This window comes from Lepidochelys olivacea, assembly GCF_965140295.1.
Source record: "Lepidochelys olivacea isolate rLepOli2 genome assembly, chromosome: 2".
NCBI classification, from domain to species: Eukaryota; Metazoa; Chordata; order Testudines; family Cheloniidae; genus Lepidochelys; species Lepidochelys olivacea.
This window is the reverse complement of record NC_140412.1, coordinates 22,136,884-22,349,891: the sequence shown is the minus strand read 5'-3', so window position 1 is coordinate 22,349,891 and position 213,008 is coordinate 22,136,884. Positions and strand designations below refer to the sequence as shown.

General features: G+C 43.4%; 1 protein-coding gene across 1 annotated transcript; it reads left to right on the top strand.

The window, feature by feature from the left end:
• The first annotated feature begins 34,537 nt into the window (after positions 1-34,537).
• Positions 34,538-183,746, top strand: FER1L6 (fer-1 like family member 6). The gene is given in 42 exon segments (XM_084619142.1): positions 34,538-34,638; positions 73,404-73,486; positions 81,635-81,764; positions 82,961-83,015; positions 83,130-83,261; positions 83,879-83,941; positions 89,040-89,118; positions 91,513-91,669; positions 92,459-92,645; positions 95,711-95,903; positions 96,840-97,171; positions 101,514-101,622; positions 104,686-104,872; positions 108,535-108,655; positions 110,253-110,353; positions 111,002-111,092; positions 112,767-112,886; positions 114,668-114,820; positions 120,937-121,123; positions 121,830-121,954; positions 124,742-124,876; positions 125,516-125,665; positions 130,901-131,011; positions 138,327-138,488; positions 139,786-139,966; positions 140,233-140,453; positions 141,810-141,932; positions 142,063-142,102; positions 144,903-144,959; positions 144,962-145,050; positions 147,107-147,226; positions 148,360-148,485; positions 149,438-149,565; positions 151,346-151,516; positions 160,264-160,424; positions 162,050-162,192; positions 170,469-170,557; positions 173,183-173,281; positions 175,816-176,057; positions 180,003-180,166; positions 180,735-180,835; positions 183,355-183,746. Coding segments are annotated over 42 exon segments (5,622 nt in total). The 5' UTR covers positions 34,538-34,618; the 3' UTR covers positions 183,539-183,746.
• The last annotated feature ends 29,262 nt before the right edge of the window (positions 183,747-213,008 follow it).

Sequence of the window (213,008 nt, the reverse complement as noted above, 5' to 3'; positions counted from 1 at the left end):
TTTATACAATATACATCTTGTTAAACATATGCATTTGTTATTGTGCTTTTCAGAGCTACAAAGCACTTTGTGACAGCTGCAGTCTATATCCTTTCCTTTGTGCAGGAAAAAAAAAACCCACATCTTTGTGAAAGCTATCAAAGTATTAACATTAGAGTTTACAGATTTAAAAAAAGCTCTAGTCATTGTTTTAATCTCCTAAAGCCTTTCAACTACAGTGCTGTGTTTGTGCTACTAAAATGAAGGTGCTGCAAGCATTGCCTTTAAAAGCCTAATTTCTCAGGGTTTGTCTACATGGGGAAATTGACTAGCATTGCTACAGAGGAATAATTCTGGAATAGTGTGTCCACAAGGGGGAGTTATGCCCACATATCTTTATGGAATACTTATTCCACTGTAGCTCTGCCAGTCAATTTCCCCATGTAAACAAGCCCTTATGGATTCTTACAGTATCTCATCAGTTTAAAATTTGCTTTGGGCTAAAATGTTGGCCCGCAGAGTCCAAACAAAGGAATGTCATTTTAATAGCAAACTTTTTAAAATAGCGGATCAGATTTCATTGACATTTAGGGTGCAAGAAAACTTCAAATACTTTAAGATGGGTTTGGCTGCACTCGAATTACTCAAAAATGTGCTTGTATTTAAAGCTATAAATATGGCAAGAAACCAGGGCCTGGTCTTGCAAGCTTCTGGCTGGCTTGGTAAGGGTTACTCACCCAAGAGACAAGGAGTACTTGTGGCACCTTAGAGACTCACCAATTTATTTGAGCATGAGCTTTCGTGAGCTACAGCTCACTTCATCGGATGCATACCGTGGAAACTGCAGCAGACTTTATATACACACAGAGATCATGAAACAATACCTCCTCCCACCCCACTGTCCTGCTGGTAATAGCTTATCTAAAGTGATCATCAAGTTGGGCCATTTCCAGCACAAATCCAGGTTTTCTCACCCTCCACCCCCCCCCACACAAACTCACTCTCCTGCTGGTAATAGAGTTTGTGTGTGTGGGGGGTGGAGGGTGAGAAAACCTGGATTTGTGCTGGAAATGGCCCAACTTGATGATCACTTTAGATAAGCTATTACCAGCAGGACAGTGGGGTGGGAGGAGGTATTGTTTCATGATCTCTGTGTGTATATAAAGTCTGCTGCAGTTTCCACGGTATGCATCCGATGAAGTGAGCTGTAGCTCACGAAAGCTCATGCTCAAATAAATTGGTGAGTCTCTAAGGTGCCACAAGTACTCTTCTTTTTGCGAATACAGACTAACACGGCTGTTACTCTGTCACCCAAGAGAGCGTTTATGAGATTGGGATTCTAGACCCAGAGTCTCAAAGGTATTTAGGTGAAGTTCTATTTCCTACTTTTAAGCTTTCAATGGCAGCTTGCTGCTCACTTATGGGATGAATGAATGACTTGCTATACAGGAGCTGTTTTATGAGTGCTATAATAGAAGAATAGCCCAGAAGATTTAGGCCTGGTGATTTGTCTGTATTTGGGTGCTGCACTCACTTTTCTCAGTGTAAAACTCTCCTTCATATCTTGTTCTACGGTTACTAGGCAGCCACATTTTATTTAGTCTGAACACAGTAATTTATTTTCAAAATGCTTTTGAGAACTGAAATGTAATTCTTAAATTTGCATAACCAGATGAGAAGGCAATGATTTGGATATCATGGGCTACAAATTCACCTTTTCATCTTGTTGCACATCTCTTTCAGGTGTGTTCTGTCTGCTGTGCTTTTGTCAGCTTTTGCTTGGAATGAATATATGCAATAGAAGATAAGAGAAATAACAGGGCTGCATTATCTGGTGATCATAGTTCTCTAAAGATTTCACACTCACATTATTCGTATGTTGCAAGCCAGTTAGTAATCCCACTCTAGGAAAAACATAAAAAAGAATGGAAATATAAACTGCATAGTAACATAACACTAGTGACTGTTAAAGAAATCCATGCCTGTCCTAGGGTTTCCAACAGTTACATATTACAAGGGATGTCCCTTATTTAAGTGGAAAATTGCCTGTCCCATACTAAATCAGTACGGGATACCTTTTTATCCTGTATTTCAACAGCAGGGGGCCGGTACTCACAGGTGCATCTTTCCACTCCCCTCCTGATCCTGGCCCTTCTGTGCTGTGCAGGGAAAGCAGACTGGGCAGCGATCAAGGGCCAGGATTGGGAGGGGAGTGGAAAGATACACCCATGAGTACTGGCCCCCTGCTGACTTCGGTCCTTGAGTGAAGCCCCATGTACTTTCCCTACTCTGTCTGGCAGGGCAAGTGGATGGGGCTGTGTGCCCTGGAGTTGCACAGAATGGCCAGGGTCAGAAAGGGGCTCTGTCTGGCAGGTGAGTCAGTACTCCTGGGGTGTCCCCTCCCCACTTGCAGTCTCTGCCAATGTCCGTAGCAGGGTGCACAGCACTGCAGCAGGCAAAGACCAGCAACTGCAGCCTCCAACTCCGCTCCCGGCACCTGAGCAGAACATGAACAGGACTTGCAGTGGCTGCTGGCCTAGCATCTGAGGCCCTGGGATCTCTGCAGCATCCAGAACTGGGTAGAGAGAAACCCTAGGAAGCATGGGGGGGTGGGGGGGAGGAAAGGGACGTGCCCTTAGAGGTTCAAGTCAAGAATGGGGACAGCTGAGGTCTGTCCCGGACTTTTTAAATAGAACGTTGGCAACCCTCGCCTGTACTAAAGTCTAATTTGTTCTGTTCAGTTTTTTTGTTCACTTCAAGGAGTGTAGATAAGAGGGATTTTCCACTGTGACAGAGTCCATCTATTTCAAAGCAAAACTTGTAATTTAATTGAAAAAAAAACAGAAAATTGTTTAGGCACTTTTAACAACAGAAAGGGAAGATTGGGCTTGTCCTAATGGCTTGGTGTTCATAGAATCATAGAATATCAGGGTTGGAAGGGATCTCAGGAGGTCATCTAGTCCAACCCCTGCTCAAAGGTCAAGCCTAACCTTAAAAACTCCTAAGGAAGGAGATTCCACCGCCTCCCTAGGTAACGCATTCCAGTGTTTCACCACCCTCCTAGTGAAAAAGTTTTTCCTAATATCCAATATCTTCCTGTTTACATAGATATGGTTTATTATTATGGTTATACATAAATTCAGACTGGAGAGTAACCACATTTATTTTCTCAAGCTCACCAAAAAAACAAAGCAAGATAGCGAGGTGAAGAAAGAGGGTGAGGCCTGGAGCCAAGCCTGAATGACACAGGGCAGAGACATGTTTCTGCTAGCTGTTAGAAAGCCAGTGCTCAGTACCAGCACAGCAGTATTGCCCAGTGTGAATGCTCTCTGGACGAGTGGCAGGTGGAATAACCAGCTCCAGCCGGCTGCCAGCTCTCAAACTCCTATGGAAATTTTTTCGGCCTCCTTTTACTTTTTAACTGCATCCTTCTATGGGCCAGCAGAGTCTCTATGGGCCACCAGAGGCCTAACTATAGGGGAGGGATGTGGGTGAAGGGGGGTTTCCCTCCAGTTTTCAGGTAGATGGGGACAAGAGTGTATTTTCCCTCTTTGCTTTGAGTCTGTGGGAGAGGGGAGAGGAGGGGAGGGCAAGGGAGGTCAATCCTAGCCCCCAAAAGGCTGCTACGGTGCAGTAGTAGCTGCAGAGCTCTCAGCCCTCACTCCTGTGGGACTGTGGTGAGTAGCAGAAAGAACTCCCTGCATCAGCTGACAGGCACAGGAGCACCAGGAGGGGCCAGAGGGAAGAGTCCAGCCTCCCTTCTTGCTAGCTGCATACACAAGAAGGGGGAGGAAGAGCCAATGTGGAAGGGGGGCAGAAAGTACAGGTGCCAACCTGCTTCCTGACAGGGAGGAGGAAGTTACTGCTCTGGGAGGGGGGCAGGCATCCCTATATGAGAGACTGGACTCAAAGAGGGGGAGACCGAGAGAATGGATGGGGGATAGTGTGTGAGGGGACACAGATCATGGTGGGTGAAGGAGGTAACTCAGTGGGTGACAGGGGTACAACAGTGCTGAAAGGAACAGAGAGGGACCCAGGCAGTGATAGGACAGGGTACTGGTGCATATGCAACATGCAGAACACTGGGGGGATGGAGAGCTGGGGGACGCAGGGTGCTGTATGTGTTGGCACAAGTGAGGGGGAGAGGAAGGATGATCCAGTGATTAGGATGCTAGCCTGCAATTTGGGAGACCTAGGTTTAATTCCCTGCTCCGCCCAAGATGTCCTATGTGACCTTCGGCAAGTTACTTAGTTTCCTTTCAGTTCCCTGTCTGTACAATGGAAGAAAAACACTGCCTTACCTCACAGGGGTGTTGTGAGGGTAAATACATTAAAGACACTAGAGTCATTGGGCTCATATAACTACTTAATGGAGCTAGAGACACATACTTAGGGTATGTCTACACCCAAAATGTAGTCATGTGTTAACACAATTGTAAATTCTAGTGTAGACAGGACACTAATGCTTGTTGCTAGAATAGAAATGGGCTCTTCAGTCCAGCAGACAATGGCATAACAAGATCCAATAGCTGGAAGTTAAAGCTCAACAAATTCACCCTAGAAATAAGGTGCAATTTTTTAACAGTGAGGGTAATTGACCATCAATACAATTGACCAAGGGCTGTGGTGGATTCCCCATCACTGGCAATTTTTAACGTAAGATCAGATGTTTTCCTAAAAGATACGCTTCAGTTCAAACAGAAATTTATTCAAATAAGTTCCATGGCCTGTGTTACACAGGAGGTCAGATTAGATGATCACTGTGGTCTCTTCTGCCTTTATAATCTATTAATTGTATAGAGTCTGTGCTAGAATTTACAGTTGTGATGGGTAACTTGTTAAATCTCAGCTAACAATTCCAGTGGAGATGCACAGACATGCTTTTGCGGTAGAAATGTAAGATTTGATGCTAGTGGGGAGCTTTCAGATGAGAGGCACTGACTTAATTTGCAGAACGAGTTCTTTTGTGTCAAAAGTGTTCCCTGGTGGGCCACTGTCCTTCCAGGAGAGAAGGTTTGGCACTGTGCTGACTCTCCATACCAGTTGGGCCATGCAATGTTTAATAACCAATCATAATTAACCAGCATGGCATTGAGCTTGGAGGCAGACTAACAAGGCAGCAAAATATGTAGCAAGTAGATTTGGTGAGATTTAAGGCTATCAGCATGGTGATAACAAGGACTCGAAAGTCTAAATCATACTCTGGATAATTACTGGACTATCCTGGCATGCTAACACTTAGTGTTGTCTCTGTGTGATCACCTGGCTGTATTTATTTGGAGCAGTGACTTTCTCTTGATTAAAGAGCAGGTCTCTGCTGAAAATTAGAGGGTGGAAAATTGGGGGGTGAATTCTGGCAAACGGTTTCCCTGATTAGAGAAATCTTCTCTGTTGTTAATTTGCTCTAGCCATAATAGGGCAAGATAATTTATCAGAACACATTTTCCTTCAGTAATGTCTGCATTACACATGGATTTACATTAGCTAGATGTATCCAGCAATCTATTGCTCTTTCAAGTGAAAGGCTGAGACATACAGCTGTGTAGAGATGTAGAAGTTCATATTTTCTAAGTATGTTGAATGCAAGATTGCGGTAAATGCCCTCAGTCCTACATGATAAGTATGATAGCAAACACACCAAGGACAATCCACTATTAGGCAACCCATAGAGAACTGAAAGATTTTAATGTATCTGCTTAAGTTTTAATTGCTTTATTTTCCTATAGGTCTGCCTACAACAAATGGAGGGAAGCTCTGAAACCCATTTAGATGCTCACCAAATTGTACAGAGAAAACAGAGTCTCACCACCAGAATCCATTACTTTTTTCCCAGATTGCACAAAATAAAAGAGGGAAATCTCTGGGTCCATGCTACTCTACAACAGGCTAACTATCAGGAGACTCTCGTGGATGGATTGGACTGGTACATTCAGACACAACGCTGACTTCAGCGCGAAGAAGTTTATTTTCAGTGTTTTCATTTTTCCGATTAGTATAGCTCCATTTTTATTTACTTCTTTATCAGAGAAGGTGTATTTTTCAGTAGAAAGAGTTCTAGAGTGGAATCCAATTTCAGTGGTCACTGGTTATTTCAACCTGGATCAAATCTTATTTTCCAAAAGCCATTTCCTGTTGGTGCTGATGTTGTACTCTTATTGCCATCACAGGGATTTCATTTTAAAGGGTAGATTAGAAATCATTTCTTTGTTTTCAAATGTAGGAAAGAATTGCACCCCTTCCCTTGAGTGTCAGATGGCTCCAAGGGAAAGATACTGTGGTTTAAGAATGCATTTTATCCCAGTGCCAGGAAAGGTGTAGAATTTTGTCCTGTCACGTACCTGATTTAGGGGTAGAAATGTCACTGTTTTATTGATACAGATGTTGCAATCATTCCAGTATGATGATCAGAATGGCAATTACCCAGAATGATCCCTACCATATTGTGTTTATATAGAATCATAGAACTGGAAGGGACCTCGAGAGGTCATCTAGTCCAGTCCCCTGCACTCATGGCAGGACCGATTGTCTATGATGTTACTTATGTAAAAACACAGGATGTGTAATCTCAGGCTCTGGGTTCTCTTATTATTTTATCAGAGTTTCTGTCAGCCAGTCAGTTAGATGGATAGGTGACTCTTTGTGCCTGACAAAGGTACAGATGAGGCTGGAAGGTGGTGCCTGGATGTGATGTTGAGTTAAGTTTAGGCTGGGGCTGAGGCTGAGTTGCGGGGGGTGGGGATGGGGGGGTTCAGATTCAGATTAACTGGTACCAACATCTTCCAACTATTGCTGTTATATTTTAGCCACAAATGTCAGAAAATCTCAAACGGTCATTGGCTCTCCTGTGATTTCCATCATCTTGGGCTTGTGTGTCTTTGGAATGGTGCTCTGTGTGTGTGTGTGTGTGTGTAAAAAAACTATTCTGTAAGGTGGTGTTAGCAGCAAAAAGGCTCAGGTTCAAATATCCAGGGGTTCCTTTTGAAATTAACAAACACACTGGCTTGAACCCCCACCCAGAAACCTAGGAAAATTAAATGCCTTCCCTGAGCGCCCTTATTGGGCGATACTTCCCCCTTCGCTAGCACTGAGTCTGCACAAAACAGGAAAAACCTATACTCAGGGGAAAAGGAACCAGGATTAATTTAAGAACACACAACAAATCAACCACATGTTTATATGAATAATAAGTAAACACCTACCCCCACTGTATCTTTGGCAGTAGTCCTTTGCCTCAGTTTCCTCAGTGTTTCTGTCACACACCACTTCCCTCCTTCCCCCTAGCGTGTACCCCACTCATGGTTTGGTGTCAGTGGCTAGTGAAGTCCATGAGTGCTCAGGCAAGTCCATCTCCAGCCCCGGGAGGAAGTGCTGCCTGGCCTTTGTGAAGAGAGGCCTTGCCACCTATCTGGTTGTGCTGCTGTCTCTTGCTGCGCTGTAAACTCCAGCAGCAATGCCAAGCCCAACTTCTCAGGCATTACCCATAGCCCAGCCATAGTGATTACAGCTGTACTGATACTGTGTAGGGGCTCCTTGCCCCCTCCTCTGCAAAGCCGGATCCAGGTCCTTCTCAGAGTTCACTCGGTTCTGTCATTATAATGTGGTCGGGGTTCAGTGGTATATAGGACCCCTGAGTAGAGGGATTCACTCCTCAACACAAGGTAGGAGGCCTTTTCCCCTCTCTCTGTCTTGCTAGACTGAGGATTTGGTTATGGCAACTCCTCATTCAGGGCATATTCAATATAGATACTTTGCTCTTGTGTCATATAATAACTTTTCATTACTCCTTGTGACAAGACTGAAAGCCAGTGGCTGATCCAGGACTTTGCTCATCTAAGCATTAATTAGCTCCCCCAGAGAAGGCCTGTTGGAAGAGTGGAGCACTTGATTACCTGATCAGACTAGTACGGGGCTGATGAGCTAAGGAGCTACCTATCCCGTTAGCTGAGAGGGTAGCTAAAAAGCACTGGAAGGAGATACAAGGGGGGAAGGCTAGCAGAGCCCAGAGGAAGAAAGATCTCAGGATGGTGAGATATTTCTTTCTCTCTCCCTGCAGAAAGGGCTGAGGACTAGGGGAAACTGTAGACAGATTTGCTGCATGGGATCATGGAGGTGCAAACAAACAGAAGGCATCCACAGCTGTTCGTGTGGGATCGTAGGACAGGAGGGGAGCCTGCCCTGTTACACCCCTACACCCAAAACTGATTATTATTAATTGTGTGTATTGTTGTAGCTCCTAAAAGCTCTAGTAATGGACCAGGAACCCATTGTAGTCAGCACTATGCAAACAGAATAAAAAGACAGCCCCTGCTCCAAAGTGTATACAATCTAATATTTAGCACAATGACAAAAGTGGTCACGATGGAATGATGGGTAACAAAAATACAAATGAGGTCCAGCTCATTTAATCTTTCCCTCCAATTCACCATTAGATGGCAGCAGAGAGCTCCTTCCCTAGAGTTCCAGACCTGACACTGGCTTGCATATGTATGCTCTGTTGGGTTGTAATGGCTTTCAATATCTAATCAAGATCATTACAATTCCTAGTAAGAACAGGCTATAGTAGGGCACAGTGCATGGGGTTGGCCTTGGCCAGAATGCTGGAGTAGGGAGTAATCTGGGATAACTGTGGACAGCAACTCCGAAATGAGTTTGCAATGAGACATAGCTGGGAAAAAAGACATGCAATTCTGGGCTGCGTTTGCAGAGGCATCTTGTTACAGAGCAAAGAGATCATTATCTCTGCATCACTCTGGTGCGACCATACCTGGAGGATTGCATTCATTTTGGGGCATGTCTATACTGAAATATATTGACGGAGCAGAGGGGTCCAAATATGAGCCAGGGGCTTGAGGGACTGATTGGTGAGGGAAGGTTAACAGAGCTAAATAGGTACAAATTGGCTAAGAAATTACCATGGGAGGGCAAAAGAGCTGATAAATATTTAAAGGGTGGACAGCAAACCCCAAGGGGACAGAGGAATTATTTAGCAAAATAAAAGGGGGTGTAACTAGAATCAATGGGAAGAAATTGAGAGTGGGAAAATTCAGGCTGAATACTGGGAAAACTTGCTGGCAGTGAATTCTATTAATTTGTGGAATAATCTTCCTAGGAAAGCAGGTTCAAAATTAGAATGGACAAAACACTGTACTGGACTATATACTACAGGAAAAATTTTGTACATGCAGGAGATTGAATGGATGATTTAATGTTGTCTCTTCCACCCCTAGCTTCTGTGCTTTCACAACATGTGTAAAGCATGTTGGAGGCAACTGTCTTGTTTCCTGAAGACTTCTGGTATTTGGCCCTAAAGCTACTCACTGTCTTTAATCAAGCTGAACCTTTATAAATACAGTAGTTTTCCAAATTTTTTCTGGTCTATTTAAATAAACTTACTGCAGTGTTCACTGATGTGTGTAATTTTCCTGATGATTTTCACTGAGATCCTCTCTAATTTAATAACATTATCATAATCTTGTTTTTAGCCTTGACGGATTTCTCCTGAACTGGGCAAGTTTAAGATTAGTGGGTTTAAAGCAGGGTACCAAATGCCCCTATTTTATAGGGACAGTCCTGATTTTTGGGTCTTTTTCTTACATAGGCTCCTATTATCCTCCAGCCCCCTGTTCCGATTTTTCACATTTGCTGTCTGGTCACTCTCTAGTTTAAAGTGTCTTCAAACTCTGTCCTATTGGCTTGATCACCCTGGGACATTTATTGTTTGGTGTTGATCTCTGATCAGTATGAACAACTCTGAACTTTTAAATCATTATTTGGCCCTTTGAATGTACCTCTGTCAATTGCTTATGTCTAGTAACAGCAAATTAGGTTTTTATTTTAGGTAAATGTTTGCAATCTATTAATAGTTTAATGTTTCTTAGAGTTTATTCACTGTCACTAATTTCACATACTTAAGTCTTTTCCGTTCACGTTTCTTGGCTGTCTACAGTCTATTTCTCTCTACAGAATTCCTGGCCCTATTGACGTCAAAGGGAGTTTTGTCTTCGGAAACTAATAACCTTGCAGCTTTCTGGAGCTGCAAACTTGTCAATGCTGAAGGGAGTTGGCCTTTTATTTTTTAATTAAAATGACCTGTGCTTAGCTGAACTCTTAAATCTTGTCTATCTACCATTAGCCCAGGATTGGATGGGCATATGAAGACTGATTTACTTCTCTCCCCTAGTGGTGGTCCGTCCGGATCAAGGTTAATGAGTATTAGTGGGGTGGAGTGTGGAAGTTTACATTTCTGCTGGGAAACAGGAAATACTCCAAGAGGCCTCAGCGCAGCAGGGTATCTTAGATAAAAGGGGCTCTAGTTAGGTGGCAGGAGGCTTCTAAGGAGAGCCTGAGCAGCAGGACTCAATCCAGCACAAATTAAAAAAACCCAACAATGTTTGGGCTGAGTGGCTGAGCAAAAACAGAAGCGTGGCCTCTTAAAAGGTGACTGACCAGCAGTGATCACCAGGCACAGTCTTTACAGACAGGCACTGAATTTTTTCCGTGTTTTGCAATCTTACAAACAAGTGTTAAATATTCAGCTAAACCTTTGCAGCTCACCTTAAAATAGGAGATAGGATACACAATCATCTAGAAAGTATTACTCTGACATCACCCAGCTGTGTTCCATACTTTCGTCATTTTTAGAGTCCACTACTACTCCCTCTGCCTTGGGCTCTCAATCGAGGCCAACCAGAAACACCAGCTTGTTCAATGTGCACCAGAACATGTCCTGACATAGGCGCTGACTCTGTGCGTGCCCCAGCCCTGGAGCACCCATGGAAAAAAATTAGCGGGTGCTTAGCACCCACCTGCAGCCAGCTCCTCTCTGTTCCCCCCAGTACCCACCCCTCGCCCACCAGCAGCCCCACTGATCAACTTCTCCCCCTCCCTCCCAGTGCTTCCTACCCACTGCGGATCAGCAGTTCCAGGCATGCAGGAGGCGCTGGGAGGGAGGGGGAGGAACAGGGACAGGGTGCCCCCAGGGCATGGGGCAGAAAGAGGTGGGGTAGGGGTGGGAAGAGGCATAGTGGGAGTGCAGCCTTGGGGGAAGGGGTGGAGTGGGCGTGGGCCTGGGGTGGAGCGAGGGCGGGAAGAGGTGGGTTGGAGTGGGGGCTTGGGACAAGGGGTGGAGTGGGGGAGGGATCTGGGGCAGGGGGTGGGGGGGCGAGCACCGTGCAGGTAGAGAGGAAGTTGGCGCCTATGCGTCCTGATTAATGCGAGCTGGCAACACATCATCACAGGAGTGAGGAGAAAAATCACACCAGGGCTCTCATCTGATACAGGCCCCTGGCCTGTATCAGAGTCCTGATCTTAGTTTCTAAAGGCCTTAATGATCTGGGGTCAGATTATCTGAGAGACCGCCTCATTATCTGCAACCATGCCCAAAGAAAAGCTCAGACTGTGATCTTGTCTGGCTAGCTTCAGAGATGCAAATGGCAAAGCCAACCTTCCAGGAAAGGAACTGTGCTGATTACATTCAAAAGAAAAGACAAGTAACCAATCTTCAGCCAGCCAAGAAGGAAGCTTACTCTAGTATTAAGTCTTTTTACTTTGCCCATCACCTTCAGATCTGAGTGCAAAATACAAGGGTGATTGGCACTCAGTACACATGCATGAGTGATTGGTATAATCGAGAATCATAGTGTGGCCCCCTCAGACTAGACTGAATCACTTCATCCTAAGCCCTGCTCTACACTAGGACTTTAGGTCGAATTTAGCAGCGTTAAATCGATTTAAACCTGCACCCGTCCACACAGTGAAGCCCTTTATTTCGACTTAAAGGGCTCTTAAAATCGATTTCCTTACTCCACCCCTGACAAGTGGATTAGCGCTTAAATCGACGTTCCCGGCTCGAATTTGGGGTACTGTGGACACACTTCGATGGTATTGGCCTCCGGGAGCTATCCCAGAGTGCTCCATTCTGACCGCTCTGGACAGCACTCTCAACTCAGATGCACTGGCCAGGTATACAGGAAAAGAACCGCAAACTTTTGAATCTCATTTCCTGTTTGGCCAGCGTGGCAAGCTGCAGGTGACCATGCAGAGCTCATCAGCACAGGTGACCATGATGGAGTCCCAGAATCGCAAAAGAGCTCCACCATGGACCGAACGGGAGGTACGGGATCTGATCGCTGTTTGGGGAGAGGAATCCGTGCTATCAGAACTCCGTTCCAGTTTTCGAAATACCAAAACCTTTGTCAAAATCTCCCAGGGCATGAAGGACAGAGGCCATAACAGGGACCCGAAGCAGTGCCGCGTGAAACTGAAGGAGCTGAGGCAAGCCTACCAGAAAACCAGAGAGGCGAACAACCGCTCTGGGTCAGAGCCCCAAACATGCCGCTTCTATGATGAGCTGCATGCCATTTTAGGGAGTTCAGCCACCACTACCCCAGCCGTGTTGTTTGACTCCTTCAATGGAGATGGAGGCAATACGGAAGCAGGTTTTGGGGACGAAGAAGATGATGATGAGGAGGAGGTTGTAGATAGCTCACTGCAAGCAAGTGGAGAAACCGGTTTTCCCGACAGCCAGGAACTGTTTCTCACCCTAGACCTGGAGCCAGTACCCCCCGAACCCACCCAAGGCTGCCTCCTGGACCCAGCAGGCGGAGAAGGGACCTCTGGTGAGTGTACCTTTTAAAATGCTATACATGGTTTAAAAGCAAGCATGTGAAAGGATTACTTTGCCCTGGCATTTGCGGTTCTCCTAGATGTAGTCCTAAAGCCTTTGCAAAAGGTTTCTGGGGAGGGCAGCCTTATTTCGTCCTTCATGGTAGGACACTTTACCACTCCAGGCCAGTAACACGTACTCGGGAATCACTGTAGAACAAAGCATTGCAGTGTATGTTTGCTGGCATTCAACCAAAATCCGTTCTTTATCTCTCTGTGTTATCCTCAGGAGAGTGAGATATAATTCATGGTCACCTGGTTGAAATAGAGTGCTTTTCTTCAGGGGACAGTCAGAGGAGCCCATTCCTGCTGGGCTGTTTGCCTGTGGCTAAACAGAAATGTTCCCCGCTGTTAGCCACAGGGAGGGGGGAAGGTTGAGGGGGTAGTCACGCGGTGGGAGGAGGCAAAATGCGACCTTGTAACGAAAGCACATGTGCTATGTATGTAATGTTAACAGCAAGGTTTACCCTGAAAGAGTGTAGCGACTGTTTTATAAAATGTGTCTTTTTAAATACCGCTGTCCCTTTTTTTCTCTCCACCAGCTGCATGTGTTTCAATGATCACAGGATCTTCTCCTTCCCAGAGGCTAGTGAAGCTTAGAAAGAAAAAAAAACGCACTCGCGATGAAATGTTCTCCGAGCTCATGCTGTCCTCCCCCACTGACAGAGCACAGACGAATGCGTGGAGGCAAATAATGTCAGAGTGCAGGAAAGCACAAAATGACCGGGAGGAGAGGTGGCGGGCTGAAGAGAGTAAGTGGCGGGCTGAAGAGAGTAAGTGGCGGGCTGAAGACAGGGCTGAAGCTCAAATGTGGCGGCAGCGTGATGAGAGGAGGCAGGATTCAATGCTGAGGCTGCTGCAGGACCAAACCAGTATGATCCAGTGTATGGTTGAGCTGCAGCAAAGGCAGCTGGAGCACAGACTGCCACTGCAGCCCCTGAGTAACCAACCGCCCTCCTCCCCAAGTTCCATAGCCTCCACACCCAGACGCCCAAGAACGCGGTGGAGGGGCCTCCGGCCAACCAGCCACTCCACCACAAAGGATTGCCCAAAAAAAAGAAGGCTGTCATTCAATAAATTTTAAAGTTGTAAACTTTTAAAGTGCTGTGCTTAAAGTGCTGTGTGGCATTTTCCTTCCCTCCTCCACCACCCCTCCTGGGATACCTTGGTAGTCATCTCCCTATTTGTGTGATGAATGAATAACGAATGCATGACTGTGAAGCAGCAATGACTTTATTGCCTCTGCAAGCGGTGATTAAAGGGAGGAGGGGAGGGTGGTTAGCTTACAGGGAAGTAGAGTGAACCAAGGGGCGGGGGGTTTCATCAAGGAGAAACAAACAGAACTTTCACACCGTAGCCTGGCCAGTCATGAAACTGGTTTTCAAAGCTTCTCTGATGCGTACCGTGCCCTCCTGTGCTCTTCTAACCGCCCTGGTGTCTGGCTGCGCGTAACCAGCAGCTAGGCGATTTGCCTCAGCCTCCCACCCCGTCATAAACGTCTCCCCCTTACTCTCACAGATATTGTGGAGCGCACAGCAAGCAGTAATAACAGTGGGAATATTGGTTTCGCTGAGGTCTAAGCGAGTCAGTAAACTACGCCAGCGCGCCTTTAAACGTCCAAATGCACATTCTACCACCATTCTGCACTTGCTCAGCCTGTAGTTGAACAGCTCCTGACTACTGTCCAGGCTGCCTGTATATGGCTTCATAAGCCATGGCATTAAGGGGTAGGCTGGGTCCCCAAGGATACATATAGACATTTCAACATCCCCAACAGTTATTTTCTGGTCTGGGAATAAAGTCCCTTCCTGCAGCTTTTGAAACAGACCAGAGTTCCTGAAGATGCGAGCATCATGGACCTTTCCCAGCCATCCCACGTTGATGTTGGTGAAACGTCCCTCGTAATCCACCAGAGCTTGCAGCACTATCGAAAAGTACCCCTTGCGGTTTATGTATTTGGTGCTCCGGTGCCAAGATAGGGATATGGGTTCCGTCTATGGCCCCACCACAGTTAGGGAATCCCATTGCAGCAAAGCCATCCACTATGACCTGCACATTTCCCAGGGTCACTACCCTTGATATCAGCAGATCTTTGATTGCGTGAGCTACTTGCATCACAGCAGCCCCCACAGTAGATTTGCCCACTCCAAATCGATTCCCAACTGACCGGTAGCTGTCTGGCGTTGCAAGCTTCCACAGGGCTATCGCCACTCGCTTCTCAACTGTGAGGGCTGCTCTCATCCTGGTATTCATGCGCTTCAGGGCAGGGGAAAGCAAGTCACAAAGTTCCATGAAAGTGCCCTTACGCATGCGAAAGTTTCGCAGCCACTGGGAATCGTCCCAGACCAGCAACACTATGCGGTCCCACCAGTCTGTGCTTGTTTCCCGAGCCCAGAATTGGCATTCCACAGCATGAACCTGCCCCATTAGCACCATGATGCATGCATTGTCAGGGCCCATGCTTTCAGAGAAATCTGTGTCCATGTCCTGATCACTCACGGGACCGCGCTGACGTCGCCTCCTCGCCCGGTATCGCGTTGCCATGTTCTGGTGCTGCATATACTGCTGGATAATGCGTGTGGTGTTTAATGTGCTCCTAATTGCCAAAATGAGCTCAGCGGCCTCCATGCTTGCCTTGGTATGGCGTCCGCACAGAAAAAAGGCGCGGAACGATTGTCTGCCGTTGCTCTGACGGAGGGAGGGGCGACTGACGACACGGCTTACAGGGTTGGCTTCAGAGAGCTAAAATCAACAAAGGGTGTGCCTGTACATCAAGGAGTATTTCAGGCAGGACTGCACGGAGGGTTCCAATAAGAAATGGTGCACCTAAGTTATCGTTGTTATTGGAACAAGGAGGTTAGCCTGGCCTCTGATTGATACATGGCTAGATTTACCTCGCTGCACCTTCTCTGTGAGTGACTGCAGTGTGATCTAGACAGGGGAGGAGGCAAATGAGTACAAAACAAATCTGGTCTATTTCTTGTTCTGACCCACTCCATCTATCTTTTACATCTTTGGCTGGCAGCAGACGGTGCAGAAGGACTGCATGCCATCCACATCTCATGGCTGCTTGGCAGAAGATGGTACAGTACGACTGCTAGCAATCCTCATCTCTTGCCTGCCTGGCAGAAGATGGCGCAGTAGGACTGCTAGCAGTCCGTATCGCCTGCCCGCTCACCATAAGACGGTTCAATAGGACTGCAGGACTAAAGAGAATGACCTGGTCAAGTCACTCCAAATTTAGTCCCTGCGCCCATGTCTGCCCAGGCGCTCCCAGCCGATGTGGCCAGGAGCACCTCGGACACGACGAGGACGACTACCAGTCATATTGCACCGTCTGCTGCCAGAAGGCAATGGGTTGCTGCTACTGTGCAGCAAAGCCGTACCGCGTCTGCCAGCACCCAGGAGACATAGGGTGACGGTTACCTGAGCGGGCTCCATGCTTGCCGTGGTATGGCGTCTGCACAGGTAACTCAGGAAAAAAGGCGCGAAATGATTGTCTGCCCTTGCTTTCACGGGGGGAGGGAGGGAACGGGGGCCTGACGATATGTACCCAGAACCACCCGCGACAATGTTTTAGCCCCATCAGGCATTGGGATCTCAACCCAGAATTCCAATGGGCAGCGGAGACTGCGGGAACTGTGGGATAGCTACCCACAGTGCAATGCTCCGGAAGTTGACGCTTGCCTCGGTACTGTGGAAGCGCTCCGCCGAGTTAATGCACTTAATGCACTTAGAGCATTTTCTGTGGGGACACACACACTCGAATATATAAAACCGATTTCTAAAAAACCGACTTCTATAAATTCGACCTAATTTCGTAGTGTAGACATACCCTAAGAAAACTATAAGGGAGATATTAAAAAGGGACCACATGCCTATCTTTCCAGATACACAACAAGGCAAAGGGAAATGTAAGGCAATATAATACTCTTCAGCTGAGTGAAGACTAGTGCTATCATGTGAGCTGAGACAAGGGTGAGGATAATTGGATTTCAGGCTTCTTGCATTTACTGATCTCGTGAGGGTTCCAGTGTTTTCTTCCAGAAACTTGCTAGTTCCTCAAAGCCTGTTTTATTTAAGTCTGGGAGAGAGAGGGTGAAGACATGAGAATCGTGCTGTCTGATGATTTAAAAAGGGATCCCTGGGACAAAATCCTGCATCTGGTGTGAAGCTGGAGTAACTGCGACGACTTCACTGGAGTTACTCTGTTTTCACCCCAGGGTAGTAGAATTTTGTCCAGGCTCTCTACAGAAGTACGAGTGGTTTGAGATAAAGAAATGATCAGGAAAAGCTAGCCCTGGCAGCACTCCACAATGGGCACACACTCTGTGCTGTGGGTTGTGGAGGATAGTAAAGTACCACCCCCACTTTCCCCTTCTCCCCCCAAAAGCAGGGGGGGGGAAGGGTGTAGAGGGGAGGAAGCATAACAGCTCCCTTGTATTCTCCCTCATCCTTTCCAGCTAGCGCAGAAGGGAGAGGGGCTCTGCAGAGCCCGAGGGCAGTGTTGGGGCAGAGCTGGGGAGGATGCTGCAGCTCCTTAGACCTAGTCAGGTTTCCAGGCAGAAACCTGCTGGGAACACAGAGTAACTCCTGCAAACTGCCTCTTGGGGTAGGGATTTCTGAGCAGCCACTGGTGAGGGGCTGCCAGGCAGCCTAGATCATGGTGGCGTCACTCAGTCAATGGGAAGGGATGGGAGCCCAGGGAGCAGTGCAGGGGAATTGAATCTGCATAGATGCCCAGTCCCATCAGGTGTCCTCTGATCCATGCAGATCTCAGACCATTGATAGGTTCAGAGTAGCCTGCTGCAAGGGGAAAGCCCACCTCGGGTAGGATATAGACTCCAGGCTGCAGATGTGTTCCCAGCCAAGTTGGAAACAAGGCCACAGAGAAGAGATGCAGAAAGACAAACTTGATTCACCCCCCACTGGTAACAGAAGTGCAAATAGCACCTATTGCTCCACAGGGAATCCTGTGGCCTGAGGGTAAGAGAGGAATTCACTCCGGGGGAGGCAGGGCTGTACCTTGGGGATTCTGTCAGTTGAGGGCAGCCTTAAACTGAATCAATGTGTCCTCCACTATCATGCGCCATTAGTTACCGCCTCCCATTCTGAGAGCTGCGCTGGCAGCCTGGTGGTCTTGCAGGAGAACTGAAGTGGCAAGTACCTTATGCTGCTTTAATTCCCCACCCTGGGGGTAACCTTACACTATTGGTGGCCCTATGACCTGAGTTACTCTGGCAGAAGCTAGCATTACCCAAGCCTAAATTTAACCCACGGTCCTTAAGGTGGGATAAATCCACTGGGAGCTCTAAAAACAAGAGGGCTAAGATAAATTATAATAAAAAAACCTAGCCCTTATATAGTGCTTTTCATTCATAGATATCAAGGTGCTTTACAAAGGAGGTGACTATCAATATCCCCATTTTACAGATGGGGAAACTGAGACACAGGGAGGGAAGTGAGTTGCTCAAGGTGCCTTTGCAAAGCTGTGGCAGAATCCAAGCCTCCGGAGTCCTAGTGCATTGCACGATCCACTAGGCCATGCTGCCTCCCCCGTGGTTCAATAAATTAATTAATCTGGACAACTGTGCTAGAGGAGTTGCAAGTTACAGTTGAAAAAGAGCCAAGGAGGAAACTTGTAATAGGAAACTTTCAGAATTCTAACAAGTGTTCACCTTTGGGAGAAGGCAAATCGCTTTTGCATGCAAATTACTTCTGAACAGTAGTTAATCAGGAAATAGTACAGCAATGAGGATGTTTATCCTCTGACAAAACAAAATATTACATGCGCACTTACATTTTGCTTTTACCACCCAACAGCTGCTGCAATGCACACGTGCTGCTGGATATATGGCCTACTACACTGCCCTAACTTTCTACTGCTGTCAAGATAATGATGCTGCATGACAACGTAGCAGCTCTAGGGCTGGATCTGCAGCTAGTATTTATTACTGTTGTAACTATTACATTTTGTCTGCTTTTCGTAACTTAAGAAAATATTTTTTAAAAACAAGATTTCTTACCTTCCCTGAGACTTTCTAACAATAGACTCGTTCAGTTATCCAGTGATGTGCAGAAGAATCCATGTGCTGCAATCGAAGGTATAACTGCTACACATTTGTCCTTCAGCTCCAGGAACACAGCCTCACCCACTTGCGCTAAAGGAGCCTTTCTACAGCTGCCAGTAATAGTATGTCTCTTGACCTCCTTGTTGACCAGCCCCTAGACTGCCACCTCTCTGACTCACTCATACACTCACAGCCCGCACACAATGGGTATTTAGTAATGTGTGTAATCACAATACTTGGGACCAGATACAATCTGAAAAAAATAAACTCCATCAACCCCACAACACCAGGCAAAAGATCATGACGTTCCTGGGAAAAAACAACGATTTGTCAGTCTGGTGTGGACGCCCGAGAGAGTGTTTTAAACTGACATCTACCTTTTCATGTCATTGCAGAAAGTGCCCTGATTTAACGTTGAAAGACAAAAGACCTGGACCCCCCCAAACCCTTTTCACCTGGGTTAAATCCAGAAAACTCACCACAGCTCTTGTAAGTTTGAAGTCCCCACCCTGCCCCATAACCTGTTCCACAAACTGAGTCACTGAAAATAGCAGCACCCGGGGGATGATAACCCCAACCCTCTGTGTGCTAAATTCTTCCCATTTGTCTTCACTCCAAAAATAAATTCACCTCATCCACTGCATTGAGCCCCCACATGTACAGTTTTAAAGCATACTCCAGCAGTCTCTATAGTTCTAAGGGGGGCGTTAGTGACTGCTCTTAGGTCGATTGCTAGTGCCAGGCAGGATAGCTCCTTCCAAAAGGGAGCTCCAGGTACGGGTGTTCTTCACAGTGGTGGCCTTGGTGCTCCTTCCTCTTCCTAACGGATGAGCTGTTGAACCAGGAGTGACGGTGACGTTTCTTTGGGATATTATCATGGGATACTGCAGTGCTTTCTATATGAGAACGTATTGTTATCCCGCAGTGACTCTAGGATTGATGCATGTGGCTTCTTGAAACTCTACAGATGCAACTGCTTCAGAATCTAGTCTTTAAACATCTCTAACCAGCTGCTAAGACTGCCTATGATATTTGTTTCCTCACCATGTACAGTATAATTTTGGGTTCACGCATCTCAATTCTTTGCATTTGCAGCAGCTGGTACATAAATAACACCCTTTCTGTTCTAAGTTTCTTTTGTTATAGATGAGATTTCTGCTTTGAATGTAAGCTGCTGGTGAATGTAATGGAAGTGAAGCCCAGAGAAATTGGATCACTGTTTTACCACTGTTTCAATGGGAAAAACCAGAAGGTTCAGGTTCTCTTGCCATTTCCAATATGCTGTTCTCAGCTGCTCCTTTAACAGGCATGGGTTTGTGATTGTCCTGTTCTTTAAAACATAAATCCATTGCATTTGTTATACCGCTGCAAAACCGGTGTGCTGCTTTGCTTGTATGAAAAGAATCCTGTTGGGTGATTCACAGAAGAAATATTCCATGTTAAGTGTCCTTGTTAAATGTTTCATAAAATATATTCTATATGTGGAAGGATGGGGCTTCCAAGGGATTTTGAAATTTCCTCTGCAGACTTTGCCGGGGCAGCTGTGTGTTTGCAGAGAGAGCTCTATTTACTCGTAGACAATTTGTACATACAGCGGCCCACACTTTTATGCACCAACATTACGGGCACATTTTAAGAGGCTCTTTGAAAATGTGTCCTGCGCCCAATGAAATGAACAGGAGTTTTCCCACTTAATTCCTTGGGAGCATAATTTGGCACCAAAGTGTGTAAAATACACGTGGCATTTTATGAATTAGTATTTCCAAATATACTGATTTTCTTCACATGTACAACTAGTTACTTACTTTAAATATATCCATATAGAGAGTGGGGAGAAGGGGGTCCGGCTATGCCAAACTTTGGGGAGTTTGAATCCAAACTTTGTCGGTCTCCTCTATCACTGTCTGCAAATGATTTGATAAGCAGCCCCCTGGATCAGAAACTCCATTTCTCTGAAGGCGGGGGGGGGGGGGGGCGGGATGGGGAAGGGAAGGGAAGGCCATGTATGAGTTTCACAGCTAAGGAGAGAGGGCTTCCCAGAATGGTGAAGTGGTGCTTTTTTTCAGCTGGCTGGCAGGCAATGTTCCAGTTTGAATGGTTATTTTAATGCTCTTGGGGTTTTGTTGTAGTACCAATGATATATTAGAGTGCTTAGAAAAGCAGACAGGTGTTTCTTTTTTTAAATGACTATTTAAATAAAAATGCAGCTCCAGGGCATGGCTAGTGCAGTATAGATAAAATTTGCCAAACCAATAAAAACACTTTGGAAGAACAGTTCAATTTACTTTTAACTCAAAAACTGACACATAAGATCAACTAGCTATTTATTTTTGCACGTTTGCCATTCCCAGATGCCCATTTTTAGGTGGCTTTCAAACACCCGAATGCAGTGTGTTTTTGTTGCTTAACAGAACACCCTCCTCATGACACGTGGCTTCTGTGCTTCACTAAACTACAGTAATATTGTGAGGGAGTGAACTGATTTTGCATTGATTCTGGCATTGATGTGTTTAAATAATTAAATTCACATCTCCATTGTGTCTTGTGCTCGCTTAAAATGGACTGTGCAGACGTATATATTTCATTGTGTGCGGTATAACTGATAGGAACAGGTACAGCTTTTTGTGCTCCTCTCTGTTTAATAAGGACTGTAATTGAGCGTGTGTTTAGTGTGGGAAGACAATTTAGCACAGGCACATTTCCTCCCATTTATAAATCAAACCCTTCTGCTAAACAATGAGTCAGATTAAAAGCTTCTCTTGGAAAACCTCTGCCCTCCCTATGCTGTTTTTTTCTTAGCTTGGAAGTGCTTTGCGGCAGGGACTGTGTCTTTGTGTACGTGGACAGTGCCTATGAGGTTGGGGGCATGCACGCTAAGAGCAGCATGGATGTGACCTTAATAAGCACATTCTCCCATCTCTCTTACCTTTACACTTTGTGATTCCTGGATTAGGTGTAGCTTGAACATGGCACCCTTGATTAAAGCATTTGGGCCCAATGGCTCCCCTCTGCACTTCTGAATTACAACAAAAAAAGAAAAGGAGTACTTGTGGCACCTTAGAGACTAACCAGCTGTAGCTCACGAAAGCTTATGCTCAAATAAATTGGTTAGTCTCTAAGGTGCCACAAGTACTCCTTTTCTTTTTGTGAATACAGACTAACACGGCTGTTACTCTGAAACAAAAAAAGGATGAAAAAACGGATGTATTTTTCGGCCAGCTCTATTCAGACCCTCACAGGGTCACATGGCTGGTAAATCAACCAGGTGACATTCCAGTATGGAACTGAATTGTGGGTCCCTCCCAGCACAAACAGGAATGTTGCTTTTATTTGTATGTGCCTAGTGCCCGGAGGACAAGATCCCATTGGTCTAGGCACTGTGACTGTACAAACATAAAACCAAAACACTGTCCTGGCTCCGAAGAGTTTACAGTCTGAGGAACAGAACACAGATCAAAGGACGCTTCCCAGTGTCAGCATTTCAAGGCCCCTTGGCTGTGGCTGGTACCACTGGTGTTTCTGCTCTTTGCTCAGTTGGGGTGTCAAGGCTGGTGAGTCTGTCTGTTAGGTCTGGTCAGATGCACTAGATATTACCTGAGGAAGAAGCAGGATGATCTTGCGGTTATTGCAGTGGCCTGGAACCCTGGAGATCTGGGTTCAGGTTTTGGTTCTGCCACAGATTTCCTGCATTACCTTGCCCAAGTCACTTAAACTTTCTTTGCTTGTCTTCATCAATAAAATAGGGATAATATTTCCTTTCTTCCACCTTCTGTGTTGTTTATTTAGATTATAAATGGCATTGGGACAGGCCATCTCTTACCATGGGTTACCTCTTACCTGGCACACTGGGGCCCCAGTCTTGGCCAGCCCCTTTAAGTGCTACCATAACACTATCACCACTGGCTAATATAGATACACTCACAAGCACTAAAATATAGTTCACAAAGTCCAGTTAGACAGCCAGGGCCACATATTCAGACCAGCAGGGTGGTCTGCCTTGCTTACTTGGGAAGAAGTGTATGAGTGACAGAAAAGGGGTATAAAGAACAAAGATAGAATTTGGAAAGCCACATTAGGGAACAGTGACTGAAGAACGCAAGCCCCCTTCATGCATTTATAGAAATAGTGAATTAACCCTGTTGGTTACAAAACATCTGGATATGCACATTCAAGCCTGAATTTGCAAATCAGAGCATTGCTGTTTGCATAAACAATTATCAACAGCACAAGGAGAAGTCTCATGACTGTGATTCTGAGACAACAAAACCTCCAGCAAATTAAACCGGTTGTTTTAAAACTTGGTTAAACTGGTCAAAATGCGTGAAACACAGGGCCGGGGACACTCCAGCCCACATGGCACAAAGCACTGCAGTGTTTGGCACCATTATAGATTTATATAAGACCTGCCACTTAATGCTTGCTACCAGAACCAAACAAATACAATGATTAATTGACAAACTTTGCTAAAAAGAGGCCCAAATGGGAATAACAGAATTACTGCAGGTGAAACCTGAAGTGCATCCTGAGTGCTGTATGAGGAAGGTTGCACAACACATACACCCAGTTATGGCTGGATCAAATTACTCATTTTCATAAGAATTGACTGAAAAACATTGAGTCAGATTCTTTGATCTGATAAGGCTGAGTTACACAGTGCAAACCACCTTAAAAACAGCATAGTCAGCCAGACATAGATATTTCCTACATATGGGGACCCACAAGTTATTTTCTTGTTTATCAACCGTTAGGTTACAGTTGCTTAATATTTGCAGACTTTCCTCTGCAACCACAAGGGCTAGAAACTTTATTTTAAAGAAAGCTGAAATCTCATGATTCCAACAGGTAAAGCTGTACAAATTACACCCAAATATTGGAAAACTTGCCATAAAATCATGAGTTAGCAACTCCTGGCCATGATAATACCAGTGGAAAAACCTTTAGCAAAACCTGTCACAGCACCAAATTTCTCTGCTACTGGGTCAGAGCAAATACCTATCAGTTCTTGCTGGTCTGATTTTCGGTAAACTAATAGCCTCTCCAACTTTTTATTTGAGCTGATTTAATAGAAGGGAAAAATACTTTGCAAATATTTCCATTAATTAAACCGCCAAGTTTGGACTATTGTGAACTGTAGGGCCATATTATTAGTTATTTATGAATATTTTTATGACCATGACACAATTGGGGTAGGGGTGCAGGAGGAGGTGAAGGGCTCCAGAAGGGGGTGCGGGCTCTGGGGTGGGGCCAGAAATGAGGAGTTCAGGGTGTGGGAGGGAGCTCCGGGCTGGGGTGCGGGCTCTGGGGTGGGGCTGGGAATGAGGGGGTTTGGTGTGCAGGAGGCGGATCCAGGCTGGGACCAATGGGTTCAGAGGATGGGAGGGGGATCAGGGCTGTGGCAGGGGGATTGGGGCATGGGCGGGGGCTCCGGGGTGCAGGCTCTGGGCGGTGCTTTCCGCAAGCAGCTCCCGGAAGCATGTCCTCCCTCTGGCTCCGAGGCGTGGCCAGGCGGCTCTGCGTGCTGCCCCATCTGCTAGCGCCACCCCTGCAGCTCCCATTGGCTGGGAACCGTGGCCAATGGGCAGCAGGGGTGGCGCCTGCAGATGGGGCAGTGCGCAGAGCTGCCTGGCTACGCCTCCACATACTACATAGGAGCCAGAGTGGGGGGGTCATACTGGCTGTTTCCTGGGAGCTGTGTGCAGCGGGGTAAGCCTCTGACCCCGCTCCCCGGCTAGAGTGGGGCAAACCCACAATCCCACTCCCTGACGGGAGCTGAGGGCCAGATCAAAAGGTCTGATGGGCTGGATGTGGCCCACACACCATAGTTTGCCCACCCCTGCCTTAGGCAAAGATAACCTTGCATGCAAATGACCTGCTTGATAGTGGAGTTGTTTAAAATAATAATAATAAAATAAAAACAAGCCCCACCCTTCTGATACCCGCTCCTAAAGTTTTCAATTGAGTTGTCTTATAATCAGAGGAAAAGGTAATCTTAGTAGCCAAACACCTGTGCGTCACTGATATTTGCAGAACAGTCCTGCTTTGTAATCCCTTACTTGTAATCCCTTACTCACATGAGCAGCTCTTACTAACTGGCATAGTCCCACTGAATTTAGAGTTTTCACAGACAGACCCAACACTGATTTCTTGTTCTCTTCACCCCTTTTATATACACATTCACAAGCACTCTGCTTTGCATGAATGTATATTTCTTATAAAAAGAAAAGGTTTCTCTCAAACAAGAGCTGTACATTGTTATTTATTATTATTGAATTTTATTAGCAGGCACCCACCCAATAAGAAGCAGAAACCCCACTATTTGAAGCCAGCAGAGACCCCTCTATGGAATTACATTAGACTAGTTTAATAATTCTCTTTGTGTAAAATCTCTCTATTTATACAGGTTTCAGAGTAGCAGCTGTGTTAGTCTGTATTTGCTAAAAGAAAAGGAGTATTTGTCGCACCTTAGAGACTAACTGTCTCATCAGCATCCGATGAAGTGAGCTGTAGCTCACGAAAGCTTATGCTCAAATAAATTGGTTAGGCTCTAAGGTGCCACAAGTCCTCCTTTTCTATTTATACAGTAAGTGATAATTCTTTGCATTTACATGTGAGATTCTTACAAGTCTCTCTTAATTCTTAGAACCCTGTAGAAGGAATTTGTCCTTTAAAATTTCATGTTGAGCAATAGGAGGCTGACATAACTAAAGTTTCATCAACCTAACTCTGTAAGTCTACATTAAAATGTAGCTCCTATCGATATAACTTGCCCACTACACAAACTTAATAACTCCGTCTCCGCAAGAGGTGTAGCACTTAAGTCGATGTAGTTAGATTGACACATTGTCAGCATAGACACTGTGTTGCTTACATAAACTGTTGCTGCTTTGAGAAATCATCCCACAATGCCCCAGACTGGGAGTTAAATCGGTGTAATTGCGCCTGGTGAGCATGCGCACTGCTGACACAAGGAGTGTAGTGTGGACGTGTAAAACCAATTCAATTACTGCAGTGGCTGGTATGTTGATGTAATTTAGGTTGACTTAATTTTGTAGTGTAGACTTGCCCTGGTTGAGGACCATGAAGTCACTTTGTTGCTGAAACCAGACCCAGAGCAGATTGTGGAATAGGATCAGTAGCAAATTCTGAGTCCACATAAACAGAGCTGTTTGATGCCCCCTCCCCAGATCAACAGCTTGCTGCTGAGCCTGCAGCAAACCTGGAGGAAACAGAAGCTGCCGTTGAGCCAGGTAAGTTTCTGACTCCATTGTGAAGTTTATTACTACAGTAATGGGAGGGACTTACACTCTACGAACCAATGCAGAAGTTAGGAGAAGACCCAACTACCAGCGTGTAGCCGCTAAAGGCAGATTGTATATCAGCGCCGTGGCATCCCCCTTCTCAGTCCCCGTCACCATGGGGAGTTCAAAATGTCAACCAGGAAATGCAAATAGTAAAGAAAAGCTTTAGAGAGTATTTTTACTGGACAGGCACTGATTTTTTTCCTATGGTCATTCAAGTTTTCCTTAAAGTAATAATGGCTTTAAGATTGTTTCTCTGTAGTCACTCAACAGTCTATGGAGCCATCAGGAAACACTGATCTCTGTGTATGTGTTCTATTTCCAAATTTCAGTTAGAGGTGGTCCATGCAGTCCACAGGTGACAAAATCATGTGTCCCAGTTATGACTGGGTTGCCAATTTTTGTCTAGAAATGTGCTGGGGGCGAGGTTGAGGAAGGCTGAGGAGTCCTGCATGTTTGCATACAGCCATAACAGTGTAAGCTATGTGAAAGCTAAAGCAGGATCTTGTTAATTCCCTCATGGATTCTGACCCCATCCCAGGGCTGTAGCTGCAACCTTTTCCTGAAGCAAGAACTCCAGATAGGGAGTCATGTTGCAGGGAAGGGCATATTTTCAGGGCAACCTCGATAGCTGACTAGCCCATTCCACTCACAGATGTGCTCTTCAGTCACTTATACGTTGGAATACTTTGGCTGCAACATCGCAGGGGTGGTGTGGCCCAGACCCAGGGGCGATGCGGCTGGGGCGGCCCAGACCCTGGTCCGGACTGAGGCACGGCAGGGGCGGCATGACCAGGGTGGGGCGGCCCAGCCCCAGGCGCGGCGCAGCCTGGCCCGGACCTAGGCGTGGCCAGAGTGGCCCGGACCCAGGTGCAGCCAGGGTGGCCTGGCCAGGCCTGGACCCAGGCACAGATGATGGAGGGACACCTATCCTGCAGCCCCAGAGCTGCCGCAGCAGGGAGAAATGCCTCTCCCCTGCAGCCCAGGTGCTGCTGAGGGGAGAGAGAGCTGCGGGGAGTCCTCTCTCCCCTTCTTAGCCCTGGAACACCCTCCTTCCCCCCAAACCCCTCATCCCTGACCCCACCCCAGAGCCTGCACCCCCAGCCAAAGTCCTCACACCCCTGCGCTCCAACCCTCTGCCCCAGCCCTGAGCCCCTCATCTCTGGCCCCACCCCAGAGCCCGCACCCCCAGCCAGAGTCCTCACACCCCTGTGCTCCAACCCTCTGCCCCAGCCCTGATCCCCTCATCTCTGGCCCCTTCCCAGAGCCCGCACCCCCAGCCGGAGTCCTCACACCCCTGCACCCCAACCCTCTGCCCCAGCTCAGAGCCCTCTCCCACACTCCGAGCCCCTCGGCCTCACCCCCACCACATGAATTTTGTTATGTGCACCAATATGGAGGTGATGTGTCTGAAGAGCTGAAATCACGAGTGTTGCGTTAAGTAGTGGGGGAGCCTGAAGATATATGGCGGAACAGTTTGCGGGACAGCTGGCAGAGCAGAGCAGAGCGGCTGGCAGAGCAGAGCGGCAGGCGGAGCAGAGCAATTTGTGGGACGGCTGGCAGGGCAGAGCAGTTTGTCGGATGCCTAGAGCAGCTCATGGGGGCGGCTGGCAGAGTAGAGCCCCATGGAGAGCCGGGGCAATCAGCTTTGGACCACGTAAGGTGCCCCTTAGCCCCCCCCCCAGGTTGGGAGGTAAAACTCTGCAGGTAAACTTTTGAACTCTGGGGCTGCCCTGACCAGGGACAGAGACTTTTGGGTTGTTGGACTTTTGGGACTTTGGGTGATTTTGGGTTGCTGGACTCAAGAACCAAAGGGAAAGGACATGCCCCAATTTGCTTGGGGTGGGTTTTTTGCTCATGGGTTGTGTTATAAATCCTGTTGATGGTGTTTCCCCAACATAATGCCAAATTGTTTCTCTCTGTTATTAAAAGGCTTTTTGCTACACTCAGACTCTGTGCTTGCGAGAGGGGAAGTCTTGCCTCCTGGAGGCGCCCAGTGGGGGTGGTATATATTTGTCCCAGGTCACTGGGTGGGGGCTCAACCCGGGTTTGCATTGTGTTATTGGAATGGAACCCCTAGATGCTGAACCTGGCCCTTGTTGCTGCCAACTCTGATGGGCAGAAGGGTTACATGACAATGTCATTTAGTGGGAACAGTGCCCCAGTCTGCCCATGAATGTAGACTCCCGATAGGTGAAAAACTCTTCATCATGAACTTTCCCAGTACAGCCTACCCTGACATTCATAAATTGGCCTGTGTGGCCCCTGTGGGACTGCATACTAGTGGAGTAGTCTATTTATGGTTTATGTACTCATACTCCTGGAGGAGAGCAAACTGTGGGTACGTGAGTCCTATCAATGGACCTGGCACAGTTCAGAAACCCCATTTTCTCAATGCCAGCAATTACCTCAGGGATATCTTTAATTCTCGCTACCTGGGGGTAAACCATAAACCTGAGTTCCTCAAATACCTCAGCCACCCATTTACTCACAGTCCATCCAACATCAAACTGGTTGGCAACAGATCTGTAGCACTCCAGGGTAGCCAGCTTCTGGATGGGCATAGCAACCTGCTTCTGGATTGACAAGGGTGACGTCATGCATGTGTCTTTATGCTGGACGGTTGGGGCAAGCTGCTCACAAAGCTCCAGAAATGTAGCGTTTGGTATGTGAAAGTTCAGGACCCGCTGCTGGTCATCCCAGCTCTGAATGATGATGTGATCCCACCAGTCTGTGCCAGAAGCACTGTCTATGGGAGATAGAATCAGCTGCTATGCTGAGCAGCACTTTCCAATGCAAGTCTGCCAGGCCAGGGTATTCTTCCTCCTCTGCAACCTCCTCCACCATGAAATCTGTCAGGCACCTTTCAGGGGGTGGGGGGATCAGAAAATGCCACTGAAATATCCAGCAGCATCTCACGGAAGCTCTGGGCATTTCCTGACACAGGAGTGAAAGAGAAAGTTCTTTAAAAGGTGCCTCCCCCTTGTTGCTGGCTCTGGCAGCCGGGAGCGCACAGTCTGAAATGACTCATTGGCTGACTGTGCTGGTGGGCTGTTCAAAGATCTTGTAATGTGCAGGGTGGGCAGTAAAGTTTTCCCACCATGCATCACAGTCAAAGGACTAGAGCAACCGCATTTCAGGAGGGCATTAGAGCCTCTAGAATACTTTGAGTCTGCATACTGCAGTGTGGAGACCAGAGCCCCAGGGTTGAGCCTGGGTTAGAAAAGTAGAGTTAGGAATCATAGACTATTAAGGTTGGAAGAGACCTCAGGAGGTCATCTAGTCCAGTGGTTCTCAAAGCTGGTCCACCGCTTGTGCTGGGAAAGCCCCTGCCGGGCCAGACTGGTTTGTTTACCTGCCGCATCCGCAGGTTCGGCTGATCACGGCTCCCACTGGCTGCAGTTCGCCACTCCAGGCCAATGGGGGCTGCGGGAAGCGGCACGGGCCAAGGGCCGTGCTGGCTGCCCTTCCCGCAGCCCCCATTGGCCTGGAGCAGTGAACCGCGGCCAGTGGGAGATGCAAATGGCCTAACCTGTGGACGCGGCAGGTAAACAAACCGGTCCGGCCCGCCAGGAGCTTTCCCTGAACAAGCGGCGGAACAAGTTTGGGAACCACTGGTCTAGTCCAATCCCCTGCTCAAAGCAGGACCAACACTAACTAAATCAGTGTAGATGCTCAAGCCCAGGGTCTCTAACATGGGTCAGCTGACTCGCATCCCACTAAACGTGGGCTTACATTGCAGCGTAGATATACCTTTAATGGCCTCCACACAGAGCCAGGAAGCTAGGCATTTTTGAGGTGTAAAAAAATAAACACATACAGTGTCCTAATATTAATTAAGCTGTACCATATCGCTGTGAGGTAGGTACTATCCCAACAAAAATAACCAGAGTGCTGATGGGTAAACTGAGCCATAAAGTGTGATTTATTCAAAGTAACACAGCAAATCAGAGGCAGGGCTGGAAATTGAACCTGAGAATCCTGATAGTCTCTTTCACTAATCAGTTGACTGACCACCACCCCTATTACACAATGTAAGATAATGAGTCTAGCACAGTGAAGGACAAACACAAGAGACAAGACCTTTCTTTCATCTATAAGAAAACATAACAGCTTGACCATAATAATATCCTCTTCTGATCTGATTTTTACACAGATAATTATCCTTGTTTAGAAGATCAAGTTTAATTAAAATGTTGACAAGCCAAACCAACAAACTGCAGTTGACTGCTGTATATTGTGAAGTCTGAGGTGCTACCGATGTGGTAAAAGCCCTTTCTAGCCTTGTGAATTCTGGGATAAAAGTTTTAATTTACTGGGATAACATTTCATATGGTGAGTGTCACATTTTCACTGGGTCTTTATTAACCTGCTCGTACATATCTGGATCTGAACGGCATTCATTCTACCAATGATCGTGTTATCTGCTGTGCTATTTCTAAGTGAAGAGTAAAATGTAGATGAGCTAATGAATCAGCTGTCATGTGTATAGCTACAAGCCTGTGCCTCCTAAGTGTTCAGGTATCTGAATATCACTTAGTAGGCTAGAGAAGCCATCACTGCTAGCAATTTGTAGAATTATTTTTCCACTGTGAAATAGAAGAAAGAAGGTGGCATGCAAAAAATAGCTGAATTTGAGGTATTAATTTATTTATGGTAGAGCCATGATGTGCTAGGTGCTTCTCTAATGCTCAAGCAAGCTCCAAGGAGCTCATGTTCTAAGGGCAGTCAGAAATTTGGGGAAGGGAACAAGAAGTAATGTATATACAAGTCAGCTCAATTCGCTGGAAGCAATGTGGCTGTGACATACATAGCTAATAAGGGTGGGGAGGTAGCGGGAATGGAGACCACACCAGAACTGTTGCTAATCACGCTTTGTTTACTGGGAAGTCATTCTGCTCGAGCAGATGGTGCCATGCCCAGGGAGCCACGTGGAAAAAGGCACGGATGTGATTGTGTGAGAAGCTGACAAATGGGTGGACAAGGCTGGGTACACTGAGCCAATTTAATGAGAGCCTGCATGAGAGATTTGGTTGTGGGGTTTGTTTTTTGACTGAGTATGAATGACAGCTTCCCTGACTCCATTTGGGGGAAAACTCTGTCCTCAGATACACATGGACATTACTGGGCCAAATGCAAAGGGCAGATGCAAGATGGCGTGTCTTAAGCTCCCTTACATTCTTTTAGGCTCCCTGGGCCTGATTATACATTCATTTATACTGGTGTAGATCAAGAGTGACACCATAGAGGTCAATGGAGTTACACTGGTATAAGAATTGGGACCTCTTGCACTAATTTAGACTCCCTTACAGTCAGCTGGTGGTGAAAATGTCAGTTAGAGTAGTCCTCACTGTACATTAACTTCCAGACTTGCCAAATGTTCACCTTCCTGTTAGTTTTTTTTCTCCTCTGAGTCCTCCTCCATCCTCATTCGTAGTGCTTGTTACACTGCACTTGTCTTCTAAGAGTGTTGTCTGTGCAGCCCCTAGTGACTTTGTTGGTACTGTATAAATAATAATAAAACATCATACGATGTATAATATAAAACCCAAATCCAGCAGGCACCCCTGACAAGTGCTGAGATCTGTTACTGGAGCTCTCTGAAACAGCACAATTTTAACCAAGTCAGGATGTTAGTTTATATTTTGAAGGGCCAGAATTCAATGTAAAGAAATAAGATACTCCTTTTATCCAAAAACAAGTGCCAGAGGTTTCATTGCTCTTTCATATCCAAGCCGCAAGAAAGATCCTGTGTGGCTTTTCTTCCTTGTTTCCTCGTACGTGTGACCCTTTTGGCAACACTTGCAGAGTGTGCTTTGCCAGGAGGGAGAACTGAATTGAACGGACTGGCAAAATTATTGTGCGCCCAATTATTTGTATTGTCTGGTGACCTGAATCTGCCCTCTGAGTGATAATGGGTATTATTTGTGTTCGTCTGTTGATCCTTTTCTCCAAGCATCATTTCTCAATAAGTGGTGTTGGGTTTCTTCCGAAGAATTTTATATTGAAATGAAAGATGTGTGTGTTTGTTCTCACTGAGGAGACAGCTGGGTAATTGCAGTCCTCTCCTCCCACTGTGTTCAATATATCTGTCTTTGTGTTTGATCAGCAGATTGAGGCCAAATTGCTCTAGTTAAAGTAAGCAAGATAATTCCTCGTTTCTTCAAATATGTCTACACTTTGTTATGGGAGCCTGAATTTCTTAGGTCTAAGGACTAATACAAACATATTCATAATAATACTTTGGAATTCTATAGCATCATTTGTTGAATGAATTGTCTGAGGATTTCAAATTGTGTTTACAAATGACCCTGGGAAGTAGGTAACTAGAATCATTCCTATATTCCAGATGGATAAACTATGGGCACAGAAAGGCCATGTAATTTGTGAGGTCACAGTGAGCCAATGGCGAAGCTAGGAGTAGAAACCAAGATACCTATATTCTCTTCATTCCATGCTCTGAATACTACAACACTTTTATTTGAGAAATCGTTGGGGAAATTGAATTCTTCGCATCTTCAGGTTTATTTACTGTGCCAGTTTCAAGTATTCTGGATAAACTCCTATTGACTTTAATGGGATGTTGACATGAGTAAGGGTGGCATGATTTGTTTCTTAGTTTGGCTAAACAAGGATGGAACAAATATGTATGTTTGGGGGTGGAGAGAGATGGTAGGAACCTAACAAATATCTGAATGGTGTAACTACTAAGGAAGGGGAAAGTTGCTGAGTTTTTTTGGTTTGGTTACAAATTCACAATTTAGGTTAATCCAAAGATGCATTTTGGAACCTTTCATGTGAACCTGGACCCAGCTTAGACCAAAACGAACCCTACTAGTCAGGGGTGGTAGAATTGGGAGGGCAAGGGTAGGGGCTAGTGCCCCACAATGGAAATATGTTTCCACCCCCACCCCAGTGTTTTCTGCTCCCACAGCATCTTGCCAAGGTGAGAGCAGACTCAGAGCAGGATCCGGCTACGTTCTGCCCCTGCACACATTCATGTGTGTGTGTAGATGGAGGGCAGAGACGAGAGCAGGATGCCAAGGAGAGGCTGGAGTGTCTGCTAACCTATGGTGCATGAGATTGGACCAGCTGGCAGGACTCCTCAGTCCACCGTGGTCCTGCCTTCCAGCCACCTAGAGTCCCTGTGGAGACACCCGGCCTGAGAGAGGGGCAGAAGAACATGTACCAGCCACTGAGGTAGGGTGGGGGATGGGACAGGGCACTGACACCTGGGAAGGGGATCAGAGGATGCACAGCATGACAGCCACTGGGATGGGGTGTGTGGGGGATGGGGAAGGGCACCCTTACTGGTACCTGGGCAGGGGGCACACAGGGCACCAGCCACTGAGGGATCAGGGTGGGGGCAGGATGGAACAGGGCACCTGGGCTGCAGATAGGTATGAATCAGTGGACAGGGCTCCAGCTGCCAAGGAACTGCCATAGGAAGGAATGGCAGTAGGAACTACCAGGATGCCCCTTCCCAACCTGGAGCTACTACCCCTTCCCTTACAATCTCTAGCACCCCTTGCTCCCCCTCCTATCCCTCCACCCCCTCGTATCCCTCCGTCTCCCCTCTGCTACTGATTGCTCCACACCAAAACCATGTGAGATTCCTAAAAATTTCAAATGGAATTAGCTTTATTTTATTTGGGTTTGTTTGCACTTGAAATTCTGATACTTATAGTGGGAATAAGAAAAGGAGTACTGGTGGCACCTTAGAGACTAACCAATTTATTTGAGCATGAGCTTTCGTGAGTTACAGCTCACTTCATCGGATGCATACCGTGGAAACTGCAGCAGACTTTATATACACACAGAGAATATGAAACAATACCTCCTCCCACCCCACTGTCCTGCTGGTAATAGCTTATCTAAAGTGATCATCAAGTTGGGCCATTTCCAGCACAAATCCAGGTTTTCTCACCCTCCACCCCCCCACACTCTACTACATATGGGCTATCACCAGCAGGAGAGTGAATTTGTGTGGGGGGGTGGAGGGTGAGAAAACCTGGATTTGTGCTGGAAATGGCCCAACTTGATGATCACTTTAGATAAGCTATTACCAGCAGGACAGTGGGGTGGGAGGAGGTATTGTTTCATATTCTCTGTGTGTATATAAAGTCTGCTGCAGTTTCCACGGTATGCATCCGATGAAGTGAGCTGTAGCTCATGAAAGCTCATGCTCAAATAAATTGGCTAGTGTCTAAGGTGCCACCAGTACTCCTTTTCTTTTTGCGAATACAGACTAACACGGCTGTTACTCTGAAACTTATAGTGGGAATGTCAACCCACATTAAGAAAAAGTTTGTATGGTGGAGTCCTTGAGCCAAACACACTGAGTTTAGCATGGCTTCACTAAATAGTTAACTTCACTTGGACACTACCAATCTGGGAAATGTGCTCTAGAATAAGAAAAGAGTAGTGAATGCCATTAAGTGTTTAAACAGCCCCACCCTGCAATGTCAGATATCTCAGTGCGTTAATCATGAACACAGACAGACTCCAGTGCCAGCTGTGAAAAGAGACATCCTGCCTCAGGACTAGTCACTGAAGACAAAGTCGGTAATGGATTATTGACACTGTATTGCAGTGCGAATAAGGAGAATGGAGAAACTAAAAGCAAAGTAATGTGCCTTCTATATTTTCATGTTTGACTCTGAGAATGAGAGACAGACCAGAAGAGAGGCAAATGAGATCTAGGAGTGTTTTAAGTACATAGAATTGCTACTTATTGGTCAGGTGGTTCAGTGAAGGGTTTCATTTATGTTGGTAATTTTTTTGGTAGACCTTGTTTAATGTTTTAAAATGTCTTTATTTAAGGAAGAGTCATTAATTCCACTAAACTGTAAATGGGGGAAATGGTCACCTCTTTTAGGCATATTTTATTCTGCTTTAAAGATTTTTCCCCCTGTCTACAGTTATTTAAATATGTGAGATATTTAAGGCCAGGATGGGATCCCTTACCACGCTGGCAGTTATTCACTCAAGTAGTCCTGTTAAAGTAAGTCATGAGACTGTCTATGTAACTGCTCACTAGTGAGAGTAAGAGATCATAATCTAGTCCTTAGGGATGTCTCCTCCACTCTCATTGCTGTCAGTGATGTTAATGAGAGTTCTGTTCACAGATCAAGAGGATAATACAGAACAAGTTAATACTTAGAAAAGTGCATAAAAACCCCAGAACTGTATTCTTCATTTGGATGCTCATATACAGCTGTGAATGGGATGACTCCTATAGCAATTCCTTGATTTCAATGGGATGCATCCAAGGGCAAAGTGTGTCCTTTAATTTTTTTACTGACCAAGTAGCATGCAGCAGATCATCAGTTGGTGGAAATTGCCAAAATTCCAGCCCACCAGCTGAGGATTTGCACTTGTGTGTGATGTGGAAAGGATGCAAGTCTTTTGCTGGGAGACAGAGGTTTGGGGTTATTTTTCATACCTGATAACTAGACTTAGATGCAGTATCTGGGTTTTAGCATATTTCTTTGCTTTTACCTAGTTTAAAAGCAGAACTGACTGGGATGTGAGGGACCAAATTCTGCTCTCAGTTATAATGGTGTAAATCTAGAATAACTCCACTGACTTCAATAAAGTTACTTGGGATTTACACCAGTGTAAGTGTGAGCAAAATCTGGTCCAAGACATTCAGATGATTTGCCTGGCTATAGACTATTGGCTGGCTTTGTTTTGTTTATGAAGAAAGGAAAGCTGTATTAAATTTGCTTGGTCTGCTTTTCTAACTGAAGCATTATAGGCAGATGTAAGTTAAAACAGGGATTGTACTAGCCTAGATGAGTTTTAGAACAACTGAGTAATTTTTTTTTAATTGTTATGGTATTAAATTTGTTTTTAAAACTGAGAGAGGCACCCAGTATTCGAGTCTGAGTCATCTCTTGCTTAATGGGACTGGTCGAAGCCCAGTGAAGTCAATGAGAATATTTCCATTGATTTCACTGAGCTGTGTATCAGGCCACATATTAAAGAACGTACAATATTAGAGTAGAGCAGATTTTGAGAGACTCTGAACTGTCTAGTTGTTTTGGGATTATTGCAGAAGAAGGTGATAGTAGTTTGTTTTCATGTATTTCATGATGATGATGAGCAAGTGGTAGCCGATTTATAGGAAACGATGCCTGTAGGGCTCTCCATGTCATCTGTCTCAAATAACTATGTGTCATAGTTCAGGGCAACTGTCCCTGTGGTCCCTCGAGGGCACCTCTGTGTCTCCTGGCTCGTCGGTGTTGAGCTGCCTTTCTCTGCAAACCTCAAGCAGTGAACTTTCTTTAGCTGTTGATAATTTATTTTCCCATTTCTTTTTTTTGCTAGTCTTTTCCTGAAAAGACTGAGACATCTGTTTTTCTTTGTGCTTTTTCCTTCTACAGTATTTGCTTTCACTGCTGTTGGCACTTACTGCAAATCACAATCATAGACCCCACCACTGCCACCATGTATGTCACAGTTCGGGGCAATTGCACCTGTATTCCCACCCCCTCCCTTAAAGGTCCACGCTAAGCTCCCCAGTTGTCACCTCTCTTGTGCAGACACCCACAGTTTTCTCCTTTGTGACTGGGGTTTTTCCTGGCTGACAATTCCTTGCTTATGTAACCCACACACCTCATGGGTGTGGTGCACTAAGCTCCAGAGGTCCCAGGTTTGATTCCGCCTGCCGATGACTGGGGTCTGTTGGTGTTACAAGTGGGGACTTGTCCTGGATTTCAACTGGGAAGTCTCTGAAGCTTAGGACACGCTTCCTCAGCTAGGGGAAGTATGTAATCCACACACCTCCTGTAATGGCACCAAGATCACATAGAGAGAGCGATTAAGGAGTCTGTTCTACAGCCTTAGCTAAGAGCCATATGGCTTTTAGCTCATGCAGTAGATGCTCATGCACTAAGCTCCAGAGGTACCAGGTTCGATTCTGCCCACTGACGACCAGGGTCTGTTGGTCTAACACTGTGATACCCCCAGCAAATCAGACTGTCTAAAAGGTGAGTGTCTGTACTTTGCTTTCTCTCCAGAGGCTATGAACAGCTGTAATTGCCAGCAGTTACAAGTTACCACACAGCCTTTTATAAGCAAGCACATTTATTCTTAAGGTGAAAGCATTGCAGAGAAAACGTATTAAAACAATAAGAACCTGCACACCTGCTAAAAAGCTTACCAGAGATCACCTCCTATCTCCAACAAGGGCTCTGGTACAGTCAGTCCTTCAGACCCCACAAAGGGATGTTTCTGTGGTTACAAGTTCATAAGAGCCTTAGCTCAGAATTAGCACACCCATGAATAGTTCAGTCTCTCTTTATACAGCTTGAGCCTTTGATCTTGAGTGTCCGGGAACATGTAATCATGGTCCCCTCCTCCGAGTGAAGCTTCAAAAGGCTGCAATTTTGCATCACCAAAGTGGGGAATTAGCAATCACTTCCCCCTAGAGTTTCTCCAGACAAACCATTTGACAATGTTTGTCCCAAAAATCCATTCTTCTTTTACACATTGTTCAGTACAGTCTTTCGAAGTTCAGAACAGTTCCCAGGATTCACATCCCATTTCTCCACAAGAGAGAAGTTACATTCAATCTTGGCCCACAGTAATATATAAACCATTCATTTAATTCAATGGACTTAAAACAAACTGAATTCAATAAGGTGTCCCAAAGATATTACTGGGAATTACCGTATCTGTCACACTAGAAACAGACAGAGTTACTGCACTTGGTAGTTTTCTTATGACTTCCTAGAAACTTCCAACATGATGGAAGATGGGAATCCAGTTAAAAACATATTAGAGCCAAATACTAACATCCTTGCTCCAAGACAATGTCAACTTTGCTTGCATCAAGGCCTCAGGATCTGACCCTCAGGTTGTAACTCCTGACATGTCAGCATAATTTTATACACAAAATAATACCTAGGGGCTGCTTTATGAGTCACTATAGCAAGATGAATCAGAAGTAAAGAAGAAATCAACTTCTTTGACCAAGTTCTGCCTTCAGTTTTGACACCAGCTGAGGGGAGACTTTGACCCTTTGAGGTTTGGGGATTCAGATGCATCCTGTCTATTTGGAATTTTATTGACATACACATTCTGGCTGTCTTGCATGGTGGTATTTTCACTCTGCAAGCAAATGCAAATGCTGGAGATATTTGTGAGATGTTGGTCATAATTAACCAGAGCTGACCAACACATTCTGAGCCCATTTGTACCCCTGCACGTCTGGAGTAATTCCACTGAAATTTGTAGTTACTCCAGATTTACACCAATGTAGCAGACAGCAGAAGTTGGTCCAATAAAAATAAGTGATGCAATTTATGTTTAGTAATAGGCAATGACTAATCTTTCTTTAGCTTGAAATGTTAAACTTTCTAACTAAAAATTGTATAGAATTAAAACAAACAGATACAACCACTGCCATCCCTATATCTTGAAGATTGTAAGCCCTTCAGGGCAAAGATTCCCTGTATTTCACATATAGAAACAAACACAGAACAGTGGGGAGGGAGCAGGAACTTCCTGAATCCCCCTCAGCTAGTTCTGTGACCTCACCAGGAAATGTTTGGCTAACTTGGCATTAGCACTAAACTGGGCAAGGTTTCAGGTTTCGTTTTGTCAACATTCAGTGAAGTGAGAAACCCCACACGAGTCTCAAGTCAGTTCTAGTTATTCAAAGGGGTAAGGAAATAGACACGGGCTATTAACACTAAACTGGGTGACCGTTTCAGGGGTCTGAAGTCTCCACATCAGTGTAAGTTACATTGTTATTTAGCTACTTACACCCACTTATACTCAGCTGACACATGACATGTAACTTGTGTAACATTTATGTCTATACTGCATTTGGCCTATTTCTTGTCTCGCAGACATTCATAGAAAGTACAAAGCTCCAGTTCTTGGTGAGATCCTTAAGTGGCACAATGTGATGAGTAGCAGATAATTAGGGTGAGGGAATTCTAGTTACAATGAGTGCAACAGGGAAGTTGCTGTAAAGAAGTATTAGAAGGGATCCATTGCTATCTTTCCTTGTATTGTCAATCCGCATACCACTCATTGCTGTGGGAGTTTGGGATATAACAGCCTTACGGTGAAAGCTCTCAAAGGTTAGTTTTCATGCACACCTCTCATTTCCGCTAGATGGTGCTGCAGAATAATTTTGCTGTGGGATTGTGAAAATGTAAGCTGTTCCAATAGTTGGTGGTTGTTACATTTGTGGCGTAATGGTTTGATGTGGTTATAGTAACCGATGCTGTTGAGATTTACTCCTTTCCATTTACAAGCTTGTATAAATGAGACAGAGTGAAATTCACCCCTGTGGAAAGGCTTGCATCACTTAAGCCCTCAACATAGGGCTTCAATAATGTGTAGCAAGCATCTGCTGCTGGCCCTCTCCACAAGAGGGAATTTCATCTGTCGAGAGCACTTTTTGTGCACACTGAGCATGAAAAAAACACGGCACAAACTGAAAGAGTGCTTTTCAGCGTGAGCAGCCAGTCTTAATCACCAAATGAGCGACCCTTGTAGACAAGTATTCATAGAGTAGGGCACCATCATTATATTCAGCACTTACTAGCGCACTTGTCTCAACAGAGAGCCCAAAGGCTGAGTGAATATGGAGGTAAAAGTACTTCTACACCCACAAATATGGCCCCACTTGCATGAAATAGAGGCTCATTGGTGGGGTACTGTGAAGAAGCGTGCGGTGCTGCTGCCCTTGGCATACACGTATATGTAGGGAAATCTGCCTGGATCAACTTCTTATGCTGGTTTTCTTTTCCCTGTCCTGGTCTCTGCTGCTTTGTTTTGAATTTTGTTTCTCTCATAAACAGTTGAAGAAAAAAAATCAAACTAGTGTTTTCAGCATTAACCTGGATTCCCTCCAACAGACAGTTAGTGACGGAATGTTACTCAAACCCACATGTTCCCAAACTGACACCTTGAACCACATGACATGTCCAAGCTGATCACAGAACCACAAGGTGGCATTTCCGGGCTCAAGCATTGGGAACACGAGCAGGGTTTAACTTGTCAGTGACTCCATTGTGAGTGGAGAAGGATTCATAATCCTGAACACCATGCTGGAGCCTGGCGATTTTCCTTATAATGACCCTGGAGCCGGAGCTCAAGTTACATGGTTCTTTGGAATTTAGCAGGGGACTTTCCCATTTATCCACTTGAAGTAAAACTGCCACAAAGTCACATAATACTGAGAATCTAGGTGGCTAGGCAGATTATGTTCAGAGCTGGTAGATTTCACCCACCTGTGCAGGGGTCAGAGGAACACCTATACACCTCTGAAGTCCTTTTTTTTTTCCCTTTCAAGAAAAACCCCCAAGATTTCATTCAAAGATCAGTATCAGTATAAAAAAGAGTTTTCTCTCTCTCTCTCTCTCTCTCTCTCTGTGTATGTATATATTTGCAAAGTTTCTTGCACACTTGTCATTTTTGCACACCAGTAATCATGATGCATTTGTCACATGATGTATTTCTGTTGCAACAGGCTGTGATGCAATAAATCCCATGTTATGACTTCATTCAGGATCGAGCAGAAGGGCAAGGTGGATGAGAGGGAAAAAGCCCTAACAAACACCAAAAAAAAAAAAAGTGCAATAATTGTAAGGTGAAAACATTGGCCAAATCAAGGACCTGATTCTCAACTGGTGTCAGTTGGGGAGGGATAATTGCATTGAGTTCAATGGAGCTACACTGATTTTCATCAGCTGGGGATCTAGCCTAAATTACTTATTCAGTTTATGTTCTCAGTTCCAATTTGACTTCTGTGTGAAAGTCACCCTTTCAGACTGGCCTTTTCAAGCCGCACCTTTGTAAATGTCAAATATGAAGCCAAATACATTTTTCCTGCTAAGTCACTGTCATTGCTGCTTTCAGAGGACAAGGGACAGCATCTCTAGGGGCACTAGACTCTCTGAAATGTTTGATCTTTTCAGTGAGTTCCTTCCTGATTGTTTATTTGTTTTTATTTTGAATGAACGTAGCAGCCCTATTGGAGGCTGCCTGCTCTTACTCTGCGGACAGAACTCCTGTGACAATGGCATTTTCCCACTAATGTGCCTGAACCCTGACTTGGAGGGTTGCTAGAAGATCCTAGTTTCCTTTCCATGGCCCATTCCTATCTGCACCCCACTTCAGAGGCTGCCAACCAAGGCACCCGTTGTGGTGGTAGTTTCCATGAAGTGGACACTTGTCCACTAGGAACTGGAATGAGGCCATCACACCCATTTTACCAAAGGCCACCTAACTGTCATTAGGCGGTAACAAACATCAGTCACTACTGACCTGAGCTGGGTTTGAAATGGTAGTCTGCTGGAGAAAGGCAGCTCTCGATCTCATTTTTAGTTCCATAGTCCATCCAGGATCCTTGCGTACCTTTGTGGCTGTTTTTGAGGTAATGTTGAGATACTGTTCAAAATATGTCATTCAAATTATTGTAGTGAAGCTGGGCCATTTAGAAGTAGAAGCTGAAGGTGTCTGTGTCTATATCCAGATCTATCACAATTGATGGTCAAAGATTTATAATACAGAGAGTTTGGAAGAATATAGAAGTAGAAGTGGAAGATGGCACAGTGCGTTAACTGTGTGGAGATGGTGCAAGCCTACTGGAGTCTTGGTTTTTTGATTGCCCATGCTGAAACTATGCAGGCAAGGGCTATGCAAATATCTTTTTATCAAATTTGCCCATATAGCTCAATGTTCTTGTCGACTATGTCCCCTCCCAACTACCTAGTCCTTTACAGCTCAGGGTTTCTGATAGCACTAACTTAACGACTCCAGAATGTCACTGTCTGCAATAATACATAACTGAACAAGCATTATTGGAAACCCTAGACTGTGGGAGAAGTGGTCAGCAAAAGCATCCCTCTCTCTGACAAAGTGGCCCGTAGAATGAAAATGTTGAAGATACCATTAAATTAGGCTTGTCCATGTTGCATCTTAAGGTGAAGAACTTTTGGATTCTGATGCACATTGTGGCATTGTCTAAGATACATGCTTTTAGAGTGATGTCAGTCTCAGAGCAAATGGCTGTAATGATTGCAGATACCACACCCCCTGCAGCTGATGTTAGTTTATTTTAGGAGATCATTTCTTCAGGAATTATCAGAGACCAGGAAGAGAGTTGCTATGTGCATTCTTCATGACAAAAAAGTAAAATAACCCTTTCTAAAGTGAAAATTAGCATCCATTCCTCACCTCTCTGTCACGTCATCCTTTTTACTGTCTCATAATATGGTCGTTTGAGCAGGGCAGGTGGGAAGCACTATGTTTATTACTTATATTTTTGACTGTGTCACTGACTAATTGTGTGACTATTCAGTTAGCCTCTCTGTTCCTCACTTTTGCCATCTGTAAAGAGCTGTTAATATCTACTCTTGTAAAGTACTATGAAATCCTCAGGAAAGAAGCACAATGTAAGTTGGTGTAATATGAGAACAAGGGGTCACTCAATGATTTAAAGAGAATACATATGGAACAAACTAAAGGAAATCTCTCTTCCTGCAGAGCATGGTGAATATGTGGAATTCTATTCACTGCTCTAGGAGATCAATGAGTCACATATTGTGGATGGATTGTTTTTAAAGGTCTGGGTGATTTCATGACATCATTTGTAACTGTGCATGCTGAAGAATGCTTTAGGATATAAATATAACTGTTGACATCTGGAAGGGATTTAAATCCTACCCTCACTGATGCCATTAATCCCCATTAAATCCTACCCTCACTGATGCCCATACAAGTATTTTAATGGACTTTAGTGGGAGTTGGTTAATGTCTATACACACACTGCAGAATTGCTAGGTGGATGGGTTCTTTCACTCTTTCTAAAGCATTATGTACTGGTCATTGCTGAAGGGATGATACAAGGTTGGATGAACCAATAGTCATATTTATTCAGTCCACAAATCCCATATGTATATTTTAGGGATTGCAGTGTGGGGAAGAGGGAACTAACTCTTCAAAAATATCTTTTTGAGTTGCTGGATAAACTAGGTGGCTTGAATTATATATTGTCTGTCTTTCTTGATTTATAGGGCTAGGATATGAATTATTTTACTGTATGTTTGTATACAGGAGACACATTATTCATTTCTCCACTTATCTTTTTCATATAACATGTTATATCCTGTTTAGAGTTGCTTCATTTTTGCATCTTATTTAACCCCTTCTCCCCCCAATAAAACACACATTGAATTCCAAAAGACAATGTTTTGGTACTGATCCTTTGCAAGTAGGATCATTCAGGATTTTTCTCTTTGAACTGGTAAATGTAGCTGAGCAAAAAGTGGAATTTCCATCCTGTGGGAAATTCCAATATTTCAACATTTCTTTTTGTCCCGAATTGGATTGAAAAATTGAAAAGTTTGTGGAACAAAAAGTTCTGAAATAGACATTCCTGAATTGAAACGTTTAGTTTTGGTTTGAACTGAATTGATACGATTTGCTTTGAGTCAGTTGAGGTTTGACATTAGACTGCATGTGCCTTCAGAGGCACAATGCTTCGTAGAAATTGTCGTTTGGATGCCTCTGGCACCCATGTGCCCCTGTAAGCCGGGCTTCCTGGCTGTTTTTCATCTACAGTGGTTTTTAAACTAGTTTTGATTCCAGCCATACTGCTAACAAATATCTGAATGTCCCTGCCTCAGAACAGCTGTTGATAAATGCCATGGAAACAGTGTTTGTTTGGTTCACTATCCTGTTTCCATCATTTACACAGGCTGATTCATTCTTGAGAACAGCAAATTCTTTTGAGTTTGACCCCTGCAAAGCAGGTTGTTTTTAAAAGGAGGTTGTTAGGTGATGATTACCAATGCAGAAAGACGTAGGTTTGGGGCTGTGGTTTTACAATGCTCATTTTATAAAGCCTTTGTTTGAACAGCTTTTTTTAGCAGTGTAGTATGGAGGTGACAGCTTTGAATAATGGCACGTGGTTGTCTATGATAGAATGGGGAGATGGGAAAAGCTTCTTTCCAGAATCTTCAGGTGACCTGGAGCATTTAGGGTTTCAGTCTGCTTTGAAACTGCTTTGGGCAGCTTGCAACAATTTTTTTCCTCTTATGAGTGTTTGTATTTCCTTTCTCTGTCAGTAACTGGAAGCAGAATGGCTGCATTTCCACAAAAGAGGCTGATTTCAAGCCAAATTTAATAGGCTTCTGAGAGTTGGATAAGTTCTGGATGAAGTACCTTAACTTTTGACTGCTTATCAGCATCTAACTGCAGAACTTACTGGTTTTCTTTCTACTTTAACTCTGACATGATTGTGGCACCAGCTATTTATCTATGCTGAGGGGAGAGAGCTCTCCCACCACACAATTAAACCACTCCAATGAGAGGCGGTAGCTATGTCAGTAGGAGATGCTCTCCCGCCGACATAGCGCTATCCACACCGGTGTTCCTGTTGGTGAAACAGGGTGTTTTTTCACACCCCTGACCCACAAAATTTTGCTGACAAAAGTGTTAGCGTAGACAAAGCCTGAGAGATCAGGCATGCTTCCTGTGAGACTGAGCTGTGCAGGGGAGAGAGAAGGGCTCCATCAACCCAGTGGAGGTAGGTGGGAGTATTTGAAAGGCACCAGTTTCTCATACACTTCACTCATTACCATAGTATTGTGAACACTTTCATAATGCACAACGCCTCCTGAGCTCTGGGCAGTGTCATTTACTCCACCTTTAAATCTCTCTGCCTTAAGAACTTATGGACCTCAACACCATAGAATCTGGGAACCTCACAAACCTGAATGAATTCATTCTCACTACACCCCTGTGAGGTGGGGACATTGTATTATCCCCCATTTTACAGATGGAGAACTGGGGCATGGAGAGACTAAGGCCAAGATCTTTGAAAGATATTTAGGCACCTCACTTCCTTTGATTTGAATGGGAGGGCCTGGGTCTAAGTGGCTTGCCCAAAGTCACAAAGGCTGTGTGCAGCAGAGCTCAGACGAAAACCCAGCTTATATCTACTGAGTCTCAGGCCAGCCACTTAACCACTAGGCCATTCTTCCTCCTAAGTCTTTGCATCCTACCTGGAAAGATTTAATAGTTGCTGCACTTAGTACAGCTATCCTGGTGCACAAGAGGGCAGGGCCCACACTCCCACCCAGATACTAGCCACTAAAGGTTCATCTACACAGCAAGTGGCAGCCCATGGCAGCAAGATTCAGGACTTGGGTCGGCAGACTCAGGATCACACTATGGCATTAAAACTGGCTGTGCAGATGTTGTGACTCAGCCTGGAGCTGGGGCTCTGAAGCTCACGCTGTGACATTCCCCAGGGTGCAAACTGGACCGTTGTGTCCACTCAGTTCTCCAACCTGGAGTGCATTTTACACTACTTTGCCATGAGAGTAACCGTTCCTGGTCTGCTCTCACACAGCCTCCTGCAGGTAATTACTCCCAGCTCTGCTGTATGAGTGCTACTGCCAGTCACTCATAAATCACACTGCAGAGTAACACCAGCAAATTCCCAGTCCGAGACTTTCCCCTGAAATGTGTGTTTTGTACTGCCCAGCCCTTTCCTGGACAACACAAGCTCATATAAAGTCTGTCATTTTATTAATAGGAAACGATATGCACAAATCCTGTTATCTCAAATGGAGTTTCCCTAATGCTTTAATCCAAGCACACTGGTTTAGATAAAACAATGAAATAAATTTATTAACTATAGAATGATAGATTTTAAGTGATTACAAGTAATGAGGCATACAAGTCAGAATTGGTTACAAAGAAACAAAAGGTAAAACGCAACTAAAACCTAAATTAACAAGCTAAGTGATTTCAAAGAAAAAGTCTCTCACCATGTGTTCTAGCAGTCTTACTGGCTGAATTCCTTTCTGGCAGGATCCCTCCCCCAGTCCAATGATGCTTCCTTTGTTCTTCAAGTGTTGTTGATGCTGTGAGTAGAGATGAAGGGAGAGATCTTTTGGGGCATCTGTTCCCCTTTATTATAGTTCTTTTTTTCTTTGAAAATCATCTCCAGCTGAGGTTCAGGAGACAAGAAGTCTGTGGGGATAGGAATCTCCAGCTGTTTCTGTGCCAAAATATACATTTCTTGCTCACAACCTTTTTCCTGCCAAAGAACAGCTGCTTAACCAGTTGACAGGCCATTTGATTTTGTTGACACCTGGCCGAGGTGTCAGTTTGCCTTTTCTCTTTGAGGAACTGGTTTGTGCCTGCTTTTCTAAACTTGGAACGTGTCTCAGTAACATTATACAGTAGAATATTATAACTTTAGATACAATGTTGCCACACATTTTACTGGGACAATAATGACCAGCAAATTATGAGTTTTCAAACGATACCTCACAAGGCATACTTTGTACAAAATTTATCATAGTCTTTTAAAAGGGGTGAACATAAGGATACAGACTGTCACATGCCCTCTCCTACCCCCGCCTCCCCCCCGAGGCTTCAGAGCCAGGGGTCCAGTCTGAGCTGCAACATCTACACAACTATTTTTAGTGCAGCAGCACAGGCCCGAGTCCATCAACCTGGGCTCTGAGCCTCACTGCTGCTCCCAATGTAGACATACCCTAACATGACACCACCCAGGTGCCCGATTCAAGCCTGCAGCTCAGGCTGTGTCTTCACTGACACAAGGGTGGGTTTTTTACAGCAAGGTAACAAACACCCAATAAGAAAAGGAGTACTTGTGGCACCTTAGAGACTAACCAATTTATTAGAGCATAAGCTTTTGTGAGCTACAGCTCACTTCATCAGATGCATATCGTGGAAACTGCAGCAGACTTTATATATACACAGAGAATATGAAACAATACCTCTTCCCACCCCACTGTCCTGCTGGTAATAGCTTATCTAAAGTGATCATCAGGTGGGCCATTTCCAGCACAAATCCAGGTTTTCTCACCCTCCACCCCCCCACACAAATTCACTCTCCTGCTGGTGATAGCCCATCCAAAGTGACAACTCTTTACACAATGTGCATGACAATCAAGTTGGGCTATTTCCTGCACAAATCCAGGTTTTCTCACATCCCCCCCACCCCCATACACACACAAACTCACTCTCCTGCTGGTAATAGCTCATCCAAACTGACCACTCTTCAAGTTTAAATCCAAGTTAAACCAGAACATCTGGGGGGGGGGTAGGAAAAAACAAGAGGAAACAGGCTACCTTGCATAATGACTTAGTCACTCCCAGTCTCTATTTAAGCCTAAATTAATAGTATCCAATTTGCAAATGAATTCAAATTCAGCAGTTTCTCGCTGGAGTCTGGATTTGAAGTTTTTTTGTTTTAAGATAGCGACCTTCATGTCTGTGATTGCGTGACCAGAGAGATTGAAGTGTTCTCCGACTGGTTTATGAATGTTATAATTCTTGACATCTGATTTGTGTCCATTTATTCTTTTACGTAGAGACTGTCCAGTTTGACCAATGTACATGGCAGAGGGGCATTGCTGGCACATGATGGCATATATCACATTGGTGGATGTGCAGGTGAACGAGCCTCTGATAGTGTGGCTGATGTTATTAGGCCCTGTGATGGTGTCCCCTGAATAGATATGTGGGCACAATTGGCAACGGGCTTTGTTGCAAGGATAAGTTCCTGGGTTAGTGGTTCTGTTGTGTGGTATGTGGTTGTTGGTGAGTATTTGCTTCAGGTTGCGGGGCTGTCTGTAGGCAAGGACTGGCCTGTCTCCCAAGATTTGTGAGAGTGTTGGGTCATCCTTTAGGATAGGTTGTAGATCCTTAATGCGTTGGAGGGGTTTTAGTTGGGGGCTGAAGGTGACGGCTAGTGGCGTTCTGTTATTTTCTTTGTTAGGCCTGTCCTGTAGTAGGTAACTTCTGGGAACTCTTCTGGCTCCATCAATCTGTTTCTTTACTTCTGCAGGTGGGTATTGTAGTTGTAAGAAAGCTTGACAGAGATCTTGTAGGTGTTTGTCTCTGTCTGAGGGGTTGGAGTAAATGCGGTTGTATCGCAGAGCTTGGCTGTAGACGATGGATCGTGTGGTGTGGTCAGGGTGAAAGCTGGAGGCATGCAGGTAGGAATAGCGGTCAGTAGGTTTCCGGTATAGGGTGGTGTTTATGTGACCATTGTTTATTAGCACTGTAGTGTCCAGGAAGTGGATCTCTTGTGTGGACTGGACCAGGCTGAGGTTGGTGGTGGGATGGAAATTGTTGAAATCATGGTGGAATTCCTCAAGGGCTTCTTTTCCATGGGTCCAGATGATGAAGATGTCATCAATATAGCGCAAGTAGAGTAGGGGCTTTAGGGGACGAGAGCTGAGGAAGCGTTGTTCTAAATCAGCCATAAAAATGTTGGCATACTGTGGGGCCATGCGGGTACCCATAGCAGTGCCGCTGATCTGAAGGTATACATTGTCCCCAAATGTGAAATAGTTATGGGTAAGGACAAAGTCACAAAGTTCAGCCACCAGGTTAGCCGTGACATTATCGGGGATAGTGTTCTTGACGGCTTGTAGTCCATCTTTGTGTGGAATGTTGGTGTAGAGGGCTTCTACAGCCATAGTGGCCAGGATGGTGTTATCAGGAAGATCACCGATGGATTGAAGTTTCCTCAGGAAGTCAGTGGTGTCTCGAAGGTAGCTGGGAGTGCTGGTAGCGTAGGGCCTGAGGAGGGAGTCTACATAGCCAGACAATCCTGCTGTCAGGGTGCCAATGCCTGAGATGATGGGGCGCCCAGGATTTCCAGGTTTATGGATCTTGGGTAGTAGATAGAATATCCCAGGTCGGGGTTCCAGGGGTGTGTCTGTGCGGATTTGATCTTGTGCTTTTTCAGGAAGTTTCTTGAGCAAATGCTGTAGTTGCTTTTGGTAACTCTCAGTGGGATCAGAGGGTAATGGCTTGTAGAAACTCGTGTTGGAGAGCTGCCGAGCAGCCTCTTGTTCATATTCCGACCTATTCATGATGACAACAGCACCTCCTTTGTCAGCCTTTTTGATTATGATGTCAGAGTTGTTTCTGAGGCTGTGGATGGCATTGCGTTCCGCATGGCTGAGGTTATGGGGCAAGTGATGCTGCTTTTCCACAATTTCAGCCCGTGCACGTCGGCGGAAGCACTCTATGTAGAAGTCCAGTCTGCTGTTTCGACCTTCAGGAGGAGTCCACCTAGAATCCCTCTTTCTGTAGTGTTGGTAGGGAGACCTCTGTGGATTAGTATGCTGTTCAGAGGTATTTTGGAAATATTCCTTGAGTTGGAGACGTCGAAAATAGGATTCTAGGTCACCACAGAACTGTATCATGTTCGTGGGGGTGGAGGGACAGAAGGAGAGGCCCCGAGATAGAACAGCAGACTCCCTCCTCAGGCCCTACGCTACCAGCACTCCCAGCTACCTTCGAGACACCACTGACTTCCTGAGGAAACTTCAATCCATCGGTGATCTTCCTGATAACACCATCCTGGCCACTATGGCTGTAGAAGCCCTCTACACCAACATTCCACACAAAGATGGACTACAAGCCGTCAAGAACACTATCCCCGATAATGTCACGGCTAACCTGGTGGCTGAACTTTGTGACTTTGTCCTTACCCATAACTATTTCACATTTGGGGACAATGTATACCTTCAGATCAGCGGCACTGCTATGGGTACCCGCATGGCCCCACAGTATGCCAACATTTTTATGGCTGATTTAGAACAACGCTTCCTCAGCTCTCGTCCCCTAAAGCCCCTACTCTACTTGCGCTATATTGATGACATCTTCATCATCTGGACCCATGGAAAAGAAGCCCTTGAGGAATTCCACCATGATTTCAACAATTTCCATCCCACCACCAACCTCAGCCTGGTCCAGTCCACACAAGAGATCCACTTCCTGGACACTACAGTGCTAATAAACAATGGTCACATAAACACCACCCTATACCGGAAACCTACTGACCGCTATTCCTACCTGCATGCCTCCAGCTTTCACCCTGACCACACCACACGATCCATCGTCTACAGCCAAGCTCTGCGATACAACGCATTTACTCCAACCCCTCAGACAGAGACAAACACCTACAAGATCTCTGTCAAGCTTTCTTACAACTACAATACCCACCTGCAGAAGTAAAGAAACAGATTGATGGAGCCAGAAGAGTTCCCAGAAGTTACCTACTACAGGACAGGCCTAACAAAGAAAATAACAGAACGCCACTAGCCGTCACCTTCAGCCCCCAACTAAAACCCCTCCAACGCATTAAGGATCTACAACCTATCCTAAAGGATGACCCAACACTCTCACAAATCTTGGGAGACAGGCCAGTCCTTGCCTACAGACAGCCCCGCAACCTGAAGCAAATACTCACCAACAACCACATACCACACAACAGAACCACTAACCCAGGAACTTATCCTTGCAACAAAGCCCGTTGCCAATTGTGCCCACATATCTATTCAGGGGACACCATCACAGGGCCTAATAACATCAGCCACACTATCAGAGGCTCGTTCACCTGCACATCCACCAATGTGATATATGCCATCATGTGCCAGCAATGCCCCTCTGCCATGTACATTGGTCAAACTGGACAGTCTCTACGTAAAAGAATAAATGGACACAAATCAGATGTCAAGAATTATAACATTCATAAACCAGTCGGAGAACACTTCAATCTCTCTGGTCACGCAATCACAGACATGAAGGTCGCTATCTTAAAACAAAAAAACTTCAAATCCAGACTCCAGCGAGAAACTGCTGAATTTGAATTCATTTGCAAATTGGATACTATTAATTTAGGCTTAAATAGAGACTGGGAGTGACTAAGTCATTATGCAAGGTAGCCTGTTTCCTCTTGTTTTTTCCTACCCCCCCCCCCCCCAGATGTTCTGGTTTAACTTGGATTTAAACTTGAAGAGTGGTCAGTTTGGATGAGCTATTACCAGCAGGAGAGTGAGTTTGTGTGTGTATGGGGGTGGGGGGGATGTGAGAAAACCTGGATTTGTGCAGGAAATAGCCCAACTTGATTGTCATGCACATTGTGTAAAGAGTTGTCACTTTGGATGGGCTATCACCAGCAGGAGAGTGAATTTGTGTGGGGGGGTGGAGGGTGAGAAAACCTGGATTTGTGCTGGAAATGGCCCACCTGATGATCACTTTAGATAAGCTATTACCAGCAGGACAGTGGGGTGGGAGGAGGTATTGTTTCATATTCTCTGTGTATATATAAAGCCTACTGCAGTTTCCACGATATGCATCTGAGGAAGTGAGCTGTAGCTCACGAAAGCTTATGCTCTAATAAATTGGTTCGTCTCTAAGGTGCCACAAGTACTCCTTTTCTTTTTGCGAATACAGACTAACACGGCTGTTACTCTGAAACACCCAATAGTTATCTTGCTGTAAAATCCTAAATGGAGACCAGGCCCTTGCAGGTAGCTAGGTGTGGTCAGCACTACACTCTTATCTGTGGCTGATCTTGCCACGTTTACCTCACAGTAAAACTAGCGTGCCTTGTCTCCATTGTGCTTTTGTGTTTGGATAATGAATGCACATTAGTTATTCCCTGGTAAAAACACACCTTTTCCCCCTCAGTGAAGACATAGCCTCAGAGAAAGACAGTGCCGCAGCCATAGCCTCAGTTGCATCTCATTCCCTGCTCCGGCACTCTCCAGTTCCAAGACCAGAATATGCCGGCTCCACGCATGGCTGGGCTGTAGTTGGAATGGTTCCCTACTCGCTCTCCCCTTATAACACATCTCTTCAGAAGAAGGTTGCAGTTAGTTCTTCATTTAGGGACTAATGTCATTCTTAATAAGTGAAGAATATACTAGCATTAACCAACCCTCTCCTATCCTGGCCTCCCAGAATAAAACACATGAATTCACACCATAGACTTTAGATCTGGGTTCTCAAACTGGGGGTTGGGACCCCTCAGGGGTCGCAAGGTTATTACATGGGGGGTCACGAACTGTCAGCCTCCACCCCAAACCCCGCTTTGCATCCAGCATTTATAATGGTGTTAAATATATTAAAAAGTGTTTTTAATTTACAAGGGGGATCGCACTCAGAGGTTTGCTATGCGAAAGGCGTCACCAGTACAAAAGATTGAGAACTACTACTTTAGATACTGAAGCTGCAGACAGAAATTCCTGTGCATTTTACATGCACTACATTAGACAGAGGAAGAGATAGAGGGAAGATGTGATACAGACCAGTGTGCTTCAGTTTGAGCAATAGTTTCAGATTAAGTCTATATTGGCTCATTGTTTCCTTGTGCTCCCCCCTCTGCCTCTCTCTATACACTTAGATTGTAAGATTTTAGGGGCAAGGGCTGTCTTTTTGTTCTGTTTGTACAGTGTATGGCACAATGGGGCCCTGGTTTGTATAGCGGCTCCTAGGCACTAACACAATGCAAGTAATAATAATAATTAAAAGTAGTGTCATATGAAAGTAAAACTAAAGGCACCATCTGAGATTGGGGCCCTATTGTTCTAGGCACTATACAAACACAGAACAAAGAGCTCACACTCTAAATAGACAGGACGAGGGGTGGGAGGCACAGAGAAGTGAACTGACTTGCCCAGTGCCAGCCAGCAGATCAGTGGCAGAGCCAGGACTAGAACTCAGGTCTCCTTAGTCCCAGCCCAGTCCCTTGTGCACTGCAATGTTTTACTCTGATCATAAAACACACATGACTAGTAAAACAATTGTAAAAAGAGCTAGGTCCATCTTGTCCTCTTGCGATCAGGTGGACGTTACTTGGGGTAGCACTCAGCCAAGTTTCCACTGGGTGGAAAATTTAATGCAGTTCTTCACTTTCACAAAGGCTTTATTTGTGAAGCATCCAGCAGTTCAAGACACTTCTAAAAAATCAATGTGCTATAAGAGTGGCGTTCATACTGATGCAGCCTTTCCCCTGCTCCCAACCAGACCCTGTCATCGTCAGCAGATCTTGGCTCTGCAACAAACTGATTGCTAAATTAAAAAAAATAAAAATCACCAATGCTGCTGTAAGTATTTTGTATGTGTGTCTCATATGCTTTAGATGACTTAGTTAGGCATGGATGCTCGCAGTGCCTGAGTCTCCCTTGTCTCTGCCCCCCAGTCAGCTCTGCAGTATGATTTATAAAGGTCAGTCTGCTCAGCTTCCTTAAAGGGTCTATTTAAAAAATATTAAATGATGATCCACCATATCTTTGTGGAGCTTTCCACTCAGACTGTTAGCTGGATGCCTCTACTCTGATTACAAACAGATTATTTCTCTTCCTCCATATGATCTCGTTTTTAGGGCTTGACCCTCATCTACTGCCAGTTAGTGTCACTCCATTGAAGTGTATTGAAATATACCAGTTTATACCAGCTGAAAATGTGGCCCATTTAAGGTTCTCATTTATTTACCAAGTGTCACTTACCCTCTGCTAACATAGTTTTAGTGCTTTCAAGAGACCTGGGAGAAGCTGTGTGTGAAGGTTCCGTTCCTCTGACATAATGAGAATGAACTAGACAAGATGGGTGAGGTATGAACTCAAATGAACTCCAACAGAAAAAGATGAAAGATAAAAACACCCTCTCACTCGTGGATGAACACTTTTCACAAAGCAATCACTCCTCATCTGTCCTCATCCTCAAAGGAGACCTGCACAACACCTTCAAAAGATGAGCTTTGGAACTCTGCTGGACACTAAAAACCATGGACTTAACAGAGACACTGGTTTCATGGCTTATTACAATAATTTATAATGCATCCTACTGCCTGCTAACCCTTCATTTGAAATGGTCTCCTACAGCATATATGAACCTCTGATGCTTAACAATCTGGTCCACCTTGTATTTAGCTTGGACACTCTGGTTACCTTCTCCAGATCCATCAAAGATTGAAAAGCTTGTCCTTTCCACCAAAAGAAGTGGGTCCAATAACAGATATTACCTCGCCTACCTTGTCTTTCTCATATCCCAGAACCAACATGGCTTCAACCAGAATTAGCGTTACAGTTGCACATGGATAGAATGGAGAGGGCATTTCGCTTGTTCTAAATTCCACAGAGCAAAAGGCAGTGGAGTTCTGTGGAGCTGAAACACAACTAGTAATAATACTTTGCAGCCAAATTTTCCAAACCCAGGTGCCTAAAGTTAGGTTCCTAAATCCATATGGAGGCTCCTAGAAAACACTTTTATTTACAAGCCTAACTATGGATTTAAGAGCTTAGCTTTAGGACCTAAGTTTGAAAATGCAGGCTTGTGGTTTTACATAGTGCCTTTCATCTGAGGATCTCAAAGCATTTTACAAACATTGCTTACGTCTCTCCACACTCTTCCTGTCAGATAGGTAAATAATTTATAACCACTAAAAGGGGGAGCCACCCAAAAGGTTACGTAACTTTTCTGAAAGGATCAGTGACAGAGCTAGGAATAGAATCCTGAAGCTCTGCTTTTGTCTTCTCACTTCCAACCACTGGGCCACCTGCCCTCCCAATAAAATCATGAGTTAGCGCTAAGTCAGGAATGTTTTATGATCGAGGCCTAAGCTGAATCATATTTTTTAATTAAACGACCCAGGAAAAACCTCTCCTTTTATAAGCTGTTTAGTTCCATTATGCTGACGATATATTATGACTTGTTGCTTGATACAGCCCCACCTAAATTTATCATAGTGCCCAAAGAAACACCTCCTTTGTAAATACGAAAGAGTTTTCTCATCTCCATTGTATGCATACAAGAAAAAAAAGCACCAGCACACTCTGGCTGCTTTGCGCTGCTCTAGACACAAAGCAACCATCAACTTGGTTTAACTGATCACTCAAGCGAGGCTAGGTTTCAGAGTAACAGCCATGTTAGTCTGTATTCGCAAAAAGAAAAGGAGGACTTGTGGCACCTTAGAGACTAACCAATTTATTTGAGCATAAGCTTTCGTGAGCTACAGCTCACTTCATTGGATGGCTGCTTTGCATCTCTGGAGAGGTGCAAAATAGCCTGAGAGGACAGGTGAATCTGGCCTAATCGTGCCAACAATTTCACACTGATTGACTTGGTGCTGCTCCAGTGAAGTTGATGAATATTTTCCCTTTGACAACAGTGGGAGCTGAAGGGGAGGGTTGGATTCTGAGCACTGGGAAAAAAATGACTTTATTAGACTTTATTTGATATATTTTAAATGTTATATACAGTGTGATGATTTCAATCTACATTTTAAACATTTCTGTTCAAATTTAACAAGTCATTTGAGGACTGTTCACCTGAAACTTAAATGTGAACAATAACTAGCAAGGTATGCTTGCTTTGTGCAGACAGCAATTCAGAATTATTCTGGTGTTATTTATTACTTATATTAGAGTGGTGACCAGAGGCACAAATGAGATCAGAGCCTCGCTATGCCAGGCGCTGTCTATACGCATAGTAAGATACAGTCCCTGTCCGAAACAGTTTATAGCCTAAGTAGACAAGACAGGCAAAGGTTAAGAGAAAGGAAGCGTGTCATAAATATAAAGGGAAAGGTAAGCCCCTTTAAAATCCCTCCTAGCCAGAGGAAAAATCCTCTCACCTGTAAAGGGTTAAGAAGCTAGGATAACCTCGCTGGCACCTGACCAAAATGACCAATGAGGAGACAAGATACTTTCAAAAGCTGGGGGGAGGGAAAAACAAAAAGTCTGTCTGTGTCATGCTTTTGCCGGGGACAGAACAGGAATGGAGTCTTAGAATTTAGTAAGTAATCTAGTTAGATATGTGTTAGATTATGATTTCTTTAAATGGCTGAGAAAATAGCTGTGCTGAATAGAATGAATATTCCTGTCTCTGTGTCTTTTTTGTAACTTAAGGTTTTGCCTAGAGGGATTCTCTATGTTTTGAATCTTATTACCCTGTAAGGTATTTACCATCCTGATTTTACTGAGGTGATTCTTTTTTACTTCTATTAAAAGTCTTCTTGTAAGAAAACTGAATGCTATTTCATTGTTCTAAAATCCAAGGGTTTGGGTCTGTGGTCACCTATGCAAATTGGTGAGCATTTTTACCAAACCTTCCCCAGGAAGTGGGGTGCAAGGGTTGGGAGGATTTTCGGGGGAAAGACGTTTCCAAACAACGCTTTCTCAGGAACCCAGATAAAGTTTGGTGGTGGCAGTGGAAGTCCAAGGGCAAAGGATAAAATAGTTTGTACCTTGGGGAAGTTTTAACCTAAGCTGTTAAAAGTAAGCTTAGGAAGTTTTCATGCAGGTCCCCACATCTGTACCCTAGAGTTCAGAGTGGGGAAGGAACCTTGACAAAGCGTTATCACCATTTTACAGGGGAGGACGTACAGAGAGATTAAGTGATTTGGTTTTGTTTTCTTAAAAATATCTAATTTGTTATTATTTTATTTATGTAATTGTATTGCAGTAGCACTGAGGAGCCTTAGTCATGGACTAGGACCCCGTTGTGCTTGGTGCTGTCCAAACACAGAACAAAAAGAGAGTCACTGCCCCAAACAGTTGACATTCAATGTATAAGACAAGTTAAGGCAGATACAAGCAGACAGGGAGAGCAGGAGAAAAAAATTAAACAATCTTATAACTTACAGTTTATATGTCAGTGGCATCCTGTCTACTGGATGTTTATATAATGAAGATGCAAACAGGAGGGCTGTGTAATTGCACTTGTTTATTATTAGCTGATATTCCAGATGTCATTGCCACTCATTTAGGTTGCTCAGCTGGTGAAGAAGGTTAAAGCTGTACTGAGAGAACAGCCCCAGAGAAGCAGAAGAGAGATTATTATATCTTGATTATTGTGTAATGAATAAAGATGGTTAAACTGGTTTGCATAAAAACAAACATCTTTTTGAGATTCACCAAAGTCTGGTTTACTTAAAAAAACATATACCTATGCACTTCATATTGCCTGCTATACCTGGATATGCAAACACTGACGTTAGTAATAGAAGATGCTGTCCTGTCCCATTTCAGTGAAGTAAGAGCATAGATTCACAGAGTCCAAGGCCAGAAGGGACCATTGTGATCAGCTAGTCTGACCTCCTACATAACACAGGGCATAGAACTTCCCCCCCAAATAATTCCTAGAGCAGATCTTTTAGAAAAACATCCAATCTTGGTTTTTAAAAGTGTGAGTAATGGAGAATCCAACACGACTCCTTGGTAAATTGTTCCAATGGATAATTACTCTCACTCTCAACAATGTATGTCGTATTTCCAGTCTGCAATAGCATACTAAAGGCCACATCAGATCCAGGTTCATCTAGTCTAATATCCTTCCTTCAGAAGTGAAGGGTGCTTCAGAGAGAGAGAAAGGTGTGACCCCAGCAAAAATTCATCTTAATGTGAGTTACTGTACAATGAGGTTGGCCGTGGGATTTCTTCCTCACCCCAGCTAGTGATCAGTGTACACCCCAAAGCCTAGGGACTGATGACGCTTATAATTTTTACATCTATCTCTCCCAACGTTCAGCCTTCTCTTTTTAATGTAAGTGGGCAGCTCACTCATGAGATAAATAAGTGAAATAGATGACTGGATGACTTAGGCACTGATTTTACAATGTGCTGCACATGGATGGATCCCAGTTAACTCAGTGGCACTCTACCTGTACACATCACATTGCAGGACATTAAATTGCAGAGATTGCTGTTTATGGTTTTCCCTGTGACTATAGGGCAGGGCCCCTTTTTCCTTTAACCTTTTCCATTTTTCTCATATTTTTCTTACAGTTGCTGTTTAAGCAATTGTATTTGGTTTAAACTTAATGTAGTGATCAGTGGATCAGGGAAGTGGCTGGTGAGGATAGAGTATCCTGGATTGGGGACACCCTAGTCCCTGTCCTAAATTACCATGATAAAAGTGGGGTTTAAGCCTCCCAGGAATCCTGGGCCCAGCCTTGTCAGGGTTACAAGGACTCTGATACATGGGAAATTGGAAGAGGAGTCCTCGAGGTCAGGCAGGCATCTGGGTAAAAGAAGTTAGGGTGAGGACTCAGATCCTTTTGCTATCCAATTCTACTGGGGTAGTGCAGAAGCCAGGGAAGTTCCCCACAATAGCGGGACCATTCCTGGCCTTACACCAGTAAACTCTTCCTCTTTAGCATCATTTTGTTGATTGGTTGGGAATGCTGTGGAAACAACTTTGAGGGAAGAGCAGGAGAAAATGGGGCCCTCTTTTTCAATGCCTTCTGAGTGATGCTTGAAGAAGCATCAACCAGATCCTCAGTCAGGGAATGGTGGGCATGTCATGGGTGTCATGATGATAGTGATGGAATACAAGGTGGGGAAAACCAAAGGATGTTTTTGTTATGTAAATAATTAGATGTGCGTGCACCACTGACTATATTCCAATACTTCATTGAAATTAATATTGCACATTGAGTTTTGATTTATCAAGTTTATATTGCAGAAAGACACAACACAGGCCAACATTTTAAAAAGGGACTAGTGATTTGGGATGCCTCCATTCTTGGATACCTAATTTAAGAATTTTTAGAGGCCTCTTACAAAAAGATATGGGAAGAAGAATAAATAACAAATGAGTGGAAAAATGGTTTTATAGTGAAGCTGCACTGGAGGAGCATTCAACTGCTGTCCATCCCAAATAAAGTACTTACTATGCATTATCCTGGGCAGAATAAAGAAAGCAGTAGATTCAAGGCTACAACACTGATGGGGAGGAGAAATCCTGCACAGATCAGACAGTAACCTTATGTATCACCATAGACCTATTAATCAAATGTCAGTCACCATTTTAGATGAATTTCATAGATTTCCAAAAATCATTTAATGCAGTGGATAGAAAGGTCTTGTGCAAGCTGCTATGCCACTGTGGGATCCCCCAGAAATTTGTTAACATCATCCATAGTTTCTATAAAAATATGACATGACAAGTAATACATAATAGCCAATTGACTAAGCCATTCGAGAAAGCTTCCAGCATCAGACAAAGATGTTTTCTGTCACCCACGATTTTCTTATTGGTAATGAGAGACACCACCGAGTGACCAACGGGTATACAGTGGACTCTCACACATACACTCAGAGGACCTTGACTTTGCAGACATCAATCTTCTGTCTCATACCCACAGAGACATTCAACCAAAACAAATGATTTTCAGATCTATGTGCAATTAGTAAGGTTGAAAATTAACACCAACAATATGAAAACCATGAAAATCAACACACAACAAGAAACACCCATAACACTTTCTGGGACTGACATAGAAGAGGTTTCACAAGTCACATCTCTTGGCAGCATCGTAAGTGAAAAGGGTGGAATTGATGAAGATGTTAAAGCCAAAATAGCAAAAGCCAGACATACCTTTGTAACTTTGAAGCCAATCTGGCAAAATAGAAGCCTTGTTCACCAAACCAAACTTTGAATATTTAACACCATTGTAAAGTCTGTCTTACTGTATGGCAATGAAATTGGAGACTTATTAACACTTTACTATCTAAACTCAAAGTTTTCATAAATGGCTGCCTGAGACAAATTCTTAGTATTAGTTGTGCAGAAAAAAAATCACAGAGAGCTTTGGAGCAGGACAAAACAGAAACAAGTAGGACAGGAAATTATAGAATGAAAATGGAGATGGCTAGGACACTCATGCATGAAAGACACGAGCAACATGACAAGAAAGGCATTGCATTGGAATCCCCAGGGAGAGAGGCGAAGAAGTAGACCAAGGACAACATGGAAATGCACAGTCAAAGCAGAACTGAAAGCTATCAAAATGACATGGGAAGAAGCCAAGACTGCCATAAGAGATCATCAAAGATGGAAGGTGGTAGTGAAGGCCCTATGTTCTGTCTGTAATAAAAAGGCATAACCCAAGCCATGGTAAGACACCTTAAAGGGACCTCATTTTCAGAGGGCAGGTGCTCAGCCAGGGGCAGATTTACACCTTACGCACCCATAGGCACAGGATCTTCAGCGCTCCCCCTGCCTACAGCTGACCTTCATGTTGCACACAGTTTCAGAGAGGTAAGGCGCTCCTAGAATGCCGGCGCCCCTAGGCATGTGCCTACTGTGCCTAATTGGAAATCCGGCCCTGTGCTCAGCACTTCCTGAAATTCAGGCCCCCTTAAGGAGTCTCAAAGTGGGCATCCAAAACCACTAGTCACTTGTAAATCTTGGCTATAATAGCCTGGGCAATTTTTACTATCCTTTTGGCTCAGAAATGTTATTAGAAAACATTAGGTGGCGGGCTCTTTCTTTTCTTTTCTTTTCTTTTCTTTTCTTTTCTTTTCTTTTTCTTCAGTAGCATTTGGTGAACAAAGATTTCAGTAGACTAAAGGAGAGTTAATGTTTACACGATCACAGAGTTCTTAGTCCTGGTGCAGTGTTTACCAATCTGACTAACCTGTCACTGCATTTTATACATGCAAGTAGATGAAACATAAATACAGATATGAAGTGGGGAGTATGTTCAGAATGTAACAGGCAATCACTGCAAGCAAAACATTCTCTAACAGGATGGAGCCCTCAGAAAGCCCACAGTCCCACAGGTATGTCTAAAAGCCTCAAGGTTTTCTTCCAAGGCTTGATTTTTATTCAGCTAGTTAAATCTTTCTTGAAGGAAAAGAAAACTATCAAACCCCTTAATGTTGTTTAATTGGCTATGTGCAATTAGTAAGGTTAAAAATTAATACCAAATAGTAGTAATTGCCATTGCTGTTTTATATGTTCATGTTCCCCAGTTCTTGGCACTTTATCCAGTCATTTACACCTGTGCAAAGTCAGTGTAAAATTTGTTGAGGTTGGGATGGTGAAGGCTTACACTTACATCAGATGTAAATGACTACATAAGGTGCAAGGAAGTGGAGATACAGGCTCTGTGTGTATAATCTGTCTCTCTGTGAATTTGTGTGTATGTGTCTATATAATGTACCAGAGCCTCAGATGGTGTAAATTGATATAGCTGCATTCAATGGAGTAACACCGCTCTATCCCAGTTGAGGATCTGGCCCATTTTATAATATAACTTGTAACATAATATATTAGAAATATTGCATTCCTGTAAAAGTTGCTGCCTTCCTACAGGACAGGAAGAATTTTAGAGAGCCAGGATTGTGAATACAGGGGTAAATCTTGTCTCTTTGTGGCATCAGAGGGCTATAGCTGCAATAAGATTGGTGAGGTCCACTGCATGGAGGGCCAGTGTGAAGGGCTTGGTGGTTAGGGATTACCTAGATCTACTGGCCTCATGTCTGTGCATTTGGGAAGGTGCTAATGTTATTCAGTGGCCTGGGCCCTAAGTCTCAGCCAAGACTGGATACTCTGGCTTGGCAGCAGGCAGGGGGAAGAATTCCTCCATCATATAGCACAGATAACTCTGAGGTCTTTTCAGTGTTGTCATATTTTTAGGCTTTAAATCATCTGTGATAGTTTGACACCTGTTCAAAGCATGTAGATTAGCCAGAGTGTGTTTTTATGGTTGTCAAAGGAAGCAAATAATGATCCATTTAGCAAGGTTGCTTTGAATAAACCTGATAGTTCAACTGTCAAATCTGTCAGTTATTAAAATACGTAAATGTTTAGACAAATAGCACTGATGAAATCAGATGATCATAGTGGCTGACCTGTACGACATCATTCATGGTATTATATTGATTGATTAGATATTAAAGGTTCAAATGCAGTATATAGGGACATATTACTGTGTATCTAATAAAAATTAGTTCCAGTACTGCTGCATGCACATGGGCAGCAGTTAATTTTACACAATAAGCTGTCAAATAGGATCACGTATCCAAGGCATTAATCCAGCTACAAGAGGTGCAGGCAAACTTTGGGGATCGGAAGACCTCCATTTAGAAGTGGTCTTGGCACCTGCCCAAAATGATCTTCAGTGATTCCCTTTGATATGTATCTGGTTGAGTCATATGGGTTTGGTGTGTTGTGTTGTGAATAAACTAAATCTTTAATATGACAAATCCTTTGACCCTTCAAAATGCAAAAATGGTGTAGAATTAGGAGAGATGAAAATGAGCAAAGGAAGATGGCTACATCTGTGAGACTGTGCAATAGATTCCAGTGGAAAGTGGTGTGGGAATAATGGAAATCCCATTATTGAATCATAGTAGGACAAAACATTTTAAAATATACTGTATGGGTGAACAGGTAATGTCTCTTTCTAACCTCTATGATTCTATGAAAAAGAAGCATGAAATAAACTCTTCATTATATGCTCTGTTAAGATGCATCCTGGATTCCATTTGGCAGAATAGAATGGATGAATTTGATACAGTGAATTTCTTTCCTTGGACTTTCTCTAGCGGTATGAATGGAATACTAGTTTGTTGAAAATTGTTACTGAATTAACCAATAATGTTTACATTATATTTTCTAGCTGATTACTTTTTATATTCAAGTTCCTTTTTACATAGTAAGTAGGTTTTACTCTTAGAAATGATCCATTTAAATTAGGGAGATAATTTACTTTCCCTTCTAATTTCCCTCCTGTTGAGAGCACTATGTATTGGGAAATGATTAAGGAAACTAGGAGCCTTCGTTTAAAAAAATATTTTTTAGGAAATGTGTATAGATGCAAGAGAATTACATTCCCTTCATTTGCATTTGTTCAGCGCAGACAGAGATTAATGATTATTCCCCTAATAAAATGTTGTTTGATTTATTGGAAAATTCCATGGAAAGTTAAGCTTTTATTGAAAGAGTCAGAATTTAAAACAGCCAAAAAAAACCTATGCACAAAACCAGACTCACCTATTGAATTTCACATAAATGTGTGTGTCAAAAGTGATTTTTTTTTCTTTTTTACATTTTTTTAGGCAAATCTAGTGGAGGTCATTGGGACCATGGCAGTTAGGACAGGTTAATATATGAGCGTCACCAAAACTTTTGCTCATCTCGTGAACTACATTTTTTTTTGATGGTTCAAAAATGTTTTTTAAGGGCCACCTCACCAACAGCTACTTCTGATAAGAAAGGGCCTCAGGAGAGTAGCCAAACAGTCCTGCTTAATCCCTCAAAATTAAGCATAAGTAGGATGTAAGTAGTGCATATACCTAATGCTGACTATGCACAAGAGTGAATTCCACCCAAGCCAGCCAGCTGGTGGAAAGCACATGCAGAAAAGGACTTTAGGGAGGGAAGAAACAATCTTGTGCACTTGGTATTGGGTATTACATTCTGTGTAAATCCTGAATGAATTTGCAAAGACATAAAGAAAATCCATCTGTTTATATCAAGTTATGGCAAACATACAGGACTGCTATAGGATCTGTACTATGTATGGGCTTCACAGAGCTCACGCACAGCCTTGAGCTTCTCGAATTCTTTTGTTTTACACTCTCCAAAGGGTCAATTATAGTGGCAGTAATAGTGGAACATACAGTACAATGCGCTCATGAAGCCTCTGAGCCACTACTGGGTAGACCATACATCCTTACAGAGTCAAATTTCAGATTTCAGGAAAATAAACCTAAATTAACCCATTTGAATACGTTAGTGATTTATAAATACATCAAAATGTCTGTGTTCCCATCATGGTAAGATTATCTCAGTTGACGCTGGACACACATGTACCCCGTTGGCTGTTCAGTGCATGCTTGACTGCATCCTATTCACTGGTCATCCTACTTTATGACAACACATTATGTTAAATAATAAAGTGTGATCAAGATCAAGCTGTTCTCAAGGGTGGCCAAGATCTGCTTGGAGCAGAGTCTGAGGGTGTGGGGAAAGGTGGCTTTTCTGGGACCAGCCAGGTCAGCCCCTGGCACTACTAATAGAAGTCTCAGGACTGCCCTGCCTGTGGGCCTCAAAGAGCTGTTCCAGCAGTCATGAACAGGGGGAGCACAGCAATACTCTAGCCATGCCCCCTACATGCTTCCTAAACGGGGGATTGACAAAGTGATGAGGTGATGGCAGAGTCTCTGTGCTGGCTGTAGGTCAGTGAGGGTCTTCTCTATGCCAGCGGATTTCCTCAGTGGCCAGAACCCCTGGGTGTGCAGACCTTTCGTTCCAGTAGAGCCAACAGCAAGAAGCTGCAGCAAGAAGCTACTGTCCTTGCATATTAATTTGTCTAAGGCATAAACTCATAAAGCAATTTGATGAGAAGGGGAAATTAAGTTTAACAAGTAGGTGATAGGAAAAACTCCAAATAATTTCAATTTTTAGAAAGGCTTACTGTCTTACCCTCCTCTTAACAAGATTGAAACAAATTTTTCCAGCTGTCTTCTAACATGAAATGCAAATTGTAATTATCGGGTTTCTGAGAGAATATCATACAGTGCCAGATGTAATCAGAAAGCATCTGTGAAAGGTAAGGCTTAAATGAAAAAGAAAAGGCATAATATATTGTTTTGGAAAGTTTGCAAGACAATGTGAAACTAGCATGGAAAAAGCTAATGGGGAAGCATTACAGTATATAGTTTGTGTGTACATTTCAAGGAAAGGGAGTAGTGAAAGCTTCTAATCTGGAGGATTGGTTGATTTAGGGCTTTGGTAATGGCATCTGGAACCTCCCTTTTCTAGGTCACTGGCCCAAATCCAACCCAGGAGGGTAATGATCAGAAGATTTGACAAGGGAAGGAAACTGTTTCCGTGCTTGTTTCATTTAAATTAAGATGGTTAAAAACAGCATTTTTCTTCTGCATAGTACATTTTCAAAGCTGTATTAAGTCAATGTTCGGTTGTAAACCTTTGAAAGAACGACCATAACATTTTGTTTAGAGTTATGAACAACCTCCATTCCCCAGGTGTCCGTAACACTGAAGTTGTACTGTATATTATTGCCATTGTCCTTCCTTTCCCCCACCCCTTCTTTGTTTTGTTACTCTCACTTGTTTTATCTGGTCTTAAATGAGCTTGTAAGAACCATGTCTTCCTCAGTATTTGTACAGCACTTACCACAAAGGGTCAAAATCTTGAGCCCTTGGTGTACTACCACAATACAAATAATAAATAATATCATATGATAAAATCACCATCCTAGGGGTCACACAATGTCATGCTTGCTGATAAGCTCAGCAGAGGCCAAGGACTGGAACGGCATGGAGAATGAACTAATTACCTTTTCATCCCAGAAGGTGATCCCTCCAGGTTCCTTGTAGTTTCCCAGTACAGTGTACCTTATTTGCCACCAAAAGATCCTATGAGCTTGCTGCTTTGCTTTTCATTACTGCTTAGGTATTTTTTCATGGCATGTACTGTGTCCACAGGTATGATGAATTATAACAAGGCATGAGCATTAAATGCTTTAGTTGCCATTGTGAGAGAGTTATTTTCCTGGACAGGAGAAGACATTGGTACAGCTCTTGTGCCCTCGTCAGAAAGGTCTGACAATTTGCAATGCCATCCTAACAGTGGGCATGACTGTACGTGTGCCGACTGTGAGTGCACCAGTTCGGAAATGTGCTAGCAGCTCTGTCTACTCAGTCTGTGCTTAAGGGGATGTGCCACCCCTGGCTGAGCTCTGGAAAGGTGTGCATTAACTTTCTGAAAATGAGTGCCTGTGGTCGCCACCATCAAAAAGGCTTGTCAATGCTCTTTGATGAAGAGTACTAATATGTAAAGAGGAAGGTGCCTCCAGTGACTCCTCTATCTCCAGAGTGTCCATTCAGTGCCCTGGCTGGTTACAAGCTGAATAGATCAGCTGTAGAAGGAAAATACATCCCTTAGTTTATGTTTAGTAATTAACAAGTCCCTGAAGTGTCAGATAGTCTCATTTTGCAACCTCTTTTCTGTCTTTGCCTCTTTTCCATGTTGGTCACCTCTCCCCAGAGCAAACAGATTATTTAAAAGAACAAACATGGCGCCATTTTTTTGTTCTGGTGTTCTTTCACCAGAATAGGAGAGATTGTTGGGAAATTGGAGATTTTGCAAGGATATTGGTGACAATCATATAAGGACCCCTAGAATTTTAAGCTGTTCTTATCTGAACAGATTGTGGTCTTTTTTTAGTTTTCTTTTAAAAAATCTTCTTAAGAGGTGGCAAACACACCCACATGCCCTGTGTTGGTGGCAACAGATGGGAGTGAATAACTGATGGGACAAACCATAATGTTATGAAACTTTGTGTAAGAGGAGACAAACTTCTGAGTGGTCACACGGAACAAGTCAATAACATTTTTTCTTATATACAGTTTATAAATCTGATCTCCTCCCCCCTGATTCTGCTTTTGCCACATCTACCTTCCTTGGGATCTGAGAAAACCTGTAAAAAGATTAAAGGTCATGACTAGGGCCCTATCCAATTAATGGTCCATTTTGGTCAATTTCATGGTCATAAGATTTTAAAAATCACACATTTCATGATTTCAGCTATTTAAATCTGAAATTTCACAGTGTTGTAATTGTAGATGTCCTGACCCAAAAAGGAGTTGTGTGTGTGTGGGGGGTGGGGTCTCAAGGTTATTGTTGGGGGTGGGCGGGGTTGCGGTATTGCTACTCTTATTTCTGTACTGCTCCTGACTGCGGTGCTGCCTTCAGAGCTGGGCGGCCGGAGAGTGGCGGCTGCTGGCCGGGAGCCCAGCTCTGAAGGCAGAGCCGCCGCCAGCAGCAGCGCAGAAGGAAGGACGGCCTGGTGTGGTATTGCCACCCTTCCTTCTGCGCTGCTGCCTGCAGAGCTGGGCCCTCAATCAGCAGCCGCCGCTCTCTGGCCGCCCAGCTCTGAAGGCAGCAGTGCAGAAATAAGGGTGGCACGGCATGGTATTGCAACCCTCACTTCTGTGCTGCTGCTGGCAGGGTGCCACTTTCAGAGCAGGGCACCCGGCCAACAGCCTCCAGTCACCGCTCTGTGGCCACCCAGCTCTGAAGGCAGTGCAGAAGTAAGGGTGGCAGTACCATGGCCCCCCCTAAAATAACCTTGCAACCCCCCTGCAACTTCCTTTTGTGTCAGAACCCCCAATTTGAGAAACGCTGGTCTCCCCCGTGAAATCTGTATATTATAGGGTTAAAGCACACAAAAGACCAGATTTCAAGGTCTGTGATGCGTTTTTCATGGCTGTGAATTTGGTAGGGCCTTAGTCATGAGCATAAACTGAATTACAGAAACTTTTAATTGCTCTAGATGTCTGCACCTGGCATATCTAAATCCAGTGGTCTTGCCCAAACAACTAACTCCTGAATCGTTAAAACGGCTGGTACCAAATTAGGCTATTATAATCTACTCAGGAGTAATTGATACAGTTTTGGAATGACTTTACTCCGATACATCATCATCTCTGCCAGTCTTTGAAGTGTACCTTTTTCTTGCTGTGTTCCATTTAAAAAAAAAAAGCATTAGCTATTTTGGCTCAGGACTGATGATGTTCACATAGTATATGGCTGACACAGGTGATTTCCCTAAACCTAATTTGAATTCCTTTCCCCCAGACATGCTCTAACACTTGCAATCTGCTTTGTGCCATTCTTTCCCCATATTAGTAAGTTATATAGAGCCACTTTAACACCCTCTGAGTTAATGAATATCTGAGAGATATTTTGATTTTATATATGAAGAAGGTGGGTAAATGATTTTTTTTCTGTATGAAAAATGTAGATGAAAATGAAAGAAAATGAAAAATGTCAGTGTTCTTCCCTTTTCAGTTTGATCAGATGCTTGCTAATGTACATTGCTTGCTCCCTCAGTTCTGTATCTCAGTTGCTTGTGGAAGATTTAAAATCAAGGGGTGAAATCCTGGTCCACTGAAGTCAAATCTGAACTTCAGTGGAGCCAGAAGTTCATCACACATCTTTATCATTGTTCTTTCTGTTATGTCTCCTTCAGTTCTATCATTAATTGGTCTGAGAACCATACAAAAAAATGGCAAAGGGCTGCTTTGTGTCTTAGCTGAGTTTTATAGTGGCTGTCTGGTTTGTTCATCTTCTGATTTCTCCTGGCACTATACTTTTGCTGATACTGTTCAAATTTTAGCATTTAATTAGTTTTCACTAGGTCCACGTAGAAGGAACCATACATCTGTAGTGCATTATCTCTGTAAGATGCAGTACTGCTGAGATTCCTGCTGTGTCTGGTTATTGGACTGAATCCACTAGCTCAGATAAATACATTTCAGCCTGATCAGGCAGCCTTTCCACTTTTCAGTAACATTGCCCCCATAATTAGGTGCACTTGGAGGCTCCCGGAAATTCATTTTCGCTTGTTTAAGCAACTATCACTTCCACTTACCTCTTAGATGTCTGTGTCTTTTCCCTAGCTGCTTCAGACTGTACATTTTATGAAAATTTTTTTTGTTCCTATAGCAATTTGCATACTTGCCTACACTTACCAGGGGATCGACACATGGCAATTGATGCATCGGTGGTCGATTTAGCGGGTCTAGATCAATACTCCTGGCCCCTGACCACCCCCCGAACTTCCCTGCCCTCTATCCAACCCCCCCTGCTCCCTGCCCCCTTACTGTGCTGCCTGGAGCACTGGTGGCTAGCAGCGTGGCTGCACCAGGACAGGCAGCTGCGCCGCACAGAGCACCGGGTCAGGCCGGGATCTGCAGCTGTGCTGCCCCAGGAGTTTGCAGCACCCCCGCCCAGAGCATTGCTCCGGCGGTGCAGTGAGCTGAGGCTCCGGGGGAGGGGGAACAGCAGAGGAGGGGCCGAAGGCAGCATCCTGGGCCAGGAGCTCAGGGGCCGGGCAGGACGGTCCTGCGGGCTGGAGTTTGCCCACCTCTGCATTATTAGCAACAAGCAGTACATAAGAGCCTCCTCCTGGATCCATCTATTTATCCATCTCTCTCTCCTTTCCTCCCTCCCATTGAGAGGAGTTTTATTACTCATTCCATATATTATAATAGAATGCATCAGTCTATGCCAAGTGTCAGGTATTTTCAAATTACCTCTCTAACTAATCCTGAAAGGTCTTTGCTCCCTCCAACACCCGTGCACCCCATTTCAGATCAACTAGGTTGAACGCTGGGCTATATTCAGAGTATATGCAGTATATTTTTTTCAGGAACAAAGTATAAAGATTTCTTGCAAAGTGCAGCTTGGGATCAATCTGTTTGGCCAGCTGTTTCTAGCTTCCACCTTGGTTATGGTTTTGAAGAAAGGAATTTTTGTTTCAATTGGAAAACCACTGAACAGATTCCTCATCCCACCACCCTTCTCTCTACAGTGCATGTACTCCTGGGACACAATATTTAGCACACACTAAGGAGGAAAATGTTTGCAGGTACCACTTGCTAAAATTGTCACTGATATACCTCCCCAGCCCTAATCTCGCTTCTTGAAACAGAGATCACGCTCACACGCTGAGCTAGGTATAATTTCCAGCAATTCCACTCGGCCGTATATTCTAAAGAAATTAACTAGTTTTTATGTAAAAGACATCAGTGTGTGATCGGCATATTCACAGATTCTGAGGCCACAAGAGACCACTATGATCATCTGGTCTGACACGTGTTTCCTAGAAAAAATGGATAGGTCAGTTCCTCACGGTGGCTGGTTTGTTTTCTTGGCCTCTCAACTGCATTGGGAAATAGCTTTCCTCTGAGCTGGTCAACACAGACGAAACTTTTGGAAACTGTGAAACCCTATCTGATTGCTCGGTCTGCACCAAGGTGCTCCATTGTCTTCCAGCTGGCTGTGTCCCAGTCTGGCTGCTCACCCCTTCTGGGTTGGTGAAATGTTAGTGAACATGTGTGCCTCCATACTCACACTTTTAGCCTTTACACACCCCTGAGCTTTCCGTTCAGGATCCATTTAAGGCGCTCGGTTTCTCTGTAGGTTACTAGCAAAGGATGCATCTGGGTGACTCTCTGTAGTGTGACTGGTGGTGCAGTTATTGTTAATGTTAGAGCAGTGTCTTCATTGTTTTCATTCTGAAGGAGTTCAAGGGTCACAAGTCAGGAGGTGAAGGCTTTGGCAGCGATCCAACATTTGGACCACGAGTCCACTCATCCTTACTCCATCCATTCACAGTTTGGCACCAGTGATGTTACACCGCAGTGTGTTCCAAAGATGCTGCAGCTGTCTCATCAGCTGGTGGACACAAACTTTCCTTGGAAACTGCTTTTTGGTGCAAATGGGTTTTTTTTGCAAAAAGCATCTGGTCAAACCTTGCATGATGATGCATAATGGGGAGGTTGCTACAGTTGTCCATATTAGAATTTAAAAAATCTTTTTCCTTTAAAAAATATCTAGTAAAGTACATAAAAACGACGTTAAAAGAATATTATTTGGGTTGCCAAGTCAAGCACTTAAAAGCTAGGACACACCAGACATACAGTTGCCCATGCAACATTAATTTGGCACCCTTGTGCATGCACATTATAATATTTAACAACTTAATTGCATAGTTTCTTTTCCACAGGACATTTGCCTCATTTATTGCACAAGTTTGACGCCCAAGGGGGGGGTGAATGAAAATTGTACAGACATCTGTAAATCTGGCACTTCTTAATTTTCAAGTGCTTGACTTTGCAACCTAAATAACATTTTTTAAAATATATTTTTGTATGTAATTATCTGTATACTTCTGCAATTCAGATAGCAGAGGATGGGAGAAAATGGGCCATCCTTAACCACTGCCCTTGGAACAGAAGTATAGCAAAGGTATCAAGTTAGTAACATGGGAGTGATTATGCAGATGAGCTGACATCATGTATATGGGCATGTTATAAATTCCTAGATATATAGTATGGGAGCACTATGTGAATGCCCATCGTAAGGCTTGGAGCATGCCCACTGTGAATGAGATTTTTCCAGAAGCCTGTGCAGACTTAGACTGAGCAGAGTGCTTCTACAGTTAATAAAATGTTCTGGACCTGACAAGACTGATTTCTGAGTATTTATTATATGTTATAAGGACACCAATGCTGCACTGGGACAGAGAAGTCTTGGAGTCAGCATCTAGCTATGATAAAACAGTATCACGCAGGGTCCCGAGTCAGCATTTAAAAAATAAGCTCAGGAAGAGATAGGATTTTGAAGCAGGCCACCATAAACTCACAGAGCCATGCAAAAATCTGTCTATACTCCTTTGACACCTATTTTATCTGTAGGGCAGATGTTCAGAAAATTGTGCATGCAATTATGAATGCAAATATGCACATGCATTTGCACTCTGATTTTGTACATGTGCTCACTGCAACTGCATAAACAATTGCTACAGTTGTGTCCACAAATTAGGTTTGCAAAGTTCGTACATTTTTGCATTTGCGGTCACATGTACACTTTTCTGAAATTCTGGCCCATGTGGTACACACCACTCCCCTAGATAGACGGCTTTGATGAGAAGAGGACTAAATGAGACATTTGACAAAGAACTAGTGATAGATGCTTTGTCCCAGGAAAATCAGTGTCTGACTGCAGTAGAAAAGTGGTTAGAGGTTGTCAGTGCAGCTCAGGATGAAAACATCTCCAAAGTTTGTAATGTTTGGACCTATTTTTCATGGCTCACTATAGAGATTAGCCCTAGCAAGCTGAAACACGAGACTGGACAACACCAGGATTACTTAGATTGTAAGCTTTTGGGGGGCACTGGGAGGAGGGGGGGTTGCCTGTGTGCCCCAGGCCAGCGGTACTGCAATGGTGATACTCCAGGGCATAACACCTAATGGCAAGAGTTCAAGGGTTGATTTCACTGGCAGTTTCAGTTTGGGATAACATCACCCAATCACAAGAGCTAAAAGGCTGCTTTGCCTAGTGGCAATAGCTCAGGGTAGCGTCGCCCACTGGCAAGAGTCCAATGGCCACTTTGCCTAGCAGCTGTTGTTCCAGGGTAGTGTCGCCCACTGGTGAGATGGGGGAACCCACGCCCACCCTACTCCACTGGGTTCCAACCCATGGCCCTTCAAAACAGTGGCCCTTGGACAGGGTTCAGGGCTTGGTACCCTTAAGCACATGTAACGCCGACAGACCCCAGTGGTTGTTGGCTGGGATCAAACCTGGGATCTCTGGAGCTTAATGCATGAACCAAAAGACACATCTTTTAGCCAAGGTTGTAGCAGACTCATCAATTTCTAGCTCTTGTAGCTGTCACTAGAGGGGAACAGAGTGCCACACCAAGTAGGCATGGTTTACACAAGCTCCCTGGGTCACTTTCTACCCTTGTTCCAGACCCTCCAATGTCATCCTGGGTTGGACTTAGGGTGCCCTCTGATCCGTCTCTGGAGTCTCTTCCACTGGCAACAGCAAGTCATCGCCCTCAGCTCCTACAGTCAATGGATTTCTAGCTGCTCAGCAATGGGGCTTAGTCCTTATTTATTTATTTGGCATATGCAGGGATTGGCCCTGGCAACGCTGAGTCCTGGAGGCTTCCCAGCAGGAGGCTGCTGCACCCAATTGGTCTCCTCCTTGGTCAGCCCAGACTGAGCTGTCACTTCCTTGTAATTGCTCCCTCCACTGGTAGCATGCCCAGCAGAGGTGAGGGGATGTGGCCTCTTGGGCCCAGAGCAGTCCTTTAATCCTCACCCAATCAGTGTGGGGCTGGTACACCCTGTTAAAGGCAAGGACTGTCTTTGTTCTGTGTTTGTACAGCATCAAGTACAATGGTTCCAGGCTGGAGCTCCTAGGAGCTACTGCAATACAAATAATTAATAATAATAAATGGGACAGGGTATTGGGGAGTCATGTAACCAAAAATGGGTGGATGGATGGTTTATGTTTCTCCTCACCCTTGTTGAATCTTGCTAGGGGAGAAAATGCTGTAATATTCTTTCAGCAGAAAGCATTTTCTATTACATTTGAGGAGCTTTCGGCTTTCTTTTCCATGTTTAAAAACAGTTCAACACACATTTTAAATGGCTGTGGGGCCATGAAAAAGGAAACACAAAAGAAAAAGGGGAAACAGAACAAAACTCTGAAAGCCCAACCCGGGTCTGTTCCAGAGCTGTGAGAATGGGGTTTAGCACTTTTGCTTTAACTGTTTCCCCCTGGGGACCTGAACCTGCTCTTCCTGAGGTCAGTGGGAGTTTTGCCATTGACTTCATCAGAAGCAGAATTGAGCCCTGGGTCCCCTCCATGCAGATTGCCTTTTCTGTCTTGCATTTCATAATGTCACCAAAGGCCATTGTAGCAAGAGATGTGGCAACAGGGCAGCAGACAAGATGGTGGTTAAAGTATGCCTAAACAAACATTGTATTTTTATTGCAATTCACTGAAAAGCTGCTTTTGACTTGGAACCTATAAACTTAATCTGCTGAGAAGCTTTCAAACTAGCAAATACATCTTTGGTCTCATCATGCTCAGTAATTACGTTGTGTGGGAAGTCAACAGAAATAGACATTTAGCTTGGCTTTCCTTTCTTGACCTCTTGACCTCCTTGGTTGCCTTTGTTTGAAATAAAGTTACCAGTATGTTCTATAAGAAGTAAATAAATCAATATATTGCTCTGTATGTTCGTAAGTTCAAAAATAGAATAAAGCACAAAAACACGATAGAAAAAGTTTCCTTGTTTGCTTTTATTACTTTTGTAGCAGGGGAAATGGAATATAAACAATCTTACTTGGATATTAACATTCCTTTTGGACAGCTGCTTAAATGAAATTGGACGTCTGTGTAGAACAAAACTTGAAGCTATCATTGCTATGATTTTTTTTAACTTCTTTTTCAGAAAGGGGCTGTTTGCTGGCATAAAGCTGAAGAAGAAGAAAAAAGGCGAGAAGGGGTTAACTATTGAAAACAGAGGTGCAGTGGGTAAGGCCTAGTAAATCAATATTACACCTGGTTAGAAAAGAGAACAAGGGTGAGATTATTTTATCCCTAACTTCCCCTGTAAAATCATGTGAATTGAGCCTTACAACTATTGGTTTAAGAAATGATAAAATGGACAGTAAATTCCTTATCAATCCTAACTAAATATAAACACAGCCTACTCCTACAGGATTAGCTGTTTGGTCAAAGGCACTCAGAGATCATATGAGTGCAGATTATAGCATCTGAAATTAGTCTAATGTTATAGAAGTAAATGGTCAAAACCATTTTTCCTTTAGGGAAGCACTGAGTATTGCACAATTCAATCTGTTCTAGATACATATTGATTAAGTTACAGGAAATTTTGAATTCCATCCAGGTCACTGTGATTCCATCCAGAAGTTGTAAATCACAAGAGAAAAAACATAGTGGTTTGTGTGATTGTCGGAAGCCTGAGTTAGAATTACAGTCCAGTCATTTTAAATATTTTTTAAAATTTTATCTAATACATGGATCTTGCATCCATAATTTACACAGGTTCCTATTTCTCCTTTTCCTACTGCACTTCTCTCTTCCAAACCCACATGAAATTCTCCTAGGTGTCTTCCCCCACTACTTTACCCTCCTATTCCTATAGCCCTCCCTTTCACCTCCACCACATCAGCTATCTCATACAGAAGGGGTTAGTTGAGTCTCATAAATCCTAGGTGTGAGGTCATGCCTTGAATTCTGTGGGGTCTTTTAAAATGTGGATTTTAGTGTGTTTACTGCACTCTATGAATTATTACACAGTAAAAAACTGGCTGGTACATATGCATATACCATGACCTTCTATTGTACAGAAACAGAAGTACTTAACTGTGACTCATAGACACTATATTGCTAACAGCTGCTACACCAAAGGCGATTCTCCTTTCACTCACATGGCAAGGGCTTGAGCTAGTGAAGCAGGAAGATCTGACTTCTGTCCACACTACTGCCATGTAGTTCTGAAGGAGCACAGTGTGCAGCACAGCAATAACCACTAAGTTCCTAGGTGGTCCTGTTTTTTTACAATATGTTACATTGCGGTCAGTGACATCTGCTGCACTTTTCCATGCAAACACTCATATTGCAGCAACTGCTTAATACAGCCGATTCTGCCATTAGACATCTACATCACTGTTTTGCATCTTCATACGCATCATTAGTGCCTTTGATTACTAAACTACGGGAGAAATCTTTTAACATGACAGCAGGTTCCTTCTTGGTTCTGACTGAGGATAAGAGAAACTGAAGATTTCCTGGACGGACGTCAGGATATGATTCTACAGGCACAATGTTCTGAAGATTCAAAGCAGGCTGCGCAGCAGGGACAGGAGGACGGTGAAGAAATTTGGCAGCATGTGACCTCCAGAAGAAGAAAGGGGAGCATCCATGTACCAGCAACGCAGAGACAGGTAAGTACCGTTTTCATGTTCTCTCCACAGGTACTAATGCGGAGAGTGGACTAGATGATGCATCTGAGGGAAGGGAACAGAAGGAGACTCCGCCGATTGGAAGGCATGAGATGCACTGTCCTAGGGTTGGGGGTTCCACGACCACCGCTCCCAAGAGAAGGAGCTGGGTGGTGGTGGTCGGGGACTCTGTCCTCAGGGGGACTGAGTCATCTATCTGCTGCCCCGACCGGGAAAACCGAGAAGTCTGCTGCTTGCCAGGAGCTAGGATTCATGATGTGACGGAGAGACTGCCGAGACTCATCAAGCCCTCGGACCGCTACCCCTTCCTGCTTCTCCATGTGGGCACCAATGATACTGCCAAGAATGACCTTGAGCGGATCACTGCAGACTACGTGGCTCTGGGAAGAAGGATAAAGGAGTTTGAGGCACAAGTGGTCTTCTCGTCCATCCTCCCCATGGAAGGAAAAGGCCGGGGTAGGGATCGTCGAATCGTGGAAGTCAATGAATGGCTACACAGGTGGTGTCGGAGAGAAGGCTTTGGATTCTTTGACCATGGGATGGTGTTCCAAGAATGAGGAGTGCTAGGCAGAGACGGGCTCCACCTAACGAAGAGAGGGAAGAGCATCTTCGCAAGCAGGCTGGCTAACCTAGTGAGGAGGGCTTTAAACTAGGTTCACCGGGGGAAGGAGACCAAAGCCCTGAGGTAAGTGGGGAAGTGGGATACCAGGAGGAAGCATGAGCAGAAGCACGTGAGAGGGCAGGGCTCCTGCCTCATACTGAGAAAGAGGGACGATCAGTGAGTTATCTCAAGTGCCTATACACAAATGCAAGAAGCCTGGGAAACAAGCAGGGAGAACTGGAAGTCCTGGCACAGTCAAGGAATTATGATGCAATTGGAATAACAGGGACTTGGTGGGATAACTCCCATGACTGGAGTACTGTCATGGATGGGTATAAACTGTTCAGGAAGGACAGGCAAGGCAGAAAAGGTGGGGGAGTTGCACTGTATGTGAGGGAGCAGTATGACTGCTCAGAGCTCAAGTATGAAACTGCAGAAAAACCTGAGAGTCTCTGGATTAAGTTTAGAAGTGTGAGCAACAAGGGTGATGTCGTGGTGGGAGTCTGCCATAGACCACTGGACCAGGGGGATGAGGTGGACGAGGCTTTTTCCCGGCAACTCACAGAAGTTACTAGATTGCAGGCCCTGGTTCTTATGGGAGACTTCAATCACCCTGATATCTGCTGGGAGAGCAATACAGCGGTGCACAGACAATCCAGGAAGTTTTTGGAAAGTGAAGGGGACAATTTTCTGGTGCAAGTGCTGGAGAAACCAACTAGGAGCAGAGCTCTTCTTCACCTGCTGCTCACAAACCAGGAAGAATTAGTAGGGGAAGCAAAAGTGGATGGGAACTTGGGAGGCAGTGACCATGAGATGGTCGAGTTCAGGATCCTGACACAAGGAAGAAAGGAGATCAGTAGCATACGGACCCTGGACTTCAGAAAAGCAGACTTTGACAACCTCAGGGAACTGATGGGCAGGATCCCCTGAGAGAAGAACATGAGGGGGAAAGGAGTCCAGGAGAGCTGGCTGTATTTTAAAGAATCCTTATTGAGGTTACAGGGACAAACCATCCCAATATGTAGAAAGAATAGTAAATATGGCAGACGACCAGCTTGGCTTAACAGTGAAATCCTTGCTGATCTTGAACACAAAAAAGAAGCTTACAAGAAGTGGAAGATTGGACAAATGACCAGGGAAGAGTATAAAAATATTGCTCGGGCATGCAGGAGTTAAATCAGGAAGGCCAAATCACACTTGGAGTTGCAGCTAGCAAGAGATGTTAAGAGTAATAAGAAGGGTTTCTTCAGGGATGTTGGCAACAAGAAGAAAGTCAAGGAAAGTGTGGGCCCCTTACTGAATGAGGGAGGCAACCTAGTGACAGAGGATGTGGAAAAAGCTAATGTATTCAATGATTTTTTTGCCTCTGTCTTCACGAACAAGGTCAGCTCCCAGACTTCTGCACTGGGCAGCACAGCATGGGGAGGAGGTGACCAGCCCTCTGTGGAGAAAGAAGTGGTTCAGGACTATTTAGAAAAGCTGGACGAGCACAAGTCCATGGGGCCGGATGCGCTGCATCCGAGAGTGCTAAAGGAGTTGGCAGATGTGATTGCAGAGCCATTGGCCATTATCTTTGAAAACTCATGGCGATCGGGGAAGTCCCGGACGACTGGAAAAAGGCTAATGTAGTGCCCATCTTTAAAAAAGGGAAGAAGGAGGATCCTGGGAACTACAGGCCAGCCAGCCTCACCTCAGTCCCTGGAAAAATCATGGAGCAGGTCCTCAAGGAATCAATTCTGAAGCACTTAGAGGAGAGGAAAGTGATCAGGAACAGTCAGCATGGATTCACCAAGGGCAAGTCATGACTGACTAATCTGATTGCCTTCTATGATGAGATAACTGGCTCTGTGGATGAGGGGAAAGCGGTGGACGTGTTGTTCCTTGACTTTGGCAAAGCTTTTGACATGGTCTCCCACAGTATTCTTGCCAGCAAGTTAAAGAAGTATGGGATGGATGAATGGACTATAAGGTGGATAGAAAGCTGGCTAGAGTGTCAGGCTCAACGGGTAGTGATCAATGGCTCCATGTCTAGTTGGCAGCCGGTATCAAGTGGAGTGCCCCAAGGGTCAGTCCTCGGCCCAGTTTTGTTCAATATCTTCATTAATGATCTGGAGGATGGTGTGGATTGCACCCCTCAGCAAGTTTGCAGATGACACTAAACTGGGAGAAGAGGTAGATACGCTGGAGGGTAGGGATAGGATACAGAGGGCCCTAGACAAATTAGAGGATTGGGCCAAAAGTAATCTGATGAGGTTCAACAAGGACAAGTGGAGAGTCCTGCACTTAGGATGGAAGAATCCCATGTACCGCTACAGACTAGGGACCGAATGGCTAGGCAGCAGTTCTGCAGAAAAGGACCTAGGGGTTACAGTGGACAAATAGCTGGATATGAGTCATCAGTGTGCCCTTGTTGCCAAGAAGGCCAATGGCATTTTGGGCTGTATAAGTAGGGGCATTGCCAGTAGATCGAGGGACGTGATCGTTCCCCTCTATTTGACATTGGTGAGGCCTCATCTGGAGTACTGTGTCCAGTTTTGGGCCCCACACTAGAAGAAGGATGTGGAAAAATTGGAAAGAGTCCAGCAGAGGGCAACAAAAATGATTAGTGGACTGGAACACATGACTTATGAGGAGAGGCTGAGGGAACTGGGATTGTTTAGTCTGTGGAAGAGAAAAATGAGGGGGGATTTGATAGCTGCTTTCAACTACCTGAAAGGGGGTTCCAAAGAGGATGGATCTAGACTGTTCTCAGTGGTAGCTGATGACAGAACAAGGAGTAATGGTCTCAAGTTGCAGTGGGAGAGGTTTAGGTTGGATATTAGGAAAAACTTTTTCACTAGGAGGGCAGTGAAACACTGGAATGCATTACCTAGGGAAATGGTGGAATCTCCTTCCCTGGAAGTTTTTAAGGTCAGGCTTGACAAAGTCCTGGCTGGGATGATTTAGTTGGGGATTGGTCCTGCTTTGAGCAGGGGTTGGACTAGATGACCTCCTGAGGTCCCTTCCAACCCTGATATTCTATGATTCTATGATTTTGTCTCCTGCTGGGGCTCACAAGATGTATCAAAGAAAGAGTACACCGAGGGATTATGTTCCACTGGCTGAATCATTTTCATTTTCTATCAGTGAATTCACACAAGGCAATATTTGTGGCTGAGTAGTAATGGAAAGGAGTTCTCAGTTATTGCAGGAACTGGGTAGAAGTATCAAAAACATCTGCTCAGATATCAAGATGACAGATAGCATAAGGAAATTTTAAAGGAAAACCATTACAAAATTATTTTAAGTTTCAGAGTAACAGCCGTGTTAGTTTGTATTCGCAAAAAGAAAAGGAGTACTTGCGGCACCTTAGAGACTAACCAATTTATTTGAGCATAAGCTTTCGTGAGCTACAGCTCACTTAAATTGAAACTGAAAAGATTTTTCTTGACAGAATATAATTCTGGCACATGGCCCTTCCCAGCTGGAAGAGAATTCTGAGTGTTTCAGCCTGCAAAGTAAACGAAGTAAAGCAATAAAGTGCAGTAATCAAACACCACATGCTAGAGTAAATAGGATAGGGGCAATTGATCATGAGACTGCAGCAATGCAGAAGCAAAACAAAAGAAAAAATGTACAGAGGGACCCTTAGGGCTAAATCAGTGCAGTTGGTCCTAATGGGAGCAATACCAATTTATGCCAGTTGAGGTTAAAGCCCTTGGATTCAGTCAGAACCACACCAATGTTTATGCAGATGCCTCCATGTCCTCTGCTTTTGGGTGCATCAGTTTTACTCTTAAAGTGTTTCCAGTTGGACAGCCAACTTCAGTGGCCTTAATGTTTTGGATACTTGCCGTAACTGTTGCTGAACTGCAATATTTACCATGTTTGCATAAAAATCCTTCAAAGTCACCCCAAATTAAAACTATCCCCACAACTCACTCACCCCTTCTTAACTCCCCCCAGCTGGGGGCAGCCTGCACAAACCGAAAAGCTTTGTGATGTGCCACAAAGAATAGCAGATTTGGGTTGTGTCAGGCCACGCATGCAGAGGCAGGGAGTGAGTTTCAGAGCTGATGTCTCTTCACGGTAAATGACTCACTTCCCACCTCTTCCCATTTATATCTGGGAGTTGTTAGCCTGAGTTCTCTGGCTGATCTTAACGGCAGGATACAGCAGAGATGTAGTCTCTAAGCTAGCCTGCATTGATTTAGAGCTTGAATTGGAAGTCAGTGCAGGCTATAGAGCACAGGTGGGATATACTCCCTGCTGGAAACACTGCCTTGTTCATTATTATCTTTAATGGAAGAAGGAGTCCGGCATCTTCAAGAAAGGGATCAAGGAAAATGTAGGTCCACCACTTAGCTGGGAAGGAGAGCTAATAACGGATGACACCAAGAAGGCTTAAGTGTTTAACTCCTATTTTGCTTCAGCCTTCACTAAAAAAAGTTAATTGTGACCAGATGCTAAACACAATTAATATTAACAACAAGGGTGAAGAAACAAAAGCCAGAATAGGGAAAGAGCAGGTTAAAGAATATTTAGATAAATTAGATGTATTCAAGTCAGCAGGGCCTGATGAAGTTCACCCTAAGGTACTTAAGGAACTAGCTGAAGCAATCTTGGAACTGTTAATGATTATCTTTGAGAAGTCATGGAAGATGGGTAAGGGCTCAGAGGACTGGAGAAGGGTAAGCATAGTACTTATCTTTAAAAAGGAGAACAAAGAGGACCTGGGGATTTATAGACCAGTCAGCCTGACTTTGATACTTAGAAAGATACTGGAATGAATTATTACACAATCAATTTGTAATCCCTAGAGGACAACAGGGTGATAACTAATAGCCAACATGGATTTGTTAAGAACAAACTAACCTAATTTCCTTCTTTTGATAAAATTACTGGCTTAGTGAATAGGGGGGAAGCAGTAGGTGAAATATACCTTAATTTTAGTAAAGCTTTGACAGAGTCCCACGTGACATTCTCATAAACAAACTAATGAAATGTGGTCTAGATGAGATTACTGTTAGATGGGTGCACAGCTGATTGAGCAACCACGATCAAGGAGTAGTTATCAATAGTTCACTGTCAAATTAAGAGGACATATCTAGTGGGGTCCTGCAGGGACCAGTCCTGGGTCCAGGACTATTCAATATTTTCATTAATGACTCAGTTAAAGGAGTGAGGGCCTGTTTATAAACTTTGCAGCTGACACCAAGCTGGGAAGAGTTGCAAGCAATGTGGGAGACAGGATTAGAATTCTTGATAAATTGGAGAATTGTTTTGAAATCAACAAGATGAAATTCAGTAAAGACAAGTGCAAAGTACTACTCTTAGGAAGGAAAAATCTAATGCACAACTAGAAAATGGAGAATAACTGGCTAGGTAATAGTACTGTTGAAAAGGATCTAGGAGTTATAATGAGCCAAAAACGTGATGCAGTTGACAACCCCTACCCTCCCCCACAAAAACTAATATAATTCTGGGGTGTATTAACAGGTGTGTTGTATGTAAGACACAGGAAGTAATTGTTCCACTCTATTTGGCACTGGTGAGGCCTCAGCAGAGTACTGTGTCCAACATTGGGCACCAAACTTGAAAAAGATGATCATGTGGACAAACTGGAGAGTCCAGAGAAGAGCAACATTAATGATAAAAGATTAAGAAAACCTGACCTGTGAGGAAGGTTAAAAAACCTGTGTATGTTTAATCTTGAGAAAAGACTGCAAGGGAACCTGGTAACAGTCTTCAAATAGATTAAGGGCTGTTAGAAAGGGGATGGTGATCAGTTGATCTTCATGTCCATTTAAGATAGGACAAGATGTAATTGGCTTAATCTGAAACAAGGGAGATTTAGGTTAGATATGAGGAAAAATTTGTAACTATAAGGATAGTTAAGCACTGGAATTGATTACCAAACGGGGTTGTGGAATCCCCTTCATTGGAGGAGTTAAAGAACAGTTTAAACACCTGTCAGAGATGGTCTAGTTATACTTGGTACTACATCAGTGTAGAAGAATGGATAAGAGGACCTCTCAGGATCCCTTCCAGCCCTACCTTTCTATGATTCTGTGATAGAAGGGGATACATTTTCTTTATTTTTTTGTTAATCAGGTGAGCACGATGAAAGTGAGAGTCTTCACCATGAGATGTCTGGAGGACAAGAAGGGGGAGATAGTGATTTCATGTATGATGACACTGCATCTTACAGTGGCTTTGCACCCGCAGGGCCGCAGAGGAAAAGGTACTTGGCTAAATCACTAATATTTCCAGTTATTCCCCATCCTGTTCTTCTTGGTGACAGCACTGCCATTGGCAGCACTTCCCATGGCTAGAATATCAACTTGCTGAAAGTACTGATCTCTCACCAGCTGTACTTCTACATGGTATATGGTGATTGTCACCAAATGCAGGGCACTGCAGAGTGTGAGTAAAGGAAGGAGAACCAGGATTAAGCTGCTAATGAAAGTGAGTTAGAGAAAGAAGACAGAAATCTTCAGAGTTGTCGTGGTTGATAATCTGGGGAAAAATGTGAGTCTGATCCAAGTCCCACAGTAGTCAGCAGGAATTCTTTCATTTACTTTGGTGAGCATTGTATCAGACCCTGTATTTATATCTGCTATATATCTATAGCTATATAATATTCTGCATGTGCAGAGTTACTTCATATATATGTAACCCCTACTTGCTCACAGTGGCATCGTGTCCCCCTCTAGTGCTGTTTAGGTCCCCTAGAGATTGATGAGCCTGCTACAACCTTGGCTAAGAGACATGCGTCTGTTACGAAATGCTGACCCACATGGGGCATCGGCAGTGGGGATCAAACCTGCGATCTCTGGAACTTAATGCATAAGCCTCTACTGCCTGAGCTAAAAGACATCTTTCTATTAGCCGAGCCTGTAGCAGGCTTATTAATCTCCCCTGGGCCTAGACACCACTAGAGGGGGACAGAGTGCCACTCCAAGCAAGCAGGGGTTACATATATCAGTGTGTAGAGAGAGATGTCTGATGAACTTAGAAATATAATGTCCTGTGTTATGCAGAAGATCAGGCTAAATGATCATAATGGTCCCTTCCAATCTTAAAATCTACGAATCTATGAACTGGATAAGAATCAGACAGAGACCTTCAGTTCCTGGCATTAATTCCCTCTTTGCATTTTCATACTAAGCATTAAGATAAAATGTGAAGACACACAAAGCTGTTTTTGGGAGATATGAAAATACATGGTATCATTATCCCCAAGAAAGATCCTAGGGCTCACATATGAAGTGACTGCCGGTGATATAAAACCAAGTAGCCTATCTCAAAACGAGCCACTAAAAATAGTCGTTTCAAGGAAAATGGTATTAAACACATCTCTTGAGCATGTGTCAAAGAACTAAGAATGTAATGTTTTTGATGGGTGATGCATAATATTCTGTTCCATAATTTAAACAGAGCAAAACTGGAGACCAAAATTCATGCTGGCGATATAAAATCCCAGAATTATCAGGTGAGTAGACTGCAGTGCACACATTTATAATAACACTACTTATGTTTATTAAAATAACTGATGAGATTGAATCTGAGACTGCTTTCGTGCATGTGTTGTATTTGTGCCCTGCAGATTGCAATAACAATAATTGAAGCCCGGCAATTAGTTGGCGAGAATATTGATCCAGTGGTGATCATAGAGATTGGAGATGAAAAGAAGCAAACGACAGTCAAAGAAGGCACAAATGCCCCATTTTACAATGAAGTAAGTACCTTGCAGTTGGGAAGATGCTGTTTGAAATGGTTGCAGAATGGTGACTGTTCATATTACAGTAACTAGAGATTAATGACTAAAGCAATCTAATCTCTCTGACAAGGAAAGTGTGTCAGCAAGCTGTTTAAATTTAAAGTATGGAAGAGCAAAAGTGACAACTGTTCCATCTTGCATCTCTCAACCTCTCTCTTTTCACTTTCCCTCCAATCTCATCCGCTGAGGACGTGATTCGCCGTGTCTCATTCCTCCTCTACCACTCCCATCCCTCATTCATGAGCTCTTCCCAGACTAGTTCCCCCCAACCCACCATCACTCTCTTCAAGTTCAAATTGCTCCGACACTTGCTTTTGCAAGTTACACAAGGAGTTTGATAAAATAACTTCCAAAGCAAACCAAATTATTTCTTCTTCTGGGCTTCCCATCTTCTCTGCCTCTAGCTTTTAGATTTAGAGCTCTTAAATAAATGTAGTGTGTGTTTAAAAATAGTCTGATAGAAGCATATGTGGAAGTATATTAGATTAGACCATAACTTCAAACTGTGTGGCAAATAGTGCTTGCTAATGACAGCATTAAGAACAATACTAATCTGCAATTTTGTTTTTCCACAGTATTTTGTGTTTGACTTCATTGGCCCTCAAGTGCATTTATTTGACAAAATTATCAAAATCTCTGTAAGTATTTTGGGAAGTTTTATGTTGTTTTATTAAACAAGGATCAAATATTTGGCTGTGTGTGTTATACTAGGTCTAACAGTGATGTTCATAAAAAGAGAAACCATTATATTTTAAATGCCAATGGTAACACGAGGTTGAAAGTGTGTGCACTAAGGTGAAGTTAGGGATGGGGAAAGGGAGAAGTGTCAACTGGTAATGACTTAAAGAGACTTAAAACAACCGAACAGCAAGATCCAGTGTGAATTTTCATGGACATCTTTTTGAAAGTAAATTATAAACTAGTGAACAGTGTGTTACTTGATTGGATATTTGAGTGGTGCATTGGCCTCACATTGGCCCTCTGTAGAGGATGAATTTCACCCAATATTAGTGGAGTCCTCAGCATTGTCTTCATCCCTTTAATTTTCAACCTTCACATTAGTTTTTCTCAGTTTACTGAGCTGAAACTTTTTTCGGGGGGGGGGGGGGGCTTATCTCAATTCTTCCGATGCAACCCAAGTTCAAATTTGAAAGCTGCATTCCAGCTCTTTAGGCATGAGCAACACCAGTGCTCAAATAATCCTAGCATTTTAATTGTTGCTTGTTATTCAGGAGGAAAAGGAACTTAACTGTAAGTTAAATTGCTATGCTCAGCACTGCATTGACTCTGGTGCGGTGAAACCCCAAGGAGCAAATCCAACTATCCCAATCAGTCTTGCTTTGAATACTGAAATGAACAAACATACAGCTACTCATTTTGTTAAAGATGGTTTCATGCACCTGGGGAAAGCTGAATTAACTGCTAATCTCTGCCAGGAATATATTCCTAAAATAGTTGATTCTAGGAATGAAGAAGCATTTAAAGTATGCTGTGGGGAATGTGTGTGTTTCGCATAGCACTGAGAGGTTTAATATGTAAAACAAATATAGATCTAATTAGCACTTTCCCTGGAGAGAAATCAGTAGTTGAATGTTGCACAGATGCAAATGGAATGATACTGAGGAAGTACACATTTGTTTCCCATTGAAGCCCAAGATGATGAGTATCAAAGCAGGTGTTGGTTTGGGGGTTTGGACAAACATCTAGAGTTTAAGGATGAATCTTCAGACTTCTGTGGAGCTACATTGATTTACACCAGTGGAGCATCTGGTCCTATATATGCATCCCAAGCCTTTTCAAACCTAAAACTGGGCTAGAACTTGAGCAAGAGATATGGGCCAGTGCCACTTGCATTTGTAGCTAGAAATACCACAAGTCTGGCCTCTCATGTAGTATTTCAGCATTTCTGCTTCCAGTCACAGCCTCATATCCAAAAATTTCCAAACCATTAAAAATGGTTCAGTTTGAATTTGGTCAGAGAAATGAACAATGGTTCCAGGTATTGGGAAAGGTTGTTTTTTATTTTTTTTTATGAAGTACGTCACCCATTTATAACAAACACACCAGGCCTATATCAGAACAGGGCCCACATTTGAGTGGCAGAACCAGATGGCTGTCTAAGAGTCACATGGATCCATGCATACAAAACCTGTTGTTGTAAGATTCAGAGATGTTCACTATGTATTTGAAGAGCCAGGATCCAGTCTCAGTTTTCATACCATCAGAAGTGCAGCACTTCAAGTGCAGTTATCTTGGTTGGGTACACAAAGTGGGTATTTTCATGTACGAATGGCCAATTTGAGGCCGAGCAAGTCAGCTGTGTTAGCAAATTTCTAATTTGTATTCCAAATTCCAAACTAATTTTGTGGTGTTTGCCTCTTTAGCTTGGGCATATAAAGGTGAAATTCACCCTATGCAGAGCAGCAGCACAAGGTCTTTTGACCAGTTAAACTCTGCTTACCCCCTTAATATAAAGCTTCAGTGGGGCTCAACTAGTGCGTCGGCCCCCTTGTTGGCCTTTCGCACAGATGTGTATTTCAGCCCCAATTGCATGCACGTTTTGGTGCCTGGTGCTGTCCAGCAGGATCAAACCCATAGGGCATGGAATTAGTTCTTTGTAAAATACTTGCTGCATGTGAAGAGTAGATATCTTCCCAAGAGAAACAGTTCTTCCATTTGAATTCTATACGTTTATCTACATATGTTTAAAAGATACAAAAGTAAGTAGAGCATATTAAATCAATATCTTGCTTATTCATTTTTTCTTCACACTACATCCCTTTCTTTGAATTATACTATAATTACAAGAAGCCTTCACCTGGTAAATGTCTGTTATTTTTACTTCCACGTCTAATCTTACTGATTAAGTTTTTCTTCGGTAGCTTAGCCATCTGTCAACATCTGGGTTGAGGGCCTGAATGCCAAGTTTCAATAGAGAAAGTGGGCCAGTGCCTCAGCTGGTGTAAGTTGGCCTAGTTGCATTGAATTCAATGGAGAAACCAGGAGAGGATTTGGCCCCAAGGTTGTAATGATTAGGCCATAAACAAAATATGGCCAATCTAATACAATGCTAATGTATGCTATTATAATCAGGAATTCATTTCAGTTATCTTGGAACATGGCTTTAGAAATAAACAGCATGTCAAGGGAATAAAATTGAACGAGCGAGCAAATACGTGTCCTGGCAAGAAACAGCACCACAGGAGATGGAAAACTTCCTACATTTGCTTGGTTTGAAGCTAGCCTGAGGAGAAGCAAAGTTTAACAGCCTTCGGGACTACTAATCCCTCACACACTGAATCCGTATTATCATGGAAATGTACAGACCTGTGTTTAGAAGCCTCAGGAAAGCAAATAATGTAGCAGCACTACCATGTATCAGCCCAGCGGTTAGTCTAACTGCCATTCGATTCATGTTCTTGGGGGAGAACAGGGCCCTTTTCTGTCTCCCAAGCCCTTAAAAATGAATAGATTTCCTTCTCATTAACCTCTTCAGACACATTATGGCAACATCCTTTCAATGCTGTAGGCATGATTGATATTGTACTTTCACTCTAAGCCCTTATCCTCAGTACTCAGTTACATTCTAGACTGATATTTCTCCTGCTCCTTCTCAGCTGGAAAGTTTGAAGAAAATCCCTTCAGTTATTTTTTGAGTTTATTGATTGTGAAAAAACCCACCATGGGTTTTTAGCTGTTCAGCTGGTTATTGTGCTTGCTTCTGCCTTCCTCCCCCTCCCCCATGGAGAAAAGAAAAAGAGTTTGATTTGAAACGTCAAACTTGCCTGCTTTACTACATCTGGGTGGAGAGCGGGGAGGGTTGGACAGTGGGGGAAGCTTGAGAAATAAGAGTGAAAAAAATATATACAGAGCACTGCACACAAGAGCTGTTAGTTACTTATTTTCCTTGTCAATTTAAGAGCCTCATCCTGCAAGGGGTGGAGCCCTGTGGGACTTCAGTGGGAATAGAGAACACTCAGAATCTCACAGGGGCATGGGTGCTGCCAGACCCCCTGGCTTGAAGTGGTTTCCATCATATACAGGGTTTACAGTTTGATTCAATGGCTGTCAGCATCCCCACTATACAAATTGTTCCAGCACCACTGCACAGGGGTTCAACACTCTTCACACTGGAAGGCCCCTACGTGCCCACAAAGTGTAGTTTTCACATGGGATTGTCCCTGAATATCCACTCAGACTCTGGAGAGGGGAGAGAAAATAAAAGGAGAGCAATGAGAGAACTGGACCCTAGCCTTGACTTTCACTCCAATAGATCCCTTTCTTGCCCTGACTAAAGCTTTATGAAACGTTGTGGTTTTGGTTGCGCAGGACTTGTGAACGTTTTTTATGTGGAGTGGGGCTGCCACTTTGGTTTCCATGGGTTCACGCTCCTATTGCAGCCACAAAGTCAAAGTGAAATTCATCCAAAGCTGTTGTTTTCCCTGGCTTCAAGGTGAAACCACTGAGTTTTCACGGTTTCTTGAACCCCAAAGCCTATTTTAACTTAGGTTCCTTGAAAATTAGATGGATGCTATATTAATGATTTAACTGGTCTGGCATTAGGTTGGCTGCTGCTTCAGTTTCCCAGAAGGCCTTGCTGAAGGCTACAGTCTCATGATCCTTGGGCTACAAGTCCTATGATTTGAGAGGAGACTCAAGATCTATCTCCCCCATGACAGATCCATACCAAAAGCTGAATCCAAGTCTGTATCTGGAATATATAGAATTGAAGCCCTGGATATGTGTGCTTCCAAATTTGGGGGCTCAAAATCCAGATCCAAATTTGAATTCTTCCCAAGTTTGGGGTGTGTCGATTTGGTTGTTCTAGAAACATGAACTACGAACTCAGAACCTAGCCCAGATCTAGGATTTTAGTTTCAGAGCTATCTTTCCTTCCAGTTTGGCCAAAGATTGTCTGAAAGATGTGCTAGCTCTTGTGAATCTTTTTCTCAAACATGGTTGAGTTCCAGATTTTTAATTAAACCCGAAACCAGTAAGATTTGTTTCATAACAAAAGGTTCACACAGCTCTTCTTCCAACCCCACCACAAGGAAATGCTGCTGTCCTGCAGCCTGCTTGTCACCAGTGGTACACACACAGGGATTTGAAAACCAAATCCAGATGTGAGGGGGAATGATCTGACCAGGAGTAGCTGGTGTTGAATCCCTAATCTGGAAGGATGGAGCAAGTGTCCCATGGACCTGATCTTCCTCTCATTTGCACCACTTTACATCTGTGTCACCCACTGACTTCAATAGAATAACATTTTGTGAGCTCAGAATTGGGCCCATTGAGTAAAATACATATTGAAACTTTGGAAAGTGACAATGTAATTCCTTCTCCTCTGTCTACAAACAGTTTTTGTACCAATTTAACTATTGGTTTAGAAACCAATATAGTTAAACAGGCGCAACCCTTAGTATGGATGCAGTTATTCCGGGATAAAACTGCTTATATCCCTCTTGCCTGTTTAAATGGACATATATAAGTAGTTTTATATTGTTATAACTGCGTCCAAGTTAGAGGGTTCCACTGATTTAACTATATTGGTTTCTAAACTCATACAATTAAGGCAGCACAAAAACTGACCAGCCCTAAGGTGTCTATGTCTGTTGTTGCATATGATCCCCACTGGTTGCTGTGGCTGCTTTTGTCATCTATATCAAGTATCTTTGCTTGGAATTCTGTTTCATATATTGAGTGGAAGGGAATCTCTAATGTGCCTTTCTTCAACAGGTTATGCACAACAAGCTGATCGGGAGCTTATTGATTGGCTCCTTTAAAGTAGATGTGGGAACAGTGTATAATCAGCCAGGTAGGAGATGCATTTTCTAAGTTCTCTTTTGTTACATGTGTGTTTTTTCTGCTGTTTGTCTTCTTCAGTCACTGGACCACCCTTCCTCTTCAGTTACCCCCACAAAGGGCATTGCCAAGGGTGTTTTGTAAATATGTAAATAAATATCCAGGCATTGAAGTGGTAGGAAAACGGAGCTGTAAATGCAAATGAGAAGGCACAGAAAGGAAGGCCATAGTGCTGCATTTCCTCCATTTCACTCATCACTCTAGCTACTCAGAATATGGAAGACACTGGCCCCGTCTGCAGTCTGTTTACCAGGCTAGACAGGGCAGTGGGTTTACCCCTTATAACTGTCCTACAATATGAAGCCATTCAACAGAACTGCCCCAGTGGCTCCCTCTTTCTTATATTCCTCTGAGGTAGTCAACACAGAGGGAATTATTTCTGTCTACGTTGATCAAGAAACCCTGGTTCAAACCTGTCTGAGAGCAACCTTGCTTAAACAGGACACCCGCCATCGTTTGGAGAGCGCTGCACTGGGCCATAAACTTTGACACTGAAAGCCTCTAATAGATTTGGCTTTCAGCCTCTTCCCTTGGGGCTTCTCTTTCCCATCCTCCCACTGTTTTCTTCTGAATCAGCTGCTGTACTTGTGCCTTGCCTGTAGTTCCCAGCTAGGGCTTCACTGAGCAGCACTTCACACTGCTCCTCTGAGCGTGTTTATTTCCACTCAGCTCTGGCCTGTGCCTCTCACTCTCCGTCATCCACCGCTCACCATTATTATCACTTGCAAATGTTCTTGCTGAGTAGGAGTGTTATTCTCAGGAAAGTACAAACATTGTTTGCAGCTTTCTGACTGCTGACATGCATACTGCGGTGGGCGCGTTTGTGACAGCTGCATGCCCAGCGTCACAGCCCTCAGAAACTGTACTGAATGGTGTTCCATAGAACCACAGAATCATAGAACTGGACGGGACCTCGGGAGGTCATCTAGTCCAGTCCCCTGCACTCAAGGCAGGACTAAGTATTATCTAGACCATCCCTGACAGGTGTTTGTCCAACCTGCTCTTAAAAATCCCCAGTGATGGAGATTCCACCACCTCCCAAGGCAATTTATTCCAGTTCTTAACCACTCTGACAGTTAGGAAGTTTTTCCTAATGTCCAACCTAAACCACCCTTGATGCAATTTAAACCCATTGCTTCTTGTCCTATCTTCAGAGCTTAAGAAGAACAATTTTTCTCCCTCCTCCTTGTAACAACCTTTTATGTACTTGAAAACTGTTATGTCCCCTCACTCTTCTCTTCTCCAGACTAAACAAACCCAATTTTTTCAATCTTCCCTCACAGGTCATGTTTTCTATACCTTTAATCATTTTTGTTGCTCTTCTCTGGACTTTGTCCAATTTGTCCACATCTTTCCTGAAATGTGGCACCCAGAACTGGACACAATACTCTAGTTGAGGCCTAATCAGCATGGAGTAGAGCAGAAGAATTACTTCTTGTGTCTTCCTTACAACACTCCTGCTAATACATCCCAGAATGATGTTTGCTTTTTTTGCAATAGTGTTACACTGTTGACTTATATTTAGCTTGTGATCCACTATGACCCCCAGATCCCTTTCTGCAATACTCCTTCCTAGGCAGTAATTTCCCATTTTGTATGTGTGCAACTGATTGTTCCTTCCTAAGTGGAGTACTTTGCATTTGTCCTTATTGAATTTCATCCTATTTACTTCAAACCATTTCTCCAGTGTGTCTACATCATTTTGAATTTTAATCCTATCCTCCAAAGCACTTGCAACCCCTCCAAGCTTGGTATCGTCTGCAAACTTTATAAGTGTACTCTCTATACCATTTTCTAAATCATTGATGAAGATATTGAACAGAACTGGACCCAGAACTGATTTCTGTGGGACCCCACTTGTTATGCCCTTCCAACATAACTGTGAACCACTCATAACTACTCTCTGGGAACGATTTTCCAACTAGTTATGCACCCACCTTGTACTGGCTCCATCTAGGTTGTATTTCCCTAGTTTGTTTATGAGAGGGTCATGCGAGACAGTATCAAAAGCCTTACTAAAGTCAAGATATACCACATCTACCACTTCTTCCCATCCACAAGGCTTGTTATCCTGTCAAAGAAGGCTACCAGGTTGGTTTGACAAGATTTGTTCTTGACAAATCCATGCTGTTATTTATCACATTATTATCTTCTAGGTGTTTGCAAATTGATTGCTTAATTATTTGCTCCATTATCTTTCTGGGTACAGACGTTAAGCTGATTGGTCTGTAATTCCCCGTGTTGTCCATATTTCCCTTTTTATAGATGGGCACTATACTTGCCCTTTTCCAGTCTTCTGGAATGTCTCCCGTCTTCCATGACTTGTATAAACTTGTATGTTTTACAGGTCATCAGTTTTGTGACAAGTGGGCACTTCTCACAGACCCTGCTGACATTAGGACAGGAGCCAAGGGATACCTGAAGTGTGATATCAGTGTTGCTGGGAAAGGGGACACGATACAAGCCATTCAGAAAGAAAGTGATGCTGAAGAGCAAATTGAAAAGTACTGTAAAAATTTCCTTACTTTGCATCTGTCAAAGAGAAAAAAAAATCCATGAAAAGTCCTTTTCTCCTGTTTATAGAATACATGCCTTGCTTGTGTAATCTGGCATTATTTTAACAAAAGTCTCTGTATGTTCTGCTTTGATGTGCTGGGAGCGGAGTGGGGGGCAGGAGAGTAGTTCTAATTCCACCACCAAATGAAAGGGAGGGATTATTGTCAGTTCCCTGCCTCAGAGGGAGTTCATTCTCATCTCAGGATACTGCTAACTGCTTAACCATCCCTGCCTGAATGACTTTACTCTGGGGCCATTTGAAATATTTCTGAATAGCAATTTTTTGCCTGGAAAATGCACCAGATTGCAGCAAACTTCAGGTGTTTAAAAAACCTCCCACCCCAAAAACAATATGACAGGAAGATATTTCTTATCCTCCTATTGTGTGTGTGTGTATTCTTTATATACATGTACAAACACTGCCCCCATTACAAGTTACACACACTGTACAAAGTGTAAACATTTCTAGCAGGGGCACTTCATAGACACCTGCTTGCCAAGTGGTGTTGCCACGTACTGCAGTTATGGGTCACTAGAAAATGCTTTTATTTAGTTGGAAAAACAAATGCACACTCCATGTCCCCCATTCCCATCCCCCGCCTCTGAGACACAGTATTTATCACAGGTTATGCTGTAAAATAATGGTGCGACCCCTTTGGTAAAAACATTGTCTTGGAATCACTTCATTGTCTAGCTGAGTTTTCATTCTGAGGGAAATGGCTTTTTTTTTCTTGTAGGAACCTCTTGATCCCCAAAGGATTTCCATCTGAAAGACCTTGGGCCAGATTTTATGTGAGAATCTATAAAGCAGAAGGGCTTCCAAAGATGAACTCCAGCATCATGGCTAATGTCACCAAAGCGTTCATGGGCGATAGTAAGGACCTTGTGGATCCGTATGTGGTGGTCATGTTTGCAGGTCAAATGGTAAATTGGGACTGTATTGCTCACAAATGTAGGCCTTGTTTCCTGTCAGTTAAGTTATGTGCAAACATTAAAGCTGACGCACTTTTACATAGGGCAGGTCTACACTTAAAACACTGCATCAGCACAGCTGCACTGTGGTATTATAATACCACAGTGTGTAATGTCTAATTCTCTTACAGTCAAGAAAGGCTAAAATTCCCAAGGTGGAACAAGCTGGATTCTAAGGCTGCATCTTTACCAATGAATTTCATAGCTCTCATTCTGTACTCTCTTCTGACGGTAGCTGTGGTGGAAGCTGTACTGCAGACACAGGGCCCTAGCGGTGCTGCTGTTTTTATTATTGTCCCTACAGATGAGGCCTGTTTGTACTGTAATTTCCAGCATTGCTACCACTGGTGGAAATTCACTCATGCTTCATTCAGGCTAGGAAGTTTGCTAGTGCAGACAAGGCCCAAGGGCCTAGTTCTTGCCTTATGTAACTTTTGGGTGAGCTCGAGTTCACTTCGCTGCCCTTCTCCAGTGCCTAAAAATACCCAACTCCCATAGAAAAATAGCTGGAGACCCAGAGTTCAGTCTCTAAGGATTTTCAGGAAGGATTGCACAGGGTCAGCCTCCGCACATTCAAGTCCCAAAAGGAACTAAAGAAATAAATTTAATTAAAATAACTTTATAAAATCATATGATACAGAAACAAATAATAATCTAATTTTTACAGCATAACACGGCTATTTTATAATCCATGGACATTATCTTCACAGTTATACATACACATAAATGAAGAAAACAAATTAAAATCCAAACAGGTCAGTCCCCACAGAAACACAGTGAAAAGAAACTGAGAGTTGACAAAAGCTTAGGTTTAGTTCACCTAAGTCTCAGCTAGAGTCTTTGATCACCAGATCTAGGCAGTCGGCTGAGTCTAAAACAACATCTTCCCTCCACGTGCTTGCAGGAATCTTCAGTTGGGATCCAGGCAGACTCTGTCTCTGCTGAAATCACTGCTAGCCAGTCAGCTGACTGATTAACCAACCACTCAGTTAAGTCACAAGTGTATAGATTTAAAGAAAACCCTGTTACAAGAAAAAACAAAACAGAGAATAGAAAAATAGACATGACTCTTTCCCCATTAGTTGGTGACTCAGACTAATTGAGACAATTTAACTAAAACAGTTTGGCTAAAATCGAAACAACATTCAAAGCATACAATTAAACTAGAATACGTTATTTCCCCCTCCCAGTTTCCCCTTGCTATAATTAGCGTTGCCCATGCTGCCCTGTTAAAGGGTTAACAATATCACTAACCTGCTGCAAAATGCCTGCGAGTTAGGGATGACAGCCTGCTTCCTGCTCCTGGGCCCAGCTTCTCCCAACCTACACAGGGCACAGGGCCTTCTGCAAAGCAGCTGCCCTGACTGCTTGCCCTCATGGAGTCTGACCCCAGCCACGGGGAACCTGTTGGAGCAGACCCAAAACTACCACACCCAATTCCAGAAGCTTCTGGGTGTGGAGTGCTATATCTGACGAGCAACAATGACCCAGAGACAATTCACTCCTATCTCCCCTCACTGGGTCTCTTAAAGAGATAGCTCACTGCGAGGCACATGGGTTACAATTACACCAGTTTTACTTTGGTGTAACTTAATCGACTGGCATGGAGTTTGTCTTCATTACACTGGTGTAACTGAGATCAGAATCAGGCTGAGTAATTACAGCCATATTTTTTCATTAACTTTTCATATACCTGTTCATATGGAGGCTTTTTTTGCAGAAACTCATATTTGTGATGACAAATGCATTGCGACTGCAAATGCCATTATTGCAGACTTCTAGCTTCCTAATTTGAACCCATGCTTTCAGTTCGTGTGCACAAATCTGACTTTCTGAATATGTAAAATTTTACATCTGAAAAAAGATGTGGGTGCAAATATCTGACCTATTTGTGGGTTTGTGAAAGTCTTTGTGCACTTTGTTTTCTGTGGAACCTGGTTCTAATTATAGGGGTAGAACTTATCCAGTGGTGTTTACTATGGGATTTGGGGTTTAGGATTAGGGCAGACCTCCCATGAGTCCCAGGTTTTCTAGAACTGTCCCATTTTAACCCCCAGGTGAAGTGAATATTTCCTGCATTCAGGGCCATCCAGAAAGGAGCAGTTTGCCCTTGGCCTCTTGTTTGAGAGGGCCCCCAAACTGAGTGGTGTTGCAACCTGGTGCACAGAGTTGCAGCACCTCTCAGATTTGGCCCATCCTCCCATCTGGAGCAGACAGGCTAGTCCTGAGTAATGCTGCATCCTGCTTTAGTCACTTGAAACGTCAGGAGGGATGAGTTAGGGATGGATCCAGGACAGCATGCTGTCACTTTCAGGCCTAGGGGGAGGATTCTTGCCCCTTTGGGTCCTCCCTGACATGCCCAGTCACATGGGGTGCACACTGCAGCCAGAACTTGCCCCATTCTAATTTAATTCCTCCTTTTAAAGGTAAACTAAAATGATCCTGCAAATAAATAAGTCGAAATGGGTTACAAGTGATGCAGAAAGCCTTGTCCTGGCCTTCTACACAGGAATGGATTTCACCTGACAGGAGACAACTGCACTAAAGTACCACTGGTTCCTTAGAACCAGAGTTATAATTAAAAAGGCCATCTCCATGTGTGCAGTTTTGCATAGCAGAAATATCACTCTAAGTGCACAGAGAGGAATTGAACTGGGACATTGAAGAGTTATACATCACATTAAACTCTACTAGTTCTGCATGAGAATTCCAAGGCCAGGATGTGGCCCTTCATTAAATACTTAGGAGAAAACAAACAAGGAAACTCCCACGGTAGTTATTGCAATGTATCATTATGCTGTGTGTTAACACTGACTAATAGAAAAGCAGAGATGCTTTCAAGTTTCAGGAAATATACTAGACTGGAAAACTGTGCTTAAAAATTATTTTTATTTAGACCACATGCTTTCTCTGTGATAGAAAAGACAGGGCTTGCTAGAGGACTTTGTTACTCTCAGCATTGTTCTCCAGAATCTGGTCTAGCCTCAAGGTCTAGAGCTGCTGGTCTTTCATTTCAGGGACGAACAACAGTGCAAAAAAGCTGTGCTGATCCTGTGTGGCATGAACAGATTGTCTTCAAGGAAATGTTCCCCCCACTGTGTCGAAGAGTCAAAATCCAGGTGTGGGATGAAGGCAGCATGAATGATGTGGCCTTAGCCACACACTTCATAGACCTGAAAAAAATCTCAAATGAACAAGATGGAGATAAAGGTAAAGGGGAAAATGTGTTAGTTATAAAAACTCTCCCCTGCCCGTAGGATAAAATTCACTAGCATGATGACTGGACCCTAGTTAAGACCCAGTTAAAGGCTTCAAAGGGTTTTAGTGAGGGGTAGGCCTTTTGTTGGTTGTATGAAAAATCCTCCTACCTTATACAGAGCTGAGTCTTTTTGTGTGTTTAATGGAATGGTGTTGTGCCCTTTGTTACAAATACTCCTAAATAGCATCATGTTGATCAGTAATGAAAAGGATTCTTACCCTCTCTGGGAACGTGGCAATGAGCTGTTACTATGTGGCATTTCTAATTCAGTTAGGGTCAAGTGATGTGAATTCAGGGCTAATGCCACTGGCACCTGAATTGCCAGGCAAACAAGTATGGATCACTTTTCTGGGGCAGACCGGCCTTCTATTTCTGATAGACTCAATGGCAACTATTTGTTCCTAGTTACTCAAAAAGAGAAAAATAAACCATTTTAAAATGTCCTAGAGCTAAATCCTCTCCCCAGTTCCCAGTCCAAGTAACAGGATGGGCATTGGAACTCTTTGGTCCAAGGATAGGGATCTTCCCTCCACATCCCAATCTCAATCTGCAGAGCATGAACGGAGCCGCTCCAGGGCTCTGGCACCATAGAGGGAATTGCTGGAGGAGGCTCATTGTGGTAGATACTATTTCATGCTGCACCACCCCAGTCCCTAGTGACAGTACACAGGTTTCCCCTGTCGAGCAGTGCTATGTACTGGGGTATGCACACAAGTACAGCCTCCTCAAATCACATTCTGCAGCTGGAGGGACACCAGCACCCATAGAAGTAGGGCCACATTGAGCCCCTTTATGAGTAAAACTCTCAGAGAACCGAGTTCTGCAAACAGTGTGTGAGAGAGCGAGAGCTTGTAATGCAAATGTTGTAAAATATGCATCATCTCCAGGGTTCTTGCCTACCTTTGGACCAGCTTGGATCAATCTCTATGGCTCACCTAGGAACCACTCCCTAATGGACGACCACCATGAGCTCAATGAAGGTTTTGGGGAAGGTGTCTCCTTTAGAGGCCGCCTCCTAATTGAAATTGCAGTGGAGATACTTTCAGGGGGAGCACAAGAGTCTAAATTTTCAAAGATCATCAAAGAGATAAAGTTACCTTCCAAAGCAACTAAAGGAAAAGAGAAAACAGACAAAGCAGAGGATGGGAAATCATCTTCTCCTTCAGACAAGGCAAACTCCACCGAGGCGGAAGTTGAGTCTTTTGATGTGCCTGCTGAGGTTAGTTTAAAATTTATTTTATATATCTATATATAAAAGAGATTGATTGATGCTTGGTTCAAAGTATGTAGCTAGTTGACAAACTAAGGCCCCAGTCATGCAGTCAGGTCTGTAACCTGGATGTGAATCACCACAGATGCAGTGGGGTCATGCGCTCACATCCAGTTACAGGGTTTGCCATGCAAACGGATCATAAATTCATATATTTCATTATCATATGCTGAATAGGATGGAAATCATTATTTACTATATGTACTGTACAAGCACCCACATATAGGCTTTGCACACATATAGGACGACTCAGTCCCATATCTTCCTATTGTGGGGTTTCTTGTACCTTCTTCTCAGGCATCTGGTGCTGGCAACTGTCAGAGACAGGATACTGTTCTAGTTGGACCATTGGTCTGACCCAATACGGCAATTCCCATGTTCCTAAATCTTAGACCTGAAGTGTTCACAATCTAATGTTGAGTAGCTTTATTTAAGCTTAGTTTTTGGGTATCAGAATAGGACACCCACATTTAAAAATTAGGTTCCTCATTCTCTCTTGGAAATAAACTGTTTCTGAAACAATGGGTGGACACCAGCAGTGGCTTTACTGTGCATTCATGGGTTCAAGTGCACCTACAGAAATAATAAAACCAAGGGTGCGAAAATACTGAATGTTTTTGATACACTATTGATAGATGTGCGTGGCTTCACGTTAATCATATTTGGGTATAGACCCCAAGAGCAGAACTGCATTGATAAATGTACATTTTCACAGGCAAATATACACTCCTTCTGGCCCAGTGCAGAGGGGAGGCCCATGGGCAGGGGTGAGAGCGAGTCTTCCCCACACTCCCCCTGCAGCAGCAGATCCTGGCTCCCCACTCTGGGCTTGGTGCATGGAATTGCAGCACCACTCATGAAGATGGAGGGACAGCCAGGCCAAACATGAGGGGCGCTGCAACCCTGTGTGCAGGTCGCAATGCTCAGAGTGGGGAACTGGGCCCTGATCTGCAGGACAGGAACTACTGCTCCGGGGTGAGTGTGGGGCAGGCTTGCTCTCCAGCCATCCCCTTACCCGTGGCTTCTCCTCCACACCAGGCTGGGATTAGGGTTGTGGTGCTGGGGCAGAGGGTGCTGCTGCAGGTGGCTGGTGCCCCCTCAGCAGTTTACTGTAGTGCACTCATTGAATTGGGAGGCTCCATCCACCCTCAGTGGGTACCTTTAATGGGCATCTGAGCATGGTGGACAAGAGGCTCTACGGTGTTAGAAAACTTTGTGATATGAAGGGGCAGAACCTAGCCTCTCTCAGGTCTATGGCCATCAGCATTTCCTTTCTTTAGGTCATTCAGGATGGAGAATGCTGCTTGCAGACTGCCACCACGGTAGCGAGGGCCACCTTCTCTGAACTAGGGCCAAATTGTGTGCTGGGTAAATGGACATAGCTCCATTGCCTTCAGTAGAATTTCACCTATTTACACCAGCAGAGAATTTGGCTCATAGTCATTAAGGCCACTAGCCTCTCCTCCTTTAACTCCCTCCTCGAGGCCCACTTCTGCTGCAATACCTACAAGAAACTGGCAACTAATAATAGCCAGGTATAGAGCCAGCGGGGATAGTTGGGATTGATAGGCACTGGGTCTGATTGTCTTCCTTTATTTATGCTAATCAGAAGTAGTGCCATTAAAGTCACTCGTGTGAAACTGGTGGAAGTGTGAGGAGAAGCAGCCCAATTGCATGGTTTCTCCCCCTCTCTCTTATCCTTCATAGGGCTTCTCTTCTGGAATTGCGAGCTCTTTGGAGCAGGGATCACAATTTATGGGCAAGATCTTCAGCTGCTGTAAATTGGTGTAGCTCCATTAACTTCATGCAAATTGAGTTAGGCTGATTTACATCGCCTGGGGCTCAGTCCCTTTCTGTGTTAAAAGGGCCTAGCGCACTGTGAGAGGAAGTGGGGTCCAGTGGCTAGGGTTCTAGACTGGACTTGGAAATTCAGGTTCAAATTTCCTGCTCTACTATCGTGACCTTAGCCAAGTCACTTAAGTCAAGTCCTCAAAGGTATCTAGCTCCCATTGATTTTAATGGAAGTTAGGAACTTAAATACCTTTGAGTGTCTATAACTCAGTTCTCCATCTGTTAATGAGGATAATGGGGTGTTCTGAGGATAAAATACATTAAAGATTGTGAAGTGCTCAGATAAAGTAATAGGGGCTATAGAAGTATCTCACGTGGATGAATAGACACTACTGTAATGCCAATTAATAGTAACAATAAGGATTTATTACAATCAAGATAATTGTTAGCAACTGGTGTCTGACTCAAATTCAGAATGAATAAAATGCAATAACACATCTCCATACTGTTTGATATTCTTTCCTTGTTGACATTCAAATATATTTCCTGCTGCTGTAGACAGAATCATTGTGTTACAGACATGTAAAAGGAAAGTCAAGAATGCTGGAGATTACAAATAAACTGAAAAGTGATAAAATTTGCAACATTTTTATGAGGTCTCTCTGCAGATTAGGGTAAATCACCGTGCCTCGTAATCTGACATTATTGACTGAGCACAACACCAAGAACATAAAGAGCATTCAAAATTAATTACTTTTTGTAAATGGGAATAGAAGAGTGTGGCACAGATTTGAGTCCTGGTTTCACTCATTGCCATACGCTTCATGGTAATGTTAAAAAATCATGTAACAGGGAAATCAAAACTGAACTTCAACTGCAATGCATTGTCTTTGATAGTTTTACTATGACATGCTGATGTTTCTTTCAGCTTAGAGCTATCCCCTGCAGCTGTACAGTGCATACTTATATTTCAAGACATATATATGTTGGGCTATACCAAGAGCGGCTTGTTCCTTTGAGAAAGGCAGGCAAACAAGTATTAAAATACACACGGTTTCTTTTATTCATTGCCCCGTTATGCTGTCTTTTAGGAGACTCACTGGGCCAACTTGTGCTCGGATTTACACTCAGTAAATCAGCATGCACACAGTGAAAGAAAATGTCAGAGAACCATCCATACCATCACTGTGCTTACAGTGTTTGAACAACTAACAGTGTACCTGGGGTCTGATCCAAAGCCAATTGAATGACAAGACTCCCGTTGATTGCAATGGGCTTTGGACTGGGACTCTAATACTGTGAGGTGCTGAGTGCTTCCTGAGATTTAAAGGTGCTCAGCATCTTCTCATCTCATTGACTTGAGAATGCTCAGCATCTCCCAGGCTAATATCATTCTGGAGTGCACTATCAGGAATGTTGTAAGATGAGGGAGGTAATTGTCCTGCTCTGCTCAGCACTGGTGAGGTCTCAGCTGGAGTACTGTGTCCAATTTTGGGCACCATATCTAGGAAAGATGTAGACAAATTGGAGAGAGACCGGAGGAGAGCCATAAAACTAATAAAAGGTTTAGAAAACCTGACCTGTGAGGAAAGGTTAAAAAAACTGGGTATGTTTAGTCTTGGGAAAAGAAGACAAAGGCAGAACCTGATAAGTCTTCAAATATGTTGAGGGCTGTTATAAAGAGGACAATGATCAATTATTATCATGCCCACAGAAAGTAGGAACTAGAAGTAATGGGCTTAATCTTCAGTAAGAGTAATTTAGGTTAGATCTGAGAAAAAAATTGTAACTATAAAGATAGTTAAGCAATGGAATAGGCTTCCAAGGGAAGTTGTGGAATCCCCCTCACTGGAAGTTTAAGAATAACTTGGACAAACACCTGCCAGGGATGGTCTGGGAGGTTTACTTGGTCCTGCTACAGCACAGGGGGCTGGACTAGATGGCTTTTTTCCAGCCCTACATTTTCCAGCTTTACATTTCTATGATTTTATGAAGTGACTCTGAGGAGCCACAAGGGGGCAGCACAGATGTGAAAACTCTAGGGTCGGAATTCATTAGAATGCTATATACTGTAGTTTACTACATCATTGCTTGGAAGTTATATTGCCACACGAAGTTTAATACGACTTATTTCAAGAGAGTGAAATTTCACTGTAGCACTGAAACAAAAATAGTGCCCAGGAATTCTTAGAGACAGATCATTTGAATGATTGTATGACGGTAGGTGAACATGCTGAAACCATTCATAGAGAGTTCTGTGCAGTGCTTAAATTTGTAATGAAAGAGGTGCCGGGGATCAAGCAATTAGATGCTGAGGCTCAAACAAATTTTTTATTTTCATAACTGATGTGAAAAACTCAGAGGCATCGGGGCTATGAACTCTCAAGCCTAGAGGTGCTGGGGGATCAGCCCTGGCAAGCCCTGACACAAATTAAGCACTGGTTCTGTGTGCTAAGAAAATAGTAAAAGGTAAAACCTCAATGTCATTTTCCCCCCACAGATCCACAAAGAGGACTCTGAGGAATTCCTTCTCTTTGGGGCATTTTTTGAAGCCACGATGATTGACAGGAAAGTTGGAGATAAACCAATAAGCTTTGAGGTTTCTGTTGGTAAGGATATGTAAAACGCTTCTCCAATGAAGGAGTTAATTCTCAGTGCACCAAGGTGACTATGTCATTGAAGGGGCTGACTGCAGAGAAATACCTATACATTTCAATTAATCTCTGAACATCATGGCACTGGGTGTCAATTTTCCTGGTGTTTCCTTCTTCCACTCAACCTGGAAGACCAAGCCTTTGTTGTTTTCAGTTGCAGTTGGATTCCATAGGTCCAAATCCTTTCATCTAGTGCCATCTAGCATAGTAGACGGTGTCCTGGGTATCTCTGTGAGAGGCATGATCCCCTGCAGCTCCTGTGGCTCTAATGGATCCTCGCTGCAGGGGATCTGGCCAAACCCTACTGACACCCTGGCCCTTCCTGCATGCTGGTGTAGAGGAAGTCAGTGCAGAGCTGAGTCCCACACCACACCCACAGGTGCATCTCCTCTTAGAAGCCTGGCTATATCCTGCCCTCTACTGGTTCTGCTGCACAAGGGCTCCTCTGCAGCTGTGGTGGTGGGGCCAGGAACTGCCCTAAGTGCAGCATAAAGAGAAAATAAAAGATCTTTTTATAAATGTTAGCTGAACATTTCCAAACCTCAGAAAGATCAGCTCCAGGCGAAAGCCTGGATTGAACCTGATTTCACCTGAAGGACTTTGCGCATCTGTTTTTGGTTTACCACCCTAATGAGGTCTCTGTGCACAGTGACAGTCCCACATTTTCCTTATGTTCACTCACGTGTCTGGATAGGTGTTCCTTCTGAAGGAGAGTGCAGGGAGGGACCTCACAGGCAAACAAAGCAATGTGTAATATTGACTTATGCTGACATTCAGTGGGAAAATAAGCCAAAATTAACAGCAAGCTCGTTTGTGTACTTGTGCAATAAAGGCCAAAGACCAGTTCACGTTAGAAATTAAAATTGGCAGTGGCGTCTGGATCTGAAAAATGGTTCTGGCACGCTCCAGCTTTGTGCGTGTTTGGAACTGGGATCCAAACGTGGCTAATAGCCATTGGACTGAACCAAAATCTAGGTCGGAACATGGTAGCATCTGAGATTCAGATCCCAGTTTCAGTGCCCATCTCTAATCAAAATTTTAATAGCCAGTTTAATACATACCCTCCTCATGTCACTGATAACTGCCCTCTCTGGTACATGTCTATAGGTATGATACTAATGAAATTTGTGCATCATGAGTGCATGTTCCCCACAGTACTGCTGTCAATAAGGCCCCTTCCGAACCCATACAATACTAAATTAGCTTGAATGAAAACAGACTTTAACACTTCTGAGAACAGCTTTTGTAATTAGGACCCATGTGTTGCAAACAGATACAGTCACCATTGAAATCTCATGCACACGCTGGGAGCTGGGGCTACAACTCTGTACTATCCACTCCAAAAATTCAGGCACCGTTTAGAATTCTGTTAGCTAACGTAGGTTCCATATTCTCTCTGTGGGCCAGCTACTAGAGGGCAGCATCACCCATTCAAAGGCACCACATTGCTATACCTTATATAGCAGTCCTGTATTACCAGTTAAAGGAAGTAACCACCTTATTAATCTTGTTGAGGTGGAGCCTAGACAGGTAATGTGGCTAACCCTTGCTGCCATAACCAATAGAAACAGGGCATTGTCAGAATAGTCAGCTAAGAGATGGGGGCAGAAAGGTTCAGTTGGAATCATTTTGGTTTTTTGTACACAGGGTTTGTCCACTTCGTACTTCACTCCAGCAATTCTACAAAAGAATCCTGTGGCTCCTTTAACTTTGTAATGAAATCTGTAAAAATATCACAAACTCTGCTGAGCTTTTAACTAAATGCATACTGTCTGGATCCCAGACATTCACCAGTCTCTGCACTCCTTGATTATCATACACATTGTAAGGAGAGTGGTCACTTTAGATAAGCTATTACCAGGAGGAGAGTGGGGTGGGAGGAGGTATTTTTCATGCTTTGTGTGTATATAATAAGATCTTCTACACTTTCCACAGTATGCATCCGATGAAGTGAACTGTAGCTCACGAAAGCTTATGCTCAAATAAATTGGTTAGTCTCTAAGGTGCCACAAGTACTCCTTTTCTTTTTGCGAATACAGACTAACACGGCTGTTACTCTGAAAATTATCAGGACATGCTCCCTCCTATCCCCGAATTTGTCAGAGCCTAATGTTTCCATTTGACAGTCTCTTGGACAACACGGATGTCTGTTATGAGCACTAAGGCTTCACACCATTGTAAAGCTCCTCAGTGTAAAACCATTGCAAGAGGACAATCCAGCTCCTAGATTCATAGATATTTAGGTCAGAAGGGACCATTATGATCTAGTCTGACCTCCTGCACAACGCAGGCCACAGAATTTCACCCACCACTCCTACAAAAAAACCTCACACCTATATCTGTGCTATTGAAGTCCTCAAATCGTAGTTTAAAGACTTCAAGGAGCAGAAAATCCTCCAGCAAATTTCTTCCTGACCCCAAATATGGCAATCAGCTAAACCCTGAGCATATGGGCAAGATTCATCAGCCAGATACTACAGAAAATTTTTTCCTGGGTAACTCGGATCTCACCCCATCTAATAGCCCATCACAGGCCATTGGGCCTATTTACCATGAATGTGACCTCTATACCATCATACAGTGGTTAAACCAGTGATTCTCAAACTGTAGACTAGGGACTATTGGGAACAGATTATTCAGAGAGCTGGTCAGTGGAGACCTGGCAGGTCACTTGGTGATTGCAGCTCTTTCTACAGCTGTCCAGGCTCTTCACTACAAAGAAAAGCCCCTGTAACGCTGTAAAGAGAGCTAGCAACAAGGAGCAGGAGTTAGCCTAGTATCTCTGCTAGGGGCAGCTCCTGCACAAGAGTAGGAAAGAAGGAAATGGGAGCTGCCCTCAAGGAGCGGAACAATTGAAAATATCTACATTCCTATATCACTTTTTTAAAATAGGCAAATGCCATTTTGGAGTGCCTTAACAATAAAGCAAAGAACTACAGTTCACTCAGGTTTATCACCCTATCTCCTATGTAGCATGACTCCATTCCCTGCCCTTACAACCTTGTTTTGTATCTCTAGGTAACTTTGGAAATGTTATTGATGGAGTGTCACTGGAAGCTGGTGGTAAAAAGAAGGGACATGAGGGAGAAGAGGAAGAAAGTGCCCCATTGCTGCATGAAGGGGAGAGTGAAGCGTCACATGACATTGGAATACCAATGATATCCACCACCCACCCTGAGAAGCCACTCCTCACAGACGGAAACCGGTAGAATGTTTGAACTTCATGACATTAATGTATAGTTTTCTGGCTTTTGCCCTGTAACACTAGGATGTAGGTTTTTGATTTAACAATTGCTAGCAGCATTGAACAGCCTGTTGTAGAACATGCTAAAACATAATTGGCCAGTGTAAATCAGGAAAGCCCTATGCAAGTCAAATGGATCTGTGCTGGGTTCACCAGCGTAGAATCTTGGCTCAAATGAGGGTTGGCCTTAGAACTTTTGGTGCCTTTAACAAGACTATATTACAGTGCCACATAATAGAGTCAGAGAAGGGAGAGTAGCTTTTTCAAGTCTGTTCAGTACAAATTTAGGTCCAGAGTCCAATACCCTTAATGACAGTGATTAGTCACTTACTCTGTAAGTAGCTCCGCTGAAATCAGAGAGACTACATGAAGAGTAGGTAGAATTCAAATGAACAAGGGTATCAGAATCGGTTCCTTATTTTGTAGATAATCAGATTAATTTCCAAAACATTTCAAGATTTGGAAAATAAGAGTGAAATAACAAATAGCAGCACAGGTGGGGGGGAAACAGAAGAACAGACCATGGAGAAGATGGAGAGTTGATGGAGCAAATACAAAAAGAAGTTTGCAGATGGACTTGTTAAAGTACAGGGGTGATTTTTTCTCTCTCACACTCACACATTTCATTTCATGTCAAAGGTATCAATAAAACACAGTAGTAGATAGAACTATTCCTGACATTACTGAGTGCCAAGCAGAGGAAGTTCTAGAATACAGGAGGTCCAAAACTTGACAGTACCTCTTCCTGTAGGCTTCAAGGCACTGCCAGCAGGAGTTAAACACAGGGACCATCTCGAAATTTTGGATCTGGATCTCTGTTTTGGTTTCTGAACCTGCACAAAGTTCAGAAGTGTTTGGACTGGATCCTTCCTGACAGTAAATCATGCAATTAAATTAAATAATGGTCAATGAAATTAAGGAAGAATGAAAGACTTTGTAAGGCTTTTTTTGCTTTTTCTTTTTTCTCGTTTTCTTTTTTTTTTTTTTGGCACTACAGAGATGAAAATCATTGCTGTCAAGAATATAGTTGCCCCTCTTGTCTCATAATAGGGCTACAGAATGAGCTCCTGCTAGGTTATTATCCTATAAAGCAGATTGCAGGATTTTTAGTTTTTCCCCTGACAGGAATTCAGGTTTAAACAGCTGCAGTAAAAGAATTCCATATTTCTGCAATTCCATATTTAGCTTGCTCAGATATTTATAAAGCTCTCTCTCATTAAGGATCCATTTCCCTCAAATCTGTGTGGATATAAATTGTTTTGTTTTTTTTATTTTTCTCTTCTTATGGTGTCTGTAGCCACTTGACCTGCTCGGGCCATCAGACAGCAGGAATGTTATTGGTAATTGTATTCACTGTCACTGAAAGGATATTCCTAATATTAATCAGTCCTTCAGTAGGACATTCAACTTGTCAAATAAATATTGTGCTAAAGCCCATAAATTAACAGTAAAAACAGAAACAAAAAAATCCCATTTGGCATTTCACACTGCTAGCAGATTAACAAAAGTATAGAAAATGGCTTTGCCAACCAGTTATACGCAGCCCCTCCCACCCGTGCAAACAGACACCAGTAAATTGCCAGGATTTTTCATGTTTATGTATAACAAGGACAAACTAACCATGAAAAAATGACTGTTCGGTTCCTCATAGCGAGATTAATGGTAGGATGTCAAGTCTCATTCTTTTAAGAGTACAGTGTTTTCTATCACAATAGGGCCAAATCGTCCCCTCTGCAAATACAAAAACACCACCAACCCTTGAAAGTGTCAAGAAGTTCTGGGAATCGTAATTCAGTGACAGGTTTCAGAGTAGCAGCCATGTTAGTCTGTATCTGTAAGAAGAAAAGGAGTACTTCTGGCACCTTAGAGACTAACAAATTTATTTGAGCATAAGCTTTCATGGGCTAAAACCCACTTCATCGGATGCATGCAGTGGAAAATACAGTAGGAAGATCTAGATATACACACAGAGAACATGAAACAATGGGTGTTACCATACACACTATAATGAGAGTGATCAGTTAAGGTGAGCTATTACCAGCAGAAGAGAAAAAACCTTTTGTAGTGATAATCAAGATGGGCCATTTCCAGCAGTTGACAAGAATGTGTGAGGAACAGTAGGGGTGGGGGGGAAATAAACATGGGGAAATAGTTTTACTTTGTGTAATTACACAGAGGACAGGACAAGGAGTAATGGTCTCAAGTTGCAGTGGGGGAGGTTTAGGTTGGATATTAGGAAAAAAACTTTTTCACTAGGAGGGTGGTGAAACACTGGAATGCGTTACCTAGGGAGGTGGTAGAATCTCCTTCCTTAGAAGTTTAAGGTCAGGCTTGACAAAGCCCTGGCTGGGATGATTTAATTGGGGATTGGTCCTGCTTTGAGCAGGGGGTTGGACTAGATGACCTCCTGCGGTCCCTTCCAACCCTGATATTCTATGATTCTATGATCCACTCCCAGTCTTTATTCAAGCCTAATTTAATGGTGTCCAGTTTGCAAATTAATTCCAATTCAGCAGTCTCTCATTGGAGTCTGTTTTTGAAGTTTTTTTGTAGTAATATTGTGACTTTTAGGTCTGTAATCAAGTGACCAGAGAGATTGAAGTGTTCTCCGACTGGTTTTTGAATGTTATAATTCTTGATGTCAGATTTGTGTCCATTTATTCTTTTATGTAGAGACTGTCCAGTTTGGCCAATGTACATGGCAGAGGGGCATTGCTGGCACATGATGGCATATATCACATTGGTAGATGTGCAGGTGAACGAGCCTCTGATAGCATGGCTGATGTGATTAGGCCCTATGATGGTGTCCCCTGAATAGATATGTGGGCACAGTTGGCAACGGGCTTTGTTGCAAGGATAGGTTCCTGGGTTAGAGTTTTTGTTGTGTGGTTGCTGGTGAGTATTTGCTTCAGGTTGGGGGCGCTGTCTGTAAGCAAGGTCTGGCCTGTCTCCCAAGATCTGTGAGAGTGATGGGTTGTTCTTCAGGATAGGTTGTAGATCCTTGATGATGTGCTGGAGAGTTTTTAGTTGGGGGCTGAAGGTGATGGCTAGTGGCGTTCTGTTACTTTGTTAGGCCTGTCCTGTAGTAGGTGACTTCTGGGTCTCTTCTGGCTCTGTCAATCTGTTTCTTCACTCCTGTTAGTAATTCAATGAGTTTGCATCATTGAATTCTCGGGGGGGGGGGGGGGGGGAATAAGTGTGGATGGATTTTTTCTTTTTCCCCCAATAGCGTGGCCTTGTGACTTTATTATGTTGAAATGTTCCCAATTAATATGATGTTGTTAAAGATAACGGTGCAATAAAAGCCCAGCTTAGTTTTCAGGAGCAAGTCTCTAGGTTGGTTACAGAAAATGTATTTAGTATCAAACCACTAGGTGACACTCTGAATGATACAACCCAACTTTATTAAAAAGAAAAATGATTAGTTAAGCCAACAGTTGTGCAATTACTACTTACACAAACACTACTTTTATACTCTCACTCAGAGATTAAAATGGTGTATCAATGGGTGGTCAGTCCATTGACAGAGTGAAGTACACCCATATAATCCTGGAAACCAAGGATTTGGCCTGTTATTTACATCTGATTCCAGACTTTTCACAGCATTTAATGTATTTTCACAGGAACTATCACTGCTTGCCATATGATGAGAAGAAGCCCTGTGTCTATATAAAGAGCTATTGGGGAGATCAGACCTTCCGACTGTACTTGTCCAATGTCCTAGAGAAAATCGCAGATCTGCTGGTAAGCCTTGTGCTACATATTGTCAGGATTTGTTGGAAAATCTGTCAAAACCTTTTTTGATGCAAAATTTGTTTTTTGACAAATAAAAACCTCTGTGGAAAGTGTCTGTTCCTCACAAATTTTCAATTTCCGCCCCCTCAGAATACTGAAAATTTAGTCAAAGACCAAAAGCATTTCAAGTGTTCTGTTTTCCACTGAAAATTTTGACAAAAGCTATATTTTGTTGTTTTTGTCTAAATTTCTATAGGAAAATTTTTTTTCCCCCACCAACTCTGGTGTCTATCCTGTCCAAATAAGCCTATGTAGCTCCTGGCCTGTGGAGACCCCAGCACGTTCCTGGGCTACCACAGGCAGCTTCACCCTGTCTCCCTGAGGAAGCAGTTATGTAAAGCCAGTCTTGGCATTATGCAGCAGCCTAAACTTGCTCACTTGCCAGGGATGAGTCCCAGACTCTCCCCCAATCCTTTTGCTATATATACACACACACACTACAGTACAGCCATTCTGGCTGATATTCCAGATCACACTGAGTGTGTAGAGGGCAAAGGATTTCTTCTGGGTTGGCTAATTGACTGGGGTGGCATATTCTGAAGCACCCCCCACCCACCCCCAGTCCGTAGCTCTAAACCGACCTTATCCCTGGAGATGAAGAGGGGTTGTATGACCTGAAGAGCACTACTTACCCCAGAAACATCTCCAATAAGAGTACATTAGGGAAAGGGACCCTTCCCACAGTCCTTCATTCAGGGGGCTCCACCAGCATATCTGATAAGCAGGCCCCCACTGAGACTCAATGAAGGACAGATTCCCTCCTCCCTACTTGCAGGTAAATGAAGGGAGTAGATGGCTCTCTTCACTGCAGCTGAAGCAAGGGAGTTATTCCAGCTCACAGGTTGTGCAGGCACAGCAGGAGAGAAGAAACCCATGCAGGGAGCTGTGCAGCACTGGGAGTAGAGGGTCTTAGAAACACAGCAGATTACTTTGCCTTTTGCTTTAACCCTTGTGCAGTGGCACAGCCTGTCTCCTGAATGGGATAGTTCATGGCAGTCAGCATATGCCTCTCTTCAGAGTGTCTAAGCACCTACAGCTCTCAGGGAGGTCATCTCTGACAATCAAGCCACTTAATTAAACACCTGAGGGCTCAATCCAATCCCTATTGATGCCACTGGGCATCGCATTGGGCCTTATGTATGAACGTAAGTGTGTTATTTTAGGCACCCAAAATTTAACAATTATGACCTAGATGACTTGCCTAAGACAAACACCTAGCTAATGGCAAAGCTATATATAGAATCCAGGAAGCCACACGTCTTGTAATCTAACCACTAAAGAATACTCCCCACTCACTTACATTTATAAATTAGGTAAAGAAGCTGGCTCCTAAATCAATACTTTAGGCATAGAAAGGCTGTAGGAAGGCCCAAACAGAGTGGTCCTTCCTTTGCATGCTCCAAGCTTAGCGGTATGTCAAAGCTCAGACTTTTCAAGATACAAGTCTTCCTCTTACTGGCTAGACTCAATAACCGTAGTACAAATTATTACACTGACAGCTCTTCTTTCTACAATGTTTTTCCCCCCCCCCACATCTTGTTCTTAGGAAGATGGGTTAGAGGAAGTAAAAGATTTGATCAAGGTTTCAGAGACTGCGTCAGAAGAGAAAATGAACACCATTCTAAATGCCTTTATCAGTCAATGCAGGTAACCTAATTTATTATTGGAGCATAAAGTTACTTTATACATTGGTAGCAATTTCCAGGCTATGGACCCATAAATTGGCAAGATGCATGAAAAATACAATGAACTTAATTTGCTGTACTTTGTAGTCTGCTGTAAAAGAATTTTACAGCCTCTGGCTCCTATTTTGTGCAATTTTATTTAATTTCCAGGACTTGTTTTCCATTTGTCAATTACTGGATTTGATCTTAAGCTTTCTGGACTCTAAAAATAAAACAGTTATGAGAATAATTGAGAAGCAATAAGGTGCAAGACAGACATTATAAAAATCATGCAAAATTAAAATGAATACAGAGGGCCTCCTTGCACAAGCAGAACTCCCATTGTGCCCTGAGTAAGATGGACAGGATTGGATCCAAAACAGAGGCAAAGCCCAAGAGTGAATTAATTTATATCTAAACATTACAGTACAGATTGTATGTACTTCTTAACTCTCTCCAATATAGGTGGTGCCTTCAACATTTATATTAGTCTGGCAATTCCAGCATCACCATCTTCTGCTCCACGCACTGTGCCAGATAATAATTCACTTGCAGTCTATTTTATCAGCCATCATAATAAGGTAATCTCTCTCATAACAAATGCTTCTGTATTACTATTCCCTGATCTCAGAGCCTTCATTGCTCATGCCGAAAAGAAGCCCCAAGGGATGAACCAGACTGCTTTGGACAAAAAAAGACTTATGATGTGCAGGCAAGAACTGGTATGAAAGGCTCCCTCTTATATATATATAATGAGTTAATCTTATATAATATATAAGATGAGTTATATATAATGAGTTAATCTTAATCAGACGCAGTGTGTGTGTAGTAATTTGGATTTGGTTTTTCGGTGCCAGGGTGTTTCATAATGAATGTGAAAATTACATCCAAGAGCTTTTTTTTTTTAAAAAAAGGCTACTGCGCTAAGCAAAAGGTTTTAAGATTTTTCATGTTGAACTTTAAAGCAAGCAATTACAGCAAAAAGCTTTGTTCTTCGTACCTATCCTGATTTTACAGTAGTGCAACTCCTGACAGTTCAGTAGAGTTAGTCCTGATTTACACGAGTTGTAAAGCACGGATTTAGCCCATGCCTGATTGCTTTGATGGATCTGGGCCTAAGTGATAGAAGAATCAGGCCCATCATATTTTTGCTGTTTTTACATATATCTCGATATAGCAAGAGCTATAGATAGACATAAATAAATGTGTGTATATTTAAAAATATTTTTTGTTTCTTGATTTTTCAAAGTTAATACTGCTAATTTGATTTTGATTTACACTAAGCCTCATTTACACTCTGTCAAATTTGCATCCATAGTAAGGCCCTTTTACACTGCCAGAGTGGCATAAAAAGATCTTACTATAAATGAGACTCTGGCACAGAACATCTAAAGAGAATTAAATATCCATACATTTTTTCATCTCTCCCTAGATTATATGTATATACATCTGTGTTCTAGCTCTCCTGTATGGCTCCCAGTACTGTAGCATCTGAGTTGCCACACAATCTTTATGTATGTCTCTTTGCAACAACCCTGTGAGGTAGGGAAATACTCTTACCCCCATATTACAGATGGGGAACTGAGGCACCGATCCATTGAGAAGCTGAGACAGAGGGACTAAGTGACTTGCCCAAGGTTACACAAAAAAGCCAGTGGCAGAGCAGGACATCGACCCTAAGTCTTCTGAGGCCTCAGTTACCAACCTACCCAGTGGACCATCTTTTCTCAGTATCAGAGGATCCATTTTTAATATATACACATAGGGGGACTGATCCAGAGGGTTGATGAGTACTAGCAACTCAGTGAAATTAACACCATCTTTCAGGAGCAGGATCATGTTAGTATCATAAAATATCATTATAATGCAGTATAATGCAGAGGGATCTTTACATATCCTAATAGATAGGGTGACCAGATGTCCCGATTTTTTAGGGACAATCCTGATTTTGGGGCTATTACCCCTGACCCCGTCCCGATTTTTTACACTTGCTATTTGGTCACCCTACTAATAGGCCTGCATTTTCTACTATACCTTGTGGTTGCACAGTAAATGTATGTATTATTTTTATGCCATTGTTTGCAGTACAGTATTGATCAAAGCCCTCCATCAGGATCAGGGCCCTATTATGCTGTGAGCAGTAAATACAAATTTCTGGGGACCTTCACTGCATAAACACACATACACACAGTGGAGAAAATGCACATTTTGTATAACTGGAATCATTTCCTGAAAGTTCATTTGCCCTCTGCTTTGAAATTTTGAAAAAAAAAATATTTCATAGTGAACCTGGGTAGCTATTTCCCCTTACATGCCCAGTTGGATAGTCTGAAATAAGTTTTTCATGAACTCACCGTGTATATGAAATACTTACCTATTGTCCACTCCTGTTCCAGGAAGCAATGTCCTCGGATGCCAATGGCATTGTTCAGCAGCAGAAAAAAAAGATGTCAGTAGATGAACTGATGCGTGAAACACAGAACTTCATAGAGAAAATTCGATTCTTGGTTGATGAGGTAATTCACCATTGACACAGGATTTTACCTAGGTCACAATGTCGAATGTTTTAACGAAGATGACACAAGTCTTTATAATACAGTACAATCAGTAAAACCTTGAGCTAGATCTTGACTAGATTGATTAGCTGGTGATCCCCACTACTCTATATCTCCTCATAGGCACTGACTCCATGGGTGCTCTGGGGCTGGAGCATCCACGGGGAAAAAAAAAAAGTGTGTGCTCAGCCCTGCCAATCAGCTCCTTCCCCTCCTCTCCACACCTCCTGCCCCGGCAATCAGCTCCTCCCACTCCCCCAGCGCCTCCCACCCACCAGAGATCAGCTGTTCAGCACAGTGCAGGAGGCGTTGTGGGGGTAGGGGGAGGAGCAGGGCAGGAAGGGGCAGGGCACGCTTGTGGGGAGGATCAGAACTGGGTGGGAAGAGGTGGGGCAGAGGTGGAGCAGGGGCAGGAAGAAGTGGGGTGGGGGTGGGGCCTTAAGGCAAGGGGTGGAGTGGGGGCGTGGCCTAGCCTGGAGTGGGGGTCAAGCAGCCCCAGGATAATCAGAAAGTTGGCACCTCTGCCTCATGTACAGCCCTTGGCATGGGGAATGTCCTGGAAAATGGGGTTGTGGCCAGGGCACTGTGACAGGGGCAAACTGGATACACTGTACATGCATTTGCCCAATGAAGAATGGCCTCCCTGGTGAGATTTCATCTGAAAGTAAAAATCTAGGGCACAAGAAGCACCTAAAGGAAAGGTGCAGGATGGAGGAGTGGTATACAGGGTATCCCACAGGGGATCTACACCCTCTGCCTGCCACACAGCTGTGCCTGTACAGGCTTCACTTGCACTAGCGTGAGGGGCTGTGGAAGAGGGGGATTGTGACCAGTGGATCTGTGATTACACGGAGGATCCATGGCGAATCTCTCACTCACACAAAAGAGGGTAGTGCAGGAGCCCTGTTGTAGTCTCAGCCAGAAAGTGTCTCTGCTGCTCTTCCATGTGTTGGGAGAGCTTATTCAACCAGGACCTCATAGAAAGTAGAATGGTGGGTCCTAATTCTCATTTTCCTTAAGGCCTTTGGGTAAATGAGTATCAAGCCCATAGATTTTAAGATCAGAAGGAGCTATTTTGAGTATCCAGTCTGCCTTCCTGCATAGCATGGGCCATATATTTTTTATCCAGTGATTTTTGCATCGAGTCCCATAACTTCTGGTTGAGCTAAAGCATCTGTTAGAATTGCAGGCAGTCTGATTTAAAGACCTCAAGTGATGGTGTATGCACCATGTCCCTCGGTGAGATTCTCTGTTCAAAATTTACATCTTATTTCTGGTTTGAATTTCCGTAGCTTCAACTTCCATCCACTGCAGCTTGTTATGCCTTTATCTGCTACATTAAAGATCCTTTAGTATGTGATACTTTTCCCCTGTGTAGGCCCATGATCAAGTCACCTACTAACCCTCTTTGATATTTGAACAGAGTTTAAGGTCCTTAAAAGCTTAAAACCTTAAAAGGAACAAACTCTGACTGTGCTCAGGAACTGAGGTTTGGGCAGATACTATGTATCACAGTCCGGCATATGGATTTTTAGGTGTGAATTGATAGATTTTCTAGATTATGATGCTGGCTGTCTCTTCTCAGTAAAGGCTGGCTTTGTCTTGTCAAATTGTTGAAAAGAGTTAGGTCTTGTTAGTTCATGTTTAACAAAAAGTAACGATTGTTGCTCATAAAAAGAATATTTGTTAATGTAGCTCCAGTGTTCAAAGCATACAAGTTCTGTTCCATGTCATTTTAATAGCCGCAGCATACGGTGCCTGATGTGTTCATCTGGATGCTCAGCAACAACAAAAGAGTTGCATATGCAAGAATCCCAGCAAAAGACGTGTTCTATTCCCCAGTGAATGAACAGAGAGGGAAAAACTGTGGGAAGATTAAAACCCATTTCCTGAAAGTAAGTCTGAGACATTTTGATCTTTTACAAAGATGTTTTGAGCAGATAACTCCATGAACACCATTTTTATCCATAAAAAGAAAAGGAGTACTTGTGACACTGCTCAAATAAATTGGTTAGTCTCCAAGGTGCCACAAGTACTCCTTTTCTTTTTGTGAATACAGACTAACACAGCTGCTACTCTGAAACCATTTTTATCCATGTTTCACTCAGCCCACATGCATCTACCTTAAATATATGCAGAGTGAAATTATGCAGGAGAGCATTTCATTTGAGATACCAAAAATCTGAAATCTGATCTGCAAGGAATCTGTGGGTTTATCTGTATGATTTAGATCCATATTTGTCAACCAGTGAGTCACAAAAGGCAATTTGGAGGGCAAAAGTGTTGAAACCATTATTGCAATCTAAAGCAAATGAAATCTCACTCCCCAACTTCACCTCACAGCCTCACTCTACAAGGTTAAGTATGCTCTGTCAAATTCTCAAAATACACACAAATAAATTCTATTGGCTTATCATTGTTGTCATGGATACATTTTTACTCTTATAGAAAAATTTTGTCTTAAAAAGGGGTCACCAACCTGAAAAGGTAGAGAAACACTGATCTATTTTATCTATATTCTCTACTTTTCTGTTTTGCTTTTAATACCATGCTCATCATCATGGTGTCTAAGTAATTCATCCCCTGGCTTCCTGCTTCTGCCAAGTGTACCATTAATCCAAATATGCACAAATAGATGTAAATTGGTAGATCACTAAACCTTTCTTCTCTGATGAATACATTAAGCAGCATTTGAAAACTCCAAGGGAAACTCCAACAGATTGACATTCACCACACTCAGACAATGAGGAAGTGCAGAGATTCAGACATAATATAAACATTTCTGTTTATAACTCCAATTTAAAATGTGCATGTGAGATATATGTTGGTACTCCATCGCTGACAATGATGACAATATTGTAGCAATTCTCAGCTCTGGCTACACACGACTCCAAAGTCTGAACCATGATGCATAGAGTTGGCTACACTAAGGCCATGGGAAGTCTGTAAATATTATGTTTGACAATGCAGTTCTGTGGCGCTTTTCACGTGCAGCCTGGAGATGATTTCGTCAATCCTACTCAAACCTGTTACATCCTGATCTTGTCAAGAGACTACCAGTGTGTCCTGTCCTGAGCCATTTGCTCAAGTTCTTTGAGGTTGATAGTCTCCAGTGGGCTGCACTTTAGGTTAACTTTAAGCGCTTATACGGACGACGCTTCCTTCTTTTGCTCCCCATGCAAGATCTGTTTTGGGAGACAGATCTTCCATTCTGATGACATGTCCAGTCTACCTAAATTGTGTTCTCAATAGCATTTCCTCACTGCTTTGTTGTGTTTGCTCTTTCAGGGACCTTAATATTGGTCACTCTGTCCTGCCAGCGAATGCTCATTATTAAGGCTACGTTTTAGTCACGGGTATTTAGTCATGGGTATGGACAGGTCACGAGCAATAAACAGAAAGTCATGGTCCTGGACCTGTCCATGACTTTTATTAAAAATACCTGTGACTAAATCTTACCTGCTGGGAGGGGGGCACTCCTGAAGACTGCTGCTGGGGGTGGGGGCAGAGCTGGGCGATGTGTCTGCTGGGTGGGGCAGCCCAGGCCCCTGCTGCAGCTGGGGGCAGCCTGTGTCCCCCTGTTACTGGAGGAGGGGCAGCCCGGGGCCCCTGTTGCTGCTGCTGGGGGCAGCCCTGCCACCAGTCCAGGTGGGGGGGGAAGCCCGTGGCCCTGCTGCCACTGGTGCACGGGGGGCAGCCCGGGGCCCCGGCGCCACCTCCGCTGGTCCGGGCCAGGGGCAGCCCGGGGCCCCACTGCCACCTCCGCTGGTCCGGGCCAGGGGCAGCCCGGGGCCCCACTGCCACCTCCGCTGGTCCGGGCCAGGGGCAGCCCGGGGCCCCACTGCCACCTCCGCTGGTCCGGGCCAGGGGCAGCCCGGGGCCCCACTGCCACCTCCGCTGGTCCGGGCCAGGGGCAGCCCGGGGCCCCACTGCCACCTCCGCTGGTCCGGGTGGTGCGGCTGGCCCCAGGGCTTCCCAGATGCTGTGGTGGTCCTGGGGTCAGCTGCACCAGCCCTGCAAAATTCACAGAGGTCACGGAAGCCATGACGCCTGTGAATGATTCACAGCCTTACTCATTATCGAGCGGAGGGAACGCTTGTGAAATTGCTCAAGCTGTTAAATGTGCCATCTATAAAGAGTCCATGTCTGAGATCCATACAGGAAAGATGTTAGATATATAAAATATTGAATAATATACTTATCTGACAAGACCATTTTAGCAGTGTTATACAAAGAGAGGTAACATGCACAGTAACAGTATGCAACAATGGAATGTAGTCACTGTCCATCAGCAACAGCTGGAAGGAAAAGCCTGGACACTCTGGAATAATAAGCAAAGCTAACATTGCTTATTACGTGTATAGAAACTCATCACCTAAGATGGTTGTTGTTGGAACCAGGCAAATAAAACGTGGCTCGTCAGCAGATAGAGGTATCCAGACTTCTGCTAATTATCAAGAGTAATTTATTGTGCATACTACTTACTGCATAGAATAACATTTCAGTGCATTTCTACTTACAGTTTTTAAAGCGGCTTCTTGAATCTTTTTAGAGCTTTCTTATGAGAAATCTCTCCCAGGTCTATCAAAATGTTCTATTTTATTTGAATGAAGTAAAACTAATTTTAGAAGTAGTCATTTCAAACAAAATGAAACGGTCATTAAGATACTCTGGTGTAGCAATTCTATTTATCCATCAGATTAAACCTCAGAGGCACAGTACAAGTAGTTGTATTTTCACTTGAAAGAAAGTTACAACTAGGAAGCACTATGGATAACCCAGAAGGTGGGATGTTTCCCCCCTGTTTAAAATACAAAGGTTGTTGCTTACAAGACACACTGTTACACCAAGTGAAACAAAAAGGCACCAGTTAAGACATCATCAATTGTTAGGGTCTGTCAGGAAAACATTGCAATGTAGTGACTGTCTAGTCATTTTATGTCATGAATTGCTTTAGGAATAAGCAGTATAAAAAAACTGAATTAAGCAGAGCTTGATAGAAAAAAAATATTGTTGAAAGTATTGTCAAAAAATGTAACATTTTATGTTGGAAAAAGTTTCATCAAAAGTTTTCTGACTTGCCCTATGAAGTAATAACTTATTTAGGAGCAGCCATAATACAGTCAGAAAGCAGCATGAGGTGGACAGTGCGCCATAGGCTCGGAAATTTAACATAGCAAACACCAGAGGCAAATTTACAGCTGTTATTTAGCAAGAAAAGGCTTGTACACCATCCCACTGAAAGCAGACTTTTACAACTAGGTTTGTTATCAATCCCTTCCTTTGAATCTTGAAATACATTGTACCAAGTAGGTCACATGGCCATCCTCCCCATTATGACTTCAGGTCAGCAGGGTCTGACAAAACACATTCTGGAATACTTAAGGAACTGGCTGAAGAGATCTCTGAGTCATCACCTATTATCTTTGAGAAATCGTGAAAAAAAGGACAAATATAACACAGAATGGGAAATGACTGCCTAGGAAGAGTACTGCAGAAAAGTGTCTGGGGATTATAATGCATCACAAACTAAATATGAGTCAACAATGTAATTCTGTTGAAAAAAACAAACATCATTATTAGATTTATTAGTAGAAGTGTTGTAAGCAAGAGCGGAGATGTAATTCTTCCACTCTACTAAGCACTGATAAATCCTTATATGGAGTGCTGTGTCCAGTTATGGGCGCCACACTTTGGGAAAGATGTGGACAAATTGGAGAAAGTCCAGAGGAGAACAGCAAAAATTATTCAAAGTCTAGAAAACATGACCTATGAGGAAAGATTGAAACAATTGGGGTTTGTTAAGTCTGGAGAAGAGAAGATTGGGGTGAGGGGGAAGGGAAGACATGATAAGTCTTCAAGTTCATAAAAAGTTGTTATAAAGAGGAGGGTCATATATTGTTCTCCTTATCTACTGAGGACAGGAAAAGAAATAATGGGCTTAAATTGCAGTAAGGGAGATTTAGGTTAGACAACAGGAAAAACTTCATAATGGTAAAGATAGTTAAGCACTGGAACAAATTACCTAGGGAGGTTGTGGAATCTCCATCACTGGAGGTTTTAAGGACAGGTTAGACAAACACCTATCAGGGATGGTGTAATGGGGTTTGACTCACCACTGCAGTGCCTCCTGCTGGCCGCCCTGGGAATTAGCTCTGGTTCACCAGTGCGCATTCATCTAGTGATGTCTCGCCACCATCACTTCTGCCATCAGGACCCGTGTTGCTCTCAGGACCATGGTATCCTCTTCTGGACACAACTCTTTGGCTGTGCCCCACTCTGTTCTCTCCCTCCCGCCCCATTCTGGGAGGCCAGCAGTCCTCTGTCCAGCCATTTGCCTCAGTGGTAGGCTGCAGGCCAGGGTTTAGCCACCTGCATCAGTAGCAACTGGGGCCAAAGGGGGAGAGGACTAGCAGTCATACGCTGTGTCACCTCCAACCCCTGGCATCTGTTTCCCTGGGCCACTTCCCCGTAGCCCTAGCACCTTCTCTGCCCCTGTATCATGGCCTCAGTCTGGCAGCAGTCAGCCGGGAGCTCACTCATGCTCCCCTGACCCTGTCCAGCACTGCCTGGACCATGGTGCTGTCTCTTCTCCCTCCTTCAGGGCAGCCAGTCCTCACTCCTCAAACTCCAGGGAATGACTGAAGCTGCTCTGTTCAGCATCCCTTCCTATATGACCCAACCTGGCCCTAATTGGCTGTCTCTCTAAACCTCCTGATTGGCTGTCTCTACAAACCCTTTCCTAATTGGCTGCCTCTTACACAGCCTCCCTGGGCTACTTTAACCCCTCTTCTGCCAGTGTGGGGCTGAAGCCCCACCACAGATGGTTTAGATAATACATAGTCCTGCCTCAGAGCCTATCAAGGTCCCTTCCAGTCCTACATTTCTATGATCCTGTGATTAAATAGGCAAGTCATTTATCAGCATATCATAGAATCATAGAATATCAGGGTTGGAAGGGACCTCAGTCCAACCCCTGCTCAAAACAGGACCAATCCCCAACCAAATCATCCCAGACAGGGCTTTGTCAAGCCTGGCCTTAAAAACATCTACGGAAGGAGTTTTCACCACCTCCCTAGATAACTCATACCAGTGCTTCACCACCCTCCTAGTGAAAAGGTTTTTCCTAATATCCAACCTAGACCTCCCCCCACTGCAACTTGAGACCATTGCTCCTTGTTCTGTCATCTGGTACCACTGAGAACAATCTAGATCCATCCTCTTTGGAACCCCCTTTCAGGTAGATGAAAGCAGCTATCAAATCCCCCCTCATTCTTCTCTTCTGCAGACTAAATAATCTTAGTTCCCTCAGCCTCTCCTCATAAATCATGTGCTCCAGCCCCCTAATTATTTTTGTTGCCATCTGCTGGACTCTTTCCAATTTTTCCACATCCTTCTTGTAGTGTGGGGCCCAAAACTGGACACAATACTCCATATGAGGCCTCACCAATGCCGAATAGAGGGGAATGATCACATCCCTCAATCTGCTGGCAATGCTCCTACTTATACAGCCCAAAATGCCATTAGCCTTCTTGGCAACAACTGTTGCCTCATATCCAGCTTCTTGTCCACTGTAACCCCTAGGTCCTTTTCTGCAGAACTGCTGCCTAGCCACTCAATCCCTAGTCTGTAGCAGTGCATGGGATTCTTCCATCCTAAGAAGATGCACTTGTCCTTGTTGAACCTCATCAGATTTCTTTTGGCCCAATCCTCTAATTTGTCTAGGGCCCTCTGTATCCTATCCCTACCCTCCAGCGTATCTACCTCTCCTCCCAGTTTAGTGTCATCTGCAAACTTTCTGAGGGTGCAATCCAAACCATCCTCCAGATCATTAATAAAGATATTGAACAAAACTGGTCCCAGGACCGACACTTGGGGCACTTCACTTGATACCGGCTTGATAGCAACTGAGTGGATGCTCCTCTGTTCAGCAGTGCAGCTTGCCCAAACTATAAATAACATTCAGTGATCTCTCTTACTTTGTATTGGTTGATGACCTATGTTTCTTCAGTTACCAGGAAAACGCCTGTCGGGTTGGAATGTACCTGCAAAAGTAGACACCTATCTGTGGCTTGGTTCCATCAAGTATGCCCATACCATTATGGAGAACTTACCTTTAGGACATGAGACTGAAGTGCCCTCCGCAGATGGTACAGGACATCCTCCTCCTCCTTCACCTGCCAGTCTGGTGTACAAAAGTAAGACAATACTTCTGCATACAGTAGCAAGGATACTTAGCGGTAGTATGGAACGTTGGACATATGGTGCTCTAAATTAGGAGGATAGCAAAACATCTACTTGATGTATTTGCATTTTTCCCCAAAAATGCTTAAATTAACATTTTAGCACATTGTTTAATCAGAGACACTGACTAGTTGCTGAATGCCACCTTGGCAGCTACTGAATGCTTAAAACCTCCATTGATGCTTCATGGAATCATAGACATTAGAGATGGAAAAGACACACTACATTACGCCCTTCCCTCCATATCCCTCTCAATGCAAGGTTGTTGCCCTTAGCACATGTTGAACTGTTTTTGCTCCCTAGTTTAAATGTCCCAAATGAGGAGTCTTCCACTGGATCTTTTGATAAAAGCATATGTGCTTGAATTCATCGTAGGTGATAAATATACATAGGGAGATACTATGGTCAAGTGATGAGAGAAAAGACTGGAAATTAGCAGAGCTGGTTTATAACCCTGGCTCTGACACTGTGTGAATTGTGTGTGAATTTAATCTTTCTGTCGCTCCGATACCCCATCTTTAAAATGGTGATCGCACTTTCCTATCTCATTGGAGTGCTGTGAGGGTCAAGGTTTTGGAATTTGTGGGTGGTCCTCTTTCCATGTATTCATGGCATCATTTCCCCAAAACTGATAACATTGTATTCATTGTCCTGACACAGCCAAGCACCTCTTCCAGTTAAGAGCCCACATGTATCAGGCCAGGGGGCTCATTGCGGCAGATAGCTCTGGACTTTCTGATCCCTTTGCCAAAGTAACATTTGTTTCGCACTGCCAGACCACCAAGGTAAGTTGCAAAGTCTTCCTTCTCCTTGTGTAAATAAGGAGCTGAGATGTCTCATTAAAGTGGTGAAAATGGGAAAAAATATTGATTCTCAAAGGCAATTGGGAATTACCTTACCAGATCAGATCAGTGGTTTATCTAGTGCAGTCTTCTGTCACTCTCAGTGGCCAATATTAGATGTTTGAGTTTCCTTTTCTGTAAAATGAGGATAATGCTTAATGAAAAACTACTTAACTACCATAATGAGGTGTTGTGAGGCTTAATTCATTAGTTTGTAAAGCACTTTGAGATTCTTAGACGCAAGGGGCTCCAGAAATGTAAAGGATTATAGTGTATTATTGAGACGAGTGGTTACTTATTTGCAGTATCTCTTAGAGCCAGTCACAGTGTATATTATATCATAGCACTAATATCCAGCCATATGAATACCAAGTGTGGTTGAAAACAGAAGTCCTAGCGCGGCTGTCTGTTTTGAGGACATGTGCCTGTCATTAAAGAAACACCACTGCCATTCTAGCTCTTGGTATGATTAAATTAACAAATATACCATCAGGGACAGCTGCTCTGATGGCATAGCATATATAGAATGAGTCACCAGATGCAGCCTTGTATCTGCTCTCCAAGTGTAATTGGTCTGCAATTAGACTAGTGCCAATCTGTTTTGACTCCTTTGGATGTTAGATTCTCTGAGATTATTGGACCGAAACAGCAAGTGTGGGCTGGGTTGTATCTTTCTGAAATTCTCCCTCTTTAGACTTTAAGATTAGGCCATTTCCATTGGCAGGGGGACAGATGCTGTGTCCTGCATCCCCGCCACTATTTTTGTGTGTGTTAAGAGCAAGGCTGCGTCACTTTTTAAAAAAGCCCAAAGTGCTGCTGTGGCCATGTGAGTCAGTTTGGCCCTTTGGAATGGAGTTTAGTAGAGCACAAGGATGGTTTCAGAGAGGCATTACCAGGTAAAATGCACACCAGGTGCAGAGACTCTCTGCACTACTTAAGTCCTGAAAAATAGTTGCTCATTGAGAGGCCTCCTTAGGGCTGCCTTTGAACTGGAGAAATGGTCTCCAGACCAGCCGCACAGAGATTGGCATGAAAGGCCATTTTGGAATGAGCAAGGAGTTTCCTGGGGACAAGAGAGGGGCTTCTGCCCAGATCCTGTGGTTTCAGTATGCTGTGCAACTGGTACAAGGGACAGCTGATTTATTACCCATAGGGAAGGTGGGAGGGTTCTGCATGGCAACCCTGCAACCTGGCCCGGGCTTGGGTGGGAGAGTTGGATTTCACTTTCACTCACCCAGCTTGATGGGAAAAACTCAGCTTGACTCTCAGAGCCCATCTTAATTTTGCAAGGGTGGAAGTTCAGTAACCCACTATTTCACTTGTAAATAGAGCACATTTGACACAGAAATCATCAAGGATCAATAAATGTGGAACCCAAATCAACTATTTTTATAGTCACTTTTCACAGGGTAACAAAGCTTTAAGAAAAATAATGTTTATCCCCTTCTGGCTCTCTGAAGGAAGTTTCTATAGCAGCAGATTCTGGGGGCCAGGGCAAGGAAAAGGTTTCTCTATCCAGGTGGCTCTCTAGAGTCATAGGGCCTGATTCTGCTCTCACTTATGCCTGTTTTACCCTCATGGTTAAGATCAATTGAGTTAATCTTGGTTTACCCCCATTGTAGCTCTCTGGATATCAACGGAGTTGATCCTGGTATAAGCTAGCATACCTGAGAGTAGAATCAGACCTACGTATGACAGCATTTTGTACACACATAAGTGCGAAGTAACATATTGTCTGAATAAAATACTGCATGCAATCATTTGAATTGTTTTTAGAATGGTGTCCACCAAGCTCCAATAAACCACAGTGAAAGAAGACATTTCCATTTAACAGAACAACAGCAGATGATGAGAGTCAGATTTTGCAGCGGATATTTTTTTCTTTAAAATTTAACATTGGTAGATACATTTCCTGCCAAAGCAGCTAAGCTGTTGTCTTTGAGGAAGTGCCTTGACCAGCCCAGCATGTCTGAAGTGCAGCAGCAAATTGCAAGGAAAAAATAAAAAAAAATTGATTTGTTATGAATTAATCAATAAATTACCTTGTTCAATAAGAACATTGTGAGTTATTATTGGCATCTGTATTTGAAGAAAAATTACTTGGAAAATGTTTACCCCACAGAATGAAAAAGTGGAATACATTTTGCTCAAAGTTCTTCTTTAACTATACATGGCCTGATCCTGCAGTCTCCAAACAGGCAGCCTTCCCATAGATTGCAGTATGAGTTTTGCATGCACAAGGACTGCAAGATATAAAGTCAGATATCTGGTTATTTGTTCAGGAAGAGCCTGTAAGGCAAGGAGGGGGGAACATTTACAGCTCAGAATGAACAGGGGTGGTATTCATCTGTGTGGGAAAGACTTTCAATGCACTTATGAAGGCCCATGTTAAGGTTTTTAGGCCCCAGTCCAGCAAACTATTTAAGCACATGCATAACTTTAGGTAAATGAGTACCCTCACTGAAGTTAATGGGATCATAGTTACACATGCGGTTTAAGTGCTTTGCTGGACTGGGCACTAAATGAGGCTTGCATGGGTTCTGATGCAGGACCTCTGCAGAGGTGAGTGACATTTAAAATAGGCCTTGTGCTGATTCTGTATTTCACCCTCTCTTAATAGTTTAGTTTAGTCCACTGGAAAAGATTTCATCACGGTGCAGCCACTTTCTGCTGGAGCACACCAGTCAGTCTTTTACCAGCCTTCTTAAAATGCTGTTTGTTTTTCACTAGATCATTTCTCAGACATTATCCCCTACGTGGAATCAGATGCTGCTGTTCAATAACATTGTGCTCCATGGTGAAGGGAAGGAAATTGCTGAATTCCCACCAGTGATTGTCATAGAGCTGTACGATGATGATGCAGTGGTAAAGATGAAATGCCTCTTATTAAAAAATCTGAATTGTTGCAGTGTAATGTATTATCTATGTAAAAATCAAAGCTATGTCATTTAACAGACATTTAAAAGTAGTTTCTCTGGCCATGTAAATCAGTTTCTGGCCCTTTAAAATGGAGATTAATATTGTGATGGGACGTAGTCTGAGAACCAGATTTATATCCAGTCCTCAGTTACGTCTTTGTAACCTCCTGGTCTTGTTGTTCCAGTTTGACTCTCAGATCCAAAAAGGGGTTTGCAGTAGAAACATCCTTTTACTTGTACGCAGTTGTAATTATTGTATTTATGTATGTTCAGAGACCCGAATTTACCTCCAGCTCACAGAAATCTAGTGCCATCTCACTGCTTATTAGGATACTGCCTTCAGAATTGCTGAAATGTGAAATCAAGGCATTGGTAAACTTCAGATGAGTTTAAAGAACACCCTCTATCATTTCAATAGTTGCCATCCATTGTATTTTGCTGTGCACCTGACTGGGTAGTTTTGTCAGATATATTAAAAGCCCATTTCCCACATTTGGATTGAGGGTGGGAGGAGCAGTTCCTAAGGCTGCTGCTATGTTTAGACTACTTACAAAATAACCCGAAGTATGTATCCTTATTTATCTAGGGTAAATCAGACTATATTGGCTCAACAGTAGCTGCCCCTGTGGTGAGACTCGCTGATCAGAAATACGAGCCACCTAAACTATCTTATCACGCAGTGCATTGTGGAAATCTGTCTGGAGGAGACCTTCTTGCTGCATTCGAGCTGCTACAGGTGAGGGATTGAGTATTAACATTTACCTTTGGGGCATGTAAAAGCATTTAGGGTACAAAGAGACACCGTGGTCCTAGTCTTGTCCTCACTTATACAGGTGCATCCCTTGTTAAAATCAGAAGGAGTTGCACCCAGGAGAGAGCAGGATTGGATCCTTTCTCCTTTACATCTCATATGCCTAGAACATGATGCAGTTGTCATTCCTGTTCATCCTGCAGTTGGAACAATAAACACTGTCCCTACTTCCACTGCTGCTGGCCCTCTGAATCCTCTAGCTTGGCTTACCTCGCATTTCCACTGGTTTTACCCTGCTCTAATTCTATTGACTGCAAGGTAAAGTGTCGTTTTGTTCTGGGAAGTGACTGTGTAAAAATGGCATCTTCTTACTGCTCCCTATGTCTGTTTAGAGGTCTATGTCTTTAACAACACTAATAAATTGTTACTACTACTTACTCTTATTACCAGTATGGAGGCAATGTATAGAAGGGAGAGTTAACTGGGTTCTGTTCTGGCTGTAGCACATAAACAGAATTGTTAACCAGTTTCCAGTTGCAGGGCTGAATTCTGCCCTCACATCTGGGCATGGCTTTGCAAATGCACAAACAAGACAGCTTGACTTTCAGACCCAAAGCAGAATTTGTAGGGCTGACAGGTAGAAGAAACTTCTTTTTACTTGTAAACTGAACAAATTTGTTCTGGAATGAGTGAGACATAACATGTAAAACACACAACCCCCATGATGGCATTTTAATAATCACTTGCCAGAGTAAAATTGCATTTTAAAGTATGTGGGGCTAATTGTTTCCCCAATTAAACCTAAATAACATCAAGGAGGGGAACGCACCAACTTAGTGGGGTGTAATTAAGGACAGAATCTAGCTCCATAATCAATATGTTTCTCAATTTTTAATCTAGTCCATGTTTCTAGTGAACAGAGTGAACATTTAGTTTTATTTCACTTCTATCTGGGTGAAGGGAAACAGCACAACATACCAGACTGATCTGAAAATATCTAAGGCCTGAATAAAGAGCTGAAAATAAATGTAAAAATAACCCAGCGCTGGCATTCAGCATTCTCAGACCCTTCACTGTTTGTCTTGGTGATTACATCCTAAAGAATGCTTGTTTTCATCACAGATAATGCTCAAGAGCATGGACTTTAAAGAACCATTCAAGAAAAGATGTGTTAAAACACTATGAGAGGCTTTAAAGCATTCTCAGAGGCCTGATGTGCTGGCAGTTTCTTTCTGGTATCAAAGGATTCCTGCTGATGCTCAGTGAGAAGAAACTCTACAATCTCTAATTCGCTCTGTACTTCGGAGACAATAACGCTTTTGGCCACATATACCACATTAGGTAGTTCCGATCTACAAATTGTTGTTTGTTTCAATTCAGGCTATTTTATAATTGGAGTAACAATATGTATGAGAGAAGATCCCTTTTTGAAATTACTGAGGTAGTTCTAGGTCACTGCAAAAGGGTTAAAGTTGATTTCAGTGTAACAGAACAGTTGAGGCACTTAGACAAATAGGAGATTAGAGAAACAATGACTAATAGTGGACACTTGCTAGTCTTAATATGTATGCAGTGCACATATCTCCACTGCTACAATGATCAACACCCTGGCACAAGACACCTTTCAAGATCCATGAATCCTACGCTTGCCTATCACAACATGTGGTATACCTCATCCGGGGCACTAAATACCCCAGTAAAAATTATGTGGGTGAAACCAGACAATCATTACGCTCTGCAATGCACTCACACAGGAAAATGATAAAAGACAAAAACACCCTACCACCTGTGGGTGAACACTTTTCACAAAGTGATCATTCTGTATATAACCTATCAGTCCTCATCCTGAAAGGAAACGTGCATAACACATTCAAAAGACGGTCCTGGGAGCTTAAATTCATGACTCTACTAGATACTAATAATCTTGGATGGAACAAAGACTCTGGATTTATGGTTTATTACAACAATCTGTAACCCACTGACCCCCTCTTTGTGTCTTATGACTGCAGAGGTGGTAATAGGCCACTCTACCTTGAATGGTCCCTTACAATATGTGCTAACTACTTATGCTGGACAATCTGTTCCATCTTGCATTTAGCTGTGATTTGCCTTTCCCAGACCTGAAGAAGAGCACTGTGTGGCTGGAAAGCTTGTCTCTCTCACCAACACAAGTTGTTTCAATAACAGATATTACCTCACTTGCTAGTGTTGATCATTTGAAGTCATTAACGCTCACAGGGCACCTTTCTTGAGAGCTAGGAATGCTGGCCTAGATATCTTGGAATGGTTCCCATCTGTGTAGTTACTAGAATTGTCTGGAAATGTTCCCCCTGAAATGTCAGACTAAAATTTAAACCATTTCAGTTTATTTCACTCATCACATTTTGTTTTGATTCAATGACTATGTACACATCAAAAACATGTGACAATTCCAATGTTAACTTTTGAATTTTGGCTTTAGAGTCTCACAGCCACCTTTTACTCTGAATGGGCCCACCACCTGTTGAAAATGGCCTTATTTTCACGAGAAAAAAAGCTCCTTTTTAAAGAAAAATTTGGCCAGCTTTTTAACAACATTTTTGCAAAAAGGTTGTAACAAGATGAAAAGAATCAGTTTTTGAATAGTTTCATCTTCTGCTGAAAAGAGTTTTAACCCTCTAGTAATTACATTTCTCCTGACCCCTAAAATTCCCCATACAATTTCAGCTAACTACAGTGTAATTCTTCACTTTCTATCCTAAACTGTGGCATGCTGGCACTGGACCAAAATCTCCTCTTCGTTATACCAGTGCAATTCCTCTGAAGTTGATGGAGTTTCATGATGGAATAGAGAAGATTCAGCCCAGTGTTTGTGATTAAACAGCTGCTGTGTTTCACCACTTTAGGGAAGGACTGGGGATAGATCCCACTTTTCAGTTTATAAAGTGCTTTGGGATTGCTTTGGATCAGAGGTGCTTCTGTATATAAATATGAGTTACTGTTTTAGTTTATTATCATTATCACCACTGTACTGTGTAATGCTGTCACTCTGAGATGTTTTACACCTTTCTGTTTTCTGCGCCTACAACGTGGTAAGGAAAATATCTCCTTTTCCTTATACTAAATGAACTTTCCACACAGCAGCACATATCAGGACACAGAAGACAGATGACTCCTATTTAAAAGAAACAAAAGATGTGAACTTTACAGGTTCCCTGGTGACTCTCTCATAGCCTTAACATTTCAGTGGCAATAATTATAAAGCACTCTAGACACTACATTACTATGACTATTTCCCAGAATCCTTACTCTTTCACTTGTGTGTGATCATTATCGCACCATGGCGCATCTAATTGATCTAATTTTGTTTGCCCTTAGTTAACCAGAAGACATTTCACATCCTTCCTCTCTAATCCTGTCCCATAGTCACCTCTTTATGTGTTGTGTTTCATAATGAAGCCAAACAGAATTTTCTGAGCAAAAGGCGGTAATCTGTGAAATAGCAATTCATAGTTTTGTCAGCGTTAGAAATTGAGTTTCTGGTAGAAGAGATCAGTGCCCCTTTGGCTCAGCCTGGAGTACTAGAGGAAGAAAAGGCATACCAAACCAGGAAGGGGCATAGATCTACTGTAGAGAGATTGTGGGGGAGTGCAGAAAAGAGGAGACTGAGAGAAGACGTAATAACAGTTTTCAAGTACAGTAACTCCTCACTTAAAGTTGTCCCGGTTAACGTTGTTTCATTGTTACATTGCTGATCAATTAGGAAACATGCTCATTTAAAGTTGCACAGTGCTCCCTTATAACGTTGTTTGGCAGCCACCTGCTTTGTCCACTGCTTGCAGGAAGAGCAGCCCGTTGGCGCTAGCTGGTGGGGGCTTGGAACCAGGGTGGGCCAGCAGCCCCCCTAAGTTCCCTGTGCAGCAGCTGCCCACCAGGCTATCAGTTGCTGGCCAGTTCAGGTATCCCTCCCCCCACTGCCATGTGCTGCTCCTGCCCTCTGCCTTGGAGCTGCTCCCAGGAGCCTCCTGCTTGCTGTGCGGGGGGAGGAAGAGAGGGGCTAATGTCAGGGTGCCCCCCTCCCCCCTACTCCTGCCCCCTGCTTACCCCTTCTCCATATAGAGCAGGGCGGGCACAGGACAGGGCTCAGGAGGAGAGAGCTGGCCGCAGCTGCTGTCTCAACTTCCTGATCTTTTTAAAGGCAATGTACCTAGAGTGGGGTCAGTGTACTTAAAGTGGCAATGCGCCTCTCTCTCTCTCCCACACACAGGGTGTGTGTCTCTGTCTCTGTCTGCCGTGCTGTCTCCCCTCCCTCCATTCGTGCTGCCTTGTAGAGTGTGAGGCTACATTAACAACAATGGGTTAACCCTTGAGGGCTCAGCCGAATGCTAGTTCATCATTTAGCAGTAAGGCATTCCCTGGGAAATATCCCACCCTCAGACTTCACCACCTCAACCAAGCTTCACAATCATCATCGCTGTGTACTGTATTAAATTGCTTGTTTAAAACTTATACTATGTGTATATATATATATATATATATAATATAGTTTTTTGTCTGGTGAAAAAAATTTCCCTGGAACCTGACCCCTCCACTTACATTAATTCTTATGGGGAAATTGGATTCACTTAATATCGTTTTGCTTAAAGTCGCATTTTTCAGGAACATAACTGCAATGTTAAGGAGGAGTTACTGTACATAAAGGGTTGTTACAAGGAGCAGGGAGAAAAATTGTTTTTCTAAACCTCTGAGGATGGGACAAGAAGCAATGGGCTTAAATTGCAGCAAGGGAGGTTTAGGTTGGACATTAGGAAAAACTTCCTAACTGTCAAGGTGGTTAAGCACTGGAATAAATTGCTTAGGGAGGTTGTGGAATCTCCATCATTGGAGATTTTTAAGAGCAGGTTAGACAAACACCTGTTGGGGATGGTCTAGATAATATTTAGTCCTGCCATGAGTGCAGGGGACTGCATTAGATGACCTCTTGAGGTCCCTTCCAGTCCTATGATTCCATGATTCAGTCTATTGAATTTAAAATAACCTGTTCCCATGAAGTGCTTTGGCCTCATGGCAAAGCAGAGAGCATTCCAAAGCATGTCTTTCTCACAATGCCGAGCATGTATTCTGTCTGCATGATGGCCCTAGTTGCTGTAAAGTACTGTATGCAATGGACAACTTACAGGGGGACCTGAGACTATATTTCACAGAGCAGTGACAAAGAGTTATGACTATTTCATTTTTCAGATTCCAGATTCTGGTCCAGTGAGCCTTCCACCAGTGGATCCACCTGACGTAAGCCAGATCTACCCAGTTCCAGCCAACATCCGGCCTGTTTTAAGCAAATACAGAGTGGAGGTAAGTTACAAAGAATAACATTTTTGACTTTTTCAGACTCCCAGACATTCTACATTTTTGCAGTGGAGCACAGGGTTTAGCAATGTGATTTTTGACATTCAAATCAGTGGGAATTACACAAATGTAACTGTTCAACTGACTGTTCAAATGTAACTAAAAGGGCCAGATCAGGTGCAATTCCTGAACACAACACATATAAGGCAGTAACTCCAACCATTGAATTAGATCTTGAAAACAACTAGGGCCAGACTTTTCTTCAAAGGACGGTCCCTATACATATTTGCTCAAATGCACATGCACTCCATGCACCCGAGACTGGAAGACTTTTCACTAGCAGTGTCCATTGGTCTATGTGTGTACCCTTCTCCTCGTGCTCTGAACCGAGGACATAAGGGATGGTGCGGACCAACAGCCTCTCCAGTTCCTTTCTACCACCTGTGACTGGAGAGCAAACTTCTCCAGTGTCCGCAGCATTAGCTTGCAGTCTTTGTTTTCTAGTGTAAATATTGTAAATAGTTCTACCTGTTCTGATTTCTTTTCTAGTGTTAGTGTGAGTCTCAGTGAGCTGTAGGGTGTCAGCTGTGAGTGTGGGCTGTAATGAAAGGAACAAGCAAGACTAACCCAGATCTGAATCCACAGACAAGGAGGCCAAACATTTAGATCTCTTTGGGGAAAAAAACTTCACTTCTGTTTTCAGTTCTACACAGCAAACTAGTAGGCTTTAATGGAAAAGGATGATTGTATGAATTATAATAACTTTTCTGTCAACAAGCTGCCTCAGGGGTGTAGACTTCAGTTCTGAGCAACCCTTGAGGAAGGTAAATTGCTAGCAAGTTCTGCCTCCCAGGCTTTGGTACACACACCAGATACAGCCTCCCACTCCCTGGCAACATTTATAGTCGTGAAACAGACTTCATAGCTCCAGGCCTCTGGATTCTCCAAGGAAATCCGATCTGCCCTTCGAAGGAAAGAACCCACTCAGTGAGAAAACAGATGTTTGTTACATAACCTCAAGGGCTTGAGCGCAACACTCCATTCTCTGGGTATCAATATCCCAGAACCACAAAGAAAATATCCTAAGTCTCAGTTTTCCCATCAACAACAGCCCACTCCACAATTCTTCACCCTCAGAGGACTTCTGAGCCCCCAAGAAATCATCAAAGAAAGCAGCACCGAAAGCAGAACATTCCTTCTTCATTGTCCTCCCAGGCCCAGCCTCCCACTAAGCAGTCCTTTTGATGGGACCTTTCAGAGTTGCAAACCAATCCTCCCACCAACTCTACTGGGCTCAGATTTCCCCACCCCTTTTGGGAGCCATTTACTTTACTTTTCCTTGGCATGGCACCATATAGCATCAGACAAATGGGTTATGGAACTCATCATCACCAAATATACAAAGTTCGAATCCATCCACCCTCTCAAAATCCCTCCCTACTGCTGACAGGAAGTACACTCCTTGCTCCAAATGGGAGTTATAGAGCCAGTATACCCCAACATGGGGGGAAATGATTTTACTTAAGATATTTCTTCATCCCCAAGAAGAAAGGAGGCTGGAGGCTCATACTAGATCTCAGACTGCTGACCCAGGGCAAAGACAAGATCTTCCATCCCAACCCAGTATCTCTTCATCTGGCAACTTGGTATTTTGATGGATGACAAACTTAGAGGGATCGTGCTCAGTAGCTACACAATCCATTCTTGGCAATAGCAGAAAAGACTCTGTGAAAAAGTGCTATACAGCAAAATGGAGGAGATTCTCTATATGACATCAGCATCATTGACTGTTCCCAGTCTGAGATTCTACTATTCTGGACAACCTCCTCTCGCTCTGAAAAGGTTGGGGTTGTCTCTCAACTCCTTACAAGTGCACTTGACAGCTATTAGCGCTTTTCATCCTCCTGTGGACATCCATTCAGTCTTTGCTTGTCTGACTACAGTAAGGTTTCTGAAGGGTCTTGTCAGAATCTTTCCTCCAGTGCTAAAATTTACTCCAATCTGGGGCCTCAATCCAGTCCTACCTCCATTAATAAATTCACCATTCAAGCTTTTAGCCTCATGTTTATTTACCCCTCTGTCTATGAAGGTTGACTTCCTGGTTGCCATCACTTCAGCCAGAAGAGGAGGAGAACTGGGGGTCCTTATCGCAGACCCTCCTTATATGGTATTCCATAAGGATAAAGTTTCCCTGAGGTTATATCGTAAATTCATTCTGAAAGTAATCTTGGAATTCCAACTGAACCAGGTCATGCACTTACCTGTCTTCTACCTGAAGCCCCACGCCACCAGAGAAGACTGGAAATTCCGCTCTCTGTATATCTCACCAGCCTTGGCATTAGTAAATTCCCTTTGAGATGTCCCTCTTCTGCAGATCCATAGAGAAGCAACGTGGGTCTCTGTGCATAGATTTGAAAGATATTATGCCTTGGTACAGGCGTCTACAGCAGATGCATCCTTCAACACAGCAGTCTTCCAATCTGTGGTACAGCAGGGTTCCTCACCCCTCCTCCCCAAAGAATACTGCCTGAGAGTCATCTCAAATAGAACCATAGAATCATAGAATATCAGGATTGGAAGGGACCTCAGGAGGTCATCTAGTCCAACCCCCTGCTCAAAGCAGGACCGATCCCCAATTAAATCATCCCAGCCAGGGCTTTGTCAAGCCTGACCTTAAAAACTTCTAAGGAAGGAGATTCCACCACCTCCCTAGGTAATGCATTCCAGTGTTTCACCACCCTCCTAGTGAAAAAGTTTTTCCTAATATCCAACCTAAATCTCCCCTACTGCAACTTGAGACCATTACTCCTCATTCTGTCATCTGCTACCACTGAGAACAGTCTAGAGCCATCCTCTTTGGAACCCCCTTTCAGGTAGTTGAAAGCAGCTATCAAATCCTCCCTCATTCTTCTCTTCCATAGACTAAACATCCCCAGTTCCCTCAGCCTCTCCTCATAAGTCATGTGTTCCAGTCCCCTAATCATTTTTGTTGCCCTATGCTGGACTCTTTCCAATTTTTCCACATCCTTCTTCTAGTGTGGGGCCCAAAACTGGACACAATACTCCAGATGAGGCCTCACCAGTGTCGAATAGAGGGGAACGATCACGTCCCTCGATCTGCTGGCAATGTCCCTACGTATACATCCCAAAATGCCATTGGCCTTCTTGGCAACAAGGGCACACTGTTGACTCATATCCAGCTTCTCGTCCACTGTAACCCCTAGGTCCTTTTCTGCAGAACTGCTGCTGAGCCATTCGGTCCCTACTCTGTAGCGGTGCATGGGATTCTTCCGTCCTAAGTGCAGGACTCTGCACTTGTCCTTGTTGAACCTCATCAGATTTCTTTTGGCCCAGTCCTCCAATTTGTCTAGGTCCCTCTGTATCCTATCCCTACCCTCCAGCGTATTTACCTCTCCTCCCAGTTTAGTGTCATCTGCAAACTTGCTCAGGGTGCAATCCACACCATCCTCCAGATCATTTATGAAGATATTGAACAAAACCGGCCTGAGGACTGACCCTTGGGGCACTCCACTTGATACCGGCTGCCAACTAGACATTGAGCCATTGATCACTACCTGTTGAGCCCGACACTCTAGCCAGCTTTCTACCCACCTTATAGTGCATTCATCCAGCCCATACTTCTTTAACTTGCTGACAAGAATACTGTGGGAGACCGTGTCAAAAGCTTAGCTAAAGTCAAGGAACACATCCACTGCTTTCCCTTCATCCACAAAACCAGTTATCTCATCATAGAAGGCAATGAGATTAGTCAGGCATGACTTGCCCTTGGTGAATCCATGCTGACTGTTCCTGATCACTTTCCTCTCATCTAAGTGCTTCAGAATTGATTTCTTGAGGACCTGCTCCATGATTTTTCCAGGGACTGAGGTGAGGCTGACTGGCCTGTAGTTCCCCGGATCCTCCTCCTTCTCTTTTTTAAAGATGGGCACTACATTAGCCTTTTTCCAGTCGTCCGGGACCTCCCCCGATCGCCATGAGTTTTCAAAGATAATGGCCAATGGCTCTGCAATCACATCCGCCAACTCCTTCAGCACTCTCGGATGCAACGCATCTGGCCCCATAGCCTTGTGCATGTCCAGCTTTTCCAAATAGTCCCGAACCACTTCTTTCTCCACAGAGGGCTGATCACCTCCTCCCCATGCTGTGCTGCCCAGTGCAGTAGTCTGGGAGCTGACCTTGTTCGTGAAGACAGAGGCAAAGAAAGCATTGAGTACATTAGCTTTTTCCACATCCTCTGTCACTAGGTTGCCTCCCTCATTCAGTAAGGGGCCCACACTTTCCTTGACTTTCTTCTTGTTGCCAACATCCCTGAAGAAACCCTTCTTGTTACTCTTAACATCTCTTGCTAGCTGCACCTCCAGGTGTGATTTGGCCTTCCTGATTTCACTACTGCATGCCCGAGCAATATTTTTATACTCATCACTGGTCATTTGTCCAATCTTCCACTTCTTGTAAGCTTCTTTTTTGTGTTTAAGATCAGCCAGGATTTCACTGTTAAGCCAAGCTGGTCGCCTGCCATATTTACGATTCTTTCTACACATGGGGATGGTTTGTCCCTGTAACCTCAATAAGGATTCTTTAAAATACAGTCAGCTCTCCTGGACTCCTTTCCCCCTCATGTTATTCTCCCGGGGATCTTGCCCATCAGTTCCCTGAGGGAGTCAAAGTCTGCTTTTCTGAAGTCCAGGGTCCGTATTCTGCTGCTTTCCTTTCTTCCTTGTGTCAGGATCCTGAACTCGACCATCTCATGGTCACTGCCTCCCAGGTTCCCATCCACTTTAGCTTCCCCTACTAATTCTTCCCGGTTTGTGAGCAGCAGGTGAAGAAGAGCTCTGTCCCTAGTTGGTTCCTCCAGCACTTGCACCAGGAAATTGTCCCCTACATTTTCCAAAAACTTCCTGGATTGTCTGTGCACCGCTGAATTGCTCTCCCAGCAGATATCAGGGTGATTGAAGTCTCCCATGAGAACTAGGGTGTGCAATCTAGTAACTTCTGCGAGTTGCCGGAAGAAAGCCTCGTCCACCTCTTCCCCCTGGTCCAGTGGTCTATAGTAGACTCCCACCATGACATCACCCTTGAATAAATGGAATAAACCTAGGGACCATCACTCGAAGAAGAACAACTGGTTACTTATGTTGTATAGTAACTGGAGTTTAAATAAAAGGAAGTTCTTCTTCACACAGCGCACAGTCAACCTGTGGAACTCCTTGCCTGAGGAGGTTGTGAAGGCTAGGACTATAATAGGGTTTAAAAGAGAACTGGATAAATTCATGGAGGTTAAGTCCATTAATGGCTATAAGCCAGGATGGGTAAGGAATGGTGTCCCTAGCCTCTCTTTGTCAGAGGGTGGGGATGGATGGCAGGAGAGAGATCACTGATCGTTACCTGGTAGGTTCACTCCCTGTGGGGCCCCTGGCATTGGCCACTGTCAGAGGACAGGATACGGGGCTGGATGGACCTTTGGTCTGACCCAGTGTGGCCATTCTTATGTTTTGTTCTTATGAGTTCTTCGAGATGTGTGGTTCCGCGACCTGCCCTCCTCCTCTTCTGCTTTGGATCTTTGTCCTAAGGTTATTCATGCTAAGGAAGGAGCTGGAGATGTGGTCAGTGCGCACCGTCCCTTCCACCCTTGGTTCAGAGCATGAGGAGGAGAGGGGCACAGGCGAGGACAAACAGACACTGCTAATGGAAAATCTTCTGGTCCCAGGTGTGTGGAGCACATGCGCACCTTGAGCAGAATACACATAGAACTGCAGTTACTGTACAACATAAGTAACCAGTCTTTCTAGCTATGGTACATGAGTATGGAAGATGCTTGTGTAAAATGGCTGGACAATTGGGAAGTGTCGCCTGCTCTCAATCCCACCTTCAACCCTTGATGGGCAGGCCGGTATGGTCCTGCCCCGCTGCACCAAGACACCCTCTTTGGGTTATTTAGTGTTGCTAGTGGCTAAGTGTTAGCCACTCCTCCTCTGCTCCCAAAACTTGCAGCCAAATGATGGCTGCCTCCTGTGTGCATGTGTTTGTGCTTTCTCCCCAACCCCTCTAATGCCCCTGTGAACAGTCAGCTACAATTTGGGCCTAAAGTCACTTTATTATACAGAATGTAAGGGAAATTTGGCAACTCCTCATTTGTCAGAATAATGACCAAATTCTAACCAGTCCTGTTGTGTCACTTCCTGTCGTTGGTCCTATAACTACACATAATGTGTTTAATTGCCTGTCTTTGAAGATTTCTAAATCAAGTCAGATTTTAATCATATGAACTGTGCTGAGACTGATGAGCCAGTCACTAGAAATGCTTGTGTGTGAACTCAACCACAGGAGCAATTCTTGCTGTGACTTTTTCTGCGCAGGGGATCAAACAGTCAAATTGTTGCAAAGGGAAGTAGGAAGAGAAATGACAACCATCCACTGGACAAAGGGAAAAAAATCTCTTTTTCAGATGTGTTTTCTGCCTGAGGCCCGACTCCGTGAGTTAATTAAGCACATACTTAGACTTTAAGCACATGAATTCCATTTATGTCAATGGGACAAATCATGTGCTTATAGTTAGGTATGTGCTTAAATAGTGCTCAGTCAGGGCATTACCCACAGTCTACTCCTGAATGATATGGCCGTGGTTTGGCATTCGAAGAATTTTATTTTGGATTTTCTAATTCCTAATTTATATTGTTGTAATTATGGTCATTTTAATGCTATTTTCTATACTTAGAGCTTAAATAATTGTTTTGCTAATAAGTACCGGTGTGTAAGAAAACTTGGAATTCCATGAGAGTTCTAGAGGGTATGCAGTGAATCAATGCATAAAGCATCTAAAGGTGATAAAACTATTCCTGACAAAATACCATGGGCTATATTCTCAGCTGGTATAAACTGATGTAGCTCTGTTGTAGGCAATAGCTGAGGATCTGACTTGTCAGATTAATAGGGACTGAGCATGTTTGTCCTGAAGAGGAGGGGACTGTTAGAAATAAAATTATTATTAACTGATTATGTTTTGTTAACAGTTTAACATTGTTAGTTGGCTTAACTTTCAGTTCAAAGACATGAAGTCTTCTTTTTAATTTCAGACTCTGACAGGTGTTTAGAACAATTTCTTACAGATAACTGGGGCCAGATTCAGCAGCGCTTTCTGGCAGCTATGAGTTGTCTGAGTGGCACAAAGTGGCAGGAGCATACTGGTGAACCTGGTCCATGATTCCCAGTGTTACCTGTGTACTCCTGTCAGGAGCATCCCAGTGAGTCTGGCCCACTATAACCTATGTTTTGCTGACCACTTTTCTTCCACTTGCCATAGGTTCTGTTCTGGGGCGTTCGTGAGCTGAAGAAGGTACAGCTCCTCTCCGTGGACCGCCCACAGGTTCTCATAGAATGCGCAGGGAAAGGAGTTAAATCTTCCGTCATCCAGAGTGTCAAGAACAATCCCAACTTCAGTGTCCAAGCAGACAGGTTTGAAGTGGTATGTACCATGCACTGCCCTCTCTCTCTGATTGTCTTTTCTTTACTCAGTGGAAGACACAAGCTATAGCACTGTTCGATTTTCTTTACTTTTTAAGCCCTTTGTGCTGTTGCCAGACTGGACAGTTAAGTAATTGACTGGTTATGACTAAGGCTACGAGTCTGTCATGGAGGTCACAGATTCCATGATTTTTCATGACCTGTGTGACTTCAGGGCTTTGGCTGTCAGCCTCAGGCAGCGGGGGTCAGGCTGTCAGGACACCCCGGGTGGTGTGGTGAGCCCCATATGGCAGGACTCTGGCAGTGAGCCCTGTGTGGTGGGGCTCGGGCTGTCAGCCTGCCCCCTTCCCTGAGCATCAGGGTGAGCCCTGTGTAGTGGGACTCTGGCAGTGAACCCCATATGGTGGGGTTCAGGCTTTCAGTCCCCTCCCCTTGGGTGGGCAGCATGGCTCTGGCTGTCAGCCCCCCGCATAGTGGGTAGGGCAGCGGGACTCGGTCTGTCAGCCCCCTTGCTCCGGGAATTACCCTTCTGTGAATTCTTGTTTATTGCCCGTGACCTGTCTGTGACTTCTATTAAAAATAACCCTGATAAAATCTTAACCTTAGTTACGATCCATGAGCTTTGAACCTTTTACCTCTAGGTTGTTGACTTGAATTTGACCTTGGCCAGTAGTGCCTTGAAGTTTCCTAGCTGTCCATTGGCATGTGCGAAATGAACTGGTGGTTTCACTTCAGGTCTTAGTGGACAAGGATTTACGCTAGCTGGCGACACCAACAGAGATGAAAGTCTATCTAAGTGTTTATAAGGCACAATGGTATCTAAGCACCAATAATAATATCTAAGTACCTGTGATACCTTTAATTTTTATTGCACTTTACGCATTCAAACTGATATCCAGACATTACCTAGTTAATCAGCACAATATCCCTGTAAACTAGGGCAATATATGTTATCCCCTTTTACAGCTAGGAAACTGAGGCAGTGAAGTGAAATTACTTTGGCCAAGTCAGTGGCTGGATTAGAACTCACAAATTCCTGACTCCCAACACTGTGTTGATTCCTCTAGGCTTTATTGTTTTCCCTGACACATTTTTAGCAGCCCACCCACGAGCCAGGGTGCTTTTCTAGGTAGGGTTGGCAGGGTAGTGGACAGAACTACACTGCCCATGCTGTACCTGTTTAATGGATCAAGAACATCAATAGTCAGGGTTCTCAATCCAGCACTTTTCAGGACACTTTTCTGGACACTAGTAAGGAAAACAAATCTCTCATGCTGTTGTCTGTTCTTTTCTGCCAGGAATTGCCTGAAAACGAGCTTTTGCACCCACCACTCAGTATCTGTGTGGTTGACTGGAGAGCTTTTGGTCGTAGCACTTTTGTTGGAACACACACCATCAATTGCCTTAAGCAATATTTATATAAACCCAAGGAGCTTCCTGCACCTACAGCAAAAGTGGACGTTATAGAAACTGACAAAGGTAAATGCACAATATAACTCTTGTCCCCAAATAAAAAGACAAGGTGATATTTGTTAAAATAGTAAATAATAATAGTTTACTGCACTGGGAGTAAGCACATGCTTAAGGGATCTGCTGGACTGGGGCTGGAGTGCTCAGCACCTTGCAGGATCAAGGCCTGTGCGACTTTTAAGAGATATCATTATTCATATTTTCTTGAGACCCAATACGATGACTGTCTCTTTTTTTGGCATAATCTTGCCAATTTGCTGTGTTTCTAATTTCAGCTGCTCCGGAGTCACCACAGCTGCCTGCATCACCCCAACCACAATCACGTCCAGCGGATCACATTTATGTTGATGTGGAGCATGGTTCAGCTGCATTAGGAATGCAAGAACCAGATCCAGCAAAATCTGCTGCTGCAGCAGCTGTACCTGCTTCTTCACTGCCATCTGCACTTAAATCTACATCCCCATCCTCTGAACCAGCAGAAGATGGAAAGCAGAAGGTGGACTTGGCTGAACCATCAGATAGCAAGCTATTTTAAAATAATAAAATAATAATAATAATAATAACTTTATTATGATGGTAATGTGTAGGAGCCCAGTTATAGGCCAGGACCCCATTGTGCTAGGTGCTGTAGAAACACAGAACAAAAAGACAGTCCCTGTGCTAAAGAGGTTACAATTGAAGTATAAGACAATGGGTGCATACAGTCAGAGAGGGAAGAACAACGAAACAATGAGACAATATTGGTCAGCATGACAGGGCAAATGCATTCTAGTTCATACAGCTGATCAGAAGAACATTTCCAGACTGCAGAAACCTTTTTCTGATCAGCCCTATAAACTATCACTTTTTGGATGGGGAAATAACCAATCTTTCTTTCTTTCTTTCTTTTGCAAAAATGAAATGGAAGGAGTGACAAAACTATTTGACATTGTGTTCCATTTGAGCTACACTTTTTGGAGTGGGATAAAGTAGCCACTTCTTACCTGTAGCACCTAGATGCACTGGTAATTAGTTACACATTGCCAATGTTCTGCATAGTTTGAAGGACAAGGAAAGGCAGTGATGTCTCAACTCCACATGTACACACCCCTGTGTGTCTATCGTCTGTAACAACACAATTTATAGATACAAGAGTGAGTGAAATATAGTAAAGTATTCATCCAAATATAGAGCCTAGTATTGTAACTCTGTGTCTAATACAGCTCACCATTGCCACCCTTCTGTTTGTAGCTGCACTGCTAAATACATGATAGCTGCAAGTGGCAACTCTTTATTCGTGTGAAAGGCCGAATGCGCAATTTAACAGGGTCCAGTCGTTATTCACATGAGCAATCCCATTGATGTCAGTGGGCCTACTTGCAGAAGCAGTTGGTTTGTGGAATCAGGCTCTTTATCTTTTCGAAGGGAAGATGGCTGAATTCTCAATGGCTATTCAGAATCCTAGTTGTCTTCAAAACTCAAGTGTTGATCATATTGAAAGTTCTGAATGTATCTGCAAATGCAGTGATATTGGAGGGAACCAGGGGATGTCAGGAGGTCTGTATCCTTCCAAATATAATTCTTCTTCTTTCTAAGGTAGATCTTCCCTTTAAATAGTTTGCTTTTGTTGCAATGCCCCAAATTTTAAAAGTATAATATTTGATACCAGCTGAAGGTATTAGAGAAACTGTACTAATAACATGATGATCACAATGGATTCTTTTAGTGGGATGCAAAGATAGAAACACAAAATAATGTAGGTCTTACAGACTGAAATCCACCCCACCTACATCTGTTCCACTCGATAGCTCAGCTGGTTTTTAATAGCTGACATAAGCCTAGAGGTGAACGGCATTTCCTTATACCTTGCTAGGTCTCAAGAAAATACTCCCAACGATCCACAAAAAGAAAAAAGAGAACAATAGCAGACGAATCTGCCGAAAATGTTATTGATTGGTGGTCAAAGTACGATGCTTCTGTGGAAAAAATGAAAAAGGTAAGGGCCCCAGTAGCCCCATACTTGAATGGAGGTATGGTATTTTAAAGCTAGATTTATGCAAAATGGCTTCCTCTTTAATGTTCCATTTGTATTTAGGAGTCTGACTATTCTATTTTTATTTTGAAAGGTAAAATCAATCTATCCCAGCAAGGGGAAACCAGGCAACAGTGAGTAAAATATTTGTATATGTACTTTTTTACTTACTATAATAATTTATTTCTGTGCTAATTTAAGAACATTTTTACCCTGTTCTTATTGAATGTCTGTTCTTCCTAGAGTTGTGAGAGGGGCAGCGTTTAGGTCCTAATCCATATCTGGATTAGACTATGGGTAGTTTAGATGCTGAGATACAAAACTGGGTTGAGGATTGGGTTTAACGATGTTCAAATCGCACAAGCAATTCTTTGCAGAATTCAGCCTCAAAATGATGGAAATCTTACAATGTTAGATGTTCTAGAAAGATTACCACAGTATTGGTCTGCATCTGTATCAGGTCCAAAAAATGAGCCTCTTTTAATTTTGATCCAACTGAGAACCCAAACCGGGTTCAGTTCCAGGAATCTGAATTTGAAAATAGAGTCCAGAATGATAGGCATCACAATAGCAGCTAATTCTTGTGTCAAACTCAGTCAACTCAAGAATTTTCAGCAGAAGAGCCTGATGGGATTGGACAAGAATAGATCATTAAATACACTAATGGAAGAGAATCTTCTACTGCTTTACATATCCCTGTGACAGTGAACCATGCCGTTAGCAAATTATTTTCCTAACCTGACTATTTAAATAGGCAGAGAAAGAAAACTAATATTTGTACTTTCTGTGTAGATTTGCTCCTCAGAATAAAATGGCTGGCTCTTCCCATCCTAGAGATGGATATATTTTATTAGTGGTGGAAATGATTTCTAGTTTGCAAAGCATTTTGCAATCATTCTGGATGAAAGGTACTACATAAATGTCAGTCATTATCATTTTGAACGTGGCAGCTGACCAAAATTTCAATTATCAGATTATCAGTGCTGAAAAGCTATCAGTCAAAATTCTAATTATGCATGGACCATACCTAGCCGCCTGAAAGAAATGCTATACAAAGTTCTGATGCCGCACCCATGTACAGCAATATTGTTAACTGACACCTTAACATAGATAAAAAGAACAGGAGTACTTGTGGCACCTTAGAGACTAACAAATTTATTTGAGCATGAGCTTTCGTGGGCTAAAACCCACTTCATCGCATGCATGCAGTGGAAAATACAGAAGGAAGATCTATATATATATATACACAGAGAACATGAAACAATGGGTGTTACCATACACACTATAACAAAAGTGATCAGTTAAGGTGAGCTATTAGCAGCAGGACAGGGAAAAAAAACATTTTGTAGTGATAATCAAGATGGGCCATTTCCAGCAGTTGACAAGAGGAACAGTACGGGGGAAAAATAAACATGGGGAAATAGTCGGAGAACACTTCAATCTCTCTGGTCGCTCGATTACAGACCTAAAAGTCGCAATATTACAACAAAAAAACTTCAGAAACAGACTCCAGTGAGAGACTGCTGAATTGGAATTAATTTGCAAACTGGACACCATTAAATTAGGCTTGAATAAAGACTGGGAGTGGATGTGTCATTACACAAAGTAAAACTATTTCCCCATGTTTATTTCCCCCCCACCCCTACTGTTCCTCACACATTCTTGTCAACTGCTGGAAATGGCCCATTTTGATTATCACTACAAAAGGTTGTTTTCGCTCCTGCTGGTAATAGCTCACCTTAACTGATCACTCTTGTTATAGTGTGTATGGTAACACCCATTGTTTCATGTGTATATATATATCTGTGTTTCTCTGTGTGTATATATATCTTCCTACTGTATTTTCCACTGCATGCATCCGATGAATGGGTTTTAGCCCATGAAAGCTTATGCTCAAATAAATTTGTTAGTCTCTAAGGTGCCACAAGTACTCCTGTTCTTTTTGCGAATACAGACTAACACAGCTGCTACTGAAACTTAACATAGATAGAATTCTACCATCCACAAACTTTAGTGGTGACAGTTATGCCAGGGTTTTCCATTGTTTTTGACCAGGCTGGTGACTTGAGAACTGAAAAAGACTTTCCTACTTACTTGCACAACATATGTTTTATATCATTGCCGAGATACTATGGTGACTGGCACCATATAAATGCCAGAGAGAGAGAATAAGAGAGAGATAGTATTAATAGATATTTATATCACAGATAGATGAATTAGTTTAACAAAATTAACAGGACTGATCCAAACCTCAACCCAAACACTAAACCTGAATAAGGTTTGGATAGTTAGATCCAACAAGCTCCTCCTGCCTTTGTTGATAGCTGTCAAAATCAGTGGTGGGATGTCAACCGGGTAGGCAGTTTCTGCTGAGCAGCTGCCATATTTACATCTATCTCCACTCTCTCCATGGCTTTCCTAAGGTCAGAGGCACACTGGCATGCATTTTTGGTGCCTTTGACCTGAGGAAGGCCTGAAGCATATGAGATCTGAAGGCAGTTTGCATCTTGGCAATGGCATTCCATCTTGGTAAGACCTCAGCTTAAATTTTTCTCAACATTTGGAAAGGTAGTAGGGTCTGTTGGAGTAGATTTGACCTTGGGATGATTGAGGAAGAAGGAGAAAGAAAAGGTGTGTATGTGTGTGTGTGTGTGTAAGCAGGGGAGTAAGAATAGAAGTCACAGGGAAGGGGATAAGTCAGACAACGATTGTATTTAGTGATAGAGAGGAGTAAAAAACGGTGTATCAGGTAGAGAGGAGTTGTAGGAAAAGAATCTCTGACTGGTTTGACAGGAGAAATTGCAAGAGAGGTATAGAGGAGAGGGAATGGAGTAAGATCCCCCAAGATTTATGTTAAGGACTTATCTAAGCCATTAGAGGTTTATCCATTACTGCAGCTGCTATAAACCTAAATTATGTCATCAATCTCTGTAGCTAGGTCGACATCTGGCCACGTAGCATTAAGCATTGAAGATGAGCCAGACAAAAAAAAGCGAAAAAAGTTGTTGAAACAGGAAAAAAAGGAAGAAGACCCAAATCTAGCAACTCTGAAGGTAAAAAATGTGTTGTTGTTGTAATTCAGGTTATTTGGGACAGACAAAATTCACTGCTGGGCAGAGGGCTAGTCTGAAGTGAGACTGGAGGGGAGTTTAGCTCTTATGCTGACCATCTTCACATGGTTGAATTTCACCCTTATGGAATACACTGTAAATATTAGAGTTACATTCCCCTTTTCTTTCCCTTTGTTCTCGTTGCACCTTGTCTATAGTTCATCACATACATGTGTACACTTTATCATGCCAAAGTGCGCTTAACTTATGCACTTAATAATAGAATCATAGGACTGGAAGGGACCTCAAGAGGTTGTCTAGTCCAGTCCCCTGTGCTCATGGCAGGACTAAGCATTATCTAGACCATTCCTGGAAAGTGTTTGTCTAACCTGCTCTTAAAAATCTACAATGACAGAGATTCCACAACTTCCCTAGGCAATTTATTCCAGTGCTTAACCACCCTGACAGTTAGGAAGTTTTTCCTTATATTCAAGCTAAACCTTCCTTGCTGCAATTTAAGTCCATTACTTCTTGTCCTAGCCTCAGAATTTAAGAAGAACAATTCTTCTCCTTCCTCCTTGTGACAACCTTTTATGTACTTGAAAATGTATCATGTCTGCCCCCTTCTCCCCCCTGCCCCCAGTCTTCTCTTCTCCAGACTAAACAAACTCAATTTTTTTCAATCTTTCCTCCTAGGTCATGTTTTCTAGACCTTTAATCATTTTTGTTGCTCTTCTCTGGACTTTCTCCAGTTTGTCCACATCTTTCCTGAAATGCCCAGAACTGGACACAATACTCCAGCTGAGGCCTAATCAGCGCAGAGTAGAGCAGAAGAATTGCTTCTCGTGTCTTGCTTACAACACTCCTGCTAATACATCCCAGAACGATGTTCTCTTTTTTTGCAACAGTGTTACACTGTTGACTCATATTTAGCTTGTGGTCCACTATGACCCCCCAGATCCCTCTCCGCAATACTCCTTCCCAGGCACCTGAATTCATCTGAATGTGTGAGCCTAAAATATCTTTTTATATTGATGAAAGCACAGAAATGTGGATATTAGGGGAATAAATGACAAGGCATTTCAGAAATATTAGGGTGTATAAAGAATGGGATAGAAACTAATGTTGAAAGGATTAGATACAATGATAGTAGACCCTCACTGGGAATATAAATTAGATTCTGGTCATTGTATCTTATCAAAGGTAGAACTGCACCTTGACTTGCTGGAAAAGCTTGTGTGCTCCAATGACCCTGAGAGCTATTCCAGTGGAAGTTTTTATTCCTGGTACCCAAGCAGGACACGTTAAAAGGCAGGGATCAGATGCAAAGCAGTCCATTGGCTCCTCCAGGTTAGGAGTTGAGTGATAGATCAACAACCTATCCTCAAAAAAAGTTAAGTTATAGAAACACAGCCAGGTAGCCATACCAGCAATCAGCATTATAGACAGGGATAGTGGGGCCTTGTTCATGCCCCAAGCACTAGTGGCATGGGAAGGATTCAGATCCAGAAAGTCAAAGTCAAAGAAAAGATTATGACATGGAAAATGAGTAGAGACATGTGGAGGGATTGAAAAGATTAGGGCTGTTTAGAGAGGGATTGAATAAAAAGGGACATGAAACCAGTATACAGGTCAATGAAACTGTTTCCATTTTTAAATGGAAAGGTCTCCACTTGGAGAGCACATTTACACAGCCTTTTTCACTTTTATTTTTTATTTCACATAGAAACATGCTGTAGGAGTTAGAGATGGGAAAGACCTTTATTAGGCAATCCAATCTCTACCTATCTAGGCAAGATTGTCTCCAGAATACCTTTTCTTATCCGTCTTGCTTTCAGGTTCTTATGCATTAATACAGTACTAGAGTATTTGGATTGCTACTCCAGAGGTGAATTTGTTAAAAGTTTCCAACACTGGTGGGGAACGGGATATTTTTCTGTTGGTTACTAAAAGGTTTTACAGGTGCTTGATTTTATAAAACCTAAACACTGAGCTAGAGCTGAACTTTAAGTCACCAGTTAATACAACAGTTGCTGTGTTTTTACTTGCTATGTCTTGTGAAATGAGCATTATCACATTTTTTCAAAGATCTATGATGGAGACCTGGAGAGTGAATTTAATAACTTTGAAGACTGGGTGAAAACGTTTGAACTCTTCAGAGGCAAAGATCACAGTGACCATGAGGACAGAATAATAGGAAAATTTAAGGTGAGTTTAAATGCTGATTGGATACATTGTAATTTAGAGAAATGCATGTTTTCAGTGATATTCTAGGTGTACAGAAAATGCATTTCAATTACATTGCCCATCTGCTATTGACATAGTTAATTCTCTTATTAGATCCAAAGACACAATGTGTTACATATGAGGATTGCTATTTATTCTCTTTTATTGTCTGACTGATGGAGGCAGTTTCCAACCCACAATGTTTACTGTCGTTTTGAGTCAGGACTTTTATTTAAAGCTGAGTTAAATCACAGATTCATAGTAAGTAGAGCCAGAATTGACCTATTACTTTATGCAGTCCAGCCTCTGCTCATGCAAGTTTATTTCTTCAGTATAATTTCTGGTACTTTATCTTATCTAGCTTAAATGATTGGCCTTCTACTTAGTTCTCTTACCCAACCTAATACAACTTACCATATGGAAATCTGCAAGTATACTTCAAAGCACAATTAATATAATAGTTGTGTGATCTAAAACTGATGTATTTTATACTTCAGAGGAATCAGTGCCTTAAAGGAGCCTGTGGATTCTTCTTTCTCTATCGGGGAAATCTCTGTTAAAATGACTTGATAATTGCTTTTAGGTAATAATGGTTATTTAAGTAAGATGAGTTAATACTGTGATGTGCATGGGGGCTGAAGTTTTTACTACATAGCTAAAGGCAAATTGTGTTCTTAGTCACAGTGTTGTAAGTAGAGTTCCATTTAAGTCAATGGAATTTCTTCTAATTTACACGAGTGTGATTCAGAGCAAAATGGTGACCCTTAGAATATTGGTGTCTGGAAGATGGGAATAGCCACAACTGTTGCATTCATTTATTTAATACTGCTGTGACTAGGAGCTTGCAGGTATCTCTGGGAATGTCTTGACAAAGTTAAATACAGTTATTGAAAGGAAGTACTTTGGAAGGTTAACAAAACAAAACAGAAATATTTTCAGAAACATGGTTTAGTGCATTTATTACACTTTTTTTCCTTTGTGCAAAATGTGGATGGGCACACATGAATATGTGTCTATGCAAACTGCATTCATTAAGTTTTGTCTGCACACCAGGATTTTGTTTTGGATTGGGTCTGTTGTTTTTTCCAGGGAAATAAAACATTGTATATCCACAGGGCTCTTTCTGCATATACAAAAGTCCTGAAGATTCCAGCTCAATGGAAGGAGGACAGCCTAAAGTTCTGCAAGGGATACCACCGAATAACTCAGTCAAAGTTCTGGTTCGGGTGTATATCGTGAGAGTAAGTGTACAGCTTCTATTTCTGCCTTGAAATAATGGGGCGGGGGGGGGGGGGTTAGAGTACAACAGAGTAGCATCTGCAGCCAGTCAGGACTTCTCATAGTAAATCACAAAGACGCCCAGTTGACTGGAGAAGAGGAATTCTAGGGGCTGTTTTGGGAGGATCATAGCAAAAAAGGGACAAACAAAGCAGGAAGCATGCAGGAGAAGGAGAGAATGGAAGAATATATCTTTAAGAGAAAGCAAAGGGGTAGGAGTCTGAATGATGAACTTGAAGGAACAATGGTAGAAATTAGGAAGGTCAAATACTGAGGAAACGTGGTGGGATATGGAGAAGTCAGAGGAGAGAGACAGCCATTAGTGAGCTGTATTAGTGAGAAACAAAAGAGAAGCAGAAAAGAAAATCAGTTGATATAAGGTAGAAAAAACCTGGAGTTAGGGAGAGGAAATTAAATTAAAAGACAAAAGAGAAGCAGAGAAAGAAGACACTTTTTTTTCTGTGTTTAAATGCTTTCAGATCACATCCATCACAGACAATGGGCCAGTCAATGGAGCTATGACTTACACCAGCTGAGGATCTGGCCCATTGTTTATGGGAAAATCCCCTTGAATCCCACATAGATTTGGACTTGAAAACCTCCAGCAAAGTCAGCTTCTTCCTTTGGCTCTTTCTCTTCCTCTCACCTCACCCATTCCATTCTGATCAGCAACAGTGCCCGGGACCGTTCTAGTTGCTCTCTTCGGCTTTGCACTTGGGCCCTAAGCAGTCTCCAAACACTCTCTCCCGAGTGGAGCTCTCTCTATTTTAGTAGGCAGGACTAGCTTAGCATTTGTGTTTCCAGAACATCCCATGTGCCAGTGGAAAAACAGCTCCATTAGAAAACAACCACATTTAATGATTACCTTTAATGAAGCATTTGGATTTTGATGAAAGAGTATTTTCTTTTTGTCAGGCATATAATCTTAGCCCAGCTGATCCAGATGGCACCTCAGATCCCTATATTGTGCTCAGACTAGGCAAAACTGAAATTAAAGACCAGGCCAATTACATCCCCAAACAACTAAACCCAGTTTTTGGAAGGTGAGTGATGGCTTTATTTAAATGTCCGTCGTGATTTCTGCCTTAGGATTTTGCTACAGTTATTTCTGCTTGTTTTCAAGAGCAGAGTGCATTTATTATGCAATGATATGTGTGTGTTTGGAGGTTTCGTAATTAAAATCTCAAGAATTTGTGTCACATTGTATGATTACAAATTATTCAATTTTTATGCTAGTCAAACACCTCCTGAAATTCAATCTGCAGAAGGCTTTTTATTTCACAACAAGAAACGAAGCAGCAAATGATCTTGTCAGCTCAGATTAATGAGGTGATTAGTTATCTTAAAGTGAAATAGATACAGTGACAGTTAAATTTAAGAACATAACAATGGCCATACTGGGTCAGACCAAAGGTCCATCCAGCCCAGTATCCTGTCTACTGACAGTGGCCTATGCCAGGTGCCCCGGAGGGAGTGAACCTAACAGGTAATGATCAAATGATCTCTCTGCTATTATCCATCTCCACCCTCTGACAAACAGAGGCTAGGGACACCATTCCTCACCCATCCTGGCTAATAGCCATTAATGGACTTAACCTCCATGAATTTATCTAGTTCTCTTTTAAACCCTGTTATAATCCTAGCCTTTACAACCTCCTCAGGCAAGGAGTTCCACAGGTTGACTGTGCGCTGTGTGAAGAAGAACTTCCTTTTATTTGTTTTAAACCTGCTGCCCATTAATTTCATTTGGTGGCCCCTAGTTTTTATATTATGGGAACAAGTAAATAACTTTTCCTTATTCACTTTCTCCACACCATTCATGATTTTATATACCTCTATCATATCCCCCCCTTAGTCTCCTCTTTTCCAAGCTGAAAAGTCCTAGCCCCTTTAATCTCTCCTCATATGGGACCTGTTCCAACCCCCTAATCATTTTAGTTGCCCTTCTCTGAACCTTTTCTAATGTCAGTATATCTTTTTTGAGACACATCTGTACGCAGTATTCAAGATGTGGGCGTATTATGGATTTATATAAGGGCAATAAGATATTCTCCGCATCCCGTTTGCTTTTTTGACTGCCATTGCACACTGCGTGGACGTCTTCAAAGAACTATTCATGATGACTCCAAGTTCTCTTTCCTGATTAGTTAATTCCAAATTTAATTTCCAAAATTTAATTTCCAAATTTTGTGGTGGTGTTTTTAAATCTGAATATTACTATAAAACAATCTCAGACTTTTAGGACCAAACCAGAGCCCAGTTTTCAAAGGTAGCCTTTGATTTTGGGCCAGTCAATTTCTGAGTGCCTTGCTTTAGCCACAGAGGGCCAGATTTTCAAAAGAGTTCCACACCCACAGTTGGGGCCAGGTTTGAAAATCTAAGCCACTATGGTGTACTTTGCAGAAGTGCTTAGCATGAACAGCTCCTATTGACTTCCTCAGGTTCAAAGGGTCAGTTCAGTTTGTAATCAGAGTTTATCTGAACTTAGCCACTTTTCTTTGGTCTGGGAATTCGGCAAGAAATCTCATGGAAATGGGTTCTCTCTTCAGAGTTTTAGTACTTCCTGTTTCAAGAATACAAACCATTCAGAAACAAAATGCAGATGCATAACCTCAGTTGGAACTGATTAGGTAGGGCACTATACTCCTTTTATTCAGCATGTTTTCAGTGTGTTCAGGTATTCAGTAAAAATACCTAACTGAAGAAACTATTCATGCCTGCGGGCATACTGTGCACTTGTAGCATCCACTATACCTTTTATGACTGATACTTGTAGCTTTAAAAATGATTTGTCTTATAAAATCCTATCTATTTTTGCCTCAGATCATTTGAAATTCAGGCCACTTTCCCTAAGGAATCTGTGCTCTCCATCCTGATCTATGACCATGATATGGTTGGAGCGGATGACCTCATTGGAGAAACTAAAATTGATTTGGAAAATCGTTTCTACAGCAGGCACCGGGCTACCTGTGGTCTACAAAGTCAATATGAAAAGTAAGATCCTCTTCAGTCACTTGGTTTGTGCATATACGAGAAATGAGTGACCTGCAAGGAAGCTTCTTGATGAAAACTGATCTAGCCAAACATTGTACATTTTTCAGCCTTTGAGTTTTGTAGGTTTTGTTAAACTGAATTGTTTCAGAGAAGCAGCCGTGTTAGTCTGTATTCGCAAAAAGAAAAGGAGTACTTGTGGCACCTTAGAGACTAACCAATTTATTTGAGCATAAGCTTTCGTGAGCTACAGCTCACTTCATTGGATGCATAAAGCGGAAAATACAGTGAGGAGATTTATATACACACAGACCAGGCAAAAATGGATATTTACCATACACATTGTAAGGAGAGTGATCACTTAAGATGAGCTATTACCAGCAGGAGAGTGGGGTGGAAGAAAACCTTTTGAAGTGATAATCAAGGTGGGCCATTTCCAGGAGTTAACAAAAATGTCTGAGGAACAGTGGGAGGGGGAGGAATAAACAAGGGGAAATAGAAAAGGAGTACTTGTGGCACCTTAGAGACTAATCAATTTATTTGAGCATGAGCTTTCGTGAGCTACAGCTCACTTCATCAGGGGAAATAGTTTTACTTTGTATAATGACTCAGCCACTCCCAGTCTCTATTCAAGCCTAAGTTAATTGTTTCCAATTTGCAAATTAATTCCAATTCAGCAGTCTCTCGTTGGAGTTTGTTTTCGAAGTTTTTTTGTTGAAGAATAGTCACTTTTAGATCAGAAATCGAGTGACCAGAGAGATTGAAGTGTTCTCCGACTGGTTTATGAATGTTATAATTCTTGACATCTGATTTGTGTCCATTTATTCTTTTACGTAGAGACTGTCCAGTTTGACCAATGTACATGGCAGAGGGGCATTGCTGGCACATGATGGCGTATATCACATTGGTAGATGTGCAGGTGAACGAGTCTCTGATAGTGTGGCTGATGTGATTAGGCCCTATGATGGTGTCCCCTGAATAGATATGTGGGCACAGTAGGCAACGGGCTTTGTTGCAAGGATAGGTTCCTGGGTTAGTGGTTCTGTTGTGTGGTATGTGGTTGCTGGTGAGTATTTGCTTCAGGTTGGGGGGCTGTCTGTAGGCAAGGACTGGCCTGTCTCCCAAGATTTGTGAAAGTGATGGGTCGTCCTTCAGGATAGGTTGTAGATCCTTGATAATGCGTTGGAGAGGTTTTAGTTGGGGGCTGAAGGTGATGGCTAGTGGCGTTCTGTTATATTCTTTGTTGGGCCTGTCCTGTAGTAGGTGACTTCTGGGTACTCTTCTGGCTCTGTCAATCTGTTTCTTCACTTCCGCAGGTGGGTATTGTAGTTATAAGAATGCTTGATAGAGATCTTGTAGGTGTTTGTCTCTCTCTGAGGGGTTGGAGCAAATGCGGTTGTACCATAGAGCTTGGCTGTAGACAATGGATCGTGTGGTGTGGTCTGGGTGAAAGCTGGAGGCATGTAGGTAGGAATAGCGGTCAGTAGGTTTCCGGTATAGGGTGGTGTTTATGTGACCATCACTTATTAGCACTAAGAGATCCAGATAAGAGATATTAGAGATCCAGGAAGTGGATCTCTTGTGTTGAGTGGTCCAGGCTGAGGTTGATGGTGGAATGGAAATTGTTGAAAGCATGGTGGAATTCCTCAAGGGCTTCTTTTCCATGGGTCCAGATGATGAAGATGTCATCAATATAGCGCAAGTAGAGTAGGGGCATTAGGGGACAAGAGCTGAGGGAGCATTGTTCTAAGTCAGCCATAAAAATGTTGGCATACTGTGGGGCCATGCGGGTACCCATAGCAGTGCCGCTGATTTGAAGGTATACATTGTCCCCAAATGTAAAATAGTTATGGGTGAGGACAAAGTCACAAAGTTCAGCCACCAGGTTTGCCGTGACATTATCGGGGATACTGTTCCTGACGACTTGTAGTCCGTCTTGGTGTGGAATGTTGGTGTAGAGGGCTTCTACATCCATAGTGGCCAGGATGGTGTTTTCAGGAAGATCACCGATGGATTGTAGTTTCCTCAGGAAGTCAGTGGTGTCTCGAAGGTAGCTGGGAGTGCTGGTAGTGTAGCCTGAGGAGGGAGTCTACATAGCCAGACAATCCTGCTGTCAGGGTGCCAATGCCTGAGATGATGGGGCGCACAGGATTTCCAGGTTTATGGATCTTGGTTAGCAGATATAATACCCCAGGTCGGGGTTCCAGGGGTGTGTCTGTGAATTGTGTCACAAGGCATTAGAAGTAGAAAGTGAGTATTTTTAAAACCAACAGTCCTACTTACTCACAATTAGTTCCAGATAGCAAACTGTCTATATTTAAGTGTCTTTGTTTGATAAACATAAGGTGGAGATTTTACTGAATCAAAGGGTGAATAAAAATCTCTGTCTGAGGTGGCTGTGCAATAGTGGTAAGGCCAAATTCTGGTCTCAGTTACACTTGTAAAAATCCAAAGTAACTGCCTTGAAGCCACTGGAGTTTCTCTGGATTTTCGTGTGTCAATGAGAACAGAATTTGGCTGTAGATTCTGGAGATAGTGGGTAGTAAAGGCGTGTCACAAGGAGTATTGATCAGAGACTGAATTTTATTTCCTGACCCCAGTCACCTGATCTGGGCCAGGGTTTAAAGTATAATATCCCTGTCCCACGAGTAGGGGCTTGTTTACACAGCGGGGTAATGTGCTCTACAAGGGTGTGATTTCTAAAGTGCACTAATGGGTTGTGCATTAATTGGTCCATGTAGACCTTGCTGGTGCAATTTAATGTAGTGCTGTTTAAAACAGTACTATGTTAAAGCACACTAGGGAACTACACACAGGTGCTGGAACTAAGGGTGCTGCTGCACCCCCTGACTTGAAGTGGTTTCCATCATATACAGGGTTTACAGTTTGGTTCAATGGCTCTCAGCACCTCCACTGTACAAATTGTTCCAGCACCCCTGGGTCTACATATATCAGGTAATGCACACCAACATTAGTCTGCCTTAGAAACCACACCCCTGTAGACTCCATTACCCACTGCGTAGGCAAGCCCAGGGTTTTGGTGTCCATTGACTCCAATGATTACCGTCACATAGTTTGTGATCACAGATCGATTGGTTTCTAGATTCAACCACCTGAAGAGAGAAATCCTCACTGGCTTTAGCTTGGTCTATGTCTGTACTTAATAAACGCATCTCTGTAGCCACATGCCAGTGCTTCCCCATGTCTATTCCTCTGTGAATTTTGCCTTTTTTCCCCCTTACAATGATAAGAAGCGTGAAATGTTGGGACTGCATTAACACTAACGGTCATATTTTCAGCTAGTTTAAATTGATTTTAATGCATTTACACCAGCTGAGGATCTATCCCTAGATGTGCCTGATTGCAGTACTTCAGTTGATATGCTAAAAATGTGGGGAGTGATTTTAAACTGCATAATAAATTGGTAAGCAGAGTTCTTGACATTTTACCTTGTTATTGCAACTTGACTCCAAAAGACCATTTTTTCTGTTGCCTATTCAGTTTTTTTTATAACCAGAAGTGCCTCAGTTCTAGCTTCCAGCTGCCTTGTTATTTTAGCAGGCATGTTATGCAGTGCTTAGAATTTGTTATTTTGTTCTTAATAATGGAGTCTCAAGTACAGCATCTGAAATTAACTAATCAAAAGAAACTGGAATACTGCTTGGCTGCAGAACTTCCATGACCTCTAAAAACTGGGGGGGGGGGGGGAGGGGCAGCAGATTCCCTGCTATGTCACACCTGCGTGACTCCATATAAATCAATTGAATTACACCAGGGAAAATCCAATGTCACAGAGTAGTGACTCAGGCCCTAGTAAGAATCATTGTGGCAATCCTAGTATTTCAATACACTTATTGAGATATAGGGCACAATTTTAAAAAGTGTCTAAGTCCCATTTTCAAAAGTTACTTAGGAGCCAAAGGGTACATCTGCACTTGGAGCTGGAAATGTAAATTCCAGCTCTAGAAGCCATACCTGCACTAGCTCTGATCAAGCTAGCATCCTAAAAATACTGTCACTGTAGTAGTGCAAGCGGTGGGAGGGACTAGTCTCCTGAGCACATACCTAGCATCTCGGACAGGATGGTGTATGGGGCAGCTAGCCCCGCCTGCCGCTCACATTAGTGTGGCTACACTTTTGTTTTTAGTAGAATCATAGAATATCAGGGTTGGAAGGGACCTCAGGAGGTCATTTAGTCCAACGCCCTGCTCAAAGCAGGACCGATACCCAATTAAATCATCCCAGCCAGGGCTTTGTCAAGCCTGACCTTAAAAACTTCTAAGGAAGGAGATTCCACCACCTCCCTAGGTAACGCATTCCAGTGTTTCACCACCCTCCTAGTGAAAAAGTTTTTTCCTAATATCCAACCTAAATCTCCCCCACTGCAACTTGAGACCATTACTCCTTGTCCTGTCATCTGCTACCACTGAGAATAGTCTAGATCCATCCTCTTTGGAACCCCCTTTCAGGTAGTTGAAAGCAGCTATCAAATCCCCCCTCATTCTTCTCTTCCACTGACTAAACAATCCCAGTTCCCTCAGCCTCTCCTCATAAGTCATGTGTTCCAGTCCCCTAATCATTTTTGTTGCCCTACGCTGGACTCTTTCCAATTTTTCCACATCCTTCTTCTAGTGTGGGGCCCAAAACTGGACACAGTACTCCAGCTGAGGCCTCACCAATGTCGAATAGAGGGGAACAATCACATCCCTCGATCTGCTGGCAATGCCCCTACATATACATCCCAAAATGCCATTGGCCTTCTTGGCAACAAGGGCACACTGTTGACTCATATCCAGCTTCTCATCCACTGTAACCCCTAGGTCCTTTTCTGCAGAACTGCTGCCGAGCCTTTCGGTCCCTACTCTGTAGTGGTGCACTGGATTCTTCCGTCCTAAATGCAGGACTCTGCACTTGTCCTTGTTGAACCTCATCAAATTTCTTTTGGCCCATTCCTCCAATTTGTCTAGGTCCTTCTGAATCCTATCCCTACCCTCCAGCGTATCTACCACTCCTCCCAGTTTAGTGTTGTCTGCAGATTTGCTTAGGGTGCAATCCACACCATCCTCCAGATCATTTATGAAGATATTGAACCAAACCGGTCCCAGGACCGACCCTTGGGGCACTCTGCTTGATACTGGCTGCCAACTAGAAATGGAGCCATTGATCACTACCTGTTGAGTCCGACAATCTAGCCAACTTTCTACCCACCTTATAGTGGATTCATCCAGCCCATACTTCTTTAACTTGCTGACAAGAATACTGTGGGAGACAGTGTCAAAAGCTTTGCTAAAGTCAAGGAACAGGACATCCACTGCTTTCCCTTCATCCACAGAACCAGTTATCTCATCATAGAAGGCAATTAGATTAGTCAGGCATGACTTGCCCTTGGTGAATCCATGCTGACTGTTCCTGATCACTTTCCTCTCATCTAAGTGCTTCAGAATTGATTTCTTGAGGACCTGCTCCATGATTTTTCTGGGGACTGAGGTGAGGCTGACTGGCCTGTTGTTCCCAGGATCATCCTCCTTCCCTTTTGTAAAGATGGGCACTACATTAGCCTTATTCCAGTCGTCCGGGACTTCCCCGGATCGCCATGAGTTTTCAAAGATAATGGCCAATGGCTCTGCAATCACATCCGCCAGCTCCTTTAGCACTCTCGGATGCAACGCATCTGGCCCCATGGACTTGTGCACGTCCAACTTTTCTAAATAGTCCCGAACCACTGTCTTTCTCCACAGAGGGCTGATCACCTCCTCCCCATGCTGTGCTGCCCAGTGCAGTAGTCTGGGAACTGACCTTGTTCGTGAAGGAAGAGGCAAAAAAAGTATTGAGTACATTAGCTTTTTCCACATCCTCTGTCACTAGGTTGCCTCCCTCATTCAGTAAGGGGCCCACACTTTCCTTGACTTTCTTCTTGTTGCCAACATCCCTGAAGAAACCCTTCTTGTTACTCTTAACATCTCTTGCTAGCTGCAACTCCAGATGTGATTTGGCCTTCCTGATTTCACTCCTGCATGCCCAAGCAATATTTTTATACTCATCCCTGGTCATTTGTCCAATCTTCCACTTCTTGTAAGCTTCTTTTTCGTGTTTAAGATCAGCAAGAATTTCACTGTTAAGCCAAGCTGGTCGCCTGCCATATTTACTATTCTTTCTACACATGGGGATGGTTTGTCCCTGTAACCTCAATAAGGATTCTTTAAAATACAGCCAGCTCTCCTGGACTCCTTTCCCTCTCATGTTATTCTCCCAGGGGATCTTGCCCATCAGTTCCCTGAGGGAGTCAAAGTCTGCTTTTCTGAAGTCCAGGGTCCGTATGCTAGCTCGATCGGAGTGAGCACTGGTCTGTTTCCTTAAGCTGGGATTTATACTTCCAGCTCAAAGTGTAGACATAACTAGGGTTACCAGACAGCATATATGTGAAAAAACAGGACAGGGGGTGGGTGGTAATAAACGCCTAAATAAGAAAAAGTCTCAAAAAACGGGACTGTCCCTTTAAAAATGGGACATCTGGTCACCCTAGAAATAACCTAAGGGCTGCATTTATTATAAATAGCAGTATAGCCGGGAGGGAGCGGGGGGAAGGGGGGGTAGAATGGGCGGCAGCTTGGGCTACCCAGAGCTAACGCGCAGCCTGGGAGTCTGGGCAAGTTTGTACTCAGGCAGCTAGCTCGAGCTGCCGCCCATGCTACCCTCAGCTGCGTTGCTATTTTTAGTGAGCTATCCTGAGCAGAGCTAGTGTGTGCCTGTATACTCGACCTGGGAAGCATGCTGCCAGCTGCAGTGTAGACATACCCTTGGTGTCACTGCAAGTTTGATTTCCCTTATAGGGTCAAATTCGGACGTTGGTGTAAGTAACATCAACCCCACAGAAGCCAACGGAGTTACATCGGCTTATACTAGAGCCATGTAACATCCATCATGTATGACCTCCGTGATCTATGCCTGTGGCCCAGACCCCATCGCCACACTATTCAAAATAATAGCTATGGGGCCTGTCTGGTGCCCTAGTGTTAGCAACGGCATGGAGGAGACCCGGACTCTCTTCCTGTCCCAGGTACTAGTCCCAGCTCTTCAAGCTGGCTGGGGCGGAGAATGTGATGGAGGGAGTGCACTAAGTTCCCATTGATGAGAGAGAACCTCTTGTTCTGTTACAAAGAGGACTGTGATCAGTTGTTCTCCATGTCCATTGAAGGTAGGACAAGAAGTAATGGGCTCAATCTACAAAGGAGATTTTGATTAGATATTAGAAAAAATTTCTAATTATAAGGGTGGGTAAGTTCTGGAATAGGTTACTAAGGGAGGTTGTGGAATCCCTGTCATTGGTGGCTTTTAAGGAGAGGTTAGACGAGAGGTGGGCAAACTACGGCCTGTGGGCTGGACCGTCCTGCCTGGCCCCTGAGCTCCCAGCTGGGGAGGCTAGCTCCTGGCCCCTCCCCTGCTGTTCCCCCACCCCTGTAGTTATGCTGCCGTGCGGATAGCGTGGCTTGCACCCCCCCACCTCCCAGGCTTTCCAATAAGTCTGTCCTGCCGCTCTGAGTGGCATGGTAAGGGGGCAGGGGGAGAGGGGGATTGGATAAGGGGCAGGAGGTCCCAGGGGGGGCAGTCAGGGAACAGGGGGCAGTTGGATGGGGCAGAGGTTGGTGGGAGGGCGGGGACGGTCAGGAGACAGGGAGCGGGGGTTGGATAGGGGGCGGGGTCCTGGGGGTTGGAGGGTTCCAGGGGAGATGGGCAGGGAGCAGGGGGGGTTGGATAGGGGGTGGGGTCCTGCGGGGGCAGTTAGGAACGGGGGTCCCAGGAGGGGGTGGTCAGGGGACAAGGAGTGGGGGGGTGGTTGGATGGGTCGGGGGTCCTGGGGGCCCTGTCAGGGGGTGAGGGGGTGGATAGGGGTCGGGGCAGTCAGGGGATAGGAAGCAAAGGGGGTTGGATAGGGGGTGGGGTCTCAGGGGGGGCGGTTAGGGGCGGGGGTTCCCAAGAGGGGGCGGTCAGAGGACAAGGAGCAGGGGGGGTTGGATGGGTCGGGGATTCTGAGGGGGGCAGTCAGGGGGCGGGAAGTGGGAGGGAGTGGATAGGGGGCGGGGGCCAGGCTGTTTGTGGAGGCACAGCCTTCCCTATCTGGCCCTCCGTACAGTTTTGCAACCTTGATGTGGCCCTCGGGCCAAAAAGTTTGCCCACCCCTGGGTTAGACACACATGTGTCAGGAATGATCTAGGTTTACTTGGTCCTGCCTCAAAGCAGGGGCCTGGACTTGATTGTCCCTTTCAACCCTACATTTCTATTATTTCTAAAATTCTATGTCAACCTGACAGCCTGATCCAATGCCCACTGAAGTCAGTGGAAGGACTTCCATTCACTTTAGTTAGTGTTGGACCAGGTCCTGAATGATCAAGGACTAGCACTGGCCAGCTCCAAAAGGAGTCCTGCCCTGACTTTCTTGACCAAACAGTTGGTGGCTGATGTGATGTCAGACCTTGATAATGAGGGTATACGTATACAATGTGGGGAACATTTGCTGGGATGGCTCTAAGGGACTATGAAAGGAGAAGCAGAGGACGTGTGAAGCTCTGGCTCCATTTCACTTGTGTAAAATTAATTCTGTTCACTTTCACCCAGTCGGGTTTAAACTCCCTTAAAGTAAATGCGTCTGCTAGGGCATCTGACCGTTGGATCGGCGCTCCTGAATAGGTACAGCCTTTAACCGAATGGAAAACCTTCTCCATTCCTCTCTTTGCTTTGTCCCCTCATTGCAGAGAAGGGTACAATGCCTGGCGAGATGCAGTTCAGCCAACTGAGATCCTCAACAAGTTATGCAAGGACAACAAACTGCCTGAGCCCCACAAGCGACCTGGGGCAATACAAATAGGAACCAAAGTATTCACTGGGAAGACAAGCTTTAATGGAGAAGAGAATGGTAATTATGCCATTTATTGTTATTTAGTCCCATTACAGTAGCCCCTAGAGGTCCCACCTTTGATTGGGGTCCTATTGTGCTAGGCACTGGACAAGCAGATAGCAAGAGACAGTCTCTGCCCTGAGGAGCTCACCATCTAAATAGACAAGGCAGACAAAGAGTGGGAAGGGAAATAGGAGCACAAAGGTTAAGGGACTTGTATAAGGTCACACAGCTGGCCAATAGTCAATTCATGAACAGGACTCAGGCCTCCTAATTCCCAGTCCAGTGCCTTATCCACTAGACCAGGCTGCCTCTCTTCATTGTTACACTTCTTGTTTATTATTAACTATTACCACTATCATCATTAGTTCTGCGAGGGCATTGGTATAAAACCTACTCCCTGCAGTCCTGTTGAGCTTGGGGATCCATGAGTCTAGAGGTCTTTGCAGGGAGTTGCTGCTTCCACCAGGGGAAGAGTCAAGTTCCAAGAGGAGTAGATGGGCAAAGCTACCAGGGGGTTGGGTTTGTAGATGTGGGTGGTGAGGGGTGGGACAGAGTCACCAGTGGCTAGGTTGCGTATTTGAGGGAAGGAGATGGTAAGGGGCAGATGAGATGCATTAGGATGGATGCTTTGACTGGGTAACCCAAGAGAGGGAAGCAGCACAAGGACTGTGCTTTCCCTCTTCGTCAGTGTCTAGTCTATTTTCAGAGTTTGATCTTTGTCTTAGCTCATATATCTTGCTCCCGTTTCTCCTGTGGACAAGCAGACCAGGGAAGATAGGGCTCAGCATGCTTCAGTATAAGGATAGGGCCAAACTATGGCTGTTCCCGAAAGGATACATTGGGTAAAAGAATGCTAGACAAACAAATGACTCCAGAGGGGCCTAGGCAGAGCAGGACTAGACCTGACCCTCTGCTTACCAACAGGTGTATACTAGGAGAAGTGGCTGCAATAGTTGCTTCCCAGTATTCTTGCCCCAGTGCCAGTGGAGCCATTATGCTTTTCAGAGGCACAGTGTCACCAGGGGACTGCAGGTTGGCCCTCCCTTTCCCCTGCTTAGCACAACACTGCCCAGAACAAGGCATAATTTTATCCATGGATACCTTTGGCATCTTTCTGCTCCCTACACGCAGCATGTGAATTTGGCACTCAAGGGGTCTTCCTTGTTGCCATCACAAGGCAAAAATAAAATTAATGTACAATCCCTAGCACCTATTACTGGCACTTCCTGGCAGCTCAAGGAAATGCCAAATCCCCTGTTCTTTGATTGGCTACAATTTTTTAAAGAAAAAGACTTAATTATTTAGAAGAAGAAGAAGAAAGAAAGCCAGTAAGTCTTTACCATCCTACTGTTAGAGACAGCACTAAAATAGGCCTGTTTAATTTTGTAATGATTCATGGTATTTTGTAATTAGGTTCCTTCTCAGCACTAAACTTTCAGTTACTCCTGTGGGTGCTCTAACTTAAAGGAATAAATGTGTTTGATTACATCTCTGTTCTTCCTTGGGATGCATTAAATGCTGCTCTAAACTCGAGCAGATTTTTAACATGTGTCTTTCACAACTGACAGACCATATTAATCAGAGGCTTAATATGCTAATTCTGCTCTGGTTGTTCTTTTTTTAATTACTCTTTCCTATAGAAGAGCCAGTTGAATCCTATGAACAACTTGCCCTCAAGGTTTTACATTCCTGGGATGAAATCCCAGGGATTGGATGTAAGCTGGTTCCAGAACACATTGAGACCCGGCCTCTCTATCACAAGGATAAACCAGGCATGGAACAGGTAGATAAGCCTACGGTGAAAGCACGAAACACGGAAGAGGTTTTCCATTTCTCCTACCACCGTTGTTTCTGTTACTATCTCCGAGCTAACAGAGAAATCTCACAAGTGCTCCTGTTTCCGTTATAGTTTGCACAAAATCATAAGTACATAGTTCAAAATTGTCAAATATGCATATGTACAGTGAAGCACCTAAATTCATATTTAGGCACCTAAGCAAGAGTGATGCTATTTAATTACAAATTTTCATACTTTCAAATTTTGGGGTATCTTGTCAATTTAATGTTAACTCTGCATTTCATTGCATTTTAATGACTGTTGCTTTCCCTCTCCCACTATCTGCAAAGTTCTTGTAGGGGTGCTCTCAGCTTTAACTTCGCCACACAATTTTTTTTTCAGGGAATCTAATCAAGTGTCCCTTTGCTCATATCTGAAAATAACTACTTAGGAATTTGGCTGCAGTAAAGCATTTAAGCACATGTTTAAGTTACACTGACTTCATGAAGACACATTGAAGCTAATGCAATTTCAGCATATGCTAAAATGAATATATATAATATTGATTAATCACAGTTAATTCACGCAATTAACTCAAAAAATTAATCACAATTAAAAAAAGTAATCTCAATGAATTGCCATTTTAATTACACTGTTAAACAATAGAATACCAACTGAAATTTATTAAATATTTTGGATGTTTTTGTACATGTTCATATATATTGTATTCTGTGTTGTAATTGAACTCAAAGTGTATATTATTTTTAGTACAAATATTTGCACTGTAAAAATCATAAACAAAAGAAATAATATTTTTCAGTTCACCTCATACAAGTACCATCATGCAATCTCTTTGTCATGAAAGTGCAACTTACAAATGTAGATTTTTTTGTTACTTAACTGCACTCAAACAAAACAATGTAAAACTTCAGTACCTACAAGTCCACTCAGTCCTACTTCTTGTCCAGCCAATCTCTAAAACAAACAAGTTTGTTTACATTTACAGGAGATAATGCTGCCCTCTTCTTATTTACAGTGTCACCAGAAAGTGAGAACAGGCATTCACATGGCACTTTTGTAGCTGGCATTGCAAGGTATTTACGTGCCAGATATACTCAACATTCGTATGCCCTTCATGCTTCGGCCACCATTCCAGAGGACATGCTTCCATCTAATGATGCTTGTTAAAAAAATAATGTGTTAATTAAATTTGTGACTGAACTCCTTGGGGGAGAATTGTATATCTATTTTACCCACATTCTGCCATATACACCTCTACCCCGATATAATGTGGTCCTCAGGAGACAAAACATCTCACCGCATTATAGGTGAGACTGCATTATATCGAACTTGCTTTGGCCCCCCCGTTCCTTGTTCCCTGACCGCCCCCTCCAGAGACCCCCATCCCTAATCATCCCCAGGACCCCACCCCCTACTCAGTCCCCCTGCTCCCTGTCCCCTGACTGCTCCGACCCCTATCTACACCCCCCGCCTTCTAACAGGCACTCACTGGCAGCGGCAGGAAGCGGAGCAACACGGCCCCAGCCCGCTCCACTCCGCCACCTCCACCACCGCTCCGTTTCCCGCTGCCGGTGAGTGCGGGGAGGTTGGGGAAAGGACGCCCTCCGCACTCACTGGTGGCGGGAAACAGAGCGACGTGGCCCAGCCAACTCTGCTTTTCTTGCCCCGGCCCCAGCTGTGTCACGGGGGGGTGGTGGTTGGGGAAAGGTCCCACACTCACCTGCGGCGGGAAGCAGAGCGCTGCAGCTGGGAGCTGGTGGAATGGAGTGGAGTGGGCTGGGGCTGGGCTGCTCCGCTTCCACCACTGCCAGGGAGTGCGGGGGGGATCCCTTCCCCCAAGCCCCCTCCCCTGAGCAACACAGCTGGGGAAGGGGAGAGGGAAGCTGAGCGGGCTGCTCCCATCCCCCCACTAATCCCCTGGGCCACTCTGGGACTGCAGGCCCCCCGAAAGTGCCCCCCACAGCTCCTGCCTCCCAGACCCTGGGTGGGGGAGGGAGCACCTGATCACGCCCGAGACCCTCTGCCCCTTATCCAACCCCTCAGCCCCAGCCCGGCACCCTTAATACACTTCTCAGAGCAGCATGTCAGAGCTTTACCACGTTGTATGTGAACCTGCATTATATCGGGTCGCGTTATATTGGGGTAGAGGTGTATTTCATGTTATAGCAGTCTCGGATGATGACCCAGCACATGTTGTTCATTTTAAGAACACTTTCACTGCAGATTTGACAAAACTCCAAGAAGGTGAGATTTCTAAAGATAGCTACATTGCTCAACCCAAGGTTTAAGAATCTGAAGTGCCTTCCAAAATCTGAGAGGGACGAGATGTGGAGCATGCTTTCAGAATTCTTAAAAGAGCAACACACCGACGCGGAAACTACAGAACCCGAACCACGAAAAAAAAAATCAACCTTCTGCTGGTGGCATCTGACTCAGATAATGAAAATGAACATGCATCAGTCTGCACTGCTTTGGCTTGTTATCAAGCAGAACCCAGCATCAGCATGGACGCATGTCCCCTGGAATGGTGGTTGAAGCATGAAGGAACACACAAATATCTTGCGACACCGGCTACAACAGTGCCATGAGAGTGCCTGTTCTCACTTTCAGGTGACATTTTAAACAGGAAGCGAGTAGCATTATCTCCTGCGAATGTAAACAAACTTGTTTGTCTGAGCGATTGACTGAACAAGAAGTAGGACTGAGTGGACTTGCAGGCTCTAAAATTTACATTGTTTTATTTTTGAATGAAGTTTTTTTGTACATAATTCTACATTTGTAAGTTCAACTTTCACAATAAAGGGATTGCACTACAATACTTGTATTAGGTGAATTGAAAAATACTATTTCTTTTGGTTTTTTACAGTGCAAATACATGTAATCAAAAATAAATATGAACTGAACATTGTACACTTTGTATTCTGTGATGTAACTGAAAGCAATATATTTGAAAATGTAGAAAACATCCAAAATATTTAAGTAAATGGTATTCTATTATTAACAGTGCGATTAATCACAATTAATTTTTTTAATCGCTTGAAAGCCCTAATATAATATATATGCATGTATTTCATTGGGAAAATATAGTTAACTATTCAATATATGTTCTGAGATCTCTCCAGACCATCTATGGAGAGGAATCAGAATTGCTCAAGAGGCGTGTCTGGATAAGTATTATTGTTATAGTGTGAACAGCTAACCGTGATTCTTCTTTGGACTTCAACTTTAAGGGCTTAAGAGTCTGCCCTCATTATTGTGCAGTTCTGATAATGTGTATCACAATGACAGTGATGAAAATTCTAGATAGTCACTGATTTGTTACAAGATGTTCTTATTTGTGATGGCCAAACTGAAAACAACTCAGAATCTGAGTTAGGTTCAATTAAGGATCCAAATAATTATCCAACCCTCTTGAGTCTCCAAAATTGGGCTGGAAGTCTCATAAGAATAGGCTTTCTTGAAAGATTTCAATTGCTACCGCCTCTGGCCTGAGTTGAAAATACCACGAGAAACACCTCTCTTCTTCAAGTGCTTGTTCACGTTGATTCCAATCAGGTGTGCGCACGCCGCGTGCATGGTCGTCGGAAACATTTTCCCTGATCAGCTCCCATTGGGTCAGCTGTGGAGCCCCCTGGAGTGGTGCCTTCATGGCGCTCAATATATGACCCTGCCGATCTGACCCCCTTTCAGTTCCTTCTTACTGTTGTGATGGCCATTGGAACTGCATTTGCTTGCCTAGCAAGGGCTTCCCTTAGCTTTCTTCTTTAGTCTGTAGTTTCAGTCTAGGTTTCAGTTAGTAGTTAGTTTTAGTTTGTGTACATACTGTATATAGTGTTCGGGTTAGTGTGCAGGGTCCTCCCTTATACCTTACCTTCCCTCGGCTCCTGGGCATGCCTCAGGGCCAAGGGTTTAAACCTTGCGGGACCTGTGGGAAGCCCATGCCAACTGGCTACCCCCACGATGCGTGTCTGGGGGAAGAGCACCAAACACACAGGTGCAAAATCTGCAGGTCTTTCCACCCTCGGATGAAGAAAGAGCAGGATTTCTGGCTGAAACAACTTCTGACGGGGTCCACTCTCCATCTGCAGCCTGCCACGGAGTGCCCCAGCCTCGGTGTGCAACATGGCGCCGAGCAAAGACTCTGACTCAAGAGACCCTCGGCACCAACGCTTCCTGGCACTGCAAGTGGTGCATTCAACCAGGCACCGTTCGCACTCACCAGTGCCACACAAGTGACACAATAAGATGGACTGGGGTCATTCCCCGGTGCCGAAGGCAGTGCCAGTCACAACAGCAATGTGTCCCATGAAGGAGCACCCAGTGCCCAAGGACCAGCAGTCGGTCCCGTTGACTTTGGTTCCCCGGAGGGGACCATTGAGTCCAGTGACTCCCTGGACAGACAGCGCCAAATGGAGGAATTGGAGTCTCCCTCCACCCCAGGCACTTTTGAAGCCATGAGGGACCTAATAGCAATGATGGCCCTGCAACCTCTGGCTATCAGGGACAAGCCTCCGGTGCTGCTGCATCCGGCGCCGTGTAGAGGCAAGCTGGCCATGATGCAGCGATCACCCTCTCCGACATGGCAACATTCACTTCGGCACCACTTGGGTTCACCATCGCTGAGTCACCGTTCCCCAGCTCGGGATCCTGTTTGTGGTTTCCCGGCTTAGTCTCCAGCATGGGCTAAGTGGCACTGGTCTCCAGCACCATCGTAGCAACATTGGTCTCTGGCATCTTCAAGGACTCAACCAGTTTTTGGTTGAGCTGAAGTTCCTCATGGTCTCCCTGAGCACGATCATCCCCTGCTTGGAATCGGGAGACTGGTATGCCGCCCTCGACATGAAGGACATATATTTTCACATATCCATTCGGCCGGTGCACAGATGATTTCTGCGGTTTGTAGTCAACCACAAACATTATCAGTACACGGTCCTCCCATTCGGCCTGTCGATGACCCCCCGAGTCTTCACCAAGTGCATGTCGGTGATCGCAGCCTTTCTTCGCAGGAGGCAGGTTCAGGTGTATCCCTACCTTGACGATTGGCTCTCCAGGGAACAGGCGGAGTCTCAAGTCGAACTAGTCAGAGCTACTTTCGAGAGGCTGGGACTCCTCAACGTGAACAAGTCGACTTTGTCACTGACCCAAAGAACAGAATTCATTGGGGTGGTGCTTGACTCAGGGCAAACAAGGGCAGTCCTGCCAGAGGCATCATTCCAAGTGATGACAGACGTGATCCAAAGCCTCAGCTGATACCCCAAGGTGATGACCACAAGGGGATGCCTGAGTCTCCTCGGCCACATGGCAGCCTGCACTTACGTGGTCAGATATGCCAGACAGAGGCTTAGACCACTCCAGGCATGGCTCGCTTCAACCTGTCGTCCAGCATGGACAGCCTGGACTCAGTGGTGTCGGTGCCAGAACATGTTCTCAAGTCCCTCTGTTGGTGGCTCGACCCTTGGACTGTCTGCGAAGGCCTTCGCGTCAACAGCCCACGGCCTTCTCTGTTCCTAGTAATGGATGTGTCAGCTCTGGGTTGGGGCACTCACGAGGGAGATCTCCGAACGCAGGGCCTATGGTCGCAGGACGACCTCTCACTCCGTATCAATATCAAGGAACTCAGAGCAGTGCAGCTAGCCGGCCACACCTTCCTGTCCTGACTACAAGGCCAGTGTGTGGCAGTGGTGACTGACAACACAAATGCCATGTTTTCCCTGTGCCAGGAAGCCGTCCAGCTATGGGAGTTCTGCATAGCCCATTCCATTCACCTGGAGGTGTCATATCTCCTGGGGGTGCAGAACGAACTAGCAGACCACCTCAGCAGGCTGTTCCGCAACCACGAGTGGACCATGCATCCAGATGTCATACATTCCATCTTCCAAGGGGGGAGCGGGGTTTCCCCAGGTCAATGTGTTTGCCACCTGGAGCAACAGAAAGTGCCCAACGTTCTACTTCTTCAAGCAGCACAGCCTGGGTTCAATCTCAGATGTGTTCCTGCTACCCTGGGGAGAACGCCTCATGAATGTCTTTCCACTGATTCCACTTGTGCACAAGGTGCTGCTCAAGATCCACAGAGACAAGGCAAAAGTAATCCTGCTGGCCCCAGGTGGCACCGCCAACATTGGTACACCACGCTTCCGCAGCTGTCAGTGGACACCCCGATCATGTGACCACTTTTCCCCAATCTGATCACACAGGACCATGGTTGCCTTCACCACCCAGACCTCCAGTCCCTCCATCTCATGGCTTGGAAGCTTCATGGTTAAATCCAATGGAGCTCCGGTGCTCGGAACCTGTAAGAAAGGTTCTGCTTGGCAGCAGAAAACCATCCACCAGGGTCACTTATCTAGCTAAGTGGAAAAGGTTCACTTGCTGGTGTGCCCAACATCACATGTCTCCACTCCAGCTGCTTATACCACTCGTCCTGGATTACCTCCTGCACCTGAAACAACAGGGCCTGGCAGGGTCATCCATCAGGGTACACCTCGCTGCTATCTCTGCCTTCCACCCAGGAGAGTTGGGGCATACCGTGTTCACCAACCCCATGGTAGGGCGTTTCCTCAAGGGCCTGGAAAGATTATATTCACAGGCTTAACAACCTGTGCCTGCATGGGACCTTAATCTGGTCCTCTCAAGACTAATGGGGCCCCCTTTCAAACTGCTGGCTACCTGCTCCCTTCTCTATTTGTTGTGGAAGGTGGCATTCCTGGTCGCCATTACATCAGCTAGGGGGTGTCTGAGTTAAAAGCACTAACCTCCAACCCATCCTACACTGTCTTCCACAAGGACAAGGATCAACTCAGGCCTCACCCAGTCATCCTTCCCAAGGTGGTGTCCCAATTTCATACTAGCCAAATGCACCAGTCTTTACCAGTCTTTTGTCCCAAGCTTCATACTGGCGCATGGGAACAGAGGCTTCACTCACTGGATGTCCGGCTTGCACTAGCATTCTACATCGAGCACACTAAGCCTTTCAGGAAATAGAACCAACTATTCGTGGTGGTGGCAGACCAGATGAAAGGGCTCCCAAACTCTTCCTAATGCAGTTCTTCCTGGATTACGGACTGCATCCTCACATGCTACGAGCTGGCTAAGGCCCCAGCCCCGGATATTACAGCACACTCTACAAGGGCACAAGCCTCATCAGCTGCTTTCCTGGCCTGGACCCCATTCAAGAGATCTGCAGAGCTGCAACCTGGTCATCGGTGCATACATTTGCCACTCACTATGTTTTCACCTGGCATGACAGAGATGATTCAGCATTTGGCAGAGTGGTGTTCCAATCAGAGATTCCTTAACTCCGACCCCACCTCTGGGGGAGAGCTTGGGAGTCACCTGATTGGAATCGATGTGAACAAACATTCGAAGAAGAAAAAATGGTTACTCACCTTCTCATAACTGTTGTTCTTCGAGATGTATTGTTCATGTCTATTCCAATACCCACCCTCCTTCCCCTCTGTTGGAGTAGCTGGCAAGAAGGAACTGAAGGCGGGTTGGGTCAGCAGGATCATATATTGAGTGCCATGAAGGCGCCACTCCAGGGGACTCCACAGTTGACCCAAAGGGAGCTGCTAAGGGAAAAACTTTCCGACGACCGTGCATGTGGTGCACACGCACCAGATTGGAATGGACGTGAACAACACATCTCGAAGAACAATAGTTACAAAAAGGTGAGTAACCGTTTTTTGTAGTGTTTCACCATGTCCTGTGCTGGTAGGAACCCAAGAGTGGAAAGCAAGTGAAAATGTTAAACTTCTGAACATATCAGAATCCTACAGCAGGATCAAGTTTGAGTTTGGCTATAGAAATAGAAACATGGTTCTGGTTTAGCCTCCGATAAACATCTGGCCCCGTATAAACACATGTAATAAAATAAGTAGAAATAGAAGTGAAGCGGTATCAGCATTGAGGTTTCCCCATTGTCAATATGAGTTACGGCACAATCACAAGACTGGGGTTTGGAGCAACCCAATTCTATGGAGGTTACAGCACACAGTGCAGGATGGGAGGCAGACAGCAGTGATGCACCAGGCCCCCCACACAGATGAATAACTTTAGTGTAGGGAGGGGAAGTCCAAAGAACCAAGCACAAAATCCTGAAATATAGGCGTTGCTCTGGGACTACTGGCTGAAATGTTGATTCTTGGTGTGATCACATACACTAATATAGATTCTGTATATGAAAAAATTAGCACTAATTTTTAGTGCTATTTAAAATTCTCACTAAAGAAGGGTGACAATATTGCTCGTTTCTTTTCTTAAAGGGTCGTGTGCAGATGTGGGTGGACATGTTTCCCAAAGACATGCCTCCGCCAGGACCACCTGTTGATATTTCACCAAGGAAACCCAAAGGGTAATTCAGAGCGCATTCCTGTTGTGCTGTCAATGTACTGGCATCATCCCGCAAATCTTGAATCTTTCGAAAGGGCTTTTCTACATGACCCTACAGTGTGGAAGATCGGGGTGTGAATTTCACCACGCACTGAAGTGGTGTGCTGTAACTGCCCCATGTACATCCTGCCGAACTAGTATCAGGTAAAAGGTATCGAGTTCATGTTAGTTCATAGTCTCATTTCAGACAGGACTGCAGTAACATGAAGTAGGTGCCTTTTGGTTCGTGCTAGCAGAGACTGTATGGGGCAGGTACAGCACAGCACTTCGGCGCATGCTGCAGTTCACTCCTCTGTAGTCCGCACTGCAAGGCCGTATAAAAGAGACCCAATTTCTGGTAAGAAATATTATTTAATATTTATTTTAATATTATAAAATATTATTTAAACTGAGAAACAATGCCATAGAGTCATAGATTTTAAAGCCAGAAAGGACCATTATGATCATTTAGTCTGAGCTCCTGCATAATACATGTAACCCACACACCTCTTGGGTGTTCTGTCTAGTGGCACCAAGACCACTTAGAAATTAATGACTCTACTACAGCCTTAACTGAGGGCCATGTGGCTTTTAGCTCATGCAGTAGCAGCTCATACACTAAGTTCCAGAAATCCCAGGTTCAGTCCCACCCACTGATGACTGGGGCCTGTTGGTGTTACAAGTGGGGGCTCGTCTGGGATTTCAACTGGGAAGTCTTTGAAGCTCAGGACGCGCTTCCTCACCTAGGGGAAGTATGTAACCCACATATCTCCAGAGTTTGGTGCTCTGTCCCCTCTAGTGGCACCGAGACCACTTAGAGATTAATGAGTCTGCTACAGCCTTAGCTAAGGGCTATGTGGCTTTTAACTCATAGCATAGAGACTCATACACTAAGCTCCAGAGGTCCCAGGTTTGATCCCGCCCACCAACGACTGGGGTCTGTCGGTGTTACACACAGGACTTAGAACCTTACCGGTAGTTTCTGCATCAATCCATAACTTCTGTTTGAGCTATAGCATATCTTTTATAAAAGCATCCAATCTTGATTTAAAGACTTCACGTGATTCATTCAACAGTGGTAAAAAGATGAAAGTACAAGAGGCAGCTGCAGTGAGTCTTAAAGTTATTATCCCTCCACTGAACTCTAACTCCAAAGTTCTAATTTAGTCTCTATGTCACTTTAGCTCTCTCAAATACATAACGTACTTGACCGTTGGTCAAGATCTTCTATCTCGTATTATTGTACCTGAGGGATTTTCACTACTTTGGGCAAGAATGAGGACAAGAAGCACAAAAGGAGGCCGTAGAGAGAGATTTGTTTGGAAGAGTAAGCGTCTCTGTAATTTCAAGCAGATGTATATCCTACTCTGACATTGCATTAGATGAGTCAACCTCGCTGCTAGTGTTTGATAGATAATAAATGACAAATGACTAGGAGAATTCATAGCTCATCCCAAATAAATGTTAATGAGATATTTTAATAAGGGCTTTGTTAGGTCATCTTTATGTCTGGAACAGTTTCACAGAAGCAGTGTCTTCATTATTTATGTTCAAACAAAAGACGATGCAATAACAAAATAACGATTTGCTCCTGTCTATGCCGAATTAAGTAAGGTCCATAATTTGACCAAAAAGGAGGCTGTCTAACAAGTGCTTTCTTTACACAAGGATTTTATATGAGGCTATTTATCAGCTGTGAATTTTTCAAACCAGAAAGATTTGCACCTAATTATATTGGCAAGAACAAAACGTTGCTACCATGCTGCAGTCTGTGGAAACATAGACAAATGTTGTTGAAATGTTAATCATCAGAGGGGTTTAGATTTCTGCAAGAAACCTTGACATTGGACGATGCTGTTTGCCAGTTAGCCTGAAGAAACGTGCACAGAAATAGTGCAAGACAAACAGGTAGATATACATGTTCTAAGGCTCCCAACAACTACTGCGTACAAGAGCACAGAGGAGTTCATTCCCTTTCCTGGGTGGTGCTATAAAATGTCTTTCCTGGAGATTACATTTATCCGTGCTTCTTAAAGGTGTTTCTGAACAGCATTTTTCCTCCTTTTTCATGTACTAGATTACACAAAATATCATATATTGTCAACAACAAAATCTCTGAAAAGGAGACCTCCCCCCCCCCCCGTCTGCCAAATGGGTTTTGCCCTCATTGGCAAGTTCCTCAGTATTTTGTGGGTGCTCAGATGATGTTGCTCAGTCCAATAGCCCTGTTTCATTGCAGTATTTTTGTGATCAGAATTAAAAAAAGAACACAGGCAAACAACCAGCAAGGAATTTTCCACTGTTCTGAGGCTGCCAGTGACACCTACTGTCCCTCTGCAGTCTCATGAGCTAAGAGAACAGCCCCTAATTCTATTATATCACAGGAGACTCCAATAGACACAAGGAGTCTGATGCTGATCCCATTCTTCAAACCAGTTTTACATCAACATAACACTCTTTATGTTATGGAAATTGCTAATGATTCATACCAGGGTCTGATTAGACCCAGGCCATATGTGTACTCAGGAAGGATGAAATGAAATCAACTAGAAGGCCTTTTGCTACTGTGAATTGAAATATGCAAAATGTTGGTTTCTTTCTTTTTCAGTTATGAATTGAGAGTAATCATCTGGAATACAGAAGATGTAATTTTAGAGGATGAGAATATCTTCACAGGACAAAAATCAAGTGACATCTATGTAAAAGGGTGTGTTCATCTGGATATCACCTTTTGCGTCTCTTCATTTATTCCTTGAGAGGACAATTAACATCTGGTTCAAGCCATCCATTAAAGACCAGAGTCACAGAACTTATGGCTTGTATTAACAAGGCTGTGTCTCCTTGTGAGACATTTTTGGGATCTTGATAATTTGTTGTGAGTGTGTGCCAAAAATAGCCAGCCATTCTGGAAACTAGTTAGTCCTCTCATCTTTAAATATAGCCTCATTCGACCTAATTCACGACTCACACAGAATAAAATTAGGAGTAGTGCCATTCACTTGGTGTGAGTACAGAATCGAGTCCTAAACTTCATGGGTTAAATGCAAATGCCTACGGTATTTTAAACTTGAAGGGCTTATAGCATACGTGTTGGAACTAGGGGTGCTGCTGCACCCCTGGGCTTGAAGTGGTTCCATCAGATACAGGGTTTACAGTTTGCTTCAATGGCTCTCAGCACCCCCACTATACAAATTGTTCCAGCACCCCTGGCTTATAGGGATACAGAGTGCTGTTACATAATGAGTTGAGAAGAATTATAGCCACCTTAGTGAAGTTAGTAATAAAAGAAAATGAGAAGTATCTTCAGAGATTCCTGTGAGAAATCAATTCTAACCAGCTGTTTTTTGACTGGAGTATGTGTGTGAGTGAATGGCAGGGAAGAGTGTGCGTGAAGAATTTTTCATTAGCATTTTATAGCTTATCTTTCCTGTTGCTATTACACTGGTGCAAAATTACTCACGATAGTGAAGTCCAAAGCAGACTGTGAGGAGTTACAAAGGGATCTCACAAAACTGAGTGATCGGGCAACAAAATGGCAGATGAGATTCAGTGTTGATAATGCAAAGTAGTGCACGTTGGAAAATATAATTCCAATTCTACAGACAAAATGATGGGGTCTAAATTAGCTGTTGCCACTCAAGAAAGAGATCTTGGAGTCATTATGGCTAGTTCTCAGAAAACATCCCTCAGTGTGCAGCAGCAGTCAAAAAAGCTAACAGAATGTTAGGAACCATTAGTAAAGGGATAGATAATAAGACAATAAATATCATAATGCCACTATATAAACCCGTGGTACGCCCATACCTTGAATACTGCGTGCAGTTCTAGTTGCTCCATCTAAAAAAAGATACATTAGATATGGAAAAGGTACAGAGAAGGGCAACAGAAATGATTAGGGGTATGGAACAGCGTCCGTATGAGGAGAGATTAAAAAGACTGGAACTTTTCAGCTTAGAAAAGGGATGACAGAGTGGGGATATGATAGAGGTTTATAAAATCATGAATGGTGTGGAGAAAGTGAATAGGGAAGTGTTATGTATTCCTTTACATAACACAAGAACCAGGGGTCACCCAATGAAATTAATAGGCAGCAGGTTTAAAACAAACAAAAGGAAGTACTTCTTCACACAACGCACAGTCAACCTGTAGAACTCATTGCCAGGAGATATTGTGAATGCCAAAGCTATAACTTGGTTCAAAAATAACTAGATACGATCATGGAGGATAGGTCTATCAATGGCTATTAGTCAAGATGGTCAAGGATGCAACCCCATGCTCTGGGTGTCCCTAGCCTCTGACTTCCGGAAGCTGGGGCCGGATGACTCAAAAATTGCCCTGTTCTGTTCATTCTCTCTGAAGCAGTTGGCATTGCTACTGTTGGAAGACAGGATACCAGGCTAAAGGGACCATTGGTCTGACCCAGTATGATCGTTCTTATGTCCTTAATGCTACCTTTGAAACAGTTCATATTTTTGAATCACCTTTTTATAAAATTGCCACACATGAGTACTGGTTAACTTTTTTAGATGTGGTGCAAACTTTTAAATTTTGATTAGAAATTATAGCCAATCATCTGCAGAACTAAAAACCAAGTAGATACATTCATAAATGAATGGGTATCTCCAAAAGATATGTATTTTTAGAGAAGCATAATAATGGATTTTTTGTAATATTCCTTTGCACATGATACATTGTTTGTGGTGCATCAGAAAACAAGAACAAACCAGAAGAAAATTTGGAGAAACAAGTCAGCCATGCTTACACCTGACATCCTTCACTCTAGAGCACTTGCAGATACAAATAATTTTGGTTCTAACATTAAGTGCCTGAATCAGCATCTGAGACTGTCAGAAAGTCTACCAGCTAAGGCACAAAATCTACTCATATACCTTTTATCATAGTGACTGATAATGAAAACACTCATGATAGTTTCCTTGCCCATAAAAATATTTTTAATGATTAGTCATTGGTAAATGGGCAATTAGAATTTTGCAAGTCTGACCTGAATAAAATTCACATTATCCCACTAAACTTTTGATCATGATTTTCAGTCACTGAAAGCCTGAGCCACATTTGAATGGTGTTTTAGATATTAGCCACCACCTAAGCCTTCCAGTTGCTATACTAACATTGATTATGAAAGAAAGGATTGATAAATAAAAATTCTTGTAATTGAATTTGAATACCTACCATACAGCTTCCCTATTAACCTTACTTTATTCACCTGTGTGCATGCTATAGGTGGTTAAAGGGACTGGAAGATGACAAGCAGGAGACAGATGTGCATTACAACTCCTTGACTGGAGAAGGGAACTTCAACTGGCGCTTTGTGTTTCCATTCTGCTACCTCCCAGCTGAGAAACAAATGGTGGTCAGTAAGAAAGAAAACATATTTTCCTTGGAAAAGACAGAACGCAAAATGCCAGCAGTCCTAGTGCTCCAAGTTTGGGACTTTGAAAGACTTTCTTCTGATGATTTCTTGGGTAAGCAAACAGTGAAGCCAACTGAACTTCAGCTAAAATTGTCATAGACCTTTATTTTGTAAAACAGTGTTGAAGGAGGTATCTAAGGCCCAATTATCAATTGCCTTCTATGAATCCACTTAACAGCTAAAATGCCTAACACATATATGGTTTTGGCTACACAAATGGATGGGTTGGAGTGGCATATTCTTGGAGGCTGATTAAAAGTTGTCCCATTCAACCACCATGTTTAAATGAAGGTCACATTTTTCTATAATGTCAGGCATTACTTAATATGGACCAAAGTCTAGAAATTGTCAATGAAAAGAATAGATTTAGGCCAATCAGTATCTCTCTGACAATGCAGGATTTTCATCTTATTTGCCAGGAGTATGTTCTCAAGTGCTTTGTACAGTCGAGAATAAAATTGCTCTGGTGGCTGCGTTTCCCCTACACCCATTCAACGATTATTCCAGACTAACACAGGTCACTGTTAGGAAATATTTCCTGATATTCATCCCAAAGTATCTTTTACTCCAGTTCATTCCATTACTCGTTAAACCACCCAAAACAATTCCTCTCCTTAGTTTTTACATGCATCAAATATTGTATTCCTCTCTCTTATGTCCTATAAATATCATTTAGACAAATACTCCTCCCTCTTACTTATCTATATATCTCTGTCTCATCTACATATTTATATTGCTCTAGTTACTGTAGTAGGTAGGTATCGAATACAGGAGCTTCAAACTTCAGCATGGTGCTAGTATAGTGCCAATCTATTAAAAAGGGGAATAAGGAAAACCCGGGAAATTACAGGCCAGTCAGCTTAACTTCAGTACCCAGAAAGATAATGACCAGTTTCAGAGTAGCAGCCATGTTAGTCTGTATCTGCAAAAAGAAAAGGCACCTTAGAGACACCTTGTGGCACCTTAGAGACTAACAAAGTTACGAAAGCTTATGCTCAAATAAATTTGTTAGTCTCTAAGGTGCCACAAGTACTTCTTTTCTTTTTGCAGAAAGATAATGGAGCAAATAAGCAATCAGTTTTCAAATGCCTAGATGATAATAAGGTGATAAGTAAAAGTTAAAATGGATTTGTCAAGAGCAAATCATGTCAAATCAACCTAATAGCTTTCTTTGACAGGGTAGCAAGCTTTGTGAATGGAGGAAAGTGGTAGATGTGGTATATCTTGACTTTAGTAAGGCTTTTGATACTGTCTGGCATGACCTTCTCATAAACAAACTAGGGAAATATAGTGAAGATGAAGCTACTATAAGGTGGGTGCACAACTGGTTGAAAACTGTTCCCAGGGAGTAGTTATCAGTGGTTCACAAGCAAGCTGGAAGGGCATATTGAGTGGGGTCCTGCTGGGATCAGTTCTGGGTCCAGTTCTGTTCAATGTCTTCATAAATGATGTAGATAATGGCATAGAGAGTAAATTTATAAAGTTTACAGACGATACCAAGCTGGGAGGGGTTGCAAGTGCTTTGCAGGATAGGAATAAAATTCAAAATGATCCGGACAAACTGCGGATGGTCTGAAGTAAATAAGATAAAATTCAATAAGGACAAATGCAAAGTACTTCATTTAGGAAGCAACAATCAATTCACACGTATAGAACGGGAAATGACTGCCTAGGAAAGAGTACTACCAAAAGGGATCTTGTGGACCACAAGCTAAATATAAGTCAACAGTGTAACACTGTTGCAAAAAAAAGCAAACATCATTCAGGGTTGTATTAGCAGGAGTGTTGTAAGCAAGACATAAGAAATAATTCTTCCATGCTACTCTACACTGATAAGGTCTCAGCTGGAGAAATGTGTCCAGTTCTGGGTGCCATATTTCAGGAAAGATGCGGACAAATATGAGAAAGTCCAGAGGAGAGCAACAAAAATGATTATTGGTCTAGAAAATACGACCTATGAGGGAAGATTGAAAAAAAATTGATTTGTTTAGTCTGGAGAAGAGAAGACGGGGGGGGGGGGAAGATATGATAACAGGTTTGAAGTAAATAAAACACCTGTGAGGAATGTTCTAGATAATACTTAGTCATACCATGAATGTAGGGGAATGGACTAGATGACCTCTTGAGGTCCCCTCCTGTCCCATAATTCTATGAATCTGTGAAAAGGCTGTTACAAGGAGGAGGGTGACAATTGCAGTAAGGGAGGTTTAGGCTGAACTTTAGGAAAAACTTCCTAACTGTCAGGGTGGAAGCAGTGGAATAAATTGCCTAGGGAGGTTGTGAAATCTCCATCTTTGAAGGTTTTAAAGAACAGGTTAGACACACACCTGTCAGGACTCGCAAAAAGAAAAGGAGTACTTGTGGCACCTTAGAGACTAACCAATTTATTTGAGCATGAGCTTTTATGTATTATTATGTATTAGCTATTATGTAGTCCTGCCTTGAGTGCAGGGAACTGAACTAGGTGATCTGTTGAGATGCCTTCCAGTCCTATGCTTCCATGATACTATGGTTCTGCTCCAGCCTTAGGAGATTAGGTTGTGGATTCATGGGGTTTTGGTTTGGTGGATGTGTGTGAGAGAGATGAGGCTTAGGAAGGGCTTGTGCAAGCTGGTCTGCGTTGCACTGTGCACTAAACGTAGCAAGACCTTCTTCTTCTTGTATTATTGTTTGGATTTTTTGAGTGCCTAAATTTGGCACCTCAAAAAAATAAAAACCTGAGTGAAATCCTAGCCCCATTGAAATCAATGGCAAAACTCTCATTCACTTCACTAGGGATGGGATTTCACCTCCAGTCCCTGCCCTGAAGAGCTTTCAATTTAAATGTGACATGATACAACATGAAAGAGACTGAACTGGGCAGAAGAAAAGGAGTGATGGAGAAAGTAAAGGGTGTTTTGGAAGCTTTCTAGCTCCATGAGTCAATGGGAAGTGGGTCATCCCCATCAGTCCTGCATCCAGCTGGGAAGATGGGAGGACCATACACATTTAGTCCCTTTAATCACCTCTCGTAAATTATTTTCTTCACTCCCTTATCCATTTTTATTTCTCTTCCATGAATTCCTTTTGATGGGTCAACATCTTTCTGGTATTGAGATGCCCTGAATTGCATGAGTATTGCACACCATCTGCATTAGACTGCTTGGCTTTCCACCTCAAACTAATGCACTAGGACAGCTTTCTCTATCCATGCTGGCCACGGTTTTCAAAAACCTGATTTCAGGTGCCTCCATTTCTCAATGTCCAACTTGTGACACTTTAAAGTGGCCCAATTTTCAGACCGTGCTGAGAACCTTACTTCAGAGAATCAGGGCCTTTTAAAGTGTCTCAAGTCAGGCACCCAAAAAACTGATGCACCCTAGATGACTAATCACTTTTGAAAAACTTGACCAGTCTTGCTGGATCCTGACAGGGTGTGTTATCCTGCTCTCTCTGTGAACTCTCTTAGGAACTCATGTTTGCTGTCTTCCTGTTCACTGATCCATTTATACTGATTTTATAACATACCCAGATAGAAACAACAATGAAATCTAGACAAATCAATAACAAATGTTCTACATCACCTTTCTTTGCCTGTCTTAATAAGGGAGTTAAAAATCCTCATTTATTATGGCAGACTGATCTGTCCAACTTCTGATGATGTTTTTCAAAAGCTTTGGTGGACCCTTCAGAGTTCACACGGTTGCTTTGCCAATATCTTTGAGAACTACTGCTCAGATCCTTGGAAGAGGTATTGGGGTATTTGCTGAGTAACAGTTTGGATAGCAAACTAACTAGGTGTATTTAAATAAGAGCCATGTGTTTAGTAGCAAAGTGAACTGTTAGGCACTCAGATACCACAGACATGGAGGCCATACATCCAGATTATATTTAGCTACATATATGATCTCAGAGTAGTTTACTGCTGTGTCCAAGCTAGGCTATGCATGAATTAATTGGTTGTTCTTTGATTGTGTTTACATCTGAAATGTCTAAGAGATGGTATATTTTTCCCTAGGCTCCCTTGAAATGAAACTGAATGAATTTCCTCGAGCAGCAAAATCTGCCAAGAGTTGTGACATCAGCATGGTAATAGCAACAAGTAAAGAAAACAAGATATCCATATTTCAGCAAAAGCGTGTCAGAGGATGGTGGCCTTTCATCAAAGCTGGGGATCTCACTGTAAGCAGATCACTAATGATTAAAATGAGCAATCTGAGATGACCAGAAGTGCCTCTCTCATGTACAGATTCTCTGATGATAGGCACCTTACAAAGAGACAGAAAAGTACTAATCTCACATAGATCAGCTGAGCAGTAATATTGTGTATTGTAACTTCCATGTAGGACAACCTAACTTTACATGACTGCACTTGTGGCTGTTATTAAAAAGAGCATTAATAATTCAAGTGATATAACTTTATGAGATGGTCCAATAGACATGATTTTTATCAGTATTAACATTTAGGGGGTGAGCCGTATCAAATTACATTGTTATAGGCTCTTCATAATAACTAAGAAAGGTAAATCAAGAATTGCTTCTCTATGCTTGTGGTTGTCAATTCTTGAATTTTACTAGCAGACTATTAATGAATATAGTTCTTTATTATTCAGTCAACTAATCTAAAACTAGGCATATCTATTTTTGTGACTGTCTCACGGGTGCTAATTGGTTAATGGATGGTTATTGGTTAATAACTCTGGATTAAATATTTGAACAGATATTAATCAAAATTTACTCTCTGATGTAGGGCAAAGTGGAAGCTGAATTCCATTTAGTCACTGCAGAGGAAGCTGAGAAGAGTCCTGTAGGGAAAGCTCGGAAGGAACCTGAGCCTTTGGAGAAACCCAAGTGAGTGGGAGCATATTCACTAAGTGAGATGAGGAGGCTGGTATAGTGGTTAGAGCAAGGAATTTAGCAGGAATGCTTCTTATGTCTGCTTCTGTCTCTGGTACTGTCTTTTTATGTAACTCCAGCAGACTCCGTTAGCCTCTTTGTGACTCAGTTTGCCCAGATATAAAAATGTGGAGTAATGATATTTACCTAGAGTATCTGACAGGAATATCGTTAGGCTTAAATAATTAATATTTGCTAAGTGCTTTACAATTGTTATGTTAATCAATATCTGCTATGCCTGTCATTGCTAACCTATATGTCTAGGGGCTTGCTTCTCAATATTAGATGTGAGGGATTCTTTGCCCATATGTGAAGGAATCCACAAATCTGATTTGTGTGTATATGTCTAGTACTTATATGCATAAATTAGACACATGCCAATGACTGCGCACATGGGAATGGTGCAATTTTATCACATCTATCTATATTCACTTATTGAATTTCACAGTCAAAGAATGAGGCTACCTATTTTTCAACATAAGACTGCGTAAGGTTTTTTTAAAGTCCTTTCACAAAGCAAAAGGTCCAGAATGAACTTTTTATCTAACCAAATTCCACCACTCTCAAAAAATTGCCAGGTGAGGTTTTTGAATCAGAAAAACATTCATTTAGTCAGTTTAGGTTTATGCAGTTAATTCTGTTACAGGGATGAGCTATGGAAAGACAAAGAATTTGAAATGAGATTCCCTACTACAAAAGATTTTTAAAATCTTATTCCAAGTGGTAATTTTAACCGGTGAAGAATTTCATTCTCTACATCAAAAAGATGTTCAGTTGAGCTTCCAGATTTTCTGATCTTCTACAGGATGGCATTTTTGGGTGACAATGAGATTATTTACAAGACTTCAACAGTTTTATGAAAAAATATGCAGACAATATTCATGATGATATAGCATTTTAATTTTATTTCCCTTATTGTAACATCTTCGCAACCTTGGGGTATACTTGGTATAGGATCAATAAGCAATATCTCAAAAGAACATATTCTGTTACCTTGAATTATTCCAAATAGTATTTTGTACTCTGAATAGTCCCATTATACACAACTGACAGACACTGGCGCAGTTCATTCCTGAGGTAAGGCCTTTAAAGTCAGAGAGGCACAATGTCTTCCAGAGCTCCCTGGCATGCAACGGGGAGATGGCTACTACACTGTCTCTTGGTTGCGTGTGACTTGCACTTTTCTCTGCAGCCAGTCAGCTTTGCTGGGCTGCGTGAAGAGGATCAGGGCCATGGTCCTACCTCTTTTGATGAATGTGCTCTAGTCGTGGGGCAGGAAAAAGCATCCCAGCACTCAGAAGAATTTTGGGATTGCAGCTCTGGTTGCCCCCTCCATAGTGGAAAGGTTCCTCGTACCTTTCCCACCCCTGTGCACACATGCAAAAAACAACCACAATCTGGCCGCTGGGTTTTGGTGGCCAGAGATTCCCAAATAATGTTTGGTCAAGACCCAGATTTTAAAACTGCATGTGAGTGGATTCCATTCTAAGGCTTCCCAGCACTCTGCTGGGACTAACTCACGCATGCCATATGTGTTTGAAAAATCTAGCAATGTGACTATAACCAGGAAAGCAGATTATTTGTAGTGGCTACTCGCTAGGACTCTCATCCTAATGCAATTGACACTGGGAGTCTTTCCACTGGGCTTTGGGTCAGGCCCAAGAAGCACAGGACCTCTAAACTTCACATTTAAAACTTGCTGTAGGTTAATATGTAAATTAGGACCCCCAGATTTGTCTTAATTTGCATAGCTATGAAATTTAAAATATAGAGTTCACTCTTCACAGTAGCACGTGGGTGTGTGTTATGAGATGTGGTGGTTAAGAACAGAAGAATGGCCATACTGGGTCAGACCAATGATCCATCAACCCCAGTATCCTGTCTTCCGACAGAGACCAGTGCCAGATGCTTTAGAGGGAATAAACAGAACAGGGCAAACATTGAGTGATCCATTCCCTGTCATCCAATCCCAGCTTCTGGCAGTCAGAGGTCTAGGGACACACACAGCATGGGATAGTCTCTCTGACCATCTTGCCTAATAGTCATTGACAGACCTATCCTCCATAAACTTATCTAATTCCTTTTTGAACCTCACTATTGTTTTGGCCTTCACACCATCCCCTGGCAACAAGTTCTACAGGTTGACTATACTGTGAAGAAATACTTCCTTATGTTAGTTTTAAACCTTCTGCCTGTTAATTTCATTGGATGACTCCTGGTTCTTGTGTTATGTCAAGAAATAAATAATGCATCCCCTATTCACTTTCTCTATTCATGATGGATTGCTGAGTGATCCAAAGGTGCTTAGCACTTTCAAAAATGCTCTGAGTATTCAGAACTTTTAGTGGATTCCAAGGTGTTAAAAGGACCTTTTAAGTGATATTTTTTACACAACGTGAGTTTTATAATGTAATATCTTTTGGAAATGTCTGGATCTGCGCTTACCAATTTTTTCTCTCTTTTTTTCCCTTCAGCCGCCCAGACACTTCCTTCTCCTGGTTTGTAAATCCTTTCAAGTGTTTGTATCACCTCATCTGGAGAAATTACAAGAAGTACATCATCATTGCGCTGATTCTGATTATTCTGATGATCTTCTTGGTGCTTTTCATTTACACTTTGCCTGGTGCAATCAGTCGTAAGATCGTTGTAGGAACTTAGACAATTACATCTCTCCTTGTAACTAATCATACACAAGTACTGCAGTTAAAAATAAAAACGTGACTTCACAATTAATGAACCTGAAACACATTCTGCCAGTTATAAAGATAAAGACATACCCATTCATTTCAGGAAAATGAAACTGACTCAAAATATTTTAACACTCTACTCCTTTGGCTGCTTATTCAGAAGCAACCACGATGTGCATTATCATTAAAGAACTGCCAGAACTTTATTAACTATTTTAAAGTTTGATTCTGTGTCCATTATTAAATGTGAAAATACATTCTTTGATATTGCACAAAAACTGTGTTATAAAGAGTAAATATTAATTAATATTATATCTATATTATCAAATATTGAGAGAGAAATGTTCAATAAACATGAAAACTAGGAAGGATGCCCTGTGTGTTCTTTGCATAATGTGGCACCTGATGAGTTTAATGTTTTTTCATGATTTTATATTGATTTTTAAAGATAGTTTGTTCATGAAAATCAAAGGTGAAATTCTCTCCTTTGTTGTCATATACACATTTTAAAATTTCTAAAATAAATGTATTATGCTCCCAAATCTCAAGATATTGCCCTCATGTAAATAACCAATGAGGGAGAGAGGAATGAGGAGGTATAGGAGAAGGGGGGGAAATCTATTTTCAGATGTGGTTTGAAAACCTATTGAGAGTTAGTGAAGGAGAGAGATGCAGGAAAGATTGTCCACTAGAGAGAAAGGGCTCTTGCATAAGTAGTGGGAACATTGTACTGAGAAGAGAATTCCCTCTACCTGCTAGATGAACAGAGAGAATGAGAAAGGAAACAAAGAGAAGGTGGAGGCTGGAACAAGTCATGGGGGATTTAAAAAACAAGGGGTAAAATCCTGTCCCCACTGAAGTCAATGACACAACTCCCATCCCAGTCCAGAACACAGAACATTTTATACATTGTTATAACAGGAGGTCAGACTAGTATTGTATAATGTTCCCTTCTTGCCTTATAATCCATGAATATGAATAATTAACAGCCAAAAAAATCCCCATGGGCTGATAGTTGGTTAGACAGACATGGAGTAGATCTGACCTTCCAGAAATTCATTCCACCATTCTAAAGCCATACGAGTAACAATTAAAATGTAAGCTCTCTGGTTAAGTGACTAGCTATTCTTGTGTGTTCAGGAAAGCATGAACACTTTAACATAGTAATACAAATGAATCATTTGGATGCAGTGTTGCCACACAGTTGAGATTGAATGGGCAAAGAGCCTGAAATGTGCTCTCGTCTCTTCAAGGTAGGTTGATCTTTCTATGTGAGGATATGAAGCACATTAGCAAGACAGTGTGGGGAAGGTTGCATTGTCACTGCTGGTGCTTTGCCTGTTCTGGGGCGCTACAGAGGACATTGGTTTTCCAGGGCTGTCCATCTGGCAAGCACTGAGGTCATTTTAAAAAATGAAAATAAATCAAACTGCCAAATAGCAAACAGTTTGCGTTTAAACAGGATTAAACTCCATGAACATAGTGACAAGAAGATTTAGTATTTCTTGTGGCTTTCACATTCTAAGTGTGTTATAAACATTAACAAGCTAACTTTAAGTGTGTGAGCAGTCCTGTTAAAATTAAACATATGCTTAAGTGCTCTGCTGGACTGGGGCCTTCACATGATGTATTTTACCTTTATGTGTTTAATATGACAAATAAATAGATGGTGTTTGTTCTAGTTACTCATTAACAGGATAAGGAAGTGATGCTGCCAGGTGCTGCACACTCTCAGTATCCACTGATCACAATGGGAGTTGAGGACACTCTGCATCGTCTTTAAGAGGCCCTAACCCCGTATGGTACATGCTTGCCTGGCATTTTTAAGTATTCCTCTAACACTGCTAGTTTTTATTTCACTGTGTACTTAACTCTGTATTACACTGAAGTACAAATCCTGTTTCTCCTAATAAGCCTTTCTGTGTCTATGAACCTTTGAATTATGATGATTTAACTGAGCTAATTTTGTTATGCATAAATAAAATTATTTTAATAAAAAAGCTCAGCTGAACAGTTTCTACTGTCTTATAATAGTCTGGAAGGCAACATGCTGATTCTTTAAGCAGAACCTTCTGTTTAAGTATAGGACAATAGGTCTGATCCTTCAAGGTGCCACCTCCCTACTGATTTTAGGATTAGAGTATGATTTTGATTATGTGCCAACATGAGAGAGTAAGAATTCTTCTGGCACCCATGCAGTGGCTACCATGCCCTGGATCTAGGTATAGCGCAATAAGCAGGTGCTATGTGTCTGCTTTTTCCTTCCCGGTGGAGATGGTCGGGGTAAGAGGTGGACAGACTCTTGACTGGCTGAAGCCTGTTCTTGCACCATTGAAATCAACAGGAGGTTTGCCATTGACTTCAGTGGGCACAGAACCAAGCCCTTGTTGGTCAGAGCAGCTGAGCTGGCACAGAGGTGTTGTATCTAGCTGCTGGTATAGGCCAGCAGCAAGTTTCCAGCCCGCTCACAGAGCAAGGAAGAAGCAGGAACAGAATTGTGACTCAGAGAGGTGTCTGAGTCACAGTGTGTCAGGCACTGGTGCCCAGTAGTCAGGCCTAGGGGTTGGAGAGGAGGTTGGCACCAGATGTAGGGTCGGGACCAGGCCCAGGGACAGGTCAGGGTTAGAGCTGAGATCAGAGTCCATCAACAAGCCAAATCAGTACTCCAGCTGGAGTCCAGATATAAGGCAAAAGTCGAAGCTGAGTGATCAGTGTCCGAGGGTCCCAGGAGGGGGGCCAGAAGACAGAGGCAGGGCTGGAACAAGGTCAGAGTAGGGCAAAGACAAGGCTGGAGCAGGCTGGAACAGGGTTTGTGCAAGAACAGGAACTAGAACCGGATCAAGAGCAGGAGCTGGAGGGTGGTCAGATAGGAATGGAAAGAAACTGAGGCAGGCTGGAGGCACAGGGGCAGATAACCACTTGAAAACACTCCCCTTCAGAGCCCAGAGTTTGCAGTCTCTATATTCCTCTGCTCTCAGCCAATAGGTGTGAAACCCACTGACAGAATGTGTATCTCATCCCTTCTTTAGTGACCGATCCACATAGAAGATAACTTACTATTGCTACCAGTTACTCCATTAGTTCAGGTGGTAGAGGTTTGTGCTGTGGCTCTAAAGGTCCAAAACCTGGCTGAGACTCAGAAGATCTGGGGCCAGAGGTAGACAGCCGGCAGGATGTGATGGAGCTGAACGTAGCAGAAAAATCCTACCCCAGCACATGGGGGTGCTCCAAGGGTGAGCGAGCCCTGCCACAAGCTTTCATGTGATTTGAACAAAGTGGCTCCCCACTCGCAAGTTAAATCTAATTCTGCTAGAGCTCAGGCGTCCTTATAGTTGAGATTTGTAGTGCAGCCATTTGGAGCTCAGTACATACTTTTGCTAGTCCTTATTTTCCATTGTCAGCTTCTAGATCTGATGCCCAGTTTGGCAGGGAAGTCCTACTAATGCTTATTAAGTAGGATTTCTAGCGCCCACTTCTTTGGGAGGTTAACTCACCAAGCATGGAATCAAGATGTGGACAGATACTTGAAGATGAAAGAATGGTTACTTACCTTACAGTAACTGTGGTTCTTTGAGATGTTTTGGCCCTGTGGATCCCACAACCCACCCATCTTCCCCAGGATTGAGGGTGGTGAAGGAACTCACTGGTCTTGGGGCCATCCTACACCTTATGCCCTTGCTAGGAGTGGCACTATGGCATGCAGGGGGCTTGCTTGGCTCCAATGAACATTAGTGGTTTAAAGATTCTGGTGTCTCGTGCATGGGGTGCATTCACAACAAGAGTGGGATCCATGTGGACAGAACATCTCAAAGAACCACAGTTACTGTAAAGGTAAGTAACTGTTCTTTATCTGTCTAGGTGGCACTTAACATGGTGACTGAAGCTCTAAAAACACACTTCTGTGTTCCTTTGGAACTGATCATTCGAACATCTATGCAGCAAATGCAGCAACTTAAGAGAATTATATACTATTCTCTTAGCCCTGGTCTACACTGGGGTGGGGGTCGGGGATTGATCTAAGTTACGCAACTTCGGATACGTGACTAACGTAGCTGAAGTCGACGTACTTAGATCGACTTACCATGGTGTCTTCACCGCGGTGAGTCGACTGCTGCTGCTCCCCCATCGACTCTGCCTGCGCCTCTTGCGGCGCTGGAGTATAGGAGTCAACGGGAGAGCGCTCAGGAATCAATTTATTACGTCTAGACTAGATGCAATAAATCGATCCCCGCTGGATCGATTGCTGCCCGCCGATCCGGCGGGTAATGAAGACGTACACTTAGAATGGGCCATTTGTCCCTTCTCCCTCAGTTAGGTCATATAGAAGATGTTAAGGGGAAGGAACTATATCCCACATAATATTATGCTGTTTTAATCAACCAATGTTTTTCCTCTGTCAACCAATTATAAATGTAATGTTGAGCATTTTTATCAACCATCCTCTCTACAAATTCTATTATTTACTACAGAAGGACAATAACTACCCACATGGAAAATAACCAAGCCAATCAGAATTGTCTGGAAGAATACACATTTCACATACCCAGTGCACAGATGCCAATTTCACTTCCTTTTCTCCTCAAAGAAAATTGTAAAGGCTTAAAAGTACTTACAGTAGTTCTTCAACAGCACTGCAGCATGGAAGGATCAATAATAGAAAAATGGCACTTGTATGTTGTGCTAGCAAAGTAGAGTTGCAAAAGGTCCAAGGAAATGAAATGAAAAGTCTTTTTTTAAGGAGAAAAAACCCAAAATAGAATCAGAAGCAGCAAAGAAGAAAAGTTTCTCTACAAAAGAACCTCAACTCTGGGTAGATTCACAAAAAACGAATACTAAACCCTTGAAGAACAGGAGTTTGTGATTGTATGCCACCTCCTGGAGTGTCAGAAACATCAGCACACCTGCCATGACAGAGCAAAGTAATGAAACCACATGCTCCAGCAAAGCAGAGTGAAAGTGACAGAAATTCAGCATTGGGTCTTTGACTTCACAACCTCTAATGAAAAGGAATCATATTAGAAAAAATTCAACAGACAGTGAAATGTGAGACCTCTTGGGAAACAGCAATTAGTTTATAACTCCGTCACGTCTATTGGCTCAGCTGCGCAACCTTTCTGTAGAGCTAATGCGAAAGGAATCCAAGAGAACATAACATTTAAGCAGAGGAGGGAAGGCCACATGGCATTCTGATGTGTTACTCTTGATTTACTGCAGTATAATCAAGGCAATATCCAACCCTTACAGTAGTTGCCAATAATGTCAACATTTTATTTTAAAAAATTACACTGTACTGGTATCCACACTGTTTCCTGTTCTAAGTGCAGAGAAATACTTTGGTATTGCATACACCACAGCTAAGTAGTAACTGTTGGCACGTGTAAAATGATGGTTGTACAGTAATGAGAAAAGGAGGACTTGTGGCACCTTAGAGACTAACCAATTTATTTGAGCATAAGCTTTCGTGAGCTACAGCTCACTTCATTGGATGCATACCGTGGAAACTGCAGAAGACATTATATACACAGAGACCATGTGTATATAATGATACATATAATACGGTTGTTTCATGGTCTCTGTGTACATAATGTCTTCTGCAGTTTCCACAGTATGCATCCGATGAAGTGAGCTGTAGCTCATGAAAGCTTATGCTCAAATAAATTGGTTGTCTCTAAGGTGCCACAAGTACTCCTTTTCTTTTTGCGAATTCAGACTAACACGGCTGTTACTCTGAAACCTGTACAGTAATGGTGATTCTTTTTTAACTGGTACTAGATTCACTTCCCCATCTTGAACCTTTGATAACCCTCGTCCTTTTCATTGTAGCGATATCTGAAGAATAATTTTTTTTTCTAATTTATGCTATGAAAATGCAACTACCACACCCAAGAATGTCATTGAAATCAGTAATCAAAAGATGTGACCCACCCCCACTGGCACTTGTCATAGGTGAAAGCCTATGGAATCACAGATGTCCCATTGTTTCTGACCCATTGTTTCTATCCCTGGTGGTTTGCAAGATATCCTACCTAGAAATGATCACTGGTCTTACAAGCAAACCATAGAGGCCACGTAGAAGACAGGTGGTGATGTTTGCAGCATCCAATATTGCTGGTCCCGAACGGTCAAAAATCATGTCAGGCTCCCCCAAAATCATGAGCTTAGCTTGAAAATCATAAGATTAAAAATAATAATAATAAAGTTTGGATTCTTTTCTTTGCCTTCTGGTGTTTGAACCTTTATGTTACATTTTGATGACATTTTCCAGCTTTTCCCGGCAACCATGAGAGCTAGAAGTGTACTTTTTTTTTTTAATGAAAGCTGAGATTCTCACAAATCCAGCAACTGGGGCTTTATGAAACTCATCAAACAGCACAAGACCCTATTAAAACCATGAGAGTTGACAACATTGAGCATCCCAAGCAAGTCTGCCTTTGGGTTACATAGCAGGTCAGTGGAAGAATGGGAATTAGAATTTAGAGGGTCCTGACTCTCAGCTTTAGGCTTAGCCCACTAGGCCACACTGCCACCAGGCTAGCCAAAACAAATTACTGGGCTTACCAGTCTTTTACATATTTTAAAATTTTTGTTACTGGTTTGCATTGCAGGTCATTCATTTTGATAATCTCTCAGCATGAGTGTACCCTCTTGGTCACTGTATAGCAGTTGCCCAGATGGGCTACACTGACAGTCTGTACATCTTGGCAGTGGCTGAATGCACCTTGCTATTTTATGAGTGTTTTGATTTCTGTAATGTTTGGATGCTTGACTCTGGCACAGAGACCCTAACTATGGGCAAGTCACTTGATCTGTCTGTCCCTCTGTTCCCATCTGTAAAAAATGGAGGCATATTGGAAGTATAAATTAATTAATGCTTGCGAGGAACTCAGCTACTGTGGTGATGGAGGCCTTATCCTTAGTTGGGGATTGGTCCTGCTTTGAGCAGGAGGTTGGACTAGATGACCTCCTGAGGTCCCTTCCAACCCTGATATTCTATGATTCTATGATTATCAGTACACAGATAGATAGAACTGAGTGTTTCCATCTCAAAGGCTACCTCTCCTTTCACCTAGCAAGTAGCTTTCAAAAATTGTTTCCTGCATTCCTCTCCGGTGGACATTCCAGTCTCCATTACTCCACCCTGTCCACCTGTGTGAGCTCTATGCAGAAGGTTAACTAGCTGCTTGCAGGGAATAAGGCAGGGCCTCTGCAGTCTCTCAAAATCAATGGCCTGTTGCTTTATTTGTCTTACTGATACATCAGTCAGGCTGAGTGCTTCAGGTTTCTATGGTCAGATGCATCCTGCTCTATTTCAGAGTCTCAAGGCATCACTTATGTTCTTTCCACTGCAGCATAGCTTTTTGGGGGGCGGGGGGAGGACAGGAGGGGACATGGCCCTTCCTCAGCCAGATGGATCATTGTAACTCTAATGAGAAAAGGTCTCAGTAGATTATGGAGGGAGGCTCCATCTTGTTTGTGATTTGACTGCTGGCTATTTATTCATGGATGCAAATAGCTTGGTGAGTGAAGCCACTGAGAGGTAGTGGGACCCACTGCATGGAGCACTACACTGGGAGTCAAGAAATAAACATGGGTTCTAGTCCCAGCTCTGCCACTGACTTGCTGCCTGATCTTGGGCAAGTCACTTCAGTTCTGATTCTCCTCTATTTTTTGTCTTGTCTGTTTAGAGTGTAAGATCACCAAGGCAGGGATTGTCTCTCACCATGTGTTGTTATTTGGGGGCCCAGTTTCAGTTCCAGCATGCAGCTTGGTGTACAGGATGTTACTGTGTGTCAAGCTGCCTGGCTACAGATTTACATGTTGGCTTGGGCACAGTCATCTGTTGTTTAGCCAAGCCCTAAGTTACCTTCCTTCACCACAGCTCTACTTTGTCATACAGCCTCCTTGTGGCCCTTTAGTTTCTGCAGCATGTGAGGTTTCAACTAAAGTAATACAAGTTTTAAGCCCTCTGGTTACAAGGAAAACCTTCCAGAAATGATGCTATATTCCTGCGTGCCTGACCAACCAATGCCACAGACAGCAATGGCGGCTCGAGGACCAGTGGGAATTTATCTGAAGAGGGCATTTACACAGAAGCCTAATAATGACAGTTTAAGTAGCAGTGTTGTTAACTGTTTCACGGCTAACCATTTCAGCAGAAACATCAAGCAAAGGTGCTTTGTTAGGGAAGGAAAGGCTCAACGGATCCATAGTCTTGTGGCCTGCCACCCCTCCCCCCGCCTCTCAGCTTCAATTGCTCTCTGTAAAAGTGAAGTCCTGAGACGAATAGGTATGGAGCAGGAGAGAAGAGTACTTCTGGTTATGGAGAAGAATCTAGAGTCTAGATGCTCTTCTGCCAAAGATTTGCTTTGCTGTTTCTGCTGGGTGTAAGGGCCTTGCTTTCATAAAATCATAGAATCATAGAATATCAGGGTTGGGAGGGACCTCAGGAGGCCATCTATTCCAACCCCCTGCTCAAAGCAGGACCAATCCCCAAATAAATCATCCCAGACAGGGCTTTGTCAAGCATGACCTTAAAAACTTCTAAGGAAGGAGATTACACCACCTCCCTAGGTAACGCATTCCAGTGTTTCACCACCCTCCTAGTGAAAAAGTTTTTCCTAATATCCAACCTAAATCTCCCCCACTGCAACTTGAGACCATTACTCCTCGTTCTGTCATCTGCTACCACTGAGAACAGTCTAGAGCCATCCTCTTTGGAACCCCCTTTCAGGTAGTTGAAAGCAGCTATGAAATCCTCCCTCATTCTTCTCTTCCACAGACTAAACAATCCCAGTTCCCTCAGCCTCTCCTCATAACTCATGTGTTCCAGTCCCCTAATCATTTTTGTTGCCCTCCGCTGGACTCTCTCCAATTTTTCCACATCCTTCTTGTAGTGTGGGGCCCAAAACTGGACACAGTACTCCAGATGAGGCCTCACCAATGTCGAATAGAGGGGAACAATCACGTCCCTCAATCTGCTGGCAATGCCCCTACGTATACATCCCAAAATGCCATTGGCCTTCTTGGCAACAAGGGCACACTGTTGACTCATATCCAGCTTCTCGTCCACTGTAACCCCTAGGTCCTTTTCTGCAGAACTGCTGCCAAGCCTTTCGGTCCCAAGTCTTTAGTGGTGCATTGGATTCTTCTGTCCTAAGTGCAGGACTCTGCACTTGTCCTTGTTGAACCTCATCAGATTTTTTTTGGCCAAATCCTCTAATTTGTCTAGGGCCCTCTGTATCCTATCCCTACCCTCCAGCGTATCAACCTCTCCTCCAAGTTTAGTGTCATCTGCAAACTTGCTCAGGGTGCAATCCACACCATCCTCCAGATCATTTATGAAGATATTGAACAAAACCGGCCCCCGGACCGACCCTTGGGGCACTCCACTTGATACCGGCTCCCAACTAGACATGGAGCCATTGATCACTACCCGTTGAGCCCGACAATCTAGCCAACTTTCTAGCCACCTTATAGTCCATTCATCCATCCCATACTTCTTTAACTTGCTGGGAAGAATACTGTGGGAGACCATGTCAAAAGCTTTGCTAAAGTCAAGGAACAATATGTCCATTGCTTTCCCCTCATCCACAGAGCCAGTTATCTCATCATAAAAGGCAATTAGATTAGTCAGTCATGACTTGCCCTTGATGAATCCATGCTGACTGTTCTTGATCCCTTTCCTCTCCTCTAAGTGCTTCAGAATTGATTCCTTGAGGACCTGCTCCATGATTTTTCCAGGGACTGACGGGAGGCTGACTGGCCTGTAGTTCCCAGGATCCTCCTTCTTCCCTTTTTTAAAGATGGGCACTACATTAGCCTTTTTCCAGTCATCCGGGACCTCCCCCAGTCACCATGAGTTTTCAAAGATAATGGCCAATGGCTCTGCAATCACATCCGCCAACTCCTTTGGCACTCTCGGATGCAGCATATCCGGCCCCATGGACTTGTACTCGTCCAGCTTTTCTAAATAGTCCCGAACCACTTCTTTCTCCACAGAGGGCTGGTCACCTCCTCCCCATGCTGTGCTGCCCAGTGCAGCAGTCTGCAAGCTGACCTAGTTCGTGAAGACAGAGGCAAAAAAAGCATTGAGTACATTAGCTTTTTCCACATCCTCTGTCACTAGGTTGCCTCCCTCATTCAGTAAGGGGCCTACACTTTCCTTGACTTTCTTCTGTTTGCTAACATACTTGAAGAAACTCTTCTTGTTATTCTTAACATCTCTTGCTAGCTGCACCTCCAGGTGTGATTTGGCCTTCCTGATTTCACTCCTGCATGCCCGAGCAATATTTTTATACTCTTCCCTGGTCATTTGTCCAACCTTCCACTTCTTGTACGCTTCTTTTTTGTATTTAAGATCAGCAAGGATTTCCCTGTTAAGCCAAGCTGGTCACCTGCCATATTTACAATTCTTTCTACACATCGGGATGGTTTGTCCCTGTAACCTCAATAAGGATTCTTTAAAATACAGCCAGCTCTCCTGGACTCCTGTCCCCCTCATGTTATTCTCCCAGGGGATCCTGCCCATCAGTTCCCTGAGGGAATCAAAGTCTGCTTTTCTGAAGTCCAGGGTCCATATTATGCTGCTCTTTCTTCCTTCTGTCAGGATCCTGAACTCGACCACCTCATGGTCACTGCCTCCCAGGTTCCCATCCACTTTTGCTTCCCCTACTAATTCTTCCCGGTTTGTGAGCAGCAGGTGAAGAAGAGCTCTGCCCCTAGTTGGTTCCTCCAACACTTGCACCAGGAAATTGTCCCCTTCACTTTCCAAAAACTTCCTGGATTGTCTGTGCACTGCTATATTGCTCTTCCAGCAGATATCAGTGTGGTTGAAGTCTCCCATGAGAACCAGGGCCTGCGATCTAGTAACTTCTGTTAGTTGCCAGAAGAAAGCCTCGTCCACCTCATCCCCCTGGTCCGGTGGTCTATAGCAGACTCCCACCATGACATCACCCTTGTTGCTCACACTTCTAAACTTAATCCAGAGACTCTCAGGTTTTTCTGCAGTTTCATACCGGAGCTCTGAGCAGTCACACTGCTCTCTTACATACAATGCAACTTCCCCACCTTTTCTGTCCTGCCTGTCTTTCCTGAACGGTTTATATCCATCCATGACCGTACTCCAGTCATGGGAGTTATCCCACCAAGTCCCTGTTATTCCAAGCACATCATAATTCCTTGACTGTGCTAGGACTTCCAGTTCTCCCTGCTTGTTTCCCAGGCTTCTTGCATTTGTGTATAGACACTTGAGGTAACTTGCTGTTTGTGCTGCTTTCTTAGTATGAGGCAGGAGCCCTCCCCTTTCACATTCTCCTGCTCATGCTTCCTCCCAGTATCCCACGTCCCCACTTACCACAGGGCTTTGGTCTCCTTCCCCCGGTGAACCTAGTTTAAAGCCCTCCTCACTAGGTTAGCCAGCCTGCTTCTGAAGATGCTCTTCCCGCTCTTCGTTAGGTGGAGTCCGTCTCTGTCTAGCACTCCTCCTTCTTGGAACACCATCCCATAATCAAAGAATCTAAAGCCTTCTCTCCGACACCATATGCATAGCCATTCATTGACTTCCACGATCCGACAGTCTCTACACAGGCCTTTTCCTTCTATGGGGAGGATGGACAAAAACACCACTTGCACCTCAAACTCTTTTATCCTTCTTCCCAGAGCCACGTAGTCCGCAGTGATCCACTCAAGGTCTTTCTGTTATTTATTCGGTTCCTGCATTGTCCAGACAGCTGTTGCAGGAATACATTTGTGTACTAATTGCACCAGTCAATTAGCTCCACCATTATGGTAGTTAGTGTTGCTGTGAGACATCTATGTACTCATTTTGTATCACAGATCTTTGAAATGTGCCAGGAAGCTGCAATGTTTTCATTGTAACAGCATCACAAAACACCAGAAATTTTGAAAGACAGAAGGGTTTACAGGAACTTAACTGTAATCATAATTAATTGAAAATACAATAGAGTATAACCCTGTCTAGCTGCAATGTTTCAGGCACTTCAAAAACTTCGGGAAAGGGGTTTTTCAAATAATTAGAGGAGTATTCAATGCACACACAGGGACATAACTGTGTTTCAGTTAAGTGGAGTATGGATTCACAGGACTGTACTCTATTCTCTGTATTTCATTCATGTGTTGGAATGCATTGTGAATTAGGAGATCTGACTTTATTTCCTGGCTCTGCCACAGACTTCTTGTGTGTCGTTTGACAGATCACTTGGGGACAGATTTTCAAATACTCAGCATCAATGACTGGGGTCAGATTTTCAAAAGAGCTGCGGTCCCATTTAGGCAGCTAAATGCAGTAGAGATTTTCAAGGTCCTTGGCAATCAATGCACTGATGCACTGTATGAAAAAATCCAGCCACTAATTTTGGTACCTAACCAGGAGCTGAGCTCCTTTAAAAATCTAGCCCCTCCTAGGAGTGTTGTGAGGATAAATTCATTAGTGTTTGTGAAGTTACTGTGGTGATAGTGGCCATATAAATAAACAGTTAGATAGACTTGGTATTAACACTGTATTCTGAATCCATGTTTTGACTTTACATCTAATCAGAAAATTCAAAAGTATTGGAAAAAGATGAGGGGTTGAATGTAGCAAGATTAACGGTGTGCTCCAAAACAGTGTGGATAAATATTTGTGCTGTACTTTTCATTCTTCTGAGATTTGAGAGATCTCAGTCCATGTCTATACTACAAAATTAAGTCCATCTAATTTACGTCAGCACACAGCTGCCACAATAATTACATCGCGTGTTGTCACGGTTCCTCCCCCACTCTGAACTCTAGGGTACAGATGTGGGGACCTGCATGAAATATCTCCTAAGCTTATCTTTACCAGCTTAGGTCAAAACTTCCCCAAGGTACAAAATATTACATCCGTTATCCTTGGACTGGCCGCTACCACCACCAAACTAATACTGGTTACTGGGGAAGAGCTGTTTGGACGCGTCCTTCCCCCCAAAATACTTCCCAAAACCTTGCACCCCACTTCCTGGACAAGGTTTGGTAAAAAGCCTCACCAATTTGCCTAGGTGACTACAGACCCAGACCCTTGGATCTTAAGAACAATGAACAATCCTCCCAACACTTGCACCCCCCCCTTTCCTGGGAAATGTTGGATAAAAAGCCTCACCAATTTGCATAGGTGACCACAGACCCAAACCCTTGGATCTGAGAACAATGAAAAAGCATTCAGTGTTTTACAAGAAGACTTTTAATAAAAAATAGAAGTAAATAGAAATAAAGAAATCCCCCCTGTAAAATCAGGATGGTAGATATCTTACAGGGTAATTAGATTCAAAAACATAGAGAACCCCTCTAGGCAAAACCTTAAGTTACAAAAAATATACACAGACAGAAATAGTTATTCTATTCAGCACAATTCTTTTCTCAGCCATTTAAAGAAATCATAATCTAACACATACCTAGCTAGATTACTTACTAAAAGTTCTAAGACTCCATTCCTGTTCTGTCCCTGGCCAAGACGACTACAGACAGACACAGACCCTTTGTTTCTCTCCCTCCTCCCAGCTTTTGAAAGTATCTTGTCTCCTCATTGGTCATTTTGGTCAGGTGCCAGCGAGGTTACCTTTAGCTTCTTAACCCTTTACAGGTGAGAGGAGCTTTCCCCTGGCCAGGAGGGATGTCAAAGGGGTTTACCCTTCCCTTTATATTTATGACACGTGTGCATGTCTACGTTTTTCTCCTTGCGTCAGCTGTGCGCATCCTCACCCAGAACGCTTGTATCAATTGTACTGTCAGTATAGGGCATTGTGGGAAGGCTCCTGAAAGCCAGGAATAGTCGACATAAGCAACGCAGTATCTACACTGACACTGTGTTGACCTAACTACATCAAACTTGACTATACGCCACTCATGGAGGTGGAGTTATTAAGTCAGTGTAGCAGGGCAGTTACATTGGTGGGAGCAAAATTTAAGTATAGACACTTCCATACTTAGGTCAACATAAGCACCTTGCATTGACCTAACTCTATAGTATAGACCAGGCCTAATATACAGTGGTTCTTCATAGATCTAATGCCTCATGCTCTTGAAGGCCTGTGGGAAGTTGCCTGAGATCTCAAGTCTTCTCAGATTTGTGGCTTTATTAGTTTGTCTTTTTGACTGTTTGCTTTAACTTTTCAAAAGTAAAAACATCTTGGGAAAAGAAAGGGATTTTTTTACTGCAAAGCTACTTCTTTGCAATCTCAGAAAGGATTCAGGAGGACAATTTGTGGACAGTGTGCTTTATTTTCAAAAAATTGGGACAAAGTAGTTATGGCTTTAATGGTCAGGTTATCTTTCAGTTTAAATATATACATAAATCTTAATAGATTTGCTGTTTTTTAAAGAAGCTGGAAGAAATTGACGGATAGGATTTTGCAAGGGAACATGATAAATAATATAGAATCAACTGTTAAAAAAGAAAGTTAGAACCTTGGAAAAATTTGGCCAATTTCTTTTCTTTTCTTTTCTTTTCTTTTCTTTTCTTTTCTTTTCTTTTGACTTTAATGCAGCTTTGTGCAGCCTGGCTTGGGAGAGGACCAGCAACTGACATGCTGAAAGGCTGTAAGAGATGCTGTTTCCACTGGGTCAGTCTCCTCTAGTGTACACAGGGGTAACCAGCTGAAGTTCATGGAATTACATTGGTGAGAGAGGTGAATGTGACTCAGTGTTTCCAATCTAATTAGGAACAGGAAGTGCTGTACATCTGAAGGGAAACCCCGGTCTCATACTGTGTCTGACCCAATTTTTGCAGACTATAAGGCAAGTCCTGTGAAGTGTTGAGTCCCTTCTGGGGTGTCTTTAAACCCCCCCCCCCCCCGCACCCCTGCACTGCTTTCATTAGGAGCAGAGGGCACTCAAAACCTCCAAGCTAGAGCGGTATGGATGGTGAGACAGATGAGAGAACTATCCAAACTTTTGACTCCCTATCCAAACCTAAAGAAACCCTTGGACTCTTTTGATGTTCACCCATCACTGATAATGCAGTACATCCTAGTAGCTATAATGCTGATAGAACAGGTGCCAGCTCTTTCCAAGACTGTAGGTGTCACCTGAGCACTGAAAGATTCCTAGCTGGAAGCAAGACCAGCTCAGCTGTAGATTAGCATTATCCAAGATAGATGTTAGACTTGTCAGAATGTGTTTAGTGTTCAGACTCTATAACATGCTTGTAAGTTGCTGCGTGCACTAATCTTACGTGTGATGTCTGTATCCCATACTATAGAAAAGTTTTGCTTTATAACTTTAAAAAATGCCTGTTCTGAATCTGTGAACTCAGGCAGGAGGAGTGGTTCCCCTGTTCTTCAAAAGGGCTATCAAAACTAAGTGGGCCATTGTGAAGCTACTGGCCATCTCACACCTGTAAAAGTGCTACATACAAGAAAGCTCATCCCATCAGCTGAAATTCTGACATGAAAATTCTTCATCTCTTTGCTTTTTGGACTCTCCTAGAGCTGGAGCTAGGAGACAAAAGCTGAGATCCTAGGGTCAACCTGGGTTAGCCTGAAAAGACTTTCAGTGCTGACAGCATACTACAGCTCTGTTACCTTCTGGAACCATAGGTTGTAACTCATTTTTGTATATCTGTTGTCTGTTAACCTGTAAATAACTCTAATTTCTTCTTCCTAGTTAATAAACCCTTAGTTAATTTACTATAGGATTGGCTCCCAGTGTTGTCTTTGGTGTGAGATCTGAGGTACAAGATGACCTGGGGTAAGTGACAGGTCTCTTGGGACCGGAAGAAACCTGAATATTTTGTGATGTTTGGTGTAAGTGACAATTTATCACTAAGTCCAGCTTGCCTGGGTGGCAAGATAGACTGGAGCGCCCAAGGGGACTGTCTGTGACACCATGTTAAAACTATTCCAGTGCTTCAGGAATTCACATTTGTTGCTTCGTTGGTGAAATCTAATTCTAGAACATACCACTGGTTCAGGGTGTCTGCCCTGGTTTTTGACAGTCTGCCCTGAGATTGGCACTCATGGTTGTGAACCACTCCAGACAACACGACAGTAGCTCTGAAGGTTCAATATCCTGATGAGTGACACATTGTGGCATGCATATGAGTAAAAGGCAGTCACCCTGTGCTGCATAGAACATCAGGGGTCTGATCCTGTTCCCACTGTAGTCAATGGCAGAACTTCCATTGTCTTCGGTGGGGCAGGATCAATCCCCTAAGAGCACAGAAATGTCATGGAACACTTCAGGCACTGCTTAGGCTGGGGCATGCCAAAGAGAATGGGCTGGAAAGGCAGTGTAATCAGGGTTGCAGAATCCTAAGAAGTCGTCAGCAGAAGTCTTACATGCCATACATTCTAGAGACCCTGACAGTATATTTCACTTTCCTACCATCATGGAGACTGTATATCAGGTCTTCAGATTAGTCATTGTACAACAGGTCACATTCTTCTGCCATCTCATTTGCATATAGTTCTCCCCATATTTGTATTGTGATGTATTGTATTTGTTCATAGAATTAGTTACTGATTGCAAAAAGAATCTCTGCACTTCGCTGTGTACTCTTTATGAACATGACAGAGAGTATTTGAGGCACTCTGTATACAACAAGCTATCAGGTCTGCAGCATGCTCTTTCCTTTCAAACACCTTGGTGTATATTTTCTATGCACTATGTTATAACCAGAGATGCACTCGAACCAAAATCTTGGATCCAGACACCCATACTGCCAAGGTTCCTCCCCCACTCTGAATGCTAGGGTACAGATGTGGGGACCTGCATGAAAACCTCCTAAGCTTATCTTTACCAGCTTAGGCCAAAACTTCCCCAAGGTACAAAATATTCCACCCTTTGTCCTTGGATTGGCCGCTACCACCACCAAACAAATACTGGTTACTGGGGAAGAGCTGTTTGGAAACGTCTTTCCCCCCAAATACTTCCCAAAACCTTGCATCCCACTTCCTGGACAAGGTTTGGTAAAAAGCCTCACCAATTTGCCTAGGTGACTACAGACCCAAACCCTTGGATCTGAGAACAATGAAAAAGCATTCAGTTTTCTTACAAGAAGACTTTTAATAGAAATAGGAGTAAATAGAAGTAAAGAAATCCCCTCTGTAAAATCAGGATGGTAGATACCTTACAGGGTAATTAGATTCAAAAACATAGAGAACCCCTCTAGGCAAAACCTTAAGTTACAAAAAAGATACACAGACAGAAATAGTTATTCTATTCAGCACAATTCTTTTCTCAGCCATTTAAAGAAATCATAATCTAACATATACCTAGCTAGATTACTTACTAAAAGTTCTAAGACTCCATTCCTGGTCTATCCCCAGCAAAAACAGCATATAGACAGACACACAGACCCTTTGTTTCTCTCCCTCCTCCCAGCTTTTGAAAGTATCTTGTCTCCTCATTGGTCATTTTGGTCAGGTACCAGCGAGGTTACCTTTAGCTTCTTAACCCTTTACAGGTGAGAGGATTTTTCCTCTGGCCAGGAGGGACTTTAAAGGGGTTTACCCTTCCCTTTATATTTATGACACATACTTTTATCAGCTGAGGCTCTGCTCTAATTACAGTCTCCACACAAACTTTCTAGTTGTTCCTGATGGAGAGATTACGGCTTGTAGAAACTTTTTCATCCTTTCTTCTTCCAACGTTACAGCCCCATGCTAACAGGAACACAGATCACTTACAGCTATTTTAATTAGTTGAACCTGGGAGATTTGCCTCAGCTTCACGAATGGCTCTCTGCAAAAGCTACCAAGCTTTGCCAGAACTTGTCAATTCTCTAGTAACTTCTAAATTGAAAAGCTCTGACTGTTCCACTGTTTCCTATTAATTGAACAGTGACCTGCATTGGCCTATCTGCCGGATGGAATTTGATGTCTAATTACTGGGCTAATTTGGGGACCCTGTCTTTCAGAATGATGTGTCTGTCACAGCATGAAATCTTCCCATTTTTCAGCTTTCAAAGAACTGCCACTTACCTCCCTGCCCCAGGAGGAGTCAGTTTCCTCACATAGCCGTTTCCCTTTGCTTCCTTAACTGCTAATGTACTTCTGGCATGAAGCTGGATGCTGCATCAAGAGCCATGTAGAACGGTTTCTGTCTGTAACAAAGGGAATGCCGCTAAAAGGGGTTCCTTGATTGAAATTAAGATTGAAGTTTCATTCTGTTTAATTGCTAGATTAGCATCTAAAATGAAATAGGATTTTCCAAGAGAGGCAGAAAGCATCCCAAGTTTCCGTTTCAACCTCTTGTATCACGCTGTGCAGTTCACTCTTCATTTCCTCTTGTCATTCACAAATCATGACCCCTATCGACAGGGACCAGCTACAGACTTACTTTCCCAAAGATGCTTTAAAAATACGTGCAATAACTTAGAATCTGTTATCAAGCTGTGCAGAGGGCCAATGGGGATTCGGGCTTGCTGACAGTTATTAAACATACTGATTCAGAATTATTAAGTTGCACATATCATCAGCCTAGCCAATTTAACCTCACGTACTTGCTGCTGTCTTTCACCCTCCCTCTGCCTTCCCTCCTATTCTTTGTTACGCTCTCTTTTTGCATTTTGCCTTCAGTTAGGTCCCTGCTCCTGCAATAAGCTCAGCTTGGATGGATCCCTGCAGCAGCACTGAGCCGCATAAAAGACAATGGAACTCTGTGTGGAGTTCATTGCAGAATGGGGGCCTTAAAATATAAAATCTTAGGAGCAAGCATCACTTCTTGTATATGTACAGCTCCCAGCACAACAGGGCCTCTATCCTGTTTAGAGCCTTTGGGTACTACTACATTGTTAATGAAAGTGTTATAGTGCTATTATTTAAGGCATAGGTTATTCATGTAATTCATTTTTTCAGGTACAGGTTGTTTATTTTGTCAGTGGTTTTTATTATGAATTTGTGATATTGTAGTATGATTGGTGGAGGAATGTATGGCAAATACAATCTTCATTGCTAATACTGACAGGAATGAATATTTGCTCAGTGCTTGGCAACTGTGATCTGTTTTTGATGTGCTAAGTGTCATTATTGTTGTTGATTATTGTGGAGGTAAATGGAATTGACAAATACTTCCCATTTTATCATCAACAAAATCTGAACACCACGGAATAGGCTGCTGGAGTAGCAAATGAGTTTTGTGAGACACATGTGTGGATTCATTCCAGAGTCCCTTCATACTGAAATATAGGGCAACAAAATCCCTCACATAGCACTGTATCCTGAGAGGTGCTGAATGGCCTGGATTTCCAGTGAAGTCAGTAAGAGTTGAGAGGAAATAGCACCTCTCAGACGGTGCTTACTAATGGCACTGAGCTTCTGGGGGTTCAGGGCAATAGATGGGCTCATCAAATGGGAATTTATGAGCCTAAATGGTGATTTGAGCAACAGACATGGAATGTGGACTTCCCAACAAGGCCCCACTCTGAAAACTAGGCCCAGTATTTTCTGTCAGTGTTTTTTCTGTTGACATCATCAATACCTGGGGCCTCACTCAAAGCCCCCTGAAGTCAATGGGAACCTTGCCATTGCCTTGGGACCAGGCCTCTGTTTTGTACCACATGCACGCAGGTAGCAGGAAATGGGGTACAGGCTGTAGCAGCTAGCAGCAGTAATGTCTTCAACAAAATTTGGGTCAGGTTCTTCCCTCCCAACCCTATGTCCCCGCTGAGTTATATCATAAAAATATTCCTGACTGTGAGATCTGGCACTGGTGAAAGCCCCATCACTTGGGCCATTTCAAACTGAATTGGGCACAGCGCTTGAAAGGACACTGCAGGGAACATTCCTGAACTGGTGGGGGAATGGGCTAGATTACCTAAAAGATTCTTTCCATCAGGGCTGGAGAGGGAAGAGCCATAAAACAGAGAACATTGGAGCCCTGAGTGGAATCCCTTTGGCAAACTAGAGTAAGTCAGACTCTAGACACTCAAGTATTGGGGATGGGGGGCTTTCTGCTATATAAAAATGGAAGTTCTCCTATTTTTAGAATATGTACAGCTCTTATAATTCATACCACAACAATAACATATTCCAGCAACAATATAAAAACAGGTCTAACATCCACCTGAAAGGTTGTTCCATTTGTGTGACGTTATCTGATTAAAATATGACCATATAGATCATTGTTGCAAGCACTGTTATATATTTGCAGCAAATCTTGTACAAAGGTTGTCAAGTGAGGTGTCTATGAAAGGTTATGATTTGCTGGTTATGATTATGCTATCTGTATCCAGGTATCATTTTTGTATTTGTTATGATATTGGCTCTATACCTGGATTTCAAATGTTTGCTCCTGGGGTAACGCCCACAAGGTAGGTAGCACATCTTGGAGGGACTATTCAAATGGAGTGGCCCATCAAAAGAACATTTAACTGACAATGAACCATGGGAGATATCTATCTACACTTAATGGAATTTCCTGCTGTGACTAGGTGAAATGCATGGACATGGGACTTGCCCGTGTGACTCCAAACTCCATCTTGTTACTGTAATTTTCCACAGTAAGAACAATGGGTTTCCTGTCACATGGCAGAGAATATAAAAGGCCCTGGAAAGCCCTCCATTTTGCCTCTATCCTGCTCAAATCTCTGGACTGTGGACTTACACTAATGGGAGCATTCTAACCAAGGGACTGAGGTCCTTCCAGTGATTTGGAAGCAACCAAAGACTTAATAAGCCAGCATGACTTATTAAGTCATCACTGCTGCAAGCCTGAACCAAGAACTTTCCAATTGTATGTATTTGATTCCTTTAACCAGTTTTAACTCTCACCTTTCTTTCTTTCTTTTGAATAAATCTTTAGATTTTAGATACTAAAGGATTGGCATCAGCATGATTTTTGGGTAAGATCTGAGTTATATATTGACCTGGGTGTGGCTGCTCCTTTGGGATCAGAAGAAACTATCAGTTAATGAGACTGGTGGTAAAGAACCACTCATATCTAAATCCAGTGTTTTTGGTGGTGACATAAGATCTGGAATGCCTAAGGAAACTGCTTTTATGACTTCTTGTTAGCCAGTTTGGTGAAACAGAAGTTTACTTTTGTTGCTGGTTTGGTATAGCTTATGGAAGAACAGCCACCAGTTTGGGGTTATATTTGCCCTGTTTCTCAGCAGTTTGTCCTGAGTTTGGCGTTCTCAGTTGTGATCCGCTGAGGCACGGTTACAACTTGGTTAGTGTTAAAATATATTAATTTATTCATTGTGGGAACAAAACTAAACACTAACTATAGCCACAATTTACATTTTAATAGCTTAAAAAGTGAAAGGAGCTGATTCTAAGCTCATGTACATCAGTTTTCCGCTCATCTTGGAGTTACTCCTGACTTAGGCTGCTGTGAGAACAGAATCAGGCCCTCGCAGACTTTATTGAGAATGCTGGGGGAACATTCACCATTCAGGTGCAGGTTTTTTCTAGCCAGATCCAATTTACTTCCCTTAATGGGAGTTGGTGTGACAGAGAGCTGAGTCCGCAGTTCCTGCCCAGCACCCCGTCATAGGCAGTAATTTTCTTGTGCTGGTGCTTTTGAGCAAAAATGGAGCTCTTGTGAATGAAAATGATATTTTGGTCTAAGTAGAACTTTTTGGCACTGTTTGTGGAAACTACCTGATTCCAATGCTTAAAAAATAGCAATAAATGTCAGCTCTGGGTTTTAATCTGCCTCTTGATATATGTGTGCATAGCTTCATAATGTCTTTTATTCATCATACTGAGTGTCTTTCATTCAAAGCTTGTAAGGTATTTCACAAATATTAATTAAGCTTCCCAGCACCCTTGTTAGAGAGGTGAATATTATTACAGTGGAGTTGCATCTTATGCGGGGGTTAGGTTCTAAAGTCAGCGCGTAAAGCGAAAATCGCGTATAGTCAAAAAGAGAGAGAGACGAAAGAATGAAAGAATAAAAAAGGGAGAAAGATGACTTCAATGTTGTTATGCGCAAACCGGAGCGCCTCAGGGTGGCCAGGAGCATTGTCTATGATCAGCAACACTTTAAAGTCAAGTCCTTTCTCTTCGAGGTACCGCTTGACCTCCAGAATGAAACGCTTGGGGAACCAATCCGGAAATAATGCTGCCATCACCCAAACCTTTTTATTTGATTGCCAGAACACAGGCAGGAGATTTTTGTTCTTGCCTTTTAGGGCACGGGGATTTGCAGCCCTGCAAATTTTAATGCCTTTTCAGTCTTCACTAAAGTCTTATTACGCACCTGGCTCGTCACCTTAGCAGTTATTGGAGCACTTGATGCCACGGCTTGACAAATTTCTCTCTCTTGAATCTTGATGGCACAGATGCTAGATTCGTTGCGGCCATATTTACGTGCCATGTCAGAGACTGACATAGCATCTCTCAATAAGTCCAACACAGCCAGTTTTTCCTCCAGCATTGGAACAGATCACTGTTTCTTCGGTTGAGCACCAGATGAAGTAGTTGGCTTGCGTTTAGGGGCCATGTTGTAAGAAAAATACATATCTTTAAACACTAGAATCACACTCAGCGCGGCAAGATGCTCACCAGATCGGCGGGCATCGATCGATCCAACGGGGGTTGATTTATCGTGACTAGTCTAGATGCGATAAATCGACCCCCAAGAGCTCTCCCATCGACTCCTGTACAGTATTCCACCGCCGCGAGTTATAATTTTTTTCTTTTTTTTTTTGCCGAGCATGTATAGTTGAATTTGCATAAATTAAATGCATGTATGATGCGACTCCACTATACTGCACATCCAACTTATAGGTAAGTAAACTGAGAAAATTAAAGTGATTTGCATAAGGTGGCACACTGAGTCTTCAGCAGAGCTAGAAATAGAAGCCAGGAGTCCTGTCTACAGCTTGCAAAATTTCCATTATGAAACCTGAAATCATACAAAATTTGTGGAAACCAAAGTTTACCATTGCATGCATGAGCATTTGTGCCAGAAGTGCATGTGTGTGAATCCAGATAGGGATCAGACTGTGTGATGTATCTGATTAATCACAATCAACGCAGCCTGAATATTGAACACATGCAGAGAAGTATTTTTGATTAACCCATAGGGACAAGAGTGAGATTTCCAAAAGCACGCGGTGTTGGCCTAACTCTGCTCCCATTTAAGTCAATGGCAATTTAACTGTTGATTTCAGTGAGAGGAAAGTTAGGCCAATGATGAGAACTTTGGCAAATCCCACCCAAAAAGTGGGTTGAATAGTTTCAAATAATGAAGTTGAGGAAACTGTACAAGCAGCAAAAAGAACCTAATGTCATCAACTTATTTGTCACAAATTATTCAGTTAGCTCCGACAGCTACCATGACTGGAGAAGAAATAATTCAATGGGACCTAGCTGGGCGAAGGGAGGGTTAAGCCATGAACAGACCAATGGGAGCATTCAGTGATGTTACTGTTGCCCAGAGCCTCGCTCCACTGGGCAGATCTCTTTGCCTTGACTAAGTTACTAAGAAGCAATTTCTGAAAAGCAGAGTTGTACCAAGTGGGACCGGTATTTACATTTCCTGATTAGGATAGTCCCACTTTACACGCTGGCTTCCAAAATACACTGTTTGCAGCTACCCAAGCATTTCTATACATGGTTAAGTACCTCTCTCTGTTAAGTACCACTAATGAAGCTTATTCTCATCTTGAACAGAGGAGTTAAGTGCCTAAATCCCATTAACACTAATGAGAATTACATGCATACATCTGTTACATATTGAGATGAAAACAGAAAAAGACCTAAGAATATAGGTCTACTGTAGATATATTGCAACTACCCAGGCATCTTTTCAGCTCTTCCAAAAAAGCACTGATTGCAGCTGAGAGGGAGTGGTTGGCACAGAGGTCATTTACACCATTCTACAATCTTCAGGCCTGGTCCCAGCATAATTTAGAACAGCCTCAGGACAAGTCTAAACTCTACTGACTTCCTACTGTAATTTATATGACAGTAACACTTACAGATCCTAGCTGAAATTGGGACCATTGGGCATATGGCTCTAAGGGGCTGCTTTGGGAACCAAAGATTACAGAAGTGTGGAGATGCCCCAGCCATGACCCCTTTCTCTCCACATCTGGAAAGGAGATGATGTAGGAACCACTGTGGTGGTCATACACCACTGAAGGATTCCCACATAGCAGGTGAATCCTCAGGAGTTCAAATCTATCTAGTTGATGTGTGTTTTGCATTGGTACACAGCACAATAAATAGACCCAAGAATCAGGCCAGAGTTACCTGCAGCAGTGATGAGCAAAAGGTAAATCCACTTGGCAGCCTGCTTTGTGGATATCAGCCATTTTACTGCAAGCGCAGAAAAAATATTTAGGACATAATATGATTAGGATTTTCCCTAATTTTTAAGAGCAGCCTTCACTTTGCCAACAAGCTTGAAAAATTTAAATGAGAAATTGAGTGTAGATAAATAAGACCATAATGAATAAGAAGGAAAGGATTATACTTGCAGAGATATGTTTGTGGCAGATTATAATTTAGAGACATGCTATCATAAATTACAGTATTATGAATACAGGAATTTAGAGATGTGCCCTGGAAGCTACAGATGAGCCCTGGAAGCTAGGGTGTCAGAAGTGCTGAATGAGAAGGAAACTACAGTCTTTTTATCATACACATTGTAAGGAGAGTGGTCACTTTGGATGAACTATTACCAGCAGGAGAGTGAGTTTGTGTGTGTATGGGGGTGGGGGGTGAGAAAACCTGGATTTGTGCTGGAAATGGCCCACCTTGATTTTCATACACATTGTAAGGAGAGTGGTCACTTTGGATAAGCTATTACCAGCAGGAGAGTGAGTTTGTGTGTGTGTTTTTTGGAAAAAAAAGCGGGGGGGGGGGTGAGAAAACCTGGATTTGTGCTAGGAATGGCCCACCTTGATTATCATACACATTGTAAAGAGAGTGGTCACTTTGGATGGGCTATTACCAGCAGGAGAGTGAGTTTGTGTGGGGGGGGATGGAGGGTGAGAAAACCTGGATTTGTGCTGGAAATGGTCCAGCTTGATTATCACACACATTGTAAGGAGAGTGATCACTCTAGATAAGCTATTACCAGCAGGAGAGTGGGGTGGGAGGAGGTATTGTTTCATGGTCTCTGTGTACATAATGTCTTCTGCAGTTTCCACAGTATGCATCCGATGAAGTGAGCTGTAGCTCATGAAAGCTCATGCTCAAATAAATTGGTTAGTCTCTAAGGTGCCACAAGTACTCCTTTTCTTTTAGTCAAGGGGAAGTGCATTGCCAGCATCAGCCATAAAAATACCATGTACAGGCTCTCATTCATTGTGGTGCCAAAGGAGATGATACCAATTTTAGGCCTGGCTATGTGTGGAAAAACTCAGTCTGGTAAAACAGGTGCTCTCACTACAAGATGATACTGACCCTGGCTATGAGGTGGTCATTCGGGAATATCATGATCTGTTTCGAGGGCTGGGTTGCTTGCAGGGTGAACATGCAATATAGATAAACAAGCAGGTCCCTCCAGTTAGCCATCCATGTGGAAAGGTGTCATTTGCACTCAGTGATAAACTCAAGGCTGAGCTTGCAAGGATGGAAGCAATGCAAGTAATACAAAAAATTGAGGGGCCAACAGAATGGGTGAGCTCCCTCGTCATTGTGGAGGAACGTAACGGCAGCTATGCATATGCTTAGATCCCAGAGACCTCAACAAGGTTATAAAAGGAGAACATTTCAAACTGCCAACCAGAGAAGAGATTATGGCTCAATTTGCAAATACTCAATATTTCAGTACATTGGATACAGCCTTAGATTTTTGGTAGCTAAAATTAATTGAAGAAAGCGCAAAACTAGGCACATTTAATATGCCATTTGGAAGATACAGATTCTTATGCTTACCGTTCAACATAGCTTCAGCATCAGAAGCAGAGCGCAAAACCATAAATATGGCCATCCAAAGTGACCACTCTCTTCACGATGTGTATGATAATCAAGGTGGGTCATTTCCAGCACAAATCCAGGTTCTCTCACTCCCTCACCCCCCTCCAAAAACCACACACACAAACTCACTCTCCTGCTGGTAATAGCTTATCAAAAGTGACCACTCTCCCTACAACGTGCATGATAATCAAGGTGGGCCATTTCCAGCACAAATCCAGGTTTTCTCACCCCCCCCCACCACTTTGGATGGGCTATTACCAACAGGAGAGTGAGTTTGTGGGGGGCGGAGGGTGAGAAAACCTGGATTTGTGCTGGAAATGGCCCAACTTGATGATTACTTTAGATAAGCTATTACCAGCAGGACAGTGGGGTGGGAGGGGGTATGTTTCATGGTCTCTGTGTATATATAATGCAGTTTCCACGGTATGCATCCGATGAAGTGAGCTGTAGCTCACGAAAGCTCATGCTCAAATAAATTGGTTAGTCTCTAAGGTGCCACAAGTACTCCTTTTCTTTTTGCAAAGACAGACTAACACGGCTGTTACTCTGAAACCCATTGAATTGTTGGGGATCCTTAAAGAAATGATAATTAAAGTGTGGCCTAAAGAAATAAGTAGTTGCTATCCAAGTATAAGACTATTGGAACTGCAGACATGAACTTACTGTGATAGGTTTTCAAGGGCTGTAAGGTTGTAATTCAAATGAGCTTCCAAAAAGAAATGCTACAGGTCATTTAAGAATTGAGAAGTGCAAACAACAAGCAACAGAGGTGCTGTATTGGCCGCGGATGAATCATGACATTACTAATGTGGTAGAAAACTGCTTTTCATGCTTGAAATACAAGCCATGCCAACAGGCAGTGCCACTGAGACCTCATCCACTTCCACAAAGGCTTTATAAGAAGATAGGCACTTATTTATTTACCTCACAATCAAAGGATTATTTAATAGTCACAGATTATTAATTTCTGTATCCAAAAATTTGCACACTGCACAGTACTAATAGTAAGTCAGTGATAGCCAACATGAAGGGAATCTTCTCCAGACATGAAATTACAGATAAAATCTTTAGCGATAATGGGATGTAATTTTCCAGTGCAGATTTTAGGCAATTTGCCATAGATTGGGATTTTCATCACAAAATATCAAGTCCAAATTTCCTCCAATCAAATGGACTTGTGGAAAAGTATTTACGGACAGTAAAGAACCTTATGAAAAAGATTTTGGACCATGGGGATGATTTGTATAAAGCTTTATTGGTTTACCAAAGTAGACATCTGAAGAATAGCTTTTCTCCAGCTCAGCTCTTAATGGGAAGAAGGGTCAGATCTAATTTACCAGTCACTGATAACTTGCTGAAAACTCATTACAATGAAACCATACGGGATATGAAAGAAAATCAGCAGTGGAAGCAGAAAAATCATTTTGACAAAAGGGCCTGTGATCTCCCATCTCTTAATTCAGGTGATAGAGCATGTCCAAGGAATCACACATCTAATGCTTGGGGCCAAAGGGGTACCATTATAGAACACTTGCATCCAAGGTTTTATGTAGTCCAGCCAGACCAGGGGGACACATTTCGACGTAATCAAAGGGATCTAAGAGTAATCCCAGAAAGTTCCAAAACATTGACAGTCAGTGTGGACTCTGGCATTTCCTAATTGATTGATCATTTATCATCAGTGCACTAAGGAGAAACTGTCAAGGAACAAAAGAACAACTTAAAGAAAGGCTGATATTGAGAAGATCAGAGAGGAAGATTAAACATCCTGAAAGACTCAAGGAGACTAGCTAACCTGCCTGGAGAAGGGGTATTTGAGGAAAGTGAATGGTAAAGACACCCTCCAGAGTGAAGTGCTGGTAACCTCTCCTCTCTAGGTAGTTGACATATTGGGTTTATGGAAATGTACTTGATGGGTTGAGAATTTAATGTATGTGCTATTAGATAGTTGTTAACTCTGTGTGTGTGTTTGTGTGTGTGACTACACAGTGAGTTCGTTTTTCTTTAAGAGGTAAAATGTAGAGATATGTTTTTGGCAGATTGTGATTTGGACACACTCCCTCATAAGGGACAGTATTATGAATATAGGAATTTAGAAATGTGTCCTGGAAGCTGGGGTTGAGAACACAATGTAGCTGTGTACAGCAGTTCACCACAGAAGCTCTGTAGTTTATTTTATTAAAAGTGTTATTTCTTTCTCATTCACTGGTTTGTTTAATGAACCTCAAGATCATTACAACACTGTTTCATTTATGATCTATTATGAACATAATTTTAACTCCATTTTTATTGGACCGTCCATTTGCATCCACAATCCCCTGTTGCACAGCTTTCCAAAAAGCTGTGTTTAATGAACTCAAGCAGTCTCATAATATAAATTCTTATTGTATAGTCACAAAGGAAATTTATATGTTGCTCCATCCAAGCCCAATTTGCAGAGCGTAAATTGATCTCAGAAAAGGGCAAAAAGTGGTCAAGCTACATAATTTATGACCATCTGTTCCCTTGTCTTCATTTATAGTTCAGAGCATTAAGCAGTTCATAATTGTGTGCATTTATAGAATTATAGGTCTTTATGAACAAAAGCAGCTATTCAAAGTATGAGTTGCCAGCCTGCACCAGACTATAAATCCAAGTAGTCTGGTATGATACTTTCAGCAGTGAATGTGCTTTCCTCCATATACTTCATATGAAGACAACCTTCACCCCTGGAGTCCCTTCCCACAAAAAAGAAAATGAGCATATTTAAAGAGTTTTTAAAAATTAAACAGAAAAAATTATTGTTTGTAATTAAGTCCTGGGGGGAAAAAAGCAGGTGGGAAGATTTTGCACTGATTTAAAAAGATGACTGTGATAAAGCCCAAGGGACGGTTGATAAGTGTAATAGGATGATACTCACTTTTGAGGGTCTATTTTCAGGTGATGTCTTCCTTTCATGAGAGTAGTGTAATGAACCTGCTGGCTCATTACTGGGCACCTTCCTCCCACCCCAAACAAGCTGCAGTGAAAGGATTTAGGCTGTGCAGAGCATCGTGTTACACAGTTCAACATTTAGCCAGTGACAGGTTCCCTAAGTCCCAGAGTTAGGAAAAATAACTAACAATCTGAGGTCAGAGGGGACCAAAGTAGACAGAGATGCAGGCTGTGTGAGAACAGGAGCAGAAGGCCAGAGACAGCAGCTTAGGAGCTGCAGCTGAAAGTTGGGCTGGGAAGCTGCCTGCTGCTGGCGGGGGACTGCAGGAGCAGCAGTAGGATGAAGACACAGCACAGAGCCCTGCAGATCAGGGATGTGAAAGCACTGGGACTGCAAGAGCGCAGCGTTGGCAGATCTCAACAAGACCACAGACAAGAGAAGTGAGCTCTGAACAGTGGGGCTTGCAGGCCACTGCTTTGTTGTCTCTGAAACCTAGGAAGGGCTAAAGCCTAGTCCTCGGAGCACCTACAGAAGTTGTCTCCATGATTGTAAACAGGACATAACTACTGGTATGAAAGCCCTCAAGTCAGAAGAAAGTTAAGCGCATCCACTGTGGCTAGATTATTGTATCTAACTGTGTTTATCTCTTACCCTGACTGAGACACTGGATCTTT